Source organism: Chionomys nivalis, chromosome 19 (assembly GCF_950005125.1).
Source record: "Chionomys nivalis chromosome 19, mChiNiv1.1, whole genome shotgun sequence".
In the NCBI taxonomy this organism is placed as follows: domain Eukaryota; kingdom Metazoa; phylum Chordata; class Mammalia; order Rodentia; family Cricetidae; genus Chionomys; species Chionomys nivalis.
In genome coordinates, this window is record NC_080104.1 from 32,326,896 (window position 1) to 32,615,253 (window position 288,358).

At 43.5% G+C, this 288,358-nt stretch overlaps 6 protein-coding genes across 10 annotated transcripts in view; 3 read left to right on the forward strand and 3 right to left on the reverse strand.

Moving 5' to 3' along the window:
* Positions 1 to 7,139: 7,139 nt before the first annotated feature.
* Cracdl (CRACD like) lies at positions 7,140 to 133,513 on the reverse strand. Of its 4 annotated transcripts, none has more exons than XM_057751422.1 (10): positions 133,226 to 133,513; positions 49,906 to 49,985; positions 42,358 to 42,526; positions 35,845 to 35,980; positions 35,343 to 35,504; positions 32,584 to 32,793; positions 25,928 to 28,088; positions 10,103 to 10,272; positions 8,882 to 9,026; positions 7,140 to 7,939 (listed from the first exon to the last, which is right to left on the reverse strand). In XM_057751422.1, the coding sequence occupies exons 2-10, from the start codon at positions 49,973 to 49,975 to the stop codon at positions 7,797 to 7,799; spliced, it is 3,366 nt and encodes a 1,121-aa protein (XP_057607405.1). In that variant the 5' UTR covers positions 49,976 to 49,985; positions 133,226 to 133,513; the 3' UTR covers positions 7,140 to 7,796. The 4 variants fall into 4 exon arrangements, with proteins under 4 accessions (XP_057607405.1, XP_057607402.1, XP_057607403.1 ...); XM_057751419.1 differs by having other exon boundaries at positions 7,140 to 7,942; positions 133,226 to 133,511; XM_057751420.1 differs by lacking the exon at positions 133,226 to 133,513 and adding an exon at positions 132,047 to 132,157 and having other exon boundaries at positions 7,140 to 7,942.
* A 26,620-nt stretch (positions 133,514 to 160,133) lies between these two features.
* Positions 160,134 to 249,958, reverse strand: Tsga10 (testis specific 10). Its single transcript, XM_057751269.1, has 20 exons — positions 249,867 to 249,958; positions 241,338 to 241,466; positions 232,150 to 232,365; positions 224,391 to 224,456; positions 222,997 to 223,164; positions 222,312 to 222,470; positions 215,341 to 215,511; positions 215,176 to 215,253; positions 214,098 to 214,249; positions 204,762 to 204,877; positions 201,135 to 201,289; positions 196,119 to 196,174; positions 190,842 to 191,010; positions 188,139 to 188,249; positions 185,734 to 185,919; positions 177,599 to 177,808; positions 167,888 to 168,090; positions 165,794 to 165,898; positions 165,321 to 165,467; positions 160,134 to 162,083 (listed from the first exon to the last, which is right to left on the reverse strand). The coding sequence occupies exons 1-20, from the start codon at positions 249,921 to 249,923 to the stop codon at positions 162,059 to 162,061; spliced, it is 2,679 nt and encodes an 892-aa protein (XP_057607252.1). The 5' UTR covers positions 249,924 to 249,958; the 3' UTR covers positions 160,134 to 162,058.
* Positions 249,959 to 250,495: 537 nt separating this feature from the next.
* Positions 250,496 to 259,222, forward strand: C19H2orf15 (chromosome 19 C2orf15 homolog). Its single transcript, XM_057751875.1, has 2 exons — positions 250,496 to 250,604; positions 258,179 to 259,222. The coding sequence occupies exon 2, from the start codon at positions 258,254 to 258,256 to the stop codon at positions 258,509 to 258,511; it is 258 nt and encodes an 85-aa protein (XP_057607858.1). The 5' UTR covers positions 250,496 to 250,604; positions 258,179 to 258,253; the 3' UTR covers positions 258,512 to 259,222.
* A 4,042-nt stretch (positions 259,223 to 263,264) lies between these two features.
* Lipt1 (lipoyltransferase 1) lies at positions 263,265 to 265,850 on the forward strand. Its single transcript, XM_057751683.1, has 2 exons — positions 263,265 to 263,362; positions 264,628 to 265,850. Exon 2 carries the CDS (start codon positions 264,629 to 264,631, stop codon positions 265,748 to 265,750), a length of 1,122 nt encoding a protein of 373 aa, XP_057607666.1. The 5' UTR covers positions 263,265 to 263,362; position 264,628; the 3' UTR covers positions 265,751 to 265,850.
* A 2,233-nt stretch (positions 265,851 to 268,083) lies between these two features.
* On the reverse strand, positions 268,084 to 278,822 carry Mitd1 (microtubule interacting and trafficking domain containing 1). Its single transcript, XM_057751313.1, has 7 exons — positions 278,610 to 278,822; positions 274,516 to 274,617; positions 271,799 to 271,935; positions 271,153 to 271,239; positions 270,348 to 270,463; positions 268,781 to 268,841; positions 268,084 to 268,482 (listed from the first exon to the last, which is right to left on the reverse strand). The coding sequence occupies exons 1-7, from the start codon at positions 278,758 to 278,760 to the stop codon at positions 268,387 to 268,389; spliced, it is 750 nt and encodes a 249-aa protein (XP_057607296.1). The 5' UTR covers positions 278,761 to 278,822; the 3' UTR covers positions 268,084 to 268,386.
* A 170-nt stretch (positions 278,823 to 278,992) lies between these two features.
* Mrpl30 (mitochondrial ribosomal protein L30) overlaps positions 278,993 to 288,358 on the forward strand; it is a 9,573-nt gene continuing 207 nt past the window's right edge. The window contains exons 1-5 of one of the 2 annotated variants that reach the window (XM_057751623.1): positions 278,993 to 279,015; positions 282,372 to 282,449; positions 285,526 to 285,606; positions 287,756 to 287,902; positions 288,119 to 288,358. The exon at positions 288,119 to 288,358 is cut by the window's right edge and continues 207 nt beyond it. In XM_057751623.1, coding sequence (XP_057607606.1) covers positions 282,399 to 282,449; positions 285,526 to 285,606; positions 287,756 to 287,902; positions 288,119 to 288,322 — 483 coding nt within the window. In that variant the 5' untranslated portion in view covers positions 278,993 to 279,015; positions 282,372 to 282,398 and the 3' untranslated portion in view covers positions 288,323 to 288,358. Of the gene's footprint in view, positions 279,126 to 282,371; positions 282,450 to 285,525; positions 285,607 to 287,755; positions 287,903 to 288,118 lie in introns of both variants that reach the window. The other variant, XM_057751624.1, reaches the window with a different exon arrangement.

Genomic DNA, 288,358 nt, shown 5'->3' on the forward strand with positions numbered 1-288,358 from the left:
GTTTAATAACTCCTTCAATGCCATCAATAGTCTTTCTTCTGGTAGATTCCACTACCTCTCAACAGGGCTATAGGCTGGTTACCAAGACCTCCAATATATATGTCCCTTTAGGGGACAGTCAAAACTCCAAACTAAAGCAGACCCAGAAAAAGGACATGAAAAGGTGCTTTGAGTTGCCATCACTGCATAATTAGATAATTAGACGCAAAGGCTGAAAACAATGATAACATTTATTCCCCACAGTTTCAGTGTCCTCGCTGGGCAGTCTGGCCCGGGACCTCTCAGGAGACCCCAATCAGTGAGTCAGCTGGCTGTGTCACCTGACTGCTTAGGGTGAAGCTAACAGGTTATTCACAGAGGCAGGCCCGTGTGAAGGGTTGACAGAAGGCCTCAGGTACTGGTAGCAACTTTACAGCAGCCTATAAGTGAGCCGCATGGGGCCTCTTCTCACCTGGGTCTTTCCTCGGGCTCTTTGAGTATCATTTTTTCTTTTTTAATTTTATTGAGCTCTACATTTTTCTCTGCTCCCCTCCCTGCATCTCCCCTCCCGCCTTCAACCCTCCCCCAAGGTCCCCATGCCCCCAATTTACTCAGGAGATCTTGTCTTTTTCTACTTTCTACTTCCCATTAGATTAGATCTATGTAAGTCTCTCTTAGTGTCCTCATTGTTGTCTAAGTTCTCTGGGATTGTGGTTTGTAGGCTGTTTTTTCTTTGCTTTATGTTTAAAAACCACCTATGATTGAGTTCATGTGATAATTGTCTTTCTGGGTCTGGGTTACCTCACTCAAATAATGTTTTCTAGCTCCATCCATTTTCCTGCAAAATTCAAGATGTCGTTATTTTTTTCTGCTGTGCAGTACTCAATTGTGTATTTTTAAGGTATGGGGCTAAATCCCCTCAGAGCAAACGAACCCAGAGTGTGATATAAAAACAATGACAGGGCTGGAGACATGGCTCAGTGGTTTAGAGTGTTTGATGTTCTTCCAGAACATACAAGTTCTGCTCCTAGCACCCATGTTGGGTGGTTCACAACTGCCTGTAACTCCAACACCTTCTGACCTCAGCAGGAGCCTGCATGCGCATGCACACACACACACACACACACACATACACAAACATACACACACATACACAAACATACACACACATACACAAACATACACACACACATACACAAACATACACACACACACATACACACTCTAAAAATGAATATTTGATTTAAAAAGCAGTAATGCCTTTTATTACCTAGCTCTGGGTGTTATCCACTGTCACTTCTGCTACATTTGTGTGTATGTGTATATGTGTACATGTTGGTACATATATGTCCTTATGTGTGTGGACATCAGAGGTTAACTTCAGGTAGAATTCTTCAGAATGAGGTCCACCATATTTTTTGAGATCAGTTCTCTCTGACCTGGAACTCACCAATTCATCTCAGCTGACAGCCCGGGAGCCCAGAGAGCCTCCTGCCTCGTCCTCTTCAGGACTGGATTACACGAGTGTACCACCACACCTGCTTTTCCACCTAAGTCTGGGTCAAACTCAAGCTCTCTTGCTTGTTCAGTGACTGTATTGCCGACTGGCCAGCTCCCCAGCCCACATCTGCTCCAGCCTACACTTGTGCACGGCTCCACTCAAAAGGTTCGCAAAGTCAACCGTGGGCCAAAATATCAAACGGGAAATTCTAGAGGTTTAAATTGCACACTGTTTCATGGATTATCATTATTATTTATTTTCCCACTCTCTCTACCTTTCCACTCCTGCATTCCATTTTTAAGTAGAACGAGAAGTCTCCCAGCATCCGACACCAGCCTGCTCTTCCCTGCCTGTGATACGAACGGTCCCTTGACAGACACTTCTGCTTGTCTGGGGACAAACACATAGCCAGATCTGTCACCACGGCCAGGCTCTCCATAGCTGTTTCAGTGACCAGGTGGGTTAGGGTGGTACGGCAGTGCTTGTGAACATGCAGCCCTTATTTTTACCCAATAGAAGGTCCCAGAACGCAAGAGTAGCAACGCTGGCAATCCAAAGCGCTTCTGTTAAGTCAAACTGTCCAGGTTTATCAGAATATACACATATTACTTACAATACGCACATTTATTCCAACTGTGGGTAGTAGCCATTGTTGGGGGGTGGAAGGCTTGCAACATATCCCCTGTGAACAGAGAACACTGATGCAAATGTAAGTGAACAGTCAGGCTGAGCCACAGTCAGGATGGGCAGTATGCCCTACACTTTGAGAGGATTGTTGAATTAATTTGTGGGCAAACTTTAAATTTGCAATCAAAAATATTTGCTTTTTATTTTAAGCCACCATTGTAAATTTTTGTTTTGTTTTCTGCTAGGGTCCCGTATAAAGAATATCTTCCATTTAGTTCCTCCCTCCATCTCCCGCTCGAGACGGAGGCAAAGCTAAAGTGCGTGCTCTCTAAGGCGTCAGGGGGCTGTGTATATGCTGCGTGTGTTTTCCTTCCATTGATCTCTCACCTACCAGACAGATACCATCCTCCCTGCAGCTTGCACAGGCAGCCTGGGTTATCCTCGAGCAGGCTGCTGACAAAGCTGGAGAAGCAGCCGCAGCTCTGAGCTGACTGGGAGCTAGCTGTTGACAGTCAGTCGAAGACAAAAGGCTGTTTGGAGAACCGTGACAACTCAGATAGATGGGGTCCACACTGGCCATGCTGGGAAACACAGATCTTGTTGTTGGCGCTATTCAGCATTAACCCAAGGACCGGCTTGAACGGGGTTGAGAAAGTTCCATCCATCATGACTCCTGTCAGTGAGCCGATGCCGTTTGTTTGGAAGAGGTTCTCTGTTAGCTACTTGGAGTGGCGTATGTGGCATCGATGAACTGATGCTCTTGAGACTATCAAGGGAGATTTGTCCTGCTGTGGGTGGCTGGACCTCCGGGACCAGGAAGATAAAGAAAGTCGAAGAGATGGGTCAGAGGCTAATAGCACTGGCTGCTCTTCCAGAGGTCCAAGTTCAATTCCCAGCAACCACATGGTGGCTCACAACCATCTATAACGAGATCTGGTACCCTCTTCTGGTGTGAAGACATACATGCAGACAGAATACTATCTACGTAATAAATAAATAAATATTTAAAAAAGAGAAAAAAGAAAGCGGTGTCTCCTCACACCCACAAAGCGATGATGCTACCTCATATGTTTAATGGCCTCCATCAAGACAAAGGCTGTCTAGTGTGGGGCTGGGTGCACACCTGTAATCTCAGTGCTAGGGAGCAGAGACAGGAGGGTTCCTGAAGCTTGCTGGCTAGGCAGCCTACCCAATCAGCTTCAGTATTAAAGAAAAAAAAAGAGAAGCGAAGAAGATACACACCCCATATCGATGGAGACCCCTGGCTTCCATATGCATACATGTGCTTTTGTACCTCCACACATGTATGCGTGCGCATGCACACACACACATACACACACAAGAGAGAAACAGAGAGAGAGAGAGATATGTCATGTATACATGGAATTCTACAGACTGCGGAAGGAGTTAAAACAGCAACAATCCCCAAAACTGCAGGAGTTCCAAGCGCAGAGCAGAATGGGGTAGCCCAAGAACTCTGGTGAAAGCTTTGGGTTTTCCCAAGCATGAAATCTGCTGATATCTAATTGGATTTTACCTAGCTCTTTAAGGGGAAAAGCTACCACAGATTTAGTGAATGTGTTGTGGGCTGTTAGAGCTCTCCACACCCAGACAACACCCTATCCACTCCTTCTCAACATGAAGCTCAGCACCAAAATAAAGAAAATGGGTCAGCATCAGGGCAAGCAAGGGAAGCATTTGATCAGACTGCCACCACAATGGGCTGGCTGTCCATTGCCTGCCAACTGGATCAGAACACGGGGCTCCCATTTCCAGGAACACATTGCATCCATGATGCGAGCATTTCATCCTTGCCGGAATCCATAGGGAGTTGGGAAGCTTCCAAAAGACCAGCCTCTCGATTGATTTTCTCCTCTCTCCTATACGTTTATTTCCGCTTGCACGTAAACCGCTTTGTATATTCCTTCCAATGCACAAACAAAGCCATTAGCCACACAGCCCCACCGCTTCTGCTCTCATTCATGTAGCTCTTCAAAGTTCCTGCTGATGCAGCAGTAAGCCGGCTGGCTCTGACCTACTGCATCCTTGACTCTGCCCTAGTAGGACCCTGAAAAGGGCTCTATCAAGGTCACCCATTACTTCTGTGTGACAACAACAACAACAACAACAACAACAACAACAACAGCCATTCTTCTCATTCGACCAATGTCATCCAGCAGATCTCAGCCCAGAGAGCTGCACACTCTCTTTGCTCTGCGTTTTCTGTTCTTGCTCCAAAGGCAAATCGGATACATCTGCTTTCCCAGCGCCCCTTAAGTTAGGGGCGTCCTTAGGTCAGCCCTGGCAGCCCCCTCTTCCTCTCCCAGACCTGAATTTCTGTCCTGTTTCAAACTGAGATCTCTCAAACCTATCACTCAATCTGAAGACATGGTATGCTTACTTAGTGACCTAATGGGAAGTCATTTAAGGTGTCCTCTTTTTTGTTGACTTCCCTCTCAGGCTCCATTTCTGCAAATGACTTCCCCACTCAATGAAAAACTCTAGCCAAAACTTAGGCGCCAACCCTGATGACCAGTCTCCTGTTCTCACACCACAGCAAATGCACCTACTTAGACCATGACCTTAGCCCACGCCACCAGAATCAGCCAGATAATTAGACACCCCCCACCCCAACCTCAAGAGTCCTTTCGGCTACAACCAACCTCTGGTTTAGGCTCGTCATTGCTCCAACAGTACTTTCACATATATAATGTCTAGTCACTGTATCCACCTCCCATTAAGAGAAAAACGGGTGTGCCACAAAGATAGTTTTCACGGGGGCTAGGCCCCATGGTAGAGGCTCTTATAGAGAGCTTTCAAGGAAGTTAGAAACATTATACATTGTTCAAGTGTGCTGACAGTTTAACACTTTCTCTGATAAAGGAGTTAAGGGATGAGGGCAAAGGTGGTCACCAAGGAGACGGCATGAGGAGAGGCATGTACCGTTTCCTTAGACACTGGAGCTGTCAAGGTAACATTCAGCAAGCTCCCGGTTGTCATTGAGGACAAGGTTCACCCCATACTCACTACCTTTTACAAACAGGAATGTTAGCGTCAAGGATTTAATTCAGTGGGCTAGTGCTTGCCTAGTGACCCAAGGGTTTAGGCCTCAGCTCTGAAAAGCAGAAATAAAAACAGGAGTATCGATTTGCAGTAGGGTTTAAAAACGTAGGCCCTCGACGGCCTGAGCTTCAGTGTGCCTCAGTTTCCTCTGCTGCAAAGAGGAAATAAGTACTCACCCCAAAGACAGAAGAGAGGGTCGTCAACAATGCATCTGACGTACTCCAAGTGTTGCTCAGTCTTCTCAGGAGAATCAAAGCTGCTGATTCCTCCAAGGTTTCCCCATCTTTGTTGCCACACCGAGCCTTGGTTGTTTTCTGGCTCTTCAAGTATAGCAGAAGACCCCAATCTCCACACAGAAGGTGGCAGTTACAGGCTGTCACCATCCTACCAACTGAATTCCCCTATGGCCCTAAAAACCTACAGCCTCCGGTTTGCCACACCCTGAAACACAGAGAATGGTAACCTCTGTTTAACTAACACCGAACTGCTTCTCTTTGCTCCTCCAGTGAGACCACTGCCTCCAAAGGGTTCCCCGGACATGCTCTGCTGTTTGGGAAATGATGGCTTAGGGTAAGCACAGACAAATCAATTTATCTCCAGTCAAAACTATTAATGCTGAAGCTTTAGAATTCTTGTGTAGACACAGTTTACCGGAATTGTGGAATTCCGATTTTGTGTTCTCCAAGAGAATGTCGTTAATAAATCAATTTGAGAAGGAAAAAAAGACACTGTCCCAAGAATTTTTCAATAGAGGTAGATGCAATAAAATTATAGTACAAACAGACAGAAAAATAATTTTCATAAGGATAGAAAACAGACTAAAAGCGGCAACCCTTAGGACACATAAAATCAAATTACAATGCAATATATTGTGATGTCGGACTGATTTTGAGTCTAGCTGAACTAACTCCCATGGAGACTGGCTTGCAGAGAGAAACAAACTGGGATTGTTTTAAAGCAACAACTAGATAGAAACTCTGAGATTCCGGATTTTTGTCCCAGTGATTTCACCCCATCCTGTATTCCTGATTATCGTACTAGTGACCCGGTTGTTAGTGGGAACATACAGGCTGGATGAGTGAGAGACTACAAAGGAACGACTATATCCTGATTAGATTTATTTATTTCTTTGTTACTTTATTTTTTTGTCAACTTCATACAAGCCACGGTCATCTGGGAAGAAGAGACTTCGATGGAGAAAATACCCCATTAGAAAGCCCAGCATCAAGTCTGTAAGGGTCAGTTCTGGATTAATGGCTGATGTGGGAGGGTCCAACCCACTTCCAACAGTGTCACCCCTGGGCAGCGGTTCTGGGTTGTGTAAGAAAGTAGGCTGGACAAGCCACCAGCAGCAAGCTCAGAAGCGACATTCCCCCCCATGGCTTTTGTTTCCACGTCTGCTCTGAGTTCCTGCCTTGGCTTCCCGAGCGGACTGTGGTCTGGGATGTGTGAGCCAAAATAAACCCTTTCCTCACCAAGCTGCTTTTCACTATGTTGTTTATCACAGCAACAGAAAGCAAACTAAGAGAGACAGCCTTTAAGAATTTTAATTCTGCCAGGTGGTGGTAGCACATGCCTTTAATCTCAGAATTCTGGAGTCAGAGGCAGGTGAATCTCTGTGAGTTCGAGGCCAGTCTGGACTACAGAGTGAGTTCCAGGACAGGTTCCATAGCTACTGAGAAACCATGTCTCAAAAAAACAAAATAAATAAATAAATAAATAAATAAATAAATAAATAAATAGCAGGATTTTATATTCTTACAATGATACATAGAGCAAATGAGGGGAAAAAAAAACTCTATATATTCTTCCTAAAAAGCACACCAATGTTCTGTTGGAACATTGAAAACCAACCAACCAACCCCCAAATTCAAACACCCAACCCAGCCAGGATTTCAGCGAGGTGTGAAGAGAGACAGTTTTAAGGACTTCTCGTGAGCAGAAATAACATTTATACCCCAAGCAGAAGCAGGTTTGAAACCTTTTATTAAACAGGCAATGCATTGTGCAATGGTTCAGGACACAGACGCCTAGTGGAAAAATTTAAAAATTCTTCCTGGAAACAGTCTCTGAATCGACAAACCCTGACACGTCCTGTCCTCCCCTTCTCAGGGGCGGACGTCTTCAGGAAACTGGATTGTTGCGTAGCTGCTCTTATAAACGGCATCCCTGCTGTACTATAAACGTCATGCCTATCAGTACACACAAAAGGTGACGATGGTCCACGGCAAGACAGTGGCCAGAGGCACTGGCTGATGACAGTGCAGACCTGGGACTCCTAAGTAAGAAGTTCCGGTTCTGTTCTTAAAGGGCACCCAACATGTGCACCCTCTTCATTTCCATTCGCGGGCTGTCTGGGGCCTCTTTAGAATGGGGATTTTGAGTTGATACCTCAGCTCAGGAAGGAGCTTTTACAGGGTTCCTCCTTGCTGCAGCCCCTCTGGCCCAAGACGGAGGCTGTCTTGTCTTTTGGTTCCGCCTGTTTCCTCTCTCTTCCCCAGCACATCATAATTTGTTGACCAAAATCAATCTTAAGTTTCACAGTCTGTTTGCCATGATTTATCGGCAGTTTAAAACTAAGTGGTCCGTCAATGCAGTGAACGTCCTTCATCAGCAGGCTGCCAATCTATTTTATGATCTGGGGCATGTCGCTCCAAGCCTGAGATTTCTTTCTGGCCAGTTCCATCCAGGATGGCTGATCGGTACTCGTCGCGTAACTGGCTCTCTTCAGCTGATGCAACTCCTTCTCTGTCATTGCTGCAGCCTGAGCTGCTGGAAAGGGGACAAAACAGACAAAAGCAGGAGACAGGAGTGTGGATTTTCACGAAGTCTCTTGAATAGCTTTCAGTATATGTTACGGTCTTCTCTGTGTTCCAGGACACACAAGGCATTAATGTGTAAACATGTGAAGGTGTAAGTGTCAGGTTCGGAGTGCGTGTGACTGAAAGAGCTTAGGAGCAGGCTCAGATGGTTCTGGAGGCAAAGCGAATTGAGGATGTTCAGGGTCTAACCACAGAACATTGAAGGTAGGCTGCGCACTGAAACAAGCCTCGTACCTTCACAACCACATGCTTAAAGACAGCTTGGGGAGTTAGATTCTTGTGTCTTTAGAATGCAACATAAATAAAATGTAGGGAATACTGGGATGTCGCTCGGTGGTAGAATATATATATGTGTGTGTGCGTGTGTGTATACATATACATATATACATATATATACATATACATATATATATGATTTGTGTGCACGAGACCCTGGGCTCAATGCCCAGTATCATTAAAGCGAGAAATGACACATGCTACCACAGTGAGCTCAGAATCACATCCAAAAACAGTGTTTTATGATCTCATGTTCCCCAAAAGGCAAATCTTACAAACATAAGGTAATTACTAACCCACAACCAGGGAAGGGAATATGACAAACGGGAATGATTGTCTTTCCAGTGTGAGGGGAATGTTCTGTTCTTAGATTGCCAGCGGGAGGCAGGACTCTACAAATATACATAATCTCACTGTAAGATACATCCACTGAAATGCACATTCAAAATCCATGAGTTTTATGATGTGTAAATTTTTATCTCAATAAAAGCTGCATTAAAAAAAAATAACAGCTTAACACGGCAAAACGATTGAACAAAACAAACTCCCAAGTGCAGGAAAAATTTGGTTATAATGATGCCAAAGTATTTGAAAAGTCATGCCAATCTCATACCCAAGTTCTGATGGGACAGCGAGATTCCTCTCTGTAGTCCTTCCTTTAGGCTCAGCTTTGACCCCTGCCTCTGGGTCACAGGGGGCTTCGCAGGGGTCATCAGGAAAGATTTGCTTCGGACAAAGTCACCCTGCTTCACAGACTCCTATGGAGACACAAGAACGACACACATGCTGTCCAACAACACAGACACAGAGGGGTAACCACCCAAAGTGACTTAGCTACAGGATGTCTCTCTCAAGATGAATCACGCTGCTGGCGCTTTCCAGAAAGGGCTCCGTGCACCCGCTCATTCATGTTACCCGTCAAAATGCCAGAGCTCTCTGACTTGTGCCAGCTCCTTCCAGCCCACACGCACATGGTGGCTCCTTCCTTGCACCTACAATGCAGCCTCAGCCCCAGATGGTGGACAGCAAGGATTCTATGTGAAAGCCAACTGAATTTGGTTTGGAACTAGCTTTGTGGCTTTGTGACACATGGCAAAATGGCACGAGCTGAAACGGGCTAATGTAACTTCCCTTCCCCTGCACGACATAAAGGTCTTCAGCCCAGGGTATAACTAGGGGTTGCATTAGCAGGAAGGGAAACAGGTCCCACTGCAACGCAGGCTCCCTTTCCCATAGAGCAGAACCCCCATTTATCGTGCTGCTTAGTGATACAAAAGCCGAGTCTCGAGTCTCAGCCTGCTTCTAAGCACAGTTGTTTGGGTTGGTGGAAGTTGTTTTCAGCTGAATACATAATGCAACCGGGGGCTTTAGCTGTGCAGCCCCAGGTGAGGAATAAGGGAACCCAGCAGGCGGCAGCAGGAACAGGGTTCATTTATCACCGCACAATGAGCCGAGATGGATCTGGTGACAGTGTCACCAAGTGTCTAAGGGGAGCCTTTTTTTTTTTTTTTAACTGTCTTCAATTTTTCCAGAGGCTGAGCTGCGTTGCCTAGGAGGCCAGAGCACAGTGCTGTCTCCGCTGCCTTTGTAACAGCCCACACAGGCAAAGAGCAGGCAGATTGCTCCTCTGTGGAAGCTAGAAGCTGACATATTGACTTGGCTTCACTGGTCCTCAAGCACGTGTCAGCTGTCACCACAGGCACAGGCTCTGTGATGCTCACTCAGGATCTGTGATCATGCAGTGCATGAGGTGCCCATTGCACCCTGCCAAGCTCCCTCTCCCTCTCCCCCGCTCCGCACCCAACTCCACGGAAATAGTGTTTTCTCTCTGCACCTGGGTTTGCTTTCCAGTTTCTGTCTTTAGGATCCGTGACCCAGGCTTGTCTTCCTGGTTGACAGGCAGGTCTGGGGCTCCTCTTCGCTTCTGCCGGGCCATGGTGATCCAGGGTGGGGTGGGTTGCCCATCAGCCCCAGGACCTGTAGCAGCAGGAGGCTGACCCTTTTCTGTGATAAAGGCAATAAAGGAGCAGTCAATAGGAAGACAGTCCATCCCTTTTCTTCACTCACCCCCAAGTTGTCTCCCACACTACAAGTACTGTATTGCCTAGGCTCAGGGGGCAAGGGGAGGTGAGGTTGAGGAGTGGAGTCTAGGAGAGACCCCACTTTCCCTGACCCCCTGAGCCAAAGCCTCTCTGATGACATTATTTCTCTTCTTTAGCAGACTTTAGTTTTTCTAAAGATGCACCAAAGAGATTATCCCCTCCGGTCTGATCTGAGCCACCAAAAAAATTAAATGCAACTGCCATCTCAACATGCACGTCAAGGCCAGTTTCTATCAGGGCACTCCGTCTAGAAGGAGGCAGAGTGTGTGCACAGATAAGCTGTCTTTGGCAGTCTTCATTTGGGACCAGTGCCACTCCCCCCTTCCTGATTTACTCAACATGGTAAACACACCAGTGTCCTAACAGTGTTCCCTTTGTGGGATGTGATGCCATGCATAAAATCATTTCATGCTTCTTCATTTCCTTATAGAGTTCTGTCATCACCTGACATAGGAAGTGTGAAGCGCCCGCATGTTTGGCAGACCGTGTTTCTCTTTTCCTGCTCTCCATGACATCCTCAGAGGCTCCCTCTGGGATTCCCTTTTTTCTTAAAGAGCTGTCTTTGCTCTCACCTATCATTTCTTTACCCTTAGTGACCAGGGGTTCCCTCTGATCTCTCTCTCTCCACCCCCCATCCCTCTTTTTCTCCCCCCCTCCCCTCCCTCTTTCACCTTCTCTCTCTCTACCCCCTCTTTCTCCCTTCATCTCTCCCTCCCCCTCTCTTTCTCCCTTTCTCTCCCTCCCTCCCTTCCTCTCTCCCTTCCCCTCTCTCCCTCCCCCACTTCTCCCCCCCAACACACCCCAGCCCCATCACACCAAGTGCTGGCCAGAGGCAGCTGCCTCACTTGGAAATAGCTGAAAATTTCTCTCTGGGTCTGAACTTAATTTTCTCAGTTGTCAACATATATGGAGAAGTTCTGATTGAGACTAAATTTACAACCAGAAGAACTTGCCATTCCAGTTTTAAATCAGTAACCAGTCAGGGCCAGGGTGGCCTCAGCAGATCTAGTATGTCCATGATCTCCCTAACACTCCGGTTACTTCTTTGCCCAAAGGCACAAGTTCTGGCAAATTCTTTATGCCGTGCACTTGAATAATTTCATTTGAGCTAAAAGATTTTTAAAATTTGACCTAAAAATTTTCAACTGAGAATAAAGGGGTCTGGGAGGCTACGCGGTTAAGAGCACTGACTGTTCCTCCCGAGGACCTCCAGGTGACTCACAACCATTCATAACTCCAATTCCAGGGTTACATCACCCTCTTTGGCCTCTGTAGGCATACCCATGGTGCACAGACAAGCATGTACACATAAAGAAAAAAATAAAAAGAAATGAGCAGAAAGTTACATGGATCAGCATGCAGGGGGCATTGGTATCAGAACAGATCATTGAGGGAATCTGTGACTCTGGGGTTGGCTCAAGGACAGAACCTAATGGACCAGACCCAAGGCCGACACCTCATTGTGACAACAAACATTTTCTCTCCCAGTCTTTACACGGAAACTGTGGTACACAAAGCAACTCCATTAAGCTTGGAGGAAAGCAGTTCTCCCCTTGTATCAGGGTTATGCTGGTGGAACTCCACTCCACGCACAGAGGGATCGCCTGCTGAGCTGCCTGCCTGCAGGGTGACAAAGTTTCCAACTGTACCGGTGTGTGCCCATGTATCTACATTCACAGGCTGACTCACAGAAGCAGGTGAACCCTGCAGCTGCACCAGGCTGTGCTGGAGTGAGACAGGTGACCTACTCAGGCAGCGCCACTAAACACTGACCTGGGCAAGTAACCAACACCTCTCACCAGCCGTTTCTTTCCTTCTTGGTTCCCATGTTTCCCCCAACCCGGACCCTTCCCATAATGTTAAGTCTGAGATCTTGCATCTCTGTCCCAAGTATGGGTAGAGCTGGGTGACAGCCATTCTGCTCTGTAACACGGGCCTGAGTGACCTCCGTGACCTCCACCCTCACTCTCTGCACTTGACAGCCACATTGGAGGCAGGGCTCTGGGTCTGTGCTCTACCTGGGCTGTGGAGGGGTAGAGAGGGGGAAGATGCAGGCCCTAGACAGCACAAGGATGCCTTCGGGGGCCAAAGACTTTGCAAGTGACAGTTTAAAGTAGGAACTCGCAGGGTCAAGGCTGCACCATCGAATCCCTTCTGGGATTAAATCTGTTCAAAAGGTCAACCCCAAGATAACATAAATGTGTCAGTTCAAATGAAATCAGAGTCAAACGTTCCTTTATCTTTCTGCCTCAATAAAGACTTAACTTCCTGGGGATTTGGTTAAAGATCTCTGACACCTCAGCAACCTCAGCACCTCCTTCCTGAGTGACAAGGTTAGATTGCTAAGTACACCTAGGTCTGTAGCCAACACCCTGGAGCTAAGCATTTCCCTGACTGAAGATCAGAAACCACATGTTGGAATTTGTGCGATCCCTTTGCTTTGCTGAGGGTCTCAAAGAGGCTGAGTCCCCACGCACAGTTGCCAGGGAAGGGAGCAATCTAATCTACCGCAGAGCAAACCCGACTAAGACTTCCAGACAGCCAAGTGCTATATAGGTGTGGGGAGCTGGAGCATCCCAGGGCGCATCCCAAAACCATCGGACTGCATGGGACAAACAGCTTCTGAACAGAGGAAATCATCATTCTGTTGTTATTGAAGGTTAGGATTCCATTACAGGAGCAGTTGATACACTGGTTCTTTATTTCAAAATGCCTTCCTCCTCATTAACATACTCTCTTCCCTCAAGATCTATTGGGGAAAATATGCTTAAAGACTAATCCTCAAGACAGCTTGTCCTGGGGCTGGGTTTAAGGCCAGCGATATGCTCCTGGGCGGACAGACTGCCCTGAAAGTGGGTGTAAAATACGGGTGGAAATGTTCCACAAGACAACCCGCTAGCTACACCTCCCAGGTGCTGGTAGTCCTGTCTCTCCCCCACACCCCAGCACAGTGCCAGCCGGTCTCCTTTCCAGTGTGGGCTGAAGAGCGCTGGCTGCTGTCACTGTTATTGCTGGTAAATAAATAAACAAATGTAAACAACCACCTGGTCAATTTCAGTTTCCTAATCACTTTAGAAAGACGGGGAAGCCAAGGCAGTGGACTTATGGTCTCCTAACACTGCGGCAGAGCTATCTGTTATTTAGAAGATCTACACTGAGCCGCTTCCCCAAGTCCTAACCACGGAACCATTCCCGGGAAGGTCGACCTACAGATGGCAAACACTGCCCATCACTTTAATTCACTCCTTTTTCTTGGTTTTGGTGCCTATTAAAAATTCAAGCTTAAGGTACTGCTTTTTGTTTGTGTTTTTTTTTTTTTGTTTTCCCAGAAAGAATCCTAGAAGTGACCAGCTAAGGGACAGGAGGTGAAACTCAAACGGTGGGGGCCACACCCCCACGACCCCTGGCATAGAGCTGAGCCTGGATGCCCACACAGCTGTGGGCGGGAAGCAACCAGCCGAAGGGCGTGAACTCCAGTGACTCCCGGCTTCTTTGGCTGAGAAAACAAAGCAGATGTTCTGCTCCGAGCAAACTCGAAACAGGATGTTGTCTCCACTTCTTAAAAACTTGGTGTGTGCTGCCCCCCTTTGAAGCAACAGTCTGCATGTGTGCGTGTACATGTGTGCACACGTGCTTGGGTGTGTGTACATACAAATTCATGTGTGTGTCTGCACGGAAAGGCCAGGGGTTGATATCAGGTGTCTTCCTAAATCTCTGTTTTTGTGAGATAGGGCCACTCACCTAACCTGGAGCTCACTGGTACAGCTAGACTGGCTGGCCAGTAAGCCCCAGAATTCCTGACTCCCAGTGCTGGGATAACAGGCAAATGGGTGTTAGGGATTCAGTTCACGTCCCCATGCTTGTGAGGTAAATACTTTCACTGACTGAAGTCATCTTCCCAGACCCTAAACTGTCATTGTAAAAATGTATATCCACAATTCATTCCCAGGTTTTAAAACTGTCTCCAGCAAGAAGGGGCCTAAGTTTCTCAATAAGACCTCTGATCTAAAGTGGATGTATTAGTAACCGTGTCTCTCAAGTGGTTGAAGTCAGAACAGGGGACCATGCCTCTGTACTTCAGTAAACCCCACTCAGTCCTGTTGCAGGCTTTTAAGGTCCCCAGATACAGTCCTGATTTACATGAGGGGCATGGCAACTACAGACAGATGCTAAAGGGACCTCTAGGGCAGACGGAATAGACAGGACCTTGTGCTCGCTTCGGGGTTTATATTGGGCTTCCTGTATGAAGGACTTCAGCTCTGTTCTTAACGCATTCACTGATGGGTTGTTTGTCCTGGTTCACAGACCACTCCTGGTCAGCACACACTTGTGGGCTTTAGTGGCTTCCCATTACTTCTGGCCAGCGGCCACTTAGAACAGAACTCAGACTTGCAGTGTCTGCTGGAGGCTTTATCTCAAAATTCTGAGCATTTTAGAAAGCGGGCCAGGGCTTTCCATAACGCAAGCTCCCACATGACATAGAGCTGTGAATGAAACCACCATGCCTTCCTTTCCCCATTCAACAGGAAATCGATACCCATGGCTCACTGACTCCCCATTTGAGGATGCTCTCCTTGACAAACGGCATTCCCAATCCCGGATCAGGTGCTCGTATGGTTACCTAGAGATATGTATTTGGCAGGACAAAGCTGAATGCCTTGGTGTGCATATTCCCTGATGAGATGCAACACGAGGGCCTTCTGCCTTCTGTGTTCAAACCTACACTGTGCACGTGTCTCTATTTAGTGCCACATGCTGGGGTTTTTTTCTTGGTGTTCTCGGTGTTTTTATTTTCACACAGGCTTTCCCTGTGTAGCCTGGGCTCGCCTGGAACTCGCTCTGTAGACCAGACCGGCCTCAAACTCACAGAGACCCGCCTGCCTCTGTTTCCCCACGTGTGGGATTGAAGGCACACAGCACTCTACCCCAGTGTTTAAAATCACACAAAGAGCAGTATGATATGCTGTTCAGAGTTCCCAAGTGCAAGACGGTTATGCTGTGCCTTCCCATATCGCACAAGAGAGCATGTGTTCAGAAAGGTACTTCAGTCATGAGTTACAGGGCTGACAGCTGCGAGTTCAATGCTAACAGATCGACAATACAAGGTGAATTAAGATGTCTTTGAACAGAAACAGAGAGACTAAAGCAAGATTATGTATTGACAAGCCAATTCTGAGACCAGACACTCACAGGAGCCTCACCTTGTATTTCCCCTAACTGAAATTCACTGCTCTGAGCCAGGTGGTGGTGGTGCACGCCTTTAATCCCAGCACTCGGGAGGCAGAGGTAGGCGGATCTCTGTGAGTTTGAGGCCAGCCTGGTCTATAGAGTGAGTTCTAGTTCAGCCAGGGCTGTTACACAGAGAAATCCTGTCTCAGAAAAACAAAAACTAAACAAGACAAAAACAAAAAGGAAAGAAAAAAAAGAAACTTACTGCTTCACTACTCTGCCCAAATATCATAGTTGGATTTTTTTTATGCCTATATTATTCTTCAATAAAAAGTAAGGACAAACAGGGGATCGGAGAGATGGCTCAGGAGGTAAACTGCCCACTGTGCAAGCATGAAGACCTGAACCCTAGCACGGACATCAAAAAGCTAGATATGGTGGCACGCACTTCCAATCCCAGTGCCTGGCAGGCAGAGACAGGATGACCCCTGGTGCTTAGACCAGCTAGTCCTGCCCAGTTGGTCAGGTCCATGTTCAGTGAGAGACCCACTCTCAAGAAATAAGACGGAGAGCACTCGAGGAAGATACTTCATATCTGTCTCTGGCCTCCGCATGCACACACGTGTGCCTACACAGGAACACAAACACATGCATATGACACATAAACACACACACACAAAATACAAACTAGAAAAAGCAACTATAAGATCATCAGGTGCTAGGCATTGGTCAGGGAAAGAGTCCAGCTTCCTGTCCAGAGAGACAAGGTGGACCTTCAACCACGCAGTTGTTTCCAGGATGCAAGGAGGAAGGGTATCAAGGGACATTGAAGGAAGTCCCCTCCCTCACTGGCAGCTCCTTCCCATTTTCTTTACCCCCTCAGGCTCCAAGGCATCCTGGGGGCTAGCTTAATTTGCTTTTATGAAGACTGTCTCTCACCCCACTCCCTAGCTCTCAGCACAGATTCCTATCGCTTCCGAAATCTCTTTCCCAGCCACAGTCAAGGCCACAGGGACCACACTGTCCTTAACCTGTGACTTCCTCTCATGAGGTCACGAGAGGGTCAGGAGGCACAGGCAGGAGCTCCTTGCTTGAATCTGCTTCCTCAGCCCCAAGCTTCTTGCGGTTTTAATTTCTACCCACAACCCAGAAACTCACCTTTGCCTGACCTACACAACTCCTCTCTCGGTCTTCACACCCACAAGATGGGAAGAAAAAAAGCCTGTCGGGCTAGTGAGATGGCTCCGCAGGTACAGCCACTTTCTGCCAATCCCGAAGACCTGACTTGACCACCCCCACCAGGACCCGGATGCTGGAACAAAAGGACCATGACCCAAAAGTTGTCATCTGACCACACATGCACCATGAGACATCTGCCTCTAAGTATATACACAGATATTAAATGACTAAAGTGTCATGATTTCTAAAGTGTCACTCTAAGCGGTCCTGTTGCTACTCCAGGATAGTGAGATCTGGTGAGGATCCAGTTAGTTCCTCATTCTTTCTGCCAGTCGGCCTCTACAAGGTACTTCCCATCCCCACGTCTGCACAAGGCTCGCCATCAAGCTGCAGTACACAAAAGCGATTCCTATTTCCACAACCGAGGGCCTAGTTTCTGGTTTACTGTTCTAGTTTGTTGTGTTTCAAGGCTCTCCGCCCAGAGGTAAAAATATGTTGAGAAGGCAGTGACAAAATAACAAATGACTCATATCTGACTGAGGTACGCAGAGTGGGGCCAGGAGTCTGGTCACCCGTGTGCGGGCACATTTACTGGGGGCGCCCAGAGGGAGAGATGATCCGTCAGATTCTGTCCCTCACTCAGGCATTGCTAGCTGCTCAATGCTTGGCTAGGCAAACTGAGAGCACACCCAAGACTGGGCCAGCCCTACAGCTACACCTCACAGCCGGGTCCCTGGGGAGCTGTTAGTGAAGGTGCTAGACCCAGAGTACATTGCTTTCCTCTGCTGTCACCAGCTGTGCGATTAGAACTGATCTCTGGGCCCAAAGCAATGACCCCGGCCCAGCTCTCAGCCCAGAGCCTGCAGGTCTCAATCCCCTGCCTCAGACGGAACTAGGATCTTGCAAGGACACGGGATGTGGGGACAATTATTTGAAAATAATTTTGAGTGGGAAGAAAAAAAACTATTGTCTTGTATGACACCTTCTCCATACAACCCAAATTGACCTGAAAAACGCCTTCCAGGAGATTCCTGGCCCTGCCCCTCCTGAGAATAGCTAAGAGCAGCTGGAACTCCATGTAGCCAAGAAGGAATAAGCAATCACTTGCAGGGATGGCCCTTCTCCACAGCACAAAGATCTGCCTTCTATTACACAACTGGGCCCTCCCTCACCAAGCCCTAGCAGATGGGCAAGGCCTCTCCACCAAAGATATGGTGGGAACTGAGTTCCACTCAAGGTGGCTATTCAGAGAGGCACTGTTAGCCTTCAGTCAGTGTATAAAAGGACCCGGCAGAACCAACTTAGACAGAGGAAGTATTTATCTTGACCTCACACTGTCAGGGTTTTAGTCCACTTGGCCCCATTGCTTTTGGCCTTCAGTGGGAAAAGATACGATGGCAGGAGCCTGCGACAGATGAGACCTGTTTACCTCATGGGAACCCGTAGGCAAAACAGGGACAGGAAGGAACCGTGGTCCCAATAATCACTTCAAAGTTTCACCACCAATGACCTAATCTCCTTCCTTTAGGCCTGCCTGCCAAAGATCCCTCTGCATCCCAAAAGGCTCATTAGCTGGACCAAGTCTTCAACACATGACACATCATCCTTTGAGGGGCATTCAAGGTCCAAACTCTAGTAAGCATGGTATTCCTAAGGACCTTCTACGTTTCAGATCCTGAAGCTCGTGGAGTAAAGTGGCTTTCCCAGGATCACTTGTCCAAGATGGTTGGTTTGAAATGTCAACATGTCATGACTTAGGATCTTCTGAGGTGTGTGCTTCAGTTGAGGAACTGTCTACATCAGGTTAGCCTGTGGGCAAGTCTGTGTGGCATTGTCTTACTTGCCTTAATGGATGTGGGAACACCCACCCCAAATGTGGGTGACACTTTCTGGCAGCAGCCCAGATAAAATGAACACAGAAGGAGGATGAGGATTACTCCATTAACTCGATGGTATTAGAAGTCAGTTTCTTTCTTTCTTTCTTTCTTTCTTTCTTTCTTTCTTTCTTTCTTTCTTTCCCTCCTTCCTTCCTTCCTTCCTTCCTTCCTTCCTTCCTTCCTTCCTTCCTTCCTTCCTTCTTTTTTTCTTTCTTTTTTTTCTCTCTCTCTTTTCTTTTTTTTTTTTTGGGGGGGGGACTTCCAACAAGGACTGAGGTCAAGTGGATTTCTAGGAACCTTCCTGGCCTTTAGTGCCAAATTAATAATACTAAGGCACCCAGCATTGTAGATGGACCAACTACTGGTTCATGGCCTCTCTGGTGTGAGGCAGCCATTGCTGGATGACTCCAACTGTTGCTGTATCTAATCTTTTTTTTTTTTTTTTTCGAGACAGGGTTTCTCTGTAGCTTTGGAGCCTGTCCTAGAACTAGCTCTTATAGACCAGGCTGGCCTCGAACTCACAGAGATCCACCTGCCTCTGCCTCCCGAGTGCTGGGATTAAAGGCGTGCACCACCACCGCCCAGCTGCTGCATCCAATCTTAAGATTATTGGTCCTCCAAGTATGCTACTGCTGTTGGTGGATGAGTCTTACTGCATTGTGTAAACCAGTTTAGTAAACCCTTTATTCCTCTAGAGAATCCCAATACTTATGGCCACTGTGTAACAAGATGTGAGCACAGTCATTCTAACTTCTGATCTTCGCTTACAGAGCCACATGTACCCCATAAGGTCCCACACATTTCTAATACACCCACTTCTTCCCTGCTGAACTTCCACTTTGAGAGACTAAGATAGAGTTACTCAACCTGGGCTCTGTGCTGTCTCTGAAGCTGTTAATTCTATACCATGGAGGGGCTGTGCATTGGAGAATGGTCACCATCTTCCTCCTCCCACTCCACCCACTTTTGACAACCAAATTCATCTCTAAAGATGGCCAAACATCCACAGGAAGACATCAGAACACACAGTTCCTGCAGAGCTGAGTCAAGTTGAGTTTCCTGTTCCCTGAAGGTAAGGCATCTGAGCTGGGTCTGGGCTCCTTTCTCAATGACTGCAAGTCCAGAAGGAGTGAGTGGGAGAATAAGAGAGTTCTTTGATTGACACTTGCCACTATCAAACTGGGCTTGTTCTATGCTTGACAGATGTCTAGAAGGGCTCTGGAAAATCCCTGTCAACTTCTATGCCTCTTGGGTTTCAGCTGCTCCCCAGAGTACTTTAGTCCTTTTGGTAGCTCATCAAAGAGGGCTTTGAGGACACAGCAAGGTCCCAGGGAAGCCTTATCTGCCAAACATTTGTAAGTGGCTGGGATTGACCACCAGTCCTCCAAGGTGCTCAGCTACTGAGAACACATGTCCAGACCCCCCAAAAAAGTTTCATAACATCTCCTAGGAGACTCAAGAGCATGTGGGGTGTCTACTCCTGTCCCAGTCCACACACTGGGGGATCACAGAGCTGTGGCTGTGCTGGTCATAGAAGTCCTACAAGGTTCCACAATACCTACCTCGCAGGGTAGGTCGGTGAGTGGGTCCTGAGCTGCTAAATTCTGCATACACTGTCGAATGTTCTCAGCCTGAGCTAGAATGAAGAATCCTCACCGTGGTGTGTTCTATGCCATTGAGATGAGGAATCTGGCACTCCCTTGGGAAGAGAGCTCTGTGCTGTGAAATGGTGCCACATGTCAAAGGTAAAACATCTTTGCCAGTCTGTGTTCCCAAAACCCATATTAGCAACAACCTCATTGAAATACGCTGAAACTCAGCCGACTCTGGAGTGCAAACCCTCCAGATTCACGTTGCTCAGGTCAGGGTCATGCGTGCCTCACACAGCGAAGGTGTGGGAGACCACAAGAGCCTGGGGCAAGGCAAATGACTCAGAATGCAGAACTGTTGTTGCTGGCCCTAAGCTACAATGTCTCCAGTGCTTGACCCAGGAATTACAACTGCACTCCACATGGGCTGGGAAGGCATGGAGAACTTTGAAAGAGGAGCACCCCACAGTTAGATGTGGGGAGAGAACGGCAGGGGGGTCAGATTAAAGAAGGTGGGGTCTGTGGGGGTCTGGGGTGTGAAGGGAGAGAACCTACATAGAGTTTGCTAAGGCCCGGCTTCAGTTCCCCTTGCAGGGACAAACACGAAAGTGAGCACTGATGTGGGGAGGGAAGGGAAAGCAGCAGTACTTCCTGTTGAGACTGGTTGAAACTCACTGACCCAGTTGCACAACCTGACTGGCATTTTTCTTCCTTCAGGCCAGGTAGGGTGGGGCACGGACCAACAACCTCACTTACTACCCAGGAGGTGGTGGGTGTGGGGACCCATCTCCACTGTGCTGAAGATCAGTGCCATCTTCGTGGAGGACAATCTAGAGTCACTTAGTGAGCAGGGAACAGGAGTCCATTTGTGGGGATCTGACCTGGACAGCCCACAGTGTGACGCAGAAGTGAAATGGGCCAGTGACCGCAGTATAGTGACTGTCGTAGTCAGGGTTTCTACTGCTGTGATAAAACACCATGACCAAGAGCAGCTTGGGGAGGAAAGGGTTCATTTCAGCTTCCACTTCCACATCACAGTCCACCATCGAAGGAATAGGGAGAGAACTCAAGGCAGGAACCTGGAGGTGGGAATTAATTCAGAGGCCATGGAGGGGTGCTGCTTATTGGCTTGCTCTTCATGGCTTGCTCAGCCTGATTTCTTCTATTACCCAGCACCACCAGCTCAGGGATGGCACCAGCAACAGTGAACTGAGCCCTCCCACATCAACCATCAGTCAAGAAAATTCACCACACTTGCCCACAGGCCAATCTTGTGCGGGCATTTTCTCCACTGAGGAGCCATTTCTAAAACGACTCTAGCTTGTGTCAAGATGACATAAAACTAGCCAGGACAGTGACCAAGAGAAAAAATAAAAGATTCAAAACAAGCACAATGCCCTTCTTCAGGTGGTACCCATAGTAGACAGTGCTGAATATGTTGCGGCCAGGCCTCTCAAGCTGATCATCAAGGACTTCCTTGCTTTATTGTGGACTTCCGATATCAGAAGGCAAGCCAGTATGAATAGCACGTGGTGAAAAAAGTCACGCATGTGCCTGTCCTAGAAGGTCAGAGCCACAACTGTAGGGTGTGTGGGAAGGAATGGGCGTGGGGCTCTTTGCAGGGGCTCTTTCTGGAGGATGGGATTAGACCGCGTTCAGAAAAGGGTGGGGAGGAGGCTTTGCGCCTTGTATATTTAAGAGTTATTTTAAACTTTACACACAGTAACGCTCTCCCTTTTTGTTGTTAAGGTTTGAGTTTTAACGCATGCTTAGATTCTGAAAACTGTCAGGGACAGGATGTAGATTAGAGCTGATACTCTAAAGCATTCTCGGTCCTACTGCATGGCAGGCCCTTCGGCAACCTGCGGCAATGTCTGATCTGTCTTCTTCCCGATTTTATTGTCTAATGCCAGGAGCCTGTGGGAGAGGTCGCTGTACTAGGAAGCTTTCAAGGACAGGAGATGGGGGAGTCTCTATCCACTCTTCCTCCACAGTGAAACATCTCCATTTCTAAGAGGCACACACTTGGAGGAGCACAGGAAAGGCTGGGAAACACGGAAAGGATAAGGCTAACAAGGAACCTAAGTGTGAACCAGAGATGGTTTCCTAGATAAAGAAATCAAGATACAGGTGGGTATTCTTCCAAAACAATCAAACTAGGTCCAGAACATTGAATACAGAGTTTTGTGCACGCAAGGTGGTGCTGTTAGTGTTTTGTCAACTTGACAGACATTAGGTTCATCTGGGATGTGGGGAAGCTCAGATGAGAAAATGCTCCTATCAGATTGGCCTGTAGGCATGTTTGTGGGGACATGTCCTTGATTGATAGGGGAGGAACCGGCTCATTGTGGGCAATGCCACCCTGGGCAGGGGGTCCTAGGAGCTGTAAGAAAGGGAGCTGAACCCGAGTCTGGAGGCAAGTCAGTGAGCAGCTTTTCTTCTTGGCCTTTGCCTCAGTTCCCACCTCCCAGTTCCTGCCCTTCTTGAGTTCCTACCTCGGTTGCCTTTAATGATGGACTGTGATCAGGGTGTGTAAGCTCAATAAACCCTTTCCTCTACAAGTTGCTTTAGGTCATGGTGTTTTATCATAATAATAAAAAGCAAATTAAAGCATGAGATAATCTCTCTACCCCTTAGAAACATTACTTTGAGGCAGAGAATTGCTGAATTGTAGTGGCTGGCTTCCAACTTGCCACTGGTCTGCCTCTGCCTCCCAAACAGCTAGAATTACAAGCAGGTGCAAGTATAGCAGGCTCACTGCTAACTTTTTCTGTGTCTTAGAATTTTTCTAAACAAGACACTACCACCTTTTAAAAAATAACCCCTGCCATGTGTGTGGGAAGCTGGTTCTTGGCCTGTGATTTAGCTCTGAGATGGACTGGCCCTACAGGATGAAGGACGACGTCTTGGAAAAGGAACAAACTGGCTAACCTAGGCCGTCTTCCTCTCACAGCAAATCAGCAGACTGTGGCTCAGGTCTGTATACAGGCCTGTTCTGTGCTGAGGAGCACACACCTGGCATCATGCTCCTGTGATCTCCTGATGCCCAGCCCTTTGGCAAACTGGGCTCCGGTATTTATTACAGTATTTCCTGTGCCTCCTGCCCTCATCCCACTGCTGAAAGGTTTACTGTTCCCTTCGAAGGGAACCCGGGGTGTGGAAGGGCAGGGCAAGCATCAGTGCTGGGGACAGAGCAGCTGGAGACGCTGGAGTGGTTTAGTGTACCCCTCTGAGACCCCCAACACTTTCACTTTATGGTGTGCACCTGGGAGGAGGGTGGGGTAGCAGCAGCCCTATCTGTGAACTCTAGACCAAGTTCCTGCCACCACAAGGGAGTAAACAGCACAAGGCTTAAGAAGTGAATGAACATTGCCATTAGATCTTTCATTATCTATATGTGTTATACGAATTAAATTGCCTCCAGCTGCTACAGTCGGGGACAGCGAAAATGAGTGTCGAAGTCATGCTAATGAAAGGAGCCGCGAACAGAGCTGGGTGTGGGGACTCTTTCCCAGGTGAGGCTCGACCACACAGACCCGAGATTCTGCTCCGGTCTGTCGGAGGCAGCCTGTAGACCCCACGGTGGGGTTGAGGAGAAGGAGACCAGGCAGCACTCTGGTCCCGACATTATTCTTTCACATCACAGCCCCTGGGAGGATGGGCTGCTAACAGACTCTGGGTAACTCCTATTCTTTTCCCCTTTCAGGAAAATACAAACCATTCCTTGCGCCCAGCAGAGGAACCCAAATGCACACAGCTTTGGAATCCATTGCTATTTCTGTGGATTAGAAACTGTCAGTGTACACAGATGGGCAAGGCAGTTATTGGGCACTAAATGAAGACAGTCTCACCTTTGTGTAAGTCAGAGCAATGCACAAAACACGGGTTCTCTGCCACCATCCCAGGCACATTTGTTTACTTATTTAGGCCTCATTATTTAGGTCAACCTTGCTTCCGACTCATAATCCTTCTGCCCCTGCCTATCTTGGACATTTTATAGCGTGGAAGAGGTCGTACGTAATTAAAGGACCAAACATCGCCCCCGAAGCTTCTCCCCTTTCAGCTCTAGCTGTGACCCTGTGTTCTGCTCGCTTGCTGGGCCCTTGAGAGACATTTCCAGTCACGGACCATGGAAGCAGATGGTAATGATCTCAAACTTTCACCTACAAAGCAATTCTCCTTGCTATGAAAACAGCTTTTGGAGTCGCTCGACAGCTGCCTCCATAACACACGGAAAATGTGCAGAGTGGATCCTCAACTAGGACCTGCCCCTCCCCTCAAAGTCTCTGTTGGTGCAGTGGCAAGGAAATCACCGAACACGCATCACTGAGCCAAGAGGCTCACGGACCAAGACAGCTACACCCCAAGGTTCTGAGATCCTCCAGCAGCCTCTAGGAACTCAAAGTGCCTTATAAACTCCATGCTTTACTGGCTTCTTGTGGACACAGAAACATCAGTGGATCTTTGACCCTGTGTTGACGGTGTTTCCTCGAGAGCATTTTTTCCTGTGCCTGCTTCTGCTTTTCAGGGTTCTGGATTTCTCAAGACAGCCACCAAGCTTGGCTTCCTCTCTGTCCCACAGAGCAGAACTTAAGTGGATTCCTATAGGAGTTTCTTAAAAATAAAATTTGTCATGGAAAAACTGTTGCTAAGGTCTCCAGTCTCTCTGTTAAATGCATGAGAGAGAGAGAGAGAGAGAGAGAGAGACCCACCAATTGTATAATTTTATTTTTCTATTAATATCATAAGCCTGCAATGAGTGACTTCTTTAACTGGGTTGCAGATGCTCACTTTAGCAGATTTCTTTTGATCTGGAACATGACAAATAAGTCAAAGAGGGATACAAATCATCTATTTTGTCTTTGTTCGTCTTACAGACAATTTCCTTCAAAGGCTATTATTAAACGGCGTCCCAAACCTAACATCATCTCCCTTAGGGGACAGGAAGTCACGGCTGACCCTCTTATGACTCCAGCCACATACAGCATGATTTCCACGTGAGGCCACGCTGCAGAAGCCTGATTAGTGTAGGGGAAGAAACTTTTTCTTGGGGGGATAAGGTCGGAAGAATTTTCCCAAGCCAGAAGGAAACTAGGCTCAGGAAAAACCTGCGTCAAAATCAGCACTCACAGTGTTAGCTTTCTGAGACCAAAAGCAGGAGAAACTCTTGCATCACCCCCTAGAGCCTGGGGATATTCTGCACCATCAGTTTTTAGATTTCCTTACTATGTCTACATACATGGGTTTTCTGTATTCACACACAATCCTAGTATTTGGCCGTCTATCTTCATTATATTCCCGATTCCTTTAAAATATTTATTTGTACTTATGTGTATGGGTATGTATGTATCTGTTTGTAGCATGTGTGTGTGTGAGTCCGGGCGCCTGCAGAAGTTAGAAGAGGATCTCAGAACCCATGAAGCTGGGGTTACAGGCAATGATCCCCCTGTGAGCCACCAGACATGGATGCTGGGTCCCAAACTCCAGTCCTCTTCCCTAGCGGCAAGCTCTAGCCATCATGCTAGTCCCACTACTCCAGCGACGGTGACTGAACCCTGGGGCCTGTGCAGGCATGTGTGACAATCTCACTCCCTAACTCTCAACTCGTCAGCAGTGCTAAGAGGATTCGATCTTTTCTTCCATTTCTCTCTGTACAGGTTTCATGAGTGCCGCAGTAACACATTTCGGGAAACATTGTTTTGCTGACCCATCTATTCCCAACAGACCCACGGAGGGCTCTTACCAGTTCCCTGCTGGGGCGACTTCTCCTTCCTGGGCTCGGGAGGCGGGATGACCGCTATGAGTCTCTCAGACTCCCCAGGGCTGGCATCCAGGCCTGCGGGTGGGTACTGCAGGGTGAGGCTCTGCAGGAGCGGCTTCCTGGGCAGGGGTGGCTTCATATTGGACTGCTCAGGAGACCTGGACTTCCCTTTCCCTTGCCCATTGGGGGACCTGGAACTTCGCAGTGTCGGGGCAGGCCCAGCATGGCTCTGTTCATCCTTGGGGTGCAGAGTCAAGCCTCCTCTCTCCAACCTGACCTCGGCGCTGTACCTCTTGACGGCTTTGGCCTCCTGGGCAGAGCCTTCTCTGTACTTGAGTGAGAGCGAGGTGGACCGTAGCTTGACTGGGAAGGGGCTCTGGTCCTCCCCTGGGACTGGCTCCTTCACAGAGGAAGCACACGTATCAGCATCTTGGAGGCTACTGCCTGGTCCTGCCTGGCCAGCCCCCATGTCCCTTGAGTCCTGAGGGTCACCACCCACTGCCTTCCTGTCCTGGGGCTCTGCCAGCACCTGGAGGTCATCAAGAGCCGCCTCGCTCTTCCAGGCAAGGCCACTCCGTAGTAAGGGTGCACGGCCCCCTGCAGGCGCATGCCCGGAATGTTCCATAAGGCGAGAGCTATTGCCGCGGGCACGTGCTCTGCTCGAGGTCACAGAGAACCTCTTAACGCTGCGTTGTGGTTCAGTACTCCGCTCACTCTTCCTCCCCAGGGCTGCCTTCTCTGGACCCCCTGATGCTGCAGCCTGTGCAGGCCTGGGGCGGGCTGGGAGCACAACTGCTCTGTCCTGGACTCTGGGACTGGACTCTTTTAGATGAGACTCTGCAGGGGACCTGCTGGGAGCCAGGACCTTGTGCTTCAGGCAGCTCTTGGGTACGGGAGGGCTCGGGGAAGGGACTGTGCATGACTCTGTCCATGCTTCCTCAGGCCTGGGTACCACCAGGGTCAGCTCCTCCTCCTTCTGAACACTTTGCTCCTGTCCCTCTGTATCTGAAGGTGTCTCCAAGTTGGTGTCAGTGACAACCTCAGGAGGTGGTGCCTCTCCCTTTGGAAGCATTGTGTCCCTATTGGGAGGTTCCATGATCCCTTTGGGAGGTGTCATGTCTTCGTTGGAAGGTGACATATCTCTCTCTGGAGGTGCCATTATTCTCTTGGGAGGTGCCACATCTCCCTTGGAAGGTGACATATCTCTCTCTGGAGGTGCCATGATCCTCTTGGGAGGTGCCACATCTCCCTTGGAAGGTGACATGTCTCTCTCTGGAGGTGACATGTCTCTCTCAGGAGGTGCCACATCTCCCTTGGAAGGTGACATGTCTCTCTCTGGGGGTGACATGTCTTTCTCAGGAGGTGCTATGATCCTCTTGGGAGGTACTACATCTCCCTTGGAAGGTGACATGTCTCTCTCTGGGAGTGCTATGTCTCTCTCTGGAGGTGTCATGATCCTCTTGGGAGGTGTCATGTCACTCCTGGAAGGTGACAAGTCTCTCTTGGGAGGTGCCATGACTTGTGTTGTGTCTCCCTCAGGGGGTGTTATGTCCTCTTTGGAAGGTACAGTCTCCCCTTCAGGAAGTGCTGTGTCTCCTTCAGGAAGTGCTGTGTCCTCAGGTGCCACTGAGTCCTTGGGAGGTGCCATGCCTCCGTCAGGGACGTCAGTAGACAGTGGAGTTTCCACATCTCCAGAATCACAAAAAACCTCCTCAGACATGCTTTCCACTAGGGGACACAGGCCTCCAGAGGACAGTTCTTCCTTCTGGATTTCACTGTGGGGAATATGGTACGGAGAACCTTCTGGCAGAGATGGGGTCTCTGGGCACGGAACTGAGACTGCCATGGGCTCAGTGAGCTCTGGCGTAGCCCGATGGCTTGAGGGCTCATCTCCAGGAGAGCTTCCCTCCTCCATGCTGCCACTGACGGCTGCACTATGCTGTAGGCGAGCACGCCTAGCACAGGCCCCTCCAGGCAGCAGCAAGGTTGCAGGTCCCCCAAGCTCAGGCCTTCTGCCCAGCATCAAATCCCAGTGCCCAGAGCTGGGGTCCACTTCTGTGTTGACCCGGAGCAGTGGTTTCTTTTCATGTTCTTCCTCCTCCAGGGTCCATGACAGGTCACTCAGAGATTCAGACTGTGCCCTCTAAGAGAAACAGAGGTGAGAGACATCAACATTGCAGCAAATATTAGAGCCCATCGCTTCTTGGCTTCCTCTAGGACTAATCGTGGTTTAGGAAACACAGTAGCTCTCAAAGACTGATGCGGAGATTGATGTCCGCGCAGATATCTTCAGCTGCCCTTATGAGTTCACATGGGACCTCGGTTCATAAACTCAACAAATCCACGGCAGCCAGGCCCTCAATATAAATGCACCTCATGCAGCCAGATATGTTATCACACACCTTTAATCCTAGCCCTAGGGAGGCAGACAGGCGGATCTCGATGAATTTGAGGTCAACTAGCCTGGACTATATATGGAGTTCTAGGCCAGTTAGATCTATACAGTGAGATCTCCCCCACCAAAAATAGCACAGCTCTTGTGTCCAAGCCACAAAACAAATGGTGCCTGCCTGCCTAGAACCAAACAGAGGGGCTGGGACCAAGATAGACAACTGCCTGTTTTGTGTTCTTCATTAATTTCATTAACTCTAGACTGATCTGAGTGAGGAACGGATTGCCTTTGTCTTTTTTTTTTTTTTTTTTTTTTTTTTTTTTTTTTTTTTCTCCGAGACAGGGTTTCTCTGTAGTTTTTGGTTCCTGTCCTGGACCTACCTCTTGTAGACCAAGCTGGCCTCAAACTCACAGAGATCCGCCTGCCTCTGCCTCCCGAGTGCTGGGATTAAAGGCATGCACCACCACCGCCCGGCTGCCTTTGTCTTTTTGTACTTGGAGATCCATGGGTCCAAAGGCATGGGAACTTTGGTCAAGATGGAACTAACTGGCTGTTAATAAGAATCCCAAGGGACCAGGCAGTCTCTGGTCTCAGGCTACGACAACAAGTTGCCACACAGCATTGCTCTCCAGGGTTGTGCCTTCATTGGAAAGTCAGATGTTTTTCTTAAAAAGTTATTTGTATCAGGTCAAACATGATGACTGTGAACCACAGAATAAAATCCAAACAGTCTTACACTCAGGTCAAGCCAGAGCACTGTGCCAGATGCTCTGGACCTCCAGAACATTCTGCTAGCACTAGCTGACTCCCTTTTACATCCTGCAGATAATTTGCCTAAGCTAATGATGCCTTCTTCTCTGGCTCGCTAATGCACCTGGTAGCCTACACTGCCTTGTGGCATCGTTTTTTTCTTCTGAAAGGCCTCTGGAGTTTAGATGCTGGCCTGGCTTCCTCTTTCTTATCAGGCACTCAATTCCTCCCCTCAGGAAGAAAATGAAAATCAAGGCAGACACAGGTCTTGGAAAAGCAAGATGTGAAAATGATTCCAAGGGTAAGAATTATTGTAATTCTGCGGTCGATTATTGTAAAATGTTCGTGACATCAAAACTGGGGAATCATCCAGGCTGTTGCATTAGACGGCACTCCGCCTTGTTTTCTAAGGTAGGAAATGTAACCTTGAGTGCTTTAGAGTTGGTTCCTGTTGCTGATATTTTATTTTTATCTTTGTGATTCTGGGGATCAAATCCAGGGCCTTGTGCAGCAAAGGAAGTGGTCTAACCCCAAGCTACATCCCTGACTGTTATTTTAACATTTCCAGCTGGCATCTGCTTGCTAAAGTTCACCAAGAGCCTGGGATGTCTGTGGCCATACCTAAGCTAATTTTTGCCAAAATACACAATTCTCTTCTTTTGGATTTCAAAAGAAGATTCTTTTGAAATACAAGATTCGTGCCAAAAGCTTCAGGTTCTTGACTTGCTTATGTCACTGGTCTTTTGCCAGTATAGGAAATTATTGATATCGAGGGCTCACTAGGACATGGGCCATGATTGGAAGCCATCTATCACAGAACCCAGACCAACTCAGCAGACAGCTGGGATCCAATCTGGCTAGTGCGCCTTCCATCCGAGCTACTGGCAGCTACAGGAGGTGACCATGGGGGGATGTGGTCATATGAAGACTGGCATTGGGGGTGGACTGTCCAGAGGTGGGAGTCAGATCCTGAGGAGAGCCCAAATAGAGGAAAAGCAGCTTCTGCATAGCCTAGAACCTCTGGCTATCTGCATCAAGGAGGAATTCAGCCTCCCCATCACTGCCAGGGTACACTGTGCCTACTCCATCCAGGCAACCTCCTTGGCATTTCCTCCTCTGGGGTTTCACAGCAGTTTGGCACTCTGAAAACATTCCGAGGAAAAAGAAATGTTCAGCCTACACCAAGATGAAGAGTCAACGGAGGCTAGCAGTATACCTGTATCGTGGGGCCAGGAGGCAAGCTCCACGGTGCAGTTTCTGTAATCCCTGGGCAGACGCCCCTGCCAACCCATGAGCAGCACAGGGGGCTGAGAGGAGGCATTGGTCTTTGTGTGAACTCTGGGTCATGCATTTGGCAGCTCTTCCAGCCACCGGGCAGGAACTAGTCATCCAGTCTCAGTGTTCCTATTGTAATGGAGGTGACAACATTTCCTATCCCTGGCACTGCCTGGCTAGGCCTGAGGACTGAGCAGTATAAGGTGTAAGCCTTCAAAGGCATTCTGCTCCAGTTACATTTAGAACCATACCCAGAGCCTGGTTCTGTTAGCATGGGCGGCAGGGTGGAACACGAAAGCAATAGCCAGCAGCTGTTCCTCCCAGTGTCTGCTGAGGTAGAAGCTGAGGGGCTCGGCCAAATATGTTTCAGCCTTGTAATAAACATCAGTCTTAATGGCCAAGGTTTCACTGTGCTAAACAGAGGTATTTTTCCTTTTAATAACAACAACACTTTTTATTCTTTTTTTCCTTGTTTTGTCTTTTTCATTTGTATGTGTATTTGCATGTGTGGGGGCTGTCCATGTATATATGCATGTTTGTGCATATATGAGTATATTGTATGGATGCATATGTATATAGGTGCCTGTGATTGTTATGTCTGGAATCATCCTCAATCCATCTTCTACCTTGTTTATTGAGGCAGGGTCTCTCAGTCAAATCCAGAGCTCACTGACATGGTGAGTTTCATAAGCCAACTCACTCTGGGCTAGAATTACCAGGGCACTGCCCTGTACACACAGCATCATTTACTTGGGTTTTGGGGATCTGAACTCTGATCCTTATACTTGCATGACAACTACTGAGCCATCTCTCTAGCCCCTTCCCTCCCTTTGGCTCTACAGTTTATAAGATTCAGATCCTTAATGCCATGGAGTGGAGAATGTATGCCCTGGTGACACAGCTGAGAATACCCTAGCAGGAAGAGCAGCATGGATTAGGAGGGGTTGCCGTGAGGGCTCTGAGGATGCCTGTGGGTTGGGGCTTGGGAGAGAGAGACAAAGCTGTCCCACATGGAGAGGGGAAGTAGGCTTCCCTGTGGAGTGGAGCCCAAAGAATCACCAGGTCTCTATAGAAGTGCCCTGTGGCTAATTCGGTGGCTGAAGGGGCATTAGGTGGCCTCTTCCCATCACTGGAGTAAGAGAGCATCTGAGATCCTGATCTGGGCATGAGGAAGGCCTCTGTAGGAAGCAGAACCTCAGAACCCAGAGCAAAGTGGTTGTGGATACCGGTGGGCAGACACCGCCCGCACAGCTTCTGAAGTGACAGACAGGCAGTGGTGACCACTAGGCTAGTGTAGATCTCTCTGAGAACGTGAGAGAATCGAGCAGGGAAGGGGAAAAGGGAAGGGAGAAATAAGGAGTTAGTTAATGATCAACTGTGTTCACATGTTTTTCCCTGGCTGACTGACATCAGGTTTTTGTTGTAGTTATTGTACAAAACAGTATTCCAGGATGAAGGCAAGTTTAAAACTAAAGAGAGCTGCAGCAATGTTGTGGGGTGGAGAGGGTCGCAAGAAGGGGTGCTACTTAGTACCATTCTACATGAGTTCCAGCAGGTCTGGAGTTCCTAGTTCATCATGTTCCCATAGCATGTGGGTCTAGCTACTCATCGGACACAAAGAATGGATCCAAATGCCCTGGTTTCCAGGTGGCACATTAATCTGAAGGTAACTCCCCTGCATCTTCTTCTAGTATTGATTCCTGAGAAGTTCACCCTGCCAGTCTGTGTTTTCAGAGCACCTCCCACATTCTAAACAGAAAACTCACTCCCTTCAGGAAGTCCCTGAAACCCAAGTGGGCCCTGCTGTTTGTCTCCAGCTGGTACGTCTAGCTTGTCATGAAGTCTTCAACACCTACACTTGTGAGTCCGTCTCCTGGGCCATGCTTGCCCCACCCTTTGCCCTCCGGCCCTTACCTTGTCTAAGTCCTGTCTGGATAAGAGAAATCCAGGAATGGGGAGTGTCAGGCTTGGCCCAGGACACTGTGAATTCTTGGTGTTTGCAGAATGAATAAATGCATGCAGGTATTGATATCTAAATAGGTTGTTTATGTAAGAGAGAGATGCCTGATTCAAGGTGCAAAAGATGAGCAAGACTAGCGTCTCCCATGAGGTTTTATCCACCATGGAGGTGTTCAGATGGGCTGTGTGGCTAGGCAGTGGGTGGGACTGTCCTGTCTGCCCATCCCATCCCACCCCTACACGGAGGAGGAAGGGCAATTACCGAAGACAGGCGCCTCATTTTACTTGATCGCTGGTTGCGGGGCTTAACCAGGAGCTTGTGTTTAGCTGCAGAGTTGTCCAGGCAGGACGAGGACTCAGGAGGGTGGCTGAAGTCAGCCACAGGTGCCAGGCTGCCATCCAAGGTCCGAGAGGAGACGGTGGCATCGCTCATGTGGTCAGGAGACTGTGGCCGCGATGAGGACACTAAGATCTTCACGGTACAAGGAACAAACACACCAACATTAATTTAGTGACAAAGGGTGGAGACCGCTGTCCTACCAGCTTCTGTGCTATCTTTGGACTGTACCTGGGAAAGAATATTTTCGTTGGCTCTTGACAGAGGATGTTTTAAAATGTCCCTTTAGAGCAAATGGCTGGGAGTTCAAAGGCTGGGGGCCAACCCCAAGGCCTTGTGAACAGGGTTCTTTAACAGGGAGACTTTCCATAGCAACTTTCACCAGCAAAATAGACTAGCCCAGTGTTCCCAGGGGTGGAGGGACCTGCCATTTTCATCGAGCCCAGCAGTGAGGTCTCAGGGGTGCAGGTCACAGGAAGTGCTGAGCCCCCTGCGCAGCCTTTCTTCTGGTGCTTTCTTTGTTCATTCTAAAGGGTCTCTGCAACCTCTAGGGGAGCCTGGCTTCCAGCTACCTGTAGCTAAGCTACAGATGTGTTACTAGTTTATACCTCAGCGGGGAGGAACTGACAGTCAGCCATGAGCAAATGAGTTGCCAAGGGGGGAAGGGGCCTCTGGTAGCCACATGGAAGAATGAAACACTCCAAGATACCTGCCCCACTGAATAGAGGGAGCCCCACTCCACTGAATGCAGCAAGCCCCCTCTTGGAGTGCTGACTATCCTGCAAAGGTGTGTTTCATGACAAAGCAGACACTCTAACACATGCAGGCCAGACGAGGAGCAAGGCACACAGTGAGAATCTCTGTGTTGGGCTTTAAGAACAACCCTGCCACCTTTAAGAAGAAAGCAAACACAGATAAATGAAAACAAAACAAAACCTGCCCGTTCCTATTGGAGCACTGGACTGAATATTAGAGTTAAGTTTACATTTTTGGTGTGTTTGTTGAGATAAGGTCTCTCAATATAGCGCTGACTGTATTGGAACTCAATATATAGGTCAGGATGGCCTTGAATTTACTAAGTTCTGCATGCTTCTGCCTCTCAAGCGCTGGGATTAAAGTCATACATCACCATTCCCAAATTTTGGTTTCCTACGATGATAGTAGACTGGATATACTATCTAATAACTGATGGACACCTCAGAAATCTTTTTAAAATATAAAGTAATAACCAGAGGAATAAAAGAGTAGGTAAGCACTGGCCCAGCACAAGTGGCCGCCATCTGGCTAATTAAAATCTGTGCACTGCAGCGGTGGTCAGGTTTGGAGTTGAGCTGCTTCTTCAATGAGTGAAGCTGGACCTCTGGCCTGATCCAGCCAACTGCAGACACAACCAGCTGCTGTGGGAGTCAGAGGCTCCAGGGGTACAGCAAGGAGGGCAAAGTCAAAGTTGAGTCAGTACCAGGTCACCCCCAACAGGAATCTCCTCACCACAGAGCCCGGCACACATAACCTTATCTAAACTGGAAGAGGGACAATGGGATCACACATGGAAAGTGTTTTAATGCGTTCTCGGGTGCAGCTTTAACTCACTGAATAAGGCAACAGGACAGACCGCTTCTCATCATCTAGCCCTGTCTGAAGTTGGAGAGCAGGTGTGGGTAGCCTACTGTTCCTAGACCCAACTCTTACTGTGAGCAGGGATATGTTCACCCTGAAACCAAGTTCTGGGAGTGATTCTTCTGGGCAGTTCCATGGCAGTTCCCAACCCTAGAGATGACTTAAAACCGGCTACATCACAGTTCTGGCTTTTCCTCAGTAATATTCTGGGAGCTCACAACTACAAAAAATAATTAGCATTTGTGGGGGAAACGGGGAGGAGGAATATCTGTGTCCCAGAGTCAAGTGGTTACTGAATACAATTCCAAGCACCCTGGAGGTGAAACTCTATAGTTTCACTGTAAGCCATGCCCTGGCCAGGGTTGAATGTGATCCAAGCATGCCCAAGGCAGGTGTGCTGCGCAGCTATCAAACACGAACTCTGCTCTTTATTTGTTTCTCATGGGTCAATATAATTTGGATCATTCCAATTCTTTCTCCTCTCAGCAAGAAGGCTTATTAATATTGGGAAAATGGCCATCTGTTTTTATCATTTATATATGAATACTTTATACGGATATTAACGTTCTTATCACAAACAAAAAACTCATGGCAGCATGAGTGTGCTGGGGTGTTTATTCATGAGAGGGAAGGCAGTATTTAGGATTACTTCTCCAGTGACTGCAGTCAGATCCTGCTGGTCAAACTTCACGGGTTGCCTTGTTTCCCAGAGGGCCCCATGGGATTTGCCCAAACCAACAGGTTCCTTCACTTATGACTGGGGCATAGAGCTGAGTGCTACTGAGTGTTTACTGTTCACTTCGTCCTCCAGCCAATGTCAAGATAGCAGGGAGACAGAGAAGCAGCGAGTTCCCTTTGCAGAAGTATTCTGGATCTGGGCATCTGCTCAGACAAGACAAGGCACAGAGCAGATGGCATCAGAGTGACCACACAACCACACAAAATGATAGTGCGCAGCCTCTCTCGTTCGTGGAGAGATTGCAGGAGGCACGGAGGGCCTTCAGAGTTCTAGCAATGCTTAGTGGCAGACGTGGATGGAAACGTTCGAGGGCACACACCGCACTTGCCTTTATAGTTGTGCCTGGACCCGCATCATGCAGCAGGGACATCTCTGGGGGGCTCCGGGGCAGTCCGTCATCCTCGGAACTTATACCAGTTTCCTCGGCCCTCTTGATAGGAATGCCTCCTGGAGGCGGTGGCCCCATTTTCACGTTACATTGTATCTTTAACTAGATTGAAGGAACAGCAGCCATCCTTAGTATTTTCACCAATAACAAGCCTTCCTGCCTTCCTGCTCTGATTCATTCATTCAGGAAACACTTTCAGCACCCTTGCATGCTGCAGAGGGCTGACCTGAATGAGTGCCTGCTCACATTTCCCTCACTGCTGTCCTTATTCCTTAGGCAGTCACATCCCAGCAGGGCATCCCTCGTAATGGGGCTCACTTGCCTGTCCGAGGAGAACTGTGAAGACCCAGCAACTCCACTTTAAAATGTATCAAACTGTTAAGTTGAAATCCCTTAGAAACTTCTGAATCGACACTGGACAGACACCCAAGCAAATACTTACCTGCAAAGCCTTGATCCGGTCACACACATTTTCTTGGGAAAACACCCGCACAGGCCTAGCAGGGTCCTGTCCCGATTCAGGAAAGAAGATACTGTCGTGCGAGAGGGCACGGTTGCCCAGAGTGCCCCTGGACTCCCTAGGATGAAAAGAGTCACTGTGAGCTTTTGCCCACCTCCATCAGTCCCTGATCTTAGGAAATGAGATCGAGAAAGAGGCTACATGAATGACATATTCTCCTAGCTCTCTGTCATGCACAGTCACTGTCAAACACTCGACAGAGCATTCTACAGAAGGGCATCCCCCGAAGATAGCTGAAGGCTGTGGGAGATTTTTGTTTTTAATTAGTGGAAAAAACAAAGTTTGATGAAGTGTGAGGTCCAAGACTGCAAAACTTAGAGAGAGAAAGCTGATGCTGGCTGGGTTCTGAGGGACTCTGTCCCAGATGTCCTGGGGGGGGGAGGTTATGAACTGTGGGCTAAGCTAATGTGCAGCCCCACCATGCGCTGGAGGCTGTTGGCACAGCAGCATCTTCCCAAGATGGTTCGGATCACACACCTCTGGCCCATTTGAAGCAAGAAGGGCAAGTCTGCAGAGACAGCCCTGTTTGCTGCCCTGGCACGGTTTGTGTACCCTGCCACTGCACTTGTGACCCGAAGCATGGAAGCCTAGCTCCAACCCCAAGAACCTGATTTGGAACTGAAATCACAGGACACTCATAAAATGCTCTCAGGATGTGGGCATTAGCTGTCAGACTTTCCTAGCCTCCCGAATAATAGGTGGAAGGAGATGACTGAGACCGTCGGTGAAGGAAGGAAAGCCGCCTCTGGATGCACGGGAGCCCCACCCTGCCCTCCTTGGGCATCCTGTCCTCTATGGGACACTGGGGACTCTGAGGTGTGGCCCATTCCCCTGCAGCATATCCAGCTGCATTAGTAGTACTGTGTGTGAGCATGCACACGCATACACACACACACACACACACACACACACGGATGCACGCACGGGCGCATGCATGAGGAAAGCGCTCTTCCATTGAGCACCCCGGCTCAAAGGTGTTTCCTTTCTAGGCTGCAATAGCAAACTTGCAAGTGGAAATCCAGAGTTCCCAGACGGTGTATCTTCACAGGCACTCAGAAGGTCTCAGCTCAGAGAGCACAAACTAACAGCAAGTCCCAGTGCTAAGGCCAGACACACACCTAGACTTACTCCCTACAGTCAACAGCCTGTTTCTAGGCCACCCCCTAGAACCATAACTCCCAGCCAAACACCTCTGGTCCAGATATATCTAGGAATAGAGACAGCAGGACGAGGCCACTGACACAGGGGAAAAAACCTCAAGAGGCCACAGGCACATGGTCATTCATTATTGCAACATCTACACAATGTATAGACAACACGTATGTCCTTCAGTAGGTGCCAAAACAAATGAGCTACAGTCTGTCTGATGGAGGGCTGGGTGACTGAGAGCGTGAGAACTCTGAACTGGCATGGGCTTACCAAAGGACACCAAATGAAAACAGAACACGCTGTGGGATGATGTTCTTGTACACTGTAAAGATTTGTCACACATATTGGTTTAATAAAATGCTGATTGACCAGTAGCCAGGCAGGAAGTATAGGCTGGGCAACCAGACTAAGAGAATTCTGGGAAGAGAAAAGGCAAAGAGCCAGACACCAGCCAGATGAGAATGCCTTAGTGAGAAAAGGTGCCAAGTCACGTGGCCAAACATAGACAAGAATTATGGGTTAATTTAAGTTGTAAGAGCTAGTTAATAATAAGCTAATAAACCAAACAGTTTATAATTAATAAAAGCCTCTGTGTGTTTCTTTGGGACTGAACGGGTGTGGAACCAGGAGGGACAGAAACTTCCATCCACTAGAACACATGAGACAGAAGTGTGTTTGTGGTACATCAGCTGTGTTTGAGGGGAGGGTGGGTATATATTCAAATATGTGTTGAACATGTTCACGTGCCTACTAATGATTTTTAAAATAAAAAAATGGTACATGGAAGATACACAAGAGTGGTTTCTTTAAGTGGGAAGAAAAGAACTAGATAGGGAAACAGGGCCAAAGGTAACAACATTTTCAGTTTTGTCTTTGGAACTATTTAATGTGTTACACAATAAGATACAAAATCAATCAAAAATGGAAGTCTCTAAGACTAGGAAAACAAAACAAAAACAAAAGAAGCCTAATTTTATGGCAGACATGATGGCACATGCTTGTAGTTCCAGCCCTGGGGAGGCAGAGGCAGGAGGATCCTGGTAGAGAAGGGGGAAAAGAAGTTACTTTGCCATAGGAGGAAAACAGCAATTTTGCTGAAGTCCATGTTTTTCAGTATAACAGAAGACAGAATACAAAGAAAAAAAAGTAAGAAATTTCATCTTTCCTGGAATTGTGTCAGTGAGTGAATTGCTCAAAATTCTCTTAAAAATAAACCCATTTCCTACTTCAACCCATGAGAGGTCTAGAAGCGATGGTAGCCAACTAGCAATCATGAACACTGAATCATGACCACAATGTGCTCTCTGAGACAACTTCACCTTAAAAGGAAGGAAACAAGGCTTGTGAAAAAGACCCAAGCCAGGAAATATACAGCATCAGCCTGGAATCGCTCAAGGGACCTCTCAAAGATGGCTAGGTTCAGGACCAAAAGAGCCAGAGAGCTAATGGGAAGTGACCCTTGATAGCCCAGTGCGGCACAATGAGTAAAGATTGCTATGGATCAAAGCAAATCAAGTATATTCAAAGTCAGTGTGTTTGGAGTTGATAAGTGGCTCAGTTGGTAGAGTGCTTGCCTAGAAAACACAAGGCCTTGGGTTCAGCCTACAGTACCACATAAAAATGGTTGTGGTGGCATACACCTATAATCCCAGGGCGCTGAAAATGGAGGGAAGAAAAATAAGTTCAGGTTGTCCTTGTTTACATGATGAATTTGAGGCCAATCTGGGTTACTTTTGGGGACTGTGGACCACCAGACCCTGAATTTCTTGTAAACAACTTGTTCTTCTCTGCTCTGAGCAGTCTGCAGCTGCTCTGAGCCCGAGACCCTGATGGCAGGGGAGTGGGTTCTGATGAGTCTGCAGCTGAAAGAGCCCGAGAGCTGGAGCATGGCCAGAGCCCTATATAAGCTGCCCCTGAGCACAATAAAGTCGGCATTCTTGTATCGAGGATGACCCGTGTCTCTGTCTGTCTGTCTGTCTGTCTGTCTGTCTGTCTGTCTGTCTGTCTGTCGTGTTTTAAGTCTCCAGCTTAGTTACTGGCTCGAATACCATCCCATAGTGTAGGCGCTACAGGTTACATGCAATTCTGTCTAAATAAAATAAATAAATATAAAAAAAATACCAGACTGTGTTCACAACGATCCTTTAGTGGGGAGAAAGCCTAATTTTCAGGCCACTATTAGAACGTGTGAAGGTGTCAGGTACTACTCCAGGAGTGGAGCAAACAAGCATCATTCCGTTTTCCCTGAATAGATTGTAATTTAGGCTGTCATGAAGTTGAGGACAGAAAGCTATTTTCTTATTTTATATTTATTTAATTTATACATATACGAGGGTTTGCCTAGATATATGTACAACATATGCCTGCCTGGTGCCTGTGGAGGTCAGAAGAGGACATCGATCTTCTGGAACTGAAGTTACAGATGGTTGTGAGCCACCATGGAGGCGCTGGGCACTAAACCCAGGTCCTCTGCAAGAGTAGCAACTACTCAACTACTGAGCCACCTCTCCAGCCCCGATTTAGGACAGTTCTTCACAGAAGAAGCTAGCAAAATGCAAAATGAATGAAGAACTAGAAATGCTCCAGTTTCGCAGAGGAAATGAACCGTCCACCGTGAAGAGCATCGGGTGAGGGCTGGTCTAGTATCGACATTGACTACCGAGGATCCAGAGGTCGAGTGCAGCAGCAGTGGAGTGGAGATGCTCAAAGCGTATGGGCCTCTTGATACATCAGGGGCAGCCCAAGCTCAGCGTGCCTCTAGAGCAGTGGTTCTCAGCCTTCCTAATGCTGCACCCCTTTCATACAGTTCCTCATGTCGTGGTGACCCCACAACCATAACGCTATTTTCGCTGCTACTTCATAACTGTACATTTCACTACTGTTATGAATCGTAAGGTAAATATCTGGTATGCAGGACAGCTGATGTCGTGACCCACAGGTTGAGAGCTGCTGCTCTAGATCAACATTAGTTTCTCCAGAATTAGGAGAACACAGGCTGTAGCCCAGGGGGACAGAGAGCAGATGCACAGAACAGCACGTCCTGTAGGCAAAAGGACCCAGAGGGGGCTGTCACCAATGAAGCCAGCACCAAGACACCCAGCACAACAGGCTGCTCTTGGCCTCGAAGAAGTTGCAGCAGAGGCTAGTGGCTGATTCTCAGAGAGACTAAGAAAGGATCTCTTCCTCAGTGCTGACCTTGATAATGTCATTGTTCTTTCCAGGACCTCATTGTAGCCTATCTCTAATTACCTTTTTTTGTTTGTTTGTTTGTTTTTTGTTTTTCGAGACAGGGTTTCTCTGTGGCTTTGGAGCCTGTCCTGGAACTAGCTCTGTAGACCAGGCTGGTCTCGAACTCACAGAGATCCGCCTGCCTCTGCCTCCTGAGTGCTGGGATTAAAGGCGTGCGCCACCACCGCCCGGCTCTAATTACCTTTAAAGTTTTCTTTTATCTTTAATTATGTATGAGGGTGTGGAGGGGTGCACGTGAGTACAGGTGCCTGTAAGGACTGGCAGGTGCCCATGGAGGCCAGAGGGGTTGAGTCTCCTGGAGCTGGAGTTAGGCAGCTGTGAGCTACCTGCTGTAGGTGCTGAGAACCCAACTCAGGTCTTCTGTGTAAGTCGTATGCAATCTTAACTAGCAACCTCCATCTTTCCTTTCTTATTAACGAATGCCAATCATGTCCTACCAGGTGCTAGCAGTCACAGACAGATATCAACGACCCTGTCCCCACTTTCCCTGGGTTCCTATGAGAAGCATTCCCCCATGGCTATGCTGTTTGAGGCTGGATGGATCACTCCCAGGCTTGTTTCTGAACACCGGGAAGGGGGTGGGGGTGGGCATTAGAGTTCTCCTGGGGCTAGCCCAGGACTGCCTTCTGGCACCCCCACAATTGTGGCAGTCTTACAAGGTACCCACGTGCCATTCTGCTTCTAACTAGCTCTGGGAGGAGGAGGGGAGGGAATTCAAACTCTGATTTTCCATCTTCAGGCATCTAGTGCCACCAAGTGGCCAGTGTCATTTCTCCTCCTCGGAGACGGGCTGCCCTGTCCCTGTCTCCAGAGCACTGCCATTCTTTCCGATATTTTATCCTGAAAGAAGAGTTGATGTTTAAAAGACATTACAAGCTACCTCTTCTCTTTTCTAGAGCTCAAAACATGACCGTGGGGGTAGTGGGGAGAGACAACATGGCTGCGTCATGATGGAACACAAGTTAGAAAAATCAAAGTTTTGTCCACAAGGGCTGCCTGAATGTCTATCCCCAGTGTATCTGAATTGATTAAGCCCAGATAACCAGAAGCCACTTTTCCATCTGCTGGCCATGTTCTAGCGCATGCGCCCTTATTCGATGTCAGCGATTAAGTTCAGTGCTCCCCACATTGTGCTCCAGGTCCTTGAGCACTCTTGGTTAAATCAAACCGGGGTCCGCATCCCAGAGCTGCCCTTTCTGCATGTGATACTAGACAGGCTCCCAGGTGGCTTGTGGCTGATTTTGCTCATTTCTGTGATGGATCATAGCGTCACCTCATACACTTAAACATATCTGGGGGCGGGGTGTGCAGGTTGGTGCACACATGCCCACAGTGCCCAGCTGCACGTCAGAGGGCAACCTCAGGGGGTAGTCCTTGCCTTCCAACTTGTTTGAGACAGGGCCTGTTGTTCACCGCTGTGCCTAGGCCAGCTCGCGCACAGGCTTCTGGGGATTTCCATCTGTCTCCCACCTGGCTATGGGAGCTCTGGAATTAGAGACCTCATAGAACCATCTCCCCAGGCCTCACGGTGAACTTACAGGTTGTTTTTAGATTTTTTAAAATTCTGTTTTGCACACATGAGGGATTTGCCTGCGTATATTTCTGTGCGCTACATGCGCAGGTCCAGCACCCTTAGAGGCACAGGATACCCCAGAATTAAGAGTTCCGGAGGGCTGTGAGTCATAATGTGGATGCTGAGAAACAAACCCCAGGCCTCTGCAAAAGCAACATGTGCTCTTCACCACCGAGCTATCTCTCCAACACCCATTACTCTGGACTTTTAAATACTCATGGTATTCAGTGGGTAGCAACTGCACAATCAGGTTTCCCCCACCGTCGTCCATCCCTGTGTTTGGAAAGCTAAGAAACGCGCACCCCACATTGAGGAACTCCCTAAGGGGATTGCCCAGGATGCGAGGAGGCCCAGGAGCCTGCCAAGTTACCAAGGCACTGGAGTAAGAGTGATGGACGTCTCCTGGGCCCAGTGTCCCCTCCTCCTTGAGCCTCACAAGCCAGAAGCACACAGAGACAACTTACTCCAGCTCATCTTCAGAGTCATAGCCCACTGGCCCTGACTCAACGGCAATGACCTCGCTCTTGGCCTGATTCTGCTTCCAGGTGCTGTTTCCCGTGGATGAGGGCGATTCCTTTCTCTTCTTCTTCCCAAACAACTTCTTAAAAGTTTTAAACTTGGATTTTTTCTTTCCTATACAGACAAGAAAAAAAAAAGATTAGCAGGCATGTGTATTAGAGCGCAGGTGTGTGATGGGCACAGGTGTCAAGAAAGCAAGGACTCAGTGACAGAGGTACATGACCTATAAGGTCTGTGCCCCCAAAACACATATTGGTTTCTCTTTTAAAAAAATAAAAAGTTTGTGTGTATACATGTTTTTCCTGGGTCTATGTCTGTGTAACACATGGGGAGAGCACTGGATTCCCCAGGAGTGGAGTTACAGATGGTTGTGAACTACCATGTGGGTAATGGGATCCTTTGGAAAAGCAGTCAGTGCTCTTAACCACTGAGCCATCTCCCCAAGCCTCTTGTTTGCCATCTTTAGGATATCAGTAAATGAGCCAAGAACGCAGGAGCATGAGCAAGGGATCAAACCCAAGCCAGCTTCCTCTCACCTGATTCCATGTTTTTTAAGTCTCTGGAATATGCATGCTATTTCATACATAACATACACATGACAGATAAGGCAAAGGCTGGATGATAACCCAAGTTATTTTCTTAAGAAATACATTATTTTCCAAGGATTTGTTTTATTTTTAAAATTGCAGGGGGGGGGGGTGAGAAAGAGGAGCAAACTGTGGCTTTCCCTAGGTGAGAGGTCATGTCCAGCCTAAGCGCCTTAGCTGTCACCTTCAATCTTACCCACAGGGCCTATCAGAGCCTATGACGTCCTCAGCATGTTCACCACTTCCCTTCTGTGTCCGTGTAAGACGGGACAGCAAGGGGAAACTGAGTCAGAGCGTTCAAGCATGCTGTGTGACATGGTGGAAGTTTACAAACGGAACTGATTTAATGGTCAGTTAATGATCTAGTGGTCCCCTGGGAAGTTCACGTGACCTTGCCTTCACCTGAGATCCTGCCAGCAAGACTGGAGCAAACGTCTCTCCACAGTGGACAACCTCCTAATGGCAGTTTGTTTTAACGTCCAGTGGAAACTTCCTTTCACACCATGAAATGTTTATCTGGGGTACAGATGGTGCTCCATCCAGAGTTTACATTGAAAGACTCTCAGGAGTTCTTTGCATTTGATAGGGTCACCACCTGGCCTCCCGATAGTCAACAAATTATTAGGCGTCCCCGGAGACCTGGACAAATAAACGACCTAACACCCAGGTGTGCTCAGGGCATGAACAGTGGGGGTAGGAGGCGGCTACAAAGAGCAGAACGCAACAGCTGTGCCCTTTCCTGCCAACTGAAACGCCAGCTTCGGGCGACCTGGCACCCTCTTCTGGTCTCTGCAGGCATTGCATGTGTACAGACGCCTCCATCTTTGGTTTAACCACCAAAGAGTTAATCGGCCATCTCATTGGGTTTGATTTCTTCCTTTCCTAAGCACTGTGACCCAGCTTCTTAAAAGATGCAGGACTGATCCGCTTGTCTACTTCTTCAGTCTGTTCTGCTGTTTCACATATCGAGGGATTTATCTGTGTCTCAAGATGTCAAAGTTACTGGCAAAAAGTTACTACTAAGACACTGTTACGGGTGGGTGTGGACAGGCTCTGTAGCCGTGCCTCCTTTCTCATGCCCAGGGTTAACTATTTGTACCTCCTCCTCCTCCTTCTTCCTCGGTCAACTACACTAATGACTCCTGAAGAGTCAGGCTCTTCCAGGGCTCCAGCATGCAACGAGAGCCTTACCTGAGCAATATCCCCAGGTCCAGCCCTGCTATTTTATTTTTTAAAGGTTTGTTTGATGAACGCCTACAATTTTTTAAAGCTTCCCTGCTTTGCTAATAAATACATTTCAGGAAATATTTCTCTCTAGATCTGCTAAGTTCTACACATTATTTGGTTAGAAGTATTTTCTGGTTTCCGTGGCCATACCTTTTTAGATCTGAGACTCTGTGTGTTTTCTTTGGGACTTAACAACTGTGGGAAGCAGGCAGGACAGAAACCTCAGTCAACGACGGTGTACCATATTGATAGTTTCCATAGACTTTCCACAGTACTCAGAAAACAATGCATTTTCTTCTCTGTTTTAAAGATGACAACTCAGACATGCCATTTTATTTTTGTTTTTATATTTTAAATCTTTACTTTTTTTAAAAAATAAATTCATTCTAACAGTTTCAGAGAGCAAGAGAAATGTTTTTTTTTTGTTGTTGTTGTTTTTTTAGCTGTCAATTTCTACTTCACAACTTTTAAGGGTGTATCAGTGGCACACATAGATCTTTGACAATATCCACGTGTCTCCCTCGGTCCTGACACACATCCTTCTCAGGATTGGCCTTCCAGGCTGGTAGTTATTTTTTCTAACAAGCCACAGTTTTGTGGGTTCTACCGTGTTGTTAGGAAATCAGCCACCACTTTTCCTTTTGTTCCTGTGAAGGTAACCCTCCCTTCCTTGGACTAACTGGATTTCTAATTTGAATTTTGGCTTTCTACATTTTTTTCTTTTGTATTTTTACTGCCCTTTAATTATCCCTCCTAGGAGTCACTGGGTTTCTTGTATTTAATAGATTATTTTATTTTATTTTTTTTGAGACAGGGTTTCTCTGTAGCTTTGGAGCCTGTCCTGGAACTAGCTAATGTAGACCAGGCTGGCTATGAACTCACAGAGATTCACTGGCCTCTCCCTCCCAAGTGCTGGGATTAAAGGCGTGCACCACCACTAGCTCCATTAATTTATTTTTATTTAGGTATGCTTGTACAAACGCAGTGCCTACAGAGGCCAGAAGAGGGTGCCAGATGGCCTGAAGCTGGAGTTTCAGATGGCCTTGTTGGGAACCAAACTCAGGTCCTCTGCGAGAGTAGCTGGCAAATATTCACTTAGGTGTGAATGCATTGAACCATCTCTCAGATTCCTCTCGGAGCACCTTAAATCCGTGGACAGGGCTATTGCTTTGTTGTTGTTTGATTTTTTAACAACCCTAGAAAATTCATGGGCATCATCTCCTCTCTGAGCCTGTGTGAATGCATGCTGCTGGCTATCACTTAGGTGTGAATGCATGCTGCTGGCTATCACTTAGGTGTGAATGCATGCTGCTGGCTATCACTTAGGTGTGAATGTATGCTTCAGGCTATCATTTAGGTGTGAATGGGTGCTTCAGGCGATCACTTAGGTGTGAATGGGTGCTTCAGGATATCACTTAAGTATGAATGAATGCTTCAGGATATCACTTAGGTGTGAATGCATGCTGCTGGCTATCACTTAGGTGTGAATGAATGCTTCAGGCTATTAATTAGGTGTGAATGGGTGCTTCAGGCGATCACTTAGGTGTGAATGGGTACTTTAAGCTATCACTTAGGTGTGAATGAATGTTTCAGGCTATCACTTAGGTGTGAATGGATGCTTCAGGCTACCACTTAGTGTAAATGAATGCTTCAGGCTATCACTTAGGTGTGAATGCATGCTTCGGGCTACCATTTTGCTCCACCTTTGTCTTTTCCCATCTTTTCAACATTCCACTCTGCATTCCATTCGATTCCCTGTATGATCTTGACCCAATGCAATCTGATCTTGTTCTGAACACCGAAGTTTTACTAAGTATATTTTACTTTAAAAAATCCACTTGTTTTAAAATCTGCAATGCCATTTAAATTATTTTAAATTATGGCATCTGTAGAGCAGCAATGATGCCCTCAATCCAGATGCAGGCCATCAGTCTGTACCATTTCCTCATGCTTCCCATCCTTAACATGCAGCTGTTCATGGGTCTGCTCTTAAGGGTTCTGGGTCAAGTCACAGTGTGCAGATCGGTCACCATACATACATCACCTTTCGATTCTGGATTTTTCACCTAGAAACTCATTTAAATTATTAGTAGACACCAATAATGTATTCCTTTTTATTGCTGAGTAATATTTCATTATACAGATATATTTATTGTTTGGCTGACTAGCCAGACAACTTTTGGCAATCATGAATAAAGTCACTTTCAGGTTTTTGTGTAAACATAAGTTTTCTTTTCTTTTTTTTTTTTTTTTGGTTTTTCGAGACAGGGTGGTTTTGGAGCCTGTCCTGGAACTAGCTCTTGTAGACCAGGCAGGTCTCAAACTCTCAGAGATCCGCCTGCCTCTGCCTCCCAAGTGCTGGGATTAAAGGCGTGAGCCACCACTGCCCAGCTTAAACATAAGTTTTCATTGCCCTTTGGTTAATACTTCAGCATAGGGTGTGTGTGTGTGTTTAACTATTTCTCTTTGTAACAGCCCTAGCTGTCCTGGAACTTGCTCTGTGGACCAGGCTAGCCTTGAGCTCACAGAGATCCACCTGCCTCTGACTGCTGCTGGGATCAAAGGTGTGTGCCACCACTGCCTGGTCTGCTAAAATGTCTTTCAAAATATCATTTTGTATTCTACAAGGAACAGCATCATGACCAGTATTTGTCAGGTTTTTTTTTTTTTTAAAAAAAAAGTTTTAATTTAGTTTAAATACAGTTTTAATTTGTATCACATAATAAATACAGATGCTGCCAATTTGTCCATATTCTTAGGTAAACCATCTTTAAAGTGCCTGTTCAATTTTAAATTAGGGATTATTATTATTATTATTAATCATTTTATGTCACATAGTTTCAAATGTATGCTATAATTTTTTAAAATATCTATTTATTTATTATGTATACAGTATTCTACCTGCATGTATGCCTGCAGGCCAGGGCACCAGATCTCATTACAGATGGTTGTGAGCTACCATGTGGTTGCTGGGAATTAAACTCAGGACCTCCAGAAAAGCAGCCAGTGCTCTTAACTACTGAGCCATCTCTCCAGTCTATATGCTATATATATATTTTTTAAACAGTCTGACTTAAAGTTTTCCCAATCTGTGACTTTTAGTTTTGTTTTCTTAATAGTGTTTTTGCAGAGAAAAGGTTTTAAATTTTGATAAGTTTCCATTTATAAAATTAGCTTTTATGGGTCGAATCTGAGAAATCTGGTCTCATTGTAGGGGAGAAGAATGTCCTCTCCTCCTCTCTGGAAAGGGTTAGAGTCTGACATCTATAGCACACTTGCAGCTGTTCCGGATCATCTGTGAAGCGTGGATCGCTGATGCCTTCTTCTTTCTCTCTCTGTTTCTTTCCTTCCTGCTCTCCCTTCTCTTTTTTCTGTCATTGATTGTACTTTATCGTATGTATATGTATGTTTTGCCTGCATGTGTGTAAGTGTACCACGTGCACACATCAGATCTCCTAAAACTAGAGTTATGGATGGTTGTGAGTCATCACGCAGCTGCTTGGAATTGAACTCAGGACCAAGAGTAACAAATGCTCTTAACTGCTGAGACACCTCTCCAGCCCCTCTTCTCTGGCTTATTTGTTTGTTTGGACGGGGATCTTATTGTATCCCAAGCTGGCCTTGAACTTCCCATGTGGCTACGGATGACCTTCCATGCCTGAACTTCCTATGTGGTTACAGATGACCTTCCATGCCTGAACTTCCTATGTGGTTACAGATGACCTTCCATGCCTGAACTTCCCATGTGGTTACAGATGACCTTCCATGCCTGAACTTCCTATGTGGCTACGGATGACCTTCCATGCCTGAACTTCCTATGTGGTTACAGATGACCTTCCATGCCTGAACTTCCCATGTGGTTACAGATGACCTTCCATGCCTGAACTTCCCATGTGGCTACGGATGACCTTCCATGCCTGAACTTCCTATGTGGTTACGGATGACCTTCCATGCCTGAACTTCCCATGTGGCTACGGATGACCTTCCATGCCTGAACTTCCCATGTGGTTACAGATGACCTTCCATGCCTGAACTTCCCATGTGGTTACGGATGACCTTCCATGCCTGAACTTCCCATGTGGTTACAGATGACCTTCCATGCCCGAAGTTCCAGTCTCTACCTCCCAAGTGCCCTAGACTAGGCAGGACAGTTGGACAGTCTTTCAAGAAGACAGTGTGTTCTGCACAGTACCCGGGGTGATGCCTGATCTCAGGAGCACTACTGACCCAAGTACAAGGGTCGAGGTTCTCTGGACTGTCCCGCTGAAGGCACAGTTTTCCAGGAGGCTGACTTATCTGAGCTCCACATCCACCCCACCTTTGCAGCTCATAGAAGGGAAGTCTTCTCTTAGATGGGTCTCCTCGGGTCTTGCATCTTGCCTTCTCCCCACCCCCTATGTTCTATCCCACAAGAAAATGAGATTCAACCTTTCAGAGTAAAAGACTAAAGGAAAATATTCCCACCTATCTCTCTGAGTTACTATTTTCCTTCCAAATCATTTTCTTATCTAGAATTGTCAAAATTTAAAAAAGGAAAAGTTGGTCTGATGACAGCAATTCACTTATTATTTCAAGCAAAACTACAATACCTAGATTCTCTCATTTTCTAAGACCGATTCCTCATGGTGACCTATGAGGGTCAAACTGGCATCTACTGAAGATATTCATGGTGGGAGGAGTGAAATACTTATATAACAATTTCTTATTTTAAAAAGCACCAATTCGGTGTCCCAGTAGCCAGTCTGAATGACCATTTTCCTCACTGAAGGCTAATCTTAAAATACTCTCACCTCATATTTGGATTTATTTGGTACCTATTGAAATATGAGCAGAAAAATGTTTCTAATATAAACTGAACCCATCTTCACATATGAAATCCCAGTGTTCACTGGGGTAAAGTGTCTGCAGGTAGCACTGGGAGTTATTCTTCCTAAGTCAAAGGAAATCACTCGTGGGATTCTGAATTTAAACAAGAGAGGTTGGAGACCTTTGCCAACATGAGGTGAGTGAGATGGCTGAAACCCCAGGGAAATGTGCACTGAGGGAGATCAGTGTTTTTTAATATTGATTTCACAACTGTATCAAGGCATAAATAGCAATCCCATGGCTGGATCAGAAAGTGTTCTGAAGTGTGAGGACTCACAGTGATGGAAGTTGGCTCCGCCAAGGTTAAGATAAAGGCCCCGTAAAAGTTGTAAGAGAAGGGTCAAAGGTTCTCTTGATGTAATTATTTTATCTGGAGGATTAGCTCGTCCTGCGCTTTACAAAACCTCCTACGTACACCTTTGGAAAGCGTTGGATGATAAATGGATCCATTTAGCCCTGGCACCTTGGCTCTATATGTAGCTGAGCCAGGCCTTGAACTCATGATTCTCCTGCTTCTGACATCAAAGTACAAGTGCTCCGGGGTGAGCCCCTGCTTCTTTGCTTACAAGTCAAATACAGGGCCATGCTTACCTCCAGGAAAAGGAAAAGGATATTCAAAACCTCAACTCGTTGGCAGATCAATGCTGCCAAGTGGTGTAAACGGTAAGGCTGTCTTCCGGGAGTCAGCGTAGGGCTGGGGATATCCAAGCACACTGGGGGACTGAACACGCCTCTCCACGCAGGAAGCCACAAAACCCGGCTCCCACCAAGCAAATGCAGTCTCTTCCCAGCACAGGGGAGAGAGGAACTCACCTGTGCCATCCTCCCCAAGGCCTTCAGCAGACTCCCGAAGCTTGACGTCCATCACCCTCGTGGAGATCATGTCCGGCTCACTAAAACCAGAAGGAAACCCGTGTTAGAGGAATGCGTGGAGCCGAGTGACCCATGAGTGCCATGGTGGTGGGGACGGCTTCTGCCTGTCTATAACTCTGGAAAGTCAGAGCCAAGGGCGGGGAGGACAGTACCGGCCAGGCTCACAGCCACACGGGGAGCAACCACAGGTCCTTCTAACTACTGATGTTCATTCAGTTTCACAGGAAACACAACACAGAGGCAGGTCAGAGACTTTCAAAGTTCCCCTGAAACTGTGAGAAATTGTTTGTTTTTCCTCTAGCAAGTTTGGAAAATGTAGAGAGTAAAAAACACACTCATGATCCTACCAACTAAAAATAACCATAACGAACGTTTCAGCCTTTCCAACCAACCTCTACACAGACGCTTGTTAATTGTGCACACACACGAAGACACTTGACTTCTGATTTTTGTAGCATACAACTTGATTAAAATTCTTCCTAAGTATTATCTGAACAGCTACACAATATCTTACTATTAGCTACATTGAGCCTTCTTCTGTTTTTGAACTTGGGGAAAATTCCAAGCGAATACAGACGTACAGTGAGCTCTACGTAAAATTATCCTCCTTCATTGCACCCCACATCCGTGCCGCTAGATCACGTCCAAGTAAGTCATCTGTTACTATTACCGTTTCACCCATATGGATTCGCTTTCTTCCTAAACAAAAGTACCTGATTTCCTCATCCATAATCCTGAAACAGAAATCAGTGCTATTTAGATCCCTGCCTCCCCTACCCAACCCGAGACAGCACACTGTCCCTTTGTGTGCAGCAGACTCTCTCTGGGAAGCTTTATTTAAAAAACAAACAAACAAACAAACAAACAAAACTAGGAGTGACTATAAATCCTTATACTGAAGAAAGAGAGGTTCAAATGTTTGATTAACCAACTCAGAGTTTGGCTTGTACATGTGGTGAAACGGCAAGAGGAACAGAATGAACAAATCTAACAGAAGAAGAGAAGCACACACAGGGCTCTGGGCTGGCGCTGGCACTCGTATTTAGGTGGCCTTTAATATAAATGTTAGAAAACCGGGCGGTGGTAGTGCACGCCTTTAATCCCAGCACTCGGGAGGCAGAGGCAGGCGGATCTCTGTGAGTTGGAGGCCAGCCTGGTCTACAAGAGCTAGTTCCAGGACAGGAACCAAAAGCTATGGAGAAACCCTGTCTCGAAAAATCCAATATATATATATATAAATGTTAGAGCTGCTGTCCCCCTCCAGACTGGCTTCTTTTAACCTTCTCTTCATCCTCACCAGCACTGGAGACAGGTTCTCGCTATGCAGCACTAGCTGGGCTGGAACTTACTATGTAGACCAGTCTGGCTTCGAACTCAGAGATCTGCCTACCTCTTCCTTCCTATCTTAAAGGGCTTCTATTGCTGTGATAAAACACCATGACCAAAAGCGGAGGAAAGGGTTCATTTCAGTTTAGAGTTCTACAACATAGTTCATCAACAAGAGACGTCAGGACAGAAACTCACACAGGACAAGAATCTGGAGTCGGCTGACGCAGGGTCCATGGAGGAGTGCTGTTTACTGACTTGCCCCCCACGACTTGCTCAGCCTGCTTTCCTATAAGATGCCAGCCCAGGGATGGCACATACTACAACTGAGTTGAACCCCGTCAGACTAATCTTCAAACAAGAAAAAGCGGCAAGCTTTGCCACAGGCCAATCTGGTAGGCATGTTTTCTCAAGTGAGGTTCACTTTTCCAAAATGACTCTAGTTTGTATCAAGTTGATATAAAGCTGTACACTCCTGATGCTGGGATTAAAGACAAGTGCCCCACACCTATTGTTTTTTAAAAGTGTGTGTGTGTGTGTGTGTGTGTGTGTGTGTGACAGAGAAGGGGAGAGAGAGAAGGAGGGGGGAGGTGGAGGGAGCAATCAGGTGCCTACAGAGGCCAGAAGAGAGTATTGGGTCCTCTGGAGTTGGAGTTACAGACTGGTGTGAGCCATCTGCCATGGGTGCTGGGAACAGAACGGAGTCTTCGGCAAGAGCAGTATGTGTTCTTAGTTAATTTCATCACTCAGTTCTCTGGCTGATTTCTTAAAGGCTGAAAAGAAAACCCTTTTTTAAAGCTTAGCTTCTCAATTTGCATGCAGTTTGGCTTCTCGGAAAGAACTGATGTGAACATTAGTTCTATCAAAAGCCTTCTGACAGAACATCACGCTCCTGCTCTCACTGTGCGTAGATTGAGGCGGAGATGGCAACGGCACTTGCTCACATCGTGGGTACCACTTTACTCCTCCTTACCACTCTCTGTGTTCATAGTCAAGGTAACAGATGATGTGACCAAAGAGGCCAGCGGTTGTGACACACCTTCCCACATGCAAAGGCCTCCAAGATGTCAGCATTGTCAGCCATCTCTGAGGTCTGCATGGCCTATTGATCAGTGGTACAACTGGAAGCCGAGGAGTTGCCAGGGGACTTGGGGTGAGAGGCTATGGAGGAAGGACCTTAGGGCAGAGGGGAATGTGAACCTGGTGAGGGTGGGTGGAGTGATCACCCGCCTGGGCAGTCGCTGAGCTGGAAAGGTGGAAGTGCAGGGGTTTTCCATCCCTCAATCTTGGCATTAACCACAATGACCGCAAACCACACACCGAGAGCAGCATGTCACCAATTGTCTCGTGCCATGCTGGAGAGCTGTTTTCCAGCCAGGAGATGAGAACACACGGGACCTTAGCTGGTTTATCAGCTTGCCCGAAGTATTGAAGAGCGTTCATTCTGAATGTTCACACTGGCTGGGCACTTGAGTGTGCAGGTACCCACTGGGGTACAGTCACAGATGAGACCAGCATGGTCCCTGCCTCTCTCAGGTGTTGCCCACTGAAGGGGAAGGGGTGCTGAGATGGTCCCATCTGTGCACTCTGAGATGTCCTGGATGGGATGGAGGGAAGCCAGGGAGTTCAAAGTACAGATTCTCCCACTGAGATGGCTCCAACCAAACATCCCCTGTCTGGGATCTGGCCAGCATGCCAGGGCCAAGGTTGCCAGGGACTCTCCAACTGAGAAAGGGAGCTTAAGGTTGATGAGATGTGCCAACTAACTGAGAAGGGATAACTCCTCAGAAACTGCAATGTCACCTCTGGCAGATGAAAAGTGACAATGACGGGAATTACTGAGGGTATGTATGGCTGTGTGAGAGAGTATGCATGAGCCCCCATAGGTAGGTGTGCAGAGGGCACCCTGATTTTATCCTATGATCCTGGAGCAGCCCAAAGGCTCAGACCTGCTTTTTCCAAATGGAATGATGAATCTGTAATACACCCACATAGAGCAGAGGGGTCAGGAGCAGGTAGAAATAGAGGGGGAACAAGAAGGGACCTAGTTTCACCCGTGTGGCTCCTTCTAAACCCCTAGAGGTTAATGAAGAGTACCAGGAGATGCCACAAGAGCCCGCAGACTCAGGAAGACAGCAGTGCCCACTGATGATGGAACTCCATCAGGCAGATCTTAACACCTGTTCAGGTTTTGCGCTCCAGCTCTCTTCCCACCGATAGGAAAGGACGAAGATTTGGGTGTTGGGATGTCTTGGGGTTGCATTTGAATTCTAAAACCTACCAGCACTGGGTTCAGGCTCCCCATTTGCAAAAGATGGGCAGGAAGACCTTTAACCCCACGAGACCTGAGTTAATTAATTGCTTTTTCCATCACTGTGGCGAACACCTGTCAAAAGCACCTTATGGAAGGAAGCATTTATTTCAGTTCATGGTTTGAGAGCAGAGTCCATCATGGTGGGGAAGGCATGGCAACAGGGGTGTGAGGGAGTGGGTCACAACTGTGCTCACTCCAGGAAGCAGACAGAGATGAAGGCCGGAACTCAGCCCACTTTTTTTTTATCTCTGTTCTGCCTGGGACCCCAGTCCATGGGATGGTGCCACTCACATTCTTCATGGGTCTTCCCTGTTCTGTTAAAACCTCTTTTGAAAACATACTCATAGACCCCCTCAGAGGTGTGTTTTCATGGTGATTCTAAACCACATCAGAGATGACAGTGACGAAGAGCCACCACAGGCCCAGAAGCCAGCATACAGCAAGAGCCTGCTGAGCACTGCGGTGGGTACCACGGCTCACTCTTCACCAGGTATTCCTGCTTGTGTACAATCCTGCTCCCAGCATGCACGACTGCTGTGTCTCTGGGCAGGTGTCTCAACATGATTTTATGAAAACCAAACAAATGGCTCACTTTGGGGTTACTGCTCTCCGTCACAGAATAGTGATACCCGAGCATCCTAATCCTCACTCAAGCTGCTGCAGAGTAACTGATGGGCAGGTCCATCATCACAGAGCAGTGGCTGCCCCTGAGTCCACCACAGACTACACAAATGGAGAAGTGTCTCTATCACAAGAGCATTCGGAGAGGGACATCAAGGCTCTAACAATGTTGGACCCTTGTGAGGATTAGGTCCCCGACTCAGTAAAGCCAAGTGGAAAGCCACACTAGGGCAAGATGTCCCACAGGAAGACACGCTAACTCAAGTCACTCTCTGCCTACAGGGCCCATAACAGGCATCTGCACTCCCCACCCCCTGCTCTTGTTTTCCTGACAGCTGTTAGGTCCCGATCAAAGAAAACCTATTCTTTAGGCTAAATTTGGACTTGAAGGGCCTCCTAGGAGTTCTGATTAACTCACAAGGATGCAGGTCTCCTCCAGCCCCCTCAGCAGTGTGCAGTACTTAGTGTAATGTGGGCACCCACAGGCTCCAGCGAAGTCCCATTAATGTAGCTCCCCCTTAATGTAGGGGGGCTGCCCTACTCCTTCTCTCCACTCTGACTGTGACCACAGGCTCCTCCCCAGCTAACAGCTAAGCTCTATCAGGAGCTGCAAATTCACCTAAAAATTCTGTACGTTTGTCCACACAAAGCATCCATTTTAATGTGTTCGCTTAAATGTTCCAATCCGCTAAATTTACCTACCCAGTGGAAAAGTTCTGTGCCTTAGGTGCAGACATCTAAGTGTGCAATTACAGATGGAACTCTTTGCGTTTGCCCTTCAGGTCAGCTCCCACCCTGACGGATTCTTTCATGCCCTCCTGGGCCTTTTACACCACACCCCAAGACTGGCAGCAGACATTTGTCAGCCTCAGGGGAGGCTAGGTTAAAACAAAACAATAAGGCAACTGCAATCTGGTCTCCAGCCACCTGTTTCCAGCATTTTCCCTCCTACACTTTTCCCTTCCTTCTTCCCTTCTCTCTCTTCTCTCTCTCCTTCCTTCCCTTCTTTCTTTTTCTTTTCTTCTTTCTTTTTCTTTTCTTCTTTCTTTCTCTTTCTTTCTTTCTTTGCTTCTTCCTTCCTTTCATCCTTCCTTCCTTCCTTCCTCCCTTCCTCCCTCCCTCCCTCCCTTCCTTCCTTCCTCTTTTTTTTTTTTCCCTGTTTTTCGAGACAGGGTTTTTCTGTGTAGCTTTGGAGCCTGTCCTGGCACTAGATCTGTAGACCAGACCAGGATGGCCTCGAACTCACAGAGATCCGCCTGCCTCTGCCTCACAAGTGCTGGGATTAAAGGCGTGTGCCACCACCGCCAAGTCCTCCTATCCTTTTTCATCCCATGGCAGGGTCCTGTATTTATTGGGGTCTCTGTACCCACTAACTCTCATGCCATTGTCTGAAAGGGTATTATTCTCTGAGGAGCAGCAGCATTGTGAGCAGAAAGCTCCACGGACAGAAGGTAACTCCCAGCGTGAATTTTAAACTGTGAAAAATAATAGCCTTCCACTTCAAAGGTGGGATAGGCCGCTGTGAATGTGGCGAGGCCCACGTCACAGCAAGCGGGTGCAAAGGTAAGGATCAACTGTGCATTAGTATTTTGAATATTTTGAAGGCAGCAAGGAGCAACCTAGAGCAGGCAGGTATTAGACTAGCATCAATCTTGAATGAAGGCAGTGGCTGAGGGAGAATTAGGACTTTAACCCTGAGGGCCCTTCAGGTCTGTGTGGTGAAGAGATTAAAGAACAGAAGGCGGGGCAATCTGTGCAGGTGGAGAAATGCAGGTGATCTGGGGGAGGCGAGACCTTGGAGAGAAGCGCTGACACCTAGGTGCCGTTTCCCACAGTTCTTGGCGCCTGTGAATTGTACATACATTGGGGATGTGTCAAAGAAGGAGGCAGAAGACAACATTTGAGAAGCTGCAGAGAATGAGAGGAGATTTTCTTCTGCCCATTATAGAGGAGTTAGGGTTCACAGGTTGAGTCTAGGCAAGTGAGTGGTAGGCAAAACCAACACTCTTCAGAGAGCATAGCTGATTCCAGAGTTCCTACAATGCTTCCCCAGTGTCTACCACAGAATCCAGATGTGCTAGTCACATACAGAAAGAGTAAAATGTGACCAATAGTCAGACTGAAAATATTAATTCACAGAGAGTGAACCCAAATGACTGATTGCATACGGAATAGACAAAGATTTGATTGAAGTTGTTTGAGGACTGAAAAAAAAATGTGGAGTAAACAGAAGATTTTCAGACTGAAAGAGAACATAAGAACATGAGAAACAGAAGTAAGCCTTAAAGACAAAGGTGTCATTTCCTAAATGAAATAGTCCCCTGAAAAATATCAACAGTAGAATGGAGACAGGCATCAGATAAATCATCGGAAACGACCATCTTAGAAGCAGAGAGGAAAAAAGACCACAAACCATGAACAGAGCATCAGTATCCCATGGCAATGGGACTAACGGAGGATGAGCTAACAGAGGAGCAGCTGAGTCCCAGGAACAGGAAAACAGTTCCCCTTCAGTAGCAAAGACGTGTGGGGCTGGAGAGAAGGCTCAGTGGTCCAGAGCACCTGCCGCCCTTGCAGAAGACCCTGGTTCAGCTCCCAGCATCCACACGGTTGTTCACAACTATGGTAACTCCATAGTTACAGGTACAAGGAGGAGCTGATGCTCTTTTCTGATCTCTGCAGGTACCAGGCAGGCACACAGCGCACGCACGCACACACATGCACGCAAAACGCTCGAACACATTAAAGTAGATTAACCTAAAATTTAAACATACTTTATACAATGAAAATATATGTACTATATCATTCTACCTAATTATCTCTAGATTAGTGTAAAGTATAATAATTCATTTACATTAGACACTGCTACGGAAAACGCAAAAAAGATGTTCTTTAATTTACTGGGAGAGCACATCAGATTGAAACTGATAGCTGAGGAGAAGGGCAGGAGGAAAGGAGAGGGGAGGAGGAAAAGAAAGCAGAAGGAATTTAGAGACTGTAAATAAAGTACGGATGGGATGGGAAATGTTAGGATCTTAGCTCACATGCGGGCAGAGCAGAGCCCTCAGAGTGTGTAGGATGCAACCTCATGCATTAGAGGCAAAGATGAAGACAAAGTCTTGACAGCACTCAGAGGAGAATGACCCAGCTTAGATAGGCAGACAGCAATATGAGTGGCCACCAATGAATGAGACAAGGAGATGGAATGGCATCTTCAAAACAGCGAGAAAGAACCCACTATGACCCAGTGACCTGGTGTCTAGTCTAGAAAAGTCATCTGTCAGTGATGAAGCATATGTAAATAAATAAATGTGTAGATATAAATAGCTGGGCAAGTGGAAACAAGAATTTTTTCATAATAGATGTGGGGATGTCAAGGAAATTCTTTAGTATGGAGGAAACCAGAATGAGATATGGTGGGGATGATAAGTACATGGAAAAATATAAAAAGGCAACAATCTAAAGAAAGTGATCAAGGTATGTAGATATGAGACTATGCCTTTTAGGTGTGGTGGTAAATGAGGCCACACTCTCACAAGCATCTTGCATTTTACATGAAGTGGTTCAGTATTAACTCTATATAGACAATGCTTTATTAAGAATTACCGAGGGGGCTGGTTAAGAGCACTGACTGCTCCTCCAGAGGACTGGAGTTTGACTTCCAGTGCCCACATGGCAGCTCACAACCTTTTCTAACTCCACTGCCAGGGGATCTCATGTCTCTTCTGGTGTCTACAGGTACTAGGCATGAGTGTGGTACACAGCCATGCATGCAAGCAAAAAATACATACACATAAAATCAAATTGTAAATAAAAAGATTTAATATTGCAGCCAGTGTGGTGGCACACCTCTTAAATCCCAGCACACTGGAGGCAGAGGCAGGTGGATCTTGTTGAGTCCAAGGACAGACTGGCCTATATAGTGAGTTTCAGGTAAGCCAGAGATACATGGTGAGACCTTATCTTAAAAAAAAAAAAAAGTAATATTGCAATCCCTGAGTAAACACTACAGATTTAATACAAGGAAGTTTCATTAAAAAGCTATAAGATAAATAAAATGGAACACTGAAACATTTAGCTAGCTTGAAAGAAAAAAAGCTTGAAAGAAATCTGGAGGGTTGGTGAGACCGCTTGGTGGTGACAGGCATTTGATGCTTAGATTGACAGCCTGAGCTCGATTCCCAGGCCACCACGGCGGAGGGAGAGAACTGATTCCACAGTTGTCCTCTGACCTCCACATGTGGGCTGTGGTGCGCATATGTGAATGTGTACACACTTACACACAAATAAGTTAACAAAAACATGAATAAAAAGAAAAAAAAGTAATGTGGAACAAGAAGAGATATACAAGTGGTAAAGAGACATAGACATAAAAGAAAAACATACGTAACACTTCTAAAAAAGCATAGACATCTACTTTCCTGATATTAATATAAACAAAAATATCTTTATATGCATTAAAAACTCATAACAAATACATACTTTACTCTTTATCAAAATGAAATTTTTCTGCTCATGAAAATTGACATTAAAAATGTAAAGTCAGAGGTGGGGAGGTATATGCAAAAAAAAATGTGCAAAATAAACTCCCTTGCATCCAGTATATAAAGAATTCCTAGGACCCAAAAAACTAAAGGCAGTGACTCACTCCTCTAATGCTGGGCAACTGACCTGAATGGACGTGTTGAAAGGAAGCCAGGACAGTGGCCAATGATGAAATAGCAAGTAAGAGAGAAGGTAACACTAGGTAAACCCAGCAAGAGACATTATATAAATGAATTGTTCCAATATGAAAAGCTCAGCAGAGTCAAGGAGCGAGATAAGGGACTATTCCAGGGTAGACATAATATATGCTGTGGGGTCAATAACAAAAGCCAAAGTCCTGATGTTTATAATTATGGTTGTTTAAAATAATGTTCTTAGGATATACATAGTGCCTTCTCTCGATCAGTATCAAATTGTATAAAAATGAATGGCATGGACATCCAGAGAAATATTAGATAAACACCGACACAGCAAATGAGGCAAAATGTCAACCAGCAAGTCTACCCAAAAATTAAGTGGGGACATTCCAGGCCCACGTGAATCTTTTAAAGTTTGTCCTGAGAGCCAACAGAAGGTGCTGGAAGTTATTAGAAAAGAGAAAAGGCGGGGATTTGGGGGTGCTGGCGTGAGGAATACAGTGAGCCCACACCGTTGAGAAAGGAAAGCCTGGCTCACATGGAGGAGAAGGCGACAGAAGCCGCCTCTGAGAGGGCATGGGTGTGGCTGAGCGGACAAGCCTTTACCACAGCCACTGCAAACATGGAGACTGTGCACACAGCCTCACACACGCATGGTTAATAACAAATGAAAGATGATAATAATGACTCACAAAATAGCAAATAGAAACAGAGGGACAGAGCTAGGGGTGGGGCCAAACAAAGCCTACGAGAGAGAGAGAGAGAGAGAGAGAGAGAGAGAGAGAGAGAGAGAGAGAGAGAGAGAGAGAGAGAGAAATGTTATAAAACTGAACAAACTAAAAACCTGGAGTTGAAAAAAATAAATGAAAGGAAAAACTATTATTTGAAGGGCTCCATTAGAGGTCTGGGTTGGAAGAGTGAATAATCAAGATTGAAAATTCCTCAATAAAGAGTATCTGAAGTGAAAAAAAAAATCAAAAAGCCCCAAAGAAATCTGAAACCCTACTAGGTACACCCACATTCAGAGTAGGGGTACAATGGGAGAGGAAACGGAGGATGGTCCTGAGAAATAATGGCAAAAATCTTGAATTTGATTAAAAACAATCTATATATCAAAGAAACCTAACACACCCCACATAAAGCAATAGTAATGAAATCTGTACCACACCGACTGTAGTCTGAACACAGACGCTAAAGACAAGACGGGAAGTGTGAACCCAATAAGAAAGACAGGAATCATGGCAAAATTAACAGCTGCTTTCTCAACAGAAACAAGGCCAGGCCAGAAGGCAGGACAATGACATATTTAAAGCACCAGGAGAAAAAGTGCTAACTAACAACCCCATATCTACCAAAGTTATCTCTCGAAAATGGAGGTAGGGCTGGAGAAAGGGCTCAGCAGTTAGGAGCACTGGCTGCTCCCCCAGAGGACTGGGGTTCGATTCCCAGCACCCACATGTGGGCTCACAACCATTGTAATTTCAGTTCCAAGGGATAAAACTCCCTCTGCTGGCCTCTGTGGGCATTACATACACTTGCTGCACAGGCATATTGCAGGTAAAACGCTCATGTACACTTTATAAAAATAAAAGGCTAACTTTTGAAATTGAAATAAAATAGAGGCCTTTAAGATGAAGACCGAATACTTTCTTGCGAGCGCTCCTCCCCGACAATCGCTGTTGAGTTCTTCAAGCTAAAAGCAACAGGGGACACTAACATGGATCCCCCCCCCACACACACACACACACAAAACCACAGACCGCTAAACATAAAACGCTAATAAAATAATTCGGTAGGGAATTCTAACAGTAAACATACGACTGGATGAGTCTTCTTCCCTCTTCTTCTAATTGATTTAAAAAGCAGCTGTACAGAACGGCATTTGAAAACTTATTACTGGGACTGCATCACATAGAAACAGCATATTTGACAATTGCAGAATAAAGGAGGAATAGAAGGATAAAGCTGTTGTATTTTTAAAACTGCAGAGGCTGGAGGGATGATTCAGTGATCAAGAGCACAGACAGCTCTTGCAGAGGATCCAGGTTCGGGTCCCACAGCAGGAGGCTCACATCTGCCTGGAACTCCAGCTCCAGGGGATATGATACTTTCACCTGGATTTGGCGGGCACCTGCGCTCATGTGCGCATGCGCGAGTGCGAATGCACATACACAAATAATAAAAACAAATCTTTAAAAAACTTATTTTCCTGACGCCTCAACAGTCACACAATTGACCTGTGACCAGCCAGCCCTGGCGACCACGTGAATCACTGTGATAAGGCTGGGTCATGTGACACATTCTCCTTCTTGTCACCCCCTGATCTACTGAGATCCCAACAGACAGACAAATCTTCTCCAGTGCAGGGCCACACACACTCAACTCCTCAACTGCTTGACGGAGCCTGTTTCCTACAAGCTATCCCCATATGACCACACACAGAGCATGCCATACCCTCTTCTAGAACCTACGATGTAAATAGATCCTTCCATGTTGCATGTCTGTCTAAGCGTACTTTCCACAGCAATGTTGGAATGATCCTTAGTCCTCTACCCCCAGCAAGGGAGGCTATCCACCCCCTAACAATACAATTGCAATGAGTGAGGAGACAAGGATCTTGCCTCAGAGGACATGAGAAACCCAAAATGTGTGTGTGTGTGTGTGCATGTACACACGTACATTTTTCTCCATAGATTCATTTTTGTTTTCTTTCCTCTTAGCTCCTTTAAAAGACAAAGGATTCTTATTATGTTGCAATTGTTAGTTTTGCTACAAATATAGATGCAGCCTCTGTACAGCAATAATAGCATACATAACAAAGAGGGAGGGAACTGAACCACGAAGAATGAAGCTGGTGGTCTACAGAGATGGCTCCACGGGCGAATCAATCCATGTGCAAGCAGGAAGATGGGAAGACGAAGACAGAGCCCTGGGGTCTCCGGAGCCCATGCAAATGCTGGATGTGTGGGGAGGCTGCCTGCAAACCCAGTGCTCTGAAGGCAGGGGCAGGGGATCTCGGGAACAAGGTGACTAGCTAGAACAGATGTCCAGGGGAGCTCTGGGTTTAGCTGAGATGGAATGAGGTAAAGCATGATGGAGGAGTGGGGGCGGTGGTGGCGCATGCCTTTAATCCCAGCACTTGGGAAGCAGAGGCAGGAGGATCTCTGCGAGTTTGAGGCCAGCCTGGTCTACAGAACCAGTTCCAGGACAACTAAGGATACACAGAGAAACCTTGTCTTGAAAAACAAAGAAAGAAACAGACAGAGTGATGGAGGAAGATTTCCAGTGTCAAACTCAGGACTCCATATGCACATTGCACACGTGAACATGAATACACACTCACACACATCACACACACAGACATATGTTAAACAGAAGAATGAAGCTGGTATGAACCTGAACCTCAAGCTGATTTTGGCATGTTAGGAGATGTATTTTAAGGCCTAGCTCAGCCACTAAAAATAACCGAAGAAAATGTAGGTAAAAATTAGTACAGAAGCCAGAGGCGTGCTAGCTGATACTCACTCAGGAAGAGTGAAGTTACAGAGGAACAGAGTACCATGAAATAAACTGAAGAGAAAGGAGAGGCAAAGGCATCCAACCATGTCAGTGGTGAGGCTCAATGCAAATGGATTCAGTCGCTCAGAAGGGAGAAACTACCAGACTACATTAAAAAATCTTGTTTAGGACTAGGAAGATGGTTCAATGGTTAGGAGCACTGGCTGCTCCTCCAAAGGTTCCAGGTTCAGTTCCCAGCACCCACATGGTAGCTCACAACCATCTGTAACTCCATGTCCAGGGGATCTGAGTCCCTCTTCTGGCCTCCGGCACCTGAGTGGTACACAAACATTTCATGCAGACAAGTAACCTATACACATAAAATAAGAATTCATTAAATTAAAATAAAAACAAGTTTAGTCTCACAAACATAAGTAAGTTAAAAATAAAAAGCCATATCCTACAGTCAACAGTGGCTATGCGAACAGCAGACAAAACAAATGTTGAAATAAGAACATTCTTAAAGACGAGAGGGACAATTTATAATGATGAAATTGTTATGCTATCTGGAAAACAAAAGACATGTATATTGATCTAATACAGCCTTTCATGACATGATGTCCAAACTGACTGAAATGATTTAAAAGACAGAAAAGAAAACAATCACAGTTAGGAACTGCAATACCTGCCTTTTAATCACTTTTATTCATATATATTAATTGCACAAACAAAGGGGTTTCGTGAAGACATGGGCATAAAATATTGCGGCCATCATTTCCTTGCCATCAGCCACATGCACCTGCCAACTCCACCCACCTACTAATTCTCCTTCTATTCCTATGTCCTCTAAAAGGGTCTTCATACAGGAGAAAACACTATACTTGACTTTTGTGTGAGAGTGTGTGCGTGTATGCATGCGAGCGTGTGTGTGTGTGCTTTGGTGTGTGTGTACTGGGAGTTGGGGTGGCATCTCTTGTAGCCTAAGCTGGCATCTAATTTGCACAGAATTGAAGCTGGCCTTGAACTCCTGATCTTCCTGCGTCCACTTCCCAAGTGCTGGGAATACAGACATGCAACCACACATATCTTTCATGTTATTTTTTGCAGCACAATCAGCTTCAGTTACATCAATTTTCATGCAAACAATGTGACTTTGCTCTTCTTAATGGTGTGTGTGATGGACACACACCATTAAAATATATCACACACACACACATGCCAACCCATCTGTCGACTGGCACCTAGGTTCACTCAGTGGCATGGAAGTGCTACAATAAATATGGATGTACAGGTCAGTGCCTGACTTTTAATAATTGATAGAACAAACGGGCAGTGTTCCAACAGGATATAAAAGACTTGAAGAACAACATTAACTAGACTGATCAGGACTCTACAGATCACCCCACCTGGCAACAGAAAACATAGCAACTGAATGCACAGCCTCCTAAAGATCACATGAAAGACTCTCCAGGACACAGCACAAGGTCATAGCAACTCTACATACACTTGAAAGGGTTAAAGTAGAACACAGTATGTTTTCTAACAAAAGCTAGGGAAGGCAGATAGAAAATTAAACAAGAAAATGACCAAGATAATTGTTCTATATTAGTTTCAGAAAAACTGGTTTTAGAAGAAAATTTTAGATAAGAAGTGTCATTTAATAATGATAAAATGATCATTCTATCAAGATAGTATGTCTGTTATAAACATAAAGATTAAGACATTAAAAAAGAGAATCTCCACATATTCTTGAAACAAAAAATTGATAAAATGGAGAGGTGATTCAATTATAATGGTGACTTCCACAACCAGGGTTCTCTTTCAATTGGTAGAACAAATACTGGAAAATTCACAATACACAACTATTATGATCAATTATATTACTCCATTTATAAAAATGTTTTTAAACATAGAATAGTAAAAAACAATCTTAAAAAATAAGACTAAAAATAAAATACTCACTACTCTACACTCTCAAATCTTATCAAAGGGGCTGTAAAGATGGCACGGAGGTTGAGAGTCTTTGCTGCACAATTATAAAGAGCAGAGTTCAAATCCCGACACCCAGTACAAATGCCTGTAACTCCAGCTCTGAGGGAGTGGATGTTCTCTTCTGGTCTCCAAGTGCAAAGGCAAAGGCAGCATAGACACCTTACACAATACTGTCCGTCCGTCTGTCTGTCTGTCTGTCTGTCTGTCTCTCTCTCTCTCACACACACACACACACACACACCTTCAAAACATTTACAAAGCTACTGTAATAAGATTTCACCGAACTGACAAACAGATATAAACCCAGAGATTAGAAACTGGAGCCAAATGCAAATGCATACTACAACAGCCAACTATTTTTAACAAGGATGTCAAGGTAATTCAGTGTGGAAAGGAAATCTTTTCAACAAATTAGCTGGGACAAGTAGATATCTACATGCAAAAAAATGTAATCTGTACTCCTACCTCACAACATGCGTAACATTACATACAGGGGACCCCAGAGCTAAATATAAGTGCCAAAAGTCATATGAAATTCTTAGAAGATAATAGAAGAACATGTCTAATCTACTGTTGGGTAATAATTACTTCGATGTGACATTCAGCACACAAAAAGGGCAGAGTTATAAGATCTGACTTCCTCAAAATAATAGGCTGTTTCAAAGGACTATCAAAGTGTAAAGAGAAAGTATTTGCCCATCATGTATCTGATAAGGGAATAGACACAAGATACATAAATAATTCTTACATAAGTCTATTCGACGCAGTCCATTTAAAACCAAAGGGTGTGAACACGAACTTGTACAGAGGAGGTTCATGAAAATATTCTTAATGACACCAGTCATTAGTCAAATCATGAGTCAAAACCGCAGTGAGCTACTACTTGTTCATTAGAATGGCTGTAATCAAAGACATGGACAAGACATGTGTGAAAGCATAAATAGAACCTAGAACATGAATTCATTGCTGGTGAAATGGAAAATGTCACAGTCGCTTTGGAAAAGTTTGGCAGCTCCTTCAAATATCAAACATAAAATCACCACAGGGTCACAACTCCAGTCCTAGGCGTCAAATAAAAGGGAAAGAAAGGCTGGTTTTCTATGCTTTATGTTTAAAAACCACTTATGAGTGAGTGCATGTGGTAATTGTCTTTCTGGGTCTGGGTTACCTCACATGTCCTTGTGGCACTATTGAGCATCCTTTGGATATATACCCAAAAGTGGTATTACTGGGTCTTGAGGAAGGTTGTTTCCTAATTTTCTGAGAAATCGCCACAATGACATCCAAAGGGGCTGTGCCAGCTTGCATTCCCACCAGCAATCCCAGAGAACCTAGACAACAATGAGGACACTAAGAGAGACTTACATAGATCTAATCTACATGGGAAGTAGAAAAAGACAAGATCTCCTGAGTAAATTGGGAATACGGAGAACTTGTGGGAGGGTTAAAGGCAAGGGGAACAAAGAAAAATGTAGAGCTCAATAAAAATCAATAAAAAGGAAAAAAAGGGGGGGGGGAGAAAGCCATAGCGCCATAGGGAATTCTGGGAATACGGCGGGGAAAGAAGAGAGCAATGACAGACAACAGGTAGAATCCGTCTGATGTAACTCGTTTGGATCTGGATTCTAATACAGGCTTACAACTTCCAAGAGGAGTTGTGGACAGCAAATCCAGCTAATTTCAATCAGTTTCTGCTCTTAGCACAGCAGCACTTACTCAAGGGTCAGGTCCGCAGCCCGATGGTAAGCAATGCATGTGTTCCAGGAGCAGCCTGCCCACAGCTGGTAAGATCCAGAAAGGGCAGAGAGGACTCTGTCCTTCACCCTGAACATCTTTGCTTTGGCTACTGCTTTGGGTCACAATGAGGCAGACAAAGAGGTAGAGACCACTGTGGTACTTTTGTAAGATTCTTTTTCTAATACTCTTTCCAGAAAATGGATAAAATTTCAAGGATTGAATGTGCCCCCCCCCCTTCTCCACGCCTTTACTCTTCTTTGCTCTGAGAGATAGGCCTTAAAGACTAGGTCCTTCGAAACCATTCTGATATCAGTAAAATTAGTCACTGTGATACCCAGGGAAAGGTGAGCCACATTGATCATCAGCACAGACAGCCTCCAGCAATTAACCAGACGACTAATAGTAGCAAAACAAAACAAAATAAAAACAAACAAGTAACAACAGAAAAGCAAACCTCAAGGAAAGAGAATCTGAGTTGTATAATGGCTACATTATTAACTGTACCGCACAATTGTCAGTAACAACAATAACAAGATCAGAGGGGATTCAAAGGAACAGAAAAATACAGCTCATTCAAAGGATAAAAATAAGCCAACCGAATACCTCTGAAAAGACCTGACGGTAGCTACACTAAGACAAAGATTTGAAACAACCATCTGAATTAGGTTCAAAAAGCTAACGAAAGATGCAGAGAATATCAAGAAAACAATGTGGGAACAATATTGAAATATCGACAGACAACCTGAGAAGGGAGAGCAAAAAAATAAAAATAAAAAGCACAAGGAATTAAGTGAAAGACTGACTAGACAGCTTCAAAGGAAGATCGGAGTGGGCAGAAGAATCAACGGGCTTGAAGTTAGGACAAGGCGAAGTAGTGAATCCAAAGAAGAGGAAGAAAAAAGATGGGATAAAAGTAAACATAGTACAGGGGACTTGTGACAATTCCCCCAAGCTAATGAAAGAAAAAGATATAAACATCTTAGAAGCTGGGCTACATTCAAGTTGGCTGAGTTAATGACACACATTATAATCAAACTATTGGAAGACAAAGATAAAATATCTTAAAATCAGCAAGAGAGAAATTAAGATACGTGAGAGGAACCACCTCACAGCACTTAAACAGGAGTGAAATATTATCAGAACACCATTAAATTCTGTTCATTAGTTATAAGCCTTTATCAACATCATTCCTTTCAATGTTGTAAAAGATCACACAGAAACACAGAATAGATCAAGGATTGTCAACAATGGGAAGAGGAGCATTATGGGAAGACAGAGTAGGTCACTGCTAATGGGCAGAAGGTTTCTTTTGGGTAGTTTACATGACCTAAAGTCAGATCATGTTCACATACACACAACTGTTCAAACTCACTGTGCTGTGTAGAAAGGCTAACATTATGGTATGTCTGATGTCAACAAAGTTGTTGCCAGAGGGGGATAAGGATGAAGGAAAGGCACTCTTCAGAAAGAGAACTGGATACAATTTGTCCCCAACAAATTCATGGACTGGAGAGATGGCTTGGTGGTGAAGAGTGCTCCCTGCTCTTGTGAGTGAGGTTGCCAGTACCCTATCAGACAACCTATAACTGCCTGGGACTTCAGCTCCAAGGGATCTGACACCTCTTCTGGTCTCCAGGGGCACTGCACAAACATGCATCTACCACACACACATACACACACACGCACACACACACACACATATTCACTCACACATAAGCACACACTTACATGCATGCACTCACACTCTCTCACACACAATTTTAAAAACAGCTACTAGAGGAAAGATGTGAGGTGGATGGAGACGTGGTCAGGAACAGAGAGTGATAGAAATGTGGGGACATCCAAAGATCATCAGGAAGAGGCAGGCTGTACTCCAATCAGAAGGCCCTACACAAACAGCACAAGTCCACATCTCAGCCCTGCTCTCCCCATCCCAGATACCCACGTCCTTCCAGGCCGGCACCTTTACAGATGTCATCCCTTCTGATGGGATACAAGGTTCCCTACTTCCAGCTCCACAGTGGTCTCACTGACCCTGCTCACCTTCAGACTTCAGCTTTGACTACCTTGGAAGGATCACAGGCCCCTCAGGGTGAACCAGCACCTCCTTCAACAGGACTGCAAGAGTCCCTGCCCTTTGCACTCGCAGGGCAGACCTGTTGGGTACTCGTGACCTTGTGTGATTCCCGACCTGGTGTCTGCCTGCAGATGCACACCTGCTCCCATAGCCGGTGCACTTAACCAATCTCTCCTCTTGGGGAAAGAAAAAGACAAAAATAAGTCATGACTTAAACTATTGTTCTCTAGTGAGTCATGCGAGGATCTGCCTTCTCCCTTTTTTTAGAAAAAAAAAATTAAGTTGCACATTATTGAGGCAAATGGAATGTGCAATTCTCACAAAGTTCTTGTGCGAAATCTCTGCTGAGAAACGGTGCCAGCTCGCTGCGTAATGATATTATTATCCTTGGGAACAGAGGAACTGGACGGCTGTACCCACGGAACAGAGGCGGTGACTTTGAGACTGGATGTCTCTGTGACAGATGCCTGACAGTTCAGAAGCAGATACCTGGCTGTTTGTGACCCTTCTTCCACCCGGATGTCAGGAAGAGGAGGCGGCAGGGACAGACCTACACAGACAGCGGGTCCTGAGCAAGGGGCTCAGATGGGGGGGGGACACCTAGCTGCTGCTGGTAGAGCCTGCATCGAGTAGAGAAGGGAAAGTAAAGGAACTGGATGGCCTGCCAGTGTCGAAGCTTCCTGAAACCTTTTAATTAATTCCCATCTTAAGTAATAATAATAAACCTTGGCCTGGAAATAATACAAGCCATCCCCTTTCTTGCTAAGTATGTAAATTTGAAAGTAATTATGAAAAAAAAAAAAAGACTAGGTTAGGTACTAGTAGGGCACCAAAAAGCACAGGGGCACTAGAAACACTGTCCAATGGATGAATGAATGAATGAGCCACTGCTTAGTATCACTCATTAGAGAAAAGATAATTTCCTATTAAAAATGAGAGGGCGTGTACATCCTGTTCACAATTCTACTGCCCAGACCACCTCACATTCCCAGATTTGAGGGACCATGCCTGGCCATGTCACAGTTCACTAGCCTGAGAGGTATCCCGTGTCCTCACACTACAGTCAGACGGAGCTGACGCCTGGTGGGCTCTGAGGGGCTGCTGTGAGAGAGTAAAGGATTATGGGGGCAGAAAAGGGCCTGGTTTAGAGGCTCTTGCCTCTCCCTAGGGTTCCTTTATGCTGTGGTCAGGATGGCACAGGCAGAGAGACAGCAGGAGGCGTCAGGCCACAGCTCTTGGGAGTGTTTCTTTGCAAACAAAACACATGACAGCTCAGCCACTCACAAAACAAACAGCATGGCTTATGAGCACACAAATAGGATCTTATGTAAGACAGACTACTGCTTTCAGAAAATTGCATAACGCTTGATTTGGTGGTAGTCGGAGACCCTATAAGCAGGCGAATTGAGTTCCTTGGTGGAAGTCACATGACCACTCTAGCCTGACTAGCTTGGTCACATGCTTGACGAGCAATCTCTACCACACAAACACAGTGGAGTGAGATCCACTTCCTAGATGACACTGGACAACAGCGCCCACAAGACCAGGAGTGAAAACATTAGTTTAGACATTTTCAGGTTGTTAGCATATGTTACCAAATATATATATATATTTCAGATTTCTGACCAAACCATAACTTCAAAAATAGCTAAAGATGGGAGCTTCAAACTTTTACAACCTTATTTTAGAAATTCTATTTGCATAATTCTTGGGGATATATAATATAAACCCTGCTAATGCTGGGGCGTGTCTTGCAACGATACCTTTAACCTGAACACCTTCAGTCTCCAGACATGAGCCATCCCAGGGGCCGACTGCTGAACACATGTATGGCGGACAGAACCCTGGAATCTGGGCACCCGGAACATCTTTACGAGCTGGCTTGTTTCTAATTTTCTTTTTTTTTCCTTTTTTTCTTCTTTTTTTTTTTTTTTTTTTTTTTTTTGATTTTTCGAGACAGGGTTTCTCCGTAGCTTTTTGGTTCCTGTCCTGGGAGTAGCTCTTGTAGACCAGGCTGGCCTCGAACTCACAGAGATCCGCCTGTCTCTGCCTCCCGAGTGCTGGGATTAAAGACGTGCGCCACCACCGCACTCTAATTTTCTGAGCATATTAAGGTAACACACCCCTTACTCACGCATACACTGAAATGAATGCTGGAGTTTTCCAGAGTATTACGTGTATGACTGGTGCTCCCGCAGGTTAGCAGGTGCCCATTGGAGGAGACGTAGGTAGGAAAACACGATCCAAAACCTATTAGTAAGGCAAGCCACTGCACTACCCTGGACCATTCAAAGCAGGTGGAATCAGACATGAAGGTGAAGCAACTATCAGTAAACTCCCTGTGAAACAGTAGCAAGGACGAAGGCTCATCTACACACGGCTTTTCCATTAGATAGCATCCGTAAGGAATCCCTGAGTTACTGGGTCATTATTCATATGTAACAATAGAAAAAAAAAAGAGGCTTAAGTGGTGGATTATCTGACTAAAATCCTCAAGGATGGCAAGTGAGCCCCTTCCAAAGATCAGCTTCTCAAGGCCACCCACCCAGCCCGAGGGCTGACGGATGGACAGTCTCCTGGACACAATGGAGGCTGCCATACCAGGAATTTTCCAGTTGGGGTATGAGACATACAAAGTCTTTAATTCTGCTAAGCTAAGTGAATTTAAGCCAGCCATAGCTACACTTCCCTCTGCACAGTGCACAGAATTACAATGTGCGGAGAGGCAAAGACCCCTCGGGGATGAGGTCACTGGGCTGGAGGAGGTGGCTATGTGCACGGGAGCGCAGGCAGGGTATCATCCACGGATGAATCTGTCAGCTGGGAGCCAGCCCTTTAATGCTGAGTTTCAAGTAGTAAACTGCAATGTCCTTTCTTCTTGACCTCTGGCTTCCGTCCCTCCACTCCAAGGATATCAATTATGCCATGTAGATCCAAGGTACAAGCATGAAGCAATAACACACAGAGCACTCTGTTTACCTAGCCTTCCGTGTCTCTCCTCCTCCCTCCTTCTCCTTTCCTTCCTTCCTTTCTCTTGTATCTGAATATGTGTGAAAGGAAAATTATTTTGCTCCAAAATCCACACCACTGGAGAAGACAGAATAAAGTACACAAGAACACGGATCACAGATATTCTGGAATATAAGACACTAGGTGCTGAACGTCTGGTCTCAGTCTCAAGGACCGGCAAGTCCCCCGGCCCTGGCAATGGCCAAGTGGCCTGCCTCTCTGGACTCACCCCACCTCACCACCTTGCTCTTGGGGGCGCACCTGGGGTCAGGCCTGACGCATTGGTAAAAGGCAGCCATCTTCCCGAGCGTGCAGCGAGCCTCTGACTCTCTCATCCTTCTGGAAACTAGCAGCAGGGAGAAGAGTGGGCCTCCCTGTCCACCCGCGAGGGGTCCAGGGCTCTCAAGACACCACTGGGCACTGGGCACAAGTTCTCGTCCCTGTTCCCCCAGCAACTCCTCAGAGCCATGAGGAAGTGGGGTTTCTGCCAACCATGGCGCTGGGCGCTCCGGAGCTCCTTGGGCAGGTGTGCAGGCACAGGGCAGCTACAGGTTTCTGAGACGCACAAGCTCCAGTACTTCCTTCTCCCGAGGGCCAGGAGTGGGGGTGGCCTGATTCCTTGGGGAGTTGGTCTGGAGTGGTTGCCGCCTGCCTCACCGTGACTGGAGTTGCTTCTGCACCACAGAGAACAAAACACAACAAACACGGGGCATTGTCTCACTGCGCTCCCCGGGAAGTGGCAGAGGCTGAACTCAGGACTGTAACCTCTGGCAGGAATGAAGACAGTCTAAACAGACACTTGGCTCCTCCCCTTGGCTATCAGACTATTGAACTAAGGCTCCCAGGAAACCGGAATTCCTCCCCGAGTCTCACACTGAGGAAAGGAGAAGGCTGAAGCCTGTGGCGAGCAGAGGAGGAATTTGTCTCCCAGGAATTTCACAGTTGTGACAACTCAGATCACCACACAGGAGAGAATGAAGCTGGGACAAGGACAGCTCAGTGATGGGCAGGACCACACCCTGGCCAGGACTGCTTAGTTATGCATACACCCCCCCCCCCCCACACACACACCCCAGCCTCTATTTAAACCTAAATCTCCTACCAGGCCCCTGAAGAGGGACTTTGGGAGAGTTAGACAACTAGATCTCTGTGTTCTTCCCAGCGTGGCCACAATGAACACACTCCTCTCTCTAGCTTTCTTCATTATTCTATCTCTGAAGACAGGGTGTCCCCAGCCTAGGTGTCAGGCTAATGGCCCAGGCTTTGACCCTTACAACCCTCCTTGTGAGGACTGTCAGAGCCTGGGAAGAGAAGAGACCTAACGCAGAGAAAATCTAAGACATGTTCTGAACTGAGCCACTTCCATTCTTGAGCCACACTGCCCTTCCTGCCCTACCAGGTCCACTCTGCAGAGCAAGGGGCGGGTGTGGGGTAGGGACACGCCCATCTCCACCCCTCGTGCTGCTTCCCAGCGTCCCCTTTCCTTTTAGTTTTGTCTTTGAAGCTTATCACGATTCCTTGGGTGCCACACATTGGCGAATTGCTTTTCCCGGGGCCTCCCAAATGCCGCTTGTAGTGGTGTACGGGCTAACTATGTTCCTCGTGTCCCCCAAAAGCATTTCCCCCGGCCCCCCTGCGCTGCTGTAGACCACACCTGGCAGGTGTAAAACCACGCCTACCCAAGAAGTCGCCAATGCCAGCCTCTATGGCTGGGCTCTCTGCCTCTCCCTGAGACGAAGCCAAGAACTTAGTGACATCCTCTCTGCCCACCTGCAGCTGTCACTTCAAAATAATAGACTCCAGCAACCAGCCTGGCAGGGCCGCCTGGACTCAAGTTCAGCAGAGCCTGACTGCTGGCTGCCGAGGGCTGCTACAGTCAGCAGTTTCTAAGCAACGTCTCAAGTGTTGACAAGAAAGCGCTAGGCAACTAATGAGTATGGGGTGTGACTCTGTATTATTAAAATCCAGGCAGCACTATGACTTCTGAGAGTGGTTCTAAAAAAGTCCCTTTAATACTTTCCAAAATTGCTTTATACAGAACTCTTGCCCAGAAGTTTACAGTCTAAAGAGAAAACTGGGACAAGAACAGCCAACGGTGACAAAAAACAGGGGACCCCCAAAGGCTCTAGAGATCATCTGTACCCCTCTTCTCTTTGTGTGGGGTTAGAGTCTGCAGACCCACCATTGCCACCTCTCCTGCCTTCTCTTAGGGAGAAGGACGACAAACTGACAGACAGTCCCGTGTGTCCAGGGGAGACTCAGAAGCCCATGCGGCAGAGTGAAATGATTGACAGGGACGGGACCTCCGGGCTGCTGCTCCTAAGGAGCAGTATGAATTAGCAACAAAGGAGGCAAAAACATATGACATCTACACTGACAATTGTATGCAGTGGAGTCAGACAGAGTGAGTTTAGGGGCCATGTGGTGGTTTGAAAGAAAATGGTCCCCAATGGAAGTAGCACTATTAGGAGGTGTGGCCTTGTGGGGGTGGGCTCTAAGGTCTCTTTTGCTCAAGCTTCCCTGTGACAGTCAGTCAACTTCCTGTTGCCTCTGAGTCAAGATGTAGCACTCTCAGCCATTTCTCCAGTACCACGTCCGCCTGCACACTACTGTGCTCCCCGCCATGGTGATAATGGACTGAATCTCTGAAACTGTAAGCCAGCCACCCCAATGAAATATTTTCTTTATAAGAGCAGTCATGGTCATGGTGTCTCTTCACAACACTAAAAACCCTAACTGAGACAGGCCACTATGCCACGTGCCAGCTCTCGGGGGTGACTCGCCCCCCTCCCAGGAACGTCAGAAGGGCTTTCTCACTGCAGTGGTTTAGCATCCAGAATGGTGCTTAGCACAGAATGGCCTAGGAGAGGAGCTGTGGCATCTTGTGGTTGTACCTCTGCATGTCCAAGGATCAAGCTTCCCTGAAAAGCAGGAAGGCTGATGAGAGGTAGGTCCTGACGCATTCCTCTCAAACCTCGGCACACATCTCCACCTATCAGCATGCTCTCTGGGGCACACTGGGTACATTTTACATGGCTGCTCATTTTTAAATGAAGTATCCAGGAATTACTCTTTTTGTTGTTGTTCCAATGTCTAAGCCATATATCTCTAGGATGAAGACTAGTAATATCTATGTGTATTTTTAAGACAATTTATAAACTGCAACAGAAAATATTTTATGTAAAAATATCTAATGTTTTCATAATAGGACCTCTGTCTCAGTCTGTTTTTTACTTCTATAACAGAATAATACTGAACAATCTACATACTGGATAATTTATAACAAATAAGGGTTTATTTATCTCATAGCTCTTCTGGGACATTCAAGGTTGGTGGGGACTCTGAAGAATCTTGAATAGCCTAGGATACCACACCATAAGAAGAACACACATGAGATAGAGACAAACTAGTATTTAGTTGCTTATTGTTTGTTTTTTTTTCGAGACAGGGTTTCTCTATGTAATAGCCCTAGCTATCCTGAAACTTGCTCTGTAGACCAGGCTGGCCAAGAACTCACAGAGATCTACCTGCCTATGCCTCCTGAGTGCTGGGAGTAAAGGCATGTCCCACCACATCTGGCTCAAACTGGCTTTTCTACAGGCCCACTAAGATGACTCATGGCATCATGATAGGTCAATTCATTCTTAAAGATCTTACCTGCCAATTTCTTTCTCTTATTTTGCAAGTGTCTCTGCATGTTGGTATGTGTCTGAATGTTTACATGTACAGGTACCCATGTGTGTGTGTGTGTGTGTGCGCACGCACGCACGCACACACACACACAAGCACATGCCTACATGGAGGCCAGAGGCTGAGGTCTGGTACCTTCCTTAATCACTTATATATTAAGGAAGGGTCTCCCATTTGAACCCAGAGCTTGCAGATTCAGCTAGTTTAGCTATCCAGCTTGTCAGCTTGTCTCAAGGACCCCCTTGCTCTGTCTCCAGATTGCTGGGATTATAGGCAAGTTGCCATACCCACCTGGCACTTACGTGGGTTCCCAGGGATCCAAATTCCAATCTTCAGGTTTTTGAGGCCAGTGCTCTATCTATAGGCCAACTCCCCAGTCTTTTAATGCCTCACAATGGTGTGGGAGGTCCTTCTGTCTATGTGTTGCTTTTATTGGTTAATGAGTAAAGAAACTGCTTTGAACCTATAGCAAAGCAGAACTTAGGTAGGCAGGGAAAGCTAGGCTGAATGCTGGGAGAAAGAATGGTGGAGTCAGAGAGAAGCCATGGAGCTGCTGGAGACAGACGCTGGGAACTTTAGCTGGTAAGCCACAGCCACATGGTGATACACAGATTAATAGAAATGGGTTAAATTAATATGTAAGAGTCAGCCAATAAGAACCTAGAGCTAATGGGCCAAGCAGTGATTTAATTAATACAGTTTCTGTGTGATTATTTCGGCTCTAAGCTAGCTAGGTGGCTGGGAACCCACAAGCAACCTCTTTCCAACAAGTTGGCACACCAACGGGGTGAACTAAAACACACATAAAACCCAAGAAAGCTTGAAAAGAAATTCTAGACATAAAACCACAAACAGCTTCTTGTTGTTCGCTGGCAGCATGACATAGCTCCCTTAAGAGAGGTTTTTCTGATTCAGCCACCTTTTGAAATGCTGGCTTTCTGGGTCTTGCTGCCAGCATGGGCTTTTTTGGGAGATGGAGCATTTGGATAGGCAGACTGCTGTAACTTGTTTAATGGTAACATGGACTTGGCTGTGTGCTTGAGAATGGGGCTGTGTGTATGGCTTTCAGAGGCACTAGTGCCTCTACCATGCTGGACTGGGTGGGCAAGCAGGAAGTACCATATATGCCATAGTAATGATGCAGCTTAAATTTTAGACTGGGCAGACAAGCAGGAAGTATCGTATATACTAAGGCACAGCTTAAGTTTTAAGAAGTGCTTAGCATTTTAAAAAGCGCTCCTGGACAGTAAAGAATTACAGATATGCAATAAAGACAAATCCAGATGAGTCATAGTGTTGGATAAATGTACATAGGCTTGGAAGAGAGAGAGAAAAAAAGAATATAGAGAGTCATAAAATAAAGTTAATGCTTAAAAAAGGGTGAAGTCTTTAAAGAGACAAAGTACAGACAGTCATAGATTAAAAAGAGTAAAGAAAAATAAGCCAAGTAAAAATGGAAAATTCACAGAGAGTCTGGATTATGTATATTATTGTGTCATCTTTGAATTTTTTGACTGTGAATGAGCTAAGTACAGAGAAACATTTCATTGTATGGGCTGCTAAACTAAACCAGCATGTATATTATAAAGGTATCTTGACTTCCAAATTTGGGTCTAAGGATATGTTGCGTTGGAAATGAGGTTCTTCTTTTGTTTCCACAGAAGATGAGAACGTGTGGATTGCTTCCAGACTGGTGTGGTTTGATGGAACAAGACCTCCCGAAGGTCGCTGTGAACACCCCCTAAAATTACTATGTCCAACAATCGCAGGAAGCACTATGGAGAAAACTATGCCCATATTCCCATATATTGTCTATAAGTGTTTATTTACATTTAAAGGGGGATATGATATAGATATGAATAATTTGCATTGGTATGGATCTTGGTTTATTGATACAAATTTAAGGTCAATTTTGTTATATGTATATGTAGTTCTGATCTTGAATAAGGTATTGTGTTTGTGTAGCTCATTTAAAAATGTGATGTATAATTAAGAAATATGTTAATAGATACTCATCTATAATAGTCAAGCTTGTAGTCATGTTAGTTAGATTTTCTAGATGTATAGAGATATATTTCAGTTAGATAGGTATTCTTCAAATCTTTCAGAGACCTTCAGAATATGACATTTAAAATGTTTAAGAACTTAAGACTTTTCATGACAGTTGAGACACATCTGCTCTTGGCAGCACCAAGCTACTTCAAGAGAATGATGGGCATTGAAGAGGCTCCTTATGGAGTTGGCCATTTGGGCAGGAGACTGATCTTGCCTAGACTGCTTGATAAACTGAACATGCAGGACCCACAGAGAAATGACTGCTGAACTTGCCTAAATGTGAGATGGTCCTTGGGGGTTCCTATTATATGAAAGAGTCTGCCAGACGTTCTGCAGGACACAGAAGAAAGTGACTGACAAACTGCCAATATAGGGGGAACTGTCTTTGAAAGTTCCTGCCTCATGGAAAACTCTGCTGGATACTATAGTCCTGTAGGCTGAAGATGGATGCCCCAACAGTACAGAAGAACTTTGGGTGACTGTCCAGGCCATGAGATGTCTCTGTCAATTCTAGAATTTTGAATGTTGCTTACAATGCACTTCCTGCTTACTTAAGTAATATTATATCCTTCTGGAGTCTTTGATGGAGTTGAAGAATTTATAGTTATAATTATAGTTTTCCTTATTTATGATAAAAGATAAAGTAGATATAAGTATTGTAACTATAATTCTTGTTTGGTAACTGTTTTGTTATATGCAATTTTACTGTGTTAAAGTTAAAGCCTTCCTTTTTGTTTAAACAGAAAAGGGGAAATGATGTGGGGAAGTCCTTCTGTCTATGTGTTGCTTTTATTGGTTAATGAATAAAGAAACTGCTTTGGACCTATAGCAAGGCAGAACTTAGGTAGGCAGGGAAAGTTTGGCTGAATGCTGGGAGAAAGAATGGCAGAGTAAGAGAGAAGCCATGGAGCCACTGGAGACAGACGCTGGGAACTTTAGCTGGTAAGCCTCAGCCACGTGGCGATACACAGATTAATAGAAATGGGTTAAATTAATATGTAAGAGTCAGCCAATAAGAACCTAGAGCTAATGGGCCAAACAGTGATTTAATTAATATGGTTTCTGTGTGATTATTTTGGTTCAGGGTGGCTGGGACAAACAACCAGCCTTCTTCCAACATCACAAGGGAGATTAAACTTCAACTTGAGTTTCGGTGAAGACATTCAAACACAGTAACATCCTAGGCTCCCTGTCATCACTTTATTCAGACGGATTATCACAAATGAAGCAGGTCCTGGATAGTTCCTATTCCCTCATCTAATGCTCACACCCATCGAGGTTCAAAGCTTTAGCTCAATATTGCAAGAGAAGGATACAGGGTCTCTGGGGTTGGACAACTAGTCCAAGATCCCTGAGCCAGGAACTGAAAATCTGAAGTTCAAATCAAAGTCTGTATATTACCCAAGTGTGTGTCTATCCAATGATGGCAACTACTTGCAAAAAAACACTGGCCAAGAGCTTGAGGGAGTGGTCAAGTTCCATCCCTTTGGGGCTGGCAATCAGACAGGCTGTATCAAAAGCCTTTTAGACTTCATCCTGCTGTGTTGATCATTTCTCTTCTGGGGCGTTTGTCCTAAAGAGAAATGAAGGGAACATCCTAGGGACTCATCGGTGTGACACATAAAGAGACTCAAAACACAGCTAGTGAAAGTCATGTTATCAATGTGGGAGAATGCCCATGGTAAATTGCAAGGAAGCATCAACATCTTCTGAACATCGGCATCATCATCTAAGAGCCTGATGAACAAGGATTCTATCTTAGTCAGTCTGGGCTGAGGCCTGAGACCCTTGATCTCTGAGGTACCCCCAGGTGATGTGGATGACACTGCCCACATCCTTCCTCTGATGACAATGTGCTGCAAGGTGGTGCAGGCAGAACCTATTTTTATTACAAGGAAGATTCTCTTGGGTGGAAGTGTAGCTTAGTAGTAGAACCTAGCATGCATGGGGGCTCTGGGTTCAGCGACCAGCTCTGGGAAAAAAAAGAATAGTTTATACCTAGTAGGAAGGAAGGGAGAGGGCTAAAGTCACATCTGGGTCATGGACCCTGCACTGGAAATGCTCACCGTTTCACTAGATGGTGTCAATTTTCTCACTGAATGTATATTTTTGTTCATAATTAGAATATGCTCCAACAGTTCCCTGTAAAGATGGGTCAGACCTGAGTTTGAAGCTGAGTTCTTTTCCCTCTCTGGGGCTCTGTTCCCTCCCTCAGAAACCCTCGGGAGGCTGTGAATATTCAAGCAGGGCCTGTGTTTGAATTTCCACCCTGTGTCTGGCACACAACTATCAGTCTCAGCCCTTACCCCTCCACTGTTGGAGATGACAAGCCATGCCTGTCGTTTTCCCAAAGTACTTTCATACTGGCTTCCTTATCTGTCTTCATATTGTCTCTGCCACAGAGCTGAGAAGAAGCTTAGAGCTTAGAGCACCATGCTGCAAAGGAGGCCACCAACTTGCCCAAGGCAGTCAAGAACCTTCGAACCCAGCAAGAACTTCTCTTCTTGGCTCCGTTCACCACAGCCCTTCTTGCACACCCTACATAGTGGCTATGCTCTGTCCACAGGGCAGAAACAGGGCCTAAACTAGAATGGCCTAGGTCAGGAATGCAGTTCTGGGGTCCAGCCATCTGGAAAACAAGCTGAAGGAGCCTCACGCCAGGTACCACTAAGCAGACCTACCCCATCCCCCGAGGGCAACCCTCACCCACGCATGAATTTCTAGACATGGCATTGTGATTTACCTCGGGTGAATTCTGAAAGTTCAGGTTGTCTAAACAACTCTGGGAGAGAAGATAGGTTTGTGAACCCTAAAGTTGGTTGGCTGGTTAGTTTTAAAATAGGTGCAAACTTAGTTAAGTTAAAAAAAATTAAGTCGAAGATGTTTACAATGTCATTAATACATGCATCAGCTTCTGAATCTCCCCTTAGATGGGTGTTGCTCAGATTAACCTTTATAAGTAGCTCTTGCCATGTTACATATCCTTTTGTTGATTCATCTCTCAAAAATGCTGTCACACACACAGACACACACACACATGCACAGACAGACACACACACATACACACACACACAATCTGCCATGAATCACATGGATATTGAACCAAGTCCTCAAGTGGAAAGAGGTCCCATAAGGCTCTGTCCCATGCACAAGCTTCCATTGTTCTCTCCAGCAGAGTATAGCTAGGGTGAGAAACCAAGGATAGGGCTGGAGAAACAGCTCAGAGATTAAGAGCACTTGCTGCTCTTGCAGAGGACCTGGGTTCTGTTCCTAGCACTCACATGGTGGTTCACAACCTACCGTAACTCCAGTTCCAGGGGATCCAATGCCCTCTTCTGACCTTCATGAATACCAAGGCATCCACACAGAACCATTACTTACATACAGGCGAAGCATCACAATAAAAAAAGTAAGATAAAAAAAATCAAGAAGTGGAGAAAGAGTAGGAGAAAAATGAATAGGAGGAAGAGCAAGCTCCAGAGTAGCTCCCCTCTGAAAAAAAGAAGACAGAAGAAATTGTTCCATCTCAGGCCATATGGGGTCAGTTACCATGAGCACACTCCATTGTACCCCTACCCGCTCCCAGAATGCAAAAGAAACCATTTGAGAACTTCTTCAAGATGGGACCAAGTGCTGTGGCCTCTTCTCAGGCCCTTGAGAAATCTATGCTGCAGAAAGGAGGAGGCCGGGGAGCTAACTGGAAGATCCCCTGGCGAGAGGTGGCTCAACCAGTAAGTATCTTCTGCTTTGGTCTGAGGCCAGCCTCCTACTGCCATCAGCTGTTACCCACCATCCACCTTTAGGGCAGTCTAAGCACAGGTCACAAAGACATGGGTACTTCCTACAAAGAACGGCTTGTCCTCCCTGACTGCCAATGTCACTTTCAGCTGAAGTCACAGACACAGACTGAGGGACCACTACCACACCAACTCCGTCCCCCAGATCGTGTGAGCACAGTAACCCCACTCCTGGTAACCTATCTTGGACCTGACCACCTTCATTTTCCTCCTCTTGGGCCCATGAGACACCGGTCAATACCAGCTAATCACCATGCAGATTACATACATATGCGAAGTCATATAGCAAGTCCTTTCCCACACTGCATTGCCCCTCCCCACAGCTGCCGCAGTTAGGCACTGTGAGGTTGGGGCCATGGACAGAGTGTGCTCCAGCCCCTCATCCAGCAGATGAAGGCACAGCTACATAGAAAGACTTTGCTTGGGTTTGTGGTGAGCTGATTGCAAAGGCACAACTAGGTGCCTTGCCACCTAATTCCCAACTCCCTGCTCTTCTTCCTGATGCCATGGTGGCTCCCAGTGAAGCCCATCAGACTAAAAGCCCCAGCTTCATTCTCCCAGACATTGTGTTCCCAGGCGACAGCTGTCAGGCTTGTCAGTCACTCTGCAGGATGTGAGGAGGCAGGTCCTATCTCTGACAGGAAAAAAGAAACATCCCAGCTGACAGACAGAACAGGAGAGAACGGAACAAGCCTGGGCCAGCAGAACTGTTATCCAATGTCCTATTACCCACAGGAAGCTCGGTGCAGAACTACCCTGAGGGTAAGAGACGTGAGCACAGAACTCAATCAGGAGCATCAGGAATCACTGGGAATAATGTGTAGCCAGAGACTAAAAAACCCGCTTCAGCACTAAGAACAGAAATAACGGGTCACAGGTGACGAGAACCAGCTGGCTAGTGGACTCTACGTTTGCCCTGGGGGGTAGTTGGGCAGGCTGGTGGGCTGTGGGCTGGAGGGAACCAATACCAACAATTTACTCAGACATATTGAACACTGTTGCTAGTAACTGGGTCCTATCTATCTGCTGGCTTGCCCTTAGTCAACTCCCAAGTTTTCCTCCAACATACTTGATCCCAGGAGAAGACACACACCTGCCAGCTAGCTTGTCACACTCAGGAGCAAAGCCACAGTGTTCCAGGGATCATCCTGGAAGGGCATCTGAGTTTAGAGCCGAATGTGGAGATTTTAAGAAATAATGAAATTATCAAAGCCCAAACGGTACATTTGACTGCATTTTTAAACTCAGCAAACATGCAGGTTGTACTTTAATGCCTTTTTAAGTCTAAAATCACCTGGGTGGGTTAGCAACTTAAAAGGTATTAAATTAGCTTCTATTTTAACTTTAATCTAAAAATAGCTTAGCCAGTCAGTACAAATGCACCACACAGCTTAAATCTTCCCCATACTGTTACAAGCTGTTGCTGTTGAAGGCAGGTTCATTCCTTATTGACAGGGTTTTTCTCCAAGAGCTGGGACCTAGTAAGGGCCAGTTTCGTATTCACAACACAGGACACATGCACTAGACTACAGTGAATAGTTAGACACTTAGATGAATGTATTGGTGTTTTGTTTTAAAGTCGCCACTAACCACAGCTTCTGCTTTAGGAGAGGCCTCATTTTTACCAGAAGGAAAGGTGAAGCAAAAGGGCACCTCCTATTGCCCATCCTTGGCAGACATTAACAATCTATTACAGCATCATTCTCTGGACTGCTCACAGCACAATACTGCAGACAGCTACTTACTGCCAGCTGCTCGGATCTATACATGACTACAGGACATTAGCAGAAACACTGATAAATCTGTGGAACTTGGTTCTAGCCTTCTAATGTCACCGACAAGTTGAGTAGCTAGAAGACAATCTCAGGTGGTGCGGTCCCTCAGGAGCTGGCCATGTGACTATTGTTTTAATGACATTTTAACAAGATGTGTCTCTCACCATCCCAAAACTTACCAAGTAGGCTAGGATGGCTGGCCAGGAAGCAGTGAGGGTCTGCTTGTCTCTACTTCTTCAGTTTTTTTTTTTTGTTTGTTTGTTTTTTGTTTTTTTGAGACAGGGTTTCTCTGTAGCTTTGGTGCCTGTCCCAGAACTAGCTCTTGTAGAACAGGCTGGCCTCAAACTCACAGAGATCTGCCTGCCTCTGCCTCCCGAGTGGGATTAAAGGTGTGCGCCACCACCGCCCGGCTACTTCTTCAGTTTTGTTATTTCAACCACATAACACCGTGCATGGTTTTTTATATGTGGGTGCTGGGGATCAAATTCAATTCCCTACTTTTGCTTTACTGACTGAGCTATCTCTCCAGCCCAGAACAAAGTTCTTTTTATATAAAGATGTTTTACTTAGATAACACATGATACATGTTTGAGCTGACGCCAATATACATCTTATTTTGTTTTTTTGAAACAGGATTTCTGTGTGCAGCTCTGGCTGTATTGGGACTCACTCTGTAGAGCAGGCCAGCCTCAAACTCATAAAGATCTGCCTACCTCTGCCTCTCAATTGAGGGATTAAAGATGTGCGCTACCACCACCTGGCAATTATTTTAAAAATATACTTCTCATCGGGGTGGTGGTGGTGGTGCAGAGGCAGGGGATATCTGTGAGTTCAAGGCCAACATGGTCTACAGAGTGAGTACCAAAGACAGTGAGGGCTATACAGAGAAACTCTGTCTCAAAAAAATCAAACAAACAAGTCTAGTTATCAAATGTTTGTTGCTCAGAAAAATCAAGCCACGATAATACCACAAAGCCCCTCCTACCATCCTTGCCACATGGCCCCAATTGCCACATCCAGTCCTCTGCACGGTCTCCAGGGGCAAGGTGAGCCCTCTGCCATGCCCACATACGCCAGCAGCCTCTCACAGCACCTCAGTCATAAGAAATCTTTCCTCTGCCTGGGCAACCGGCAAGTTCTCTACCTACTCACAATTTGGTTTGCACACATTACTCTCCTGGACTTTGAGGTTTGTGGCGGGGGCATCTGGTTCTTTCATATTTGATGTCCTGATTTCTCCACACAGTAGAGGCTTGGTAAATATGATTCAGGAAGTCTCATCATCCAGGTTTAGAAAACACAAGGAGAGCGTTAAACAGAGAGCAAACCTTCACTCATTACAAACAAACTGTATTCTTTGGAAATTTCACACATGGAACAATATATCTTGATCATATCCACCCTTTGCTCATTTCATATGTCCCCCAAGACCCCCACATCTCATCTCCCTCCCAACTTCACGTCTTCCTAAATACTTGTCTTTAACCCACTCCGTCTAACTACTGCTGCTCATAAGCATGTAGGCATGGGTCCATCCACCGGGCCATGGAGAACCTACCCATGGCCAAACTCAAAGAAAAGTGATTCTCCTTCTCACAGAAGCCATCAACTGCCAAGAGCTTGCCAGATAGTGATGGGACCCAGGGAGCTCTTCCCTTCTCTGTGCTGGACATTTTAACTGACTGGGTCTTGGGCTGGGTGCCAGTGCTTTTGTGATTTCTTGTGTGGAACAGTCTCCATGTCCAGAGGGCAGAGCTGCGTGGTGCCCTTTCACACTCTTTCTGCTCCCTTTTCTGTGATGTCCGCAGCCTTGGATGGGGTATGGGAGTACGAGATAGATGATCCACCTGTGGCTAAGCACACACAGTTATTCTCAGTGCTTCGAACACCAAAGAATCTCAGCATTAACTACTACCCACTGCCATAATACGCTTCTCTGACCAAGGCTGGTAGCAGCACAGCTATATGGTTAGAAACATAAATATTTAGAAGGTAGTTTGACAAAGTGACCGTTTAGAAGAACATCAACAGTGATACACTAAGACCTATGACTTCTCTAGTCACGGGTTTTGACCATGTTTACATTACCAGACAAGAAACCACTCCTGCAGAGGAAGCCTCAGATACAATCAAGACAACATTTGGTTACCACCAGTGAGCACATCTAGGTCTATATTGTAGCACACAGCGTTGGTGTGGGATAAGACCACTGATGTCTTTTTTTTTCCTTAGCAGCCTCCACAGATCTTTCTGGCACTATGAAAGCTGCTCAGCATGGAGATTGTCTTGGTCAGTTTGAGATTGATTTCTCTATTCCTTACAACCAAAGTGTGTGGTATATTCAGCAATAATGTCTCACTCTCTAGTTATGGTGGGCAACCAAGAGCAATGGCATTAGCCTGTGCTGTTCTCGGTGTCGCTGCAAACCCTCTGACCAGTAACTTGTAGAGACATTGCCTGGCGCTAAGATTTTCATCTAACGGCGCATGTCTTGAGAGAAGCATCATTTACTAATATGGGACACTTTGCTTTAAACTTCATTAAAATATCTTTAATAGGTTTACAAACTAGTGGGGTTCCATAAAGCTCCTTCATAATCCTTGGTTTGGGTTAGCTCCCCGCCACCCTCTGTCCCCATCACACACTAACAAACACTCACTTTTAGAAAGCTTCATCATGTTAACTTTCTTCTAAACAGCTAAGACAAAAATTATTCCCAAATAGTTCATTTTGTTTGAGCCATTTGGTAAGATTCTCTGACAAAGTGCCCCGGTGTGATTCAGATGCGGGGGCTGCTTTGGGATGACATAAATATCTCCCTCTTCTGTAATTCCAAAGCATCGCATTTGGAGAGCAGGGACATGGAGCAATATGGAGACACATTTGGCTCATTATGTGCAAACACCTAATATTCCAAATCACTCCAGCCTCCGTATTTCAAAGACTTAAAAAAGCAGCCCCCCCCCCATTTTCCTAACTATTTCGAGGGGGGTGGGCACAGTATACAGATGCCCTCGGCACTTAATGTCTCTTGGGTCCAGTCGGCTCCTCAATTAGTCTCAAAATCTTTGAAGATGGTACCAATAAGCTTGATGGTTTCTGCATATGCCAAGCTGTGATGGCACCAAGTGGATACTGAATAAACTCAAAGTTACTGATATAAGGACATAGAGTACACAACTCCACTTGCAAGGGTCATTTGCAACACTGCCGTGGGCATGGAGCTCCCTTGGGAGAACTGTCACACTCCACTGACTGATGCACAGGAGGTGACCAAGGAGGGCAGGTGGGAGCCCAGAGCAAATAAGGACACTGGGGATTTCTCAAACCTTCCCCTTCCAGTAAGCCAAAGTGTGACAGCCACACAGCTTACCATGCACTGCACATCTTCTAAATAACATGTGTTTTCTCCTGGATTCAACTGAACTCAATACTAGGAACATCTCACCTGAGCCAGGCAACAGAGTCCTGCATCACCAGGCAGACTAAGGTAGGGGTGTGGTTCAGGGGCTTGCCTGACATAAACTCAGATTTGGGTTTGATCTCCACCCAACACAGTGCATGCACACATGTGCATATGTGTATGCAGCAAGAGTCCAGTCATCAGGTGGCAAGTAGGACTGGAAGGAAGCATCAGTACACAAGAGAGGGGGCTCTCAAGTTCATAGGCAATGGGACTCCTATTTCTATTTGGGGGTGCCTGCTTCTGAATCATAACAGGGTTTCCAGCTCTCTGGCATGCGGTCAATAGAGAAAAGGGACCCTAAAAGTTTTTATCCCACATCCCCATTTTACCAAACTTCTGGCTGGGGGCAAGAATGTTGCTATGGCAAATGGCCACAAGAACCACTGGACAAACATCTGTAGTTCTGGGCTCTGAGGGAAGAGAGGAGTGTCAGGAGAGCCCTAGGTGGAGCACTGCCTGGAAATTATGAACAGGTACCTGTAAGACCACTTTGACACATCCCCTATCTTTAGGGGCCAAAGCTCCTCCCTAAGGACTCCACTCCTAGGGCTGCTAAGGCTCAGGGGACTTGCTGAGTTCCTTTTCACAGTTCTAGGCTCTGAGAGGCAGGCAAACCAGGCCGGGACCTTCCTCTTTAGAAAGCTTGCCCTCCGGATGGTGGTAGGTGCTCTCTTGGGGGTCCCAGAGGCTTTCTGACTGGCAGGCTAGATAGAGTACCCAGGAATGGGAGGCTGGTGGATTCCATTTCAGTTTCTACCCATGGGCCAGAGTCCATGATGGTAGGACCTGTCACAGATGAATGTACACATCCATCAGGGGAGATTCAGTGGCCTCACAGAGGGGACGCTGGTATCCCTGACACTCACAGAGGAGCCTGGGGTGCAGCAACTCAGTCCACTTGGGAACTGGTCAGAGCCAGACACCCTCAGCCTTCACCCCCATAATTAGCAGCATCCGAACCCGAACAGGATCCTCAGGGGATCCGACGTGAGAAACGTGGCTTTTAACCAGGTGGCCCTCAGTGGGACTCGGGGGTCAGTCCTTTTTAAGTTCCCCGGTGATTTCTGGTGGCAGCCACGGTGAAGCAACTATTCCAGAGGTCTGCCAAGGGTTTTGGATGTGAGCCCAAACTGGGGTGCTGTGGGGATACACCCCGGATATAAACACACGGTGTGCCACAGAAAGACAAGGAGCTCAACACCTGCCTCCTGCAGTCACGGAAGTTAGTCATCCCTTGCAGGCATCTTTCTGGTGCTGGAAGCAGGGAACACCATCTTTGGGAAGAGGGAGGGGCCCCTCAGAATCGACTCAGTCTATTTTGAGAGTTGCTTCTTACAGCACAGGTTCTGGTTAGTCCTGGAAGCCCCACCCTCCATTAGAACTGTCAGTTAGAGATTGCAGGGAAGGGCAGGATGCTTTCCAAACCAGGAAGGGAACAGTAAGGGTGATGGGTCTAAAGCGCAGGGTGGGGACCAGGTTGAGGACCGCTCAGTTCCATGTCCAAGGTTACGGTTCCCACACACAAGGCTTTCCCTGAGAGCCCCTGGAGGCCAAGGACAGGCCAGCAGAGGTGGAATTTCAGCCAGTATTCAGCACACAGTGCACAGCACCTAAATATAAGGACCCACAGGTAATGGATTAATGATCATTTACGTTTCCCCTCACTCAAAAGGAACTCGACCCCTAGGCACCGTTGGGGAGAGGGGACTGTGCTTTGAGAAGAACTGAAAACTAGGTTGGTTCTCGCAATGGGCTAGAGTCTCAGGGATCCCAGGAGACTCTGCCAAGGCCACATTCTTAATCCACACTGTAGCCTAAGACAGGAGCCAATGGTGTGGCTCGGGCTTGAGCTATCAATCCAATGAGTGCTCTTGCATCTCCTGGGCAAGCATGTGGCAGGCTTCAGACCAAGGAGAGGGAGGTTCGGAGCTTTCTGGCATTGTTGAAAGTGTTTTTCTCTTGAACCTGGCAGGATGTCTGCAGAGGAAACAAACCAACACACCTAGAGACCCCCCAAGTCCTGGATGCAGCTATTCATGCAGTCAGCTATATGAGACTTATGTGTGCTACAAAAAATCTGTCTCTGGGTTTTAAAGGTCGAACAGGTCTTTGCAAGAGAAAAAAAAATCCCAACAAATTCCCTAAGCCTAGAGGGATGGCTGAATGATGTCACATGCATTTGAACCCCCCCGAGGCTGTCTGAGCATGCTTTCTCTGGCTCAACTTTTGGATCTATAGGACAAAAGGGGTCAGTACACTTCTAGTATAGCTGCATCCATGATGGATGGTAGGGAAATATTAGGTGGGTATCAGTCAATGAAGAGGCTATCATTGTAGCATCTGTCATAGACCTGCACATGGCAGAGGTACAGGGCCCTTACATCCCATCTAAAGAGCTCAGGAACCAGGAAAATTGGCCAACTCTCCCCTCTGGCCCACTTTCTACATGGGTCCGGTGTGTTCTGACAGCCTCACATCTTACACCAAGAAAGGAAAGCATCCGTTCATCAGCTTCAGAGTGAGGCAGACATAGGCAGGTATTGCGTGGCATGACTCCGACCGAAGCTGTGGTGGAGGATGTTCCAGAAAGTGAGCCTACAATACCTCCGGTGGGACCGGAGACTCGGAAGGAAGAGAGCCCAGCAGGGATCTGGGGAGTCACCAGTGGTCCAGAGTAAGCTAGGCCACCAAATCCAGAGGGACTGTAACAAAGAAAGACACAATGCTACCCTAAAGAGAGTGCCAGAGAGGCAGGAAGATTAAGGTTTTGATGGGTTGGATTGATACACAGAGGACCAATCGTATTCCTCTTAACCAGACCCCAAACTCTGCACCCACCTTCAGGACTCAGAAGCACCTACTGTGTGCCCAGCACTGGCTGGAATTACTCAACTCTGCATTCACCTCCTAGGGCTCAGTTGCTGCCTACTGTGTGGTCACCAGCTGGAATTACCCTTGATCTGCACCCACCTCCTAGGATTCATAAGCACCTACTGTGTGCCCAGCACCAGCTGGAATCACCCCTGCCTCTGTATCATTCTCCAAGAACTCAAAAGCACTTACTGTGTGCCCGGCACTGGCTGGAATTACCCCCGACTCTGTACCCATCTCCAGGACTCAGAAGCTACCCACTATGTGCCCAGCAGTGACTGGAATTACTCCCAACTCTGCATCCACCTCCAGGACTCAGAAGCTACCCACTGTGTGCCTGGCACTGGCTGAAATTACCCCTGACTCTGCACCTACCTCCAGGACTCAGAAGCTACCCACTGTGTGCCCGGCAGTGGCTGGAATTATCCTTGGCAAGCAGTCACTGTTGGGACTCAAGGTGTGAGTTGTGTTTCCCTGGCACCTGCTGATCCCAGCCAGGGCCTCTGTACATTATAGGAGCACAGCAAGGGGCAACAGCGAGTTGCTTTCACCAGCTCTATAGTTGAGAAGAACGTCTTTGCACAAAACTAATACAAAGTGCAGCCAGTACCATCAACCAGATGGGTTCGCTTTCCACCACGCACAGAGAATGGCACATCTGGGTCTGACTAGAGCCTAAAGAATTCCACTTCGCTGCCTTCCCCACAGTGCTGGTGTCACTCATCAGCCAGGGCCTGTCACAAGAGGACGACAAGGTCTGCCACACAGACTGTTGTTCCAGACCCAATGAGATGACGTCATGCATAAAGGAGGCGTGGGGCTAATGGAAGAGATTATTGCTCACTGGTATTTTTGGCAGCTCTCAGATTGCAGCACATGGAGACCCACCCACACCACCTCCAGGCAAGCCTGCTCTGGCTGTCCGTCTCCACTCACTGGGATTCAGAAATAGTGCCACCCACGGGAGACGGTTTGAGGCTGGGGAGCAGCCTGTGCTGGGGGAAAGAGAACCACAGGTGTCTCCTCAACTGGCATGGCCAGCAGAGGGCAGCAGGGGGATGGTGGGTTAGAGCCTGGTGATAGATCAAACACCTGTCGTTCCTACCGTGGACAAGAGTGGCCCTGACTTTAAGAGACAGTCAGGATGGGCACCAAAGTCCTCAGACCACCCAAATGGTTCAGAGGTCAACATGACTCACAGAGCTAGGGATGGTGATGGCTCAGCAGAGAGGGACATGCCCAACCTGTGTCGAATGGAGCCAGGGCCCTATCACGACTTCAAACACAGGCCTTTAGAGAAGAGCTAGGTAGAGCTGGAAATGGGTAGAGAAAGAGGATGCTAGGCCAGACCGGAAGTCCCCTCTCTCCCACAGCGAAGTGCATCATATCTGCCTGACCACACCACCAGGTCATCTTCACCATCCTTGTCACCCAGTCCAACTCCAGTAGACAGAAGGGCACAGGGCCCTTAGTATGACCCAGTCATACACAAAGCGAGCGTGCCATCCAGGTGTATATGCTGACGTTTCAAGCCCTGAGGTATTGGTATCAGGTGGCGGGACCACTGGGTGGGGATGAGATTACCAATGTGGAGCCCTCATGAAAGGAACCAATGCACATATAAAAGACACCCCAGTGAACTCTCCTGGCCCTTCTTCCATGTAGGTACACGGTAAAGAAGGTACCATCCATGAGCCAGGGTGGATCCTCCCCAGACACTGAAGCCAGTCCTGTGCTCATATACTTCTAGTTCCCACAACAGTGAGGACTGGGTTGCCATCGTCTCTAAGTCCCCCAGTCCCTGCTATTCTTTATAGAAGCCCATGCTGACCAAGACCACGGCCTTCTAGAGCATGGGCTCTGAGTCCATGCTTCCTGCCTCAAACACTGAAATAAATGAGCACTGCATGATAGAGACAGCGAGTGGGCACGTGGCACAGACAGACGGGTGTGTCTGTGGCAATCAGGCCTCTAGAGGGATGCTAGGCATCTGAAGAGAACCCAAGTTCAGCCACAAGAGCTACGGTTTACACAGACGATCCAGTAAAGACGATGACTGAAACCCACGGCTGAAATCACTTTTACATCAATGATGAAGGACACAGCAGACAACACATCTTGCATAATAAGTATGACCCTTGAGCTCCAGGCTTAAGATGAACACCCTAAATGAAGACAGATTCAGAAGTCGCTCCTTGAACTTCATGCCAAGAAGTCCTTAAACCATGGGGAAGGATGCTGGTGGGGAAAGCAAAACTGCATTTTCCCCTACCTTTTTGTTTTGCTTTTGGTTTTTGGTTGTTCTTGGAGACAGGGTTTCTCTGTGAAATAGTCCTGGTTATCCTTGAACTCAGTCTGTAGAGTAGGCTGGCCTTGAACTCACAGAGATCCACTTGCCTCTGCCCTCTGAGTGCTGGGATTAAAGGCGTGTGCTGCCACTGCCTGGTTCCCCTATTGTTTTTTTAATGGAGATTAAATACACAGTAACTATATATTTAAAATTCTTGGCAGAAATGAAATGTATCTAAGAAGCATGATGATGTTCCCAATAAATAGGATGCTTATAATCTAGAATGAGATAATTATTCACCTCCTGATGAAGGATGACAGAAATTAGATGAATAAACTCAGTGGAACCGCATAAGAACAGAACACACAGGTGAAAGATGGTCATTAGAAGCTGAGTCATCAAGGTGATAAATGATGGGTTCTCACCTGGCAGCCAGTCAAAACCTCTCCATGCAACAGACCCAACTTTGACAGGATAAGTAACTTGCCTCAGGGCAGAGTGAACACATGACCAAACATTCCATGTGAGTCAGAGCACTGTTAACGGTAAAAGCAACTGACATTAAGAGACTCTGGTAATAAGGACCTCCTAAAATTCACTCCTCCATGGAAGCCATGAGAAACTGGCTAAAACCAATAAGAATTAACTTGTCAAAGTTCTAGAAATCAACACGAGAATTCAAGGAACATTTATTCAAGAGCAACAGCTGGATCTCACGAGACAATGAGTATCATGCATTTTCACTCGCTGTGTTACACCGCTGGCACACCCTTCACGCTCAAGCTCCATGGCAGCCTTGAAAAGCAGCAGTGACACAATTACTGGGCGAATTGGCAGCCTGGGAGTCACTGTCAGGTGGAGGTGAGGTTGGGGGTTCTTTAAAGAGCCATTTCCTGCTGCTGCTGCTGCTGCTGCTGGTGGTGGTAGTGGTCATGATGGTGGTGGTGGTCGGTGGTGGTATGGTTATGTATGTGGTAATTTCCTCACTTTTGAAAGGGGAAACCCATTGTAACATACAATGGTGCTCCTCACCGAATGTGAAAGCACCCCACTTCCCAAGTGTGCTGTTTGTTGGAGACAATTACAGCCCAATATTTAACCTCACAGACGCCTGAAGCAGCTGATAACTGTTGAGGGGAACAACAGACTAACTACAAAGCTTTATTAAAGGGACATCCAGAATATTCCTGTGAACACAGAAGGCCATATGCAGGTCTGAGCATACACTCAGAGTGTATAATTCTCTTACCTCTGAAGAGCCTTGATGCTTTCCAAAACTAGAAAGTAAGGATTTATACAGAATTGTCAACAGCACGGCTGAGTATTGGAAGCTCTAAAAGGTCTACAGGAAACCTTCATCAAATGTCAGTCCAAATGGTTTTAAAATACCTATCTACCCATTACCTGACTGGTCACTAACGCAAGCCACGTAAAAGATTTTAGTAGCTGTACACGACAAAAATACAAGCCATAGAGAACTGGCTCACAAAAGTAAATAACCAATAACAAAAAGCAACAAGTTGTTGTTATAATTTTAAATTTTTCATCTAAAGATTATAGGATGCCAAAAAAAATAAAATAAAATGTGGTCCGTACATTTGAAGTACAGATGTTGGATTTACTAGGTTAAGACCATACATAAACTGTTCTCAGTATGTTCAAAGATATAAGAAAATATGTATAAGGAAAAAGAGTCAAAAGACACCTCCACAAATAGATAATACAAATAAACAGAGACGAGGTATAACAGATAAGATGTCTTAGAGAACACGATCATATGTTCCCAAGCTTGATGACTCAAGTTCCATCTTGGGACCTGCATGGTAAAAGGAAAGAACCAACTCTAAAACGTTGTCGTCTGCTGCAGCACATTCCAGACTGTGGCAGGGGCTCAGTTCTAAGAAGGAGAAGAGAACACAGTTTCACGCCCCTACCAAGAAGCTCTCTGCAGCTGACTCTGCTTACAAAGAAAAGCTATGTTTTCCCAATGGAGCCTCACCGGGTATAACAACCACACTTCAGGCAACCCCATGCCCAGCAGTAGATGGCAACACAAAAGGAACTCAATGGATGAATTTTTTGTGGACTTTTTGTCTCAAATTGCTTTCTCTGGGCATTCTTTTTTATCTTGGTCTTTTGCTTGTATAATTTGGTTCATGTTTTCGTGCGCGGCGGGGGGGTTGTTTGTTTTGATGTGTGCATGTGTGTGTGTGAGAGAGAGTGTGTGTGTGTTTCTTGGGGTTTTCTTAGTTTGCTTATTTTTCAGAAAGAAAGGACGTGAAGTTAGATTGAGTGGAAAGAAAGTGTGATCAGAACATATTGTATGATATATACATACATACATATATATACATATATTTTAAAAAGTTGTTCTCTGACCTCCACACACAGACCTTGGCACATGTGTCCTTACATTAAATAAATAAATAAATAAATAAATAAATAAATAAATAAATAAATAAATGTAATAAAGACAGAACAAAACAAAAAGTTCAAAAGAGAAACACAAAAATTCTTGAGTTAACAAATACAATGGCTGGAATCTTTATGTATTTTGTTGGGAAAGAGTCTCGAGGAGCTCAGGCTAATCTTGAACTTGCTTTGGAGCTGTTCTATGTTCACTCTACTCTGACCGAAAGCAACTTGGGAAAGAAAGGATTGATTTGACTTGTACTTCCAGGTCACAACCTACCACTGAAGGACATGAAGCGTCAACCGTGGCGGAATGCTGCTTGCTGGCTTGCTCTCTGGCTCACACAGGCTCATACTTAGCCAGCACCTGAGCCTGTACTTTCCCGCAATGGGAAAGGTGCCGCCCACAAGGTGCAAGGTCCCCCTTCATCAACCCCTCCCTGACATGCCCACAGACCAACCAGATAAAAATAATTGCTCAATTTCTCTCTTTGCAGATGGTTTTGAAAAGAGCCAGCTCCAGCTATAGCCAAGGGCAACCTTGAACTCCTGATCTTCCTGCCTCCCGAGTGCTGGGATTATAGATATGTGCCACCATACTTGGCCTCTGAAATGTGACTACCACTACAGGAGTTCAGTAGTAAGTCTGAATCTGCAGAAGGAAGAACTTGTTAAACTGGATCAAATAATACTAACTAATCTCAGGACTGGGGGGAGGGGGTAGGAGAAACAAATTAACTGGCCTCAAAGGCTTATGAAACACCATTAAGTTTCCAGCTTATGCACATGAGAAGCTCATGAGGAGACCAAAAGGTGCATACAGAATAGGTGAAGGATTTAGATCTGAACCCTTCCAGTTTTTAAGGTAAATGATCTACACATCTAAGAAAGCCAATGAGCTGAAACTAGGCAATCACACGGACAGACAGACAGACCCATGAGACGCTATCAAGGGAGGGATGGAGGGAAAGCAGTAAGGGAGAAGCAACATATCACACCCAAGGGATCCTCAGGACGTCCAGCAACTGACTTCTCACGAGAAGACATGGAGGACAGCGCACACGGCACTATCCCACAAGCTGAAAAAGAAAAGCTCGTGGCTGAAGAATACTAAACCCAACAAAATTATTTTTTCAAAAATGAGCTGTTCAAACATTTCCCTGTGTGATGCCTTGGGGCTGGATAAGAGGCCATCACTGCACAGTACTGTAAATATGCCAAATGCCAGGCGGTGGTGGCGCACACCTTTAATCCCAGCACTTGGGAGGCAGAGGCAGGCGGATCTCTGTGAGTTCGAGATCAGCCTGGTCTACAAGAGCTAGTTCCAGGACAGGCTCCAAAACCACAGAGAAACCCTGTCTCGAAAAAACAAAAACAAAAACACAAAACCAAACCCCCCCCCAAAAAAAAAGCCAAATGCCACCGAACTGTCCAGTGGAAAAATGACTAATAATTTATTACGTGAATTTTTCAAAAATTGAAAAAGGAAGGAAAAATTAAGACACCCCCAGATAAACAAACTGTAGAGAAATTATTACCAGCTCATTGGGTTACAGGAAACAATGGGCATTAGACGGCTATTCAAACCCACATGAAAGAGAAAATAAGTTTGTGTCTTCATTTGTAATTCTTTTTTCCTTCTAATTTAAAAGACACTCACTGAAATGTGTAGCTGCAAACTTGTGCTAATGAGCGCACAGTCTATAAAGATAAGGTTTGTGTAATAATAGCACAGAAATGACAGCAGGAAGGAGGCTGCATAGGAGCAGAGGGGTTGGCTGCTTTGAAATTATACTGGTATTAATCCAAACTAGACTGTTATAAATTAAGATGTAAATTGAAACCCCCAAGGACACTGCTAAGAAAATATATTAAAAACATAGAAGAAATGACAAAGGGATTGAAATGGTACACAAGAAAACATCTATTAAACAGAATGGGAGGCAGCAATGCTGTAAGATATACAAAGCGGCAAATGGCATATAGGAATGCTATCTTCATGATTACAATGAAATGATAAATTAAAACACAGAGGTTGACAGAAAATATAATGCAAAATCCTCTAATTATACAACATCTACGAAGAGATATGTGTTACACTCAAAGACCCTGAAATTAAAAGGCGAATAAAACTGTGAAACTGCCCACCAAATCATGGCTAGAGAAGTCATGCTATTGTAACATGACGTATCATCCAAGGCAAAAAGTATCAGAGATAAAGAGAGAAACTATCGTGATGAAAGGACTGATTTAAAATTCTAACAATCGCAGAGAACATGCTAATGACAAATACTCAAAATATATGAGATAAAAGTGATAGAACTGGAGAAACAAATGACCCATCAGTAACAGCTGAAATGTTAATGTCTCATATCGATAATTAGCAGAATAAAACACAAGATGAACGAGAGACAGAGCACTGGAGTGTGACGAACAGAGACCTGGCATTGAGGGTCTAAGAACCCAATTAACAGTAGAATGCAGGTCCAGTTCAAGGGTACATGCAACCTTTTCCAGGGTAGACCATCTGCTGGGCCATAAAAGAGCCAATACTTGAAAAATATTTAAGTCAGACAAAGACTGTTCCCCAACCACAACAGAACTATGAGCGGAAGGAACAGAAGGGAACTGGGGAAAGTCAGACATATGCAGAAACTAAGCAGCATAATAGCAAGTGATCAACAGGTCAAAGAGAAAGTCCCGAGAGGAATTAGAAAACACTTTGAGAGTAATCAAAGCAAAGCCACAACATATCAAGACATAGGAGATGTAGCTACAGCAGTGTTTAGGAGGAGGGTTATGGCTGTAAATGCTTAAGGAAAAAAATCCCAAACCAGCATATTTCTACATTAAAATAGAAAAAGAAAAAAAATACAGAAAGAGAACTAGTTACACCGAAGGCAAGCAGGAGGAAAATCCTGAAGAGCAGAAAAGAAATTAATAAAATTGAAGACAGGAAAGGAATAGAGAAAACTAACAACAAAAATCTAAATTTGCTAAGAAAGAAAGTAAAGGAAATTCAAAATGCTAAAAATCAGGAATGAAAGAAGGGTTGTAGCTGCCAACACCACAGAAATGCATATGATGACATGAACATCTATGTGCCAAACAAACTAGGTAACAATGAAATACACACAAACTGCCGAAAATGACTCAAGAAGAAACAGGAACTAAGGTTTATTTGCTACTAAAATGATGGAATTAGGAATTTTTAAACTTTCCACAGTAAGATGCTCATGCCCACGGCGTCACAGGTCAATTCCAGCAAGTGTTTACTGAAGACTGCTAATAGACACATGACCTCTTTGGAGGAATATGCAAATGTTCTGTAATTTGGCACTGGTATCTTCCACAACCCTGTTTTGGGATGTGCAAATTATATGTCAATCACATTTAAGCTGTTGGAATAACATGCACATGTAATGCATACATCTGTAAGAATGGAATTCCTATCTCTTTGCTCACAGATTTTATTTTGTCTAATTGAACAGAATTTGAAGGTTATAACTCATGAGCTTTCCCTCTTTCTGTACACGTGCATGCTGTATATGTGTATGTATTTGTGGGGGGTCTGTATATGTGGACGTCTGTATATGTATACGTGTGTGTGCGTGTGAAGGCCAGAGGTTGATTGATGCCTGATGTCTAACCCAATTATCCTCAACCCTTTTTGAGTCGAGGTCTTTCACTGAAGCTAGAGCTTACTGACTGGTTGGTGCCCCAGGAATCTGCCTTTCTCTGACTCCCTGATGCAGGGATTACAGTGCACTCCATCACTCCTGACTTTCACGTGAGCGCTGGGGACCAGAACTCAGGCCCTCATGCTTGTACAGCAACCGTTTTACCAACTGAGCCATCGACCTCGTTATAACAAGTAACTTCATATTTCTTCTCTCCCAAATCTATTCTATTCAGGGAAAGCTTTAAACACAGTTTACAGGTATAAGTTATATTAGGAAGAAGTATCTACAATATATCCAATAAAGGTGCGTGCATGTTCAATATATTCAATAAAGGTGTTTGTTCATGTACAAACACACACGCATCTACACATCTATATTTCCATCTTCAATTTATACAGTGCTCCTGTAACGTAAGATGAGAAATCAGACAATTCAAAGGAATCGTGGGGAAATGGTATGTAAACTCCACTTGCATGAGAGCAGAGCAAACACTGGTGGGAAAAAAGGCAACCCTTTAGGCTGTCAGTAAGAATTTAAAAATGGCATACCTTTCTTGAACTATTGCTTGGCAGCTTATATTCAAATATTAACTGTACTTTTTCTATGACCCAGTAATTCCACTTCTGGAGTTTCCTTCTATGGCAATATTTAGAGAGGCACTTAAACGGAAATGAGCCGAGATGACTACAATCATATTTCTACTAAAATATTAGACAGATATATCATAAGTGCCCCTCAGAACGCTACAATGAAACCCATTACTTAGGATGCTAAATTAAAGAGCGACGTAAGAGAAATAAATAGTCCTTGGTGCGGGCACAGTTTACTACTGGAAAACAGCTAAAACCATGAGGTCGGGGCTGGAAAAGTGGCTCAGCAGTTAAGAGCCCTTGCTGGTCTTCCAGAGGACCCAAGTCTGGTCCCTAGCACCTATGTCAAACAGCTTCACAACCATCTGGAACCCCAGCTCCAGGGGATCCAATGCCTCTGGTCTCCAAGGGTGCCTGCACTCTTGTTTATATACCCACATGTGGACACAAAACCTACATATAATTAAAAACAATAAACATAAATGTACAAAAAGCAATGCGGTCGATCTACTTAATGACATGGAAGTATCTCTATGTTACCATAAAACTGGGGGGAAATGTTCAGTTGGTGGACACCGCTAATTCCAGCACTGAGAAGACTGAAGCAGGAGGATTACGAGTTTGAGGCTAGCCTGGGATACACAGCAAGACTATTTTTAAATAATGGTAATCCTTAGAGAAACATGTTCCCAGGGACTGATTACGCTATCTCTAAAATGTTTGGGATCAGAAGTGATTTGGGCTACAGATATTTTCAGACTCTACCACACTTACTTGCATATGCACCATGAGGCATCCTGTGGATGGGGTCAAAACTAAATGTGAAAATCGTTTGTTTTATATATAGAGCTTGAGGTATTTTATAAAATATCTGGTCTCTAACCTACCACATGAGGTTAAGTGTGTGGTTTTCCTTTCTTGTCTTTCTTTCCTATTTTTGGAGGGAACTGCTTCTTGCTGGTTGGTTGGTTGGTTGGTTGGTTGGTTGGTTGGTTGGTTGGTTTTTGTCTTGCTGAGACAGATTCGGGTAGCTGGCCTCAAACTTGCTATGTGATCTAGGATAACCTTGAATTTCTCCTCTTCCTACCTCCACCTCCCAAGTGCTCCTGCTACAGGCATGAGTCACCATGCTCCAGCTGCTGCGGTGTTCTCGTCTTCTCACATTATGGAGATGCGCAAAAACCTTCCAGACTTTCGAGCATCTTGGATTTGGATTTGGGGATTAGGATGTTCAACTTGTATAATTTTACTTTTGCAAAAAAAGAAAAAACCGAAAAAGAAAAAGAAAAAAAAAGAAAGAAAAGAAAAGGTAAACCTCGCCAAGTGGTGGTGGCACAGGTCTTTAATCCCAGTCCTTGACAGAGGCAGGAGAATCTCTGTGAGTTTGAGGCCAGCCTGGTCTATAGAGCTAGTTCCAGGTCAGGCTCAAAAGCTACAGAGAAACCCTGTCATGAAAAACCAACAATAAATCAAATGTAAACCCACCACACACATATACTTTTATGCAAACCATAGCCAGCTGTAGGCACAGCTGCCCTCAGAGTGAGAAAAGAAGTCAACTTCCTCTGGTTTAATCACTCTCACTGCAGGGGCCAGCCTTCCCCTGCTACCTACAGAGTCTCACCGTCATTTTATCTGGTCTCTCGCAGACCAGTGCCTAGCCTTCCTGCTGTCTGCTCACAGCCTCCTGCCCTCCGGCCTACTCCCTTTTGGGGTGCACTAACCCTGATGCCACACCCCAACAGCACCCCAGATACAGGGAGGACCCTCCCCAGGTACTCTCCCCAATGTCCATTCAGATCTAGAAAAAAACAGGCTCGCCGTAGCATGCCGCACAGAAATCCATCCTCCGGGACTGCACCCCTCAGATCAGGGGAGCTGGGCCAACGTGCCTTCAGCACCACAGACATGGGTCTCCCTAGAGTCCCACACTGTGCTCAGATGGAGGGCACAGGGAGCCACACTTGACATTCTGCTGCGTGACAGGATGGAGTTGGTCTGAAGGACACACTAGCTTCTCTGTAGAAGGAACTGCCTCTTCAGGAACTTTGTGCTTCCCACCACGTACTTAAAAAAAATGATTAAAAAATGTCAGGAGCCCTTCTGTGGCCTCCTTGTTCTGAACAGAAAAATCTTTGACCAAGAAACTCAGGCTACCAGGGACTAAGTCAGAAGGGAAGAGGTGGCAGCCTGGAACCAGTTTGAGGGCCATTTACAAGACAGAATACGCAGGATGGAGTACCTGAAACAGAATGGGGCAGGGATGAGAAGGGACAGCAAGGGTGTACCCTAGTTTCAAATGCGGGCAAACATGCAGAAGGTTGGGCACTGAGGTCGCACAGCCATGCCTAGGACACCGTCACGGTGTTTATTGGTTACCAGAATGGCTTCAGAGAAGAAAATATTTCTAAATAATAAAAAGAGCTGAAAAGTAACGGTTCTGGGTTGATCAGCTCCACACATGAAAATGCATTCATGTAAACACTTACCAGACACAAAAAGAAATAAATCCTGACAGACTCTACCCCCATATGAATCCTCCATACATATGTCTTCAGGGCAAGTCTGGAGCAGAGGTGTAACTCTGTGGTCTATTTTTATACAACACAGGAAACCATCCCATAAACCTGAAAGAACCCAGAAGCCACTGCCAAATGAGGGAGCAAGCCTTGAGTTGAACTTTGCTACCAAGGAGGTGACTTCTGGGATAAGGGGCCTCTGTCTGTTGTCTGAGGTGACTCCATTCAGGTAATGCTCACCCTTCTGGTACTTATTTTATTTCCAAATGATCACAATGTACGGCTCCATGAGTTTCAACACATGTTGAGTCACATGGCCACCACCTGGCTGGGGCGTGATGGGTACACAAACATCCTGTCACCCTCCAACACTTCCCCCGTCTGTTCACTCGGGGCCGCACACCACCCCTCTCCCACCCCTGGCAACCACGGATCTGTTCTCCGTCACTCACATTCTGTCTTCTCGAGAATGTCACAGAAATGGAATAGAACGCTGTGGAACATTCTGGGACTGGGTTCTCTCGCCGAGTGCTCCGTGTCCCACTGCTCTGCCCCCTACCTACAGATGCTAACTGTTCAGGCTGGCAGTTGCAGCCTCTGCTCCTTTTGCACCCACATCTCACTGGGATGCCAAAGGCATCCCCTGTCGCGGATACCCTAACTGAAGAAATCTGAGTTTGCAGCATAGAGCATGTGGGGAAATTTGTGATGCTTGCTAAAACCAATCAAGAAAGAATGAAGGCCCAGAAGCCCTTAGGTGGCACACGTACCCAACCCAACCCAAAAAGACTCACTAGAAGTCAAGAGTCTGACCCTGAGTCTAGACTCAGTCTGTCTTCCTCCCTGCTACCTGTCCAGGGTTCTTTCATGAGCTAGAAGCCCGTGAGGGCACCAGGTTCCCATCACCTTCCCAAGTGGCCTCTGCCTGGCACCTCCACCCCAGCAGCCCAGCACGAAGCCAGAGCCTTCAAGAACACCTGGCTGGAAGCAGGGAGGGGGTGGCACACACTTTTAATCCCAGCACTCGGGAGGCAGAGGCAGGAGAATCTTTGTGAGTTTCGAGGCCAGCCTGGTCTACAAGAGCTAGTTCCAGGACAGGGTCGAAAACTACAGAGGAACCCTGTCTTGAAAAACCAAACCAAACCAACCAAACAAACAAACAAAAAAAGAACACATGGCGGGAAGCCATGGGTCCAGTCATGTTCCGCAAAAAACTGAACTTAAAAATACCACCACGGGCTCAAAAGACACAAAAGCACATTGTTCTCATATCTAGGACTGTGGAAGTCTATGCTGAAGAAGTAAACTTTTGTTCTTTCCTAAGAAGGAAGAAGCTCTCACTTTCACCAGGAGGCAAGCTTCTTCCGAAAGGAGAAAGGCAGAGGCTAAAGCAGAGGCATCTCGCTAAATAGCCCACTTCATGGTGATCCAGGAGGTACCCTGTGACAGTTCGTCACTACCACTTCTGCAAGTGGAGACACCAGAAACATCCCCCATGCCTCCTTGCACCTGAGAAGAGCCTGGACACAGAACTGGGACTGGGACCTCCCATCCCACCCTGACAGTGCAGAGAGCATGAAACTGACATGTTGCTGTGTGTGTTAGGTCAGTCAGCCCCAACCCCAATACTCCAGCAAGTGCACAGACACCCACCTTCCCACAGCCTGTATGCAGGTCCATCAAAACAAGGACCTATCTAGGTTCCCAGAATGATGGTGGCTGTTGGAGCAAACTAGGGGTAAGGATGAGATCTCAAGACATTAATCCTTTCCAAAACATGAAACTGTTTATAAGCATCTAAGTATGGTAAAATATACAGAAATTTACAAACTTGTAGTTCAGGGGTGGAGACAACTTAGTAAGTCAAAGAAAACACAGGAAGGAAAAAACCATGTCCTTCAGATAGACCCAAAGCAGGTGCCAAGTGGATAGACGAGCAACTGAGAACCACAACCAAATCCTGAAGGGGTTACAGAGGCTGAACATCTGTGGTTCAATCTCCTGCAAAGGCCTCACAGCAGCCGGCGTCACAGTAGAGGTTGGGGAGGGGTCACATAGTGAGAAGGAGCCAGGCTTGCCCTCTCACAATGTCCCATTCTTGTGAAAACTATCAAGAACAACACAGTCCCCTCCAAAGCCAAGGACATGGACTTGCCAGTCAACTTCATAGGAAATCCATCTCTAAAAGTTTCTAACACCTTCCAACAGTCTAAGCAGACAGTACATGAACCCCTGGGGGTCACAGCCAAGCACAGCAAGGCTGGATGCGAGGATACAAAGAATGGACTCATGATGTCATGACTGACAACCTTCTGACCACACACGGGGAGGTTGAGAGACTGGCTACCCTAAACTTGCCATGTGCGTGCTTCTAGGACACAAGAACTCCAGCTGTGGGCTGGAGAGGGGCTCAGAGATTAAGAGTGTGAGCTGCTCTTGCAGTAGACCCAGGTGTGGTTCCCAGCATCAATGTTGGGCAGCTCACAACCGCCTAAGTCAAGCACTGGGGGATAAGAAGTCATTTTCTGGCCTCTGTGGACTCACATGCATGCATGCACACATACAATTAAAAATAAAATAAATTGTTTTTGTTTTTATAAAAATCTATGCTTTTTCTCACCACTGCTTTTTAAATTCTCATGTAGTCTTTTTTTCCGGGAGACATAAGAGTGGACATCGTGATTCATTCTGTTAAATAATCCTACCTTCTTCCCATATCAGGTGGTAAACCTGGCACAAGTTCCAGGTCTTAGAAACTCTAAGCCAGGGATGGATGGGGGTGTAACCTGGTGTTAGAACATTTCCTAACATATGTGGGGCCCCAGGTTTGATCCCCAGCATTGCAAAATCAAACAGAGCAAAAAACAAAAACAAACAAAGACAGAACTCCCAAGCATAAGCTGTCTATATGGAAGGAGCCACATCTCACTGGGCCCATTTAAATGATGGGCAAGCACTTATGATAAGGGATGCATTTTTCTTCACCAAACACAATTATACCAACTATGGAAAACATTTGCATCAGGACTAACCTCAAACTCTAATGCACTAAGCATACTCAGTTGAGGTCCGGCTTTTTTGCATCTCAGTCTTGGGAGTGTGTTCTTGTCTAATCTCTGGCATGGCTCCTAGCCACCTGACACCTAGAACAACATCTGTAAAACAGAAAAAAGCCTCATGTAAGAGGACCTTTAACCTCTCTCATTCCAGGAGTCAGTGACGCATGGCTTGTGCCAGCATTAGATGCTAGGAGGACCAGGAAAGGTGATGCCCAAAGAGATATTCAGAAAAACAAGACCTCCCAAAAACCACGGGATACAAAACAGTGCAAACTCATGCCGAAAATGAACCCTGGGAAGAGTTCATTTTAAGCCCCTGTTCTTGTCTGAGGGCCCCTCTCATTGGTCTTTGCCTTGGAACATGTCTGCAGGAACCCTCCAATCATAGTTGTTAGGCGATCACATGACTCTACCATTCTCTTTGTCTTTCTCACTCCCCTAGGCGATCTGTTCCACATAAAATACATCTCAGCTGGAGCCTCCACAAGAGCTCTTGCCTTGGAGTTCTGTTTTTTGTTTGTTTCTTGTTCTGTTTGTTTTTGTGTGTGTGTGTGTGTGTGTGTGTGTTTTTTAATGGATTTTCTTTTTCAATGCTGGGGCCCCACAGACGCTAGGCAAATGTTCTAACACCAGGTTACACCCCCATCCATCCCTGGCTTAGAGTTTCTAAGACCTGGAACTTGTGCCAGGTTTACCACCTGATATGGGAAGGAACTTGGAAATTCACGTGTTCTTTCTCTGCCTGCTCCCTCATCGGAACAGATGGGAGAGATTTTTTTTTCTTGTCTGTTTTGAGACTTCAGTGAGATCCCGCACACAAATGCCCCCGTCTTTCTTCTGGCAATGGATCCACAAGTGTTATTGACATGAATTCTATTGGAGATAAAATCTGCCTTTATGTCTCCAAATGGACCCCCATGCCACTCTAGGTGGCTTGTGTTACATAAGCTGGGCCTTACTTAGCAGCTCAAAATCGGTCATGCCCACAGGGTCTCGTACCTTTTTTACTCCTGATGGGTTTGTCTGGACCTGTGAGGCTCTTAGGCCTACAACTAGCAGGGTCCTTCCCCAGTCTTTTCCTACATTTCAGGACATCTCGGGCCTGACTGATGCTGGGCTGGCCCCAATCTCTACCCCCGTAGGTCTCGCCTCCCTAACATACTATGAACCCCTCCTAGACAATTCTTCCCACCTGTCACATGTGTATACACACATGCAAGATGGAGATGGAGGCCTGTTTCACAAACACCAGACACCAAGGACAGCCTTGCCATAGGGCCCATGTAAAAACTCCGTAACAGGACTTATTTCTCATTACACGATACACTAGCAAGCCAAAATTCCTGGCGTTAGCTTGGCTGTGTAGCTCTGTACAGCCATGTACAGATCCCATGTAGCAAAGTCTAGGAAGGTACTTGGCAAAAGATGGCATGCCCTGTCGCCCTGCCAAATACTGGATGCTGGCATGCATCTGACAGGCATGCCCTGTCGCCCTGCCAAATACTGGATGCTGGCATGCATCTGACAGGCATGCCCTGTGCTGCCTAGCAGTTCAACACAACATCAGATTTATTTATTTACTTGGGGAATCTGGGGATCAACCCTAGAGACTTGCATATATTAAGCAAGCACTATACCACTAAACGATACGCTTAAGCCAGCAATATCAAAACTTAAAAATAATGTGCTTTATGTGAGTGCAGGTGCCCATAGAGACCAGAAGAGGGCACCAGATCCCATGGAGCTAGAGTTACACTTGGTTGTAAGCCACTCAACACGGGTTCTGGGAACCAAACTTGGCTCTTCTGCAAGAGCCATATGAGCCCTTCATCCCTGAGCCACCTCTTCAGCCTCTCAAAATTTTTAATTCGAAAATTTTTTTCATAGTAAAATCGCACAAATTTCCAAAATAGTATAAGGCAAACCCAAAGCCTGTCATGCTGAGAATTTCTACTTCCGTGTGTTTCTTCCCAGAGTCTGTCCACCTTGTCCTCATATCTCACGATTATTTTACATCAGATAATACTTGGCTTAAAGACTGCTGAGTTTCATTCGGGCAGACTCAGTTGACTGGTGTAAAAGCTGAGTCCTAACAAGGCTTGTGCTTGTTTGGTTATGGGCGCCCTGAGGCATTCCTTGTTGTCTCCATGGTTCCAGGCAGGTGATCAAGAGTACAGAGGGGTCCCTTTCCTCCAGCAGGTGAGAACACTCAGCAGTGTGGCTCTGCCACTTCCAGGTCCTCTGATCAGGTCCCTTCCACTCTTCCCAGTTGTTCCAGGTCCAGCCTCGGTGTGCACACAGTTTAGTATTTACTCATCTCCATGGCGACCGTTCAAAGATTTCTCACTTGCCTTCTCTGCTCAGAACCGTCTTCTCGCCAACACACTTCCCCACAAATGCTAACAATGTCAACACGCCTAGCTCTGGCCCAGCCTCTGCTCTGATCTCTGGTAGCCATGGTTCAGAAGGCATCCTCAGACAGACCATGGCAGCAAACATGGATCGCTCCTTGTATCACACACCTGCCCTGGGTGGCGGTCCATTCTGAAAACAGCTGCTTCGTATATTAGGTCTAATATTTTTTAAGAAGAGAAAGCAAATCCAACACTTGATTGTGCCATTATGTCTGGGATTGAACACCTGATTCCTTTTAGAAGGCAATGCTATATGTATAGAAGAGATTACAAAATAAACTATATACCCTAAGAACACTAGTTTTTTTTTTTTTTTAAACCGACGGAGAATTTTTCTTGAAGCAAAAAAACGTTGATAGTTTGACATCTGCTAAGCACCTGTGCCAATGTGGCAGGTACCGGGAGTAAAATGTGTACCTTCAGATACAAACCCATGGAGCTTGAGGCCTGCTCTCCTCACTGACACTAGGCAGAGTCTGGTAGCTTGGGATGCTCAAACGGAAAGCAGTCTCTAAAAGCTCCTTCCGTGGTCAAAGCCGTGACCTTTGGGCTGACTAGCCATCTCGTCTGGAATACCAGCCATAGGACAGAGGAGCACAGACGTGTAGCCTGGACCTTGCTTGGAGGGACCCCCACGCCGCCTCAGGTCTCGGGTCCCTTAGAGATTACTGCAAGTCCTCAGCTGTGGGACATGGGTAGATCGATTCCACCAACCAATGCAGACCTAAGTTGCTACAGTTCCGATATTAAATGCCTCCTTGAGACAGCTGTGTTGAGGCGTGATCCCCAGTTGGGCATTAGTAGAAGGCCGTAGAAACCTTAAAGGGCAAAGGTCATTAGAGGTGTGGTCTTGATGGGACCATAGGACTTCGGTGTCTTCCTGACTCTCCTGAGAGGACTGGGTGTCTCTGTCTTGCTTGCACTTCCACCTTGTGCGCTGCCTTGCCACGGGTCCAGTAAGAGTGGGTCAACCAACATTACACTGAAACCTTAAAAAATGAGTCAAAAGAATCCTTCTCATAGCCTGATGATCCCCAGTATGATGGAGCGCTGGCTAACACACAAGTTTAGCTCCCAACAAAAGCGACTTTCTGGCAATTGCTCGCCCTTCGCACAAGAATGGGTCGAGGTGGGAGAGAGGCAAGCAGTCCTTCTTGGCAACCCAGCTTCCAGGGCATCTCCCATCCCACAGCCTGTGGGCAGCCTAGGGATGTAACAGCTCGATAGTGAACAAAGTTTAACAGCCCTCATAAAAAGTCAAAGCCAGACTCAAGCCTGTCTATCAGGCAGATAAAGACCTCAGAGGGCTGAGCCTCCCTAGCCTGGTACAAGCTGCCACTCGCCCTGCATAGGAGACCTGGGCTCCGGTTTCTCGGGCCGCTTACATTTCAGTGACCTTCCTCTGCCCGGTGTGGCCTCCATCCATTGCACAATGACAGCTGGAACTTAGAAAAGGCAACAGTGGGGAAGTAGACGGAGCCTCAAGATTTCCATGGAAATCCCACATGGATGAATTTCATTAACGCCTCGCTACCTCCTCAACCCAGACAGAGGTTCTAGGTTCATTTTCCTAACTATTCAGAATCCCAAAGGTTCAAAAAGCTACGTGTAAGCAAAGCCCACAGACTCTAACGGCTTCATGCGAACACAAGGAGTACAGGGTATATGACCATGAGTTGGTGTCTCGGAAGCTCTTGGAAGGCCTGGGTGAAGATGCAGGGGGCAGACTCTGGGTGAGATTTATAAGGACACTGCGAAATTCATGAGGCCCGAGCAGCGGCGACAGCAGCAGCCGCCGCAGCCGCTCAAGTTTCCTCCACTGTTAGCATTAGAGTCCCTGGGTTTGTCGAGGGTTATTTACACAGATTATTTCATTTGGCTCACTTTCCTTCTGGTTACAGGTACCGGCACTGCAGTGTAACTTCCCTAATGTGCAAGAAGTGGGCAAGGGTGGAACAATCCTATTATGTGCCCGAGAAAGCAGCGTAGCTATTTTAAAGAATCCTGGAGGAGGTTCTAACTGTTTCCATGTCATGAGGACCCAAGTAACCGACGCGGCCGTCAAACCCGGTCCAGGAAACAATGGGAGCTGTCAGGCGCGGGCCGAGACAAACACTGCCAGGGAATGGCCATTCCCCACTCCACTGCATTCCTGCTTGACCTACCTGCTGGCTCTATGGCATCGGGAAACCTGACTCCTACCAGCCAGCCTCCCTGGAGACCAGGGACCTGGCACTGAACACCCCATCTGTGTGCACGCCCCAGGCCACCTGCCACGTTGCTCTCCGTCTGCTTCCCTCGCCACCTGTAAACTCACAGAGCTTGTCCCTAGGCACCAAGCCCAGCAGAGGGAGAGAAGGGCAAAGGGCCAGTGATAAGGCCAGGGAAGCCAGCAACAGAATGAGTGGGTGGCAGGGCTTAGCAGCTTAGGCAAGGGGGTAATGGAATTCGGAAGGAGGGAATTGCTGTATTTTGTCTACACTCTCAACCTTTGCTTCCTCAAATGCCATGAGCAGGCAGTGACACCATCTCCTCGACTGGCATTCTCTCTCTCCCATTGTACTGAACACACCTTTGGGCTCCGCAGAGCCCAAAGAGGACGGAGTTAAGAAGCCCGCTCCCTTCCACACACACCTGCTGTCCATTTACCTGTGGAGAGACCCCAACAAAGATCTGCAAAGAATGCCCTGCACCCTCCCCGCCATACCCGCTCTCAAGAGTACCTGGAGGGTTAAGTGAGATGGTGCAGATGAAATATTTAGTTCCTCCAGAATTACACCTTAGTTCTAATAAGCTTGCTGTGCAGAAGGCACAAGAGAAGGCGGAAAATGGCTGGCTGTGGTCAATTCAGTGGTCAGCATTTGTATGGCATGTGCCAAGCCCCGAGCTCCATCCTCGGCACAGCGAATAACAATAATTAATATTAATAATAAATATATAATACATCCTTGTAAAATAAAGGGGCAGATAATAAACTACAGGGGCAAAGCAAATGCTAAGGAGCCTTTGATTTTCAAAGAAAGGCTAAGCAGGCGTGGGCAGCATATACCGGTAGGATAATGGCAGGCAGCAGGTGGGCACCAGGCACCTGGGCAAAGCAGACTCTAAAGGCAGGAGAGCCGGCATGCCCACGGCCTTGTTCACAGTGCTTGCAAGCGCCTTCCATTCTCTGGGCCCCAGGGACCTGCCCACATCACAGCACAGCCGGGACCCCAACAAGGCTGTTGAGAACATGTCGTACTTTAAACAGAACCAAATCCGAACAAAGAAAGGCATTTCGAGACTCGTGGGACTCTTGGCACAGAGGTACCCTGTGCCTCACCTGGGTACCAGCAGAGGGGTTTGAAGAGAGGGGAGGCCCTAGGGTTAAGCCAAAGCCTCCATGTGCAAAGACTGCATGCAGGGCTGAAGGGATGAGGGCCACTAGAAGACTGTGTCTGATCCTCAACTCTCATAGACGCCCCACTTCATGTGCGAGGTTCAGACTACAACTCCCGATGCTCTCCTATGCCTCAGGCCAACGAAGACCACACCTAATCTGACATACCAGTGTCCCGGCACCTATAGTACAGGCCCTTTCAAGTCTGCTATTGCCTCACTCAGTGACAACAGAGACAGCCCATATGTCCTCCTGAAACCAGACAACGGGTTGTGAAGGCACGAGTCACCTGGTACAGCCACAGAGCTGGATACCCTGAGGACTTGAGGACCAGCATTCCCAAACTGCCTGTTCACATGACCACACGGAGTGCACTGACCACACTGCTCCCTTGGGGTTCACCCGGCAGTGGGAAACCAGCAAAGGTAACATAACACCATGTGCCCATATTGCATACCAGGATCTTAAAAATAATTTTTTTTCCAGATCCATGCTGACACGTATGCAATTTAACATTTCACCGTTCCTTCCAGCTGACTTGACGGGTGGCTTAATGAGAGCCCAATCCCTCTGCTCCCCTGCAGGCATGGACCCGCCCTTGGGTTTTGTCTCGATGACTGGCAGACTGACGAGCTCTACTTCCCTGTTTTCTCAGATGACAAGCACTGGCATCTTCAGCAACATACCTGTGCCGAGGATTGGGGCAAGCGGGGAAAGGCAGGAGGGCAGATAAACACACGCAGAGTAAAGTCACGTGCTAACAATGGTCTCATTTTAACAAAGAGGCAGCTTGTAAAGAGAGAGAAGAATGCAGAGCAGAGGGGGTCCCAAGCCACCTGTTTGGCTTGGCTCAGGGGTACTTCTACCTGCCTGGTGTGCCATGGTCAGGGAAATGCACTGAGTTGCCCTACCTGGGATTGTGGCCGGCAAGTATGGCAATCACCACGCTTGTCTGCCACTCATCCTGGGAGTGTCTGTCCTGCACCCACATTCATCCTCAGTGTGCCAATCACACTAGCTGTGGATACAGAAATCCCACTCTTCAACCAACTGCTCATGTACAGCTGGGCCGGTGCCAGGATCCAACAAGCTTTCCCCTCACTCTGAAGCCTGGGGTGGCTCCTGAGATGTGACCCCCCCACCCCCTGTGGTTTGTGGCTGCTGCATGGCATAGTCTTACCCTCCCCACCACAGCCCTCTTACAGCACAGTTGAGCTAATTCTAGGCTCCCTGCCACCCTTGCAAGCCCACGCTGCACATGTTCTGACTCATGCTGAGGCGCTCAGAAGCAAGACCAGGAGAGAGGCTGCAAGGCACCTGCCGGGCACTGGGCAGCAGCTGGCGCCCTCCAACCGCAGGCTCACAAGGGATGCAGAGGTAGCTCTGAGGTCTCCCGCTATTTCATCCAATCTCCCTGAAAGATGAACCCAAATGGCATGTTCTGTGAGCTGCTCAGACACCAGTTTTACAATACAGAGTCATCGAATAAGACCCTGAGGTTAAATGTTAAACCCATGATTATTCTTCATAATCAAGATCCACTTTGGTGTGTGGCAAAATCTTATAATGACAAATTCTCAAACGCCAAAGACACTTCACCAAAAATGAAGACTAGGCATCTAACAGATCCAACCAGCCTGGTTCAAACGCTATAACATGCCATACTTCCCCATGTCTTTCAAAGTCAAGTCAAAGCCAAGAACCTCAGACTGTCAGGGGAGGAGACGGACACCCCCTAACCTACCTGTAATGAGTAAGTATGGAGTTCTAGAGGAACAGCCAAGCAGGAACAGTCACTTCTGCCCAGGAGGTGACAGAGAGCCCAGGGCAGTCGCCTCAAGGTGGCCTGTGGGCAGTGAGCCAGGTGAGCAAGGCCCTCTGGACAGAGAAGACATAGTTGTCAAGCTCATGGTTTCATGACTCTGCTGGAGAACATGAAGAACCAAGGCTGAACCTGAGGAGAGCGTGGGGGAAGAGGGGTCTTAGAGGTGCTGAAAAACGAGCAGTCTGGTAGGTTCTGAAGGGCTCACAGAGCTCTGAGTAGGCAGGGCTGAAAGAAGGGTACAGGTAAGGACCATATGGCCATGTTGGTAGCATCTCACCAACTGGTCCCTTGGTCCCTAAGGACCACACCACCCCTACAGTAGTCTATGTCTTCAAGAGGTCATGGATAGTTACATCTTCAGAGCAAACCTTAATAAACAGTATACCAAATTTCCATGATAATCCCAATAAACCACCAGGCAATACTTATACTGATAGCTGTTATGAGAAAAATAAATATGCCAAGTTATGTAGAAGCCTGGCCTTTAACCAGTGGGCTCGACCACAGTAACGCAACAGTGTGGCTGTGACAGCAGTATGGCGAGAGACGGAGTCTAGCAAGAAGCACCTTAGACTTCCGAGCTTGCTTTCCACTAAAAATGGCACGACCTGGGCCCCACGAACAGAGTAGACACCATCTCTGTAGCATAACATTCACCATCGTGTAACCCATGAGACCCACTTATATCAGGAGCCAAGCCCCAGGGGAGAAAACAGAGCCCTAGGAACCCAAGTAGCAGGTTAGCCAAGGCCCTTGCTTCAAAAATAGCAGGCCGCAACATCAAAATTCCCGGAGCCAGTCTCTGTGCCTGCGCCCCAGGCTGAGATCACTGGAGCAGGTTTCCAGGGAGATGGAGATGTCGCGCCAATGCAGTGTGGAGGTGCTGTGGAGAAGCATGTCAAACTGCACACCTGAGTATCTCCGGCGGCAGAGAAGGGCCTCTGAGGGACCTAACAGAGCTTTGCCCCAGCCCCAGGACTCCACCAAGCTCCAGAGCAGTCCCCACTCCAGCTGGCAGCCTGTGCTCTGGCCAGCTGTGAGGCAGGCAAAGGGGCAGCACCGGCTTGTGGGGACTGGGTGGGTAGGGCCCCACAGGAGCTTCCCGAATTGCACATGCCCCACTCCCCTGACTCCCCAGCTAGCCTCACTACCGCCCTCAGGTTACATAAACCGGGTCCTGTCACCGCCAACGGTGGCTCTAAGGTTACACGGCTGGACAGGGGCCAGGCAGGCTTGCTGTTTGTTTCCAGCCTCTTTAACTCTTCCAAGGAGACTTTCCCCAAACTAGAGTCTCTGGGGGGCAGAGGGAGCACTGGCCCTCCCATCCCTTCCCAAGCTCACAGTGCTGACTCTTCACTCTGACACCACCCACAGGCTCTTCCCTCAATGTTTCTGCTGACACAGGGGCCCCCGAGGAGCAGTATCTGAGCTGGGAGGAATGAGACCCAGCGTGGGGCTGTCAGCACCTCCCTTGTTCCTGGGTCTGCTTCACACAGCATCACCAGGATACTAGGACCTCCAGGAAAGGAAAAAGAGAAAGCTGCTCTCTGAGCAAGACCTTAGCAACTGGAGGGCACTCTCCCAAGTCAGCAGCAGTACCTGTGAGCTAGAGGTATAGTCCAGAGCCAGTAAACCCAGCACAGCACCCGCCACAGGTAACCCAGCACAGTGCCCGTCACGGGTGACCCAGCACAGTTCCTGCCACGGGTGACCCAGCACAGCACCCGCCACGGGTAACCCAGCACAGCACAGCACCCACCCCGGATAAACCAGCACAGTGCCCGCCACGGGTAACCTAGCACAGCACCTGCTACGGGTGACCCAGCACAGCGCCCACCACAGGTGACCCAGCACAGGTGACCCAGCACAGGATCCACATTTTCATCATTGTGTATCCCTGCTACAATCAAGCGGTTTGGGTGGCATGATGTGTTCAAGTGACACAGAAAGACAGGAAAGAACATCATATGCCATACATGAGGACATCCATGCCCAGAGACAAAGGGGTACAGAGGACTGGAGAAGATCCACTCCTGGCTGCCCCTTCTCTGCAGTAGCTAAGTTCCCTCTTTGGGTACGGGTGGCCATGTCTGACAGACAGCCAAATCAAAATATCATGATATAATCATTTTTGAGCACTCAAGGGGTACTTCTGGGACCCCCTAGAGACATGAGCAATGTGTGAGAGGGAGCATGCCACAGTCAGCTGTTCTGGTCACCGTAACAAAACACCTGGGTTTCACTCTAGACATCTGGAGGCATCTGGAGCCCTGAAGTTGCTGCCTAGATTCCTGCTATGCCAGAGGACAGGAGACCTCAGGGAAATCACCTGAGAGCATGGGGAGGTGGGACTTCAGCTCTTCCAGGTGACAGAGATGGTATCTTAGTTAGGATTTCTATTGCTGTGAAGGAAACCATGACCATGGCAACTCTTTTTTTTTGTTTGTTTGTTTGTTGTTTTTTCGAGACAGGGTTTCTCAAACAGTGTGTAACAGTGTTAGCTGTTCTGGAACTAGCTCTTGAAGACCAGGATGGTCTTGAACTCACAGAGATCCACCTGCCTCTGCCTCCCGAGTACTGGGATTAAAGGCGTGCGCCACCATCACCTGGCGACCGCGGCAACTCTTAATAAAGAAAACATTTAATTGGGGCTGGCTTAAAGGTTCAGAGGTTTAGACCATTATCACCATGGTAGGAAGCATGGTGGCACACAGCCATGGTGCTGAAGAAGGAGCAGAGAGTTCTACATCTGGATAGTCAGGCAGCAGGAAGAGAGAGTGATGCTGGGCCTGGCTTGAGCATCTGAAACCTCAAATCCCACCCCCACTGACACACTCCCTCCAACAAGGCCACACCTCCTAACAGTGCTGCTCTCTGTGGGCCAATGGGGGTCATTTTCATTCAAATCACCACAGATGGAATGCCACGTGTAGGTAAGGGAAGGAGTTGTCAGCCATTATGGGTGCTGGGCAAGGACAGGAGCAAGACCTGAAAGCTAATGACAACCTGCAATGAGAGGGCCGGTCTTTCAGCAAAGCTTTCTTCAACTCTGACAGAACCAAACAAGAGAGTTTTCTAAAAATGGCACTGACTAGCCCTGAGTCTCTCATAAGACTATACACCTTCCATGCATCTCAAATATTAAAACTTGGTAGAGCCCCGTGAGTCAATATGGTGTGATTTCAGTATGTGTTTACCATATGGGGTCACTGTCAGGCCAGGAGAACTGGCTCCCAAACTTCCAAAGAAGGAAAGCAGAACTCCTGGGACACCAGCCATTCCTAGAGTGTGCTTAGAAAAATAGGGATTTTCCTAATTATCAAGCCTTTTGTTGTATTGGAAAATAAATGAAGCTGTAGTTTATATATGTCATGAATGTTACGCATCTTTTAAAAGTTTTATGCCCCAAGTCTCTATTTAAGATTCTTTTAAAAGCATGTATGTGTGTGTGCCTGCATGAGTTTGTGTATACCACATGTCTGCAGGTTCCTGAAGAGGCATCAGATTCCCTGAAACTAGAGCTACAGAGAGTTAAGAGCTGCTAACTAACCCAGGACCCCTGTAAGAGCAGGAAATGTCCTTAACTTCTGAGTCATCTCTCTAGTCCCCAGCCTGGAACATTTTTAATTTTAGGAGTTTTATATTCTACGTTTTTGTTTGGTTTGATTTTGAATTCCCCAATTTACCATGCACATGGGGAGCAAGGGGAAGGGACAGAGGCTCTTTGGTTGTAACTGGGAAAGGAGAGGAGTACCACGGATCTAAGGCAGATCATGAAGTCTGTTATTCCTGACAGGTCCTACAGGCTTGCTTCCACCCTTCTGCTTTGGTATAGCCCATCAAAGTGGTTTGAAGAAGAATGGTCCCCATATGCTTATATATTTGAATACCTGGTCCCCAGTTGGTGAAAATGTCTGGGAAAGATTAGGAGATATGGCCTCGTTAGAGAAACCATGTCATCAGGGAAGGGTTTTGTGGTTTCAAAAGCCCACACACCCCCAGTCTTTGTCTCTCTGTCTGTCTGTCCCTCCCAACCCTGGCTGTGGATCAAGAAGTGAGCTCTCTGCTGGTCCTGTTACCATGCCTTTGCTCCACCATCATGGATTCTAACCCTTTGAAACCACAAGCTCCAAATTAAATTTTTTTTTATTAGAGGAGCCGTATTAGTGTGGCCGCTTCAACTTTTTTTTTATTGAAAAAAATTTTCCCCCTCCTCCCGCCCCTCTCCCCCTCCCCCCACTCCTCTTCTCCTCCCTCTCCAGCCCCAAGAGCAGTCAGGGTTCCCTGCCCTGTGGAAAGTCCAAGGTCCTCCCCACTCCATCCAGGTCTAGGAAGGTGAACATCCAAACTGTCTAGGCTCCCACAAAGCCAGAACATGAAGTAGGATCAAAACCCCGTGCCATTGTCCTTGGCCTCTCATCAGCTCTCATTGTCCACCATGTTCAGAGAGTCCAGTTTTATCCCATGCTTTTTCAGTCACAGTCCAGCTGGCCTTGGTGAGCTCCCAATAGATCAGACCCACTGTCTCAGTAGGTGGGTGCACCCCTCGTGGTCCTGCCTTCCTTGCTCATGTTCTCCCTCCTTCTGCTCCTCGTTAGGACCTTGGGAGCTCTAAATGTTTTCTTTCATAAATTGCCTTCATCACGGTGTTTTACCCCAGCAATAAAAAAGTAACTAAGGCACCTACTGAAGCATCTCCTTCTTAACTAGAACAACAGCGTCTATCACCCAACACCTGCTCAGCTCAATGAAGGCAACCTGCAAAACATGAAGGCTCAGCCAGGAGTGGTGGTGCACACTTTTAATCCCACACTCTGGAAGCAGAAGCAGGAGGATTCCTGTGAGTTCAAGACATCTGATCTGTGGTTCTAACCCCTAACCGCAATGCTATGACCCTTTAATACAGGTCCTCATGTGGTGACCCCCAACCATAAAATTATTTTTGTTGCTACTTCATAACTATAATCTTGCTACTCTCATGAATCGTAATGTAAACATCCGATGTACAGGATTTCTGATCTGCAGCCTTGGTGAAAAAGTTGTTTGACCCCCAAAGTAATATTGACCCACTGGCTAAGAACAGCTGGTACAGGCTGTTCAGGTAGCCAGGGTTACATACTGAGGCCTCGTTTCAAAAGAAAACAACAAAAACTAAAAGAACACACGAAGAGCAGCCCTTCTCTAGCACATCGTGTGTGCAGCTTGGTTTCTACTTCTTCCCCATGGGCTTGCTTTCTTCCTGCAGCTCCGACCCATTACCCTTAGACCATGCAGTTCCCTTGCTGACTATGCACTCTCCGGAAGTGTTCCTACGGGCTCGACTGCATCTGACAGGAATGACTCACTGCCTGTGACTAGTGGTTTCCAAATGCTCCCTTTCAGAAATAACACTGGGATGAACATCCTCGCAGAGGAATCTCTACCTGCAGACTTAATTGTTTCCCCAGGATAAATCCCTAGAAATGGAATCAGCAGGATAAAGGGAGGATATCTTTTAAAGGTTTTTGGGGCAGACTGCCAAATTGCTTGGCAGGAATCTTGTATCTTCCACTCCCACAGTTCCAGGAGACTCCCCAGCACACACCTCCACCTGCAAAGAATACCACCACCCACACGAACAAATAGAAAACACCAGAAATGTGCTCGTTTGGCAGATCTGGTATCAAATTTTACATGCAACTGTGAGACTGAGACCAGCGTCTTCACAAGTCACCATGTCTTCCATCGCGCTCCAATCTTTTCCTCTATTCCTAGTTGGAGGTTCCTTCAAAAATCACAGGGGTTCAGCTGGGAGAGGTGGCACAGGTGTTAAGCTTTTGGGAGGCTGAGGCAGGAGGGTCTTGAGTTCAAGACCAGCCTGGGCTACACAGAAAGATCCAATCTCAAATGAACAAAGAAATGGGCATATTGTCTACATGTTGCAAGTATTCTTCCTGGTTACCATCTAACTGGTGATTTCCTTCCTGTTTTATTTCTTCATGCATCTTGAAGTCTACACGTGCACACATTCTTCAAACACAACAGCTGTAGCCTTGCAGCTTCAGTCTCTAGTACTATGGTATAGAAAGATAGTTCTCATCTCATAATTGCTTACTTATCAACACTTACTTGTTAGTACTTTAATGTTTTTATTTTTACTCTTATGTTTTAATCCATGAGGACAAAGCTCTGTAAGTAAGTAAAGCTAAACAACAACAACAATAATAATAACAAAAACAAAACTAGGCTGGAGCCAAACTAGGGATGTGCCTGGGATTAAGTTTTACTCTTAGTTACGGTTAAATAGCAACTAAATATATTAAACTACAATTTCCAGACTTTCTAGTATTTTCCATGAAAATACTATTTTCACCCCAATGTCAAAATGTTCAAATTATTATAAATATATATTTCAATATCTGGTCATCTCCCTAGATTCTGGCTGGAAATTATATTAAGGGGGGAAACTGAAATATTGATGATATTGATGGGACATCCAAACATTTCCATGTAATCATTATGTCTTTCACACCAGTTCAACAGGTTTTTCTGAGTCCCCTTCCTAGGGGTTCCAGCTTTGATCCCATCATGAATAAAAGCATTTCCCTGGTGCAGGTCTAGGGCTGTGCCAGGAAACTCCCATCAAGCCAGTCCGGGCTGGTCCCCAAGCTCTGACTGAATGGGTTACCTCCAGCACTTCCCTAGTTTGGCTTCAGCCTCCTTGTTTTTACTTTGCCTACTTAGAGCTTTTTTCAGGTTGGTTCAAAACTCACAAACCTCTGCCTCAGGCTCCTGAGTAACAAGGACACAGGCCCTCACCACCAAGCCCACTCAGGATACCTTTCTGCCCGTAAGCCACCCTCATTCCCCAGACATAACCCTGCTCTGAAGTCAGACTTTTCTCCCAACTGCAAACGTGCCTGCCCTGGGCTTCCTCACTGGAAAAGGCTCCCCTTTCCCAACCTGAGCCCAGCAATCCCACCGGCTTTGCATAAGAAATGGCAATGCCATTGTGGAGGTACGACCACCCTCCCCATCATGGCTACAGGAGCAGTGTGCAGGAAATGGATCTGGGTGGCAACGATGCGCACCCCATCACAGAGGAGGAGCTCCCCCAACTCACTCCATGATCCATGAGTCAAAACAGAGAAGACAAGGAAGATGGGCGCTGAGGACAAAGGAGGGCCTATGCTTCTCCCAGTGAGCCAACGGGAGTTATCTTTCAGCCAGGCCAGTCACATTCCTAGGATCTCCTGACAAGGTCTAAGGTTCCTACCACTCAAGGGAAGGTTGGAGCCTGTACTTGGAAATCAAGTCTCCCTGACCATGGCCCAGACTTGCCTGGGTAAAGATTGTGTCTCTCACCCCAACGGCACAACAAATTTGCCTGTAAAGCTTGTTAGACCCAGACAGTCCCACCCAGACCTCCTGAGTCAGCCTGTAGGGTGAGGCCTGGGCAGCCATGGGGCTACCAACACAGGCCTAACAGGTAGGAAAGCCACCTTCGCCAGTGCTGAGGCACAGGCTTCCTGACAGGGAGCATGCCATTCCCTTCTGCAGATTGGTGTGGATGACTATCACAGGGGCAGGTGAGAAAGCCGAGATGGAATTCACATGTTCAAGGGCCCCAGGCAGGGAAGACCTCAAACAGTTCATGGCATTTGAAAATCCACCCTTTCCTGGCCTAGCTAGAACTCTGCATGTCCTGTGATTCCCAAGCATCCACTTCTCACAGATGTCTAAGTTGGTCCTGAGCCTGCAGAAACAAGGCATCTCCACTGACAGGGTGGGCTGTGGTGGAGGTGGGGATCACTACAGTCCCTCGTGTCCCATTCTGTCCCACAATGAGCCAAATCACCAGCTTAGCCCCACTGTACTGGGTCACTTCCATAGTTGTGATTCTGAGTCACAAGGACCCTCTGACACATTCCTCCCTATGCTGACATGGCTTTCTTGGGCTCACATATTTTTGTCTTCAAGACCCCCTCCTCCATTAAAACAATTGACTAAGCTGATTTTACTACTGAAGCAGTACAAAAATGAATATATCAACATTGTCTATTAAAACATTTCCTTTAACCCCTAGGTCACCTTTTCCCTCTGATCTGAAGCAATCAGAAATGAAAACCCTTCAACACTGAGTCTCCTTGCCCATAGCTAGCCCTTCCTGACCACGATCCCCCACGGGTCTTATGGACATCTCAAGTGGAAGGCCCAGCTCGAGCATGGGCTATGCCCACATCTTAGACCCATAGAGCCCTCAGAGCCCTCACTATTCTCTCCTGGAGCCTCACTGCGCATAAGGGGCAGGTTCAGAGTGCTCCCGGGATCCTCAATAGCCATGAGCTGAAGGAACCCTGGGCAGAATGAAGAGAAGTAAGGTGGGGACTAACGTTGCAGCAGCCGAGACTTGCTCTAAAGGAATTTGTACGAATCCGTTTTCTTTACCCTAACATATGCTCGATATAAGTCAATTCAAAGGGAGCAAAGGCTACACTCATGAAACAATGATGACTGATCCTGTTGCTCTGGACCATGGTGGCACTGAGCTCTGAGGGGCAAGGTGTGACAAAGGAGTCTGTTTGCTTAATGGCATGGCAGAGGAAGGAACCAGGATCTGATAGCCCCTTCAAGGACACGCCTACTTCCAGTGATGAAATGAACTCCCACTTGGCCATGCTTCTGAAAGATCCCACAACCTCCTGAATCCAGACTAAGTCAGTATCACACTTGACTTTCCGGTGGCGGTGTAGTTCATATTCAAACGGGCTTGGCACCCAGCTGTGTCTCAGAGCTAGGTATAGGCTCATGTTCACCGAGAAACCTGGCTTCTGAGGGGGCGAGACATACCTATAAGAGAGCCAGAACTTAGGAGAGTTCAATGGGAAAAGGGGGATTTGGGATACACTCCTGTCCCTGAGTGGGCAATGCAGACAGCCTGTCAACTTCTGTTGCTAATATTCCATACGGCTATGACACTTCTGTCTCTTTGGTAGTGAACATTTGCTTAATGCTTGGGATTGTTTTTAATAGCTGAAAGCTAAAAATAAACGAAATCCAGAATTAAACAGAACAGAGCAGTGACTACTAATTGGAATTTAGTTGTTCTCTTAGCCCCACTGCTTAATTGGAGTTTATGTTTGGTTACTTCTTTGAGACATTATTCTGTTCAGTCACACAGGTTTTTTTATAGAAAATATTTTAAAGAATATTAGGGAGTGGAAAGCTATACTTCATCTCATCGTTGGGGTGAAATTCCCAAATGCAGAGGTGACATGACTACAGCACCTCCTAGTGAAAACTATTGAAATTACAGGCAAAGTTCTCAAGAGGAAAAATGAACTATGGAAGACAGTCTGGGCTATCTGCTTCTCTGGAAGTCTACACAAATGAATTTTCCAAACACAAACCTTAATTATTTGTATCTGAAATTCTTATATACAAGTACTATCTTGAAAAGAAATCAATATCATATCACATATGTATGCAAGTGATTTTTAAATATGTGTGGATGTTGAGAGGATTAATAAAATACAGTGTCACCTATAAAACCCTCAAGACTCAGTGTCTTTTTGTTAATGATGTCCTTCCTAATGATAGACTGTGAAAATATAGTCACTATCATGTAAGGGTTTTCCAAATTGTTCACTGTCACATACACAGAGGAGCTAGGAATTGTGGCTTTAGGGAGAGTTGTCAGTTTTTAAGAAACTAAATATCAGGACTAGAGAGGATAAACAGCTTGTTATGCACGCATGAAAACACAAGTTCAGAACCCTGGTAGAAGCTGAGAAGACACTGTGGCCTTCTCTAGTTTCAGCACTCAGGAGACTGGGCAAGTTGGCTAGCTAGAATAGTTGGGATTGGCTAGCGTGGGTTCAGCAGGAGAGCTTGTCTCAGTAAATAAAGTGGAGTGTGATAGAGGAGGACGTTCAATGCCAGCTTCAGGTTTACATGTATGTACACAAGTGCACTCATAGGCTTGCAAACACACACACACACACACACCCCACATATGCATGCCAATATGAAAGAGAGAGAGGAAGAAACCAACACTATGGTATACTATATATTGATCCTTTGACACTTTTCAGATCATTGTTTTTTGTATGTTAAAGACTTGATCCCCGGAGAAAAGGTGGTGGTACTGAGAAGGCAGTAAACATTTAAGAGGTGACACTCGGTGGGATTTGGGGACTGCTGTTCTCTTTGCTTTCTAGCCATGTGTGGCCAGGCTGGTCCACCCACAGGTTCCTTGCCATCACCATCCTACCACAGATCTTAAAGCAATGGGCCAACTGACCATGCATTAGAACCTTCAAAGCTATAAATGAAAACAAACCTCTCTTTATAAACTGGTTACCTTGGGCACTTCTTGAAGTGACAGAGAACTGGCTAGAGAATCTGGGGAAGGATCCACTATGAACTTGAATTCTGTAGACAACCAGTAGCTGAAATTGCAATTCTGGACTAGAGACTGGATGGCCATCAGAAGAGGTTGAGACACGTGATACCAAATCACAGTGCTCATTTAGGAGTTGGGGAACAGCAGGAACAGATGATGTTTGGCAAGTACCTGCTCCTTCAGTTCATCCAGCACATGGTAAGCAGTTCACTGGGGATAGCCCTAGAAGCCAGACGAGTCAGGACCACAGCTGTCCACAGCCACACCCCCCACCCAGTGCCAACCCAGGATCCAACGGCCTCTGGGCTGCAGCCACCAGATCTGGACTCTAGCACACTCCCTCAGGCCCACCTGGGTCTCCTGGGCTGGTGACAGGGGAGCCATGTTTGCCTCCTACCCGGAGTTTCTTCACCTTAAAAAACATAGCATCATTTCTACTTTTAAACGCTTGTTTTTATTTTATGTGTATATGGATGTTTTGCCTGCATGTCTGTCTGTATACCACAAATGTGCCTAGATCAATGGAAGGCCAGAGGAGGTACTGGATCCCCTGGAACTAGAGTTACAGGTGACTGGGAGCCCCATATAGGTTGTAGGAATTAAACCCAAGCTCTCTGGAAGAGCAGCCAGTGGCCCTAACCACTTATCATCATTCCAGGTACCATCCCCTACCATCTCGAGACTTTCTAATTAGAGGGACAGTCATCAGATCTAACTACTCTGTAAGTACCCAACCACGCTTGGAGCATAGCAGCTGATCGGCCAGCTGTGCTCTCCCTTCGTCCTTCCCTTCAGCAGGCGAAGAAGGACTCAACAGCAGTCATCTCAGGCTGCTGTGGCGGGAGTGTCGTCTGTGTCCCCCAAAGCATCGCGTACAGGAACCTTGCTCCTCAGTGCAGTGACAGAGGCAGAGGGTCCTTCTAGAGAGTGGAGCCCACTAGAAGACAAATAAGTCCTTGGAGTGGCACCTCCGAAGGGATTTAGGCGATTCTCAGGGGATTCTAGTTAGTTCCAGTGACAGCTGATTGTCAAACAGAGTAAGTGAGCCTGCTCCTCAGTCTCTCTTGCCACGTAATTTCTCCCTCTGCTGACGGTTTTCCCTACCATGACGCTGTCTGCCGTCACGTGATGGAGTCAGAAAGCATTCACACGTGGCCCAAAGATGCCAGAGTCATGCTACTAAAGTCCCAGTTAAATAAACCTCTTTTCTTCAAGAAGTGCCTGGCCTTGATTATTTTGTTACACCCATAGGAAACGGCTTGTAGATGTGCTCACTCTTGGGTTGGCACGGGGTTAAGCACTACACAGGCACTGGTTCCCCCACCGAACCCTTATAACACCCCTATGCGTCAACACCAGTCCCTTCCCAGCTCTCAGGAGGAGGACAGAAGCAAAGAGACTCCACATCGAGAGGCTGAAAGAGCCAAGGTTTGGTCTTGGAGCTTTACTTTGAGATGGGCTAGAAGCTGTCAAGTACCCCTCACAACACAGCAGAGAGCCCTGCCTGACACCTCACAACCCCGCCTCCCACCACACCCAAGGCAGGCCCGGCACAGTCTGCCATCCACTCAAGTCTCACCAAGTGACGACTGTTCACCATCCCTAGCCACAGCAACGTTCCCCTCGCTCTGACATCCGTCATCCCCATCTGCAGCTTCCGCACACGCCACAGTTTCTAATCTCCTCACAGCAACACAGTGTGAGGAAGACAGTGGGGTCAGGCTTCACCAAAGAGCAAGGGCCTGGCTAGAGTGTCCAGTCAGTGCCCCGCATCCTGTGAGCCTCCCAACCCTGCCCTCCTGCCAATTGCTGAGAGAGGGGGAAGGGAGAGGCAGGATGGAGTCTTTGCCATCACTACAGTCTGGGGCTTCAATACAGGAGAGACCACAGGAAAGAGCTCTGGTGTGGACTGGAAACGAAGGAAACCCTCCCAGAGCCCAAATCCAGCTCTAGCCATGTCCACATCCAGCAAGTCATTCTTGACACTGAATGAAACACTGAAGACTTCACAAGGACATTCCCCTGCTGGGCATTTCCAAGTTCAGGGTTCATCACAAAACAAGAAGATGCAGGCTGGAGAGATGGCTCAGTGGTTAAGAGCCCTCGCTGATCTTCCAGAGACCCTGAGTTTAGTTCCCAGTAACCATGTCAGGTGGTTCAAAACCTCCTGTAATCCCAGCTTCAAGGGGATCTGGTCTCTGCAGGTACCTGAACTCACATGGCATTCACTCTTACACACACACACACACACACACACACACACAAACACACACTTTAAAATAAAAATAAATTAAAAAGAAAGATGGTCCCTGGTCTTCTACGTCATAACATGGACAAGTCCTGTGGCTCGGCTGTCCTTCAGTTTGCTTCTCTGTAAAACAGTGGCAGACGCAGCAAAGGAACAAGCTACTCTGAAGTCCTTGTTTGCCAGCTAAATTGTCTCAGGGTGATAAGATGAACACCCATAGGGCATATGGCATACGAGAGGGCAGCCTTGTCACACTGGGGATGCAAGCAGTGTGCCATTCTCTGGCTCTAGTTGGCTCCCTGAGCAACCCTGGCCCAGATCCCTCCCTTCCCTGAGCCTCAGTTTTCCTCCTTCTAAACTCACATAAGTGATTGGATGGATCATAATGAGAAGCCATGCTGCCATTATTAATTATTTGAAAGCACGGGTCGGTGAGGGTTTGTACCAGGCCTACTGAATATTCAGCATTCACTCCCCCCCCCCGCGTGCTCCTTGCACACGCACCCCTAAGAGACGCATTACACCTGAGGAGAATTGAGAGAAACCAGCTTCTGGTAGTAAAATAACTATCAGCGTTTACTTCATACAACACGACCAGTACAGACCCCACAGGAAAGGAAAATGGCTGTTGTGTAGAAATCAAACCCTGCTTTCAATCTGTAAGGAGAACGTGACAGAGACACCTGGGGTGAGAGCCTGGATGTGGGAGGCTGAAGGAATGAGAAGAGAAGAAAGGGGGGCAAGGAGGAAGAGAGAAAAGGAGGGAGGGGGGACAGAGGAAAGGCAAATTGGTGAATATCAAATCACTACTAGTTCCCCTTTGGTCAAAAACCACAGGTTTTCTGGAGAGACCTAGGAACAGCATGACCGCTGGGTCCATGCAGGGCTTATCCCCAGAGCAGGTAGGGGCTCCCCCTTCCAGTGCCCTTTCCACCCCCTAGAGGGAGCACCAGCTCATTTAAATAGTTCACCCATCAGGTCAGAAGGACCCCACCATCAGATCCGAGGCTACCCGCCTCCATCCGCTGTCTCCCACGTTCCCTGTGCCCCTTACAGTGTTCCCAGCTGCTAAACACATGGTCTTTTATGAAACCCTTACTCAGCATGCTGCCCCTTATCAACAGAAAATACAACACCCCACTTAGGGGGCTCCCGTCTCCCCACAGACACCAGAATTCACAGTGATTCCATACAAAAGCCCAATGAACAGGAAAAGAGAAAAATAAGCTGACTGCTGATCAATTATGACTCATGAAAAAAAATCAGCTATTTACATAGCAGCAAATTAAGTGTTGCTTCCCACCCACGCCTGGCCATGCAGGGCTCCTTAATAATCACCCCGCACCGAGAAAGTGTGAGAACACTCACCTCGCATCTCGTGTGCCCTCTCCTTGAAGGCAGGTCTCCTGCTGCCCTGATTTCCCAGCTCTTGGCTTGCAAGCCCCTAAGTCTGAAAGGGTTATCAGCATCTGTCTTCGCCTTGTTTTCCCACCTGTTCTGATCCTCAGGCTGGAAGCTTCTATCTGATTTCTCTATGATAACAGAGCTGGGACTTCGGGGCTCATGTCAGGAGGCACCTGCACAGAAGCGTTCAGCCTTCCCATGAATGCTGGCAGAGGTCCTAGATGCTCGAGCACGTCTCCATGGGCTCTGAACAGCAGATGAGACCCTCCATCCGGAATGGGTGTTTACAGGCTGAAGACACGTGGCCCGAAGCCACCAAAACTTCCCTGAAGGCCAGATCTGCCCTGTTGTCGAGGTTCCACCTGGATGTCTAGCCGAGGACCAGGCGTTTAACAATCTGTCAGCCCTGCATTTCCTGCCTTCAGTCGTCTTCTGCTTAGATTAATTAAGACTGAGTTCCAAATAACACAGATGCTGTCAACCAAGACCCATGAAATCTCAGTACCAATTCATCTCATGGGAAAGAATCTTGGTGTGAAAAAAACTTAATTCAGGCAGGATGCATCAGAGGAGGAATCTTGTCTATATACAGGAAATAGACATCAGGGTTAAGTACTCAGAAGTAATCAGACAATTAATTATGAAGAAACAAAACATGGACGAGGCTGGTCATAGTTGTTCTGTTACTAAATGGTGGAAGATTAGAAATGACCTATCCGAGATGAGGCTTTGATGATGAAATTAAGACCTACCCATGGAATGGATCCACCCCAGCCAGGGGACGGATGCAAAGAAGAAATGTCTAATAATCCAGTAATGTGGGAAAGAAACTCCATACACAATACTTTTGAAAAGGTAGCCCACAAAGCAATATGGATATCACCTCTGCTTATAAACAATGCCCATGCCACAGGATCTGCAGAAGACTGGGGTCCCCACACCCTGACCAAGGCAACCCAAATCTGCAGATACTCAAGTCTCTTTGTTATGTTTTGAATGTTAAGTTTCTCCCACAAGTTCATTGGTCTGAGTACTTGGTTCCTAGCTGATGGTACTCTTTGGGCAGGTGTGGGATCTTTAGGACGTGGGACCTAGCTGGAGAAGGCTTGCCGGAGGGCAGTCTCCGTGGGAGGATTACAACTTGGCTTCGCTTCCAGCACAGACTCTCCCCCTTGCCTCCTAATTCGCTGAGAAGTAAGGAGTAAGAAGTGGCAAAGTCCTGTCGCCAGGAACACCGTGAACTCTATCATGTCTTCCTTACTACAAGAAGCTACACTTTCAGACGGTGGCAAGACAAAGTCCTTCCTCTCTCGGGTTACTCTCTTGTCAATGATTTGGTCATAGCGATGACAGAAACAACCAATACACCCTTAAATAAAATGTCAGGGCTGGAGAGATTGCCCAACAGTTAGTGCTTGCTGGATCTGAGTTTGGTTCCAGCTCCCACATCAGGTGACTCAAAACCACTTGCAACTCCAGCTCCAGGGGATCTGGTGCCCTCTTTTGTCCTGCGAGGGCACACACCCATGTGGCATACACTCACACAGACACATATACACACACAAACAAAAATATTCTTTAAAAATGGCATAGCATTTGCATAGAAACTATATGTATCTTCCCACATACTTCAGATCATCTCTTGATTATTTATAATGCCTACCACAATGCAAATGCTATGCAAATAGCTGGTGAGTGGCATTGTTTAGAGAATACAGACAAGGGGTGGGGTTGCAGGGGCGGGGAGCTCAGGCATAGTCGGTTGAGACAATTTTTTTTCAAATGTTATTAATTTGCAGTTGACTGATGATGGATGCAGAACTCACAGCTATCTACCAAAGGGTGACTGCATATTCTAACCCAGTGTATGCATGCATTCATGGGTCTTCATATGGCACAGGTACTTGGAAGGATGTGTCCCAGACGATATGGAGATATTTGTTACTTTTCTGTCCCTGGGTTTGCCTGATGGTGAGACCCCTGAGTCTGCCAGCGGCATCTGGCCTGGTGCCATACAGGAGAGCAGCCGAAGAGTAGCTGAGCCATGACAGTGAACCAAAGCACAAGTCTGGGCACAACCCAGTCTGTCTGACAGGCCTGCTCAATGCAGTTTGTTCCTTCCTGGCCTTCCCTGCTGGCCCGGACAGGTCCTCCCCGACCCAGAGCCTCCTGAAGTCTCTCTGCTCTAGAATGCGGTACCAGATAAGACACACCTACCACAACACCTCAACCCAAATGCCTGTCTTTTCTCATAAAGATCATGAAGAAAAGAAGATAAGATGAGCCAGGCCTCAGAAAGTGGTAACTCACCCCTCAAAACACTTGTGCATGGCCGCTGAGATCTCGTCTGCAATCCAAGAGCATATTGAAAGTACAGGGACACAGAGACACCAAAGGAGGCAGGGAACTAATCTCCCACAGAGATCCCGGCTGACGCTAAGCAGGGATTCAAAACTACATGGATTCTGGGTCTTCTGGAAATGAAGACTGCAAATTCATTACATGAATCCTGTAGGAGATATTTAATACAAAGAAATAAATAAGGCATGTGTGTATTAAACAGATAGCAAAAGTCGGGAGGCCCAGAAAATGCCTAACGCTCACAATGTCCTAAATATACCCAGGACAGCTGGGCATCAGATATCATGACACTCTAAATACAGAAGAGACACTCAATATTCATATGCATAGGACTATATATTCAAGAGAACCTAATATCCAGGCATAATCCAGTTACCCATGGGTGACACCTGTTCTGGTCATCCAAGTTCAGACTCGCGGAGCAGAGCAGTTCCATGTTCCCTTACTAGCATGTGTACATTCTTGGCTCGGGGCACCTACAACATGTACGGCCTCACTGCGAGTACTTTAAGTCTGGTGCTCAGAACCACAGACTAGTGGGAAAGTAAGATACTGCAGCGAGATGGAATGGGAACACCTGCAATATAGCGTGCAGGTGCTGGGGGCCTTCATCTTCCCTAACGGTGTCTATCCACCTACTCTATCTCTGTCCCTGCTTATCACTGCGTGTTTAAAATTGCATCAAGGCCATTGCCCACCTGGCATCTTCTAGCGTTGGTTCTGCGCTGGAGCGCTTTGTACTATGGGCGCTATGGGCGCTATGCCCATTCTTCTTAAATAATACCAGATCCCAAATGCTAAGTGCTTTGTGCTGTCTCACGAATAATTCCAACTGGGAACTCTAATAAGTGCCCTCATACATTCTTTTATTTAGACATTCCTGTTTATTTTGTGAGCATGCATATATGTGTACAAGTGTGCATGCAGAGACCAGAGACCAGCCTCTCCTACGACCATATGAGTGCAAGGGACGGAGCTCAAGTCTAAGACTTGGGGGTAGATGCTCTACCTGCTGAGCCATCTCTTTGGCCCTTACCTTTTTGCATTCTTCTAAGGCCGACACTTGCAAATTATTAATAAGCCATTCTCTTCATTATTTACTACGTAACATGTGTGTGTGTGTGTGTGTGTACACCACCATTCCTATTCCATGGGGAACCTGGGGTCACAGACTCCTAAGCAGTAGTACAGAAACCAAAGCCCGCCCTCCTCACTGGAATGAACTCCCTGCTGTGAGAAAGCAAAGAGTCCCTTTGACATTTCCAGGTCCCACACTGAGGCTCTGCCTTTCTGTCTCTTGAAGACTGTGTGCAACACAACTAGTGTGCCTGGCGCCTCCCACCGACACGAGAATTTGGAAGCAGAACCATGAGAGATTTGGGTGTGGACTTCAGAGGTAAGGGTAGAAGTTGGTCCCACACAGCACAGCTAGGCAAAGACCTGAGGAACTGATAGATAACTTTCCATGCCTCGCTTCCCCCAAGGCTCTTTCTTAGTTTCTTTTCACACAAAACCACAAGAACTACTTGAGGCTGCCTCCCCTCAGGAATCTCTTCAGGAATGCTGACGGAAATTCTGAGGTTGGTGGTTGATGCTGACACACCTGTGCCTTCATTTCCTGGCAGCTCACTACTAAGGTTACAGAGAGACATGGCAGCCACCAAGCTCAGGCTATGGGGGATAGAGAGCTCTTAAAGCAATACAGAGAGTTTGGGGATACGTTTTCAGAATCACACGTGTGTTCTCAGGACCTTTCATCAGACCTAAAAGTTCACAGTCTTTTTCTGGATTTAATGAGAATCGTTAACAGGATCTGACGAGAACATGTCACCGTTTCCATTCAGCTTGGAGACAACAAGAAGAGCTTATTACCCTGGGTACTCTTGTTGTCCTGCCTGCTGGTGGCACTGCTGGCCCCAACAGGTCTCCCAGAAGCGAAGAGATGTGCACACCTGCCAGACACCTGCCAGACAAACCGCCGGCAGACACAAGCTTTAGTGGGTCTCTGGCTCCTTCTCACACTCATGTGGCTAAGTCTGTTTGAAGGCTCATCTCTTCCAAGGCTCACCTGGAGCACCAGCAGGAACCCAGGGTGAGCAAAAGCCAGGGCTCAGACACAGAGCTGCCTCCCTAAGAGCCTGCCTTACTCCCTAGGTGACTCCCAAGCCCTCAGAAGGGACAGTTGTAACCAGATTTTCTGTCATTCTGCCAACCCATCGTACACGCTAGGAATACCGTGGGTCGTTCGTAAGATGAAGCAGCAGCCCCAGAAACAGGAATCTGCATTCACTCGTGGGAATTAAAAAGTCCCGTGCACATAACCCAGGCCGGCCTACCGAAGGGAGTAATGGCGCTTTCCTGTCTTCTTTCCCTCCGTCTTTCCCCCACCCCGGGGGCCCCACATGACTGAGACACCCTCTCTCCAGGGACAGAGGAGGAGGGTAATTAATATAAGACTGCATTTTCAATTACGGAAGGAATACTGTGCTATTTCCATCTGTGTGCCACAAAGTGTGATGATTAAACCAGGACAACCGGCTTACCCTGTACCCCAGCATTTTATCATTTCTTTGCATTGAGAACATTCAAGATATTTTCTTTCTTCCTTTTTTTTCTTCCCCTAGACAGGCTTTGTTTGTGTTGCCTTGACTGTTCTGGAACTTGCTCAGTAGACCAGGCTGGCCTCAAATGCACAGAGATCCTCCTGCCTCTGCCTCCCAAGTGCTGGAACGAAAGGTGTGTGCACCAACACCCTGCAAAATATTTTCTTTTTGGATTTGAAATGGATAGTAAGTTATTTTTACCTATATTCATCTTGCTGTGCCAGAATATGATGCCCTCTTCTTGCTGTTCTCAAGGGAGCCTCTCTTCCTCAACTTCCCACCCTCACCCCAGTGCTCAAAAAAAAAAAAAAAATTACGTTTATATTCCCTTCACAGATCAGTAAGAAAGCTTAGCTGTTTTGGTCTAAGGCTCTATTCTAAGTCTTGAGTTCAACGACAGAAGGAACAACCTAGGAAGCATTCTTGGTCACAGATATTGAAAGGCTCTTCTGGTCCTGGGAGGAAATGAACTGGGAAAGACCCTCACGCCCAGAACCTATTGAAGGTTGAAGGTGAGGTGGCATGGCATGGCGAGCTTTGGTCCAGCTTCCTGTGTGTGATGGTGGGAAATGGCAGCCTAGTGTGATTTCAGAGAACCTCCACAGGTTATCTGCTCTCTAATAGGGAGGGACTTTGAAGCCTTGGGGGAGAAGTCTGAGACCCAGCTAAATAAAACTCAGCAGAAACCCTAGCCAGGAGACCATTGGAGCATTGGGGTGAGGGTGGGGAGTTGAGGAAGAGAGGCTCCCTTGAGAATAGCAAGAAGACCAACACAAAAGAGGCAACCCTCCCCATGTCCAGATGTCACCGTGGCTTCTTCCTGGTGTCTAGCCACCACCTCAACAAGAAGGATCCTAAAGAAAGACTGGGGGGGGTGCAAGCTACTTTAAGTTATACAGTGATTGAAATATCACTTGAATTAGGCCCAAGAAAAACAGAAATCCTGAGCTAGAACTAAGTATACCAGAAAGGAAGCCAAAATACTGTCTGGTGGCAAAATTAAGTTTACATTAAAGAAAAATAACAAAAAAAAAACCCACAAAAACCAAAAAATTGCATCCTTTCACAATAAGCCGGCAGCAGGAAATGTGTCCACCCTGATTCACAGAATTCCACTGGGTCCCCGTACGACACAGACAATATTTATAAGACTATCTGCCTGGGCTAACTTCCAGGGAAAAGCACGTCTCCAGCTTGCCAAGTCAAATGCAGGCCTACCAGGCTGTCCCAGAGAAAACTTAGCCTTCAGGAGGGCCCCCAGGCCTTCGCACAGTCTCTCTTTGTAACTGAGAACTCTCAGAGCTGGCTGTTACGCGCCTGCCATTCCGGCTGCTGTAACAAAGTGCTATAGACTGTGGCTTATAAACAAAAGAAGTTTGTAGTTCACAGTTCTGGAAGTCTAGGATCCAAGTACGAGCCGATCTGGTACCCGTGGTGAGGGTTGTTTCCTGACTCACAGACAGCACCTCACTGTGTTCTCACAGAGCCCAAGGTGGGAAGAAGCACTCTAACCCCAGGCAGAAGGCACCGGCGCATAAAACCATCACCACAGAGGCTAGGCTTTCTGTCCAGGACTCTGGAAGTGTCCGCGCACATGTGCGCACACGCGGGCACATGCACGCACACACGCAGAGTATTATCGTTTCTCTCATTCTCTGTAAGGGCAAACTGAGACTTCACAGCAAGTTTGATAAGGTCCAAAGAACCACGACGAACGGTGATGCACCTACCTAGGTCAACTATGCTAGCAGATACCATGTGCCGAATCTCATGCACTTGCCAGCTCCTGCAAGATGGATACTCCACTTAGTGGATTCTCCACTGATTCTATAAATGGGCAAGGACTGCTGGAGAGGCAGAGCAAATCTAGAACACCAGTGAGTCAAAGGCAAATGTCTCCGAGGTTACCAAAAAAAAAAAAAAAATCAGTAATGTTACTAGAAATGTTTCATGCAACATTTTGAAGCATTAAATATGAAAATCCATGATGTACAAAATACCTCAATTTTAAGTAAAGGCAGGATCAGCCTCCCTGATTTCTCAGTCTTGTCTACTGCTCCGAGATGAAATTGCACAATACTAGGACTGAGCCTGGAATCCAGCCCAGCTAACGCAGACAAGGCATCTTCACGCCACCCCACGGGGGAGCTTTCTCTCCACCATTTTATAATCTCAAAGAGCTCTTGAGGCGGCCCCAGTCCTCAGTCATCTCAGGTGTGTGTCGGCATGACTGAGCTCCCAAGGAACACCAGCTTGGGGAGATTCGATTTCGTTGTTGCTATGTGTTTAGGTAAATGGAAGGAAGTTCCAGCCTCCGCCAAAGGACGGGCATACTTTAAAATAGTTGTGGAAGGTGCAAGGTGGGCTTCCAATGGATCACACAGGTGTGTGTCTCCCATTTGGATTTTCTGGTTCAATTCTGACGCGATACCAACTGTCCACCTGCCACCTGCAAGTCCAGTCACACCAGGGTCCTCACCCCCACCCCTCCGCTTGCATTTCAAAAGCCAAATGCGAGCTCATTTGGGCAACTACTTAGGCTCTCGACACATGTAAACTCACACTGAAAATGAAGTCCTGCCGGTTAGGAAATGACTGTTCAACAAATATTTGTTGACTCAAATTTTGATTTTTTTTTTCCTAAGATTCAACTCAGAATCCCTTCTGGTGACTTGTAACCTAAGCTCCAGACCTGTTAAATAAACCATGGCCCGAAGCATAAGGACGTCAGTCAATGTCCACTGGTCTCCCTCACCGTGGCCTTTGGAGACAGACAGGATTATGCCCAGTACTAAGAATTGAAACGCACGCAGCAAGCCCGTCTCCCCCTCTTCCTCTGTTTTCTTAGTGTTAAAACTGGTTAAACTGCTCAGTTCTGCCTCACATTTCAAAGTTAAGTCCAGCAAAGTGCTCAGAGGAAAACTTTGGGCACTTGCGCGTCTGGCTCCCCTCGCCCCACCGGCCACGGTGTCGTGGACGTGGCCCCCACACGGGTGGCGTGGGCCCCGGGTCCGAAGAGCCCGGGCTGACTGGGCTCTGCCTGCCACCACCTCCCCAGGTCCACGTGGGGACAAGACTTCGGGAACACACCAGACCCCCGGCCCCGACTCCCTCCACCCCTGCGGGGTCTGCGCCCCACGCGCGCTGCGTGGCCACGCATTTCAGACCGTCCCAGGTACCTGGCACTGGAGCGTGGCCGTGCTTGGCAAACGCGCCGGGAAGGGCTCAGTCCTCGGGGACACGCAGGGGCTGCTCCGTCAGAGTGCGCGCTGGCCCCCGGCCGCAGCGTCGAGGGCCGGCGGCACCGCGCAGCAGGGGGCGGTAGGGTGCAGGGAGCACGGGGTCTGCGGCCGGGGGATGGACGCGGACACGGGCGCGACCCTCGGGCAGCCGCGCTGGTCCTGCGCTGGGCGCGCACTCGCGGATCCCGGCTCGGCAGCGCGCGGCCCGGCGGGGGCGGACGCGGCTGCTCCGCTCGGCTCAGCTCTTCTCCGCGCCGCCCAGGCCCGCGCGCCTCCCCCGCGCCGCTCCCGCCGGGCACGCGGGACCCTGGCCACCCCACGCGGCGGCGCTGCGGAGCTGGGAACCTCTCTGGCCCCTGCCTGCACGAGGCCCGAGGGCCCGGGGACCCCGCGGGAACGGAGACACCCAAGATCAGGGCTGCTGCCCGCCACCTCTCTACCACCTGGGCCTCAGAGAGTGGGCGCCTGTGTGCAAGGGAAGGACGTGTGCGTACGAATGCAAGTCAAAGTTGTTGTTTCATAACCTTGTGGGTCCCAGCGTGTGAAGGCTCATAAGGGGAGCTGCCACTCTGACTCTAGGTTAATTGCTTTGACACTGGCAAGTGTGGGAAGAAAGGTTGGAGGAGACATCTCTACCTGGCTCCCCAACCCCCATTTAACTGAGGAGCTGCCCATTTTGGGAAGAAACTGGCTCTGATTGCCAGCTCATCTAATCAGCTACCTACAGAACCCCACTTCCCACAAGCTTTGGTCTGCTGGCACGGCCTAGAACCAACTCTCCAGGACCATACCAACCAGAACCTCAGGTGTCATCCCTGTCAAGGCGGAAGAACCAGGAACGTCAACTGAGTCCCAGAAGGGCTCCGAGGCTGTAGCAGCATGAGCCCTAGCCGAAAGAGAGGATTCTACCATCAGACAGTGGCACTGGAGTGGCCTCCGAGTTCTGACTTCACAGCGATGTTAGTGTTATTGAAAGACCTAGAGGATTCCACACCCCAGCGTGGAGCTGTGAGGTGATGGCTTGCGACCAGAGACACCGAGAACCCCAAGAGCCCACACTTGCACCACTATTTGGAAAAGCTTCTCCCCACAGCTGGCTGAAAAGTGAGACCAAAATCCCAAAAAGAGTAGGAAGACAGGAAAAGAACTTAGAGCTAGATCTCATTTAGTTGGATACATAAAAGGAAGTTAGTTGCCTTCTTAAAACTTTTTGATGTAATCAACCCCTTTGGTTCAAGCTAGTCACTTAAAAGTCCCCTTTGATGGTTAAATGAATTAATTCCCTCTATGAAAAGAACATGAACAAATCGTGAATCAGTCTCCCAGCCCCCAAACTAACAACCATTCCCAATGAGCAGGTGACTCACGGCGGAGAAAATGAATTGGTTAGGTGTGTATGTTTGCCTTGTTTGAAATCCTCAGACTAAACTGAACAACTACAGAGCAAACAAACCCATGCCCTCACCCATCTTGAGTCTGCTGCTGCTTGCTATTCACATCCACATGTGTTCGGCACGACTGTAACCACTAAATATTTATTGACTCCATAAATTATCTTTCTAACCTAAGAATTTTGTTTCCAGAATATCAGGAGCCTCTGGCTTTATTTGTATGTGCTTGTGGGTGGCTTTTGAAGTTCCTGGAGGGTTTCAGAGGGGGGAAAAAAAAACCCAGAGGATCTTGGTGATTAGCTAAGGCTGAGAACACGGTGTCAACACCCAAAATAGAAAGCGGTTGGGAACTCTGTGACTAGGTTAGCAACATGGAAAATGATCTGTAGGCTGGAGAGTGGGGGCCTCTGTGCTTTCAAAGAAGGGAATGGGACGTCCACCTTCACGGACACCTCTGGTTCTCAGCCGCTGTCCATGAGACTCTTCATAGTATTTCTGTCACCAAGCCTGCAAGCCAGCTGAGAAAAAAAAGCTGACAGATCCAAGGAAGGCTTTGTAGAACTTCAAAGAAAACACAGTTTCTTAAACCCCACAGAAACTACCACTCAGCCAAAAACATAGGGTCGGTGACTTTCCAGATGCTAGAAAGTCTGTCTTAGTGATCGCTAAATATCCAAGGGAGGAGACCCCCACCACACACACACACAAGACAAAGAATGCCATGCTACCTCTGTTTCTATTAGGTCTACTCTGGAAACACAGCATTGCCAAAGGAGAGATGCTGTCCCAACCCAGTCACTCAGTGAAACGCTTCAGTCTCCAGCAGAACCCTGAACAAAAGCTCTACTTTACTGCCCTGTTTCAAGTGAGAGACTAACGCAGTTTTTTTTTTCCATGCTGTGGGCAAACAAACAAGGTCTGTGGCCACAGTCACACAGGTATTAAGTGCAAAGCCAGAGTTCGAACCCACAATCTGTGTTCTTACTGCTGGGCAGAGAACTGCCCCTCTCAAAGTGGCCTCTAACACTGATGACGAAGAAAGTTTTGAATTTAGAAAAAGAGACTGAGCCGTACCTACTCCCAGAAAGACGCCTCCTTCAGGGCATCAGAAAGCAACGTTTTAAAAAGCTTTTCATTTTTACATTTTAAATTATTTCTATTTCCTTTTCACTCCGTTATTCCTGTGCTGGTTAGTTTGTGGTCAACTTGACACAAGCTAGAGTCATCAGGGAAGAGAGACCCACGATTGAGAAAATGCTTCCCTTAGATTGGCCTGTAAGCATGCCTGGGGACATTTTCTTGATTGATGATGGATGTGGGAGGGCCCAGCTCACTGTGGGCGGTGCCACCTCTGGAGAAAGAAAGAAAGAAAGAAAGAAAGAAAGAAAGAAAGAAAGAAAGAAAGAAAGAAAGAAAGAAAGAAAGAAAGAAAGAAAGAAAGAAAGAAAAGGAAGGAAGGAAGGAAGGAAGGAAGGAAGGAAGGAAGGAAGGAAGGAAGGAAGGAAGGAAGAAAGAAAAGGAAGAGAGAAAAGCAAGCCAGGAAACAACTTTCCCACATGGTCTCGCTTCAGTTCCTGTTCCCAGTTTCTGCTTGAGGTCCTGCGCTGGCTTCTTCTCTAAATGATGAACTGTGGGGTGAGACTGTAAACCAAAGACCTCACCACCACCGCCGCATTGCTTTTGCTCAGTTTCCTGTCACAACAGTAGAAAGCAAACCAGGAGAGTTCCTGGCACCATCATCACCATTGTCACCAAGGAGATTTAGCCAGAAATGAATCTCCACTGGCCTGCAGATGCTTTTGGTTAAATGAGAGGCTTATGGTGGAGTGAAGAGAGAGTTAAGCCAGAGATGCTGGGCTTTCTCACCTCAGCTGGCAGAGGAGACATTGTGTTCTTCGGGACAATTCATCCCCAGACTCTGGGTTTCTGGAAGACAGCCAGTTTCTTTGGTTTCAGATTCAGAAGGCAGAGAGCCCCCGGAAAGCTCTTCCGGCGGAGCTCTGGAGCCAGTACCAGCCTGGTTGTCATCTCCAGGCAACAGGCAAGTCTTGGTGGCCAAGGTCTAACTGAGCCACCTCACTGTATGAGGATAGTGGCTGGAGCCCGAATCCCTGGCACTTACATAAATTCTGGTTGAAGTCATGGCTTTCAAACCTGAATTCCGGCCCTCACTCAGAAAGCAAAGACAAGGGATCCTCCCAAAGCTGGCTGGAGGGGCTATGCTATATTAGTCAGAGATTCTGCCTCCAGAGAACAATGAAGTAAGCCCCCCAAAGTCACCATCCACCATGATGGCCTTGTGTGGCTCCCCCATATGTTGCTATAGCACCCACTCTTTTCCCAAATTGACCTACTAGTCATCCCTCAAGTTTGCTGTTTCCTTCCTTCTGACTTAACCCATAAGTCCCGCCCTCTCCAGCCCCATGGCCTTGGTTGTCATGGCAGTGCTCTATACCACTCTTCCAGGTACCAGCCAGCAGTGAGGACCCTGAGCTCTTGGTCCTCCCATGATGCTTTTCTGTTTAAACACACAACCTCCACCAACTTCCTCTGATCCTACAGCCAGGCTGGTTTCCTGGTTGCCAAGAAAATGCATAGAGCTGCTCAGACTAAACACATAAAAGAGTTCTCCGGCCTCACTGGGCCTCTCTTTGCACGTTTAATTGCTTTCTGAACAGCCGGACCCACCATAATGAGAAAGAAGGGGGGACCTCCAGCAGTACCAACCCCAGAGGTCACTGCGACTGCTGTCTTGTTGTTGTGTGTCCATTTTCGTTTACCATAGAAAGGCTATTCCAAAGTCTCTATGTGGCTGAAGTTAAGGCATGGGAGGGAATGTATCTGAAAGGTAGAGCCCTTGCCTAGAACACCCCAAACCTTGGCTCAATCAATCCCTACCCCCATCAAACAAGAAAGCACAGTTCAGATAAAGACAAATAATTTTATACCCCTTTTAAAGAACTACACTATACTACATGTATTTCCCCGTGTGATAAAGAAGTCTTCGCATGTATAAATTCTTAACAACTTGCTAACATTCTGCTATATGGCTACCTCACAATTTAATATTTAGGCTCTTGCTGCTGTCTTGTTTCTGGGGTATGTTACAACCTTCCTTGACGGTATGTAGGTGACCCACCAAGGTGTGTATTCCGGCATCTCCTTCTGTTGCAGACAGGGGGTTCTGAGGTGAGTCGGTATGAATGAGCCTGAGGCTCTGGCCCCCCAAGAGCCTGAGACACAGTTGTTCATGGTTTCTTTTGTCCCTGAGTGGCTCCCTGCCGCCCATGGCTACTCTCAGGTGCTGTGTATTCCCACCAGAGTCTCTCGTGAATACATGGGTTTGCTTCTTTGCTTCTTCACCGGAAGTTAAACAGTTATGGAAAGGTGGTCTTCCTCAGCTGAGGGCACAATGGGAGGAGCTTCCTGGATTGTCTGGGTGGGCCCAACACTGTCTTAAAACTGCTCGTGGGAGAAGGGACAGGCGGTGTCCTGAGACCCTGCCGGAGACTGAGGGAACCTCCACTGAATACTGCCGCAGGGGCCATCAGCCTAGGATGGCGGGAATCGCTAATGCTAAAAAGGCAGGGAACCAGTTTCCTCCCCCCTGAGCCTCCAGAAGAATACAAGCCTACTAACTCCTTGATTTTTAGCCCAGTGAGATTCTCACCAGGGCCCCAACCCCCAGAACTCTAAAAGGATTGTGTTATTAAAACTACCAGTTTGGAGCTGAGGAAACGGCTCAGTGGGCAAAGTGCTTGCTGCACAAACATGGAGACCCGAGTTCAGATCCTCTCACCCACATAACGGGACAGATAGGAGGCTGTTGAGCTTGTGGTCAGCCAGCTTAGCCCAAACAGCAAAACAGCCCCAGTGAGAGGCTGTCTCAAAGGGATAAGGAAGAGCTGGAACAGAATACCACACATCTTCTGCTGGCCTCCACATATGCGTGGGTACACATGTACATGCCATACACACATTCACATGCACACCAGACACACAAACATACACATGCACACATGCACCCCACACACAAAGTTTGTGGCAATTCATTACCGCGATAGCTGACTAATAAAACATTGGTTTAGATTTCCCATCTCATTGCTGGGTTCCATTTCCCAGTCCTTGCTCACTGGTGTGGTCTGTAGCAGGGGTTCCTCAGACACACTGGGGTCAAATGCTACCTGAATAAGCATAATCATTACTATTCCAAGTGAAGGTTAGCGCTGCCCTACTCAAATAGGATCTGGACTCTTGGCTGAGAGGCATCATTTGCTCCCGCTGTTGTTGATTCTTTTCACGCTAAACACTGGGGATCTGTTTTGGAATCTTGACAATTATTTAAATGTCTTTCCGCATTGTATAGACTTCTCCTCAATGTCCATCACAGTGCTTCTAAAACAATTTCCATTTAGCCCACCCAAATGTTGTAGAATTTATTATTAATCCTTTCCCCCCTTTCGAAAAGCTGTGTTCCTTTATTCAGGATACCTAACTGTCAGAATTGTGTTGGCTTTAGATACCAATAATACTATTTTTCCATAGAAAACTGAGGTCGGATGCTTCACACTAATTGTTACTGGTTGCCTGTTTATGTGTGGTCCGGTTTGGAAGATTCCGGAAGGTGATAGGGATTACGACAACTGGGGACAATACCAATAACAATAATATTGTTATATGGAATAGTATTTAAGATAAGAGAGCTGGGAACTCCAATTATCAAGAAGTCCAAATCTCAGGTAGAGAGAGAAAACAAGTGTGTATCTGACTATGTGCTGGCCCACATAGCTCCTCCTCACAAATGTGACTTTAAAGGAGCTAATCTTTTAAAAGTCTTTACACTGACTAATTTAGAAGCAAGGAGAACAAATGTGGGAGTCTAAAATGTGAGGCGCTGAATAAGAGTGATAATCTCTGCCAATGAGCATGCTGCTGTGTTTCTGGTACCCAATGCCGTTCACGGTTTTCATCTAGACGGGAGCTTCCCGGAGCTTCTCTTGCCTCCCCAGCACGATGTGCTACGTGACTGGAATTTAGATTTGGAAACTTAGCCCTGCCCAGGCTTTTAGGGAATGTACTTTCCATCCTCATTTTCTGGAGAATAAGGGAGTATCTGCACCAAGGTTCCCCACTGCACAGCCTCATACCTGCATCAGGAGGAGGGCGTGCACAACCCCTGCCCACCTCCTTTACAGACAGCCCAACTCCTGGTCCAGTCTGCAGTCTGCAGTGATTCTCTGGTCATCACAGAATTTCAACAGTCAGCTATCTGTATACCATGTTCTTAGCCCTTAGAAAGGAAAAAAAAAACACCATCTTACTGATTTGATAGAGTATATAATTTTTTAAAAGGAATTTTTAATCCCCAAAATATTTTAATAGCCAGCATTGGGGCAGTTACTAATGTGTGGCCGAGAGACAAATAAAAACATGTCCAGAAAGCAGGTGCTTGGTCCCCACCACGCCCGCTCGCCTCTGAAAACTGCTTAGGCAGCTGTTCCTCATCTCTGTCAGGGAAACGCTGCGGCACCAAGGTGAAAAGAACCAAGCCAGTGTTTCTATAGCAAACGGTAGCGCTGAAAATAGTGTCTGGAGGGAAACCAGGATGTGGAATAATTTTCTCATTGTTTCCATGGAAAAATAGGAGCGGGGATGGTGGATCCGTGGTCTGTGCCGAGGACTCCTCAGGCAGGTTTGGAGCCTTGCTGAGAAGAACGGACAACATCCACAGACGCAGCCACCTCCTCCCCTTCAGGATGCCCGGGGATGGGGGGGCTGTGGTTTATTTCATGTTATTTCATGCATATGTTACAAATGTTCTTGACTGTGCTTTGTATCTATCACCTGAGCCGTGTTGAGCCTATATAAAATTGCCTCACGGTGGGAATCTGTGTGCAAGTCCTCTTGCAACTTGAAGACATCCTGGACACCCCTTCTGTAGGCAAACTTTCTTGTTTTGCCAGCCTCCCCCTCCAAACTCTCCCTCCTGTGTGCCTCTATATAAAGTCCCATCAGTAAATGACTGGAAACCAGGACTCAAAAGAACCACCAGCAAGCACTGATTTGGTAACTTCTGCTTAATAAGAGTATGCATGATTTTCTAAAACCCTGAACAAAGCCCCAAGTGCTGGCCTGTTGGTGAAGAGCACAGGAAAGGGTGTTGGGGAAGATGTTGGGGTACAGGTCCTTCTGGGAATTTCCTACTCCAATGCCAAGCCCAGGCTGCTATCCTGTGAGCCAACTGCCTAGTGGGTTACGGTGGCAGGCACGTGCTCCTTTTTATACCCAAAATACAAATTATGCAATGTACAATCTCCATGCCAGCCACCAGGAAACCCAGAGGGAACCTGGTGAAGCTCAAATAGCGGTAAATAGAGAAGTGGAAACTGAGACCCCGTGGCTGGACCCCAGGACACTAATGATGAGTGACACGTTCATGTCAGAAGTTATTTATCCTCCCTTTATGGAAAATTTAGAGTAAGCATTGAATTGGAGTAAGATAATTTGACACATCTGAACTCAATGTCTTTCGAAGCATAGCAGTGAGCTGCACAAGCTACATGCCACAGGCAGGCCCCACGGATTCCTAGGATTGCCCGAAGGCGTGGGAGGCTGCTCTCATTTACCTCCCCCCCTCCCCCCCTTAGAGCAGATTGTACAAAGCGAACATTGTACTGCTTACAGGTGTTTCTGGGAGAAGGTCAATGACTAAATGTCACTAGTGGGCTTTTGTGAGAACCCTGGGAATACAGCTCTGTGGTTCTCGTAGCTGTGATACTATATATATATCACGTTCCAATATTCGACACGCTGAAAACAAGTCAATCCAGATGAATACCGTGGTATAAGAAGGGTCACACAACTGGACACTGGGAAAAAGACAGGAAATAATTTTGTTCATTTAACTAAAACAGCAGCACAGGCCTGTGATCCCTGAGAACGGAGAAATGAATGCTGAGCCTGAAGCTCACCTTGGCTTCCTGCCTGAAGGTGGTTTCTGTGCTGCGTGGGCAGATGGAAGAGGAATCCGGAGTCTGGCAGCTTTGCTGAGTTAAGGAAATGGAGCTCGGAATCCAGGGCGGCTGGGATTCGCAGGGCAGGTCTGAAAGGGAGGCTCTCTGGAGGGAGGAGAGCTGGAGGGGGCTGGGAAAGGTGAGCAAGGCCTTGCAGGCCCCTATTGGTTGCCAGGACTTGCACAGATTGGGGGATATAACCCCAAAATGTGCCCTGCTCGTGAACTGATGAAAACCACACACAGCTATCACTGGAGATACCCAGGGGGTCACTGAAGCATCCCTGGGTTAATCACCATTTAGACAAACCAGGTAGTGTTGCAAGTTGATTTTGTTCCCCTCAGGCTCAGACGTTCACCCCTTAGCAGCATCTTGAATATGATCTTATTTGGAAAATGTCACATAGTTATAGTTATAGCTAGTGAGGATGGGGTCCCAATGGATTAAAGGTGGAGCCCCTACTCCATGGGTCTTAGGGTGATGAAATACTATGACCGAGAGCAACTTGAGAAGGACAGGGTTTATTTGACTTAGACCTCCACATCACGGTTCATCACTGAAGGACCTCAGGACAGGAACTCAAACAGGGCAAGAGCCAATGCACGGCTAATGCATTAAAAAGATAAATATGTGAGTTATAAATCTATGAAAGCATAGTGAAGGACGTTCCAGTGAGTGAACTAAATTATACTCTATTATAGGGGAAAAATTTTTATGGGCTGAATAATATTCATAAACAGAAAAATATTTTATAATATTTTTCTTTTAGAAATTTTTAATCTAGTAGAATGAAATATTTTAATGTTTATATCAATGCGTGTGACAGAAATTTAAGTTCATTTCTTAACAAACACAAGAAGGCAGATGGGCCCCGCTCCAGACTGGAGAATTCCACTGCTCTGGCACAGTCCCCACCAGCCAGCGAGCAGGTGAGAGACCTGCCCCCAGGCTGTACCACCATCCCCACTATCCACTGGACTCTGTCCCTCCAGGACCCTCTCTGCCATCCAACCCCACGTACCTAAACATGCTCCCCTTGCCAGCCCTCCCCTGAACCACCAACAGGCTACATAGGTATAGGTGTAAAACACACCAGTTGGAAGAACTGACTACATGGGCACAGGCACAACCCACGCCAGCTGGACGAACATATGAGCAAATGCCAGTGCAAAAACACCTTGGATAATTGAAAGAGCAAGATGGCATCACCAGAACCCAGGGATCCTACAACAGCAAGATCTGAACATTCCAATGCATCTGAAACATATGTAAACAACCTTTAGGGGCTGGAGAGATGGCTCAGAGGTTAAGAGCATTGCCTCCTCTTCCAAAGGTCCTGAGTTCAATTCCCAGCAACCACATGGTGGCTCACAACCATCTGTAATGGGGTCTGGCACCCTCTTCTGGCCTGCAGACATACACACAGACAGAATATTGTATACATAATAAATAAATAAATAACCTTTAAAATAATTTTATGAGATGATAGAGGCCCTTAAAGAGGAAATGAAAAATTTCCTTAAAGAAATCGAGGAAAAGATAAATGAAAGATTGGATGAAATCAATAAATCCCTTAAAGAAAGCCAAGAAAAAAAAAAACAGTAGAACAGGTGAAGGAAACAGTTCAAGACTTGAAAATTGAAATAGAAACAATAAAGAAAACATATACAGAGGGAATCCTGGAAATGGAAAATCTGGAGGACTGAACAGGAACTACAAATGCAAGTACCAACGGCATACAAGAGATGGGAGAGGGAATCTTAGGCACTGAAGATTCAATAGAGGAAATAGATTTTCATTCAAAGAAAATGTTAAACCCAATAAATTCCTAGCCCAAAACATCTAGGAAATCTGAGACACTATGAAAAGACCAAACCTAAGAATAATAAAGATAGAAAGAAGCCCAGCTCAAAGGCACAGAAAAAAATATTTAACAAAATCATAGAAGAAAACTTTCCCAACTGAAAGAAGGACATGCTTATAGAGGTACAGAAGCTGCACTAAATAGGATGGATTAAAAAAAAAAGTCACCTCGCCACATAATGATCAAAACACTAAACATACAGGATGAAGAAAGGATATTAAGCAGTGCAAAGGAAAAAAGGCAAGTAACAAATAAAGACAGACCTATCAGAATTACACCCAACTTCTCAATGAGGACTCTAAAAGCCAGAAGGTCCTAGACATTTGCTGCAAATGTTAAGAGACAATGGATGTCAGCCCAGACTACTGTACCCAGGAAAACTTGCAATTACCATAGATGGAGAAAACAAGATATTTCATGACAAAACCAGATTTTAACAATATTTATCCAGAAATCCAGACCTATAAAAAGTACTAGAAGGAAAAACTCCAACCCAAGGAAGTAGCTACAACCACAAAAACACAACCTCACACCAGCAAAACACAAAGAAGGGAAACACACACACTACCACCCCCACCATCCAAACCAAAAAAATACCGGAAATTAACAGTCACTGGTCATTAACATCTCTTAATATCAATGGACTCAATTCGCCAATAAAAAGACACAGAATGTATATGAAAACAGGATCCATCCTCTGCTGCATACAAGAAACACATCTCAACTTCAAAGACATATATTATTTCAGAGAAAAGGGTTAGGAAAAGATCTTCCAATCAATTGGACCTAAGAGGCAAGCAGTGTAGCTATCCTAATACCTAACAAAATAGACTTCAAAACCAAAATTAAAAGAGGTGAAGTACAATTCATATTTATTGAAGGAAAATTCCATCAAGATGAAGTCTCAATTCAGAACATTTATGTCCCAAATGCAAGGGCACCCTCATATGTAAAAGAAACGCTCCTAAAGCTTAAATCATACATTAACCCCCAAACACTAATAGTGGGAGACTTCAACACCCGGCTCCCACCACTGAACAGGTCTGTGAGACTTAGCATGGCAGCTAAGTTGCATCTGCCTGCCAGACGTGGCTTGTGCTAGTGATTTGCTCTTGATACCAAAAAGTATAACCGCTTTATATACTGTGTACCGATGAAGATAGTGAGGCGCCTCACTAGTATTGGTATTTTTAGTTTTATTCTTTGTGTATTTCACACCGTGCATCCTGATCCCACTTACCTCCCCGTCTCCTCACATCTGCCCTCTGCCCTTGCAACCTCTCCCACCCAAACCAAAATCATATTTAAAAGAAAGCCCAAAACCAAACAAAATAAACAAAAAAATATCATCGGAGATAAAGTTGTTTTACTGATCTTGAGGAGTGTATTTTTAAAAGTTAAATAATAAAAGTATTTATAACAAAGTGCTTTATAAAATGTATGTTTCTAGTACCTTCCTCACATGATTTTATAACAATTAAAATATTTCTTCTTTTTAAAAAACAAAATACAATTAATAGCAACCTTAATTCAACAACATATGAAAAGGGCTGAACACCATGACCAACCAAGGTGCTCTCATGAACTAGGAAGAGAAGGGAAACATATATATATATATATATATATATATATATATATATATATATATATGCCAAACTCTACTTCACCCAATCTCATTAAAAATATACTACTGGGTTTAAAGACACAGATTAACAATTTCACTAGTCCATGATCTCCTATAGACCCTATAGACCGGTCATCCGGGCAAAAGATAAACAGAAAGCCATCAGAATTAACTGACATCTTACATCAAATATCTATATAATATTCTCCCAAAGCAAAGATATCTACAGAATATTCCACCCAGACACAAAAGGATGTAATTCTCCTCAACAGCATGTGATTTTCTTTCTTTTTAAGATTATTTAATTAACATTGCTTTTCATTTATTTTATATACCAACTAGAGTTTCTCTTCCCCCTCCCCCCCCCCCGCTGTTCCCTCCTTCAGCCCCTCATCTACCCCTCCCCATCCTTTCCTCCCCCATCTCCATTCAGAAAGGCCAGGCCTCCCATTAGCTTGTGCAAAGCATGGCGCATCACACTGAGGCAGGGCCCAGCTCCTCCCCTTGCGTCAAGGATGGGCAGGGTAATTCAGCATGGGGACAGGTTCCTAGAAGCCCGCTAAGCCCCAAGGACAGGTCTTGATCCCACTGCTAGGAGCCTTACAAACAAACCAAGCTACACAACTGTCATACACACATGCAAAGGGCCTAGGCTGGTCCCATGCAGGCTCCCTAATTGTTGGTACAGAGTCCATGAGCTCCCACTATCTCAGGTTGACTGTCTTTGTGGGTTCCCCTACCATGACCTTGAGCCCCCTGGCCAGTCCTCCATCCCTTTCTTCAGCAGGACTGCCAGAGTTCGGCCCAGTGCTTGGCTGTGGATCTCTGCATCTCTGATGACAATTACGGTAGTCAGCAATCTGATTACAGGAGAAGGCCAGTTCAGGCACCTTCTCTCTTCACTATTGCTAGGGGTCTTAGCTGGAATCTTCCTTGTGGATTCCTGGGAGCGTCCCTGGCACCAGGTTTCTCTCTAACCCCCAAATACGTCCCCATCAAGACATCTCTTTCATTACTTTCTCCTCTATCCTGCCCCCAACCTGCCTCCTGTGCCCAGCATGCCCAACCTGCTCCCTCAAGTTCCCATCTTCTTGTCACCCCACCCCCACTCCCAGCTTACCCAGGAGAGCTCTTCTATTTCCCCTTCCCAGGGAAATCCCTGCATCCCTCTTAGGGCCCTCCTTGTTATCAAATTCAAAAAGATTGAAAATACTTCTTGTATCTTATCCAACCACAATGCAATAAAACTTAAAATAGACAGCAGATAAATCTCTAGTAAACACACAAACACATGAAAATTAGACAACAAAATGCTGAATGATAAATGGGTCAAAGAAGAAATCAAGAAAGAAAAAAAACTTTCCTGGGACCAAATGAAAATAAAAACACAACACAGAAAAACCTCTGGGGACACATTGAAAGCAGTTCTAGGAGGGAAATTTATACTTCTAACTACCAACATTAAAAAATCAGAAAGAGCAGAGATAAACAGGATTAACAGAACCTGAGTCCAATTAACCAAAATTAACAGAATCAGAAATGAGCAGGGAAACATTACAACAGACACCAGAGAAATCCAAAATACTGTAAGCCAGTACTTTAAAACCTTCACTCCATTAGACAGAAAATCAAAAAGAAATGAACAGATTTCTAGATTCAGTCAAACCACCAAAAATAAACCAAGAAGTCAAAAACCCAAACAAATCCATAACAAATAAGGAGATTAAAGTAATAATAAAAAGTCAGGGCCAGGGAGAATTACAGCAGAATTCTATCAGAATTTCAAAAGATCTATAGCCAATCCTTCTTAAGCTCAAAGAAAGAAAGAAAGAAAGAAAGAAAGAAAGAAAGAAAGAAAGAAAGAAAGAAAGAAAGAAAGAAAGAAAGAGGATGGGAAGGAGGGAGGAAGGAAGAGGAGCATTCCCAATTCCTTCAATGAAGCCAATATCACTCTAATACCAAAAATAGGTAAAGACACAACAAAAAAGAAAATGTCAGGCCAATATTCCTGATGAACATTAACTCAAAATACTTAATAAAATACTTGCAAACCGAATGCAGACAAACATCAAAAAAGTTATCCACCATGTCCAAGTTGGCTTTATTTATGAAATGCAAGGGTTGTTCAACAAATGCAAGTCAATAATATAATAAGTCACATAAATTAACTTAAAAACAAAGATTACATGATCATCTCAACAAATTCAAAAAAAGACCTTTGATAAAAATCTAACATGTCCTCATGATAAAAAAAATCCTAGAGAGCCGGGCGGTGGTGGCGCACGCCTTTAATCCCAGTACTGGAGGTGGGGGGGCAGAGGCAGGTGGATCTCTGTGAGTTCAAGGCCAGCTTGGTCTAGAAGAGCTATTCCAGGACAGGAACCAAAAGCTACAGAGAAACCCTGTCTTGAAAAAAAAAAAAAATTCTAGAGAATGTAGGGCTAGAGGGAACATAGCTCAACACAATAAAGGCCATGTATGAGAAATCCACAGTCAAGAATCATCCCAAACAGGGAAAAGCTTGAAGCAAGCTCACTGAAGGCAGGAGTGAGACAGGGATGGCCACTAAGCTTCCTCCTTTCCAACACGGTACTCGAAGAACTAGCAGGAGCAACAGGGTGAGAGAGGAAATTAAAGAGACACAGATAGGGAGAGGATAAGTCAAATTATCCCTAGAGATTCCAAAAGTCTACCAGAAAACTTCTAGAAACCAGAAACAAATTCAGCAATATGGCAGGATACAGAATCAACTTGCACAAATCAATGACTTTTCCATACACCAACAACAAATATACAGACAGAGATCATGGACACACTCCCATTCATTTCACAATAGCCTCAATGAAAATAAAATATCTAGAAATAAACCTAACCATGGAATCGAAGGACCCCTGCAGTGAGAACTTTTAACCTTTGAAGAAAGAGATAAAGACACTAGAAAGTGGAAAGACATCCCATGCTCGTGGATTGGTAGAATTAACATTGTAAAAATGACCATCCTCCTAAAGCTATTTACATATTTAATGCAATCCCAATCAAAATCCCTACCTCATTTTTCCCAGAAATAAAATAATAAACTATCTAAAATTCATATGGAACCAGAAAACACCCTAGATAGCCAAAATAATCCCGAGCTAAAACAATAATATTAGAAGAGTTACCATCCCGGATCTTAAAATGTAACTACACAGTCATAGTAATGAAAGCAACATTGTACTGGTATGAAAACAGACATGTAAACCAATGGAAATAAACTGAGTTGGAACTGACCTGAATTTCTCCTCCTTAAGAACTACCTTTCATGGTACCAGAAGGTTCCAGACAAGCTTCCAAAAGAGGGAAGCAACCAACAGTCCTACCCAGCTATGACACCTATGAACCACAACAGTGGCTACCATGGACGATAACCCTCAGGGTGTAGTAGTGGCAGGCATATCTTGGAGGTAGCCAACACCTCTCTTATTGAACTTAAGGCCTACTCAACAAGAGAAAAATCATAGATCTTGGTGGAGAATGTATAGCCATCCACTCTACTCAACCAGCATAATCCCTAACTACATTGTAAGTATTTGTCCTTATATCCTCAGATAAATGTAACCCTCACACCTCATCAAGGAAACATCTCTTTGCAACAGAGGCCATTATAGAAAACCACAGCCAATGAAGAGTTGTGGAGCCCAGTCCCAACGAGTATATATTTAAAAACATCTCCTGCACCTATATCTTAGGACCATAGAGGAAGATCAAGTGGAAAGATTGTAATAACCAGAGGACCAGGGAGTTCTCTGTGAGATGTGTCTCCTGGTAATGTCAGAAACTGCACCCATGAAGTTTCACCAGCATAACTGCCTATAACAAGGACAACAGTAGTAGACATGCCAAAGTGGATGCAGGAAAGCCCATGAGGCTTCAACCCTACAAAAAGAACGGTAGGCAACTAGGAATGCTGCATTCCCCAGCGAAGAGCAGATCAATTGATTATCGAGCACCAAATGATCAGTACTGAAAACGTACATATGAATAAAATATAGACTGAAAAGTTTATATGAGGAATATATATGTATATGCACATACATATATGCATGTAAAAATAGCGAAAAAAGAGGCCATGAATTTGAAGGAGAGCAAGGAGTGGTATACGGGAAACATTAGAGGGAGGAAAGAGAAAGGAGAAATTATGCAATTGTATCATGATCTCAAAAAATAAAAGAAAGATTCCAAAAGTAAATGAGTGAAAAAGCAAGCCACGTGGAAAGCCATTTCCAACGCACAGAATTAACAATGGCTTGCATCCAGAGACTAGAAGGAATTATAACTAAAACGCAATGATAGAAGTCTTGAATCAGACTTTGGTATATATATCCCAACTGTGAAATAAGCATCTAAAAATGGGCTGAGCCCCATTAGTCATTAGGAAAATGCAAACTATAAACACAGAAAAATACCATTTCACACTCGCCCAAATGGCAGAAATAAACCCAATTGACAGCTCCAGACTTTCAGGGTGAGGAGGCTCCCACTGTACAGCCGTGAGGGTGTGAATTTGTAGGGTCACTTTGGAAGACAGTGTGGACTATCTGCTGGGATGAAGATTGCATGCTATTTGGTCCATCAATTCTTTTCATTTTTATTTATCATTTCTCCATACAATGGATTCTAATCCTGTTTCCCCCTTCCCCATCTCCTCTCAGATCCCCTCCACCTCCCTACGCACTCAACTTCATGTTCTTCCCTCCCCTCTCTCAAAAACAAAAACAAAAATCAAAACAACAAAAAACAATGTGACAAGTAAATGCGAAAATAAAATAAAATAATGCCCCCTTCCTGCAATGCATGATGGGTTTTATTTTGTTTGTTTGATTGGTTTTTGGCCAGCTACTCCTGGGTATGGGGCCCACCCTGCAGTGTGATTATATATCCCATTGGAGAAAACAGATTTTTGTTTTCCAGTACATATCAACTGCAGAAAGCTTCTTGGTTAGGGGTGAGACTTTGTGTTCATTAACCCCTTTTCAGGGTTGGGGTGTTCTCTGGCTTGAGCCTGTTGCAGGCCTGTGCTTGCTGGCACAGTCTCTGTGAATTCGTATGTGCAGCAGTCTTGTGTCTGGAAGACACTGCTTTCTTGGAGTCGCTGATCACCTCTGGATCTTACAATCTTCCTGTCTTTTCTTCCACAAAGACCCCTGACTCTTAATGCGAGGGGTTTGACGAAGATGTCCCGCTGAGGACTGAGTGTTCCAAAGTCTCACTGTCTGCATGTCGTCCAGTTGTGGGTCTCTGTGTTAACTGCCATCTATGGCAGGATGGAGCTTCTCTGATAAAAGTTGAGTGAGTCGCTGGTCTTATGAGGATAGGGATCACGAGAAGTCATTGTACTGCTAGACTCCTGTGCTGGCGAGTTTAACGTCAACTTGACACAAGCTAGCATCACCAGAGAGAAAGGAGCCCCAAGTGAGAAAATGTCTCCATAAACTGGGTTATGGCAAACATCTAGAGCATTTTGTTAATTAGTGGTTGATGCAGGAGGGCCCAGCCTATAAGGAAGCAAACTGCGCAAGCCAGGAGAGTAGTCAGTAAGAAGGACTCCTTCATGGTCTCTGCATCAGCTCCTGCCTCCAGGTTCCTGCCATGTTTGAGTTCATGCCCTGACTAAGACAGCTCCTTTAACACAATAATAGTAGTAGGTTGTACTTTGATGTTTTACTCTTTCGGCTTTTTGGGGGGCCCACCTCCCAGCTCCCAAATAAATTACTCACGGGGGCTTATAAGTTAAGAATGTCTGATCTTAGCTTGGCTTGTTTCTTGCCAGCTTTTCTTAAATTATCTCAACTACCTTTTGCCTCTGGGCTCTTATTTCCATGTATCTCACTTTCACTCTTATTCTGTGGCTGCCTGGATGGCCCCTGATGTCCTCCTTCCCTTGTTCTCAAGTTGCTTGCCCCTCTCCTCGTTCCTTATTGTATTTTTACTCTCTGTCTGCCAGCCCCGCCTGTCCTTGCTCCTGCCCTGCTATTGCCATTCAGCTCCTTATTTGGACCATCAGGTGTTTTAGACAGGCAAAGAATCACAGCTTCACAGAGTTAAGCAAATGCAGCGTAAACATAAGTCACACAGCTTAGGATAATATTCCCTAGCAGTAGTTTCCCCCAGGCCCGTGACTTATCTAGTTTCAGGTGTTTGGCCACTTGAGCAGTGACAGGTCTGGGTTCCATCTCGTGGAATCGAATCAAATGTGCTCCGTTACTCTTGAAAGATTTGCACCGCTCTTTCACAGGTGTAACTTGCAGGCGGCTCACTGTTGTAGGACTCAGGAATCGTAGCCGGGAAACACCGACAGTTACCTCTCTCCTCCAGTCTTTGTGCAGAGTATTTTCCAGTATCATGATTGCTAGTCCAAAGGGGTGAAGCTCCTAGTTAGGCACCAGTTCAGTTTCTCTGTTTGAAGACATAAATAAGTGTTGTCTTCACCAGTAGGCCCTTACTCTCGGGCTGTGCAGAATAACTGATGGCTTTGGCATAGCCTGTGATGTCTGGGGGCTTCACTGGCCCTTAGGTCAATGATTCAACAAGATGTAACCCATTCCTGACAGTGGGAGGTTTTACTTGGTTAAGTTTTAATCTTTAAATATGTGTATGTTTCGATCCAAATAACCACAGAGCTTTAGATACCGAGAAAGAGATCAAGTGGAAGGAGCGGACTCCCAAGGAAGGGAGGATCTAGTATTACAGAGAGTAAAGGAGAATCTAGGAGGATTGAATGGGGAAGGGGTGAGAGAGCAGGGCAAAGGAGGGAAGGTGGGGAGGGACAACTAGCACTACAGCATCTGAGAAATGGAAACCTACTGCTGTAGAAGCTTCCTAAAATATTTCATATATGAAAGGAATTTAAATGAAGTCACCGCATCATGGGGGAGACGATGCCCCAAGTAGACACTTAGTCCATCAAGTCTACTTTGTAGGTATATAGACAACATGCATGCCAAAAGATATGTATTGCAGCGCTGTTCTTTTCTTTAAGATTTGCTTTTATTAGTATGTGTGTATGTGGGTGTCTGTCTATGTGAGCGTATGTCATGAGTGTATAAGGTGCCTAAGGAGGCCAAAAGCAGGTGCTGGATCCCCGGGAGCCGGAGTTGCAGGTGGGTGTGAGCTCCATGAGTACTATGGCCTGAACTGGGTCCCATGGAGGAACAGCACATGCTTAACAGCTAAGCCACCTCTCTAGCCCTGGCAGTCCAGGAAATGACTCAAGCGCCCACTGTCAGTAGGATGAACATGCAATAGAACACCTGTGCAGTGGAAGGAACAAGCCGATGCTATCATCGTGTTTGTCAGTAGGGGCAAGGCTCAGGAATAAAATCCTGAGTGCAAAGTGGAAGCGAGACTGGGAGTTCCTGATGAAAGCCTCTGCAGGATAAAATGACATTGACAGTCTTAGATATCAGGATGCTGGTTACTTGGAGGAGACAGGAATAGTGCCTGGAATTGGGGCCAAAGGAAACTATAAAATTTGATGTAGTGCGTATTTTTAATCAGAGTGTGGTTACATCTTCTCACAATTTATTATGTCTATAAAACATGAGCATTATGTACTTCTCTGCCTGGCCGCAACATGCTATAATAAAGATGCATTCTAAGAGCAATTCTGGCCCTATTTTTGCTGTCTTTTTCTAATAATAATAAAAAAAACAGCAAATCAGAACCATATGCTTCTCTCTCCCCACTCATCCCCACAAGTGGCTTTGTCTAGTCATGTTCAGTGTATCTGAAATATCAGGTGTCAGATCTAGGCTCCCATGAGATCCTAGTCACAAAGAGACTGCTTTCCAGGGAAAGAAAAATTATCCCTCCTCATTGTAGAACCAGAGATGTCTGCTTTGTTTTGTCCCAGAGAGCTTTGAAACAATGAACACAGCACACCATGAGAACAAACCGTACAGAGGGGCAGCCAGGGGGACAGCAGAATACCCTGTCTGGTTTCGATGCTATGGTAACTCAAATAGACGATTCCTAGCCATTCTTTCTCATTTAGAATTAGCCTCTAGAAATCTGCCCTTCATTGCTGTAAAGGAAGGCACCATCCTGCCGCTTCACATTCGAGTTGCTCACTTGCCCTAGAGAAGGTTTATTTCAAAACCTCTAAAGGCTAACCTGCCTGATGGGCAGGGACCGAACACCTGAAGCCATTTATCTTTTGATGTACTTTCTAAAGAGCCTTCTCTTTTAACAATCCAACTTCACAAATATCTGAGGACTGTGGATAAGCAGAGATGTTCTAGGAAGGCTGTCATGTTCAAATATCTATCAGTTATAGCAATAACTATAGTTTAATCAAGGTAGAGAATTGGAGGAAAATTTTCTTCTTGTACTACAGCAAGTATAACATCAGCACAATACGGTTTAGAATTTTCTCACACATGTACAGATTTTATAATAGGCCACTGAGTGTTCTAGGTTTATATAGTCCCACATTCTCTCTCTCTCTCTCTCTCTCTCTCTCTCTCTCTCTCTCTCTCTCTCTCTCTCTCTCTCTCACTCACACACACACACACACACACACACAGACCCCACACACGCGTAGTTACTAAAGAGTGTTTCAAAGGGCAGTATATATAGTTTTTATTCAATAGATACTCTCAAGTCCAAGTGTTACTGACTGTAAACTCCAATCTGAACTGTTCACTCAACACTCACTGCAGTCCTGACAATGGCCAGATCTGGGTTTCATTATGAACTAACTCGCCCTTGACTTACAGTTCTTAGCTTCTCAGGACAAGAACTTGGATGGCTTTCCTTTTACGATTACCCCTTTAGATCTGCCTTCGCCTCCCACTGCAAAGACCCACCGTCTGCTCTGTGTTCTGAATGGTCGATTGTCTAAACCACAACACTGCCTCATTAAGGCTACGTTTATTTTTGAGGGAAATACGTTGATCTGCATTCTGAATGCTTTAGGAGATGAGCAGAAGTGGGATCCTGTAGCTACAGCTGCAGGGCTCCCCCAGTGGAACAGTGCTGTGGCCGGTGGGCAGGCGGTATGGTTGACCAGCTCTCAGCGGGATTTAGAAACATGTCAGACCGGCTGCGTGAGTCTATCATTTGGTGACTCCTCCCAGTCACAGACAAGCACCGAGAAAAGTCTTTCACAGTGATGAACGCAGTCACACTCATTTGTTCAACAGTCTGAACATCTGAGTCACTGGTGCAAAATGGGGCGTCAATGGGAAGGATGGGAACAATCTAATGAGAAGGTAGAGTTATTCTATATTGAAACAAATGCCAGTTTAGTTTACTTTTTTAATGTCAGAAACAGCCACAAGATGTTTCTGTTTCTTCCCTCTTCTCTCATCAGATGTGAGCCTCTAGATAAACAGATGGCTCTACTTATCTAGACGCTGTTCTCCCGAACCACAGGCATGCGCACATGGAGTTAATTAGTTGCCCTTGAGCTAAGCTTAGTTCTACTCATCCTGACATCAATAGAAACATCGTTAAAGAAACTGACCCTGCTTATATTCATTTCTGAGATTCCACTGCCTGTTGGGACAACTCAGGAAGCAGAAGAGTTCTATCACATCAAAGAGTCTCATGTTTGGTCTCATAAGCTCATAAGATGCTGTAACCTAGAAGATGATACAGATGCATTACTGTGAAGCCCATATCCTGCCAAGATGGAACTGGCTTAAACGGCTCAGCAGAATACATATATAAAGAAGTAGCAAACAGAAAATGGACTTTGCCTTCTCAAATCTTAAAAACATGGTATTATGTTTGTCTTGCTTGAATGATCCCAATTCAGTGTTACCATACATACCATTCACGTTACCTCCCAGAACAATTATTTAATGAGTGATTAGAGAATTTATGTTTCATTTTTTTTTGGTTTTGTTCGAGATTTTTGAGATTTGATCTTTACTAAGTATAAATGTAAGATATAAAGTTGTGAATATAGAAACAAGAAATTGAAAACACGAAGGAAAATGGATTTCCCCAGCACTAAACCATAGATTCTCAGGGTGGCATGGCTCAGAAAGCACAACTATTTGAAACACTTGGTCTTTCCCAGAATGAGCCACACCTTCCTCATTCCACTTTGTTAATCTCCTGCTGTTGTTCTCGTCTCAGCCTCAGGTTCTCCTCAAGGGGAGCTAACGGAAACAAGCGATCCACTCACAGCCCAGCAGAAGGGGATGCCATCAGCTGAACCTTTCCTCCTCGTGACCGCCAAGGACAACCACTCTGCTGAGACCTTCGCCTCTCATCGACACCTACTCTCTTTCAGTTCTTCCCTGTATTATCACCAGTAGTTGAGGAAAAGTCAAACCCAAAGCCACCAACCCAAACCCGAACAAAAACCCAGAAACATTTTTAAAGGAAAAGAGGAAAAAATTGAGAAAAGTGGACTCTGAATATACTCTGATATTTTTATTCAATTCAAATCCTAAAGAGTGATGACTTTTAAGCCCATTAAAAAATAACCAGGAAACTAGTGAAATGGCTTTAATGATTAAGAGCACTCACTGGCCGGGTGGTGGTGGCACGTGCCTTTAATCTTTTGGGGAGGTAGAGACAGTTTATTATATAAAACCCTTTATAGCCCATGCGTTCCTTAAAACCACGTGTCCAGCCGGGCGGTGGTGGCGCACGCCTTTAATCCCAGCACTCAGGAGGCAGAGGCAGGCGGATTTCTGTGAGTTCGAGGCCAGCCTGTTCTACAAGAGCTAGCTCCAGGACAGGAACCAAAAAAGCTACGGAGAAACCCTGTCTCGAAAAATAAAAAAAAATAAAATAAAAAAAAATAAAAAAAAAAACACGTGCCCAGACTCACATGTAATACTCCGCCTTGAGTGATTTCTTCATGTCATCTCTACACCGTCCTCAACTTCAGACCTTGCTGTCGTTCCACAAGCTGGTCATCCTTCCCAGGATACAGTTCTCCTCCTCCGTTCTTCACCTTAGGTTGTGCAGTGTTTGCTGCTCTCAGGCCTGTCTAACTCTCCTTAACCCTGGAGGTTACTTCGCTAACCTGTCCATTACTTTCTCTACTTACTTGACTGTGAATTCACGAAGAGTGCCTTTTATCTGTGTGCTCCAGGTGACCAGAACTCAGCAAGTATTCAGCAAACGTGTAGTAAAGATTTTGTATGAACCTAGTATGATTTTAATAAGCAAGAAGAGATCAGAACTTTCTAAAGATCAGATTTTTATTTTTTTTAAACGCACAAGGTATAAAAATATCATGAGTGTTTGTGAACAGCAAGTAGCTTGAATCTATACAGTAAATCCCTTGGGCTCCAAACTCATTCATTCATGCTAACCATGGAAACCTAGCTGGGACCTAGAAGCATTGTTGGTGACTGATATGTGAGAAAATAGGGTGGTGAACAGGACAGGGCTCTCACAACCCAATAGCTGAACATTGAGAGGTACTGGGAGAAAGAGGGGACTCGGTCTGTTGGTTCTCAAGGACTGTCAAGAGCACCATCATCACTACCATCCAATTCTTTACTCTTCTACTTTGCTGCTCTCTAGTCCTGGCTAACAGCCCTGATTGTCTTCTTAGAAACAAACTGATCAAATAAAGTCTTTCACTTCTTTAGTAACTGAATATTACTATTAGTGTTAACTTTTAAGGTGTCACCTTTTTTGTTGGCTTATATATTAAAACCATAACCAAATTAAGTTTCTTTCAAATGGCTGCTTAGTTTGTTTTCTGTTACTTTGATAGAAAACCACAGTTTGGGTAATTTATAAAGGAAAGAAATTTATTTACTATAGGCTAGAGTCTAAAACATCACTATAGAGGTACTGTCCACTGGTGAATGCCTCCTTGCCACATTATAATACAGTGCAGTGCATCATGTAGTAAGAACACGGGAACATGTATGCTCAGGTCTCCCCTCCTCTTCCCATAGAGCTGCTAATTCCACCAAGAGGATACTTCCCCCATGAAGTCAGCTAATGCTAACTGCCTCCCTGAGGCTCCACCACTAACTACCATCAACACATGCTTTTGAGGACTAAGTGTGTGACACTTGAAACCACAGGAAGTAACTTCTGTTAACTTCTTGAGGATCAGCAGCAAAAATCTACACACACACACATACATGCTTGACTATCTTCACTTAAAACACAAATTCTGTGTGTGTATGTGCATGTATCACCCACAGTAATAGTGTGTGTCTGTGTGTGTGTGTGTGTGTGAGAGAGAGAGAGAGGGGGGGGGATTCCTCTCTACACATACATGCTGTGAATACCATTGGTTAATAAACTAGCTTGGCCTGATAGGGTAGAAAAGAGCTAGGTGGGGAAAACTAAACTGAATGCTGGGAGAAGGAAGGCCGAATCAGGAGAAGCCACGTAGCCCTTCCAGAGACAGACACTAGAACCTTAACCAGAAAACCACAACCACATGGCGGTACACAGATTGATAGAAATGGGTTAAATTATATGTAAGAGTTAGCCAGTAAGAAGCTAGAGCTAATGGTCCAAGCAGTGACTTAATTAATACTGTTTCTGTGTAGTTATTTCAAGTCTGAGCAGCTGGGAACAAACAGGTGGCCTCCTACTACATGTGTGTGTGCACGCATACATCACCCAGAGTAATAGAGGGTGTGTGCGTGTGTGTATGTGTGCGTGTGCATGCATTCCCATTATTTACTTCTCACTTTTTGTCATCTTAGACCCTCAGAAAAGTGAGTTGACTAGGATCTCTCTGACAAATTCATCCCTTAAGAGTTTTAAATGGTCAAACATCAGCAAGCAGTGGTTGAGACTGCATAGTGTTCTTTCAGAGGTCCAAGTTCATTTCCCAGCATTTATATTGACTGGCTTACAGTCACCTGTAATTCTAATTCTAGGGGATATGATGTCTTCTCCTGGGCTCTGCAGGCACCTGCACTCATACATGCCACACATATACCTAGAATTAAAAACATAAAAATAGATAACTCTAGTTTAGGGGATCCAATGCCCTCTTCTGGTCTCTGCATTCACCAGGCATGCATGTAGTACATATACATACATGAAGGCAAAACACTCATAAATAGAAGATAAACATTTTTTTAAAAACAAAATAAAATTAAATCTTAAAAAATTAAAACTACCCATAATTCTAGAAATTCATGTGAAGCAGCAAAATAAAACTTCTAATGCCACAAGAAAAAATTAATACAATTTGAAATATGTGCAATATATACTATAGCACATGTAGTATGAGATAAGTATGATATATATTATAAATCTATTATAATATATTTGGTATGGTTTTAAAACTCACAAGAACTGGTTAGAATCTCTGAAATTTAGTTGCAATGTTTAATTCTTCTCTAGGTATACTGCTGGTGCCCTAGGCCAACTAATACCATTGTATTTTTCTGTGGTGGTGTCTAAGTTGTTATATAAAGTGAAGCAAGAATTAGGAACTACTGACTCGGACAATAATCAAATGATATCTCTCCTATTATCTGCATCACATTCCAGTCCGCACTCTAAGAAGGCAGACTTAATACACTATAGCACTTCATTGCCCTGCTACACGTTATTTTTATATTTAACCAAGGAATCACATTATTTGTAATAAGAACTATTATCTAAAGCATTTTGCATAATTCTTGCCTAATAGAACAGGCCATGTTACTATACAACATATTTGAGTATGTTTGGTTAGACATGTTCCTTATGTCTATGAATTCTAACCCAATGAGGTACACATGAGACAAAGCCTGATGCTGTGATTAGAACTCTACTCTGGTTCTTCAGCCTTGTGATGCCAAAAAAAGAGTCTTTCCTAAGTTACTATGCACCTATAGAATACTTTCCCTTAAAAATAAATGACACATTTGCTTTCAATTCAAGAGTTTATTGCAAGAAGACAAGTTCAAACTGACCCACTGAAACAGCTTGTAGGGGTAAATTCCGGATGGTGTTCAGGATGCAAGGCTGAGTATTTTGTAGACTCCCATCTTAAGACAAGTTGCTTTGGAAGCTGCATAACATAAATATCTTTTTATAAAATATGATGCTTTTTTCAAATCAATTGGGAAATGACATAAAATTTAAAGAGAATTAGCCTAACTCACTCTGCTGTTGCTGAAACCTTTGTGGGGCAAAGGAGTAACGTGTAGGGGCTAAGGGGCAGGTCAATTATCTTGAGGTTTTTATGTTTTGTGGTATATTTGAAATTCAGATCAGACAAAGGTTTAAATAGTTATATTCTGATAGTTTAAGATCTGTCTTTGAGTAAATCAATGATCTCTGGCCTGCTATAGGTACTGATACAGAGGACTGCAAGTAGATGGGCTGTGAGGAGTCTTTCTTTTTTAACTGGCAGCTCGCATCCTACCTTAGTATAGCAAATGAGTCTCATCCTTTAGTCATAAACTCTTTATGATCATGCAAGAAATGCAGCTTTAAGCACAGCATTTGGGGAGCCAAGAAGACCCAATTGAAAACCAGAGCAAGGTTGTCTGGGAAGAAGCATCGAAGGCAGTAAAGAAGAGCTGACACTGATAAGGGCCCTGAGAGCATCAGATCCTCATGACTTCAGCAACACTTTAGTTAATTTCAACCTGTGTGTTATGTAGTTGATACTGTCTGAACACTATTAACTAATATTCCTATTGTTAAATTCTAATGGGTGAACTCCTATGGTAGTGATTTTTAAAGCCGGGACTGGAACCTGGGCCTTTGGATATACGAAGCAAGCTCCACCATTGAAACACATGCATACAGTTATATCTACAGGTCAAAAAGCTAAGACCCATTCCTTAAAAACTCTATCTTACAAATTTTGGCACAGATTCTCATGCTAATGACTTCTACTCCTTAAAGAAAAATTGAATGGTGGTTCATATTAACCAAAGAGACTAAAAGAATTCCAAGGGTGCTTTTTAATTGAAAAACTTTTTTTGAGATAGGTTCCACGTAGCCCTGACAAGCCTAGAAGTCACTACATAGTACAGGCTGGCCTTAAACTTTTGGTAACCATTCTGCCTCTGCTCCCAAGTCCTAGAATTGTAGGCATGTCCAGCTCAAAACTTCTGTTTTTAAATTACTCAATGAATTAAATTACTCAACACACTCACTTCAGCAGGAGTAGACACTTTGTATTGAGCATAACATTTCTGTGCTCTGAGCCCTTTTCAGGAGATTTTTGCTGTTGCTGTTATCCAAGAAAGAATGTTTGGTATACTGTGTTTACAATCAGGCTCTACCACATCAACAGGCTATTAAGTATTTATTTATATCAAGTGACAAGAATCCCATTTCAAACAAATATTCTTGAATATTACCTTAATAAAAAATCTTGTCTTTGAAGTTTGAATAGATAACTGGGTGAGATTTCTTTTGCCTTAGATAACAGTGGTCCCTTTGTATGTGCCATACTATGTAACTTTCCTCTGAAACAGTATGTAACAATGTCACGAATCAAGCATTGTATACTTTTCATCAAGTATTGAAACACTTTCTCACACGCTTTATTCCCATGCCCCTCTCCTAACACCCTGCACTCTGTGTACGAGCTGGCAAGTGCTTTCCATAGGTGATACTCAGCTCTTGTTGGTTATCTAGGAGACCAGATTAATAATAATGCTGTGGTGATCAAATGGCAAAGTCACTGGGTTACCTAAGAGGTTAATTCTGCAAGATGTACATCAGTATCTTATTTGATATGAGCCAGAAAAGCTATTCTGCATACTATTCTTTAAAATATTTATGAGCAGGTACTGTACTTTATCCATTTTTTAGCCAGTCTGTAATGATTGTCTAAAACTTCATGAATAAGCCTTAAGGTTCTGGAAGGCCAAACTAAAGTGAGCATGTGACATGAATTTATAATAAAGATCAGCGTACTAGTGAGTATGTCATGATGAAATAAGATCTCAAGAGGCCACTACCCTTGTCACTACTGCCATATTGAATAATGACTAGATACAATGAGAAACTGTCCATCATAGGAATACTATTAATGACAGGGCTTGCTTTTTTATTAAAATGTAAGAATACAAATAGCTTATATAAGTAAAATACAGTAGCATTCAGGCTCTAATATCAACATTAAATCAAAGCCTATGGACAGAAAAGAGACTTGAGAGATGCAGGTGAGGGAAATAACTTGTCACTCTAGATAGATTACAGACAGCTACCACGGGGGGAAATAATAAAATGGCAATAAAATTCATTGCAGTACTTTAATGTTTTGAGGAAAACTTATTAAAAATACAGATTTTTAAAAATCTTACATTTTGGATAGATAGATCATCACCTACCTTTCTAACAACAGTAGGAGCAGACAAAATTGCAAAAACGCATGGTACGGGGCTGTGTGCTACAACAGCATGGGCTGAAAGCCCTGGCACACTCCTACTTGGAAGATAAACTGTGGCATGGAAGTCATGTCAGGTTGGTTCCAAAATGCAATACTGGGTCCCAGGCCAGTGTTAGGCTGTGCCCATGTTAGCACAGCTTTTCCAGCCATGAGAATATAAATCATAAAGAAAAAAATTTAACCAACCAGTCATTTGAGATAGCAAGAAAGGAAAGGAAATCAGTTTTGTAAAAACACTTTTCCCTCTTTTTTAAGCTTCTTTATTTACTCCGGACAGTTAACAAAACAGTGCTCACTAGTGAAGTAAGCAGATTTTACACTCACTATTACTGTATGGATAGAAAGAGCCATGTGCATTTTTTGTTTGCATGAATCACCCCAGATCACTGTGATATGGCACTCGAGAACAGACTCAGAGGCACAAAGTCAATAAATACATTTAACACTGTCAAGCATTCAAAAGATAAATGCAATCAAATAGCAAAAAAAAAAAAAAAATCCGTTTGTATCTTTGACCTTTCCAAGGCTGTGGAGAATCTTTTCACATGTCAGAAATCTCTATAGCAAAGATTCCTATAATAGAAGAAAAAACAGATTAAGGTTTTAAATGCAATAACTCTAGCATACTTTAGTAGCGCTTGGGGTTTCCCCCTTCAGCCTCTGTGAAGGGAAATGGATATAGTGAATTTGTTCATGCCATGGAATACTTTAACACAGAAAGAAAGACACACTGACATGTGCAACCTGCAAGGTTGTCATGCACATTACTCTGAATGAAAAAAGCCAGACTCAAAGGTTGTGTTCTATATGTGACTGGATTTGCACAGGATCCTCAAGCTGAGAGAATTATAGTACAGATAAAAAGTTAGCAGGCCTTCTGCTAGGGACACAGGAGATACAGATCCTAACTTTAAAGCGATGGGTACCACAACGGAAGACTGTCTTTTACAATTAATGCTTTTAAGTTAGTGTTTCACACATATATGCTATTATACCTGTTTCTCTTTGTACCCCTGCCTCAGTGTCCCCCTCCTCATTCCCACTTCTCCCATCTGCTGGTCCCTTTATCCCCTAACAGTTGCCCCTTCTGCTTTCTTGTCACATGTATTCCTTTCTTCAGATCTCCTAAGTAAGTTATTTGGTACTGATTGGACAACTCAGTCTTTAGTTATTAGCAAGAGGTGTATGTAAAGACTGCACATGTATGTATAAGCATGCACACACAAATGAATACATTAGGGAAATATTAATAAACCCTGTGTAATAACTTATACCAGTGCCCATTTCCTATTTTTCGAGGTGGTATTGCTGTAGGAACTGGAAAAGATATATTTGGGAGTCTCTGCTCTACTTTATGGCTACCTCTAAGACAATAACCATTAAAATTACTTGTGGTTTAGCCATAGATGGACATTAAATATTTCTCAGCAGTTAAAAGAGACATGTAAGATTCTAGATAAGACTCAAAATATATTATGCTGAGACTAAGTCAACACCAGAGGCTACCTACTGTATGGTATCAGTTATTTGACAACCTGGAAGAGAGAGAAGTAGGGGCAGAGAAGACAGGATTGAACTTGGGCCTCTGGAAGAGCAGCAGGCACTCTTAACTACCTAGCCATCTCTCCAGGCTCACGGATAACATTTTAAGTTGACAGTGAAAGATGAATTTTAAAACAAGGGCTAAGGGCATATTATAATGAAAGTAACAGATAAGATACAAACCTTTCTAATTATTACAAGAAATTTGAGTTTTTAAAAATGAAAAGATCAAATGGGAAAATACAGAAGACAGAATAATATAAACAGCAAACATAAGATATTATGATGGATTTGAGACCAAAATGTAACAGCTGCAGAAACAGTATAAAATTAAACTTTTTTAAATTAGTAAAAAAATTTCAAATAGCTTATAAAGCAAAACATAAATCAATACTTTATAAAACATATACAGTAAGACAGAGAGATCCAGAAACAGCTGAGTAGAGGTATTTACCAGGAAAGTGGAGACAGTAAGAGAAAAGGATCAGCACCTTGAATACAGAGTTTTAGACACCAGGCCAAACAAAGAATGTAAATGTTTCAGAAAAGAACACTTCATAAAAGTTACATGCCACAGGAAGGAAGACAGTTCAGAGTTCTGGTGCAGCAAAAAACAACAAGCCATATATAAAATAATCATCTCCTGTCAGAGCTGTGCCAATGTGAGGTATAAATACTGGTGCTAGAATAAGAACCATAAGCAGAGAGGAAAGAGATCCCCACGACTGTTCCGCTGGAGCCATGACTACCCAGCAGACAGATGTTCTATTTGTCCAAAAGAAAGAGGAGGGCATCTTTCAAGTTCAGTTCAGTTCAGTTCAAGGGCCTGACCTGGAAGGTGGTCAACAGGAACTGGCTGTTCACAAGTGATACTGAGCTCCAGGATGGATTGGCTGGGGAGATGGCTCATTCAATAAAGTGCTTGCCTTATATTTATGAAGATTCTAGTTTGACCCATAGAGCTCAAAAAAAAAAAAAAAAAAAAAAAAAGCTGGGCATGATGGTTTACATTTGTAATCTCGGTGATGGGGAGGCAGAAACAGGAATCCCTAGGGCTGACTAGGCTTTGATTCTGCAGGATGGTTCGCAACTTTGTATACCTCCAGTTTCAGGGGACCTGATGCCCCCTTCTGGCCTCTGCAAGCACCAGACACATCACTGGTACACATACACACATGCAGGGAAAATACCCATATATAAAATAACTTTTTAATTGGGAGGGGGTATTTTTAAATATTTCATTTTTAGTATTTTTAGACTATTACAGAAGATACATTGTGACCACAACTGGTCATAATGAGGTATCAGTGGATCATGGGGAAATAAAAGAACAAATTTAAGTCAATCATGAACTTGGCATTTGGCTAAATGTCCCCAGTACTTGGGAAAGGTACGCTAAAAAGGTAGAAATGATGGCCTGCAAACAGATCCTGAACTTTCTAATCAGTCTATTTACTGAACTGATGATGCTGCAGAAATCCAGAGGTCACGTCAGACACTCTGGGCTGAGCAAGTCAGTCAGGAATGTTGACTACACCGCTGGTGTTGGGCCTCAGCTCTCACAGTAACATCGGAATATACAGATACAAACTGGGGAACCACAAGACAGCGGTCCGTGAGGATGCTTTGGAACTGGAGGTACTGGCTGCTTTTCCAGAGAGAGAGAAATAAGTGTGATGGGGAAACATGTAGTAGTGTAGGGACATGAGACATTTCTGTATATAATAAAACAAATAGGACAAAATTTAGCAACAGTGGATTGAGAGATATTTTTACTTTTGTAACTTCATACAAATTATAAATTATTCCCAGATAAATTTTTAAACATTTGTGAAATATAACAATAAATCTAAAATAAAAGTAGTAAATACTTTCCTATTTATTCTATGGTGCAATAGCAATTAGCCCACATTTTGTAATAAATGCACATGGAAAATAATACAGAAGTAAACAGGAATTCAGACTTTGACAGTATAGCATATAGGCTAATGACGCAGTTCAATGTACAGTGCTTGTCTATCATGTATGAGGCCTTAGCTTTGATTCCCAGTATCACAAAAAAATAAATGAAACACTATGAATAAGTATTAGATAAACCTTAGAGTTATTTCATTCTCATACAATATTCATATAAAACTCATTTATAGATAAAACCCTTTCTTTTTGTGCCACCACAACTTAGCAATCAGTTTTAATATCAGTCTCCTTGCTCCCTCAAATCTCCTTGTGAGCACTGCTACATGTGCCCAGGGTCCTGTGCACACTTACTCTTCCAATGATCGGTCGAGGCCTCGGTCAGGAGATCGATGGTGAGCACGTTCTGGTGAGTGACACTTTGTATTTGGCTTCACTGAACTCAAATGATAAGCATTACTTGAGTAATTCTGGCGGCGAAGTTCTTGGACAGCCCTTTCCCTAGAGCAAAATAGTGAGGCCTTTAAACTTACATTCAGTGACATTATTAAACCTATCATAAAACTGTAGCTCAACTCAAACATTAAAATCTACCCGTGATGAAATAATAAACCTCTTACTGAGCCAGAACACCTATAACACTAGCATTCTGGAGGCAGAGACAGGAGGATCATCAGTCTGAGGCTAGCCTGGGATAGAGCGAGACTCTGTCTTGAAAACTAACGAACAAAACCCACATGTACGTACACACAGAGACCTAACAAAATATAACCTACTGCTAGCTAAGGAACATGTTTAGGCAGAGCATTGCACAGGGATTGACTTACCTTTCAAATCGTTCTGTCCCTAGCTGTCTTTTAGTAATGTCCAAATCTGCTTCCAACTGTGTTACAACATTTCTGAACTGGGCCACATCTCTACTCTGGATAGCCCTATGCAAAAGAAAAGAGTGATAGCTGATTAAAATCAAAATAGCCTGTGACTCCAAAAGTATATTAAACCATATTGACAATAGCATCTTAGCTGGATCCAATGTCTCTCTCTCTCTCTCTCTCTCTCTCTCTCTCTCTCTCTCTCTCTCTCTCTCTCTCTCTCTCTCTTTCTCTCTCTCTGTACACATGTTGGACTTGCTCCTGTTTGTGTGCATACTGCATATATGTGTTGGGGCAGGCCAGAGGCTGACTTTGGGTATTTTACTCAATCACTCTCCACTATTTTTTTAACGGGTCTCCCAGCTGAACCTGGAGTTCATCCATCTGACTATGCTGTTTGGTCAATGAGTTTCAGGGATCTGTCTGTTTCCACTCCCCCAGTGCTGGGGTTATAGCTGCATACTGTTGCTCCTGGCATTTACATGGATGCTGGGGATCCAAACTCAGATCATTATGTTTGCATAGCAGGCATCTTACTGACCAATCTATATCCTCAGCTTCACACTGTGATTTTTATGGGCAAATTCAAGGGCATGTTTTAGATATATTTGAAGTACAAGCATTATTACTTAAAAAGCCTCAGCGATCCCAATCCTGCTCAGTTAATCAAACCTTCTTATCTCTGTTTCTATATACACAAATGTATCATCTATCTATGTTATTCATTTATGTAAATGCTCTTTATAAACATACTTTTTATGGAAGTTTCCCACATTGGCCAGCTCCATGTCACAATATTTAGCAGCAGTCTAAAATGGAATACATCCTCTGCCTCTTTACTAAGTCTGAGGAAGGGACCCTGAGGACCTGCTGAAGGTATCACAACAGCCTCATTGAATGGAACTGACAAGAATGACTCAATCACAGTCAAGAAGACCCAAGAGGAAACTATCCCCTGGCTTGAGGGTCCCTGATGGCCAAGGGCTCCTAGGAGTGGCTGACTGCTGAGAAAATGAGCACCATGCTCCCAGATACCAGGCTCAGGTGTGAAGATGGGCAGGGTGACACGTGCTATGGATGGGCCACAGAGGCTGAGCTTTCATTAGAGGTGACCACTTTTTTTTTTTTAACAATCTTATTTTATATACCAATCCCAGTTCCTTCTCCTTCCCATCCTTCTTCTCCCCCTACCTACCGCCATGCCACCCCCATCCACTCCTCAGAAAGGGTGAGCCCTCCCATGGGGAATCAACAAAGTCTGCCATATCACTTGAGGCAGGACCAAGGCCCTCCCCCACTGTATCTAGGCCAGCAAGGTATTCCTTCATACAGAATAGGCTCCAAAGAGCCAGTATTAGGGATCAATACTGGTTCCACTGCTAGTGGCTCCACAAAATACCCAAGCCACACAACTGCCACCCACATTCAGAGGGCCTAGTTCAGTCTTTGCAGGTTCTCTAGCTGTGAGTCGGGAGTCAGTGAGCTCCCACCGGCCCGGGTCATCTGCTTCTTTGGGTTTCCCCATCATGGTCTTGGTTCCTTTGCTCATAATATTGTTCCTCAGAGGTGACCAATTTTAATAAACTTTCAATACCCAGGCAGATGTTTCCACTTGAATATCAAGCTAAGTATTATTGGGGTAAGATAAAAATTCTGAGGGTGTGCTCAGGGTTTAGTGGGTTCAGTTCTTCTGGGCATCAGTATATACCCTTATAGACACAGGGGACTATGATGTGACAAATAGAGAGACAGACAGCAATGCCAGACAACCTATAAATGCAAAAGTCCCAAGTTTCAGAGTGCTGTCTTTACATGTCCTAAAGACAATATTTTAGATCAGACTATCTATTACATTCAAAACAATCAGCAGAGACTGTTACATTTAGAAATCTTAGGTTAGAAAAACTCTACCACAGTTTTAAATCTTAGGCAAATCACAATACTCCTGATTCTCAGTCTAATTAATGGCCAATTGTGGGCTCCAACCTCCAGACCTGCCTTTAAAATTCTCCTCAGTTATGAGGCGCTGCGACGCTGCAGCCGACTCACATTTTGTTCTCTGCCAGGCAAAGGTGCTCCTTCAGAAGCTGGATCTCAGACTCCTTTTCCTGCAGCGCTATCTGGGACTGGTACTCTTTGTCTCGGTTGGCCACCAGCAAAGCCTCTAGATTCTGCATGGAGATCCTCTCGTTTGTCATCTGACTCCTGAGCAGTTCTATTTCAGAGCGCGCGGAATCCAACTCATTCTCCATCTGGGTGACGGGAAGACATCCAGGCTTACTCCCATCCACTCACTTTGTTATCAGGAACACGTGACTTTAAATTTCTCACCGTGAAGTTGTTGCCCTTTAACATCTGCACACACCACAACACACATGTAGGGTCACTCTCCCCACCCCTCAGGCCATATCAAATAATTCACTAATTTAAAAGTTCTATCAGCCTCGAACTGCAACCAATTTCCATTTCCAGTTTTGAGACTTTTTACATAGTTCTGCATAACTGACATTATCTGGCACTGGATGAGGACATCTAAGTGCCCTTTGACATAGCCTTGTCCTCTGGAGGACAAGAGTATGAAGAGTAGACACACATCCCATCTCTCTCATGCACCTAGGGAAAACTTGTGCCTTACAAGGTATCCTGAGCTCAAAATATTCTCAGTAAACGAAATATTTCTTCAAATGGACGATTATCAGTTAAAAGAAAGCATGATTTCTTATCAATAATACATGTTATGATAAATTTTATATGCATTTAAGAAGCTAGTTATGAAAGACAAACTTTAAAAGTCAATAAAAATGAAGTTGCTAGGGGAGGGGCAGGCACCTCAGTGGACAGAGAGGGAAAGAACTTCCTGAGTTAGTAAATGAACTCACACAAATTGAGGAATGAAAAATAATGATCATAAATTTTTCAAAAGAAGAAATACAATTAAATAGCAAATACATGGGAAAAAAAGGAAACTCTGTTCCAGTTCACTTTCTGTGGCTGTGATAAACACCATGACCAAAGCCAACCTGGAGTGGATTCATCTGTCTGATACATTCAAGTGACAGTGTTACTGAATGACATAGGAGCAGAAACCATGAGGAACGCTGCTTACTGGCTCTCTCCTGTTCAGGCTCAGTCAGCTTCCTTATACAATCCAGGGCCACCTGCCCAGGGGTGTCACTACCCACTGTGGGCTGGGTCCTCCCACATCAATAATCATCAAGACACCTCCCACAGGCAAATATGATCCAGGCAATTCTTCAATTGAAGTGTTCTCTTCCCAGGTGACTCGAGGTTGTTCCAAGATGACAATAAAACTAACCAGAAGTTTCAAGGGAAGTAAAGACCCTATCTCGGCCATTTATGTGGTATTTTGGACTAAGAATCTGTGCTTACTGGGACAATGGATGATGGTAATCTATGGCAGAAGAATATCTAGGATTAATAACAGACCAGCTTTATGAAGGTGGCGTCTCCTGTGAATAGGAACTCAGAGTAAGTGCACAGAAGCTGCAGTCAACGGGATGAAGGAAATACCACAAGCTGGCAGCTGAACTTGGCAATGTGTATGAGTCATTCACATGGTACTGGTTTTGAAGGCATGGAAGTGTCATGGAGAGGAGCTGGGGCTTGGCCTTGTCTAACAGGAACTGAGTCTCTCTCAGGGAAGCTATAAGAGGTCATTAGTGAAGGTCTTGTAGCTTCAGTTCCAATGAAGACCCCAGGGTTAAAGGGATCATAAAGAGAAACTGAGGCTTGCAACAGTATGTTAGTCTCAGAATCCCCAAGAGAGGTCACTACTGAAGGTGAAGCCTAAGTTGCAATGGAGACGCCAAGACCATGATACATCTGCTAAAGACAGTGTAGTAGAGACATCTTGAGCCCTGGAAACAAATTATTTGTTTTGGGTATGGCTGAGTTGGACACATCGGCTGTCCAAGTCCTCTTGAGCCCAGAAAATTATATTTAAGCCCAAAATGCTGAACAAGGGGCTACATGATTTTATTTATATTGGTAATTTGGGGCTTTTCTTTAATCTGATTATTCCTATACCCTGATTCTTCTCTTTTGGAACAAGAAGTATTTAACCTGTTTTTTAATTTTATAGGAGTCCATAGACAAAATACTTTGGATTCTTAAAGAGACCTTATGATTTAAAAGTATTAAAAAATTTAAAGACTGTGGGACTTCTAAAAGTTGGATTGTATTTTGTCTTACATTAACATGTCTAACATTAACATGTAATCTTGACAACAAAGCAAGGAAAGGTTACAGTTAAATAGTGATGTGTTTGCGTTTAAGTTGACAAGGGCTGAATTGTACTGGCAAGTTTTTATTGTCATCTTTTTACAACCTACAGCAAATTGGGAAGAAGGAACTTCATTTGAAGAGTTATCTCAATCAGATTGATCTATGACCAATCATACAGATGGATGATTGACATGGAAGACCCATCCCACTGTAGGCAGTACCATCCTTAGGCAGGTGAGCCTTGGATGTATTAGAAAGCTACATGAGGGGCTGGAGAGATGTTAATGGCAGAGGCTGCTCTTCCAGAGGACCTGAGTTTAATTCCCATCACCCACATGTCAGCTCACAACTGTCTGTAACTCCAGTTCTAGGATATCCAACACCTCTTTCTGGCCCCCACAGGTAACAGGCATGAAAGTGGTTTATAGACATACATGCAGGCAAAACACCTGTCTTAGTTACTGTTCTGTTGCTGTGAAGAGTCGCCATGACAAACACAATTTATAAAAGAAAGCATTTGCTAACAGCTTCGGAGGATTAGTCCATGATCATCATGGTGGGGAGCATGGTGGCAGGTAGGCAGGCATGGCACTGAAGCAGAAACTGAGAACTTATTCTGATCTAAAGATAGAAGCACGGGAAACTGGGCCTGGTAGTGGGTTTTTGAAAACTCAAAGCCCAATCCCAATGACATACCTTCTCCAATAAGGTCACACCTCCCAATCCTTCCTAAAAAGTCCATCAACTAAGAACCAAATATTCAAATTTATGAGCCTATGGGGGCCATTTTTATTCAAACCACAACACCAATACATACAAAATAAAAACAATTAAGAGAGAAAGAAAAAAGAAAAGAAAAGAAAAGAAAAGAAAAGAAAAGAAAGCAAGCAGAATGAGCAAAAAAGAACAATCCAGTAAGCAGTGTTCCTCCATTGTTTCTGGTCCAGGTTCCTGTCTTGAGTTCCTTTCCTGACTTCTCTTTACAATGGACTGTAACTTGAAAGCATAAGAGAAAATAACCTCTTTCCTCCTCTAAATTGCTTTTGATCGTGGCATTTATGGCAGTAACAGAAAAGCAAACCAGGAAGCCTTGCTAGTAGTCTAACATATAAAATGAAACAAGGTGCTATTTCTAGTTCAGAGTTTCCCACCCTGACACCCAACGTACCCTGACAAACACACTTTAATTTGAGTAACTCTGCTTATGGAGCTGCTCTCAAGTATTACAGGATGCTTAGCACTGTCCCTGACCTCTACTTACTAGATGCCAGCAGCATTCCCCACTCTGGTCATAACAACCCAAAAATACATCTAGATATTTCTAAAGGTTTTCAGTTCAGTTTAAAGCCAACCAGACACTGTTCCAGACTGTCAAACTGGTAACTTTGTTGTCAGGATGACAACATGAAAAGGACAAGAACAATCTTCTATAATTTGCTGACAAAGCTACAAAATAAAGCAGCACTTTTTGACAGCAATTTTATTGGGGTATTGTTAATATACCTTATAACTCATACACTTAAAGTATTCAATTCAATAACTTCTAATATATTACTATTACCAAATATTAGTCATTATCAAAATCTGTTAGAAAATTTTCATCCTTTCAAAATACATCCACAAAAATCTCAAAAGTAGAGTTGCTTAAACAATATCTAAACGATGACACTAGTTGACATGATTCTGTGAACTGAGGAAACCCCACAAGAACCCACCCCAAGGAACAAACACACTGGCACATTATCCCATCTCAAATGGTCATCCCCAAACATATGTAGATATTAGCAACACCAAACAGGTTCAGTACAATGTGTGTGTGTGTGTGTGTGTGCATATGTGTGTAACACAGAAACACCTATCATGCTACTTCATTTAAGCATCATATTGGAGTCCGAGGATGTGTTGAGAAATGTTCTCCTTATCTTCCAAAGAGTTACACATTTTTGTATCTGCATATCTTTAAGAGAATTCACACCCAAAGCAATCTAGGCCTCAATTTGCTTTCTGGAACATTTCAAATTACTATTTCAAGATTTATATTTGTTTAGAGGTTTATCCAGTGTGGTGGTTTAAAGGAAAATGGCCCCCACCGGTTCATAGTGACACTATTAGGAAATATGGCTTTGTTGGAGGAAGTGTAGCATTGTTGGAGGAAGTGTGGCCAGTGTGTCTTAGTTTCTCTTCCTGCTGATTATCGATCTGGATGTAGAATTCTCAGATCCTTCTCTAGCACCATGTCTGCCTGCATGTCCCCATACTTCCTATCATGACAGTGTGCTTGAAAATGTGTGTGACATACTGGCTTTGTGGGAGCCTAGGCAGTTTGGATGCTCACCTTACTAGACCTGGATGGAGGTGGGTGGTCCTTGGACTTCCCACAGGGCAGGGAACCCGGATTACTCTTAGGGATGATGAGGGAGGGGGACTTGATGGGGGAGGGGGAGGGAAATGGGAGGTGGTGGCGGGGAGAAGGCAGAAATCTTTAATAAATAAATAAACAATAAAAAAAATAAAAGAACCTAGGTGGCTTAAAAAAAAAAAGAAAATGTGTGCGAGCTTAGGAGAGGAAAGAGAAAGATATAAGATACAGTCTTATATCTAAAAACATTGTTTTAAAATAATAAAGTCCTTAAAAAGGGGAGTAGAGTAATATAAAGGAAATAAGTCATGTAAAGATGGAAAATACACAGAGAGTCTGTATTATATATATATTATTGTGTTGTCTTTAAAATTTTTGACTGTTAAGAGACATTTGATTATGAAAGCTGATAGATTAAACCAACCTATATATTTTAAAAATATCTTGACTTCAAAATTTAAGTCAAAAGATATGTTACTTTGGGAAAGAGGTTATGTATTTGTTTCCACAGGAAATGAGAGACTGTGAATTCATTCTGGGTTAAAAAAAATTAGCTTTGATAGAGGAAGACCTCCTGAAATATCTCCAGTGGGAGTACATGGTCCACATGATCCAACATCTCAGATTGCCTCTGTTGCAATTTCCTCTGATTTCTTTATTCAGAACAGCCTCAAGGAAAACTGACTGAGATGATTCAGTCTCACAGAATACTCCAGTCAGGACTTGATCATAATCCTAAATTTTCCCAGTGTCCCCCAAAGATTACCAGTACTCCCAATTGGCAGGAAGTAGGCTAGAGAACTATGACGACATTCCCAAAAATTGGATTATGGATGTTTGTTTATGGGGTTGGTTACAAATTGTTATTGGTCATAGTAAAAAAAAAGGCTAAATAAAAGAGTTAAGTTCAGAGATCTCTTTCTAAAAGAAGGGGCATATGATATAGAAATAGGATAAAAGAATAAATTATTGACTCTATTTTAATCCAAAAGAACAGCTATTAATCTCAGGATATTTAACATTGGTATAGATTTTGGTTTATTGATACAAATTTAAAGTTAATTTTGTTATGCTGTATGTATATTTCTACTCTTATTTAAGGTATGGTGATTATATAGCTCATTTAAAATGTAATGTATGATTAAAAATACAGACTAATAGTGTTCTATAAAAGTCAACCTTATAGTCAAGTTAGGTATGCTTTCAAGGTCATACACAGATATATTTAGATAAATGATCTTTAAACACTTCAATGATCTACAGAATATGGTATTTAAGATGTTTTAATAACATAAGGTTTTTATAGCAATAAGACACATGCCCTCCTGGCAGCACTAATGCACTTCAGAGAAGATGATGGCCATCAAAGAAACTCTGTATTGTGTTTGTTTTTGTTATGGTAAAAGCTAGCCCTGTGGGCAAAGAAACTGCCCTTGTCTCAACTGATGACAGTTACTGTCCAAACTGGACATGAAGGACGCAAAAAAAGGTGACTTTTGAACTTTTCCAAGACAAGGTAAGACAGTCCTTCAAAATTCCCTTATATAGCACGAATTCCAATTGTTCTTAATAGTAAAAGCTTGAAGTCAGCTACCAGGGGTGAAACAGTACAGCCAGCCACTAGAGAAACCTTTTACCTCTACCAAATCCTCAGACCAAAAAGGTGATCTTATGCTTAGAAGACTGTGTCCTATGACTGACTGCTTCAGACTGTACCTCAGACTGCATACTCAGACTGCAATGAGCTCCTGTCTCTTCCTGCCTTATATTCCTCTCTCCACCCAGTCATATCACTCTGTCTCCAGCCCCCTAGTGCTGGGATTAAATGCATGGGATCCCAAGTGCTGAGATTACTTTGTGTGAGATGTTTCTCTTTTAGACAGATTTAATCTCATGTAGCCCAGGGTGATCTTAAACTAACAGAGATCTTTCTGCCTCTGTCTCCCAAGTTCTGGGATCAAAGATGTGTGCCACCACTTCCCTGGCCTCTGGTGGCTTAGCTCTGCACTCAGGCAAGCTTTATTTGTTAAAACACAAACAAAATATTACTACACCCTTATTCACAGGAAAGTCTGTCAGACACGCTACGCCTGTAGGCCAGAGTTGGGTGACCCAGTATTAAAGAGAAACTTTAGGTGGCTGTCCAGATAGCTTGAGGTCCTTGTCATTTCACCCTTCTGGGGTCTTTGATTAAGTTGAAGACTAGATAGTTATATTTTTCTTTGGTTATGATAAAAGACAAATTAGGTATAAAACTTTGGATTCACAAAGGTAAGATAGGTAATAGAGTATCTTCTCTAATTTTGCCAAATACAAATAGACTAGATATTGTAACTGTGATTCTTACCCGATAATTGTTTTTGTTGTATATAATCTTACTATGCTAAAGTTAAAACCTTTCTTTTTAATTAGACAAAAAGGGGGAAATGCTCTGGAATAATCCTCTTTTACACTGTAAAAGTTTATCACTTGAATTGCAGGCAGGAACTATAGGCAGGGCAACCAAACTAAAGATGATAGGAAGGAGAATGGCAGAGTCACAAGACACCAACCAGTTGAAGAGGGAGCAGGAGATAAATATGGCATCCTAATAAGGTACCACTACATAGCAGAGCATAAATAAGGGATATAAATTAACTTAAAATGTTAAGATCTAGTTAGTAATAAGCATGAGCTATTGGCTGTGCATTTATACTTTATATTAAGCCTCTGAGTCAATTATTTTGGAAGTGGATGCTGGTTATTTGGAAACAGTTGGGTGGAAAAGAAACATATGACTATATTCCCCATTGTTACTGGATCTTGAAATGATAAAATTACAGAAGTGAGGAACTGGTTAATGGCTCACAGAGGTTAAGAAGCATAAAGATAGGATTCAGTAAAGAACTTTGTAAATTCACAAGAGTGAAATATGATAGATTCTGCAATGGAAAGTCTCTTGTTTTTTCCTGGATCAATGTTAATACTAAAATTATATCAGGCTATAGTTTTGTAAGATGTAATCACTAAGGAAAACTAGGTAACAGGTACTCTGCATAATTTGTTAAATTAGATGCAAAATTATCACCTTAAAATCATATAGTCTCAGATACCTTCTGCTGCTGTGGTAAGATACCATGACCAAGGCCTCTTATAGAAGAAAATGTTTATTGGGGGCTTACAGTTCAGAGGTTAGAGTCCATGGCCATCACAGTAGGGAACACAGCTGCAGGCAGACAGGCATGGTGCTGGAGCAGGTGCTGAAGCAGGAGCTGAAAGCTCACATCCTTACAAGTAAGAGGCAGAAAGACTGCTAACTGGGAATGACATGGACTTTTGACAACTCAAAGCCCGCCCTGAATGACACACTTTCTCCAAAAAGGTGACACCTTCTAAACCTTTCCAAACAGTTTTTGAAAGCATTCAAACATATGAGCCAATAGTGCCCACTCTCATTCAAACTAACACAGATTTTTTTAAATCTCAATGTTTTTGACAACTGAAGAAGTATAAAAGTAGAAGTATGATCCTGGCATTTGACATCATGGCTTACTAAGGAGATGAAGACACATACATAAATAGTTCAGTGTCACAGCAGTTAATGTCAGAAGTTCTGTTGAAGTGCTGTGGAAAGAGGAAGCTACAAAAAGTACAGTAAATATTTTTTAAATTAAATTGTTACAAAGCTTTATGCAAAGTTCTGCTAATGGCTATCATTTAAAACTTTAAGAAGATTACTATAGGATTGGGCTTTACTTGCAAGTGGCATGCTATTTTTATAAGCTATGGACTTATAACGACTGATACTTCAATTTTATATTATTAAAATTGATACAGTAACAAGCTAAGATTTTTCCAATTAGAAAACATCAAGTAAATTTTTAAATAAAAGGTTATTATCTCATTTTTAAGTTTCACAGTAGCAAATTAATCATTAAAAAGTTCATGGTGAAATTAAAAAATAATTAAGAATAAGTGAGGAAGCTGGGCGGTGGTGGCGCACGCCTTTAATCCCAGCACTCGGGAGGCAGAGGCAGGCGGATCTCTGGGAGTTCGAGGCCAGTCTGGTCTACAAGAGCTAGTTCCAGGACAGGCTCCAAAGCTACAGAGAAATCCTGTCTCGGAAAAAAAAAAAAAAGAATAAGTGAGGAGTTGAGCAGATGGTACTTCATTAAAAGATTAATAGTAGATTTTTTTTTTTTTGATTTTTCGAGACAGGGTTTCTCTGTAGCTTTTGGTTCCTGTCCTGGAACTAGCTCTTGTAGACCAGGCTGGCCTCAAACTCACAGAGATCCCCCTGCCTCTGCCTCCTAAGTGCTGGGATTAAAGGCGTGCGCCACCACCGCCCGGCTTAATAGTAGATTCTTATAAGATAAACTAGACTCACGATTCTCAAGAGCATCACAAAGGGTGGATTAACAAAATAAGAAATTCAATAAGGTTTAGTAATAACAAATAGCCAAGGTGGCCAAGGTTGGCATATTTTAGTATAGATATACAGTATCTATACACTAAGAGCCAGATTCTATTTCTCCAGATTTATGTCCAGGCAGTTCTTCTTAAACATATCACACCGTTCACTAAAAACACTATTTTCATTCAAGAATCTACATGGACCTCTCCATCATTACCTCTGTGGGATGCCCCACCCACCAAAGTTCAGCTACTGCTGAATTCCTTATGGATACCTCCTATTTCTCTATTTATATCAAATTATTTATTTTGCCAATATTTGGAGCATGAGCCTGTACAGTTTGAATATCCCTAGTGTATGCACAAAGTAGATACAACCAACTGCATCACAACTTAAAAGACCTCATCCAATTACTAGATCAATTTAGCTGGAAAGAATACCATTCAGCTTATAATTTAGCTGAGCAAGGCCCATGGTTCTCTGCTCACAGCTCTGTCAGGGTATTTTATAATTCTTACTAAACACAATCGCAAACTACAAATTCAAAGGAAGATTTTGGGTTTTTTTTAATGTTCTTGAATTCTTTAGAACACAGCTGTCATAAATTAGCCTTTTAAATTTAAACATAAAATTTAAAACCATAATAAAAACAAATTCAAAGCTAAAAGGCATACATATTTGATATAGTATTTTATAAAAACAAACCTCTCTTTCAAAATTGTAATAATGTTCGAGTACTAGCAATTCTCGATGTATTACATACCATTTCAATTTCCTGATCTTTGGCAACCAGCTGTCGATTAAGAAGTTCTTTGCTCGAGTCAAGTTTAATGCAGAGCTCCCTTGTGGAAGACAGGTCTGCAAGTGCAGACACCTTTTCAAACTGAACCTTCTGAAGCTCCTCCTCCATCTTCACCAGAGACTTGTGTAAAGTTGAAATCTGGGATTTGTAAGAGCGCTCTGCATTTAAGTGCTGTAAGGACAAGACAATTACATACACAGAAGTAAATATTTTAGCTGTAAGGCCATCATGGACAACAAAATAGGGCAAATCTTTCAGCACTAGAATAGAAGACCTTGGGTGATATGGGTGCTGATTGGATACACAAAACATTCTATGAGAGATAATTTGGGGCTTCAAGTTTAATTAATAAATCCCATGAGTAGTGTAAAAGATGCAACTGGGAAAAGAACTGTTTCCTATGAACATGCCTGCAGGTTCAGTACCAGTGTAATATATACAGTTTGGCTGATAGTTGTATCTGTTTGCACAATTTACATGGCCTACAAATGTTGCTGCTGCCAAAGACAAAATGGTAGCCACTGCCATGTTCAGAGAATATTTTCCAATTCTTGACTGACATATTTATATCAGTCATACTATCATAAAATGAGGACTGATCATTTTCTAGCACTAATACTTCTGAGAGAAAAAGCTCTGAGCAAGTACAAATTAAACACAACCAATTATGGAAAAAGCATATTTTAAAAGCCATGATATGAGATTCAAGTTACATAAATGCTTTCAAATGTTCAAAATAATTTCACTCCCCACACCTCCCCCCTCAGGCATGATGCTTACGTAAGTGCACTGCCACCTACAGAGAAGTATTTGTTTGCTATAATGTGAAGATAACAGAACTGGGAGGCAAAGACTGTGTGTTCTTTAACAAGTGCTTTTACAAGTCTAAAGCACTAAAAATTGTTCCTGGCACATGTTATTTTTGCCGTAATTCAAGGTCCCCTTCACCCTCTTGATCTCCCTTCCTTCTGTAGTCATTCTTACTCATTCTTCACATCAACCTTCAACCATCCAACTGTCCGCCCACTCCTCACATCTTTCCAGAACACTCTGTATGCTATAGTAACTGTGCCTAGAGACAAAGTCAATGGAAAGTAAAATTACTTCTGCTCTCACAAAGCTTTACTGTTGAGGGAGTCCTGTATTAATCAAATATGTTACAGATAGAAACACACTAAGAAACTATTTCTGGAAATAGCAGGGGAAAAAACCTGACCTACACTGAAATAATCAGAAAGTAAAGAAAGGCTTCCCTAAGTAAATGACTGAGCAGTAAGGAGACAAATAGCGAGAAGAAGCATTTCAAGCTGAAAAATGCAAAGTGCCGCAGCTCTGTTTGGATGCAAGAATAATATGTTCTACGTACTGAGAGAAGGCTGGTGTGCCTGGAGCTTAACACTCACAGAGAAAAGTAATAGGAGATGCTTACAAAACACAGTGAGGCAGGTTTAGTAAGCTGTGATCTTCAATGGTGAGGTGATGTAATCAGACTTTTAGAGTTTTGAATGATCACTCTGGATATTGTAGGTTCTACTAAGATGACTGAGTAAGCTAAGGAGAAAAGTCTCAAGATAAAACTGAAAAACAAAACATTTTGTTTTGATACAAGGTCTCACTCTGCAGTTCTGGCTGGCTTGGAACTCACTATGTAGACCAGACATAGACCATGCTGGCCTTGTACTCAGGAAGTTCCACCTGCCTCTGCTTCCCAAGTGACACCATGCCCTGCAACATAACATTTTTATTAATTCTACACATGAGCTTACAGAGAAGAGAGAAATTCCCTCAAAGGAAGCAAAGCAATAGAAAAGTTTTCAGCTCAGGGATACAGCACCTTATCTAGCAAACATGAGATGATGGGTTTAATTGCCAGTAAAATACACACACACACACACACACCAAATAAAAAGGACCATGACTGTAACATCTACATAATATGGGATTTTTGAATAACATACTAAAAGTAAAAAAAGGCTCTAGGGGGAAAATCTACTCAGTCATACAGAAACCACTGAAAGTATATCTGGACCTGATCTTTTGGATAAAAGCACAATCTCTTCTGTGATAAACATAAACTTTAATTCTGACTTGATTTTAGACTATCAGACTTACACCGACTTCTCTATGGAAACCATGAAAGCCAGAAGGTCCTGGATAGAGGTACTAAAGAAACTAAGAGACCATGGATGCAAGCCCAGACTACTATACCCAGCCAAACTATCGTTCACTATCAATGGAGAAAACAAAATATTCCAGGATAAGAACAAATTTAAACAATACGTAGCCACAAACCCAGCCTTACAGAAAGTAATAGAAGGAAAATCACAACCCAAGGAATCCAACATTGCCAACACTGCCTATAATAACTCAGACAACTAGCGACCCTTCACCAGCACAACTCAACGAAGGGAAACACACAAACTCTACTACCAAAAAATAACAACCGGAGTCAACAACCACTGGTCATTAATATCACTTAATATCAATGGACTCAATTCACCTATAAAAGGCACAGGCTAAGAGATTGGATATGAAAACAGGATTCAACATTCTGGTATTTACAAGAAACACACCTCAACCACAAAGATAGACATCTACTGACTTGATTTTAGAATAGCACTTTATTCATCTCTATTTCTAAATGTTAGCATAAGATTTGTCCCCTGTTCGGTGATGACCTAGAGCCACTTTACAAAAACAAACCCACCCTCCTGCAGGGATAACACCACACTGAGACCACATAAAATTCCATGGGGTGGAAGATTCTGCTTAAGAAAAACTTCTGATATAGGAGGTCAATGGAGGATCAGAGCAACAGAGCAAGACCTCACTTCCAGAAATCCACATTACTGACCAAAATATTTTCACTGGCATGGCAAACTATACCTGAAAAGACTAAAGACATTAAGGAAGAAATGTGAAAGAAAAAAGTAACACATGGAAAAATAGGCACATCTGAAAAATAATTGAATAAAACTTCTAGAAAGAAAGGTGGTATCTGTAATAAAAGCCTTAACAAAACTATCAAGAACAAACTAGTACAAATGAAAAGGGAAATGTGAACTAGAAAACAAGGTATAGAACACAAACATGCAGAAACTATGCAAAGACCAATCAACAAGGGAAAATGATTCAAGATACGCAAGAGTTGAGGGAACAGCAGAGTGAATTTGAAAACAGTAATGTTCAAGAAGTAATATCTAAAAATTTTCCATAACTAATGAAAGCTACAAGTACTCTGAATGAAACAGAGGAAGAAAAATCCAAAATATCAAAGCCAGAGAGAACAAACCTAGGCACCCGATAGTAGATTCCAAACAATGAGAAAGATAAGACTATAATAAGAACCAGTGGCAAAGGCAGACATCTGAGGAATAACAGCAAGAATGAAAACAGACCTACTAACAAAAAAACCAGGGGTCACTATGTCAAAGATTTATTTTTATTTTTATCTATGTGTATGTGTGTATGTCTATGTATATGTACACTACAGGCATGCAAGTACCCCTTGAAGCCAGAAGAAGGCATCAAATTCCCCAAAGACGTATTATCAGCAGTTATAAACTGCCCAGTGTGGGTACAGGAACCGAGCTCGGGTCTTCTGGAAAAGCAGCCTGCATTCTTAACTACTGAGTCATCTGTCTAACCCTTATCAGGTTATTATCAAAGTTATAAAGAGAAATATTCTCAATCTAGAAATCTATGATCAGCTAAACTAACTCTCAAGACTATAGGTACACTAGCCATTTTAAAAAAGATGGAAAAAATGAACACACTGGTTTCTGCAGGAAGGAAGGACAGAAGAGGAACTGAGTAATAAAGAACCAGAATACAAGAAGCAAGTGAACACAGGTCTTATAAGCCTATAGGTAGATGCAAACAGTACTGATCACAAGAGCAACAATAATTACTTATTGGAACATATAAGACAATGTGAAATTAAAATTGTGCATGAGAATATCATGAAAATGTAGGGGAGGTGTGACAGAAAGCACAGGTGTCTGTTCCTGAACAGGATGTAGTCCTCATTAGTCAAATATTCCTAGGGAGTTGGTCATATCAACAATTATAACTTTAACATCTAAAGGAAAAAATATAAAATGTGTAACTTCTATATTGATGAGCAGTGGCAGCCAAAAATGTGTAAAGAAAATATGTAAGATAGAAAAATAGAAAGAAACAAAGCAATTATGATAAATGGAAAGCATGAAACAAGCAATGGTAAAACTAAATGTACTAGCAATGTAAAAGCTTATTAATTAACAGAAAGATAATACAGGTTTTTAAAAATCAACCAAACTGGCCTTTGACACAGGCCTGTAATCTCAGGGATCAAGAGGCAGAAAGATTGGAAGTTCCAGGCTTGCCTTGACAACTTCACAAGCCTCTCTCAAAATAAAAAATAAGAGAAGGACTAGGGAATGAATCAGTGGTAGAGTGTTTGTGTAGACTCAATTACTGGTAACATATGCACACAAAAGGAATTCAAGGTTACATAGCAAGTTCAAGGCAAGCATGTGCATATCAAAATGGTCTCAGAAATATAACTTACAAGTGAATACAAAATAACATGCCAGACTACATATGTAAAATTTCAGAAAAGATGGGTCCACAGCCAGAATGAACATGAATAATTGTAAACAAAAATAAAATTGCAGAGATGACAGTACTAGAAGACAATATGAGGAGCATGCAGGGCCAACTCTGGGGGAGGCTATGTTGTATGAGTCTCAGCTTTCAATGTGCACCTGACCCTGAATGACTTCCTCTTACATAGCAACAGCCTTGATCTGAGTAACTCCACTTGAAGCACCAAGCAGGAGTGACTGTTGTGAACCATTCCTTAACACTGTGTGACGATGTGTCACTGTGACAGGTTTAGTAAAGAGCTGAATGGCCATTAGTTAGGCAGGACTTCTGGGGTCAGAGAGCTCTAAGAGAGAGAAAGGAGGAGTGGCAAGCCAGGCGAGGAAGAAGTAGGATGGGCAAATGGAGATGAGGTAATGAATGTGAGAAAAAACATGTAGATTTTAAAAGATGGGCTAATTTAAGGTATAAGTAATAGTTAGGAACAAGCCTAAGTTAAGGTTGAATTTTTATAATTATTGATAAATCTCCATGTCATTATTTGTGAGCTGGAGGCCCAAGGAAAAATCTGTTTACAAGTGATTCTACATTCTCTCCCTCTCTTTCTTCTCTCCCTTTCCGCGCGTGTGCGTGCGTGCGTGCGTGCGTGTGTGTGTGTGTGTGTGTGTGTGCAAGTGTGTGCATTCATAGCTGTGGAGGTGAGAGGTCAACATCAAGTGTATTCCTCAGCCATCTTCCATGTCATGTTTTAAGATGAAGTCTCTCAGTGAACCTGGAGCTCACCAAATCAGCTAAATTGACTGGCTACTGAGCTCCAGTGATCACACCAATGAACAAAGATACCAGAAACTATACCAATCATATCAGAAATATCAGACTCCTAAGTCTATCAATCAAAGCACATGCAGCCTTACCTGGGACTTTAGAAGAAGCCCTCCAAGGTCCTCTGACTTGTCAGTGATTTCTCATGAGTCTTGTACAGAAAAATTGCCAAAGCAAAGGACTCCTGTCTCTGTCCCTGACCTGCACCTGAATCCTTCCCTGAGTAGCTCTGCACTCAGGCTAAGAAGATATCTTATCTGGTCCCATAAAGGCTCTTCTGTGTCAGGTCTCTACCTCCGTCTTCAGATGTATAGGTCTTTCTGATCTCTATAGTGTTTTAAACTCTTTTTGGATATTTTGGATATTTTTGGATAATTATGTATAACCCATGTACATAAAATGTAAAGTGTAAAGTACTAATTACTTATTAGTAAACAAGAATGGAACAAAACAGCTTGTGACTGCCATCAGCTAGCTACCAAACAAAATTGGTATTACTGGGCAAATAGCAACTAATAAAACTGACTTAGGGTGTGAATGTATTATTAGTCAATGAATTATGACATTGTGTAAAGACAAATGTGCTCATCTGTATTTGCCATCTAACATACTCATGACACACAAAAATAGCAACTATACAAAAACAGAAAGAAAAGACTTAGGAAGATACAGGGTCTTCATAATCTGTGGAAAAGCATCAAGTGACCCACACACTTTTACTTTAAATTCCAGACTCTCAGAGGAAAGGTAAGGGGAAAATACTTGAGTAAATAATGGCCAAAGGTATTCTCAATGTGATGAAACCAAACAACTGTGAGTGTAAATTATTAAATAAAAGGATTATAAAGATCTACTATGCCATTAAATTAATGTCAATGAAATTAGAAAATTCCTGCACTAGAGAGATGGCTCAGTGGTTAAGAGCACTGCCTACTCTTCCAAAGGTTCTGAGTTCAATTCCCAGCAATCACATGGTGGCTCACAACCATCTGTAATGAGATCTGGTGCCCTCTTCTGGCCTACAGGCATACATGCCGACAGAATACTGAGAATATTGTATACATAATAAATAAATAAATCTTTTTAAAAAAGAAATTAGAAAATTCCCAAAAAGCACAAACTATTAAAATGAACATAAGAGAAACAGAATAGGCCCATAACAAAAAGAGTCTGACTAGAAATTTAGAAACTTCCCACCAAAAACAGGTTCAGGTGGCTTTAGCATTGAATCTACCAAACCTTTAAAGACTTGGCCCCAATTATATACAAACTCTTACAAAAACTGGAATCAAAGGGAACGTTTCCAAGTTATTATATACTAAAACCATACAGATTGTCATAAGAAAAAAAATACTAGAAAACCAAATGTTAACACCAAAAAGAATAATAATTATACATGATGATCAAGTAGGATTTCTCTTAGGGGTGCAAAATTATACTTGATACCATGAATAAAATTTAATCCAATATGGATCGAAGACATGAAAGAAATTGGGGTAGCTGGTTGTGATAGCTAATGGGCACATTGTATCTTTTAAAGATGATGGAAATGTTCAAAAGTGCTCATTTTTACAAGATCATAATTCTAAATATTCTAAATACCACAGAATATACTTTAAATATGAGAACTTTATGACATAGATATCATTCTCAATAAAGGTATTACAAAAAGCTGTATATGTGTAAGGTTGCAAGCCTGGTGTGGTGGTACATGCCTGTAATCCGGGAGACATAAGCAGGAATATCATGTGTTCAAGGTCAGCTTGAGCTATACACTGAGATACTATCTCAAAGAAAAGACAGAACCCATCACGTCCTCAGGGTGATGATATTACTGCTAAATGGACACAATATCAAACTGCCTTCTAAACATGTGTCTCTACATCCACAGATATGTGCAGCTTTCAGTCCTCATCAGAGGAGCACCTCTGTGCAGTGGATAGTGGCCAAATTACAGAGAATAACTGTCTGGAATGCTCAACCATAAGTGAGACATATATATCACACCCTTCCCTTAAAGCTCAGGAAACATCATGGAAGAGGGGGATGACAGACACTTAAAAAATATTTCAGACTTACATTTTTAGAATGACTTGTGTTTTTAAATTGGCACATCATATTGATGGAATATAATACATGCATATAATATACAAGAATCAAACCAGGGTATCAACAGTCGAGTCTCCTTTGATATTAATTTCTGGTATCCATGGAGGCCAGAAAAAGGAGTCAATCTACTGAATCTGGAATTACAGTTGGTAGGAGCCACTGCATGTCGCTCCTGGGAATGGATCTTAGGTCCTCTAGGTGATTAGCAAAAGTTCTCACCCCACTGAACCACTGCTCTTGCCTCTGATATTTAAACAAAGACATATGAAGCAAGTGTGGCAATATGCTAATGTTATTACATCTGCAGAACAGAAATAGATCTGTTTTATTATTTTTCAAAAATTTGATTCTTTTTGTTTGAAACAGTTCCCAATTTAAGAAGAAAAAAAAGCCAACAATTATTCTGGTTGCAGGTACCTAAAAGAACCAAGGTGGATAAGAAAATAAGAGGCTATATATAATTTACAGTGCATTACATAATTAAACTGCTTGTCAATATATTAAACTTATGAAAAGTCAAAGAAAGCTCCCTTAAATATGATACGGGATGTACTGTAAGCACATTTCAACAAACTTACTTGCTCAACCTCTCTGTTAAGGGCATCAACTTTTTCTTTTAATCTGTTGCCCTCTGCTTCAGCAGTGATAAGTTCCAATTTGAGGGTATTGTTATCTGCCTCTGATTGACGGGCTTTATTTTCCCAGTTTTCAGCATCTTCGTTGGCTTTTCGGAGTTGTTCCATTATTTGCCGGTTCTCAGATTCCTAAAAAGCAAATCTCGGGTATTATTGTCAAACTTTAAAGGTAAATAACATAAAGTGTTTATTAAACACTGTATCTGGACCCCTGGGAAATCACTCACAAATAATTTTGAAAAGATCCTACTTACCCTAACCTAGAAAGATGGCCATCCTGTTAGGAACATAAAGAAGTACTACTCCACCTGCTCCCACAGGTACCCACTCAGGAGAGTGTCCTTATCTTCAGGACTTGGACAAAATGTTCTTGTGCTTCTTAAGAGAGTCTTACCCCATGACTGTTGACCGACTCCAGCGGCTCTGAGCTGCTAACCTTCTCATCAGCATTCCCTTGCTCTCCACCACTTTATTGAGCTGTACTGGCCAGAGTTTCTGCATTCTTTCACATCGTTAAGTGTCAATTTCTGATAAGATTTATTATTATTTTTAACTGTGTGTGTGGGTGCACGTGCATGTTGCATGCTGGTGCCATTAGAAACCAGAGGTTTGGGGTCCCCTGGAGTTGACTTGGGTTCTGGACACTGAACTTGGATCCTCTGAACTAAGAATGCTCTTCACCTCTAAGCCACATCTTGAGACCCTGAGGCTTAATTTTCTTGGTCACAGACTATAATCTCTTTTTGGCTTTCTTCTATTAAGTTGTCAGAAACTGCTCAGAAGTAAACTATCAAATGTATGTTAATCATATAACTCGTGTAGAAGTTGTACATACAATACAGGATTGTATGGGCTGTGCAGGGATTGGATCTAGGACTTTGTACATGCTAGGTAAGTGTTTTACCACTAAGCTGTATCTACATTTGTTGGAACTAGATTTTTTAAATCGTCAAAGTGATACCATAAATGAATTAGTTTAAGTAGGATTTGCTTTCTATAGGGAAAAATTCAGTTCCATAAATAATATACTATGTTAAATAGCCATTAATAACTACTTCAAAATCATATATTAGGGGCTGGAGAGTTAAGTGATTATACTGCTCTTGTAAAAGACCCAAGTTTGGTTCCTAGCCACCATGTTGGGCAGCTCACAACTTCTTGTAGCTCCAGCTCAAGGTAGATCTAGTCTTTGCAGGCACCTGCACACACACACACACACACACACACACACACACACACACACACACACATGCACACTCACATAGAACACATGCACAGAAAGAAAAAAACTTTAGTACTGTGGTTTGCCTAACTTGCTCTTTAAACTTCAGTTATAATTTCACTAATGTCAGGAACATTGTCCTTCTTGTTAATACTATATTTCTCTATCAGAAATCCTGAGCTAAGTGAAATAACCAAAGTACAACAAATTAACACCCCACCCTTTCTAATCAAATGTATGTTCTCCCAGTTAAAATTACCTACTAGTAAGAAACTGATTATGACCCAGTTAATATTGCCATCTTGTGGCCTTAGATTTAAAAAGATCTTTTCCCCGTCTATTGCACTAAAGTTCTTCCTCTCAAGACTCAGAAGTTTCAAAGCTCCTGAAGGTGATGGGAACAACCTAGGAGTCCTAAAAATGTTTTACCTCTCTAAGTCCTTAAAAATGCATTTATGTACACTATGAGCAAAGGTTCAGAATATGTTGGTATACAGATATTAAATTATATGTTAACTAAAATAAGCCGTTGAGGGAAGTCAAGTTTCCACTCACGCTTTTAGTCTTGTGTAGATAACACCACATCCATGATAATGATATTTTATGTTAACATAGACATTTTATCTAATGTACTTAGATAAAATTGTCCTGAGACAAACTGTGCATTACAGAGCTGACACACACACATCTACATTTGGGGATCTCTGAAGTCTCTCACACACACATGACTGGTCAAATAGTGACTAAAATATGCAAATTGTTCTAAGAAACAGCTGCTTTAATAATAGTGTGATCCATTCTGCCCTGTCAAACAGTCAAGATAAGCCACTTTTGTCAGTTTTAACAGAAAATGCAGCATTTTGTGCCCCATGTTCTTTAGTTAAGAAGAATCTACTTGCCTTGAGAGTGTACTGTGAATTTAGCACACTGAAATATACAAGTTCTTGAGTGATCTTTTGGGACAGGTTCTTCTAAAAGTATATAGTTAATCTGTCACAGTCAAAACTATAATATTTGATTAAAGAAAGACTTGATTCACTAGTCTGATGAGTGTAATAGATCACTAAGTTAAGTCTTATGAAAACTTGGAGGTACCATGAGCAAGGAAAAAAATGTGCATATGTACCTCTGACTTTAATATGTTCTTCAGCTTGTTAACCTCCAAATTCGTATCCTGGACCTTCTGTTTTATATCATTGAGTTCATTATGAGTATCATTCAATTTTTTGGACAGTGCCTATGGAAAAAAAGATAGCTATATTTGACTATAATAAATAAAAATTTCTATATATAAAAACATATAAACTTTAAATATTTGAAACTGATGATTGTGTAAAATTAATATAACAACGATAAAAACACATATGTGAAAGTGGTAAAGGAACAGAAGCCCAAGAGAAAACAGGCAAAGGACCCAGACAGACAAGACATCATAAGGGGCATAAGTTGGTAACACTAAAATAAACTTCACTAGTAACCAAAGATATGCTAATTAAAACAATGGGATAGTGTTTTGTCTATCAAGTTAGTGAAGAGTTAAAGCTTCAACTGTGCTAAGGAATGGGTATTTCCATGTATTATTTACTGTAAACAAAATTTTCACAAAGAAACTCTGTGAACCATTAACACAGAAATGTATTTAGGCACTTTCAAATATTCATAAAAAGAAGAAAGACATTCTCTGTATTTGAAATATAAAACATTCTATTTACAATGTTTAAAATTGTAAGTTGCTATGAAATCAGGAAAATACATGTTAAAAGTTAACATAACACTAACTAGATGGTAAAGACACCAGGAGAAATTTTTTTTCCTTTTCTCCTTTAAGAAAAAAGTGTTCTATAATGAACTTATATTTCTGTTAAAAAGATGTGATATTAAGAATAAAACTTCCTAAAGTTTCAGTCTATAGTTTACAGAAAAACCAGCAACCTTTCTAATATGACCCAAAGGAAGAAAAAAACTACCTTGGAACATATGTAAATTCTTTTGATGCCAATTTTCTTCTGGTGGCCAATCATAAGTATGCAGTTTAACAAAGCAGGAAAATTTATATCGTCACAAGCTAGTAAGTGGCATTCTGGACACAATAGTAAATGTCTCATTTACCATTCAGTTTTACAGATTATAAGATTCATGAAATTTTCTGGGCAGTACTGGCACATGCCTTTAATTCCAGCACTTGGGAGGCAGAAGCAGGCTAATCTCTGTAAATTGGAGGTCATCCTGGTCTATAAGAGCCAGTTCTAAAACTCCAAAGCTACAGAGAAACCCTGTCTCAAAAAACTTTTAAAGCTGGGCGATGGTGGCACACGCCTTTAATCCCAGCACTCGGGAGGCAGAGGCAGGCGGATCTCTGTGAGTTCGAGACCAGCCTGGTCTACAGAGCTAGTTCCAGGACAGGCTCCAAAGCCACAGAGAAACCCTGTCTCGAAAAACCAAAAAAAAAAAAAGAAAAAAAAAAGAAAAACTTTTTAAAAATTCATGTAATTTAAAGTACATGATAGTATAATCTAGCAAAAAGAGACAACCCCATGTGAGCCATAAATACCTGGTTCTTCACATAGAAAGGACATGGTATAAAGCAGCACAGTTATTCCACCAACATTTAAAAAGTATTTGTAAAAGCAGTGTGGTAGTTTGAATGACAATGCCCCCCACAGGCTCATGTGTTTGAATGCTTGTCCCCAGCTAGTGGAACTGTTTGGGAAGGGTTAGGGAGTGTGGCCTTGTTGGAGAAGGTATGTCAATGGGGATGGGTTTTAGGTTTCAAAAGCCCTGACTAGGACCAATCTTGTCCTCTCTACCTGCTGGCTGTGGACCAGGATGTAAGCTATTAGCTACTTCTCCAAGTCCATGCCTGCCTGCCTGCCTGCCTGCCTGCCTGCCTGCCTGCCTGCCTGCCACTACCCTCTTCCATGATGAACTCTGAAACTGTAAGAAAGGCCCCCAATTAAATACTTCCTTTTATTAGTTGCCTTGATCGTGGTATTTCATCACAGCAACAGAACAGTAACTAAGACAAACAGTATTACAATTTTGAATTTCTATGAAATAAGCAGAAGTGTATATTAAATGTCAATAGTAACTGTAACTCAAGTATCCCGAACTAACCTCAAATTGATTTGCAGCCAAGGATGACCTTGGGCTTCTGGTCCTCCTGCTTCTACCTCTTGAGTGCTGGGACTAGGGGCATCCAGCACCACACCTGGTTTTGTATGGTTACAGGAATCATGTCTGCTCAACAAACAAACACCCTACTAATTGAGATACATCACCAACCTCTTTCATTTGGTTTTCTATTTTTTTCAAAAATAAAATGTTTTTTAAAACATTTTAAAAAGTTCAACTTGAAATAATAGTATTGTAAATGAAGACTGTCAGACTGAAATATATTGCCTTACAAAGCAAAAAGTGGAATTTCCCTAAAAAATTATCATGGTGCTAAAAAGATCCCAAACTGTACCATAGTCTACATAGAATATTTAAATACAAAAGTTTGTAGTCCACTATAAATATGCCCATTTTAAAATTTCTCATAGCTTTTAATCCTCATTTTTTTTGTTTAATTCAAATACTTACCCTTTGGTATGGCAGTTTTTCTAAGGTTTAAAACAAATCCATAATATTCCCATTCCTTTCTCTTTAATAGCTAATACTTTATGTCTGAGAATTTCATCTAGAAATTATATGACATAATCTGTTATAAAAGTAAAAAACAAGAATTGCTAGTTGCAGAGTCTGCTTTTCTACAAGATGAAATGAGGGCTGTGCCTCAGAAGAAATACATATTTTTTTCTTCTCTCAAAGAGTCTGGGAGCAAGTATACCTGGTTTTCTTGTTTGGCTTTGCTAAACTGTTCTTGAAGGTTGTCATTTTCATGAGCCAAGATATCTCTTTCCCTGGCAATCTGACCCAGTTCGTCATTTGTTTCATCCAATTGCCGGCGCATTCTGGAAATATCTTGTTCACACATAATTAGGGCTTCAGTAGACTGTCTATTCCATAAATCAAATAGTACATAAAAAGAGATATTTTACTGAAATAGAATAACAAATTCTCACAAGACAGAAGATGGACAGTTAGAATGAGAACTGAAGGTTTGAAAACGTGTATATTTAAAGGAACCACTACAAAGAGAACATTTATAGTTTCACTATGAAAAGTGCACTAAGTAGATACAAGTCACTGATGTACCTGCATCTCAAAACCTCCAACACTTAACAGGAAGGCCTTCTTCACACTTCTACCTATTATGACTGACTCTCCCCCTGCAGAGTCTTCTCATCTGTGCTCTGAAGAGTTTTTTTTAAGAGCGAATACCTCATCCTTTTCCTTTTAGCCCTACTTTTCAGAGAAATCCTTGTCATGTCCACGACTCCTGAACGATTCTTAATTTTCAACTCAACAAGGATTTAAAATTTAAGAGACACGCCCTTTTTTCCCATGTTTTTTCAGTAGCAGTCCAGCTGGCCTTGGTGAGCTCCCAATAGATCAGCCCCACTGTCTCAGTGGTTGGGTGCACCCCTCATGGTCCTGACTTCCTTGTTCATGTTCTCTCTCCTTCTGCTCCTCATTATAACCTTGGGAGCTCAGTCCGGTGCTCCAGTGTGGGTCTCTGTCTCTATCTCCATCCATCGCTAGATGAAGGTTCTATGGCGATATGCAAGATATTCATCAGTATGATTATAGGATAGGTTCATTTCAGGTTCCCTATCCTCAGGTGCCCCAATGAACTAACTGGGGACATTGCCCTGGGCATCTGGTAGCCATTCCAAGTTCAAGTCTCTTGCCAACCCTTAGGTGGCTCCCTTAACTAAGGTATGAGTTTCCCTGCTCCCCTATCCAACCTTCCTTTATCCCCAATCACCCCGATTCCCCCAGTTCCCCTCATCCTCTCCTTCACACTTTTCTCTCCCCATCACCCCTCATCCCCATCCCACCCCACCCCCAAGATTCGAGAGGCCAAGGAGAATGGCACGGGAACCTTCATCTGGCGATGGATCGAGAGAGAGACAGAGACCCAATTTGGAGCAACGGTCTGAGCTCTTAAGGTCCAAATGAGGAGCAGAAGGAGGGAGAACATGAGCAAGGAAATCAGGACCACGAGGTGTGCACCCACCCACTGTGACAGTGGAACTGATCTATTGGGAGCTCTCCAAGGCCAGCTGGACTGGGAGTGAATAAGCATGGGTTGAAACTGGACTCTCTGAACATGGCGGACAATGAAGGCTGATGAGAAGCCAAGGACAATGGCACTAGGTTTCGATCCTAATACATGAACTGGCTTTGTGGGAGCTTAGCCTGTTTGGAGGCTCACCTTCCTGGACCTAGATAGAAGTGGGAGGACCTTGGTCTTCCTGTAGGGCAGGGAATTTGGACTGCTCTTCAGTATCGAGAGGGAGGGGGAATGGACTGGGGGGAGGAGAAGAGGAGTGGGGATAGGGGGAGGGGAGCGGGGGGAGGGGGCAATATTTGGGAGGAGGGGGAGGGAAATGGGAAACGGGGAGCAGTTGGAAATTTTAATTAAAAAAGAATTAAAAAAAAGAGAGAGAGAAAAAAAAGAGACACGCCCTCCTGTGTCTGTGAGAGTGGCTCCAGAGAGGGTTAAGTGATTGGGAGAGACCCATTCTCAAAGAGGACAGTATCTTCTAGTAGGCTTTCCAAAGGACAGCAGTGTCAGAGAAGGAAAGTCAGTGCACACACTAGCTGCCCTTCTGAGCGTGCACACATGCCTGCCGCCTCCCTCCCTCCTCTACTGCCATCACACTTATTTCACTGCCTCCTTCCAATACAATCTCAACATTAGTGGCTCTGCAGGGAGTTCCAGGCCTCCAGTACCAATCTGGTGAGGCATCCAGTGTCTTGGGGTGGGTTGGTACCAAGTTCCATGCCCTTCTGGTACACAGACTGCCACTTCTGGAATACTCAGCTCCTAGCACGTGAGGCAATTTCCCTTTAATATACATATATACATTCTATTGGTTACACTCCTCTACAGCAGTGGTTCTCAACTTTCCTAATGTTGTTAACCCTTTAATACAGTTCCTCAAGTTGTGGGACCCCCAACCATACAATTATTTCATTGCTATTTCATAACTGTGATTTTGCTACTGTTATGAATTATAATGTAAATCTATGATATGCAGAATATCTGATATGCTATGATATGTGTGTGTCATGGCCCACAGGTTGAGAATCACTGCTCTAGCAAACCCTACCTAATAAAGGTTTTGATATCAGGAATGATTGTAAAGAAACAGAACTGTAAGCACGAATTTCCTTAAAGGGACTGGTGATAAGCTGGGCGGTGGTGGCGCACGCCTTTAATCCCAGCACTTGGGAGGCAGAGGCAGGCGGATCTCTGTGAGTTCGAGACCAGCCTGGTCTACAGAGCTAGTTCCAGGACAGGCTCCAAAGCCACAGAGAAACCCTGTCTCGAAAAACCAAAAAAAAAAAAAAAAAATTCAAGGGACTGGTGATAACCAGAGCTGGCTCTTACTATGTTGGATTACTTACGTTAGGGGAAAAAACAGCATTTTGTCCTATTGAAACATATTTGTTCTGCTTATAGATTTACTTTTCCTGCATATAATGCTTACAAAATGCCCTATCCTCTTTTGTCGTATTCCACACAGCAATACTTCAGACCAGGGAATTTATTTCACAGCCAAAGAAATTTAACAGTTGACTTATGCTCATGGAATCCACTGGTCTTACCTTGTTCCCAACCATCCTGAAGCAGCTAGCTTGACAGAGCAGTGGAATAGCCTTTTAAATATGGAGTTCTGGCACCAACTATGTGGCAACAGCCCAGAGGGCTAGGGGTATATATGTTCTGAATCAGTGTCCAATATATGGTGCCATCTCCCTTGAGTCAGGGTTCATGGTCCGAGAATTAAGAAATGAAATGAGAGTGGCACCACTCACTATCATCCCTACTGATGCACTGAAGAATGTCTGCTTCCTATTCCCACAACCTTATGTTCTGCTGGCCTAATGAGCTTTGGGTCCAGAGAGGGGAGAGTGTTTCAACCAGGAGGTACATGAACCATTCCATTGATCTAGAAGCTAAGGCATCCCCTGGCCACTTTGGGCTCCTGAGTCAATAGGCTAAGAAATGAGTTAAAGGATTAGGAGTGGTTGATTCAGACTTCCAGGGAGAACTTACTAGCAGCCCACAATGAATCACAGTAACAGCATGTCTGAAACCAAGTCTTTTAGGGCATCTCTTAGTGTTAGAATGCCCTGTGACTACAGCCAATGGGAAACTGCAACTCAACCTAGGTAGGATGACAAAAACTGCAGGTCCTTCAATAGTGAAAGTGTGGGTCATGCCCCCAAAATAAAAAGCCCCAGATTTGCTGAGTTTTTTTTTAAGGTGGAGGAAATGCAGATTGAATAGTATTTTATCAGTTATTAGCTTCTGCCATAGTACTAGATATAGAAATCAGAACTGTAATTATACATATTTCCTGGGTGTTGTTGTTGTTGTATGTGCATACATATATATTAAGCAGATCTGTTTTTCTTTCCTGTCTTATATTGTTAGCATGTAATACAACATTGAGTTGCTTTCAGAACTTAAGTGTCATTATATCTATACTATCAAACTTAAGTTGTAAGTTATTAAAAAAGTAAGCATTTCTCAAGGGACTGTGCCATTTTTCTGGAAAAACAATTAGTGCATTTTCCGTTAGACATGGGATAGTTATATCACCTGGACTTATAGCCTTGTTACAGTCTTCATCTAAAATTTAAGAAAGACATTAGATGTGATTGTGTGTCAAGTTGGTAAAGAGCGGAGTTGTGACAGCTGGTCTTAGCAACTTGATGACACTTAAACACCCTGGGAAACATATTCTGGGCACATCTGTGACAGTGTTTCCAGAGAAGCTTAACTGACTGAAGGAGAGCCTTCTTCAAAGTGGGCAGCACCCTCTAAACAGCTCTTCCAGGAAAAAAGTGTTGTCTGGCCCCCACCTCCCGCCCCCACCCCTTTTCTTGAATGTGGGCAGCCACAGCTACTGCTGCTGTCATCGACTTCAACTTCTTTGGTCACTGAATGTAGAATGAACACCAGCAGTTCTCCCAGGAGCTCTAGGCCAACGCTGGCTCAGGCTGCTACAGCATCCGGCTTTGTGGACTGGGCAGTTACTGAGTTCCCTGCTCCTGTAGCAAGCAGATAGCCACTGATGGAAGACCCAGCCTCTATTCGGTTCTGTTCCTCTAGAGAACCCTGCCTAATATCGTTCCCAGCACCATGTAAACCGCAGGATCACTGTCTCCAGGATTAGCCCCTTGTTAGCATCTCAGACTCATCCTTCCCAGACACGTCTACAAGGTCTCATGGGCTCTTTAAATTCAGAGCTAAAGTCATCTTCCCTGAACACTCTCCTGTCATATGCAAGGAGGACCTGGAAACCTGACATTTCCCTCAAGTCCCTCATTATAAAGACCTCATTCCTTCTGTTCCCCCTTACCTCTTCTAAAAATTTACTACCTCTTCATTCTGGATAATTCAATGAAAACTATCTTAAAAATTAAAACATTTTAATAGTCTTTACTTCCCAAAGGATGAAAATCAAGACTCACCTGTGTATTGTATAGGCCTTCTCACATGTTTGGTTTCTTATCCTTTACTCCTTTTTCCCCCAAGACTGATTTCATTTCCTGGGTATGAATGTTTTGCCTGTATTGTGTACATGTACTACATGCATGCCTGCTGCAGGTCACAAGAGTGTGAACCACCATAGGGGTGCTGGGAACTGAACTTGGGTCCTCTACAAGAGCAGAAAGTGCCTGTAACAGCTGAACCATTTCTCTAGTCCCTCCTTCACTTCTCTTACAGTTGAGGTCCCAACAACACTCACCTACCGGTAGTTCAAGAAGCTTCTAAACACAGACTGTGGTTCTTTACCACTATCCTGTGTCAGAAGCCTTTCCCTTTATTTCTCTTGGTGAACATAATCCTCTCCTTTACTCCCCACGCCATCCTAAGACCCTACTAAAATCAGAGGTACTGATACATCAGATAAGTCCCTTGATTTTCACACATAAATAGTATTTGCTTCCAGTATATGCTCGAGTATTTTTAATGATTTACCTTGATGCCTGTTCCATCTCAGCAATGATATTCTTCATGCCTGAAATGGTCTTTTCCTTGAAATTAATACAAATATTAAGTTAAACTTATTTAAAAATCATTTCTACCAAAGCTTAATTAATAAAAAGAAATTGTCCTGTCCCCCCGTGAATTTCATTTGGTATTAAAAATTTATGCCATATTCTTCTCTACACTTTAAAGCTTATAATCAGTGTGCACATTTGTGCTGGTTAAAGTAAATTCATTAAAGGAAAGGACAGTCTGATGTATTGATATGATATCATTTAACTAATACTGTGTTAAAAAATTTATGTAATCATCCAGCTATGTAAGACTCCCATAATCACCATTGTTTAGCAATACAATATTACACCCTAGACAGTACCAATTTACTTCCATATATTTCTCGTGTCATAAAACTTGGGAAAGTGAATAATATGTAACTAAATTTGTTTCTTTTATAATTATTTTATTTTTGAGAATATAATAGTGTCCTTTTCCTTTCCATTTTCTCCCTCCAAACTCTTCCATGGCTCTCTTTCAAATTCATGGACTCTAATTATTTGTTGCCACATACATGTATGTGTATGCATGCACACATATATTCCTAAACATATAAATACTAACTGCTAAGTCTAATGTTATGTGCATGTATGTTTTCAAGGCTGATATTTGGCACTGAATAACCAGTTGGTGTGTTCTTCCCTAGCCTCAATCCTACATACAGAACTGTAGACAACTAGGTTTATTTCTTAGAAAAAAAACTGAGCATAATATATTAGCAGTATTAATTTCAAACACCTGTCCCAGTATTCCAGAGCTGTTGTGAAAAATTAAAATTGTAGAATCATTGAAGATGGAAATAGATTTGGATATATTGCATTTCATGTTACTAGCACACCTAACTCAAAGTGAGCATGCATTATCTTCCTTTATTTGTGTGCCCCACTAGAGTATTTTTAGCTTCTGACCTTTAATAGAATGGGGAAGGATCTATATGTGACAGTATGACCAAATATATTTGGCCAGAATACAATTAAAACATCCATTAACAAAAACAGTTCATCCCCCAAAGAACAAACTTATGGAAGAAAACACATGCACATGTTCATGCGTGCGCACGCGCGCGCACACACACACACACACACACACACTACTTAAAATGGAACATTTGGTGAGTTCGAGGCCAGCCTGGTCTACAAGAGCTAGTTCCAGGACAGGGTCCAAAGCCACAGAGAAACCCTGTCTCGAAAAAACAAAAAAAACCAAACAAACAAACAAACAAAAAAACAAACAAAAAAAAAAGGAACATTTGGGCATTTGGGTATCTAGGAAGATGGCTTACTCTGTACAGTGCTTGTTGTACAAACATGATATCCTTAGTTGTATCCCCAGCAGCCACATAAGGTGCACACCTGTGATCCCAGCACTGAGGTGTGGAGGCAAGGGTATCCCTAAGGCTTGACAGTCAGCCATTCTAGCCAAATTAGTTATTTTAGGTTCAGTGAGAGACTCAAAACTTAAGGTGCACACATATATGAACATGTATGCACATATACATCACACACACACACACAACTTGGACTTTCCACAGGGCAGGGAACCCTGACTGCTCCTGGGACTGGAGAGGGAGGAGAAGAGGAGTGGGGGGAGGGGGAGAGGGGCGGGAGGAGGGGGAGGGAAATGGGAGGCGGGGAGGAGGCAGAAAATTTTTTTTTCAATTAAAAAAAAAAAGTAAAAAAGGCAATTTATATAGGCTTTAAGTAAGCTATGTTTTAGATTTTAAATAAATTTTGAAAACTCCACTGAACATCTAGTGCCTTGATAGTCATTACTTGATTAAGCATGGACTATACTTTATAACTCTAAACAGGTTTCTCCTTTTCTTCATCAAATGGATTTTTAAAAGGTGAGATTCTGTAGGAATATTATAAAATATCCAGGGCAAAAACTATTGACTAGACTCAGTAACATATCCTCTCAGACAAATTTTCTTTTAGTAGAGCCCTGATACTACCATTCCTCTAACCGGACAACTTTAGGAAAGTTAATATTCCTAAAAAAGAAAGAAAAGTTAATATTCCTTGAACAACCTGAGCATGTTCTTCCAGTGAGGGAAATACACTCACGTGAACTGTTAAAACATACTTACAGGAAGAAAAAACGAAAATTTTCAAAGTCTGACTTTTCTTACTCAAAAATCTATTAGTCTGATACTCTATTTTCTAACATTAATTGATATCAAATATCAAAACATTTCTTAAAACTAGGATTACCGCTGGGCGGTAATGACACACACCTTTCATTCCAGCACTCGGGAGGCAGAGGCAGGCGGATCTCTGTGAGTTTGAAGCCAGCCTGGTTTACAGAGCGAGTTCCAGGAACCAGGACTATTAAACAGAACAATTCAGTCTTGGAAAATCAAAAACAAACAAACAAAAACCTAGAATTACCAGGGACTGGTAATACGGCTCAACAGTTAGGAACACTTGCTGCTTCCAGAGGAGAGAGTTTAATTCCTAGAATCTACGTCAGGTGGCTCACAACTAACTGTGTCTAACTCAGGTCCTAGGGATACAACATACTGTTCCGGCCTCCTCAGGCACCCATACATACTTGTACATATTCACACACTAATACAGACATGTACACAAACAAAATTAAAACTTAAAAAGAAGAGCTAAGATTACCAGAAAAAAAAAATCACCTTCTTCATTCTAAGGTGGAGTTCTCCAGATGAGCCTATTTCTGTATATCCATCCTAAACTACGGAATGCCTTGCTTTCTACTCACAGACATTTGTTATTTCAGTTCTGAAGTGTCACTACAGACAACAGTCTATGTAGCTCTGACTACCCTGGAACTTGCTATGTAGACCAGGCTGTCCTTGAAGTTTCAGAGCTCTTCCAGCCTCTGTCTCTCAAGGTTTATAGGAAGGTATTCCATGCTTGACAATCACTTTTAGCTCTCTAATGCTGCCTTACAAATTATTTTCCTTCAAAGGACTGATATTTCATAAAACCTTAAATTTCTTCATTTTGAAATGAATGTGCATCTTAGTTGTCCTTGTAAAGGAACCAAAATGCAGTTCACAGAATGAGAGGAATTTGAAATAGTGTATATGGCACAAAAAATGAGATTCTAAAAGAGGCAAAAAATATGCCTAAATGTGCTTTAAAAGGAAATAATGTTTATTGTTTCAAATATAAGAATAAGGATAATCAAAATTGTGCCTAAAAATCATAAGATCCTTTGTCAGTAAACACACACATATATGTAGACATGCATATATACACAGTTTCCTTCCATGCCTTCAACTGTTCTCGTGAATCGAAATCTAACTTCAATTTTCTTTCCAAGCCTACATTTATGCGTCCACAGGACAGCTCCAGCTCAGCAGTGAAGAGTCACTCTGCCCAGCATGCTCTGTTTTTGTGTTTCTCCTCGTGCACATCAGGACTACTGATGGGCACAAGCACAAGCTCTAGGTCTCACTTCCTGAATAATGCATTTCCCTCCCGGCACTGCAGCATCTCCAGGCAGGTCTCACCATTTACCTTTTTACCAGTCTGTTTCTAGTCTCAGTTCCCTACAGTCCATCTGTCATGCAGATTTATAATTGCCAGAATGTTCATTATAAAATAAAGACCCAGTTGTAACCTCTCACTCACATTTATTACAGCGATATCCAGAGTCCACAGCCAACATCACACATATCTTTGTGACTGAGTGTTTCTCTAGCCATACGTAGCTCCTTGTAACCTAGTCTCTAGCTATAAAGTCTCTGGAACGGTCCTGAAATTCTCCCATGAGAGTCTGTGGACTCGAGTGTTAGTTGCTCTGCCCATCTATCACGCTCCCACTGTCCTCTTCCCCTAAGTCCTTCTCTGGCTTATTTCTAGTCATATTTCAGGAAAACTTAAGGCACGTCACTCCCTGTAAGGCTTCCTAGACCTTCCTCCTCTCCTGGCCCAACCCCTGGGCTGAATCAGATTTGCTTCTGCCAAACTCCAATAACACAGGATACCTATGTCCCTATGGTGCTTATGTCCTTACCTGTACTCATAGTAGGATCTTCCTCTCTAACTCTATGGCCACATTCACCCTCAGTTCTTACTATACCGCCTAGTACACGTCAATGAATACTTGTTGAAAGACTGGATGGATGGATGGATGGATGGATGGATGGATGGATGGATGGATGGATATATTAATGAATTAGTTCCCTTAGAATAGGGGAAAAAACCTTACTCCAATGATACAATCTTTGCTTAAAACATTGTTGTTGTTGTTGTTTTAAAAAAAAAAACAGACTAGACTTGCCTTCATAATCAGCTTATCAGCTAAAAAGGGATTTTTTATCTTTCTGTCTTCCTTGTGAAATCTTCTGTTGTTGTTTGATGAGAAAAAAACACATGGGTAGAATTATCACCCAACTTTATGAACAGGCAGCACACAGCCTACTTTCTCTTAAAGACTGACAATGGCATAAAACATGTGCCCCTCAAAATACCTTAAATAAGCTGGGCCTGGTGGTGCACACCTTTAACCCTAGCACTTGGGAGGCATAGGCAAACAGATCTCTGGGAGTTTGGGGCCAGTTTGATCTACATACTGAGTTCCAATCCAGCCAGGGTTACATAGTGAGACCTGTCTCAAAAAACAAAAACAGTGTGTTCCTAACTTATAACCACAAAGGCAGTTTTAATGGAATGAACATATGGCTCTCCAAGGTGATAGAATGTTTGAAAGAAAAACATCATTCTTACTACTCTATTTCGATTTAGACGAATCACTAACTCATGACAGAAAAGTAAGTTTTAAAGATTAGCTAGAATATTTGCATGCATACTTCCTAAAACTGGGTTAAGACATTTCAACATCATATTTTAAAGTTTTTACTTTCTAGGAAAATCTGAGCAAATCCTACTCTTTTCTTCAGAGTCAATTAACCCACAGCTTAATATTTAAACATTTTATTTAAGCATATCTTGTCTACCAGTTCTCAGAACATACTTTCATTGCCAAACTCTCTCCAAGGGATGCAATATTTTCAGACTTTTTATCCAAACATGCTTGCAGGCATTCCTTTTCTTTAGCCAGATCATTGAGGGTTGCACCAAGAATGCTGATTTCTTCTCGCTGTGCAATACTTTGCCTCGTAAAATTATCTAAATAATCATAAAGGTGTTGTTTAAATCAAGATAAAATCTTTTTCCAGTTCATCAGATTGAAATATTTTCTAACTAGTTGTTTTATGTTTTTCAATCACTTAAAAGTATCATAACCCAAATAAGATGCTTTTGTGATTATAAACCATAGTGAATCACAAAGTTCTAAATGCCCATAAATGTAAAAGCACAACCAGAATGATAACAAAGGAAAGCTGTATGTCAGCATCTAATTAGACTGATCTATGTGGTAGAGAGCACAGGAAGGGAACAAATGAGACAGGTGGAATATCAAAACAACCTATGGATTTTCTCCATTAACTTCCCATCTAGCCTAAAATGACTGTTGAATGTAAAGTTGACAACAAATTTTAATCAAATATTCAATTAAATCAGCTTTAGAGTTAATTGTCTCCCAATAATTTGATTCTTATTTTTCTAAAATTCCTAAGGAGGACAATCATCTAAGGTATCCTTTTTGTGAGAACTCTGACAGGCATTGAAGGCATGAATAATGAATTCGTATGAAGCAGCATTTTTTAAACTGTGGTTTTTCTAATTCTGTCAGAACCACCTAGGAAACACTAATTTTTAGGCTTTCTATGGTCTTATTGAATCAACTTGCATTTTTGACAAGCACACTGTGCCTTCCACCCCACAGTGTTCTAATCCACATTGGATGAGAACTTTGGTCTGGAGTGTAGATGCTTTAGGATCACAGAATTACTTGGCATAAACCTTCAGTAAGTCTGGCTCCAATGATCTTTCTTAGCTTCTAGGAGACTATGTCATATGCCAGAGTTTTAGATCACTCTTCTAATGCTCTGCAAGAAGAGCTCTGCTAGCCCAGACTTCTAAGACAGCACCTACAGTTATTCCTGTCTAGAGCCATCCCATAGCAGTGCTTAAATGGTGATACCATCCCATCACATCATAGAGTACTTAAAAATGTCATGGTCTTTCTCAGAGGTAGGAATGCCTCTCAGGCAACATATGTTTTTTGTTTTTATATCTGTGTATATTTCCACTGAAAACCAATCAATCTATTATCTAGCTATCATGATGATGTCAAAATGACAGAATTTGGCATGCCTATATGGGATTATCTTGATTACACTAAATGATGTGGAAGACAGTTCTTAGTTGGAGGTGGGAACATCCTCTAGGCAAGAGGTCCTGGACTGTATATAAAAAGTAGAGAAAGCAAGCTGAGCAGCACGCATGTATGTTGTTTTCTTCTGGTTGCAAACATAATGTGACCAGCTACTTTAAACTCCTGCTGTCTTGACTTTTCTGCTATTAGGATGAACTGTACTTTGAACTGTAAACTGAAATAAATCCTTCTTCCCTTAAGTTCATTTTGATAGGGTACTTAGGCACAACAAAATGAAAAGAATACAAACATCTGCTTCTTTAAAAATCTATTAAGCACTGTATTCTCCTGTATTGTTTGTTTGGATATTTTGAGACAGGGTCTCATGGTATAGACCAGACAGGCTTGGAACTTTTTATGTAGCCCAGACTGGCCTGGAACTCATGATCCTCCTACTTCAACCTCCTAAGTGCTGGGATTGCAGATAGGAACTACCATGCTAAATTTTTGCTATCCTTTAATTGTTTGGGATTACAAAGAAAATCACTTGGATAAAATGTCCTATGTAAATTGATGTGATCACATCTTCCTCTTCTTTGAAGTACCAGGTCAATTTTTGTTAGGCTTGTGGAAGATTAAATTACTTCTAACATTTGGAATTCTCAGAAAAAATATCCTTCTCCAGGGAATAGCACACCAATTGGTTGTCTAATACCGAATGTCTCAAGAGTCTAGTCCAACTCTTTATTTTGTAAACTTTCTAGTGTGAGTTTATACTAATTAAAATATTTAAATAAAACATATATATGCATATAAGCATGTTTATATATGTTCATATGCACATGTGTGTGTGTGTGCATAGGCATATGCACTCCCCCATCTGTCACAAAGGCTAGGTTGGTTTCACTTCACAATGGCCACTGGCCAATGGGTGGTCATCCTACAATCCTGGCATTTCCAATACAAATGGGTCTCTATTGCTTTCCTGGGCCCTAGCTTCAGGGATTCTGAACCTACCTCTTCGTACAAATGTGATATTATATATATATCATATTTAATAAGCACATGTTTTGTGTATATAAAGTATATACATATAATGCACATATATACAAAAGTGTCAAGACACTTTTCTGTTCTTTCCCACTTTTATTGACTTCTCATTCATTCCTAGACTCACTTCCTTTTCCACAATTAATACTCCAAGATATTTTGGGTCACTGTTAGCCAGACTACCAATGCTAATGTTTATTAATAATTTTTAGACCCGTATTATTTCATTTTCCAAAAGTATCTGACAAGACATCATACCCTCTGTTTTAAAACACCTTTCCTTCCTGCCTTCCAGGTTAACTTCTTGGTTTTCTCCCCACTTCTTTTATTTCTTCTTACTCTCTCTTGAATTCTCCTCTCCTTATTCTCTGTCCCTGCACCACCCCCCAGCTTACTTCATGGTTTTAAAATACTGTGTATATATGGGATCTTACTATATTATCTTTCAGATTTCTCTTTGAATCTTTCTTGTCTCAATCAGTAGCAATTCTACCTACCTAGTTACTCATGCTAACAATCACTAAACATTAGAAGGGGGTTAAGTAATTTTCTTATCTCTGAAATTATAATTACATCATCCCTATTTTCCTTTCTTCCCCTCAACCTTTCCCATGTAGCCCTTTGTTCTGTTTAAAATTCATGGCTTCTTTTTCTTTAATTGCTGTCACATACATGTATGTGTACAAATATTTAAATACAACCTGCTCAGACCATATAGTATTATTTGTTATGTATGTTTTCAGGGCTGTGGTATTGGATAACCAATTAGTGTGTTCTTCTTTGGGAAAAACTAATTTTCCTGAGAATTCCAAAACTAAAAAAATTTCCTTATCTTTAGTCTTCCATAATCCTGACAAAAATTTGTCTGTTGCTTCTAAGAGGAATAAGATGTGAGCATGTCAACATAAATGGGAATTTTTATCAAACTGAACTTATTTTGTAAACTCAGACACTATTACTTATATAACTAATATAATATATGAATGTTTTCTATCCAAAGTGGAAATATATATACATTACAGTTTCTTTCAACTGCTCTGAGTAAGTTGCCATGTTATACAAACAATATTAGATTACAAGTAATTATCATAAAAGAAAGGAGCTGCTGCTTCAACTCTTCACTATAAAATTCAAGTCATAACTATTTGCAGTTCTAAATCTAAACTTAAAAAATGCTGCAGTCAAATAAAAATGCATTTTCAATTAATCATAATCATACACTTAAGGCTAACAGCCTCTTCCTAAATGTATTTACAACTAAAGGAAAGAAAAATATCTTTCTATAAAACTTAAGAAAAATAAAAGACAATGACAGAAAAATAAACTTACCAATTTTTTCATCCAAGCACATAATTTTCTCCTGAGTAAGCTGTAGCTCATATTTTTTCTTAGCAAGGTGTCGCTGAGTATCAGAAAGATCTTTTTCTGTGTTTTCATATAAAAGTCTGAAAATATTTTAATAATAAAAACTAATTCTGGAATTTTTATGTTTTATCAACTTTTAGTATATCTAAATCTAAAAGCTTTTAAGGACACTAATATGTTTTCCCTTTTAATATTGTCATTATAAAACCACAATACAGAAAGTTTACAAAATAAGGAGTAGAGTTAGAAAGATAGCTCGGTCAGTAAGAGGCCCACCATGCAAACATGAGCACTTGAGTTCAGATCCCCAGTACCCAATTAAAAACTGGCCAAGAGGCACGCATTTTTAATTCCAGGCCTGGGTCTGGGAGAGGGTATGGAAAGGCAGATTCCTGGAACTCACCGGTCAGACAGCCTACCCACTCAGTGAACTCAAGATTCAGAAAGAGAAAGACTGGATCTCTAAACTGATGGAGAGGAACACATGAGGGCTCCCAGTGCAGACCTCTGGCTTCTACACAATTTCATATTCTCTCTCTCTCTCTCTCTCTCTCTCTCTCTCTCTCTCTCTCTCTCTCTCTCTCTCTCGTTTTTTATTTTATTTTGCTATGCACATTTTAGAGGTTATCATACTTTGAAGTTAAACTGAATCATATTTTTACCTATACTTAATATTTAATATCTTTAAATCTTATAATGCAGCCGTCTACAGCATGATTTTCTGGCTAAAAAAGTATTACATGAGTGATAATCCCTTACTTTTAAGCAGATACACTGGTTCCTTGCTATTAGATTTTTAGGCTTATTCTAGTTCTCTCTTTTAAAACAATTAAATCTCTCATGAACAGCATATTCCCTCCACAAACATTTACTGTCTGGTGTGTATAAGCACTAAGAGCTGAGAAAGCAATGTGAATTAAGTTGGCCCTGATCATACCCTCAGGAAGCTTACAGCCCACAAGTAAGTAAACAGACTTCCATTTCTAGAAATATGAAAGTCCTTTGACCAAAATCACACTTAGGCATATTGAATATAAAGTGTAAAGTCACTTTTATTTATTTATTCTGTTTTTACAAGACAGGTTTTCTCAGTATAGATCAGGTTGTCTTAGAACTTGCTCTGTAGACCAGGCTGGCCTCGAACTAAGGGATACATCTGCCTCTGCCTCCCAAGTGCTGGAATAAAAGGCATGCAGTACCATCACCTGGTAAAGACACTTTAAATGCATGACAAAATGTGCAATAATTTGTAAGGGATATCTCCTAGTACATAATCAAAGCCTTGAGACTTACACCAGTGTTGGGTCTGTCTGCCTCAGTAGCCTAGAAAAGAAAGGATGCCACAAGATACCTTCGTCATAAAGAATAAACTAAAATAATCCACATAAGGCCACTGAGCCACCATTGGAAGGTCAGTCTAGAAAAATTATCAGTTGTTAAAAGGCTCAGGGAATTTTACCTTGTAGAATTCTTAGTATTAAAAGAATATAAAAGTCAAAGTTGGTTCCAGATTGAACACATACATGCGATACTGATGAAACTTCTCTGGAGACAACACTCTTAACCCCGGCAAGAACTAAACTCAGAAACAGTTCTATTGAAAATAATCCCCCATTTCAAATCACAAGTTATATTAGAAGCAATACAAATTTAATAAGAGGTTAAAATATAAAAACTGAATTATATAGCCCCAAATTTCAAAGTATAGCACTATTGAATGGAGACTTAAAAACAGATGTATTTAAATACATATATACAACACAAAATCAAAAGAAAAACAGCTTTTAAAATAAAATCACAAATTAAACTAATATTGAAACTTTAAAAAAACAAAGTTCAATGGGTAAGTTAACAGATAAAGCTAAAAAGACAACTAGCAAAATGGAACAAACAGACCAGAAAAAAAAATCACCTTTATCAAGACCACAGGTAAGAAGGTAGAAAACTGACAGAGGAAGAGGCATAAAGATGGAATTGAGAAGGTCTGTTATTTACCTAAATAAAATCAAAGGGAGAAAATAAAAGCAATATTCAAAGGAATGATAGCTAATAAAAGAACTCTTAGAATAAAGATGGATTCATCTGAATCTATTATGGCAATTATAAGTAGGGAAAAGAAAAAGGACTTCAAAGGAATGAAAGGAGGGGTGGGGCAGATTAACCAAAACTAAGTATAAAATCTCACCAGAGTGTGAGCTAACTGAGAATATAACAACAGGGCCTTTAGAGGTAGAAACACTTGTTGCTCTTGCAGGCAAGATGAATGTAAGAGGCAGAGGGTGAAGATGAGTACTACAAAATGCTGTCCTCAGGATATAAGTGTTGAACACATGAACTCAACAACTATGGTTACCTGCACATGACCAAGCTAGTTACAAATTCCAACAGAGGTGTGAGGGACTCCCAAGGCCACACTCCTAGCCAAAGATCTACTGCTAGCTGACTGCTGATATGAGAGGGAGAATCACTTTTTTTTTCAAAGGGAAGTCATTGGCAGGTTGTCCATGCCCTCAGTGATTAACCCCACAGTCATGTGCAAATGAGTAGCTCTTGTTTAGTAGATACCGATACCTATACCTATATTTATATATACAGAGAACAAGAAACTTGAAGGGAGATATATTGGGGAGGGAGCCGAAAGGAGTGGGATTGGATAAGATTCCTATGTATTGTATGCATGTACGAAATTTTCAAGTAAAAAAAGAATTCACAGAGAGCCATATTTCTTCACTTTATTCAAAATGTTAACTGTGACAAGTAATACCTAGAGAAATCACTGAAAATGCTATACAAACAGTAAAAATAGCATACACACATGTACATCAAAATGGAATTTTTAAAATGTCAAGTAACCCATTCACAAGTGCTGTCCTATTTGTTAATTGTCTGCTTTTTAAACCACGGTTATCCTAGTCAGCAATGCAACTCTGCCACTACCAGCAGCGGCTAGCCCGCAAGAGCCACAGCCTGAAGAAATTCTGTTCCCTTGGGCACCGACTCTTTTAAAACTACTAAGAGAACTTATCTAAATCTCTGTCCCACTAAAGAACTCAAGATTCAAAGATTGCGGTAGAATCCTGCTTCCCAAAGAGGCTGCATAACAAGCAGCTCACCAGACTCGCCTCCTAGCATCTCCTAAGAAGTCCTCCTGCTTTTGTTCACCCCTCTTTATAAACCCTTCTCCACCCAGCTTCTCCCTACTACTTCCTGTCAACTAGTTGCTGACTCAGCCTCTGAACCGCAGGTGAATTTTATTTAATCAAACACATCTTTGTATCATTAAACAAACATTCCAGAGCATAAACAAAAAGTAACACACCTTAATATTCTACAACACAGAAATGACAACAGAGGGAGAAAGCAAAAATAAAAATAAATAAGAGAATTGAAACATAATTACAGTTAATGGGTATGTTCTACCTTACTTTTACAGCCCCAAACTGAAAGCAACCAAAATGTTCCTCCTAGATTTCATGGTACCAAAAAGCACCAAGCAAGCTTCCAGAGGAGAGAAGCAACCAATAGTCCTACCTGTCTATGATGCATATGAACCACAACAACTACCTTGGCACAATAACCCAGAGTCCAGGAGTGGCACACATAACTTGGCAGTAACCATCAACTCTAATTGGACTTAAGACACACTCAAGAGGGAAACCACCCCTAGTATTGGAAACCTAGATAACTACTCAGTACTAGAGAACCCCTGGTTATTAGTGGAGAATCTATAACCACTAATTTACTAAGTCAACATAAGCCCTAACACCTACCAATCTATAAATATTTGTGATATTTTGCATGCACAAGATTTTGACCTAGTATGGTTTTTCTATATTGTGCTAATTAAGACTTCTTCATGTCTTTAAGAACATTCTCTCCATATTGTACTTTTATATCTCAGTTAAACTAATTTGAGGCTTTCCTACAATCTGAATGGAAACAAGTCCTTTCCAATACATTCTTGTATGTGCTAGAATTGACAGGACTGTGTAGCTGTCCCACTTGCTGTAGGTATGATTCTTATTTTTTTTAAGGTAACTGGAGTCTTTGAGGCTTTCTTACACACATGGTTTCTCTTCAACGTGAGCTTTTTTTGTGCATTTAAACAGTACTAGAATGATTGAAGCTGTCCCATAGTGCTTACATGTGTGTTTCTCTTCTTTGAGAATTCTTTTGTATATCTGAAGGAAACAAAACACCGGAAGGTTTTCCTGCAGTTTTTGTTGTTGATGGTGGGTTGGGTTTCTTGTTTGTTTTTCTTTTTCATTCATGAGGTTTCTCCATACATTCATGAATGTTTTTTATAGAAAACTAAAATTTCTCCCGCACTGATTTCATATAGAAGGTTTTGTTCCAGTGTATTTTCATGGAGCTGAGTAGTTAAGTGGCTGAAGCCTTTCCAATATGGCTTATATTCATAAGGATTCTCTCCAGCATGGTTCCTGAGGATTTCTAAGAGAATTTAGGAAACTGAAGACTTTACACATTTCTTACCTTTACAGAATATCTTCAATGTGTACATTTTCTTTGCTTCTGGAAGAAATGGAAATAAGTTAAAGTTTTCCAGAATTCTAGCTTGATTCTTGTTGCTGTGATAAACATCAGGACTGAATGCAACCTGGGGCAGAAAGGGCTCAATTGGCTTTATTTCCAGGTTACAATCCATCATTAAGGGAAGTCAGGCCAGAAATTCAAAGCAAGAGCTTTAAGCAGAAACCATGAAGTAACACTGTCTACTGGCTTGCTTCCTGTGGTCTAGTCAGCACCATAAGACTAAGCTAAGCTGTCCAGAGAGAGTACCACCCACTATGGGCTGGGCCCTCCCTTACCAGCCAGCAATCTCGACAGTGCCCTACAGACATGATCACAGGTCAGTCTAAAGAAAGCAAGTCTTCAATTGAGGCTTCCTCTTCCCAGGTGTGATTTGTCATCACAACCATACTTTCCTCCATTTTCCTCATAATCATATTCTTTGTTGTCTGTATGAGTTCTGAAGGGAATAATGACAAATGAGGACTTACACACACACACACACACACAACACATACACACAGAGTGGGGGGATTGATTTCACATGCATGTTTTCTTGTTCAAAACACAATCTAGAATCTTCAGAGATGGCTGCTTCACTCATTTTCAAAGTATCTCTACTACTTGACTTCTGACGGGACTTTTGTAGTCATCTTCAATGCTCTGGATACCCACTTTTGCACCACACAGGACACACTTGACAAGGTTTCCTCTACCACTCAACTTCTTATTAATCACCTGGGACTTCTGTAGCCATCTTCAATATTCTGGTCTTCACATTATTTTTTACCTACAGAAGTCATTCTCTAGAAGGTTTCCCACGTCATATTTCTGTAGAGGGTCTTCTGGAAAGGCTCCAGAAAAGCACAGCCCAGGATGAAGTTCACAGACACAGCTGCAAAGGTCAGTAACTCTATTTCCAGTTTCTGGTGTCTCGCTTCTCCTCAAGGTTCTGAAAGTCTATACAGGTCACAACACAACAGAGAAAGAACCACCCAGAGTCTCTCTGAACAGCACGCATGTAGTTCCAATAATGGATTGTAGATGAATTTACACAGTATTCTGACCTTTTTAAACTCATCTCAAAAACTCTGACTAAAACTTTCCACTTTCAGGAAAAATATAAACATCTAGATATGAACTTCAAAAGTCTCTTATCAAAACCACGCATGATGTTACACATCAAATCTGCAATACCATCTCACTCCGTTAAGAATAGCTACCATTTTATTTTCTTTATGTATTTTTTGTGTTTTTTTATTTCTTGTTTTTAAACCCTTCCCTCTACTCCTCCCAGTTCCTCCCCACCTTCATCCCTATTCACATCTACTCTCTTTCTGTCTCTCATTAGAAAAGAACAGACTTTAAGAGGTAGTATTAAAAATATGACCAAATTAAATAATGTATGATAAAACAAACACTGTCATATCAAAGCTGGTCAAGACAAACCAACAGAAGGAAAAAAGCCCCCCAAAAGGCACAAAAATCAGACCCATTCATTTGCATTCAAGAATTCCATAAAAACACTAAACTGGAAGTCATAATAAACACACAAAAGATAGCCCCATATTCGGGTGCGCCCAGACCTGCAAAGGTCCTGGCTCAGGCCTACTCCCTCAGAGGAACTCTTAAAATTTGCAGGCAAATGGATGGAACTAGAAACATCATATTGAGTGAGATAACCCAGACCCAAAAAGACAATTATCTTATTTCTCACTCATAAGTGGTTTTTAAACATAAAGCAACGAAAAACCCGCCTACAAATCACAATCCCAGAGAACCTAGACAACAATGAGGACCCTAAGAGAGACATATGTGGATCTAATCTACATGGGAAGTAGAAAAAGACAAGATCCCCTGAGTAAATTGGGAGCATGGGGACCATGGGAAAGAGATGAAGGGGAGGGGAGAGTCTGAGAAGGAAACAGAGGAAAAAATGTTTAGCTCAATAAAATCAAATTTAAAAAAAGACAATCTCTGTTGCGTTCACATGAGTTTTGCTTATGTTGATTTAGAGGGCCCTCGAACTCTTACGTTCTCTCCACCTCCTCTCCTTCATGGTTCCCTGAACTCTGAGGGGAGGGTTTGATGGAGACATCCCATTTAGGGATGAGTGTTCCAAGGTCTCACTCTCTGCACAATGTCTGACTGTGGGTTTCTATATTTGTACCCATCTGCTGCAGGGGGAAGTTTCGCTGAAGATGACTAAGCAAGGCATTGATCTATGAGTATAGTTTTTTTTTTTTATTAAATGTCTTCTTTTTTTTATATTTATTTATTTATTATGTATACAATATTCTGTCTGTGTGTATGCCTGCAGGCCCGAAGAGGGCACCAGACTTCATTACAGATGGTTGTGAGCCACCATGTGGTTGCTGGGAATTGAACTCAGGACCTTTGGAAGAGCAGGCAATGCTCTTAACCTCTGAGCCATCTCTCCAGCCCTGAGTATAGTTTTTTAATGGTGCTTCAAACACTGAAAGATACAGCTACCAAAATGATCTAGCAAATCCACCATTGCGCATATGCGCCTGAAGTATATTTATCTTCAACAGATATCTGCACTTCCATGTGAATGATACTATCAATTGAAAAGACTGCCAAAACTATAAAATGCAGTAGTAAACCTCACGATAACCACAAGAACCAAATGTAACGTACAAAAGATAATGGGACTGAAGCCTCAGTATAGAAAATCAATGGCTCACAAAGACAAGAAAGAAACAGATAGCCAGAAAAGAATCACCAAAGTGTCAACATAAAGTACTTACCTACTTACCATCAACCAAGTATCATTTCACAATGTCTATGTATCAAAATATTACACTGTATTCTTTAAATATAATTTTAGCCAACAATTATTCTACAATAAAGCTTAAAAAGCCTTTGTAAAAATTTAAAATAGAACTACACAACAAAACAATAGCTGGTGTTAAAAATGAACTGCATATCAAATGTCAGTGAGGGTATGTAACTACTGAAAAACTCAGCACTGCTGGAGCAAATGCACAGTACTACAGCCACACTGAAAAAGACTTCAATGGTTTCCCTGAAAGAAAAATGTATCATATGGCTCAGCCATTTATTCGTAGATATTGATCCAAGAAATAAAAACATATATCCACACAAAGATTAATATAGGGAAGAGCTTAGTGGCTTTATTTATTATGGCCCCAAACTGGAAACAGTGCAACTGTCAATGTGTACACCCACACAGTAGAATACAGCTCAGCAGTCAGAGTATAAATTACACACAACATGTGTAATACATAAAGAACAAACCTCCGAATAACTACACTAAGGGAAAGAAGTCTGATTAAACAACATATACAATACAATTTCATTGGTTTAAATTTTTAGAAAATCCAAATACCTATATTTAAATTGAAATAAAATCAATTCATATAATCAGCAGAGTGTATGAAAATTACAGAGGGGCAAGAGGGAACTTAAGAGTGCAGAATAAGGGCAGAATCTTGATTGTGGTGATGGTTTTAAAGGTCAAATTTTTGAACCTTAACATATAAAATTTTAGTATATATGTTTCAGTTACACATCAATAAAAGTTCCCAAATAAGCATACATCCAAAAAAATCCCCTAAAACTGCTAGGCAGGGTGCACACGCTGCCTTGCTGCCCTACAGAAGCAGGGTACTGCAAAGCAGAGCAGAGCAAGATCCTGCACCATAGGAACAAAACACACCCACTATACCCCAGATTAACACACATCTCTCCATTAGAATACTACAAGACATAAAATGTTATCTAAGACAAATATTTTCTATAACATGGAAATCTTATGTGACGAAATTAAAAAGGCCAGATGTAAACGACCACAGGCGAAGCTCAGCTGCACAGGACACTTTTGTGCTGCATACACATGAACTGCTTTCTGGCTGGAAGCAGTTCTACAGTAATCTTTTTCCATGGATCATGGAGTTATAGATGATTTTTAACCTTTTTGTTACTGGTTTTTATTTTCCCAGGTTTTCTTTATTGTTTTCTTGCTTTGGTATTATTTTCCTGTAAGCTTAACAATAGTCTTAGAAGAAAGAAAAAGGTTTCCAAGGAAAAAAAGGGAGTTTGAGTAAATGTCTGACTGACAAGGGTTCCTACTCCGCACCATTGGCCCTGGGAAGATCAAGGGGAGACTCTGGGTACTCATTTGTGGCCCAATTATTATCTGTTACTGGATAATATATTTCACATTCACATCAATTAACATTTTTCATGTCTACAGAAAAAGAGAAATCCAACTCTACTGAAACTTGAGTAGCTTTGTTTCACATCAACAAATAGTAAAGTAGAACCTCAAATGTAGAGGTGACTTCCTGCCTACACACTGCTTTAGTGGCCTCTGCCACTACACCAGTGTAATGAAAAAGCTAATCAACCTCATCCTGTGTTCGAACTATCCTTTCCCTAAGCTTTCCAGTCTGGGCTTTCATGAATTGTTCAGACCTGGGAACAGAATTTAAAGTTATATACCTGAAGTTAAATATCTCAGTTCTCAGAGGGCTATATAAAAACTGCTTTATTAAACTTGACACATGTTGGAAATATAAGATTAAAATGAGTGTATGTATGTTTCCTGGCTGAGTGATTTGGGGGACACTCATTTCATTGCTGAGGTTTCTACAACCGCATCCTATCAGTCTTTTCATAAACTAAAAGTAACAGATAGTTAAATTTTCATTACGAAATGTGCTATAAAGCAGAGCAATTAAGTACAGCAAACTATCAGTTATTTAACGCCAATGTAGTTTTTACCTCAAAGAATTATTCTCTGCTTTTTGTCTGCCAAGTTCACTTTCGGTATCCATTGCCTTTCTTGCTAATGATTTCATTTCTTTTTCCACAGTGGTTATGGTCTCCTTCATCAAAGTCATATTTGACATTTGTTCCATACGTTCATCATCAAGCTACACAAGTAGAATGACAAAGTTAACTCCTACCACTCCGTAGCCTTGTTGGTCTTAGCAGAGGAGACACTCCTACAAACTGCAGTTTATGGAAGAATTATTCACACAATGAGATGATCAACTGGGGCAGACCTGACACTGTAGAAGGTTTTATAAAGTGTTATATAATAGGATAAAAACAAGCCACTACATAGCTTTCTATAAAGCCTACCTATCTCAGTATTATCAGTCTACCTTTCTCAATCTGGTTCAATTTGACTATATATATACTGAATTTGTAAAAACATTTATTTGTTATTCAAGATTAATACATTACATATAGAGCAGGATTATGAAAATAAAATTCTTGTTCACTTGTTTGTTTTTTACTTATTATAAGAAAATACCTCAAATGAATTTATCCGTACATTCAGACCTTCACTGTTTATATACCTGGAACACTGCTAACGTATATCTGGCCAATGCTTGATATACTCATATTTGGCAATATTATCTTAACAGAACACGGAGATGAGAAAAATTGAAATTTTAGATAAGTGTAGTGGGACTATAATGCCAACACTCAGGAGGCTGAAGCAGCAGAGCCATGGGTTCAAGGCCGACCTGGGCTATATAGTAAGCCCTTGTAGTCCTCTCCCTCCAAAAAATAGTCTAATAATTAATTAAAAATTCCGAGACTACATCTTAACAATAAAAACAAACTTCTTTTCAAACAAACAAACAAAAATAAAAAAGCTGCACTCATGTTTCTAGAGGAAATAATGAAGTGCAAAGGTAACATAGGATTATGAATAACACATCATATACACCACCTTAAGTATTTTAGGACTACAAACACAATCTTAGAAAAATAAAAGAATTCTTCCTAAGACAGTAAGAAGAGAAAAGGAGAAACTATGGGTAGAGCCAACAAGGTTTTGTTTTACGTTATGAACTGTACACTCCAGCTCCTCTATCCTTTGTTCCAAATGAGCCTTCTCATTAAAAGCTGTCTCTTGAGCAATCTGTTCAAAACACAAAACACAACAAAGGACTTTCAGTGTCACCGCACTTGTGTTATACCTATGGAGACAGACAAAACAACTGCACACCTTTAGCCTTTCTCTCAGACTGTCTCGCTCTGTGGTCATTCTTCGCAAATCAGTGAAGGCTACATCTCTTTCCGTCTCTACCCGACGAAGAATAGCATGTGCTGTGGTTGACTTAGGAGACTTACAGCTTTTCATCATTTCTCTTCGAAGTCGAGCAATTTCTTCCTGTGCCTATGATAAAAATATATAAAATTTAAAAAAGAAAACTTTAAATTATACATAAAGTATCTTATATCCACTCAACTAAAATTGAAACCTGAAATAATATGCAAGCAGCAAGAAAATAAGGAAATGGATGAATTTTTATTTTTAAGAGTTTATAAATAAGTGCAAGCAAATATATAAGTATGTATTTGTGGAGGGGGTGTAGCTAAGAAAAGACTTTGTATATTCCATTTGAATTCAGCATAACTCAGGTGAAATACTCGTCTAATGAAAATTCCACAATGCTTATCTTTATATTTGCTATATCTTTATGTACGCTATTGTCTAGGGTGCTTTTACCCTGACAGAAAGTTCCACCAGTCCTTACTCACAGCCCAACATGGTCTCTGAACACTTTTTAATGGGTCCTGAGGCCCCAGATCTGTTGCATATCTATAGATGATTTCATATCCACTTTGCTTCCTGACTCTCAGTTTTGATCATTATCTACACAGCTGGTCCCCAGTTTCAGAAAAAGATACAGTTTCTCAATATCTACAGATTAGCCTTCACCACATTTCTTAAAGTGTTTTCTAAAATCTTCCTAATTAATGATAATTATATCCTCTCACCTTGAGCAGTGCCCCTTCCTCTGGCTCTTTCCACCCTGGTTCCCAGCAAGCCCCCATCACCTTCATCATGTATTAGCTTGACAACCTGTCATCTAATCCTACTGCCCCATCTACCACGCTGTGTCTTTTCTTACTTTGTAGGCTCTTTGTTTTTGTTTTTAGGCAGTGTCAGCCACCACCACTACAAAACCTGAGCTAAGAAGCCTGACAACTGTAATAGATTTTTCGTAGTTCCCATTCTCCTTAATTTTCTGGCAGCAACCATACTGGTTCAGGACCTTTCTTCCTAGACCCCCATTCTCCCTTTGTGGCCTTGGTTTCTTTATCTTTCAAAGGTTCTTCCCTGCCTCTTGAAGATTCCATTTTGACTTTTCTGCTCTATTTTAGTGCCTTCTCATTTATAGAACTCATTCATTCTGAAGGCTCAAATAACATCGAAGAAGATGATCTTTAAAGCTGCATAATCAGTGCCTGCCTCTCTTCCTAATCCGGTTCTAAATGTCTTACTGCTAGGTAGCAGTTACTATCTGAATGTCTATCATCTTACTCCACCTTTCTAAACCAAATCCATAACTTTCCCTCAAACCATCAACGGCTTATTTCTCCTCTTTTTATTTCCCCAATTCTCTGTCATTCAAGATAAAATTTCAAATGTTTCCATTTGTTTCTTCTCCCCCAAATCAAATATTCCTTAGTTTATCTGGCATCTGTTTTTATATTTATTTCTGCTGATATCACCTTTGCTTCATGTATGGACTATGATAACATTTTTCTAAGGAATCCACAGTTTCTTCCTCCTCTAATTCTCTTGAAGGAAAAATTATTATGCTAATATAGAAATATCTATGAGATTTGCCACAATATAAAAATTGTTTTTCAGGGCTGGAGAGATGGCTCAGAGGTTAAGAGCACTGGCTGCTCTTCCAGAGGTCCTGAGTTCAATTCCTAGCAACCACACGGTGGCTCACAACCATCTGTACTGAGATCTGGTGCCCTCCTCTGGCATGCAGGCATACATGGAGGCAAAATGTTATATACATAATAAATAAATAAATCTCAAAAAAAATTGAGACTTTAACCCACAAACCTATGAACACCTGATTTTCGATAAAGGAGCTAAAAGGATACAATGGAAAAAAGAGAGCATCTTCAACAAATTGTGCTGGCAAAACTGGATGTCAATCTGTAGAAGAATGAAAATAGATCCATGTCTATCACCATGCACAAAACTTAAGTCCAAATGGATTAAAGACCTCAATATCAGTCCGAACACATTGAACCTGACAGAAGAGAAAGTGGGAAGAACTCTACAACACATGGGCACAGGAGACCACTTCCTACGTATAACCCCAGCAGCACAGACATTAAGGGCCTCATTGAATAAATGGGACCTCCTGAGACTGAGAAGCTTCTGTAAAGCAAAGGACACTAAGACAGAAAGGCAACCCACTGACTGGGAGAAGATCTTCACCAACCCCGCAACTGACAAAGGTCTGATCTCCAAAATATATAAAGAACTCAAGAAACTAGACTTTAAAAGGCTAATCAACCCAATTATAAAATGGGGCAATGAGCTGAACAGAGAATTCTCAACAGAAGAAATTCAAATGGCCAAAAGACACTTAAGGTCATGCTCAACTTCCTTAGCGATCAGGGAAATGCAAATCAAGACAACTTTAAGATACCATCTTACACCTGTCAGAATGGTTAAAATCAAAAACACCAATGATAGCCTTTGCTGGAGAGGTTGTGGAGAAAGGGGTACACTCATCCATTGCTGGTGGGAATGCAAACTTGTGCAACCACTTTGGAAAGCAGTGTGGCGGTTTCTCGGGAAATTCGGGATCAACCTACCCCTGGACCCAGCAATACCACTCTTGGGAATATACCCAAGAGATGCCCTATCATACAACAAAAGTATATGCTCAACTATGTTCATAGCAGCATTGTTTGTAATAGCCAGAACCTGGAAACAACCGAGATGCCCTTCAATGGAAGAATGGATGAAGAAAGTATGGAATATATACATATTAGAGTACTACTCAGCAGTAAAAAACAATGACTTCTTGAATTTTGCATGCAAATGGACAGAAATAGAAAACACTATCCTGAGTGAGGTAAGCCAGACCCAAAAAGAGGAACATGGGATGTACTAACTCATATTTGGTTTCTAGCCATAAATAAAGGACATTGAGCCTATAATTCGTGATCTTAGAAAAGCTAAATAAGAAGTTGAACCCAAAGAAAAACATATAGACATCTTCCTGGATATTAACCTTCATCAGGCGATGAAAGGAGACAGAGACAGAGTCCCACATTGGAGCACCAGACTACAACCCCAAGGTCCAAACCAGGAGCAGAAGGAGAGCGAGCACGAGCAAGGAACTCAGGGCCATGAGGGATGCACCCACATACTGAGACAATGGGGATGTTCTTTCGGGAACTCACCAAGGCCAGCTGGACTGGGTCTGAAAAAGCATGGGATAAAACCAGACTCGCTGAACATAGCGGACAATGAGGACTACTGAGAAGTCAAGAACAATGGCACTGGGTTTTGATCCTACTGCACATACTGGCTTTGTGGGACTCTAGTTTGGATGTTCACCTTAATAGACCTGGAAGGAGGTGGGAGGTCCTTGGACTCCCCACAGGGCAGGGAACCCTGACTGCTCTTAGGGCTGATGAGAGAGGGGGAGTTGATTGGGCAAGGGGGAGGGATATGGGAGGCGGTGGCGGGGAAGAGACAGAAATCTTTAATAAATAAATAAATTAATAAAAAAAGTATTTTGAATGGCACTCAAATAAATGGGGCTGGTTCTATTTAAAAAAACGTAAATAAAAAATAAATAAATAATTTTAAAAAATTGTTTTTCAAAAAAGACTACTTTGGTTATAGCTTCCTGCCTTCAATAAATAATAAATTGTCCACTGCTTAAAAAATCAAACGTGTAAATCCTAGTCAGGTTCACTGAGCCATCTGTAGTAGTTTGAAAGACAATGACCTCCAAAGGGAGTGGCACTATAAAGAGATGTGGCTTTGCTGGTGTGTGTGTGGCCTCGTTGAAGGAAGTGTGTCCCAGTGGTGGCAGGTTTTGAGGTCTCCTTTGCTCAAGTCACACTCACTATGGTACCCAGTTCACTTCCTGTTATCTGTAGATCAGGATGTAGAACCCTCAGCTCCTTCTCCAGCACCATGCCTCTCTACATGCCACCATGCTTCCCACCATGATGATAATGGACTAAACCTCCGAAATTTAAGCCAGTCCAATTAAATGTTTTCCTTTGGGTATATTGTGTGACTCACTGGGCCACACTATAGCTTCCACACTGAGATTTTGTTTTGTTTTGTTTGTTTTGGTTTTGGGTTTTACTTTTAAATTTTGTATTGAGGGGGAGGTTGCAAGGTCAGAGGGTGGAAGCGAGGGAATGGGGAGATGAATAGGATTGGAATGTATGACATGAAATGCACAAAGAATCAATAAAAAGCTTAAAAATGTTTTCCTTTATAAGAGTTGCCATGATCATGATGTCTCTTAACAGCAATAGAAACCCTAAGACACTATCAAAGGTCAAAAGTTAACTAACTATATAGCACTCACAGGTTAAAATCAACCTCCTTCCTTGTTTTGTAGATATATAAGCTAAGAATATTTTTCATATTTTTAAATGATCAGAGATAAAATCAGGACAATTTTTCATAATGATAAACAATATAACATTCAAATTTCAGAGTCCATGAAGTTTACTGTAATACACTCTATATGCATTGTCAGTGGCTGAGACAGAACTGAATAGCTGCCACAGACCCCACAGTCTTCAAAGCTGAAGAAACGAGAAGAACATTTATGGAATAGGGTGCAAACTCCTGCCTCAGTCCAATCTACTTTCCAAGCCTTCACTGCCCCTTGCTCCACTGACACATTCAGTCTACCCCAATCTAAAGTAGTCTATCTACTGCTATTTCCTGCCTTCTTCCTTTGCCACACACTACTTCTTCAGGATAATTTTTCTTGTCCCTTTCAGAATAATAGAAGTCCCTATCGTAATTCAGGACTCAAATACCACATATTCTGGCAAAATTTCCTTGATCACCAGAATTAAAAAAGTGTTCTTTTTATTTCTTACAATACACTCTAAAGGAGAAAGCTTATAGTCACAAAAACTGAGCTAGAGAGACGGCTCAATCATTAAAGGCGAAGTTCACAACTAAAAACACATCTACAAAAACTAAACCAATAAAAGACACTATTCTTTTCTCCCGAACTACACTATATACTAATGGAAACAGGGCCTGCTTTAATTCTTTTTTTAATCCTATAGAGAGAGTGAGAACTTTTCCCACTAATGATTTCTTTTCACTTGAGAAAATTTGACATGCATCTAGGTATGTGAAATAAGTGCACCAATCAGATACTTCCTGATTATAAACCAGAAGGAAATGTATTCCAAAATAATTCTTTGGCATACATATAATTTATTAAATGGAAGCAAATTTACATAGCAATGAAATAGGGGTCCTTGTTTATTTCTATATAAATAGTTAAACCTTTATACTTTAGGACACAGAACATCTTCGGTGTTTAGCAGAGTTGGTTTGAGTTATCATTATCAGTGCTTGGGATGATGCTTTTCATATATATATAGAGAGAGAAAAATGATAGAACTATATTTAGAGTGGCCTCAGAAATAGTTGTAAATTCCGACCCAATCCCAAACTAAAACTAATATTTTTGGTGAAACTTAAGTCAACAACTCAAATAGAAATTTTTACTTTATTTTTTTTTTTTTATTTATTGAGACAGAGTTTCATTACCTAACTCAGGCTGGTCTAGAACTAACTATGTAGACCAGGCTAGCCTCAAACTCACAGAGACCCATCTGCCTCTGACTCTCAAGTGCTGGGATTAAAGGCCTGTGCCACCACACACAGCTTCAAATAAAAGTTTTTAAAATCATTCTAATATAACACAATCCAAAAATATACTAATTTGGTACCACATGTTAAGGAATGACAGTAGGAAAATATTGAAAGCATTTGTTTTCCAATCAAACCATTACATTTTTATAGAAGCAGAAAATTTGTGTGCAGTTAAAACACTGCAACTCACAACAGACAAATGTCAAATCTGAGCTGCAGTTTCAGGAAGCATCATCAGTGTTGCATTATATGATGGTATGTGGAGATCAAAGTGTGCATGCTGTGTGTTAAGAAGCAAGGCTGCAGTGAAGTCGTACAATATGATATAGGTCCACGCCTCACATCTGTAATGTGTTTGGCTTTGAGTTAATTTTTTGGCTGCATATTCAGACACTTTTCACTGTTGCAAAACCTTCATGCTCCCATAATCTGTGATGTATACAAGGTTGTGACCTATACAGTGTCTTAAAGTAGCAACTCTAGAGCCCTGGATATAGTAACTATTTCTTCTTAAAATTGTAGTCGTTTATCAAAGAAATTACACTATGATAAATAGGATTTAATTCTTGTTGATTAAATATTTTATTAATAAAAGTTATACAGTTTTAAATAGAAAGTAAAGTTAAATTACAAAGTTATTTCAACCTCTAAATTTAAACAAGTTATATGGCAGTTCCCAAAGTGATGATAGAATTTTTTAACCTTTTCTCCACCAAATTCTAAAGGTTTTACCTTGAACATATGACATCCTATCATTTGAGACTCTCATTTCTCTTTGTGGTTTTTGTTGCTGCTTTGTTTTGTTTTTATTGTTCTGTGATGTGTTAAGGATCAAAGCCTAGGGTCTGTGCAAGCACTCCATCAGTGAGCCACAACTTCAGCCCTGTCTCCATTTTTCATTCCAAAAATCAAACATTTTATGCATGTATATAATCTCTTATGAGATATAAGAGTAACATACAGATATGTTCACACTTCTTATATTGGAAATATGATACCTTCATTAAGACTATATTGACAACAGGGCTGTAGATGTAGCTTAGTGGTAGAGTACTTGCCTAGAATGCACAAAGTCCTGGGTTTGATCCCAGCACCACAAAGAAAAAAAAGGAAAAAGGATTATCTTAGGGAAAAACGTAATTTCCAAGTGGTAGAGCACATTGTGGTAGGTAACATTGACTGGCATGTTAAATTATGGTCATAAAACCTACGGAAGAACTGCAAACCTCTAGAAATGACTGCTATTAGTAATACAATCTGTGTGCTTACATGCTTACCTGCTCATAAAGAAGGAAGGTCTTGTCTCTCTCAGATGTAAGAACCTTGACATTGCCCTGGATTTCTGCCAAATGACGTTCATATTTTTCCAGCATGCATTTCAGTTCTTCACGGTCTCTTGTTGTTGACTTCAAAAGTTCTACATCACAGTTTGCACCCTAAAATTATTATTTAAGATATCTGAAGTTCTTCCTCTTTTCTGTTCCTCTCTCTCTCTCTTTTTTTTTTTCCGAGACACAGTCTTATGTGGTCCAAGCTGGCCTTAAACTCACTATGAAGCCAGGGCCAGCCTTTAATTTCTGATTCTCCTGCCTCTGTCTCCCAAGTGCTAAGAATACAGGTGTGCACTGATGAAACACTACTGTGGATGGCAGTGCACAATCTCTACTTAAGTGAACATGACCTCAGAATGAAGGAAAATAGTGAACAACAACAAAATTACTTCTTTCACAACTTTATCTCAAACTGCACTAAACTGGCCTCATTATCTCCCACCCACAACTTATCCTGGGAATAAAGAACTAACTTCGTTGTTCACTGTACCATCAAAGAGATCTATCTCCCAACCTCTTTGATACTATAATTTATAAAAAAACAAATTATTTCCAAATAAGATAAATCAAAGAATAAAATTCAGTACTTGAGAAACAAACTAAAAGATTAAAAGATTTCCTCAAAACCTACCCGGGAAGTTGGAGATGGGCGTCTTGGACTTTTAGATCTATTTCTGATCATTTTTCTCAAATTCTGTGTTTCAGTCTTATAATAATCTCTGTCTGCTTCTAAAGTCTTGACAAAAGAATCAAGTCTAGAAGGACATTTATTTCGTGCTTTTTCAGTCTCTAAAATTATCTTGCAAGGAGGAAAAAAAATTAAGCAATTATTTCAAGCTAAATTATAGCATACTTTTCTAAATAAAAACACAAAGGAGTCTTCAAAATATGAAATTTGGCATTTTTAAAAATAGAACATATAAAAATTTTATTCATTAATTATTTTTAAAAAGTAATACACTATTTTAAGAGCAATTTTCACCATTTTGGTGTGCTTTGTTTGAATAAAATATTATCTTTACTTAAACATTTTGAGAAGAAAAGAGATGTGTGTGTGTATGTGTGTGTGTATTTCAGGAACATCCAGACCTGAAGCAAATCTTAGAAACAGACTGACTGACTTTGGAAATCTTTGTATGCTACTTTAAAGGTAGTTCCAACGTCTACCTTTGTTCAATATTCGTTCAATGAATGAATATGCTAATGAGTTCTGACAGTTGACACCTTTAGGTGCTTCCCATGAACTCCCATTCACATGGATATATTTAGAAACACTTCTCTTAAAATGTGTTTTTATACTTGTTTTATGAATACTGAGAAAAAGTTGACATGTTTCAGATGGTGTTTTAAGTATTTTAAATGAAATATTAAAATGTTTAAACAGAAAACTTTTCATTTCATATTATTAGAGAAACAAAACATCAACTGGTGCTAGTTACCAATTTATAACTTAAAAATATTCTGAAAGGCAGAAAATTTAAAATATAAAAAAAGTACCTCATATACTGAAAATTAAAAATTCGGGAGTCATCATTTTAAAACCTAGTAACAGCTAAAAACTCTTTGCTAAAATCAACCAAAAGTTATTCTCAACCTCTAGGTCAGCAGTTCTCAACCTGTGGGTTACTATTTCTTTGGGGGTTGAATGACTCTCACGGGGGCCGCCTAAGACCATCAGAAAGCACAGATATTTACATTACAAGTCATAAGAGCAACAAAATGACAGTTATGAAGTAGCAACGAGAACAACTTTATGGCTGGGGGTCAGCACAACATGAGGACTGCACTAAAGGTCCCAGCACTCGGAAGGCGAGAAGCAGTGCTCCAGGACAAAGCACTGACAACAGGAGGCACAAAGGCATCCTCCCAAGGTGAGGCCAACATAAACCTCTTACTGGGTGTGAACTTTAGGAAAAAATGCATTCATTGTTCTCAAAGGCACAGTTAGAGGATATATTTAATTCTTTTAGTAGATTACTAAGTAAAAACGACTGTTTACCATGTATTTGTGAAAAATGTACTTACAGATTTAAGCCTTTTAATTGTATCTTCCAATACTGTTATATTATTTTGCTGGGAAATGAGTTCAATCTGAAAAATTAGAAATTCTATTATTTATACTAAAGATGTTTAAACTGATTTAATTGGAAAAAGTATTAAAAGGAAGTCAGTTAAAAATCAAATCATACAGACAATATTTCAAGCAGAGGGTAACCTGTCCTCATGCTTACCTACCTTCAATGATAAAAGAGCCCAGATGAAAAAAGTGGTTCCCTTACCCAATATTTTACATAAAATATTAACTTACTGCATTGTACCAAATTATTCTCCATTAATTGGATCAAATGTTGACATGAGTTATAATCTGAATATATATAACACTGGAATAAAGTGTTATCAAACCGCCCATTCAGGCTTCTCTCTCTTCTGAACTATTTTACTGCCTTCATCCCACCTAAGCCACAAAATACTGTTCGCATCAATTTTATGACACTGAACGTATACTCAGTTTTACAGTGCAGCTGTCATCTATAGCTATTTATGTAACACATCTATGTCATATGTTTAAAAACATGAGTGTTTTTATGACAGATAAAGCTCTTTGCTAAAAAGTCAGCAAATAAGTTCAATGCATACATTTATAATTCATTAGCATTCTCTCATGATTCTGAACTAAGATACACGTGCTATATTTTACATTTGAATTTCCTTTGCTAGGAACCAAGTCCAGGGTCTCATAAACACTAGTTAAGAATAAAATTCAATACAACCCCTATCCCATTTTTCTTAATTATCCTTCTAAGATTCTTTTAGAAGTCACAGTGAAGTTTATAAAATATTGAGGGATTCTAATGTTTTTAACATTAACTTATAGTTGCATGAACTTATGTACAACTCTGAATCATTAATTTTCTTTATCTTATTTTATGCTATTGTGATGGCTATTCTTGGTTATCAACTTGACTACATCTAGAATTAACTAAAACCCAAGCAGATGGACAACCCTGTGAGGGATTTTTCTTAATTAAATCATTTGAAGTGGGAAGACCTGCCCATCCAGATCCTTTGAGATGGGAAGATACACCTTTAATCTGGCCCACACCTTCAGGTGGCAGCCTATATAAAGGACATGGAAGAAGCAAGTGTTTGTTCTCTACCTGCTTGCCCTGCTCTCATTGGAAAGTTCATTCCTACTTCTTCAGAATTCTGGCACATATAGAAGACCAGCAGAGGCATCCAGCATCATGGACTGAAGTGCTACTGGATTCTTGGACTTTGCGTTGAAAGATAGCCATTGATGGACTAACTGAACCAGAGCCCATAAACCACTCTAATAAACCCCCCTTTCTCTATAGATATATTCTATTGAGTTTGTTCCTCTAGAGAATCGTGACTAATACAGCTACTATACAGATACTAAAATGATTTAAGCCTAGAATGAAAATGTGTAAAGATTTTTGTTCTTGAGTAAAAACAATATCCAGTGTGATACATCCTCCAAAAAAATGGATAAACATACATATCCTAGATACAGATGAAACATGACCAATAGCTTATAAACTGAAGAAGAGTAAGTGAGCCTAGATACGAGTATAACAGTGGTGGGTATTATTTACTTCACTATAGTTTTCTAGGTGAACTGAAATCTTGTTTGTTAGAGAGGTAGGGGTGTTAGAAATTGAGCGTTTCTACACAAGCACTCTACCATTGAGCTATACCCATAAACTTAATTTTTTTAGAATATAAATATATATATACATACATACATATAACATTTATGGTGATAGCTGGGCGGTGGTGGCGCACGCCTTTAATCCCAGCACTCGGGAGGCAGAGGCAGGCGGATCTCTGTGAGTTCGAGACCAGCCTGGTCTACAAGAGCTAGTTCCAGGACAGGCTCCAAAACCACAGAGAAACTCTGTCTCGAAAAACAAAACAAAAAACAAAAAACAAAACAAAACAAAAAAAAATTATGGTGATAAAAGTGATAATCCTACCCTGAAAAATAAGTGTAATTGTCCCAAAGGAACAAGTTTTAATCCAGTGCTTTTTACCTTCCTAACAATTGGTTAACTGATGCTTTATTGTGTGTCTGACAATGTGGTAAATATTCATTCTGGAAAACACAGTGCATACGACAAAACACAATGCATATGATAAAGCACAAATTTCTGCCCTAGAGAGTTTAAATCTAGTCAAAAAAAGATAATAGTCAAAATATATATCAAATATGGCACTCAAAAATACACAATAACCACTTAAATTATACGACACTGATTTTTTTTCCTTTAAGTGAACAAAATAGGTAAAGATTTCTGTCTTTAGGGACATAACATTCCAGCTAGGAGAGATGATTGTGGTGGCCTGAGAAGGAATAGCTCCTATAGGCTCATATATTTGAATGCTTAGTCACCAGGGAGTGGAACTGTTTGAAAACATTAGGAGATGTGGTTTTTTTGAAGCAAGTGTGTCACTGGAGGTGAGCTTTGAGGTTGCAAAAGCTCATATCATACCCAGTTAGTCTCCCTTCTCTCCTTCTGCACATAAAATATAGCTCTCAACTACTTTTCCAGTACTATGCCTGCATCATGCTCCTCACCATGATAATAATGGACAGGACTAAGCCACTGAACTGTAAACAAGCTCCCAATTAAATGTTTTGTTCTTTAAGAATTGACTTAGTCATGGTGTCTTTACACAGCAATAAAATAAGACAGACAAAAGTGACTAAGACAGATGCTTTTTTTAAAGTTAAAATTAGTTAAATAACAAGATGTATATCATACTGGCAAAGAAAAACAGAGTTGCGGGTACTGCATTTATGAAAAACAAGACTGAAATTTGAAACAGAGCTATCAGGGAGTCTCCATGGAAAGATATTCTTTGAGCAAGGTTTAAAGAAGAGGACCCAAGGAAATCTGGGTGAATATTCCAGAAAAAAAAACAAAAAACAAAAACTCTTTCTGCAAATATCCAAGTGCAAAAGAATGTCTACCCAGTTCCAAGGAATAGTCAAGTGGCCAATGTTGCTGAGGCAGAATGGAAGAGAAAGGACAGTGTAAAAAGACCCACCCTAGCCGGGCAGTGGTGGCGCACGCCTTTAATTCCAGCACTCGGGAGGCAGAGGCAGGCGGATCTCTGGGAGTTCGAGGCCAGCCTGGTCTACAAGAGCTAGTTCCAGGACCAGCACCAAAGCTAAAGACCCACCCTAAAAAATAAAGCAGAGGCCTGGAGAGATAGTTCAGCATGTAAAAGCATGTTTTGCTCTTATAGGACCTGGATTTAATTTCCTGCACCCACATGATGACTCATAACCATCTGTAACTCCAGTTCCAGGGGATCTGATGCCTTCGTCTAGCTTCCATGTGCATAAGGAACACACATTATACATAGACATACATTCATACAATTTACATACACATAAAATAAAATAATTTCAAAATATATATATTTTAAAAGCAGGCTAGGTAAGATCAAAAACACTGATGACAACTTATGCTTGAGAGTTTGTGGGGAAAAGGGAACACTCCTGCATTGCTGGTGGGAGTGCAAGCTGGTACAGCTGCTTTGGAAGTCAGTGTGGCGATTTCTCAGAAAATTAGAAAACAACCTTCCTCAAGACCCAGTAATACCACTTTTGGGTATATATCCAATCGTGCCACAAGGACATGTGCTCAACTACGTTCACAGCAGCATTATTTGTCATGGCCAGAACCTGGAAACAACCTAAATGTCCCTCGACTGAAGAATGGATAAGGAAAATGTGGTACATTTACACAGTGGAGTACTTCACAGCAGGAAAAAATAACGACAGCTTGAATTTTACAGGAAAATGGAGTTAGAAAACATCATTCTGAGTGAAGTAACCCAAACCCAGAAAGACAATTATCACATGAACTCACTCATAGGTGGTTTTAAACATAAAGCAAAGAAAACCAGCCCACAAATCACAATCCCAGAGAACTTAGACAACAATGAAGACACTAAGAGACTTATATAGATCTAATCTACATAGGAAGTAGAAAGTAGAAAAAGACAAGATCTCCTGAGTAAATTGGGAGCATGGGGACCTTGGGAGAGAGTTGAAGGGGAGGGGAAAAACAGGGAGGGGAGCAGAGAAAAATGTAGAGAGATCAATAAAAATCAATAAAATTAGAAAAAACAGCAGGCTAGAAAGCGTATGCATATGGTGTGGGAGGTCCTTCTGTCTGTGTGTTGCTTTTATTGGTTAATGAATGAAGAACTGCTTTTAGTCTATGGCAGGGAAGAACAGAACTAGGCAGAGAAAGCTAGGCTGAATGCTGGGAGAAAGAAGGGTGGAGTCAGAGACGTCATGGAGCCACTAGAACTTTAGCTGGTAAGACACAGCCACGTGGAGATACACAGATTAATAGAAATGAGTTAAATTAATATATAAGAGTTAGCCAATAAGAAGCTAGAGCTAATGGACCAAGCAGTGATTTAATTAATACAGTTTCTGTGTGATTATTTCAGGTCTAAACTAGCTGGGTTGCTAGGAATCAACAAGCGGTCCTCCTTCTTACATGCATACCTACAAAAGAATTTTCCAAACTTAATATTAAGTTTTACACAATGCTTTCTATATAGTAGATTCATCTATCTTGGCTGATTGAATCATATACAAAGGTAACAATACTTTAATCCCAGCACTCGAGAGGCAGAGGCAGGCGGATCTCTATGAGTTCGAGGCCAGCCTGGTCTACAAGAGCTAGTTCCTGGGCAGGCTCCAAAGCTATGGAGAAACCCTGTCTTGAAAAAACAAAAGAAAAAAAAGAATATCTCATATAGACTATATTAAATTTTAAACATGCTGGTGCCATCTTAGAAAATGTCTTTTAATTAAAGTCATAATTTAGTTGTATTCAGTTTAATTGCAGATATCACTGAGCATAATAGCTAGATTTTTCAGTGAGTTATGGTTTACATTACTTTTCCTTAACATTACTAATGCTGAGTTTCAAAAAGATACACATAAATATAAATAACATATATGATATAAAAAACTAACAATAGTGAAATTCCAATTCTGCTTTCACATTACAGAAAATCATGTTCAACTGCCTGGAAAATGCTGTATTGAAGTATAAATGGTAGCTCAAGATGTGAAGACAAACAAAGGCAAAATTTGCAAATTTAGTATGTGCTCAAATTATAATACTTCCTGCTTTAGAAGACACAGACCTCCCCTAAAATGGGGGTTCTTTGTTTTTTTCTCAAGACAGTCTTTCTATGCAATCCTGTCCTGCTCACAATCTTCTTATCTTAGCCTTTCCAGTGCTGAGATGATAGGTATATGCCACCATACCTGGCTTAGTGAATCATTTTAAAAAGCAGAGACGGTGGAAATGCTGGGATATAACTTACATTGGCTCATAATATACATTGCAGGGTTCTAGTTTATTATCACTCTTGGATCCCTGGCTCAGAGAGCAGAGGGCAACAGTCATCTAGAATGTAGACAACCGGGCCTTGTACAGAAGGCTTGTTGACAGCCAAATCCATCTGCTGGAAGCCATCTTTGAAGCCAGTGTTCTAGTATCAGTTAGGGTATGGCTACAATCTGACCATCACCTTTTTAACACTTTCCTGAGAAACTGAACCAGAACCACTCCCTAACCTGAAATATAAGTCAGTTTGCTACTTGAAATCACTCAGTTTCAGGAGTAACTTATTAGATAACAGTAAAAAACATAATAGTAAATACTCAAAAACAGTTTCATAGAAGAGGTTACTTTAGGAATATTTAAAAATATTGGGGCTGGAGATATGGCTCAGCGGTGAGCACTGACTGCCCTTCCAGAAGACCCGGGTTCAATTCCCAGCACCCACATGGCAGCTCACAACTGTCTGAAAATCCAGTTCCAGCGGATCTGACACCTTCACACCAATGCACATAAAATAAAGTTAAATAAACCATAAGAAATATTTTAAAAATATGACTAACCAAAAGTAAATCCTTCTCAGTAAATTTAATCCTATCAGACTCTACTTTTATATATTTAGAATATTTCAAAACACTGTAAGAACACAAGAATTCTTTTTCAGCAATCAAATAGATTTCTAGTTCTACCCCAAAACGTAGACAAGAAATGTATCATTGGTAATTATAAGCCTACAGTGCCCACCTAAAGCAAAGATTTTGACAACATGTCTTGGTGTCCACACCCCAAATTGATCTTGCACCTCTCTGCCCTACAACATAACTAAGGCTGTTGCTTTCCTCATTTCAAGGCACTGATCCTAAGCAACCATTCCTCTTTTATTCTTGATTTACTAAGGTCTCCAGGTCTTCTCTCCCAACAGCAGTATCCCAAAAATGCAGCCAACCTCGTCCTCAAAAGCTCAAATAGCTTTCTAATTCTCCAATGTAACAGACACTCCACATCATATATGAATATCACTTTTTCTAGAAATATGTTTTTCTGAAAATGTCAGTCTATGAAACTAGTACTTTTGGTTTTAGGCAAAACCTAGCTTATATAATTCAGATACTTTCCATTCCTGGAGTTCTTCCTTTTTTTCCCCCTTTTTTTCATTTTTCGAGGCAGGGTTTCTCAGTAGCTATGGAGTCAATCTTGGATCTCGCTCGGTAGTCTAGGCTGGCCTCAAAATCACAGAGATCCGCCTGCCTCTGCCTGCCTCTACTTCCCGAATGCTGGGATTAAAGGCATGTGCCACCACTGCCCAGCTGGAGTGCTTCCTTTTAATACCAGAGAACTCACCCTGACACCTACCTCCTCCCTGCTGCAATATGGTCAATAGGCCCTAAACAACTCCTTAAAATAGACGCTGTCTACCAAGGGCACACTCAGAGTTGGAATTCAGCCAATCGTTTTTCCTCTTCAGTCTGGGAAGGAGATAGTTAATTTTTAATATGAAGAAAGAAGGACAGTAAAACTCTTCAATTTGACAATTTTCACAGTCAAGATGAAGACTGTATTCAATTAACCACTAAAACCATGATGCATGAAAGGTTAAAGTAAACTGACAAGGTTATTGAGAAATACTAAAAACATAAGACCACTTTGAAGTGCCATTTAAATACTTCTGTAGCAACCACATGAAAGTAAGTTATTACAAGCTAAAAACGAGCCACTCTATCTACTTTCACTGGTAGTCCTAAGAACCTTTTCCAGGAAAGTACTTACAGATAAGTGTCCTCAAATAAGTGTTAAAAAATATAAAGGTAAACTTTAGAAGATATGTTTATGGCTCTTGATGTGAGAACATCTTCCTAAACAAGAACCAAAACTCTTAAGTCAACAAAGATAACAAATTTAACAAGATAAAAAGTTTCTCATTTTGGTACAAAATAGAAAATAAACCATTGTTTGTAATAAATAAATAAATATTTAAAAATTGAGGCAGGCATGGCGCCTGTAATCCTGTCCTCAGAACACTGAGCAAGAAAAACCGCAATTCAAGATAAGGCTGGATCAGAGGACAAGACCCTTTCTAAAAAGGGGTAGGGAGTTTGTTTGTAGATGTATGCAGAGAAGAAAGGGGGTAGCAGAGCAATACTAAATTTACAAATTATTCTTGCTACTTTGAAATTTTCATAATAGGCTCATAAAACTTAGGAGAAAATATAAACAAAAAAATTGTAAAGAAATAAAGTGTGAGAAAAAATACAATTTAATCCTTACAATAGACTTAAAATATACCAAACGAAAAACTTCCAAATGATATGAAAATTTCACTTTTCCAACTTAATTTTGTAATCACAATACAATTAAAATACTGTCAGTGATAAATTTAGTACCTTTGCTTCTTCAAGTTCCTTGTCAGCAGTGTCCACCACAAAATTTTTCTCTTTTTCTAATTGCTCTGCTAGTTGGTCGATTTTAATCAGTTCTTTACAAAGATGCTCATTGTGGTTGGTTAAATCGTCTACTTGACTGCTTACCACCTCCTTACTATCCAAGAGTTTCTTAACATATTCTTCCAAGTCATGATTTGTCTGTTTGAGATCTTCAATCTGTTATAATCAGAAAAGAAATAATCACATTAAAAGGGTCCCTTAGCTTGTAAGTAAATATTAGCTGTAAAGGAGAACCATGCTACTACCCACAGACCCAGAGAAACTGTGCCCAGCCCAACTGTCATCAGAGAGGCTTCATCCAGCAACTGATGGAAACAGATGCAGACCCACAGCCAAACATTAGGTGTATCTAGGAGAATCCTACAGAAGTGTGGGAGGTAGGATTGTAGGAACGAGTGGGGTCAAAGATACATAAGAAAACCTACAGAATCAACTAATCTGGGTTTACAAGAGCTCCCAGTGGAGGGAGAGAAAGAGTGGAGGAGAAGTGGATGGGGAGGGCTGGGAACAAGGGAAGGAGAGGAAACTTTGATTGAGGTATAAAACATAAATAAATAGATAGACGGACAGATAAGGGTCCCTTAGCTCTCTTCTAAATTCTCTGCTCTCAAAGAATTTTGTTCCCTTGAAGAAGTTAACATGTTAAGTGCAATAATAGGGATACTTGTGAGTTAAACATATTTAACTAATTATCTATAGAGTACATTAAAGATATTATGCTGGTCCACGTCAGAAGATTAAGTCACCTTTATATAAAAAATACAGGCTGGGCGATGGTGGCGCACGCCTTTAATTCCAGCACTCGAGAGGCAGAGACAGGCGGATCTCTGTGAGTTCGAGACCAGCCTGGTCTACAGAGCTAGTTCCAGGACAGGCTCCAAAGCCACAGAGAAACCCCGTCTCGAAAAAACAAAAAAATAAATAAATAAATATAAAAATACAATAATCCTTACTACCCCCAAAAAACAGCCAGTCTAAGTCTCTAAAAAGTAGCTAAAATTACTAAATACCTGGTCTTAATTCTTAGTCAGTCAAGTCTTACCCTTGGTCAAGTAACTATACAGATAACGTCTCTCAAAATTGACAGTTTACTTTAAAAACATAACGTGTCCTTTTATAAAAAATATCCTATAAGTCATGAGGTTTATTTTTTTCTGTTTTTTTTTTTTTTTGGTGTTGGTGTTGTTGTTTGTTTTCTTTTGTTTTTTGAGACATGGGGATCTAACTGCATAGCCTTGGCTAGCCTGGAACTCCCTAGACCAAGCTGGCCTCAAACTCAGAGATCATCTGTCCTGTCTCTTGAATGCTGGGATTAAAGGTATGCATCACTGTACTCAACAATGAATTTTTTTGAGACAGGGTTTCTCTGTGTAGCTGTGGCTATCCTGGAACTTGCTCTGTAGACCAGGTTGGCACCAAACTCATATAGGTCTGCCTATCTCTGCCTTCCAAGTGCTGGGATTAAAAGTGTGCACCACTACTTTCCAGCTAACAATGAATTATTTTAACTAAATATGCTACAGTGCCATTTATTATTCTGAATAAATCATTTTAAGGAGCAAAATAAGTCTTATGGCAATTCGACCTTTGCTGTGGCACCTTGTAAGCATACTAACATGTAAAATATAAAATCTGAAATATCAAAATCAGGAAACAAAAAACAATGAATTTTTTTAAAGATTTATTTATTTATTATGTACACAGTGTTTAGCCTCCATGTATGCCTGCAGGCCAGAAGAGGACACCAGATCTCATTACAGATGGTTATGAGCCACCATGTGGTTACTGGGAATTGAACTCAGGACCTCAGGAAGAGCAGTCAGTGCTCTGAACCTCTGAGCCATCTCTCCAGCCCCAAACAATGAATTTTTTTAAACAAAAGAAAGGGGATCTATAAAGGTACAAAATATCTCCATAGTTCAATCTTTTATCATAACTGGTCCGAATTTCATAAGTATCTCCTATTCTTCCCTTTTGCCTACTACCATACACCAATTAAAGAAAGTTCTCTAAGCATCTATGAGTGCACATATAAAATTAGAATATATATTTTAAATTAGTGCTTATAAGCCAGGTGGTGGTGGTACAGGCCTTTAATACCAGCACTTGGTAAGCAGAGGCAGACGGATCTTTGTGAGTTCAAGGCTCTGTTCTACAAGAGCTAGTTCCAGGACAGCCAAAGATACACAAAGAAATCGTGTCTCAAAAAACAAACAAAACAAAACAAAAAAACTACAACAAATAGTGCTTATAGCTATAAAAATTGAGTTATTTTAATTTCAAAAGAAATTCTTTGAAAATGTCACTGAGAATGTGATGTCAAGATGCCATTTGTGACCCTAGCCCTTCTCGACTGTCCAGCCTGGTTTCCACATCACTAGTGCATGCACTTAAGCTGCAAGCATAGTAGACTTGTCCCGCACTGCTTCCAGAACATTTTGGGGATTTGTTGCAGTGTTATAGTCTATGTGTCACAAAAATCCTCCTTGGGAGACGTCTTGGGAAAACTCCTTAGGCCTCGACTATAGGAAAACGCACTTCTTTGGTAAGCTGGTTTGCTCTTGGCCAACTTTTCTTTCTGCATCCCTTGAACTAAATGTGCAGCCCTGTAGGGTTAGCCCTGCCCATTTGGGGGCGTGTTCGCCTCGGGCTAATGTTTACGTAAAAATCTGGCAAGCTTGAGCCCCACCGCTCTCTTTTTTGTATTTCCTGCTCATCGCTGGATCCCTGGTGTTGTAAGCTATTCCTTCATTAAAATTTGCTGTTTCATACTACGCTAGCCTGGTTATTACGTCGTTACACAGCCCACCTGCAGCAGAGTGAATAGAAGCCTTGTGCTAAACTATCTGTTTATCACTCTCATACCAGGCTTTCTGGTCATTGGCAAAAAATCTGAGAGGCACAACTGAAGGGTAAGAACATTATTTGAGACTACAACTTCTGAAGGTCTATGAAGAATGTGACATTAAGGCCATCCCAAGAAGCAGAGCACTCAGGTGGGTTTAGCCTTCAAGGCCAGCCCCCAGATACTCGCTTTCAAAACTCAACCCCATCTCCCAAAGTTTCACAACTTCCCAAACAGGACCACAGTCAGGGACCAGATGCCTAAACACTCTCAGCCTGTGGAGGACATTTCATATCCACACTGTGATGCCAATTTTTTTTATTTTTCATACCCTTCTTATCTCCACTATATCAATAGTATGTCGTTTTAAAATAAACCACAGGATTTAAATGATTCCAATTCATCTGTCTTCATAGTTGTGCTGTGTGGGTTTTCTGGTGTGTGTGTGGGGGTGTTCACATGTACAGACTGACGGGGGTGGAAAGGTAAGTGTGCACATGAGTATGTATGCCTGTAAAGGACAGGACAGACATTGATGGAGAGATAGAGTGTATTCTTTGATCACCCTCCACCTATCTATTGAGCCAGGGTCCCTCAATTGAACTCAGTGCTCCCGTATTTGCCTCATCTAGCTGGCCAACTGACTCTTGAGATTCTCTCTGTATTCCCTGAGTACCACAGCTACTGGAAGGCTGCCAGCCTACCCAGCATTTCAGTTCTCACATTGGCATAGCAAACCCTCTACCTACTGAGCTATCTCCTCAGCAACTCTCCATGCTTTGAATGTGTGGTATAAATGTGTTTTCATGTGTGTGCAGGCCAAAGACAACCTTAAGTGTCATTTCTTAGGCACTATACACTTTGGATTTGGGGGGGGGGTTCTTTAGTTTTTTGGGGACAGGGTTTCTCTGTGTAGCCCTGGACATCTTGAACTCACTCTGTAAACCAGGCTGGCCTCAAACTCACAGAGATCCGCCTGCCTCTGCCTCCTGAGTGCTGGGATTGAAGGCGTGCGCCACCACCCAGAATCACTTTAGCTTTTTAAAGGCAGGGTCTCTCAATGGCCAGCGAACCCCAGGATATGCTTGTGCCTACCTCCCCAGAGCTGAAATTAAAAGCAAAACCTACCATGCCTAGCTTCTTTTATACAGGTTCTGTGGTTTAAACTCAGTTCTTTGTATAAACACTCTATTGACTGAGTTAACTTCTCTATAGTGGTATTTTATTTGTGTTTTAATAAATAAAGCTTGACTGAAGATCAGAATACAAAGCTAGCCACACTAGTCAGTCATACAAGACAGGCAGTGGTGGCACACACTTTTAATCCCAGCAGCCACACTAGTTGGTCAGAGAGACTGGATGGTGTGGTGCACACCTTTAATCCTAGCACTAGAGAGGAATATAAAATGAGAGGAGACAGGAGCACAGGGCTCAGTCTGCAGTCTGAAGTTTGGTGGAGAGCACTGCAGTCTGCAGTCACACTGAGAATAGAGGTAAGAACTCTCTAGTGTTTTGGCCGCTTTGTTTTTCTGATCTTCAGCTTGAACCCCAGTATTTGTCTCTGGGTTTTTACTACTCGTTCTATAATTCTCAGACCTATCTTAGTATTTTATAAAATGCCTAAAAATCATTTACCTGTCCTTTCCATTGACTTCTAAGAAACATAAAAAAGTACTTTATGCATCATAAATTATGTGTTCTTATAATGATCAGCTGTTATGTAGGTACGTAAAACAAATAGATCATCAATAAATACATGAATACCCTGCTTGCCCAATAGGAAACCCTGCTTTTACTCAATTCATGATATAAGTACTTAAGAAGAAGCAGGTTAGAGTCCTTCATCCCTAGGATCTGGTATATGCATAACACGCTATAAGCTCCAATGGGCTTAGGCAGCTCTGACCTATGCCCTGATGCCTACAGTACACAAGCACTCTTTTTGTGCAAAATCGACAACGCTGCAGCTTTCCTCAGCAGATATCTCACGTTCTTCACATCTCCAACACTTGGATTTCACCCTGAAAGCTTCATGCAAAGTCCACTCCCTGCAGAGAATCTGATCCTGCTATACACTGCCCGGCTTCCCAGGCTTTTGTCAAAAATATTGGTGCAATTCTCCAAGATAACTAGAACTCCTTCATTCTGCAGGCATGCAAAATCAGTGTTATGTAGATGATGCCATGTTCTGTTGCAAGCTCAAGAATTAGGATCAATGGACCACAGCTTGAGTAGCCTTTGAATATCTGTGCACTGAAAATCCTTCCCTAGGTTGCCTTGTTTAAAAGGACACCCCTGAGACTCTGTTAAAGAAAATTCTCTCAAATAAGTTTCCAGTTTTACACCCTGAAGACTTTCATGAGTTGAATCTCACCCTCAAGGCACCTTTCCTTGTAGTGATTATTTTGTTTGTGTTTTTAACAAATAAAGCTTGTCTGAAGACCAGAGTGCAGAGCTAAACCACTAGAGGTCAGGTGGTGGTGGCTCACACCTTTAATCCCAATACTTGGGAGTCCTACAGTTTTAATCCCAGCATTAGGGAGGTGGAGATAAGAGTGATATGGCCGGGTGGAGAGAAGAATATAAGGTGGGAAGAGACAGGAGCTCAATGCAGTCTGAAGCAGTCAGTCAGAGGATGCAGTGTGAGGAGGCAGTCTGAGACAGGATCACCCTTCTGGTCTGGGGATTCAGTAGAGGTAAAAGGTCTCTCTAGTGGCTGGCTGCACTGCTCCTCTGATCTCTCAGCTTTCATCCCCACTAATATCTGACTCCAGGTTCTATTTACTAAGATCAATTAGAATTCATGCTACATTTCCTGTTGTTCCCATGCAAAGTAAATGGTTCTCTTCAAGCATACTCCTCTCTTTTACAGTTATAGCCACTTGGTTCACACTTGCTTTTGCTGCAGTTTTAAACACACTGCATGCTCCCAAAATGCATGTTTCCTACATCTTTCTATTCTACTTCCTGTTCCTCTCTATAAAGCTGCCTGAATGCAGCTGGATGGTGGTGCCTTTAATCCGAACTCATTAGAGACAGAGGCAGGCAGGTCTTTGTGAGTTGAGGCTAGCTGGTCTACAGAGAGAATTCCAGGACAGCCAGGATCGTTACACAGAGAACAGAGAAACCCTGTCTCTAAAAACTAAAAGAAAAAATAAAAAAAAAAGCTGTTGTCTGAAGACAGTAAGCAATAATCATGCCATAGCTTGCATATATGCAGTCCTGAAATTTCCTCTTCCAACATGTGGAGCTATAGCTCAATGACTAGAGAGCTTGCCTAAAATGTACAAGGCCCTGGTTTGATTCCCACCACCACAAAAACAAGAACATTTGAAATTTCCTGCATTCAATAAATTAGTTCATTCCTTTTTAATTCAGCCTTACTCCAATGTTCTTGACACAGGCAGAATGGGCTGGTTCACATATTGGTGGACCAGGAAGCAGGTACAAACTGGAACCATGGGCTGTTACAACCTTCAAAGACCAATCCCTAGTGAGCTACTTTCACCAGCCAAGTCCCATCGCCTAAAGGTTCCACCTCCTAAAACAGTATCACAAGCTGAAGACTCAAAAAGAGAGCCTGTGGGGGAACAATTCATTTTTAAATCATAAGAGAGGCCTTGTTAGGACATGTGAAGTCCTGACTCTGCTCTGACACCTCCCTAGCAATTAGGTGCCTCTTTCTGTAGGGTAAGGGCAGGTGTCTGGGCACCCACTGTGGTCTCTCCTGACATCAGAAGACTGAGTACCTCCCTACTACCTGATAGGGATTAAAGTCTTGGTTCCCTACTCAGTTTTTTTTTGATACCATTCTTGCTAGGGGCAGAGGCAGGGAAATGAAATCGAGAAGAGGCACACCTGAGGCTCCTTGACGCAGCCTGGCAAGGTTTATAGTCTAGACTCTATTTGGCCTATGCTGGCAGGGAAAGTCTGTAGTTTTCTTTTAATCTTCTTGTTTGGGAGCAGGCAGCTAATTATCTTAAAGTCATCTGACTTGTGCTTTTCTGGGATCTTTTTTTGCATGTTCTTATTGTCACTTCAAGTTGCTAGCCTACAAGTCTTTCTGGAATATACTGAGGAAAAGAAAATAAAAGAACTATAACATGCTGTTCTTTTTGTGTTGAGGCTCCCTAACTAGTCTTTATTCTTATGTCCACATTTTACATATTTTCTTATATCTAGATATTAGCCATTAAACAAATAATAACTAAGCTATAATCCATAGACCCAGAGAGGATAGGCATAGAAGGGACTAGACAGGACACATGGATCTCCCTGGGAAGAAGAAATAGATTTTATGGAATGGAGCCAAGAAGAGGGATATGGGGGGGAGTGTATGAAACCAGGAGTATCAGGTAGGGAGGCAGAGGAGAGATGATATTAAGGGAGGTTGAGAGAGGAAGGGAGGGAGAGAGGAAGGGAGGGAGGGAGGGAGGGAGGGAGGGAGGGAGGGAGGGAGGGAAGGAGGGAGGGGAGAGACAACTAGAATTTAAGGACATTTGAAGGGTGGTATGGAAACCTAGTGCAATGGTAAGTAACAATAAAATGGCTCCTAATGATATTCTGCTATACTCATAGATCGGTGCCTTATTTGGCCGTCATCAGAGAGGATTTCTCCTGCAGCAGATGGGAACAAATACAGAGACCCACAACCAGACATTACATAGAGAAATAGAGATCTTGGAATATACAACTCTAAACCAGATGTCTCTATCAAATCCCTCCCCTCAGAACTCAGGGAACCCAGAGGAAGAAGAATAAGAGAATGAGTAGGGAAGACAAAGGGAAAGAACTCAGAGACTGAAGCAGCAATCACAGAGCCTACATTGGTCTGCACCAGCTTCCCTGCACATATGCTACAGCTTTTAGTTTAGTCCTTCTGGGACTCCTGAATGTGTGAATGAGTGGGGCTCTGATTCTCGCGCCTGCTCTCAGGGCTCTTTTATTTTTCTGTTGGTTTGTCTTATCCAACAAGATAAAGATGGTATTTGTTTTATCTTACCATACTGTATTTTGTTGTGTGTTGTTATCTCTTAGAATCCTGTTCTTTTCTAATGAGACAGAAAGGGAATGAATCTGGATGGGAGAGGAGGTGTGGCGGCAATAAGAGGAGTAGAGAGAGGGGAAACTATATTTCAATTACATTGTATGAGAAAAGAATCTATGTTTAATAAAAGGAAAAAGTGGGGGAGCTGGATAGATGACTCAGAGGATAAGAGCACTGGCCACTCTTACAGAGGTCCTGAGTTCAATTCCCAGCAAACTACATGGTGGCTCATAATCATCTATAATGAGATCTGGTGCCTTCTTCTGGCCCACAAGGATACATGCAGGCAGAATATTGTATATATAATAAATCTCCTAAAAAGAAGGAAAAAGTGTTATGCTGTTTTATATATAATGTTCACAATCTGAAACTGTATTTAACAGAAAACAGGAGAGGCAATGGTTAGTCTATTTTATCTTCCCCAAAGTCCCTACTTCCTCCCCCACCCCAGATAGATTCTCATGTAGCCCTGGCTGGCCTCAAACTCACTGGGAAGCCTGAGGATTACCTTGAACATATGATCCTCCTCTGCCTCTACCTCCTGAGAGCTAGGATTACAGACATGTTCTACTATGCCCAGTTTACCTGATGCTAGGGGTCAAACCCAGGGCTCTGTGCATGCTAGGAAATACTCTCCCAATTGGGCTACATCTCCAGCCCCTACAAGGTCTGTTTTAAGAACCTTTATTTTACGAAGTGCCAGGTACCATCAGAACAGATGATCCCAAACCTGTAGTACAGAGCACTATTTTCAAATCCCTACTAACTTGAAAGTTCAGAGAACTCTACTGGTCATTTGCTAGCTAGATGTCAAAATTATTTAACCACTGTTACTTTAGCAGTAATCTATATCAATGGAAATGACCACTATTTTACATGGTTGAAAATAGATAAGTAAGATGCTGCATTAAAAAACAGCTGATCTGCCTGGCATGGCCTCATTCCTGTAACCCCAGAATTTATGGGGTTGATACAAAGGGATTACTAAGTTGGAAGCCAATCTGGTCTTTAAGATCCTGCCCTAAAACAAACAAAAAAAAATACCACATAGTTTTCTCAGTAACTCTGAACCTACCACATCAAAGTGGTTATAAAAACTGAATTTTAGAATCCTTAGATTTAAACAAGCTCTGAATTAATTATTTGTCCTTCATTTTCTTATTTTAAAATACATTTTAAACTACATTAATTTTAAAATTAAGAAAAGTATGTATTAATACATAAACTAAGACTAACCTGTAATTTCAGTGTCGAGATGAATCTATCTTGGGTTTTCACTTCTTGTTCTAGTTGGAGAGTATTCTGGTTTTTTCCAGCTTCAGAAACTGGAGCCCCGAGACCAAATTGATGTTCTTTGGTGGTAACCTAGTAGAAAGAATAAAAGATAATGGAGAGGCATTCCATTTAAAACAGAGCTTTGACTTTTTACAGCAGTAAGTTTTGAAATTTATTAGCATTCTATTTAATTTATATTTTCTATTGTTTTTACCTTTCCCATCAGTAGAGCAGAGTTTACCAAGTATGCATTGTTAAGAATTTATAATATAAAACCTGGGACAAGTAAGATAGTTCAGTAGTCAAGAGTGCTTAATCAGGGAGTTCGAGACCAGCCTGGTCGACAAGAGCTAGTTTCAGGACAGGCTCCAAAACCACAGAGAAACCCTGTCTCTAAAAACCAAAAAAAAAAAAAAAAAAAAAAAAAGACTGGAACTCAGATCCCAGCAATCACATGGGGAGGGGAGAAGCTCACAAATGCCTCCAGCTCCAAGGGACCTAATGTCTCCTTCTGCTGCTCTGTGTACCCATGCACACATGTACTCATGCTCGAACAGACACACACACAAACACACACACACACACATACACGGGATTCCCCTTTGTGTGCTGCAAATAGCGTTGGTTAGAGAAACTGTCTTAGGCCTACGATACAGTAGAGTAGAGCTAGGTGGAGAAAACTAAACTGAATGATGGAAGAAAGGAGGCGGAGTCAGGGAGAAGTAATGGAGCCTTCGCCAGAGACAGACACACTGGAACCTTGCCAGTAGGCTACGAGCCTCATGGTAAAATATAAAATAATGGAAATGGATTAAATTAAGATATAAAAGCTAGCCAATAAGAAGTTAGAACTAATAGGCGAAGCAGTGATTTAATTAATGCAGTTTCTGTGTGGTTATTTCAGGAGTCTGGGCAACCAGGAAACGAATAAGCAGCTTCCTACAACACACACAAATCTTTAAAAAAAAACAAAAGACCCATTCAACAAGAGAGATACCATGACTGGTACTGAAAACCTAGATAACTAACCAATGCAAGTGAAATCATGATTACTAGAGGAGAATCTACTAATTCTATTCATCTACTACTAACTTACTAAACCAACATAATCCCTAACAACAATCTATAAACATCTGTCCTAACAGCTACAGATAAGTGTAATCCTTACCCCACATCAAGGAAACTTCTCTTTACATCAGATGGAGACCACTACAGAAAACCACAACCAAGCAATGCAGAGTTGTGGAGCCCAGTACCAATGGATACAACTACAAAACACTCCCACACATTGCAGACAAGGGGGCAGAAAGATTGTAAGAGCCAGAGAATCAGGGAGTTTGCTGTGAGATGGTGTCTCCTAGTAACATCAGAAGTCACACCCACAAAGTCTCACCAATGTGACCACCTACGTGTGAGTTGAACAAGGACGACACTAACAAACATGTCAAATTGGACAGAGAAAAGCCAGTGAGGTGTCAACACGACACAGAACTACAGGCAACTGAGTAAAGTTGGGAGCAGGAGAGTGGTATTCCCTAGGGAACAGCCAACAATTGGTTGTCCGGTGCCAAACTGTCAGTGCTGAACACATATACACAAGTAACATTATATGGACTCAACAGGTTACAATTTGAATATATATGTGTGTGTGTGTGTATGTACATATATATAAACATACACACATATATATATGTACATACACACACGTAATGGAAATTGATAATAAAAAGAAACTCTGAATTTGAAGGAGAGCTGGGCAGGAAATATGGGAGACTTTGGAGGGAGGAAAGGGAAAGGGGAACTATTATAATTAAAATACAATCCCCAAAATTAAAAAAGGAAAAAAATATCTGTTTTCCACATAAAACTATGATACTGAGTATGCTTTTTAAAAGACACATGCTCTAGCCTATCACTTTCCTGAAGAAACATGAGTTAGTAGCAAACAAAGAGTGTTACCTCCAAACCTCCTTCTGTCAACTATGTTAACCATTAGTTCCATGTTAGCTTTTGCCAGCCATCCATAAGGGGATACTTTATCTAAAACATTTACAATTTCTATAAATAAAAGGGGAAAAGAAATATCCTAACAGAAAAATTGAAAAAAGAATATGAATATTTACATAAACATTCAACAATACCTTTAAGAACAGTGATTTTCAACCTGTGGATCATGATCCCTTTAAGGGCCACATATCAGATATCCTGCATATCATATATTTACATTATGATTCATAACAGTAGCAAAATTATGGTTATGAAGTAGCAACAAAATAGTTTTGTGGTTAGGGTCAATACAATATGAGGAACTGTACTAAAGGGTCGCAGCATTAGGAAGGTTGAGAACTACTGCTTTAGTGAGATGTGATATGAATTAAAATAATTCTGAAGACACCTTTTAGCCATCACCTTGACATGCTCGGGATTCAAACTCAAGTCCTCAGGATTACACAGCAAGCACTCTTATCCAATGAGCCATCTCCCCAGACTCAAATGTTAGAATATCTAACTTATCATACCTATAAATCATTTGTGGTAATATAAAATGATAGTTTATGGAAATCAATTATGCAAATCTATTAACACTAGAAGTATACATATAGCTTCCATTCAAATAATTTCATCGCTAGAAACTTACCGTACAGATGCACATCTACTGTACAAGTGTATACTAATTAGTGTATATCTAACTTAGAACAAATGCTCTAAGTTTTCCAGGTTAGTGTAGTAGCCCCACTACTCCATAGCGTTTTACTTAGCAGTATCTAAGAAATTACATCATTTAGAATAGTAATATTCTCCTTCTGGATCAAGTCATTCATTGTATTAAACTGAGAATTTTGGGGCTGGAGAAATGGCTCAGTGGTTAAGAGCACTGGCTGCTCTTCCAGAGGCCTTGAGTTCAATTCCCAGCAACCACATGGTGGCTCACAAGCATCTGTAATGGATCTGATGCCCTCTTCTATCATTCAGGAATACATGCAAATAGGGCATTCATATACATAAAATACATATATAAATCTTTTTTAAAAAGTGAGAATTGGGGCTGGAAAGATAGCTCAATGGTTAAGGCTCTAAATGCTCTTCCAGAGGACCAGGGTCCAATTCCCAGCATCCATATGGCAGCACACAGCTGTCTGTAACTCCAGTTCCACTTTCACACAGACATACATGCAGGCAAAACACCAGTGCACATAAAATAAAAATAAGTAAAAATTTTAAAAAGTGAGAATTTTCTAAGAACATCCGAGACCTTTCCCACACCTGCAAGTTTCCTACTGGTCTTCCTGCTCCATAAAACTTATTCTTCACCCTAAAATCAAGTTAATCCTTTAAAATGTTGACAGGCTGATCAAAAATACTCCAATGGCTTTCTATTGCAACTGGGATAAAATCCACACTTCTAAAGACCCTGTATGAGTTGGTCCCTGCCTTCTCTTTAAAGATCTAATACTTTCTCCTTCATTTATCGATCAGATTTACTGTTTATCTTTCTGTTCCTTTAATGTGTTGCTCTGATCTGAAAAACTGTAAGTCCCTCAAGTTCATATGATGAAATCCTAGCTCCCAGAACACATGCTTAGCATTCTTAAAGCCCTGAGTTTAATTCCTAGAACCAAAATAAACAAACGAGGCCATGATTAATTACCCTGATAGAAAAGGCCTCAGTCTTCTCTCCCACTTTGTGCCATGAGGAAACAGTAAGGGATCTATGAACCAGGAAACAGGCCCCCACCAGATAGGAAATCTTTTGCTGCCATGATCTTAAGAATTCCCAGCCTGCAGAACTGCTAGGATTAAATATCTGCTGTTTACAATCCACCCAGCATACAATGTGTTGCTACAGCAGTGCAAAATTGACTTCATGCTCTCTTCCCATTTTTCCCTACAGTCCCACAGAGAACGGTCTCTCCTTAGCCTTTTCCTGGCTGACATCTCAACCTCAGCTTGTTGGTTCAAATGTTAAAAAGTCTTTTCTTCCCTGACTTCCTAAAGTAGGTTCTCTCCTGACCACTCTCTACTTAGGCTATTTGCACTCGTCACTCTTGAAATCATACTATTTATTTGTTCACCTGTTTACTGTATTTCTTTCTATAAATTCCAAGATGTCACCGGGCGGTGGTGGCGCACACCTTTAATCCCAGCACTTGGGAGGCAGAGGCAGGCAGATCTCTGTGAGTTTGAGGCCAGCCTCGTCTACAAAAGTGAGTTTCAAAGCTACAGAGAAACTCAGTCTCGAAAAAAACAAAAACAAAATACAAATCCCAAGATGTCTAGGCTATTGTCTGGCTGCTATGTTTAAAAAATGTCCACCACAAAGTTGCTCTATGAAACATTTGTCTTTGCCAAATAAAATATTTAGAGTTAATAAAACATTTCCAAAATAATAGATTTTGATTAAACAAAGCCATTTCTGTTGTGAGGTGAAAGCAAACCTGAAGACTAATAAATGAATTAAGTATTAAGATCAAAATATAAAATGTAAGCTTTTAATCAGCACAATTGCAAGAACCAAAGAGACAGAATAAAAGTCAGAGGAAAACTGAGGTTGTAGTTGGTACACTGCCAAAAGAAGAAAAGCATGCTTCACTCTTTTCAAGAGAGCCCTTTCAGAATCAAACACTGGGTCTCTTAAGAAAATGCAAATAATAGCTGAGCATCCTTAATCTGAAGTCAAAACTGAAATGCTTCCAATTCTAACTTTCTGAGAAACATGATGCTACAAATGAAAATTTCCATACCTGACCTCATTAGAGTGGCTAAAGTCAAAAATATGGTGCACCAAAAGTGTTACATAAAGTTACCTACAGATGAATGTCCTGTTTAGATTTGGCCTCCATCCCTGGGAAGTATCACGTACATGATATATCCTAAAGTCCCCAAACTTTTCTAATCTTAAGCCTTTCTCTGTCTCTCTCTGTCTCTCTCTGATTTTCAAAACAGGATTTTTCTGTGTAGCTTTGGATCCTGTCCTGAAACTTGCTCTGTAGACCAGGCTGACGAACTCAAAGATCTGCCGGTCTCTGCCTCCCGAGTGATGGGATTAAAGGCATGTGCCACCACCGCTCAGCCAATCTTAAGCATTTCTGACAAGTGATATCTAACCTAATATACATAATCACTTCAATATTTGCCTAAAGCTAGAACCAGTAAGACGACTTAATGGGTAAAGGCACTTGTGCCTGAGTCTGATGACCTGAGTTTGATCCCCAGGACCCATATAATGAAAGGCTAGAACCAACTCTCACAAGCTGCCCTCTGACTTCTATATGTGCCCTGTTCCATGTGCATACTGTGGCAAGCAAGCATCCAGGCACATACATGCATACACACACGCGCAAGCATGCACACACACACACACACACACACACACAAATATGACTTCTTTTTAAGAAAAGGAATTCCCTAAAGTCTATGCAAGTGATGAAGTCCTACAGCATAGAAACAAGACATAAATTACTGTTGATTAGTAGAGGGGGAAAGGGATGAAGAAATGAGGAAATCCAGGTAAACAATGTGTTCTATACTGTGACACAGCATAAGAACAGATAAGTTAATTTAAACAAGGGGTAAAGTATCTGAGGACTTCCTATCTAGTGGGACTTTGAAGTTAAGATTTTATGTTTAAAAATATCAAAAGGGCCAGGTGGTGGTGGCACACGTGTTTAATCCTAGCATTCAGGAGACAGAGGCAGGTGGATCTCTGTGAGTTCGAGACCAGCCTGACCTACAAGAGCTAGTTCCAGGACAGGCTCCAATGCTACAGAGGAACCCTGTCTTGATGGGGGGGGGAGGGTATGGAAAGGTTGAGAAGGGGGGCTGGAGAAATGGCTCAATGGTTAAGAGCACTGACTGCTCTTCCAGAGGACCTGGGTTCAATTCCCAGCACCAACATGGCAGCTCACAACTGTCTGAAGATCCAGTTACAGGGGATCTGACACCTTCATACCAATGCACATAAAAATAAAGTTAAATAAACCATAAAAAAAAGAAAGGTTGAGAAGGATAAGGAGGAATATAGGATCAAGATACAATGTATATGTATGAAATGCCATCATGAAACAGACTATTTGTATATAACTTTTATAAAGTAGTTAAAAATATATGACGTAAAAAGACTAAGCACAGCAGTGGAATGTGCACCTGTAATCCTAGTACTGGAGAAGCAAGGGACTAGAGGACCACTGGGACTTGCTGTGCAGACAGACTAGCTAAACTAACAGCTCCAGGCTCAGTGAGAGACACTACCCCAAAAATCAGGTAGAGAGGGACTGAGGAAAAAAAGAAACCGATATCAACTTGTGGCCTCCACATACATACATATATATGCGTGCATATAACACATACACAAGCACACACATAACACATAAACAAACTGAAATACATATTATATATTTGGCAAATGTCTATTATATTGATAGAATAATTGAAAATACTGGAATGTTTTCTATTCACTTCTGAAATCTGGTTCTGCAAAAGCTAAACTAGGTTAAGTTTTTGTTTTCTTTTAATTATGATTCTCTCCAAAAGTTTACAGATTAAAAAAGAAAGAAAACCAAAACAACAAAACTTTCTAATGATTCTGATCCAACCTCCAACTCTTCTCCTTTCTACAATGCAGTCTCTAGAGTAAAGAATCAACTTATCTCCTCAACGCAGCACGAAACAAAGACCTTTGGAGAGGTAGTGTTAATCAAGACCTCTCAGAAACACGAGAAAGGAGTTAGTTGTTTTCCCAAGGCCTTTCTGGATCAAAGGGATTTAGTAATTTAAAACTAAGACTAACAGTGGTAACTAAAAACAAAAAGAACCACCTTTCAAACTGCCTTCCTTCAAAACACGAGGTGGATATATTTTAATATCCATAACCCTGGCAAAGAGTATTGTCAAAAAACAATTTTAAAGCCCTAGTATCCACCAACAGTAAATCATGGAATACTTTTACAATTGAACATCAACCAGCAAACTAACTAGAAGCATCAGGATAATTTTTTTCCTTTTTTGCTTTTTTTTTTTAGATTTTCGAGACAGGGTTTCACTGTTTAGCCCTGGCTGTCCTGGAACTCGCTTTGTAGACCAAGCTGGCCTCAAACTAACAGATTCCTCTGCCTCCCAAGTGCTGGGATTAAAGACATGCACCACCACTGCCCGACAAGGATAAATTCTTTAAGTGTTAAGTTAAAGTAGCTGTAGAATACCTGTTCCGACTCTATAAAGTTCTGTAACAAGGCAGACTATAAGGTGTGTATTCACATAAGATGATGATCGAATTATTAGGGAAAGCAAGAAAATGGCTAACACTGCCAATCTGGGGAGCGAAGGGCCTGTGACCCGTGAGGGAATTAATAACACCTGTTCTAGTGGCCTCTACTTGTGGAGGACTTTAAAACCGAATTATTTTCAAACAAACTAGGCAGAAGGCAGATAACAGAAACTTTCTGTGCCTGTTTATATTCTGGGCTACAACAGTGATTCTTCTTTTAGAAAATAAGTAAAACATGTTCTTGAAAGTTTTATTAAATAATATCAAGGTTTAGAGTTTGAAAGAAATATTGATGTAGTATTATCTTCTTATCTCTTTCTCAATAATTAAGATCGAAGGATTTAGTGCATTGCTCAATTAAAAAAACAATTGTGTTTTGTTCTTGAAGCAGAGTCAAATGTGATAACTGCCCTTTATAATAACAAATAACCTATTCTACTTTGAATTACTGTGGCTTAATTTCCAGAAGTGGACAAAATGTACTCGAAATCCTGAAAACTATAGAATAAGTTTAAATCAACGAATATCAGGTGGAAATTTTAATTAAAAAAGAATAATAAAAAAATAAATAAATCAACGAATATCATGGGACACGCAAATCTGCAGGGAGGGGCGCGATAAGAAAACACAGAACACCGTCACTTGTGCAAACTTTCTTAAAGTCTAAATCCTTGACTGAAGGTTATATACAAACACATATATAATATGTACATGTACTTCGGCATTTTTAGGTATCAAGTGCACGACAGCCACCTATTTGAGACTTAAATAACTTTTCCAACAAAAGCCAGCCTATCCTGCCTTTTCTCTATGCAAAACTCTTAAAGAAATTATGAGATTTTCATGCAAAATCTCAATCTCCGCCTTCACCTGCCTCCCAGTCTATTAAGAAGAGACCGAGGGGACAAGGAGTCGGGAAAAGGCAGTTTGAGCTTCCAAGAGCCTCAGCTTGACTCCACTGTCTCTAAGCAAAACAAGTGTCTCTCAACACCCAGCTGAGGCAGGAAGCGAAGCGGTCACCATAGGAACTGGGCTCGATCCTTAACTCCCCAGAAAGGTTTGCTCCTGGAAGCCGTCGCCCCCCCACGGCCGGCTACCCGCGACTCAGCCGCTCAAGCAGCGAAGCCCACCCCGGGCCACCATCAGACCCCAACACTTCTCCCCACCCTCTTGCAGCCGCCCCGGAGGGGCTCTCCTCTAGCCCGGTGCACCTCCTCGGCTTCTACCTGGAGCTCTGGAGCCCGCCCCCGGCCTCCCGGGCCATCGTGCTCCCCGGAGCTCATCCCGGCTACTGAAGGGCCGCCCGCCCTGCGGGAGATCCAAGCCCTCCCCAGCCTCCATCCTCCGCCCCTGACTCCTCCTTCCCACCCCGTGGGCCCCGCCCCGGCGGAGGCGGAGGCCCGGCGGGGCGCTGAGGGAAGAGGGCGGGAGCGGTTAGCTCCCGGCTGGCCGACGCCCCGCCCTCACGCTCTGTACCTGAGGGGGGCTCTCCTTCCACCTCCCCGGCGCCTTCGCTCCACTTCCGTCCGGCGCGCCCCCAGCCCCCGTGCGCACGCGTACCTGGCTCGACACGCCCTCTCGCGGGGACTACAAATCGTGCGCGCACACCGGAGCACGTAGGGACGTGTACAGCCGCCGGCCCGCCTTTCTAGGGCTCCGACCAGAGGCCTTGTCCTGGCCCATCCGCGCCGCGCAGGCGCACGCCCACGCAGCGCCTAGATGGCCGACCCGTGCGTCCCGTCTCCTAGTAACCATCCTCTAGCCTGGGCCTTTGCGGAAGCTGCCAGAGCACGCATGCGCAGTCGCGCCTCCCCTTGGTGCTAGAATACCTGTTGCTTCCGCCAGGCTTTCAGCGCGTCGCTGGAGCCCGAGCGTTCCCGGCTGAGCAGAACGGTTACTCCCTAGAGCTGTTCCGCTGCGCAGCTCCTGACACCGTCAGGAAGCTGTTCTGTGGGAGCCTGCAGGTGGGGTACCCTGTTGCAGCCTCCCAGAGGGAGCTGGTCTGTCCTGGTGAGCGTGACAGCTGAGGGCCACCCCTCGGTCTGGGTCAGGTCTGCCCAGCCAAGCAGGATGGAACTGGGAAGTGCCAGACCCCGCAATAAACGCTCACTATCCAAACTGGCATTTCTTCTCCACATGCCAGCCCTCCTCCAAGTTCCCTCTCTAGGAAGACTGGCGATGGAAAAACAAGAAAAGATATAAAACCTCGCCAGATGTTAAATTCTGTATCCAGGTTTTTACCCCAAGTTTGGCTTCTATCAGGAAGCCGACTTCTGCCTTCTTTTAGCTTAACTGGTGTGGTAATTTTAACTATCCAGCTGCGTTAAAATTACATCTTGAAATGAAAAGGTGGAAAGAAATGAGCGCTGGTCTATGCTGCCAATATTTAAAGTTTAGCTTGAAAAGATATTTTCCCTCAGTGCTTCTGGGCCCTTCACCTGTTCTATCCAGCTTACTCTGAAGCTTACTTTATTCCGTTTTTACTTATTTTTATTAGAATGCAAAGTAAATGGGTTGCATTGCGGCATTTGCATTCATAATTTGTTTCTATTGATCCTTCTGCCCCTTTTCTCCTCATCTCCCTGTTTTTGTCTTTCTACTCCTCCCCCATCTGTTTCCATGTCACAAGTGTTCTCTTACTCCCTAAGCCACTTTTTTGTCCCTCACCTTGACCTATACCCACATTCACATCCTTCAATACCCCCTACTTATATAATTTTTTAAGATTTATTTATTTATTATGTATAGTGTCCTGCCTGCATGTGTGCCTGCAGGCCAGAAGAGGGCACCAGATCTCATTATGGACGGTTGTGAGTCACCTTAGTAAGTGGTTGCGGGGGGAATTCAACTCACAACCTCTAGAAGTCAGCGCTCTTAATCGCTGAGCCATCCTGCAAGCCCCCTACTTATATATTTAAAGATAGACTCTGTATACGAGAAAGAACATGTAGTATTTGACTTAGTGAGTCTGGGTTATCTCGCTTAAAATAATTTCCAAATCCATCTATTTTCCTGCAGATTTCATGACTTCATTTTTCTTTATAGCGAAGTGAAATGCCATTGTATGTGTGTGGTGTTTATTATTGATTCATCTCTTTGGGACATCGAGGCCGGATCCATTTCCTGGCTATTGGGAATAGAGCAGCAGTAAACATGGATGTGCAGGTGTCCCTGTGGGAGGATATGGAGACCTTTGGGCATGTGCTGGAAGCCGTATAGCTGAGTCCTAAGGTTCTGTATTTGGTTGAGACATCTTCACACTAATTTCCAAGGTGTTCATATAGTTTGTACTCCCACCAACACTGTTCAAGGCTCCCCTTATCCACAGTCTTTCAGCATTTGTTAATCGTTTTTCTTTTCTTTTTTTTTTTTTTTTTTTTTTGTTTTTCGAGACAGGGTTTCTCTGTAGTTTTGGTGCCTGTCCCGGAACTAGCTCTTGTAGACCAGGCTGGCCTCGAACTCCCAGAGATCCGCCTGCCTCTGCCTCCCGAGTGCTGGGATTTAAGGCGTGCGCCACCACCGCCCGGCCTAATCGTTTTTCTTGATAATGACTATTCTGATTGGGGTGAGATAGAATATCAAAGTAGTTTTAATTTCCATTCATCTGATGCTGGTGAACACTTTTTAAAACATTTGTTGGTCATGTATGTTTCTTCTTTTGAAAATATCCCATTTCATTAGCCCGTTTATTGGTTGACATTTCTTTCTTGGGGGGGGTAATTTTTTTCGTCTTTGTAAAGTTTAGCTTTAATTTTTTTTAATTATTTTATGTGTACTGGTGATTTGTCTGCATATATGCCTGTGTACCACATGCATGCCTGCATGCCCATCACCCACAGAGGCCAAAAGAGGGAATTGGATTCCCTGGAACTGGAGTTACAGGTTGTTGCAAACCACCATGTGGGTGCTGGGAATTGAATAAAAAGTTCTCTGGAAGAGCAGCTACTGCTCCTTACCACTGAGCCATCTCTCCAGGCTTTAATTTTAGCTTATAGCCTCCTGTCTGAAGTACAGCTAGCAAAGATATCTCCCTTTCTCTCTCTCTCTCTCTCTCTCTCTCTCTCTCTCTCTCTCTCTCTCTCTCTCACACACACACACACACACACACACACTGTATGAATAAGCCTGTGTTCACTAGGCTGCTAATTTCCTTTCTTTACTGTTCAGAGGCTTTTTAAACTCACATACTGAATAAACTGTGATCACGTCTTCCAGGCTTTTCCTACAAGATTTTTGCAGCTGTCTTGTGATGCTACAGTTTAAACTGTGCGTTCAGAAAGCAAGATCGTGTTTGAGGAGGCATCAGAATTCTTGTTTCTCTTGCATGAGTACTCACGTTTCTATAAAGTAACACAAACAAGCAGATGTGCTAATTTATAACTGTCTTGTTCTTCAGGATCCGTATTTTTTCATAAGGTATTTTTATCTTTATACCCTTTATTTTCATAAATTATGTTCTTTGTAAGCATAACTAGATGTTGTTATAATGAATTGAGTAAAATGCAGCAGACAGCGGGCCTTGAGACCAGGCTGCAGGTCCCTGAGCAGGGGCAGGTAGAGGGCAGCAGGTCCCAAGAGCAGCCAGTCCCAAGGAGAGCACAGTTCCCCAAGTAACTGCAGTGAGCCACGAGGGGCAGCAAGTCCCATGAGGAGAGACAGACAGATGGGCACGCCATGAGACCACACCACAGGTCTGTGGCTGTCCCCAGGCAGGGAGCCACATGGTGGGTGAAAGACAGATAGGTATGCCATGCAGAGTGAGGTTAGATATTTATTTAGTGGGTTATGGAAGGGAAGGGGAGAAGGGAAAAGAGCAGAGAGAGAGACAGAGAGAAGGGGGAAGGGGAAAAGTGGGGAGAGACAGAAGCTACCTCTTCAAGAGGGAGACGGAAAAGGAAAAGACTCAGGCTGGAAGCTGATGATCAGTTTGCCTTGGTGAACAGGGAGGAAGTGGGCGTGGCTTATCTCTTAAAGGAACAGGACAGACCATTACAGTTACCAAATTAATTTTAATGTCCAAATGCTCTTAGATAAAAAGGACAGAAGACCCAGGGAATGTGTTTCTTCTGAAATAATAGTAATTGATTAAAAAAAGTAATAAAGAAGTATGGGCTCTCAAAGAATCCTGAAAAGTTAGGGGGAATAATATGTAATCTATAAATTGAACTCAGGAATCTGGAGTAGGATTATTGAAAAAAAATAAGAAAGATTGTACCAATTTCAAAACTTACCCGTTGGGCTGGGAGTGCAGCTAGTGATAGAACACCCACTGGGGAAAACCTTTGCTCCTCCCATGAAAGCCACTCTTGGCTGGAGTTGAGGGAGCATAATCCCCACCATGTCCTAGTTTGCATTCTGTTGCTGTGATAAACACCATGACCAAAATCAACTTGGGAAGGAAGGGGCTTATTTGTCTTAGACATCCTGATCACAGTCGATCATTAGGGGAAGTCAAGGCAGGAACCTTGACCACCTATGGGCTCAGCCATCTGCTGTCTGCTCAGAGGCAGCACTGAACAGAGCAGCCTGAGCCCTCCCACATTCTTCTTTAATCAAGGAATTGTCCCACAAGCTCACCTACAGGCCAGTCTGTTGGAGGCAATTCCACAATGAAGATGCCCTCTCCTCCCTTCCAGATGTGTTTAGCTTGTGTCAAGGTAACACAAATTAACCAACCCCTTAGAAAAAGAATTTTAAAACAGTTAAGCCCTTTGTGTCTATGTCCCCTAGGGGTTACTACAGATTCTTTAGAAAGAATGCAAGGAAAAGATCCCTCTTAAGGCCAAGAGTTTGTAAAGATTTTCTTTTGTTTTCCTATCAATGACTACTAGCTTTCTTCCCTAAACCAAGGAAGAGAATATCCTGGAAACCCAAAGAGTGGTGAGTGTTCCACCCCTTCACACCTTAACCCTAGCCCTCCTCACTCTTCCGAGGTTTGTCTGAATCTAGGCTCAGTTTCCCTATCTTTCTCCATTTTAACAGTTTCATTGAAAAATCCTCTGTTTTGCCTTTTCTGTGTCTCTCAAAAAAAAAAAAAAATGGGCCTCTTAGTGCACATATGTTAAGCTACTTGATACTGTCTGTTCCCACAACTTACTTTGCTGTTTTCTTTAAATTTGATATTTTCCATGGCTATGTTATATACATATGTATGTATGTATGCATGCATGCATGCAGCTAGATACACGTGTGTGTGAGAGAGAGTGTATGTTTGTGGGGAGAGAGAGGGAGGGAGAGGCAGAGACAGAAGGCAATTGGGCCTAAGACCTCCTGTGTGCCGGGCAAACCCTCTGCTAGCATTTTCCCCATTTCTGCAGAGTTTCCACTCTTTCCATTGCTCATGCTAACCTCAGCCACAGCTCTATTCAACTGAAAACTGTTTTCTGGACTCAGGATTTGTGTACATGTTTGTAATTTTAGAATTGGGGAGGTAGCAGATGGATCAGGAATGAAAGCCAGTATCCCCTCCAGTGAGTTCAGGGCTAGCCTGGGTTATGTAATACCCAGTTTCAAAAAAGGGTATGGAACTGGAAAGGATAGCCCAGTGGTTAAAAACACTGGCTGCTCTTCTAGAGGACCCAGGTTCAATTCTTACCATTCTCAAGGTGATTCATAACCATCTGAACTCTAGTTCGAAAGGATTTGATGCCCTCTTCTGGCCTCCACAGTTACTACATGCATACGGTACACACATAAATTCAGGCAGAACACCTAAATAACACATAAAATAAAAATAAATCTCTACAATAAAAATTAAAATTATATTTTTATTGCTGAAAGTTTGATTTTTAAAAGAAATCTTCCATTATAAAACACACCCTGTCTAAGCCAGACACTGGTGATGTATGCCTTTAATCCCAGCACTCAGGAAGCAGAGGCAGACAGATCTTCAAGTTCAAGGCCAGCCTGGTCTACAGAGTAAGTTCCAAGACATCCAGGGCTACACAGGAAACCCTCTCTCAAAAACTAAAAGTAAAGAGCTAGTTGTGAAGGCACATGCCTTTAATCCCAGCACTAGGGAGGAAGAGGCAGGCAGTTCTCTGTGAGTTGAAGGCCAGCCTGGTCTACAAAGGAGTTCCAGGACAGCCAGGACTGTTACACAGAGAAACCCTGTCTCAAAAAACAGCAGCAACAAAACATCTGGTGCATGCTCTGCTTTACCTTTATCTTGAGAATACATAAAATAGTTTCAATAACTGTGTTAAAGTATTCATGTACTAAATTCTGTAATTCGTGACATTTCTAGGTGTGTTCCTATCAGCTTCTCTGGTCTCTTGGTTACAGGTTATATAGTTTTTCCTGCTTGTTTTCAGGCTTAGAAAGTTCGTTTTCAATTTTTAGATTAGTTAGAATGCAAAATAATGGGCTTATATAAAATTTACATACATACATAGATAAAATTGCAAAGTCCCATTTTGCACTTCTCCTCACATTTGCCCCCACATGACACCCCACTTGTTCCTTTCCTCCCTCCCCAGTACTCTCCCTTCTACTTTCATGACATATAGATTTCTTTATTGTTTTTTACTTTTGGCATGTATGTGTGGTTTACGTGTGCTTGTGTTTACATGTGTATGGGAACACGTTCACATATGTGTGTATGCGTGGGTGTCCTGAAGTTGATGGTTGGTGCCCTCCTTGATAACGCTCTATTTATTGAGGCAGGATCTCTCCCAGGTCCTAGAGCCGTCTAATTCTAGCTAGTCTAACTAGCCAACCTGCCTGCAGGATGCACTGTCTCCCAGGTGCTGGAATGACCAGCAGCTGTCATGCCTGCCCGGCTTCTCTGTGGATGTAAATTCTAATCTTCATGCTTGATGGCACGTGCTTTATACTCTGAGCCATCTCCCTGGTCATATGTATATTCTTCAAAAGTGCACATTAGACATGCGAGAGAAGTGTTGTATTCGTCTTTCTAAGCCTGGCTTATTTTGCTTATAATGTTGTATAGTTCCATTCGTTTTCCTGCACGTGACATGTCTGAAGAAAACTCAGCTGTGGATATGTGCCACTTGCCCGTTGTTGGGTGTCCAAGCTGGGTCTGCTCTCGGCTGTTAATGAGTAGTGGAGAGATGTGCGAGTATCTCCCTGGAGTGACTTAGATCCCCCTGGGAACACACACGAGTGATACAGCAGGATCCTGTGGTGTTTCTATTTAGTTTCTTGAGGACCCTCCCTACTGATTTCCCTAACGGCTGCCCCAGTTTCCATTCCAACCAGCAGTGAATAAGGATTCTTCCTTTCCTCTCCTCTTCAACCTCGTTTGTTGCTCTTTGACTCCTTGGCAGTAGACTGGGGCAAGATAGATCACAATGCAGTTTTAATTTGAATTTTCCTGGTAGCTAAGGATGTTTTGTGATTATTTATATAACACATTAATGAATTAAAAGTTTTTATTATTAAGAATGATAGATATGACAGAGAAATTGATTAGTTACATTATTTTTGGAAAGGAATAGATATAAAATCAAGAAAATCTCCCTCTTAAAAACTTTCAGGGATTGGAGTCAGCAGTTGAGAGCACTTGTTGCTCTTTTAGAGGACCTGGCTTTGGTTTCCAGCACCAACATGGTGGCTCACAAACATCTGTAGCTCCAGTTCCAGTTCCCTCTTCTGGCCTCCATGCACACTAGGCATGCACATGGTATACATATATACATGCAGGCAAAACATCACATGCACACCAAAGAAAACAAATTGATTAATTTAGAATAATACCTTCAAGAAAGTCGACAAGATGGACAGTAGGAACAGGCACTTGTCACCTAGCCTGGTAATCTGAGTTCAATACCAGGACCCACATAGTCGAGAGTGAGAATTGACTCTCACAGGTTTTCTAAGTTTTTCTTTGGCTTACACACACACACACACACACACACGCATGTACATACACACAAAAATAAATAAATATAATTATTTAGAAGACCTTAAAAGAAATCGATAGGCCCTACATAACTTCTCTAAAAGAAAATGTGAACAGGTGTGAATGGTGACTGAAGAGATGACTCATGATGCACGAGTGAGTACTGCTCCCGCAGAGGACCCGCATTCTCAGCATCCACATGGCTTACAATCTGTAACTAGTGAGTAGTGCTCCCGCAGAGGACCCGCATTCTCAGCGTCCACATGGCTTACAATCTGTAACTAGCTTTAGGGGCTCCAGCACCCTCTTCTGGTCAAGAAACCTTTGGGGTAAGGGCCCAGAGATCTTGGGAATTCCGGACGAGACCCCAAATGTTGTGCCTGAGTCCTAAAACCCCCAAAAAGACCACCACGGAGTCACACTTCCTAATGCAAAAGCAAGGTTTCATTTATTAAGTATGGGTTAGCACTCTCTGGGCACTGCACCTACATGCATAAACCCACACATAGCCACATTAATTAAAAATGAAATTAAAATCTTTTCCTAAAAAAAAAAAAGAAGGTAGAAGGTGGCTTTGTGTTTTCAGCCCCAGTAGAGCATTCCACTTAAAGAAACATTGCTGTGAAGTTGTTGACATTCCTATTGCATTCACTTATTACCTGATTTTCTTTTCAGTAACCAAATTGAAGAAGAAGTTCCACTACTTAAAAGGGGCCCTCACGCTCCCTTGATGGTTGACCAGCCATCCCAATGGGATTTTTGCTGAGTAAAGCTGCCACTCACACATCTGCTGTGCTTGTGGATTCGGGAGTGAACGATCACTTAGTGCAAGGAGCTGAGAAGAGTGGATTGGAACCAGTGACTCGGTTATTTCAGAACACCAACAAAATCAAGTTAGAAGACACAAGCCACGAAAACTGCATGAGAGGGGAAGGAACTGACACCGGATGGAATTCCATGGGCTTCGTGAAGGAAAACGATGGCCTGGTAGTGACAGATTTAGAATGAAGTTACCTGGGCATGTTACCAAAGAAATTTGCTTTTGATTAGAGGATGAGTTCAATGTAGCTGAAGTCCATTAGGAAGCCTAACAAAATGGAGGAAGAGAGAAAGGCCCTACCAAATCCAAGGTAGATTTCTGCAGAGTATACTATCCCTGTCAAACACCACAGCTATTTTTACTATCAGTGTTTGGTACTAATGCACTTTACTGTAATTATAATAAACATTTTTAGCAAGTAGTATATAAGGGGATCTAAGCAAAGCACGACTATTTCACCTTTTCTGGCAAAGTACTTTCAAATGCTGCACTTCCAGTTCAGAAGTTTGCTTTGGCATCCTTTACCCTTCTACGTGTTCAGGAAGTCTTTCTGTTCTGTGATAGAGCCCTGTGATTGGCTCCTTAGAAAAGAACAGTGAACATCTCTCTTCAGAAGCAGTTCACACTCTTACATCTTTTTCGGCCATGCTACCTTCATTTCAGAGTGAGGGCAGAGTTCTTTCCAAGTTGAATGTCTGACTTGTAGTAACTACCATTTTATAACAATATCTCATATAATAAAAGCAAAAACTTATTTTGTATCTGTTGTTAATATATTTGTAGTGCGAAACAAAAGTACTGTCACAAACAATGGCAGATGGAATGAAAACCCTTTTGTATCTACATATATGGTGAATTGTAATGGTTTATATAATACATGGGTTTTTGTTGTTTGCTTGGTTGGTTTATTATTGTTTGGTTCTGGTTTGATGCTGGGGATTTAATCCAAGGTGTTGAGCATGCTAGCATGCAACTCTGCTACTGAGTTCCAGCCCATGTTCCTGTAGGTTAATATTTAATGACTGCATCTATTGTCTAATTACATTATCTTCTTAATATTAGTGAAAAGATAGAGAAAAGGCATGTCGGTTTGGGAGGGGAACAATATTTTATGAGGCAGGCCAATTTTAAAGAAATGAATCTTGAACCTAACGTTAAAAACATAGTCAAATGGAATATACTTCTTTTTGTCCTTCACAAAACATAATTAATTCTCTTTTTTCTTCTCTCTTTATTTTTAATTTTATTATATATGCAGATATTTTGCTTGCATTTATACCTTTGGCTTATGTGGGTGCCTGATGCCCATTGAGGCCAGAAGAGGGCATCAGATCCTCTCAGACTGGGGTTACAGTTGTGAACTGCCATGTGGGTGCTGGGAATGGAACCCAGGTTCTCTGGAAGAGGTGCTCTTAACCACTAATCCACCTCTCAAGCACCCAGAATATAATTCTTCAGAGAAAAAAATTGCAGAAGTCATCTGTTGTTCACTGTGACAGCTAATATTGATAGGTCACTTGGCAGGCTCTAGAATCACCAAGGAGACAAATCCTGGGTGTGTCTCTAAGGAAGTTTCTAGGGAGGGTTAGTTGAAATGAGGTGGGAAGACCCATTCTGAATGTGGGTGGCGTCATTCCGTGTGCTGGGCTCCCAGACTGGATAAAGACTGTAAGAGGAGTGCTAGCATTCATACCTTTGGTGCCACTGCTTTCTGCTTCCTGGCTGCTAGTACAGTGTGACCAGCTGCCTCACACTGTCATGCCTTATACCCTCAAACCATAAACCCCAATAAACGGTTCCTTCTGAATTACGTTGCTTTTGCCAGATATTTTGTCAAAGCAACAAGTAAAGTAATGAATTCACCTACTGTAGGGTCATTCTTGGGCTATAGCAAAGTGGCCACTGCCTTCATAGTATAGTGGTGTGTTGGAGCATGCTCCAACAAAGTCAGCTGGGGTACCTGGAAGAGGGCACGAGGTTGAGGAAATGGCAGATTGAAATTGAAACAGAAAACACAGGATAGATCTGGGAGGTCTGTTCATGAATATCACCCAGCCCCGAGTTTATTTCAGAACTGGCTTTTATACAGATTAAAGGCAGAAGGCAGAACAAAGAGCAGTATAGTCAGCTGACTACCTCCCTGCACTGTCCTTGGGAGGAAGCACAAGCAGGTTCATTATTTCTCACATGAACCCTGTAAGCAGCAAGTAGTTTCTATTTCTATCTCTATGTTCCCAGGGTTTGGCATCAGCAGTATTCTTTCTACTAGATAGCGTGTTCTATCCTCGTGGGCAAAATGTTCTTTCCCACAGGCTTAATCAGAACTTTCTCACAGCCCTCAGAGCTGCAGGCACAGCAGGTGAGCTTGAACTCAAATGATTTTTTTTTTTTTTTTTGGTTTTTCGAGACAGGGTTTCTCTGTAGCTTTGGAGCCTGTCCTGGAACTCCCTTTGTAGCCCAGGCTGGCCTCGAACTCACAGAGATCTGCCTGCCTCTGCCTCCCAAGTGCTGGGATTAAAGGCGTGCGCCACCACCGCCCGGCTTCAAATGACTTTTAAGTCACAATTGACTCCAAATGGAGACTGAGTCACATGGGCTCCCACAGAGGTGCCAAGAGGGAAGACAACATTATACAGCAATTAAATACAAAATATGCGGTGCCATGAAAAAAGCAAAGCATCAGAAAGCCACCATAGCTGTAACATAAACCCGATCGCAGCAACTAGGAGGACTTCTCTGAGAGTGGCATAACTTATAGTTAAATGGTTATCCAGATAGATGATGGCAGTGGTAATCCAGATGGAGTGTAGCAGGATATAGTGATGGGACAATGTAGCGGGAGGGGATGAAGTGAGATGTGACCAAGACAAAAGGTGGGAGCAGACGCAATGAGGCTTCATGGAGGAATGAGGGCTGTAGATTGGGGACAGATCAACTTTTCAAAGTGTGGAACTATGAGACGGACCTATTTTTTTTTTTTAATTTGGATGCCCTTGTGCACTGCCCTGCATTTACATAATACATTACACCGTATTATGTAAAACTGTGTTGTTGGTTTTTTTCCCAAGACTGATTTGTCCTGAGAGCAGCTTTGACTTGTTTTTGAAGATGAAGGGTGACTCTGCTCTTGAGTGAATATATATATTATATATATTCACATATATGTGTATATATATATTTATATATATATATATATAATTATCACCATCTGCCTCGCACCCTCAAGAAGCACAGACTAATAAATGACTTACTCATGGGCATAGACAGGGACCCATCTCATAAATTTATGAAGGTGAATTAGTACTATAAGAGCATATTATTATCCATATTAAAATTCTATCAGGACTGTCAGGTTGGCTCAGCAGATAAGACACATGCCACCAAGCCTGACAACTTGTGTTTGATCCCCCAGAACCCATTTGGTGGAAGAAGAAAGCATATTGCCTTCATCGTGTCCTCTGACCTCCATAGCATACACACATGCAGAATAAAACACGGGAAAGCTGTGCCCTAGAACTTATTAGCTCACAAGCCATGGAAACACAGCAACTCTCACTTGAACCTCACAAAGAGGCAGAGACATATAACTGTGATGGTGAAGGCCCTACTCACCTGTCATCTGACCTTCCAGTGCATGTCTGTGTCAAAAGCCTGACCACTCCCAGCTCTCCCAGGGGCTTAAGCTCTGCTTTGTCCCAGATGTTGACAAAGGCTGCTCAAATTGCCATCTGCCTGCCTGTCTGTTTGTCTGGACATGTCTGTCTGCGCACCCATTTGCTCTAAGGACCAGTTCCTGCCCTTTCACCACTGCTGCTGGACCCCACTCCACAGATCAACTCTGATCCCGACTCTGTAACAGCAGCCACACCCCTTTCCAAAATTTTCATTTGTTTGTTGTTTGACAGCCATAGACTCCTTTGCATTTCTATCAGTTTCCAATTTGGCCCCTCAGGCCTCATTGAAATTACTTAAAACTCCTTATTTCTTTAACCCTTTGTAGTCATTCTGTAACCTACATATATTCATACAGATAAATTGATTGATTTGCTGTGTAATGTATGTAATCTCAGAGTTGATATAAAAATATTTAAATGAAAGAACCTGGGTTGAGCACTATGGCTAATGCCTTTAATCTCAGCACTTGGAAGGCAGAGAGGGAGGAAGATCTCTGTGAGGCCATCCTGGTCTATGTTAGTTCCAGGCAAGCCTGGTTTACAGGGTGAGACCCTATCTCACCAACAAAAAGAAGTTTTAAGAAGAGCAGACAGGCTGGGCAGTGGTAGCTCATGTCTTTTATCCCAGCACTTGGGAGGCAGAGACAGACAGATCTATCTCTATGAATTCAAGGTCAGCCTGGTCTACAGAGAGAGTTCCAGGACAGGCTCCAAGCTACAGAGAAATCTTGTCTCAAAAAACCAAAACCAAAAAAAGAAAGAGAGAGAGAGAGAGAGAGAGAGAGAGAGAGAGAGAGAGAGAGAAGAAAGAAGAAGGAAAGGAAGGAAGGAAGGAAGGAAGGAAGGAAGGAAGGAAGGAAGGAAGGAAGGAAGGAAGGAAGGAAGGAAGGAAGGAAGGAAGGAAGGAAGGAAGGAAGGAAAAGAAATGCTCCACTCTTCCTTTCACCCTTGACAGCCCTCATCTCTGCTGTCATTCAGAGGAACCACGTCTGTATTATATCTTTTGGTAGTTATTCGAAAGTGGCCTACGCCCTTTCCACAAAGATAGTTTTAAATTCGTTGACCTGCTGAGAAACACATTTTCTTAGCTGTCTGGGCTAGGAAATAAATATGAGCTCCGCCTTCAGGCTTGGCCACGCCCCTTCTAAGTCCCTGGGGGGGGTGTATCTAGGAGGCGGGTCTTCCCGGGGGCGGGACTGTGGGGCGTGTCCTCCTAGGAGCTGTCCCGCGCGAAGGCAGGCGTCCATGGGCGTGGCTGGAGGGGAAGAATTGGGTCTCGCGTGCTGAGTGCTCCGGGTCCCTGGTGTGCTGATTGAGCTTTAGTTTGCAAAAAACAAAAGCTGCGGGAGCGACCGGAAGTTGCAGGTAGGTGAAGCCGGAAGCAGATCTAGTGGATTTGTTGCTGGCTGCGGCAGCACGCACTGAGCGGGCGTGGGTGCTGCGTTTACCACGTGTCCCTCATTTGGGCCCCTCTGGCTAGTGCTCAAAGCTTTGCAGCTCCCACCCCCACACACACACACCGATGCTCCAAACGTTGTAATTTCACTATTATGAACAGTTGATTTCTAATAAGGTGGAGGGGAAACTAAGCAAGGCATTGAATGCTAGTCGCGTGCCCCCTCAAGAAGAGTACAACTTGCTTTAAGTCCTTCATGAGATTCTGGGCTTGGATCGCATTGTCAGGAAGGTAGCAAATTAATAGTTTTGTTAAGGCCTTGTGAGGAAAGTGGGCCGGTGGTTTGGTTTTACCTTGCTCCCTGTTGGTGGAGAAAAGCATGTTTGGCCCCGCAAAGTATCTCCCAGAACATGGAAGTGCCTTCTGAGAAGAAATTATGACACTAATAATGAAGATGAAAACAGAGAGCTGGGGGTTGCTCGGCAGGATAGCTCAGACCTACATAGAGCAAGTTCCTGCGATCAGTCCCTTGCACAGCTAAAGCTTATAAAAGACGAATGTAGATGAGTATACCAACCACACTCCAGCACAGGCACCATGCCCAGGGGTAGCTGTCCAACACAAGACGAACCCCGAGGGCTTTTTCTGTGGCCTTTTTGTTCCTTTTTTTCTGTCTTTTTTTTTTTTTTGTCTTATTGGTCTTTGATTTATTTTTATTTTGGTTTTCGTGGGTTTATTTATTTTAATGAAAGCAAGAACATAAAAAGTTGGGTGGGTAGGGAGGTGGTGAGGTCTGGGGAAAGGAGGAGGGAAAAGAACATGATCAAAACACATGAAAAAATAATAACTAAAAAAGAGTATAGAGAGACAGAGTGACAGGATTCTGGAGTCTTTTACTTCTTTGTGCTAATCTATTTTTCTCAATGAGATCTATTGTAAATTCCAAGATAATTTATTTGGCTTTGTTGTACATTACTTAGTATATTTACTCCTTACTTACTATATGAAAATTGTCCACGTATTTCATTTTAGTTGACATTTTCTAAAGCTTATCTTCACTGATTTCCTTTGAACACTCTACTATGGAGCTGTTCAAGGCTAAGGGTAAAGCTGAAAGGCAAGAAAAGCAACTGGTCTGGACCCTAAAATGAGTTTAGGATGATTCACAAATAACTAAAGAACAGAATTTAGTTGTTTTCTCATTGAATTAATTTTTCTTCTTTTGTTTCTGAAGCATGCTAACCCCATTTCCAGTGAAGAATTGCTTCCGGTTACTCTGCCACCACAGGGTCCCAGCAGCTGGCTTTAGGACCCCAGCAACACATGGGCTCATTCTACAGTCCATCTCCAACGATGTGTATCAAAATCTGGCTGTAGAAGACTGGATCCAAGACCACCTCCATCTAGAAGGCAAGCCAATTCTTTTCCTTTGGAGAAATTCTCCCAGTGTTGTCATCGGCAGGCACCAGAATCCATGGCAGGAATGTAACCTCCATCTGATGAGACAGGGAGCTATCAAACTGGCTCGGAGAAGGAGTGGAGGAGGAACAGTGTACCACGATATGGGTAACATCAATCTGACCTTCTTTACCACCAAGACCAAGTATGATAGAATGGAGAATCTGAAGATAATCGTTAGAGCTCTGAATGCTGTCCAACCCCGCCTGGACGTGCAGCCCACCAAAAAATTCGACCTGTTACTTGACGGACAGTTTAAAATCTCAGGAACAGCATCAAAGATTGGCCGAGTGACCGCGTATCACCATTGCACCCTGTTATGCAGTACTGACAGGAAAGCGTTGTCGTCTTTGCTGAAGAGCCCATACCAAGGGATAAAGAGCAACGCCACGCCTAGCATCCCTTCCATAGTCAAAAACCTTCTGGAAAAAGATCCCGCGCTGACCTGTGAAGTTCTGATGAACGCGATTGCTGCAGAGTACGCTGCTCATCATCAAATAGATAATCACATTAACCTAATAAACCCGGCAGATGAGACCCAGTTTCCTGGAATAAGCAGCAAAGCTAAAGAGCTGCAAAGCTGGGAGTGGATATACGGCTGGACTCCGAAGTTTAGTGTGAACACCACGTTTCACGTGCCTCATGAACAGGCACATTTGCCAATTCAGGTGTCCATAGATGTAAAGAAGGGACGAATTGAAACCTGTGATATAAAAGCACCTGATCATTGGTTGCCACTAGAAATCAGTAGCAAATTAAACTCAAGTTTTATTGGCAGCAAATTCTGCCCCATTGAAGCCACCCTGCTAACAAATATATTACTGAGGACATGTCCCGATGACCAGCACTTACACAGCAAATGGAATATTCTGTGTGAAAAAATCAGGGGAATAATGTGACCCTGAGTAACTTGCTTTATACTGATAGTTTCAGTGATATTTGGAATGTGGTATTTGAACCAGGCTAACATCAAACTCAGAGATCTGCCTGCTTCTGACCCCTGAGTTCTAGGATTAAAGATGTATATCCCCATGACCAGTTGTATCTGGGCTTTTTGTTGTTGTTGTTTTTGACACAGGGTTTCTCTGTGTAACAGTCCTGGCTGACCTAGAATTCGCTTTGTAGACCAGGCTGGCTTCGAACTCACTGAGATTTGCCTGCCTCTGCCTCCCAAGTGCTGGGACTGAAGGTGTGCGCTGCCTGGCCACTGGCTGCTTCTTAAATCTACAACTATCTCATCGCCACACTTTTGCTCCGACAGTACTGTGTATTTATCGGGTGCCCACTATATACCAAGCACTGTGTTAGCTGTTGTTCACAGTATGTGAAATGCATGTCCTCTGACCTCAGGAACAGACACGGTTAGTAACGAGGAGTTTGAACATATTAGATTAAAATTAGAGTAAAGAATAGTTTTTCCATGGAGCACACATACATTTAGCTTTTATGCCACAATGCTTTACAGAAAACGTCCACAGGTCAATCTGCAGCTCTCACGGTAATCTACTGCCTCCCTGTAATAAATCACCTAAAGTTTGCTCACCTCAAGTAATAGCAGTTTTTGATGCTCTTTCCTGAGAGTTCCTCCTGTGTAATCACTTCGGAACAGAGCACAGACTGACGTTTAGAACAGTAAGCACTATGTTTGGATTTGTCCTGAGGCCTGACCTGGACTCCCGCGCATGCTAAGCTCATGCGTTACTCACCCGCACCCCCGGCTGCACTCAACTCTTGTATTTAAAAGGAAAGATGGAGATGTGGGCTTGAGGAAAACTGAATTTCAGGACAGGAGTGGCCAACTGCGTCCAACATTTCTGAAATACCAAATAGCACAAAGCTCCCAAAGTGCCCATTAGAAGAGGACAGGGATTAAGGATGAGAAAAGAGCAGAGAAGTGGGTATAATCTTGTGACACAATATGAAAATGTCACAGTGAAATCCATTCTGTCGTATAACTAATATATGCTGGTACCTTAAGCATAACTATTAAAGTGCCCATTAGGAGTTAGAAGTGATAGCACGAGTCTCAGCACTCAGGGGCCGGAGCAGGAAAACCATCATTCTGAGAGCAACCTTTGCTACAGAATGAAAGCCAGTCCTAAGAAGGGAGGTGCCCATGCAGTAAGGTGGTGTCAAGGTCGCTTCTGACCTTAGTGACTGCACTGCAGTGCCCTGGGCAGCAGCCAAGAGTGAATGAAGTGAGTGGAACAGCTGGTGAGGAAATGCACACACAACTCCTCCAAGAATTTTTGTTCAAGGAAAACAAAAAAATAAAATAAAATAAAAAAAATAGGGCAGTGGCTTGCTGGGGATGTGTGTGTCACTGGCTCCTCACTGTCTAGGCTCCAGTCTGGTGGAGATTGGTTGGGCGGTGTTGACTGAGTTGTCAGAACTGTGTAAAGATTTATTCCTAGGTGACAAGTTCCTCCTCTGGCTGGTACCATGCCTCAGGTCTTACCTTTTCCCAGCATTAGATTCCTGCGGAAATGCCGATTTATTGGGGACCATTATTTCAGCAGTCTGATAGTCGCAGGGAGGGCTACAGCAGTATCTCTTTAGAGCATCTCTGGGCCCTGCCAGGACGGTTCCATGAAAATCAATCACTGAACAGGTCAGGTTGACTGTACAAAGCTCTGCAATGCTGGACATCTGGGCACCAGAGAACGTCTCCCACAGGCTATCACTTATTTCTTTGTGTTTCACGTAGTCCAGGTTACCCCAAACTCTCTGTAGAGCCTAGAATGACCCTGAATTCTAGATCCACCAGCCTCCACCTCCCAGGTGCTGGATTACAGCCGTGCCCCATCAAGCCTGGCTGACAACCATCTTAACTGCTGGAAACGGAAGCCAGGAGTGGCCCACACTAGGTCTGTGCTGTGCTCTAGGCTACATCTTCAGCCACGTGTACTTTGGTTCTCGTTCCTAGGCCCTCAGCCCATCTGTCTCGTATGTGCACTATAACCTGTGGTTTTCGTTTTGGAACTCTGAACTCCCAAGAGCAGGATTAACATCCAGTTGTTCCTCACAGCAGATGTGCAGTATCTGCCGACCTGGTCGCCGACCACCAGCCGGAAGCTGGTAAAATCTTTCTGTTAACTCCGTGACTTAGAAAGAAACACTGCCCATCTACTGAACAGCATATTTACAGACCCAGAAATTTGTAGAAATGTAAACATTTACTGTTAAATTTATACATTATAAAAATACATTCAAAGTTAAAAAAAAAAAAAGGAAAAAGGAAGCTCAGTATTTGATTGCTGTGGTTTGAATGTGTCCCCAAAAGTTCGTGAGTTCAGTCTTGGTCCCTAGTATAGCAGTGTTGAGAGGGAGTCCTCTCGGGTGGCTGGCTCTGCCTCACAAGCTTTGTCATCTTGTTGCATTATTCTATGTGGGATGCAGAGAGAAGATCCTCCCCAGATGCCAAAGCCTATACCTCTATTCTTTATACGTTATCCAGTGTACGATATTTGGTCATAGCAACGGAAAAAGGGCCGAAACCACCTAATGCAGAAACCTACAGTTAGGTTAGTACACGTCATAGTTTTTTTGTGTGCTTGTTATGGAAAATGTCCACTGTTGTTTCATGACATGGTCTCAGATCCAAATCACAATATCCAAGGGAAAAACGACCCTATGAAGAAAAGAAGAATACTGTTAAAAATGACACACAGAAAAAGCCACGCGAGATGTTCTGTCTATAGTGCCAGCCACTCTGGAGGCTAAGATCCCAGGAGTTTAGCAAAACAAACAAGAAAACAGTGCTCACAGTTAATCATAAAATCATATCCTTGAAGGGTAGGGAGGAAGAGTGTATCTGGGGGAAAGGGGATGTAGGAGGAGGGACTGGGAGGAGAGGAGGGAGGGGAAACTTCAGTCTGTATATAATCTATAAGAAGATAAATAAATAAATAAATAAATGCATATCCTACCTGTGGTCTCTTAAAATAATCAAGTCCCCTTCCAATTTTAAACATCCATCCACTGTTGAACCTATTGAAATTAGTGTAAAGTATTATATTCAAGACATATGAGTTAATTTTTAAAGCCAGAGCTGGTTAAGAATCATCAAGATTTCCCCTATGTTTAACTCAGCTAATAAGCTCATTCTATAAGGAAAACAAAAGGAGCATTAAACACCATCAGCTAATCCGATTGGCTGGGAAAGAACTTAACCATTAAGGGAAAGATACTTTGAATCCAGCTTGCTTAAGTTCTTCTTCTCTGTTAACATGTGGCTTGCAGAGGACGTTCAGGAAGAGTGTGGTGACATTTCAAAGGTGCCTATGATGGTTGTTCCAGTTTTCAACTTGACTATATCTGGAATTAACTAAAATCCCAATGGCTGTGTACATCTCTGAGAAATTTTTTTTTTCTTTAATTAAACTATTTGAAGAGGGAGGAGCCGGGCATGGTGGCACATGCCTTTAACACCTCTGTCAGGAGGCAGAGGCAGGCATATCACTGTGAGTTCTAGGACAGCCAGGGATATTATATAGAGAAACCCTGTCCCAAAAAAAAGAGAAAAAAACAAAAATGAACTAATGAAACAACAACATTAAAACTATTTGAAGTGAGAGGATCCAGATCTTTTGAGGTATGAAGGTCAACCTTTAATCTGGGCCACACCTTCTTTGGGCAACCTTTATAAAGGTCATGGAAGGAAGCTTGCTTTCTTTGCCTGCTTGCTCTCATTGGCAAGTCCATTCCTTTACTGGCATTAGAGCCTACTTCTTCAGGATTCTGGTGTACACTGAAGACCAGCTGAGACTTCCAGCCTCATGGACTGAACAACTACTGGACTCTCAGACCTTCCATTGGTAGACAGCCATTGTTGGATTAGCTGGACCACAGCCTGTGAACTGTTCTAAAAAATCCCCTTTGTGTGTGTGTGTGTGTATATTCATTCTTTAATTTCTGTTCTACTGAAGACACTGAATAACACAGAGCCATTATGCAGAGATGGAGATGGGGCTCCCAAAGGCAGGCCACCCCTGACCTCTGCTCCAACAACAGCAGCACTGCCCTCTATTTTGCATATTTAGCATCTGATTAACTCTGCATTAAAAACAAGAGCCTTTTTGCTGTATCATATGAAAGCCACTATGCTAAAGGGAAGGAAGGGTTCTTAGTGTGATCCCGAAGAAGCTGTATGTCCATTTCCTGATTAAAACCACACTACTAGAACATACCACTGAAGCCACACAAGGTAAATAGTAATTTCAGTAGGAAACGGATTATCTCCTACCATAACACTGGCTATGATCTGCACAAAAGAACTCCTTCCCACATGACACAGAACCATACATGTTATTTGATTCGGAATGAACTAAACTCACTATAGAGTGAGGTAAGCCAAGATTTCTTGTCCAAAGTGCAAAGTTACTTAAGTTTGAGCTTGATTTGAAGCTTTAATATTTAAATATGTGTATATAATTATATTACATTGGAATTCTTAAAATATGTCTCAACTATGAAAAAAATAAAATAGATACTAACCTGATTTCTCGGTCATGTATAGATGAAGAATAGTTTACTTCCAACAGCACGCCATGACTCCTGAGGGATTGCTTTATTTCTTCCAGGCCACTACTTTGCTGCGCATTCCCAAGCCCCTATTGATGGCATAAAACATAATTTACTTCCTCAGCTATTAATAACTTAAATGATTCATGAGCTACAAATCAATACCATAGAGAGATTAAACTGAAAAGATTCTATATTAATTTCAACATTACCGTCTCAAGGAAGCAACCGAAGAATGGGTAATTCTTTTCTTTTTTACGTATTATTTTTATACAAACAATTGCTTTCCTCATGTGAATACCACACGTCTCCTTCCTGCCTCAGTCTCCCTGCTGATAGGTGCACAGGCATGTGGTACCGTGCCCAGCATCCTTAAATGTATTTTAGTGATGGTATCCAGTCATCCATGCGAGACTGCCTACTTCTCAGACTAATCTTAGAAATTAGAATTATTTGGATGCCCTTGTACTTAAAACACAGTCAAAAGAGACACAGCGACAATCCAACCCAGATACATGCAGCAAGGGACAGAAGTATCACTAGTACAGACTGCGTCATCACTGATGCCAGAGACTAAACTGACAAACTACTCAAACCCAACCAAATGGCCGAATACAAGGTCAACACTCTCAAATCAATAGTCTTTTTGGTAAGATATGCTATGCTTGGTACAAGGTGAGTTATTGCCAAGGAAATATGTCTAGCTAAAGTCCTGGACCAGGTCACTTGTGACTGAACGCAGTAAGTCAAGAAAAGATGAGGTTTCTCAGATACCTACTTCATCTGTAGCGGTGAGAAGGTGAATAGTTCTTACTTTGCATGGCTTCTTAATCAGCATCTCACAGAACCGAAGGAAGTTATACAGCTGAAAGGCATCGGGATGGATCAGCACTAACTCACAGTTTTTCCTCAGTGTCCAACAAGATCCTGTCCACAGATGCTTCCAACCACCACTGTATTTAGTTTTAAAAATGTATTTATTTATTATGTATATGGTGTTCTGTCTGCATGTATGCTTGCACACCAGAAGAGGGCACCAGATCTCATTACAGGTGGTTGTGAGTCACTATGTGGGTGCTGGCAATTGAACTTAGGGCCTTTGAAGAGCAGCCAATGCTCTTAACCTCTCAGTCATCTCTCCAACCTTCCCATCCATTGTTTTAAATGATGCTCTATCAGCCCAGAACCTACACACACCATCCTGAGAACTTTAAATCATCTCTAAAGTACCTATGCTACCCAACACAATGTAAACACTACACATCACCGTTACACTATCATGCTTGTGTATGTTCAATACAGATGGGATTTTTAACAGTATTTTCGATCCTCCATCGAATCCATGGATAGGAAACCCACAAACGCAAACAGCTAACTGCACATTTAAAGCTGCATTTCATTCTGTTTTCATACATTCCACTTACCTGATGAGTCTGTCTAATATAAGGGTCTTCTATCCAGACTTCTGTAACTGTCTCATGAAGGTATTCTTTGAAAAGTGACTCATAACTGAAGCCGGTGGCATTCTCTTCTATTTTAATTTGCTTGTGATATTTTCCATCTACAAAACATAACTGCTATAATGTGACTGGTGACCACTTTCTGAAAATTACACCTTTATTCTTTCATGTATTCATGGCATGTGCAAAGGGCAGAGCACAACTCGTGGGAGTGGCTCTTCCCTTCTACCACGTGGGACTGAACTCAGGTCTGTAGGTTTGCTGGCAGGTGGCTTTACCCATTGAACCACCTCACTGTGAACACTTTGTTTATACACAGCTGCTATGGTGTACACAGTGATTAATCGGGATAAGTTACAATCTTTTAAACTGATTTATTCAGTAGCTATCACATGCCTTCTCTGTATCATGCAATGCAAATGTTTCCTACACATAGGGAAAGAAGACAAAACACTATTTTAGAGGCAGATTCCTGTCTTCACAGAGGGCAGGCAAAGGGGGCCCTCCAGATGTTTCCTTTTTAAAATTAAAAAAATAAATTATGTGTATTAATGTCTTGCCTGCCTGTATGCATTTGCGCCACATACATGCAGTGTCCTCTGATGTCAGAACAGGGCCTTAGCGTCTCTAGAAGTAGAGTTAAAAATGGTTGTGAGCTGCTGTGTGGGTGCTGGGAACTGAACCTGGAGGTACTGTGCAAGAGCAGCCCGGGCTCCACTGCGCCATCTCTCCAGCCCACAAGAGGTTACTTGAAAAGTGTTCCTTCGCTGTCTCTGAGGAACTGGGAAAGATTTATGAGACAGGTCTGACTGCACACAGGTGTCACTAAGCCCCTGCCACCGTGGGCAGAACACAGGATGTACTTGGTTGTATCTGCTTTCTTTGCAGACTTGCCATTTCATATCTTGCAATCACACGGCTAAAGTGAGTGTTGAAACATGTAATGGCACAATGGAATTTATAGAGTCATGCTTAGCACTTTAAGAGTGTTCCTTTAAGGCTCTGTTTTCAGACAGGGTCAAATGTATCCCAGCCTGGCCACAAACTCCTTACATAGCTAAGAGTGACCCTGAATTCCTTATCGTTTTGCCTCTACCTCCCAAATGCTGGGACTATAGGTGTGTTACCACCACAGCCTGGCTGCATTTTTTTCTTGTTTTTGTTTGTTTGTTTGTTTGTCTGCTTGCTTTTGGTGCTGCGGATTGAATATAGGGTCCTGTGTATGCTAAGCATGCTACGATATGTTTTAAGCAGACTTTTAATGGTTCATGCTATGAGGACTGAAATTCTTATAAGACTGTAAAATGGAAAATGAAATGCATTTTCCTGCATTCTGGAGACAGATGGAGGAGGATCTCTATGAGTTCAAGGCCAGCCTGGTCTACAAAGAGAGTTCCAGGCTAGCCAGAGTTACATAGTAAGACCCTGTCTGAAAAACAAACAAACAAAAAACACAGCAACCAAAACCAAACAAAACCAACCAAAAACCAAAAGAACAAAAAAAAGTGGCGGCTTTTTGAGCAGTCAAAAAAAAAATCTGGATTATAGCCATAGTTTAGCAGTAGAATACTCACCTACAAGCTTAAGACACCGAGTTTAATCCCCAGGACCACCAAAAACAAAACAAAACAAAAGCCCAAACATTTGCATACAGATAACACACAAACCATACATCTAAGCCAAACTAGTCACATAGGCTAATCTAACTGTTCACTCAACCACCATAAGCTGGGTGTAATTAGTACAGAACCCTAGGAAGAGATGGGGAGGGCTGTAGTAAGGACAGATTGGAAGAAGAGCCAAGGCTTCTCTGGCTGTAAAAACACCAGTGTGCTTCAGGTGAGATGGCCACAGCAACTCACACAGAGGCTCCTGAGGTGGGAACTCATAACAGATCCAGAGGAATACCTACCTCACCTCTTAATCTTCAGGAATATATAACTCGTGAAATGCTTTGATTCACAGCAATGTTTGAGAGGCCCTTGGAGTTTCTTTAGCTATTCTAATGATTTTTCATCTTTTCATAAAAGAAAATACAAACACAGGATCCACATTCGGTATTCTTCTGCAGTATTCTTAAACTGAGGTCCACCCATATGCTTCATAGTGATCTGCAAATGTCTTAAAAATGGCCAAACTTTTGTCAGGTATTCAAAGGATGTCTGAATTCCCAGGGCCCAAACTGAAAACCAGACACTGTTAAGAATAACTTCTAGGGCTGGAGAGATGGCTCAGTGGTTAAGAGCACTGACTGCTCTTCCAGAGGACCCAGGTTCAATTCCCAGAACTGCATGGCAGCTCACAACTGCCTGGAAACAAATGTCTATAATTCCAGTTCCAGGGGACCCAGCACCCATAGCAAAACAACAATGCACATAAAATAAAAAATAAAAATAAAAAAAGAACATTGAAACTCATTCTGAATTCTCTTTAAAAAGGAAGGAAGGAAGGAAGGAAGGAAGGAAGGAAGGAAGGAAGGAAGGAAGGAAGGAAGGAAGGAAGGAAGGAAGGAAGATCTCTGTATGAGGAGGAATAAAACAGAGAAAATCTGTTAAGGTCCCAGGCACAAGTGGCCCAGACCACACCACACTCCACAAGCAGGAGCTTTGAACCCAGGGCCTCAAGCTGCATCCTGTCTCTGAGCCCCAACCCCAGACATGTTCTCAAAAATAACCTTTTACCTTCTTTTTCTTGATCTAAGTATTTCTTTATGTTTTCTGCTCTATCCATGTAGTCAGAGATTTTCTGTCTGAAAGCGCATCTCTTACTGGCATCTTTGGTGCCTACAAATTGAGAAAAAGAACAGGGATTTGTGTCAAGTCTCCCACAAATTTCCTGCCATTTATCACTGTGCTCCAATTCAGTGTGCTCGAGTGTCCTTCGGTAGTTCTGAACGGATACACATCCATCTCTCGGATATGATTGAAGTGTACCTCCTCCCTCCGAGGTTCAAGAATGGGAAGCTCAGTCCTGTGTAACAATGTTAAGTAGTGGAGTCTCCATGTAGTAGAGCTTTGTGGGAGGTAACTGAGGTGCTGCCCTTGCAAAGAATTAATGAGTTCCCTATGATGCCAGTTATTGCCCATAAAGAGTAGTTACATAAGACTGGGCAAGCAAGCAAGATGTTTCAGCAGGTAAATGTACTTGCCACTAAGTCTGAAATTCTAAATTCCATCCCTGGGACCCAAATGGTGAGAAATGACTGTCAATTGTTCTCTCACCTCCAGATGTACTTTGTGGCATTATCAAGCTGATATTCTCTCTCTCTCTCTCTCTCTCTCTCTCTCTCTCTCTCTCTCTCTCACACACACACACACACACACACACACACACTCACTCATAAATGTAAAAAAGACCGAGACAAGCCCTTCCCCACTCTGGCTTCTGGACTTGCAGGGCGACAGTGAGTGCTCTCTGCCTCCTACCATGGCAATGTCCCTGTCCCCAGCCTGCTAGGCTGCTGTTAGCTCCCAAGCCCTACAGAGCAGATCACCGTGGGGACACACACAGACATGAGCCTGTCCCACCTTGACTGAAGGCCAGAGAGTTTGAGTTTAACAAGTGTGGCTACACATCCTGACCTAGGGTGTGGTTACTTGGTGTTTCGGACATTAAGATGGCCTATGGAGGTGGATCCACTCCACCCTTACCAAAGGTCAGAGAATTCGAGCCTATTTATGCCCCTTCTTTTAAAATATGAGGTTTGACATAGGGAGTGGCTACCTACAGGATACTTGGTGCAGGGTGTGTTCACTGCATATTCCTGCCCCAAACATCACGTACTTTACCCAGGAAATAATGGCTTGATGTCCCAAGTATTGAAGCAAGTAACTGTTCTGATTGTCCTTTGTGTCATTTTAAAGCAGTCTCTTGCCTTCTCCTCCCCTCCGCCCCCGCTTTTGTATTGGGGTATAAAAGCATATGAAAATTAAACACAGGCAAATTCAGTATTTAGTATCCACTCAAAGTCCCTCCCGATGCTGTTCTGTGTTTCTGTCTCTTAGTTCTCTCATATCTCTGTTCCTTTTTCTCAATAATTCTAATCCTCACACTCCTACCCTGGAACATATGAGTTTTGTCGAAGCTGGTCTTCAACAGCTCACCAAGCATTGAACACTCAATAGCTTTTCTTGCATAAGGTTCCAAAGTCCTTCCACAACCCTCCCCAAAAAACATGGTCATGTCTGTCACCCACTATCCTGGTACCAACTTGTGGTTAGGGTTTCTACTGCTTCAACAAAATACCATGACCAAAAAGCAAGTTGGGGAGGAAAGGGTTGATTTGACTTATACTTTGTGGGTGTGTAGGCTGTCCTGGAACTCACTCAGTAGACCAGGCTGGTCTCAAGCTCATAGATTCGCCTGTTTCTGCCTCCCAAGTGCTGGGATTAAGGTGTGCACCACCACTGTCAGGCTTGGTTGACACTTCTTATGGCGTTATGCATCAATGAGGAACTCAAACAGGGCAAGAACCTGAGGTAACAGCTGATGCAGAGGCCATGGAGGAGTACTGCTTAGCGGCTTGCTCAGCCTGATTTCTTATAGAACCCAGGACCACCAGTTCAGGGATATGTGATCATTCCAATGGGCTAGGCTCTCCTCCATCAATCACTAATTAAGAAAATGCCCTACAGAGAAATCTTAAGGGAGCATTTTCTTAATTGAGGTTCCCTTCTTTCAGATAAATTTAGCTTGTGTCAAGTTGACACAAAACCAGCCACAACACCTGGAGAGAGGACTTGGAGGAGAGTCCTATCCAAATAACAATGTTTTTTTTGTTTGTTTGTTTTGTTTTGTTTTGTTTTTTTGGTTTTTCGAGACAGGGTTTCTCTGTAGCTTTTGGTGCCTGTCCTGGAACTAGCTCTTGTAGACCAGGCTGGCCTCGAACTCCCAGAGATCCGCCTGCCTCTGCCTCCCGAGTGCTGGGATTAAAGGCGTGCGCCACCACCGCCCGGCTCCAAATAACAATGTTGATATTTGCTAAGTGTGCTGGATAGGTTCATGTCAATCTGAAGCAAGCTAAAGTCATTTGATAGAAGGGAACCTCAATTAAGAAAATGCTTCCCTAGGCAGGGTGGCACACGCCTTTAATCCCAGCACTTGGGAGGCAAAGGTGGACAAATCTTTGAGTTTGAGGCCACCCTGGCCTGCAAAGGGAGTTCTAGGGCATCCAGGCTACACAGAGAAACCCTGTCTGGGAGATGGGGGTGAGGAGAAAAATGCCTCCATAAACTTGGGCTCTAAGGCATTTTCTTTATTAGTGATTGGTGGGGAAGGGCCCAGCCCACTGTGGGTGGTGCCATGCCTGGGCTGGTGGTCCAGCATGCAGAGCAAGCTGTGAGGAGCAAGCCTGGAAGCATGAACCCCCCACGACCTCTGCATTATCTCCTTCCTTCGGGTCCCTGCTTTGCTTGAGTTCCTCTCCTGACTTCCTTCAGTGATGGAGTGCACATGGACATGTAAGCCAAATAAACCCTTTCCTCCCCAACTTGTTTTTGGTCATGGTGTTTCATCATAGCAATAGTAACCCTAAATAGGACAGTCAACCAATCAAAAAAATTAATTAAAAAAAGGTTTTAAAAGTTGTATCTCTGTGGATAGATAAAGCTGCTCCCAGAAACATGAGTCACTAACAGTAAATCCCAGTGCTGGAGTGGGCTACCTCCCTAGGTGTTGGTCAAGGAGGCCTGTGAAATCTCCAAAACAATATAAGAATTGCCACTGCTTTTAGATGCCCACCAAAACTAGCTGGTAAGACTCTTACTGAACACACCACATGCCTTGGTCACAGGACAGAGAGACAATCAAGCTGGAACTGGGTTCGAAGCTTCCTTGTTGGCTAGTTCTCATAGTGGTAGAAGGTGCTACACAAGCCGCTGGGGGAAGATTGTCTTATTCAGTCATACACTGTGTTAGAACCAACCAGCAGGGGCAAATAAGCCCATTGGTGCAATAGTGGCATGGTGTTATATGTTATGGAACATATGGCAAATGTTATAGGGTACCAAACTGCTTTCTGATTGGATCTGATGTCTGCCTGACAGGAGAGAATTCACATCGGATTAAAAGTACAAGACCCTGGAGGTCATAGGTCCTGGAGCTCCTCCTGTGGTTTTATTACCTTCATCCCCAGGCTAGGTGAACATCCAGAAGAGCAGAAGGAATAAGAGCCAGAGAAGGAGTGGTAAGAATTCAAGACTTTCTAGCATGTTGCTCTCTAACTCACAGCAGCTTTAATAACCTGTACAAGATCACCACAAACTTGGGCCTGTTAGCACTGTCATGAAAGAGGTAGAGGTTCAAGCCCACCCCTCCCCCACATCGTGTGTGTGTGTGTGTGTGTGTGTGTGTGTGTGTGTTTATAAGTTGTTGATGGGGAGAGACAGTCCATTCAGTGATGTAGTCACTGGTAAGGTGCACATATTCCTGTAAACAAATTTCCACCCTAATGAAACCCACTGGGTCATAGCGGGGGTGGAAAGGAGAGACCGAGAGAGTAAGGGGGAGAAAAATCCTGTCGCAAACTGGCAAGAATAAAATAAGATTCATTCAAACGCAAGACCTAACAAGGCTTATGTCTTCTATTTATGTCTCTTATGTTTCAGAATAAGCTCCTTCGTGATAACATAAGTCTATTATAAAGGCCACCACCTCCGTTATCCAGCAGAATATCAGACTATAGCTCCTAAATTTGAATGCTCCCTCGTAGTTAGAAAGTTTCGTTTTCTTAAGTTTCACACTGTCGCAAACAGAGCGGAAACCGAAACTAGCTTACCTTTTAGAACCTGCAGGAGCATATCAATCCCCTCCTGGTAACACACCAGAGCCTGCTGGTACCGGGACTCCGCATCCAGCTCCACTGCCCGCTTTAGCACCGCCACCGCAGCGGTGCTGTCGGGATCCTGCCCCAGGCTGGATTTTGCCATCACAGCGAGAACTCCTGGGCTTCGCCAGGTCTTCCCACGGCTAGTTCCCTACCCCAGGAAGTGCACACGTGACACCGCTGCGCTTGCGCAGTTTTCTGTGGTGCTTTGTGAATGGGTGTCACTGGGCCAGAACGAAAATACCATTGCCGGAACCAAAGAGTTGTGCGCCCCGTGACGGCAACGGCGCGGTGTGAGTGTTGCACTGAGTCCGCTTACCTCCGTTCCTCTTCTTCCGGCTGCACCGAGAGGTCGCGGGTGAGTCGGATTGCGGGAGTTGTATTTGTTTTGTGTTTTCACGTAGGCTTCCTCTGCAGGTGTTGACTTCCTTTTCCGTTCCGAGCTGGAGGTCCCGGCGACGTAACTAGGTCTGTGTCCAGGACTGGTTTCTTGGGCTTCTAAAGCGGTCGGATTGTCACTTTATTCGCGGGTTGCTGGGTCGCGCGTCTCTTTGAGAGCCTCACTCTTGTAGCTCTCGGTCCGAGCCATTCAAGCCTGTCTGCTCGGGAATGTTGGTAGCTTTTCCAGTGTTCGTCTGGTTTATAACTCTAGGACGCTCATTGAGCATCAGTGGGAAAAAAATTCTAAAGGCAAAACTTAATTTTCAGTTACTGCGACTCCGAATGCAGCTTTTTTGCTTGTTTGTTTTGTTTACAGTTACTGTTTACTAAAGACAATGATTTTGCACGCTGCTTTGATTGTCAACTCTCTAGCTCCTTCTCTTTTGGCCAAGAGGCAGTTAGGACTGCTGCCCACTATTTTCTGGCGCTGAAAATTCAACGAAGAGAGACAATTGTTAATTTCAGAGCCCTCGGTTGATTGGATGGGGAATTCTGTGCTCTACATTTTCAGGAATGTTCACACCCCATTATAGATGTATACCTTGTTTTTTTAGAAAGAAAAAAAAAACCTAACAACTTAAGAGCTGGTGTAGTTTGGGGTTAAAGAACCGTTTACCTTCAAAGTCATTGTAAGAGGCAACACAAGCAAACAGGAAAAACAACAAAACAAAAACCAAGAACAAAACTGAGTCGCTGGGGGTGAGGGAGAAGAAAAATGGTTTGGACAACCTTCAGATTTTTCTGTTTATACACATACATCCATATGTATAGAAATAGTTTATATACCTCATGTGCTCCATGGTTTTTCCAGTTTGTTTTTATGTGTATGGGTGTTTTACTTGTAATGTCTGTGCACCACGTGCATACAGTGTCCAAGGAAACCAGAAGATTGACAGAGCCCCTGAAACTAGAGTTACAAACACTTGTGAGCTGCCATGTGGGTGCTGGGAATCAAATCTGGGTCCTGTGGAAGAGCAGCCAGTGCTCTTAACTGCTGCGCCATCATCTCTCCAGCCATACTTTTCTGCAGCAGTACGGAGGAAAGCTGATGTATGGCAGATGGCAGTATAATTGCTCCAAGGTCCCAAAGTTACATGCCAATAAGAGTAACCTACTTTATTATTAAGACATAAAATATTGAAGCTGGAGAGTACTTGTTTTCTGTGTGCAAGGCTCTAGGTTTGGTCCTCAGTACCCACCCCAGAAACAACAACAACAAAAGCAGTTAGTTTTGATGGTGACACTGCTTATATCTGTAAGTTAAACTTCAGCAGAAAATCTTGAGTATAGATGCTGCATTGAGAGGCGCAAGTATTCCTTAAGGCAAGGGATTGAGAGTGCTAGCAGCAATGTGGCTGAAGATGTTAACCGGTTTAGTGGAGGAAGACCTTACTCCATAGAAGTCATTTGCTGTAGTTGATTGAAGTGATGAAGTTTTCTCTGCCTCCCCGGAGGGAAAGGAATCCATAAGAAACAGAATTCTTCTACAAGGAAGCGTTATTTCTCTTTCCAGTTAGTTTACCCATGTATATTTGTGTGAACTTTCCCACATTTGTTTTTTACTCCAATTATAAGCTAATGCTTGTCGTTCCAGTTGGGCCACTGGGAGTGCTTTCAGTGTGTCTGTCCCTTTAATACATCCCCATGGATTTGCCCTTCTGAGTACCTCCTTTCTGATGCCACGGGGTGCAGCAGACCATCAGCTGCTTCTTGAAGCCCAGCACTGGATGAGTGGGATTTGCAGATGATGCTTAACTCAGAAGAAGTGTGAGAAAATAGCTTGGGATTTGATTAGTTCAGCTGCTGAGCAGTTTTTCCAGGGTCCAGCTCTTCTCAAGTGACATCTTAGACTTCCAGCTGTTACTTCGTTCACATCACAGAAGGTTATAGACCTTGTGAGCTAGAATCTGGTTGGTAGGTAGTACAGCACTTACCCTGTTTGGGGTACAGAGCTGCTATTTCTAATGTTGTATAAAATAGATAATTTGTAAGCTAGGTACTGTTTAGAGGGAAAATGATACACAAAGTATCTGTTCAAGGCATACATATAATTCATGAATCTCATCTTTCTGCTTTCGGTATGCATTAGGCTACACGTCTTTTATGCCTATCTGAATAAATACAACTTTTTGAGGTTACAGAAACAATGCAGGGGGCTGGAGAGATGGTTCAGAGGTTAATAGCACTGGCTGTTCTTCCAGAGGTCCTGAGTTCAATTCCTAGCAACCACATGGTGGCTCACAACCATCTGTAATGAGATCTGGTGCCCTCTTCTGGTATGCAGGAAGAACACTGTATACATAATAAATCCTTAACATTAAAAACAGAAGCAATGCAGAAGAATCATTTTTAAAAATACTAAATAGACAAAAAGTGACCTGTTTTTGTGTGCGTGCATTGTGTGCACATGTGTGTGAAGGTCAGAAATGTATACCTTAGACATTTGCCATCTTATTTTTGAGATGGGGTCTCACAACCTGGAGCTTTCCAGTTTCAGTTGGCTGGCTGGCCAGCATGTTCCAGCTACTCTAGCTCTGGGAAGATAAATAATACAGGCCACCATATCTAGCTTTTCCATAGTTACTGGTTATTTGAATTCAAGTCCTCAAACTTGCACAAAAAGTACCTTAGCAACTGGGCCATCTTTTCAACCCCAAACTCTCTCTATTTTTATTTTTTTTTTTATTTTTTTTGTAACAGAAAAGTGTAAGTGATCTAGTGAAAACATACTGAACTGCTAGCTAGGACTGGGTTGAGCACATTGCTTTTTTTTTTTTTTTCCTGTTTTGCTTTTTTGAGACTAGATCTTGCTGTGTAATCCAGGGTGACTTAAAGCTCAGAATCTTCCTGCCCCCGGCTCCCCAGGTGTCGGGTTATAGGCATGTGTCCCAGTGTCCATCTGTACATGCTCTCTTAATGGCTAGCTACCCTCGGGTAAATGATAGCTTTCTGGAAATGGTTTTTCTCGTATGTATAGTAAGAGGGTACTTGATTCTGACTTTAAGAGGTGGAATTTCTTCAGTCCTGTCTAGTTTCGTACATTCTGTGATTTCTCCAACCAAGAAAAAGGACCAAATATTCTTTATGTGTGCTGTGAAGTTTCAGGTGATAGAAACTCCCATTTCCCAGTTCCAATGGGCATAGACTCTAAACTCACTAGATGGAAATAGGATTGCTTAGTGTGTGATTACCTGTGGTTTTGCCGCTACAGAAGGGTTGTAAATCTGTCTATTTGTAATATGTTTGACCGGTAGTCTGTTTCCTGCTTTTCAGCCTCTGCAGGGAAGAATTACTACACCTATGGCTGGTGTTTTGCGTTCAGTATTTCAGAGGCCTCCAGGCAGACTGCTGGTAAGTCTTCTCTGTGTTTCTCATATAACTCAGGCGGACCTCAAACTCACTGTATAGCTGAGGATAACCTTGAACTTCTGCCTCCAGCATTGCAGTGCTGGAGATTGAACTCTAGAGCTTTGTGCATGGTAGGCGAGCACTCTGCCTATTGAGCTACATCCTTAGCCTAAGAGTTTGTTTGTTTTTTCTCTCTTTTTGATTATAAAACACACAAGTGGCTTGGTGCTGGTGGCGCAAGCCTTTAATCCCAGCACTTGGGAGGCAGAGGCAGGCGGATCTCTGTAAATTCAAAACCAGCCTGGTCTTAAAACAGCTAGTTCCAGAACAGCTAGGGTTGTTACAGAGAGAAAACCTGTCTCAAAAATCAAAAAATCAAAAACAGAAAACCACACAAGCAAGTTGTTCTTTTTAAAAGCTCTTTTTGATATAAATTGATTGGATTTAGTTTGTTCTATTTATCTAATGGTGACAAAGATCAAGCTCAGGGCCTTGTGAACACTGGGCAAATGCTGTGGCTGAGACCAAGCTCACTCTGGCAGAGCTGTGCCCTGGCCCTTATTTATTTCTGTTTTATGTGCTATTCTCTATTACCCTAATATTTCCCTAAATATTTTCAGCCACAAAACATCTTTTCCTATAGGTCAAAGCAGATAAAAAGTCTACTGCTGATTCTCCTTAATCTCTTTTAATCTTAAAGTTTTAAGGGAAACCCTTCAATTATGAAAAGTATACATTTTCAATCACAGAAAGTCAGATATACTTAGAAAAAGCAGAAGATAATCTCCCAAATGTTAGGAATGCATTAGCATTTCATTAGTATTTCCTTCCAGTGTTTAGAGAGTGGGGTGAAATGGCTAGTGTCCACATGGAGACCAGACTGGGCTCAGACCGCTCCTGACAATAGGGAAGGAAGTGTTGGCTACTTCAGGTTAGCTTATGAATTGAGAGGATTTCCTTTCTGATACTTTCGAAACTGCCCCAGGAGGATATGTGTTTTGAATCTTGAAGTTGTAAGCTGCAGACGTAGAATTAGAAGCCCAGTATTTCTGGTATATAAAGGCCAGGTGTCCCCCTTCTTACCCCGTCTGGACTTACTCTCTGGTTGTTGGTGTCAGCTCTGTAGTTCAGGGGAGGCCAGAGGAGAGTGACTGTGTGAAAGGCTGCGTGAATCCTTGTGTCCAACTGCAAGAGTAAACTAGGATTGAATAGTGTAGACGAGGCAGGGGTGGGCCTGGTGAAGGTGTTAGGGCAGGAAGAACTCAACTGTGGATTTGTATGTTGTTTTGAGACAATGTCGTAACCTATAGGCCGGCCCCTACCTCAGCCTGCCACTATCCCTACCACATCATTTATTTTTTTTTAATTTTAAAACAATCTTTTGTTTTGTTTTACATACCATTCCCTCTCCCTCACCTCCTCCCGCTCCCCCCCACTTTCCCCAATCCCACTCTCCATCCACTCCTCAGAGAGGGTGAGGCCTCCCATGGGGAGTCAGCAAAGTCTGTCACATCACTCGAGACAGGACCAGGGCCCTCCTTCATGTATCTAGGCTGAGCAAAGTATCCCTCCATAGGGAATGGACTCCAAAAAGCCAGTTCATACACTAGGGATAAATCCTGGTTCCACAGCCAGCAGCCCCACAAGCTGCCCAAGCCACACAACTGTCACCCACATTCAGAGGGCCCAGCTTGGTCCTATGCAGGTTCCCTAGCTGTCAGACCAGAGTCAGTGAACTTGGATTTCTTTTACATGATTTTGTTGAAGGTAAATTATTGCTTAGCACCCAGCCTGAGAGTGGGTAAACCGGGGTTGCAGATTTAGCTCAGTGGTAGAGCACTTCCTAGCAAGCACAGGGTTCAGTCCTCAGCTCCAGAAAAAAAACAAACACAAAAAGACCTCCTTCTCCACAAAAATAAGGTAACTAGCACACACACTTTAACTGGTTGTGGTGATACACATCTTTAATTATAGCTTTTGGGAGGCAGAAACAGGAGGATCTCAGTGTTCAGGGGCAGCCTGGTCTACAGAGGAGTGAGTTCTAGGACAGTTAGGGCTACACAGAGAAACCCTGTCTCCAAACAAATGAACGACAAAGAGTTGGTGAATCATGACCTCCAGAGCAAATTTGAGGTTCATCACTTATCTTAGAAAAATTATTTTGGCCGGGCGGTGGTGGTGCACGCCTTTAATCCCAGCACTCGGGAGGCAGAGGCAGGCGGATCTCTGGGAATTCGAGGCCAGCCTGGTCTCCAAGAGCTAGTTCTGGGATAGGCACCAAAGCTATAGAGAAACCCTGTCTCGAAAAACCAAAAAAAAAAAAAAAAAAAAAAAAAGAAGAAGAAGAAAAGAAAAATTATTTTGAAGCAGCTACTCCCATTTGTAGGAGGAGGCTGCTAGTTAGTTCCTAGCCACTTAGCCCCAAAATAATCACACAGAAACTGTATTAATTAAATTACTGCTTGACCCATTAGCTTTAGCTTCTTATTGGCTAACTCTTACATATTAATTTAACCCATCTCCATTAATCTGTGTATTAATGTGACAGTGGCTTACTGGCAAAATTTCAGCATGTCTGCTTCTGGCAGAGACTCCATGGCTTCTCCTCTGCCTCCTTTCTCCCAGCATTCTGTTTAGTTTTTGTCACCTAACTCTGTTCCCCTATAGCTCTACTATAGGCCCAAAGCAGTTCCTTTATTAATCAATGCTATTCACAGCAGTCAGAGGGGAATCCCACATCACCCATTTGTTTGCGTAGTACCTGTTACTGCATTCGGTACTGAATACCATTTACTCTATTGGTGGAGGCAGGTCTTGGCAGTAGAGACTGGGTAGCTCCAGAGATGGAAGTATTTGCCTCCACTCTTTGGGAGAAGGAAGTTACCAACTCGTGAACTGGAAGTTGATGTATGTGTGCTTTTTGCTTTATCATCCCTTAGTGTTTAAATGACGTGTATCCATGCAGTTAACCATTAGCTAGTATAGATTACAATACATCAGACATTTGTTACCTAAACACTGATAGGTACAGATTTTCACACTACACAGAGTTCTGAATAACAAGTATTTTCTGCTGCAGACTGTGAAGAAAGGTGTGGAATCTCTCATTGGTACAGATTGGATTCGTCACAAATTTACCAGATCAAGGATTCCAGATAAAGTAAGACCTGTGTCTTTTTCAAGAGTATTTTCAAGAGTACCTATTTTATAAAATTTCACATTTAAAAATTATTACATTGTGTGTGTGTGCATGTTGTGTGTATGTTTCCTTCTTCACATGTGTGTGCGCATGCCCTGACTGTACTGTGTGGAGGTATAGAGAGGGTTCTGTGGAGTCAGTTCTCTCCTGCCATCATCTGGCTACTGGGGAGTGGAGCTCAGGTCCCCAGTTGTCAGGCATGGCAGCCAGCGCATTCACCCTGGGAGCAGCTCGCAGCCCGCTGGGGCTCGTTTGCTTTTGCGTTTCTTGGGCATAGAGATGTAGTAGCGTTTGAAGCACGGTAGGATGGTGACTGTTCTGCCCTGATCCTGCTGGCTTTCATAGGAACAGGCTCTTATTATTTCCCATCTATGTGTTCCTGATTATGGTTTTCCCTTTGTATGCTGTGTTTTTTATCACCACTTCCTGAGAAAGCAGTGAGTCCCATTGAGACTATCATGTGTGACTTCCTATGTGAACTATTGCCGATTGACTCCGATCTTTGTTTTTTCTTTTTAAGTTTAGATAACACCGACTAAGCCCTCATTAATTTTTATTTTGTCTTGTTGTCATTTTGTTTGGGTTTTACTTGCTTTCTTGCTCTTTGATTAACTAAACTTTGTTTTGTAAGGTAGTTTAATTATATAGAAGAAAATGATCAGAAAATCACAAGGCTTCCTCTATGCTTCCTCTTTCCAACATACATTTTCCCCAAAACTTAACATTTTGTGTTGATATAGAGCAATTATTAAAATAGATGAAATATGAAGGCCATCATTTATACTAGGGGTCACTCTTTATGCTGTGTGTCCTATGGATTTTGATAAGTATACAGTATCATGTATTCAGTATCCAAGTGCCACATAGAAACCATGCGTTGCCCTAAATGTCACTTGAGTGCCACCTGTTAACTTCCACCCATGACTTCTAAACCCTAGCAACCCGTGATCTTTTTTACCTATTTTGTGGTTTTTACCTTGCCCTGAATCTCAAATTCTTAGAATCGTATAGCCTGTGCATAAGGTTTTTCCAGACCTTCTCATGGCTTAGTCACTTATTTCATCTTATGGCTGGATAGCAGTCCATGCCAAGGGTTTATGTAGTCTGCTTGTGTTCTCTCCTACGGAAGGACAGCCTGCTTGCTTCCAGTTAGGGGCAGTAATGCAGCTGTGTGAGCACTTGTGTGCAGCTGTTCATCTGGCTCCTAGTTTTTGGTGTTTTGTCTACATATTTGAAAGCACAGTGGCATAATAAAGACCAGTTAGGCATAGCTTTATGTTTTCCCCTCTACTGTATATTTATTTTTAGGTTTTTAAATTGTGTTTTATATGTATAAGTGCTCTGGCTACCTGTATGTGTGTGCACCATGTGAGTGCCTGGTGCCTGGGAAGGTCAGAAGACCTCAGCAGACCCTGGAACTCTAGAGTTAGTATGGCTGTGAGTGTCATATGGATGCTGGGAACTGAACCTGGTCCTCTGCGAAAGCAACAGTGCTCCTGACTGCTGAGCCACCTCTCCAGCACCGCTCCTCAATTTTTTTTTTTTTATATGATAAAATATAAAGGACAGTATTTACCACTTGCCCTCAGTTTCTGGTTGTGAGTTTTTCAGCTCTCGGGAGATTCGTTCACAATGGCTGCCCTGATTGGGCGCTGGAGCCTGCACTGTTCTTCACGTTCTTGCTGTCTAAATCCTTTCGCGTCATCTAGGGCTCTTGCTTCGTTCAGAGTTAAAAACCAAACCAAAAACCTTTACCTATGTGACATTTTTCTTTTCTCCGTCCCTCCTCTATAGACAGGGTTTGTCTGTGTAGTCTTGGCTTTACTGGAGCTCACTCTGTAAACCAGAGATCCACCTACCTCTGCCTCCCGAGTGCTGGGGTTAAAGGTGTGCACCACCACCGCCCAGCTGCTATTTTTCTTGAAGTATGTGATTCTTAAACTTCATCTGAACTCTTCAGTTTGAGGTTGAATATTACATAAAGATTAGGGATGCGATCCTTATTCAGTTTTGTTCGTATGTTGGTGTGTGATCATTTCTGAGAGAAGGAATAGGAAATGTATAAAATTGTAAGTTGGAAGAGTTACCGTTTATACTTCTCCCTTCCTAGGTGTTTCAGCCTAAACCTGAAGATCATGAAAAATATGGTGGGGACCCCCAGCACCCTCATAAACTACACATTGTTACAAGAATAAAAAGTACAAAAAGGCGTCCATATTGGGAAAAGGATACAATCAAGATGCTTGGACTGCAGAAGGTATGAGCGGTCCTCATCATCACGGCAGTCTCAGTGTGCTCAGTCTCATGGTGCTAAACCTACACTACGTGTAGTTATTTCGTATGTTTAATGAACTACTTAGCGTGACCTACTTAGAAGTTATCTTAGGAAGGATATGCCTTCAGTTTAATGTTTCCCCGAAGTGGTACCACTGCCTGTTAAATTGATCTGTGCTATTGTTCCTCTTGTTCATAGGCACACACCCCGCAAATTCACAAGAACATCCCTTCAGTGAACGCAAAGTTGAAAGTAGTTAAACACTTGATACGTATCCAGCCCCTGAAGCTACCGCAAGGACTTCCCACAGAAGAGACCATGTCTAGCACGTGCCTCAAGAGCACTGGGGAATTGGTGGTACAGTGGCATCTGAAGCCTGTGGAGCAGGAAGCAAAGTCTTGATGTCACACAGCTGCAGATTACAAACCGCAGTTATGA

Coding starts and splice junctions, on each gene's coding strand:
- Cracdl (XM_057751419.1), bottom strand. CDS start 49,975: ATGATCTCCACGAGGGTGATGGACGTCAAGCTTCGGGAGTCTGCTGAA. Junction 42,527..49,905: donor CCTTGGGGAGGATGGCACAG/GTGAGTTCCTCT, acceptor TTGTCTGTATAG/GAAAGAAAAAATCCAAGTTT. Junction 7,943..8,881: donor GCTGTCCCATCAGAACTTGG/GTATGAGATTGG, acceptor TCCCCTTTCCAG/CAGCTCAGGCTGCAGCAATG.
- Tsga10 (XM_057751269.1), bottom strand. CDS start 249,923: ATGAGCTCCGGGGAGCACGATGGCCCGGGAGGCCGGGGGCGGGCTCCA. Junction 215,254..215,340: donor GTCTGAGAGAAAGGCTAAAG/GTGTGCAGTTGT, acceptor TGTTTTGAACAG/ATTGCTCAAGAGACAGCTTT. Junction 188,250..190,841: donor AAGCCAAACAAGAAAACCAG/GTATACTTGCTC, acceptor TTTTTTCCATAG/GCACTGTCCAAAAAATTGAA.
- C19H2orf15 (XM_057751875.1), top strand. CDS start 258,254: ATGGGATTTTTGCTGAGTAAAGCTGCCACTCACACATCTGCTGTGCTT.
- Lipt1 (XM_057751683.1), top strand. CDS start 264,629: ATGCTAACCCCATTTCCAGTGAAGAATTGCTTCCGGTTACTCTGCCAC.
- Mitd1 (XM_057751313.1), bottom strand. CDS start 278,760: ATGGCAAAATCCAGCCTGGGGCAGGATCCCGACAGCACCGCTGCGGTG. Junction 271,240..271,798: donor ATATTAGACAGACTCATCAG/GTAAGTGGAATG, acceptor GATGCCTTTCAG/CTGTATAACTTCCTTCGGTT. Junction 270,464..271,152: donor TTCTCACCGCTACAGATGAA/GTAGGTATCTGA, acceptor TGCCATCAATAG/GGGCTTGGGAATGCGCAGCA.